Below are 225,667 nucleotides of genomic sequence, written 5' to 3' on the forward strand. Positions count from 1 at the left end.
AGACCCTTACTGCTCCAGAGTTGTTCTGATATATTTGTGTTAACCTGTGAACCAGTCCATAGATCAGCCTTTTTCAAACCTTTAACCATGGAAGAGCCCCTGGAATATATTTTCAGGGTTTGAGATCCCCTGGAAGTGATGTCAGCTGGCCACATCTCCCTGCCACGCCCCCTGGAAGTGGCATATCCATCTGTACTCTTCACCCTCATTTTAGTCCCTTTCCCCACCTTTACTACTACTACAGGGGCTTTGCCTCATGTAGCTCAGAAAGAAGGGCAGGAAATGAGAAGACAGTCCGGACCTCCGATAACATACCTGATTTTTCCTTTGATTTTTATACCCACGGCCTACCACGAAGCCCTCCTGGTGGAAGCAGCCAGTTCCCGAGCTTGTGGCCAAGTCCATTTAGGCAGGAGGGGAAAGGCTGAAGACCCCTCCTGGAGCTCCTGTGGACCCTCAGTGGTCCACAGACTCTTGTTTGGGAATCCCTGCCATAGATATATAATGTCAGAATCAGTTGTATCACCGAGCCATTGGTTTTCTTATGAGTGAGCACTATTCAACCCCATTTCCTTTTGACCTATGTAAAATTAATGCCATGAAAATGAATAGCTTTATTACAAGAGGTGGGGGTAAAGATTATTTTGGGGTTTCTATTTTTTTGTTTCGCGTTGAACTTAATGGTGGGAAAGCTACATTAGAGGAAGCATTTGTATAGGATGCTGTATGGGAGTAAACAAGGAAATATTTTGCATTAAACCAGGAGTCATATAAGTAATTAAGAGCGTCCTTCTTTTTCTAAATTTGTGGCTATATAAGTAGTGCAATATGAGGCAACGGAGTCAAATGTAATTAAGATTTGCTGCAAAAACAAGAAGAACAAGCGATTATAGCTTTCAGTTGTATCAGAGCTTAGCAGTAACCATATTATTTCTGCAAACTATTTTCACTTAGCACAGTTCAGATGGAATTATTGCTATGACCTTTTAAAAATGTGAAAGAGTGAATCAATACCCTTTCAGAGGCAAGATTGCAGGAACAGAAATGGTGTGTATTTCTGCATCAGAAGGCAGTTGAAACCTAATTATCGTCAATCACGTACCAGGTAGCCTCAATGAACACAGATCTGCTTGAGTGTTTTTGTGTGACAGAAAGAAAGATAGAGGGAGTGCAAGCTCACATAGGTACACACATGTGCATAGGACTATTTTGGTGCCAACGGACAAGGATTTTATGGAGCATTATAAAGGTTGTCACTCATTTCCAATAACTAACACTGGTGTGTCAGAAAGAGCAACCTCTGACTGATGTATGAGTGCTTGGCAGCCTGCCATCTTCCAACAGGCCTGCCAGCTAAGAATCATGGTTCATTGTCGAGGTTGTCCAAATGCTGACTTGGATCTGCACTATATATTGTTAAATAATGACAGCAAATCAGACAATCAAAAACTTCTCTTAGAATCTGAGGGCAATGTTGTTATTTTTTAAAGAAAAGAACCTTCCTCCTAGGGATTCAGAGACCTGACAAACAATAAATATCGGATCGTTTTGATTTATACTGCTTAGCTGAATGGTGTTGCCTGCATAATTGGGGTAAATTGTTGCTGGTTCATGCTACATGAACAGTTCTTACATCAAAAGCATGACCTAAGCAAAAGCCAATATGGCTACAAGTAGGGTGGCTGGGAACCAGGGGGAAGATTTATATACCACTTTTCTCTACCCAAAGGTAGGTGAGGCTGAGAGAGCCCTGATATTACTGATGAAGAGTTGGTCTTATATGCCGCTTTTCTCTACCAGAAGGAGTCTCAACGTGGCTTACGTTTGCCTTCCCTTTCCCCTCCCCACAACAGACACCCTGTGAGGGAGGTGAGGCTGAGAGAGCCCTGATATTCCTGCTTGGTCAGAACAGCTTTATCAGTGCTGTGGTAAGCCCAAGGTCACCCAGCTGGTTGCATGTGGGGGAACGGGGAATCAAACCCAGCTCACCAGATTAGAAGTCCACACTCCTAACCACTATACCAAGCTGGATTGGAGGGGCAGAGACAAATGGCATGCAATGTTGCAACCTCCCCCCCCCTACAGTGCAGAGCCAAAGGCCGGGGTATACTTTAAACAATTGAATAGATTTAATTGAGGTAAGGTATATACAAGATTTAGGAGCATTCCATTATATTATGAGATAGAACATTTAATGATTTTAGGATTAAATCCTTTTCAGGTATTGAAGTATTTGCTTACAATTGAGAGGTAGAGTATAGTTTTATATATGTATAATTTCTTTCAATGTTAAAAGGACAGCCACTGAGGAAAATTACCCTTTGAAAACGGGAGATATCTAGAAACTGTTCTGGTTGGATCCTACAATAAAGCAACATAGAAAGAAGAGACTTTTTACTTTTCTTTATTCTGTATAAATTTCTAAAATATTTTTAGTAGCCTTGGGAATAGGGTTTTTCCCCCTCTTTTTCCCCTCTCTTCTTGATCATCTGAATTGAATTGGCCAGGTATATGGAAAATATGGCCAGGTATATGGAAAATATAATTTCATGCAACAATGAGTTCCTCATGGAACACCAGTCATATGTGATACAAACATGTTTATCTTAGGATGCTTCCAGATGGTTGTTTCATGCAGCAACCCCAGTGCCGTTGTGAGTAAGTGGCATGCAGAATCAGCTCACCTGACACTGTCAAACCAGACAGGGACTGTGCCATTCCTTACAATGATTATTCCTAATCCTTATGGAGGAGCAGGATTGGCATAAATAATTTGGCAACAGAGTGCTTAACCAACCAATATTACCTCCATTTTTGGTACCAGATAGCACAGGAAGTGTGCTTCCTGGAGAAGGTAGAAGAAGGACTTCTTGTTTGTGCCGCCCAGCACTGGAAGAGCTGCCTTTTATAAGTACCTTTGCAACATCACAGGCTCAGGTACTAAATAGAATGGCAGGAGAATCAATCTTCTTTATTTGGCTTTTCAAGCTAGTCTCATCATTGGAGCCATTAAGAGAACTTTGAAATAATTACCTGTAGTGTAATAAATGTTTGTGTACTTTCAATCTTTCCATTCATCAACAAGATACTAAACCAAGTGCTTAATTTTATACAATAGCCTAAAGGTGAGATCTTGACATTATGCTAATATCCTTTAGCGCAAGAAACAGAAGGTTCTCCAACTGTGTTGATAGAGAGAAAGTGTCTAGCAACATGTTGCAATTGCTTGCTGGGTTGTTCCATTTTTTAAACTTTCCCCCCTTTCCCCCATGAATGCCATATTAGCTACATTGCATCAAAGTGACAAGCAAGAAGCTTATCAGTGTTCTTAAAGTGACTTCTAATATTTCACAAAATCAGATGACCCAGTAAACAGTAATTCTAAAATGAACAATAGGCTGAATTAGAAACTGGGCAGATTCTCAACATTTAGATTGGACTTTCTCAACCAGGTTTTTGTGAAACCCTGGGGTTTCTTGAGATCCCTGGAATGGGTGGGAGTTAATTATTTTATATATTTTTTTAAAATGTATTAAACATTTATTGGGTGATATGACCATATATTGGCATGTTGACCCGCCTCCATCCCAAAATGGCCAACGATGGGCCTGGAGGAGTCCCCAGATGGGTGTGTCCATGGCTATGCTTCCCAAACACATTCTGCAAGATTGTGCCACTTCTGGGGTTTCTTGAAGCCTGGAGAATGTTTCAGGGGTTTCTCAATAGTAAGAAAGTTGAGACAGGCATCAAATTTGAAATTTTAAAAGCGTTAATATTTTGTAAACTACATTTCTAGGTAAAAATTCAGCCTCCAGTACAAGTTATTTATCACAGCCACATTTTGTTATCAGGACGCATCAACATTTGTAAACAAAAATGCTGACTGTCACACATGGTAATTTAATTTGCATACTGAAAATTAACTTGCATACCATGCAATTGTTCCCAGTTTGGGTATAAGATCTATCCTTGTTTTACCTGAACAGGGAAGATTGTTTTTAGAGGACCAAGAGTCTAGTTCCATGTCATGATTCCAGTATATGGATCTACATTAGATGAATCTAATAGAAGTTTCAGATAATTGACGTGTATTCCACCTTTCCTCCAAGGAGCTCAGGATAGCAAGCATTGTTCTTCCTGTGCAAATAATGCAGAGAAAGCAATTCCGTTGCATTTTGGTTGAATTTTTTTTTCAGTATGGCATTCTTAGGATCTATAGGTCAGCTCCCCAAAACCGTGATTTCCAATTTATTTAAGAAACAGATCTTTCTGTCTTCTGCAGCCTCTCAGGCCACCTGAAGAGCAAGGAAAGGGAGTTACGGACTGAGCAGCAGGTCCCCTTTTGTACAAGTGGAAGTACTGCTTTGAATTGATATAGTGATATGTGAAACTTTCAGTATTTGCCAAAAATTAGTATCAAGAATAAACACTGAGAGGTAATTCAACACAGGTAGCTATTTCCTGAGGTTGAATTTACTATTTATTTCTGAAATGTACCCACAGTGCATTGTTTTTTCAGTTGTATGTAGCACATATATTATCTTCAGACAGGGATAATGCCACAGTTCTATCCTGTGGCCAAGCAGCTACCCTTGCCTTGACCAATAAATCACATCTCTTACATTCTTAATTGCACAGGTTGCCTATATTGGTTTCCTCATTGCTCTGAATTAACCCCGATAAACAGGTGATAAGCAACTGTTTTAATGTATTCCCTCTTCACTAGGCAGTCAGTAGTAAAATATTAGTATAGTATCTTGATTGCCAATTGGTTTGTCATATGGAAGTATTCTGCACCCATAACAGAGAGTTCTCTTTTTAAGTCTCTGCAACTTTTGATGAAAGGGGTGTTAACAAAGTACACAAAATTGAGCTATTTTTTACCACTGGGAAAACTTCATTTAGGCCGATTCTGCATGGGCAGAAAAGGCCAAGAGGGTGGTCATATGGAAGCAGAGCAAATCCCTGCTTCCACATGACACAGGCACTGGGCAGGCCCCCCCCTGCCACAGATCAGGCCATCAGTTGGGCCTCGCTAAGGGAACATGGGAGAATCCATGTTCCTTTAGCCACTGCAGGGGCCAAGAGGGCATGTCCCACAGCAGGCCCATGTGGACAGGCCCTGCCCTGTGGTGGCCCAGAGGGGGCAAAGAATGCCCCAGTTGGCTTTGTAGCACTTTGCCACACTGTGGAGCAGACGGGGGCATTCATTTTTATTTTGCAGGAAGGTGGGATTGCATAGGACACAATCCCACCTTCCTGCAAAATAAAGAACCTCCCCCAACTGAACTGTGTCTCCCTCCCCCCCCCCCCCATGTGGACACAGACTGCAGCTCCACAGTAACACACCGCTGGTGACCTGGCACGGCTGCCACCGTGCGGTATCGGCCTTAGAGAGTCAAGGACAATTATGGCTTTCAGTGTCTCCTGTTCAGAGCAGGGTTTTCAAAATTAAAACTCACAGGTGTCATGAGCGTGATGTCACTTCCAGGGAAATCCCAGAAGCAATGGCAGTAGCACTAAGAATCACCAGAAACCAAAGAGCTTGCAGGTATTCCTAGAGCTACTGCCCTCTCTTCTGGAGTTTCCCCAGTGATGACATCAACATGCTTGTGATGTTACCCCCTCTAACCCTCTTGGCAGCTGCCTGGCAACCCTAGGCATGTTTAGTGCCTTCAGCTTCTGCTTCCTAGTGTTATAAACATGTGCTGAATTTATGTGGTAACAATCTCTGCTCTGTAACATCTGCTCCAAATAGCTTCTATGACAGCTTCGCAGCATACCGTACTCTTGTCCTTTTGCAAGCACAAGTAAACTGTTGACGATTGTCTTAAGTCATCTGAAAACTACTAGGGTGGTGAGAAGCTTAAAAAAAAAACACTTTTATTCTGCTGCAAGTAATATATTACTTGAAGACTAATAAATGATGAAAAAATAAATTTCCCCTTTGGCAACTTTATTTGCAGATAATGGTGGTTTGTTTCTTTGATAGGAGTTTTACATTAAATGGGGAATCTATGTGCTTGTTTAACTTCATTAAGGGAATATTATATTGACTACAAAGGCTTAGTGAAGTAACCAGGTTCCGTGGTGGTTATATCAATCTATTTTGGTAGCACTGTACACTAGTTTTTCCCCCAGAGTACTCCCTGTAATGCTGAGAAAGTGTCAGAAATAATGACTGTCTACCTATATCTGCAATAAAATGTAGAGCATAGATATTATAGTTGTAACTATCAAAGATTTATTTCTTGACTGCAGGTAATGATGAATCTTTTAGCACAACTAATGTCTGGAGGAAACCTCTCTTCTTCTTCGAGCTGTCATGAGGAGACTATTTATAGGGCCCTTAGTGCAGTGGGGGTTTAGCATAAAGAGGCAATGTGTCTAAGGTGCCACTGGATTGGAAATGTTAGCAAGGGCTTCCTCTCATTGAAGATCTCTTAGTAGATGGCATTAGATTCCCTCTTTGTGTGTTTACGTCCCCCCAAAGACAGGGGACAGATGTTTAACATCAGACTATTAATCCCTGAGCCCAGGTTCCTGTGACAGCACAAACCCAACAGAATAAGCCCTTTGCCTTTGTTCAGTGTAAATGTCGCAGTTTACTGCTGATTTACAGAACAGGGTCAGGCCATTAGAAACTTGGCAATCTTCTGTACAGCTGGAAAACAATATGCATGATAAGCTAAAATTCAATACCTTCTTTCACTAATTAAATGGGTTCCCACCAGGACTGAGAGAGAGAGAGAGAGAGTCAACAACACAAATTACAAACACACAGGCCTTTTCTGCATCACTATGCATTTTTCCTGCCTATACTGTCCAGGTTACATTTGGGTTCTTTTCACTAGAATATACCTGGTGATTTAATCCTAAAATATTCACAATAGAAAAAAAAATGCATTTGAATCAGAGTTGCCACTGATGATTTTGCTCCAGTGTCGATTTGCAGGCTGGTTCATTATGCCTTTGTCTTGTCGAAGAGGACAGGTAGATTATAAATCCACCATCCTATATTTTGACTGCCTTCCTTGACGACATTAGCTGATGAAGTCATTAGCTTTTGTTATAGTTGATGGGTCTCAAAAGAAAATCTTACACATGCCTTAGAACAGGGGTAGTCAAACTGCGGCCCTCCAGATGTCCATGGACTACAATTCCCAGGAGCCCCCTGCCAGCATTCGCTGGCAGGGGGCTCCTGGGAATTGTAGTCCATGGACATCTGGAGGGCCGTAGTTTGACTACCCCTGCCTTAGAAGGTCCCTACCCTCTCCAAAATGCCAAGCCTTCATTTCTGATGTGAACATCCCTCTTCCGTTCTATTTAGCTAGACCAGGGGTAGTCAAACTGTGGCCCTCCAGATGTCTATGGACTACAATTCCCATGAGCCCCTGCCAGCATTCACTCATGGGAATTGTAGTCCATGGACACCTGGAGGGCTGCAGTTTGACTACCCCTGAGCTAGACATTCTGGATGTCCCTCAAGCCATTTTGATATGGATGGAAGCCACTAGAAAACTCTGTTGTTTCTAGGCCAGAAAAAATAACATTTTATTACAGATGTGTGCTGCCATGAAAATAAAGGGAAATATTTAAATACACTTGTTTGAATGCTTGATGCTGCAGCCAGCCAGGTAAAAGCTGTGTAAAAACCTCATGTGAAACAAGGAGAGGACTTGCTGTCAGGAATGCCTCTGAAATAATTGGGTTGGAAATTTGAACTATAGAAGTCACAGTAGGAGGAGAGAAGAACTGACCTATTTTTGCATTTTGAGCACAGAATTAAACTTCCCAAGAGATTGAATAGTTTGTCTGACTCTTGACGACGGACCCCTGAGCCTTTCTGACAACATTTTGCTGAATAGTGAATAATATTTAGCTGAAACATGGTTCACTTCCAAACTTATTTTGCCGAGAAGCGGCAGCAGCCAAAGGCTGAACAGCTGGAGGTTTAAGTAAAATCTGAAAGAGCTACAGGCTTTCAGGCCGATCCAAACCATATGAATAATAACCAAAATAATTGTAAAAATCTGGTAAGTATAAATCTCATCAGGCAATGAAAGTGAACATTTGAAATCTATCTGTATTTCCAAAGACATTATCTCCCGGCCACCCCACTGCTTTGTGACTTGTCATCTCAGCTGTAATATTTGCCTTCCAGCGTCATCTAAGTGGTTTTCTTCCCTTGTGAGAAGCCTCTTCCGCAACATTCGCAGGATACAGCCCACTGCTCCCCTGCAGGAAAATGAGATGATCATTAACAACCAAAGACACTTCAGGCACAAGCCAAGGCTCTGGTGTCTCCAAACCTTCCCGTCTCCCCATCAAAATTCATCTCCTGTCACTGTCCTAGGAGCAGAAAGGCTTCTCATTACAGCATCATTCCCCTCTTGCAAGAAACTCTTGATTGCTGCACTGGTGCCTTTGGAAGGCAAAGATGTAATTTAGCAAAATAATGTACCATGCTGATTAATTTAATGTAGCCCATGACTAATTATGGTAATTCATTACATCTACAATTAGGCTAAGTAATTTATTGCACTGCAGTCTCATAAAGCAGAGGATTTATATCGAGTTTTGAATGTCACCCAAAGGACATTTCTGTACCTTGTCTTTACTGAAGCGGAATGAGGCTGCCAGCCGAGAGGAGCCAAAAAAATTTAAACTCCCCATCCACCCTGCCTCTGCCATATTTGATGTTTGTATTGTAGGCAGGGAGCAGGTATGATGAGACATTTTCTGGCAATATCCTCACTTCGAAATTGTACCTCTGTGATTACTTGACATCAAACCCCCGTCCCCCCTTATATTAAAGCCCCACAACATTTTTACTTTGTAAGAACTGGAGACGGATCACATGGAATATGAAGCTTGCTAGACCACCTGCACGTCATGCTTGCAACGTTTGTAGAAATGATTTTAGGAAAGTGGCAAATTTCACTCTGGACTCTCCCCCCCTCCCCCAGCTTATTCTGCAGTCTCTTCCAACAAAGGCCTTTTTTTCGCTGTGCCTTTGGCTGGAAGAGGGGAGGGAAGGAGAGGAGAACATCTCTCCTTGCTCTGGAAAAAGACACACACATAGCATTACTGTGAAATACAGCCTCCCTGGTCCCCCCTGTAGCAGGCCTCGCTCCAGCACGGGCGTACTTCAGAGACCAATTTGTTTAGCTGATCACTGTCTCTTTGACGTGGCTGCAAATGTTACCTTTCTTTTTCAATCAAAAACACAGCAGGGTGTGCCATCTGTTTGGCACAGCCTTCCGCTCCCTTCCCCAATGCCTTTTTGTGCTGATCATTTTACACGGGGATTTGTTCTTAAGCCCCCTTCTTACCTTGGCTTTGGTAAATTTCACTTTTAAAATATTTTTAAAGCATGCACCATCCTGCTTTTGTGTTCAGTAAACTCAGATGCTTGATCGATAGGGATCAGCAAGAATCAGAGGCAAGATCTTGGTTAAAAAAGAAGAAAGCCAGCTGACTGCTTGTCAGCATGTGGATGATTTAAAATAGTCATGTTTACCAGGGCTATTTTTTTTTACTGCTGTGTTCCACACCATTCTCCTTTTTTATATTTTAACCTAAGTGGCCTTGCTAATTAAAAGATTAATAGTAAAGATTCCTAACCCTCCCCCTCTTTTGCTGCTATAGCAATTTAATATAAAGGCTACAGCATTCGCTCATCAGAAGGTAGAACAGAAAAGGGCTTAAATATCTTCTCTCACTCTGAGGCAGCTCAGGACACAAATTGCTCCCTCTAAACAGGACTGGATAATAAGCACCAAAGCTGAAGCCATGGGGAGAGCTTGGGAGGCTTTGAAGATACAAATGAATTATCCTTCATTCTTCTCCTATGTGCGCATACATAGGTTAGCCTTCATTAGAATTCAATATGATTCTGCATTTTGAATGTTAATGCTCAAAGGCATGTATGAAATGTGGGACGGGTTGGGGAGGGGGGCAGGGAGAGTGATCCCAGCACAGTTATGGTCCACATTATATCATCATCCTGAAAATATTTTTACCTAAAGGAAATCGCTGCATTTTCAGCCTTCTGTCTTGTACTCCTAATGCAATGCACATTGCCTTCGTTCCGGTAATAATGGATTAAAAGGGGTTTCTGTCTAGCTGAGACTTGGTGTCACCACAATAACCGCGTTTATTTCTTGCTTAAAAGTACTGCTATTAAAGATCAGATGATGTGAAACCTCTGAGCTCATTTTATACTGAGGGGGGAAACAATAATGCATTATGCAAATAAAGAACAGCAATGTTTTTAAAAAAAGAAATAACTCAGACTATTAGGTGTCTTTTGTTTGGACCACGATAAGAAGTCTAATATAAAGAAAGCCACCAGAACAATAAGTGTGGAAAATATAACTACTGATGCCTTTTTATCAAAACAAGGAAAGTTGACTAATGCTTGAACTGAGAGTTGTAATGTATATTTACTGGCAGTTTTATTATCACTACTAGGTCTTTAGTCAGCCATGACATGGCTCAAGAGTCCTCGTGTGGAGAGACTTCTGTTTGTTAGGGCAGGCGGTGGGCTGCGTGTTCATTTGCATGGAGGCTGATTTTAAGAAAATTCTTTGATTTACTTGAATAAGGAAAACAAGCTGTTCTCCCGGGCCAACAAGTAACTAGGAATGAAAACTGTTCAAAACATTGCTTCTGTCATTTTTAACCTTTGAGTGTTTATTTCATCTATGCAATCAGTTTGTTTGGGTCATGTTTCCTGCATTATCATTTCCAGTCTAGGAGACGTTGTGTTTCAGGCATGATTAGCTCTTCAGCCTCCTTCTCTGCTTTATTATTGGTTATAAGCCTTTTTGTAAACGTATCTTTTTAATGTCTGAGTATAAATTAATAGGTCATTGTAAAAAAATCACAATTTAAACTACACCAGGACAATTCTAAATTGATTTAGTGGCATTTTGTGAACATACGTTTGAAGCCTGTACTGGATGATTTAACAATTATTTTTCAAATGTCACTGCCAAATATTTCTTTTTTGGTGTAAAGGGGAAAATTCAACAGACACAGCTTTCATAGTTTCCCATTAAGGCATCCCCAACCCCCTGATAAAAGAACAGGTTAGGTATGAGGCTACAGAAAGTACACCTGGCAAAGGAAAAATCTCTCCAGTATCTGAGCAGAATGACCTTTCAGTAAAAGTTACCAGGAGAAATCCCCCAGTGTATTGTGAGGTGAAAACTATGGCACAATACCACGTACAGTTCAATATCAATTTTTAAAATAAAAAAACTCTTTAAAAATTAAGATCATAAGTAGGTTAGAATGCTGTCTACATAAACTTCCAGGGCAATTAAGTAATCAATATGGACTATGTTGTTGCTATAAACCCAAGCATGAAGATCTTTATGTCGGACGTGTGTGCTTAAACCTTACCATTCGGCCATGCATTGGTCTTATAGGAAGTTCTTTATTTTCCTCCTCAGAAAGAATGCATTCATTTACAGGTATTTCTTTCTTAGCACATAACCCAATCTATCTTCACCCAGCCTTTAGAATTGCAGTGCAAGACGTTATTTTAAAAGACTCTAGTTAGCAATTTGGTTTAGGACTCCAGGATGCTGGACATGAATTTGAAATAGTGCAGACAGCAGTTCACAAGTCAATCAGATCTATATGTTTCTTGGCCTTGTAATTACTGTCAAATTTTGACAGGGGTCACAGTAATTTTTTCTGCCCAACATGCACATTTTTAATGCAAGAAAGTAGCTAGTCTAAGAAGTGTTTTCCAGTATATGTAAAAAGGAGTTTCTTAAATACAGAGAGTATTTCCTTAAATACAGAGAGTTCCTTAAATACAGAGAGAGAAAATACAGAGACATCTTATAGAGTTAATAGCAGAGAGAGCATGGGAGAAAAAATCCAGAAAGGTAGCCACTAGGAACTTGAAATCTTTTGCTTCTGGGATTTTTACTCCCCACTAAAGGGGAATCAGGAAGATCCAGACTTAATGTACATTTTGTGCAGCTATCAGATACCAAGATGATCGTTGCAAATACATTAGAGAAAAATGGTTGCCATTTCCCACCTGTCACTCTTCCATGAAAAATGATTTTGTGAAGTACTTGTCATCCAGTGTTAAGTGAGTTCAAAGATGCTCTGGCATCTAAACAAACACTTTTTGTAAGACCCAAAGAGAAGCCTGTTTAGACCATAGATAATTGTTTTTTCTATTAAAGCCGGGATACAGCTTGATGTAGTGGTTAGGAGCATCGTCTTCTAATCTGGCAAGCCAGGTTTGATTCCCTGCTCCCCCACATGCAGCCAGCCGGGTGACCTTGGGCTCGCCACAGCACTGATAAAGCTGTTCGGACCAAGTAGTAATATCAGGGCTCTCTCAGCCTCACTTACCTCACAGGGTGCCTTTGTGGAAAGAGGAAAGGGAAGGAGATTGTAAGCTGCTTTGAGAATCCTTCTAGTAAAGTAAGAACCAACTCTTCATCCTCTTCTTCTAAAGATCATAGTGTTTAAATTAAGTAGGCTAGAATGCTTTCTACATAAACTTCCATTGTTCTCAGGCACAAACTTCTCTTGTGCTTGTCCATTCGTATCTCCTTTCTTGTCATTAGCATCTGCTTGGCTAGGATGTCCCGTGTACTCAAGGAAGAAGACGCACCCACTGTGCTTTCATCTCCTACCAGAAGGCACTCTGAGCCATGTTCAGACTATCTGAAGGCCCACCTATATGACAGTTGCCTGCACCTAATCAGAAGCCCAAGAGGTACCCCTTGAAAAAAATGTTATCGGTGCAATCTTGAATGTGGAAAGAGCGCTATATTGATGACTCTGCTTGCATCGGTCCCTACTAGATTTCGGCAACAGGGAGGGATTCTAGTGGTCACCCCAGCAAGTATGGACAGTGGCTGTAGCATATATGAAAACAGAAGAAAATGTAAATTTGGGTGTAATGCCTGAATTCATTGGGCTTCTGAACGGATGTTTTAATATAATGATGGGATACATGATTGTAGGCAGATTGCAAGTGAGCAGGCAGAAGGGACTGAGTCTGAGCTTGGCTCTTGTGCCCCTTCCTTGCATGTCCAGGGAAATGCTGATTGCCACTTTGGGTCAGAAGGCAAATTTCCTCCAGACCAGACTGACCGGGATTCTGTTTTGTTTGGTGGGAGGGCATCATCTGTAAATGGAATTGGGGTCACTGTGGGCGGGCAGGTACTTGTGAATGTCCTGCGTTCTGCAGGGGGTTGGACGATGATTCTGGAGGTCCCTTCCAACTCTATGATTCTATGATACTTAAATCCATGTAAGCCCAGTAAACTCAAGAACGGTGCTAATATCTCTTATGGAAGAGTCATATTCTTAACCTTGGATGTCATACTGCAGGGTGGGAGAGATCCCCTCTTCTGAGTCCATCTCTGCTCCTGAATTCTTAAGTGTCATCCTTGGCTAGATAAGCCAGTTTACAACTGCAAATTATGCATTGGGCAAGTAACTATCACATTTTTCTTTAGTATTCATTCTTTTCAGGGATGGCAGAGGTAAATATGATAAAAGATAAGAGGAACACATGGACACAAGCCACCTCAGTTTATGGTAGCCACACTATATCTACTTGGTTATGGCAGAATTCTTTTGTATTGCCTCTAGTTCATATTTGGACCAAGTTCATGCTGTTCAGTTTGTCTGATCTGTTGTTAAGGCTCTCTGTCTGTGACATAAGCACTGCTAAGAGTCTGAGAATGGTTATATTTCTCTGTGGATTCACTCAAGTATAATTAGGGAGTTAAATAGTCCACAGCAATTCCTACAACCGAACTTGGCAAGGAAACTGCATTTTGTGCACATCTGAGAAAAAAAATTGATTCAGAGACTAAAATCCCACACATAGATTTCATATTAGTGAGGAGACCCACAAGCAGCTATGTTGTATGCACAATCACACAAAGACAGGGACACCCCAAATTTCCAAAAGGCAGAGCAGTTAAACATTCCTTGTGAAGAAAACAGAACGGTTTTGAATGGGATAAAATGTTCAGATTTTGATTTTAATCAGAGGAAACAACCTGTGTTGACAATGAAGTGTACAATTATGATGATATAACTCCTCTTCATTCTAGCATTGACTTCCATTATTGTCACGTGTGCATGGATTATCAAAAATTTACTGTCTTCCTCTTTGAATGTATGTTCTTATGCTTCATTCAGTCTGAAAAAGCTAACAAGGGATAATATCCTGCATAGTTCAATATAAACCTTCCATGTCATGCTGTTGCATAGATCTGGAAAATTTACACTTCTGTTTTTGTTAATACTTCCTTTCTCTTTCTGCCTGGGCTTTATACATTCAAGATGTTTTTTAGTTTCCTTTTGGATGTCCTAGATGATTCTGGCTCTACCCTTCAACTTTTGGTCCCGGAGACTGGGACGGGTCCATGGGTCAGTTGGTACCGGGCTGCGGATCCTCCTCATCCTCCTCCCTTGCTGCTGTCTCGGGGGCTGCCCTGCCACTCTGCCGCCAGCTCACCTTTAGTGCTCTCCGGCGGCCGCCATAACTGCGGCTCCCCCTCAGCATGGTACTACGCAGCTGCTGCTGGCAGCGCCCACCAGTGGACGGCGGGAAGTCGGGGGTGCCGGTGGGACAGCAAGCAGAACAGGGGATCAGGCGGCAATGACGTCCCTTGGCAAAAGACTACCCCCCCCCAGCCTCAGTCAAATTGTCTAGCGTTGACTGGTCCCCAGTGATAAAAAGGTTGGGGACCACTGTTCTAGAGGACCCCTTCTTTTTGTTTGTGTGTACAATCTCATGCAAGTTGGAGATTTCCTACTGGATCTTGCAGATAAGAGAACACATAATGCAACTTGTAAATAAATCTCCTTCCTCTATTAGAATGAACAGCAAAGAAGAGATCTCTGGAGTAAGTCTTCACTCTGATGGTGCCCATCAACCACTCAAACCATTCACCTCTTTAAACATATTGTCTTAGATGACAGAAGTAACTTGACCAGTAGACAATTGGCATCTATACTTTTAAGCAGGTGTTATAAATATGAAAGAAGATGGTTGCAATTTTATTGCAATTATCAGCAAGCAAATCTAGAATATTTTATATTAAGCATTCAACAAAAGGAAAGAGATTAGAATTCAGCCCAAACTCTCCAAATCCTGAATGTTAGAATCGGGAATTTAAATGTGCAGTATATCCAAAGTTTCCATCTGGACAGGAGACATTATCTAATAGCAGAGATTTTCTCCAGGCAGCTGGAGTTTAGGACAAGCAAAGTCACTCATTTCTTATCATTCAGAGAATCCTTGACACTATTTAAATACCAGAACTGGGCAAGTTCTCAGATTGAACCAGGGCCAGTTAGACAAGTTAGTATACCTGCACACTTTTTAGACTTTTTCATTGCTCCAGCTGTTTGAAACATGGTTTTGATTGAAGGCCATTCTGTGAACTCATCAGTCATTTCAAACATAAAGTCTGCTTAGAGACTATACAATCCCAGCCACTGAATAAGCAGAGTAATATTCACTTACATTCACACCGAGCTCTTCTATGTCTGCAGGAGGGCCCCATGATCCTTTTAGTGACAAAACTGGAGTGGTGGGGATGTGGTTTGCTTCTCAGATTTTAAGTGCTGGAACATTTATGTAGATTGCATTTGAATTTTTATTGTAAGCCACTTTGAACAGATAGTTGTAAAAACAGGATATAAATTACTAAATGAATACTGTAGCACGAGAACTACCTAACCTGTTACAGATCAGGAATTTTTATTTTATGTAAGCAGACTACATGATTTTCCAGAATGAACATAATGATATCCTAATGTTCTAAGCTTAGGGAATGGATGCTGTTGAAATATTTTAGCTATATTTTATTCTGCATACCTACCCATTTCCTCCACCTGCCCAGACTTGCTTAAGAAAGCATGAATATAAATCATAATGCCAACCATTTTATCCTTTGCAAACATGCCAGAATTGTGCTTCTAGCAAGGCAGTGAATAGCCTTTAATTTCCCCCAAGTTCTATAAACCTTCATACTTTCAAATGAGCATCTCTTCATGTTTGGTATTTTCAGTCAACACCGAAATAATGACAATATTTAAATAATGACGCAGAATATAAACGGAGGGAAATACCATTAATGAAATCTAAGTCCTGGTTGGCATACCTACCCAATATTAACATTCCACTGAACATTGATGGAAAAGGAGCCTCTATATGGATTAGATCAGTTTTCTCCCTAAAATCTAACCGCTTATCCACTATGTTTCTTTCAGATAGAATTCCCAGGCTGTAAGTATGATTTAAGATAATTTTCAAGCAAATATACACTACAAAGAGGTTCTCTCTAAAACAGGTTGGTTATTCAACCAGATCCCTGAACAGGTTAGCTTTATTACCCTTCGAAATGATATCTACCTTTTATTTCTCATACACTTTTTTATAGTGTTCATACATTGTCTTTTTAATTTATTTACAATACTTGTTTTTTTCCACGTTTGATTTGTTCTTATTGAGTGGATAAAGACCTAACTTCTTAATACGAAGTAGGGTTGTTTGTTTTAATGGCCACTTATATTGCTATCATTTCATTGAATTCAATGAAACTGCAATTGTTTGCTCTAATTGAGTCACCACCACTTACCCTCCCAGCCCAAGAAGACATTCTGGAAAGCACTTGTATTATTTTGAAGTTAATGGAATTGAAGGAGCTGATTAAAGCTCAGCAGAAGACGTGGTTGGGATTAGCTTGCTTTACATACCAGGGAAAATGAATACCTTCAGGACGTGCTCAAACTGTTCCATGTATCACCATATCTTCCAATGCATATCAGTACAAGATTAATCTTTTTATTAGTTTCCTCCATTTTAATGTTTTATCAGCTGTCCATTTATTCCTGAACACTTTTGTTGATTTGACTGTGAAAAAGATATTTCTGTAAAAATGGGAGGGAAATTCAAGTCTTGTATCAGATGGGGAAAGGTTATTCCTTTAGGACGGGGGTCATCAACCCCCGGTCTGCGGCCCGGTCCCAGTCCGCAAAGGCCACGGTACCGGGCCGCCGGCAGCTGCGCCTGCCTTTCCCCCCACAGCAAGAAGCTCGCCAGGCCCGGCTAGCTTCTTGCTGCGAGAGCGAGGGGAAGAGGCAGGCGCGGCCGCCGGCACACCGGTGACGCAACCGTGCATGCACAGTTGGGTTTATTTTGGATCTTTGCATTATCTAACATTTTCCCCCCAACTGTCCATATTTTAATACATTTGTATATATTTTGTTTCCAGCTGCTTTCAGGGAAGTGGGCTCTAATTTTCTCAATAGATCTGTTTTTAAAAGTGATCTCGACTGTGTCCACCTCTGCAAAAGATTGAGGCCAGTACATTAAATTTTAGCAACTGCTGTTTTGGCCACAGGTGAATATAGAATTGTGGGGTTTTTTTTATAACTCTGCAGCCATCCAAAACAGTCTGCATCAGCATGTCTGCAGTAGAAACCTGCTGGGCTTGCAAAGGATTCTTGGCCATGTTCTCAAATGCATATTCAGCTTATGTGGGACACTTGAGAAGCCGCTTAGGTCTCAAACACCTCAGATGATTGACAGCATACCCTCGGACATCCCTCTGCAAATGCAGATTATAGTGAAATAACTTGTCTAAGGAGGAAACTTGCCCTGTTACTGTTCTTATCACTCATCCACAATTTCCTGAGATTAGAGTTTTTTTAAAATCTAGAATTTCAAAGTTGGGGGAAACTTCTCCTCAGGCGTTTTTCTTCCCATAAAATTGTTTAATGAAAATTTGCGGGGATAACTGTATATGCAATACACTATTGTTATACATAAACTTGCTACACTACCTTAATAACATAAAATGTATTGATGTAAACCTGAGGAATCAAGGATGAAAAACAGTGGGACTCTCCCCTTGCACCTCACCACATGCAACTCCTAACTCCTTTGGGAAAACTGGAAAATGTGACACAAACTGCTGCAGCCAACCATAATTATGAAAAGGGCTCTTTAAAAGTAAGACTTAGTATGTAAGTATACGAAGTCCTACAAAATGTAAAAATAAACAAAATGTTTATTTATGCAATATTCCAGTGGTCCCCAATCCCCAATCTGGGGACTAGTGCCAGTCCTTGGATCAGTCGATACTGGGCCGCGACCCCTCCTTGTCCTCCTTGGCTGCTGCCTCGGGGGCTGCCCTGCCACTCTGCCGCTGGCTCACCTTTGGTGCTTTCTAGAAGCTCCCATGGCTGGGGCTTCCCCTTGGTGTAGCACTGCGCAGCTGCTGCTGGCAGCGCCCCCCAGCGGGTGATGGAAAATCAGGGGCGCCGGCGGGAAAGCAAGTGGAGCAGGGGCTCAGGCGGCGGTGACATCCCTTGGCAAAAGACTACCCCCCCCCCGGGCCTCAATAAAATTGTCAAGCATTGACCGGTCCCTGGTGATAAAAAGGTTGGGAACCACTGCAATATAGAACTGAGCCAGCTTGGTCTAGTGGCTAAGAGTGCCAACTTCTAATCTAGCAAGCTGGGTTTGATCCCACGCTCTCTCACATACAGCCAGCTGGATGACCTTAGGCAAATCACTGCACTGATAAAGCTGTTCTGATCAAGCAGTAATATCAGGGCTCTCTCAGCCTCATCTACTTCACAGGGTGTCTGTTGTGGGGATAGGAAGGGGAAAGTGAATGTAAGCCGCTTTGAGACTCCTTTAGGTAGAGAAAAGCAACATATAAGAACCAACTCTTCTTCTTCTGCATATTGTTTTTGAGATGGAGTTGCCTGCTGCTACATCTTAATGTACGTAAGCATATGGAGAAGAGGTCCATCATTAGGTGTTAGCCATATGGTATAGATATCCTAAGTCTGGGGATGTGGTACTCTGCATTTTTGGTGTTTGGGGGCAACAGTGGGAGGGCTTCTGGAGTTGTGTTACAGTTGGTGGATATCCTGGTGGCAACTGAGTTTCAGCCTTGGACCAACACTCTGTGTGACACAGAGTGTTGGACTGGATAGGCCATTGGCCATATCCAACATGGATTCTCTTATGTTCTGATGTTTTTTGCCAGCTTGGAAAATAAGGAAATCAGTTCAACAGAGAAGCCATTGAAACTGTAGGAAACAGGAGCATTTTATTGCCTTGTCACAATATGAAAACCCACTTATACAGAATACAGCTCAACTCTTGATGCACTTCACATACATTATCCCAATGATCTTTATAATAAACCCGTTGTATTACAGTCACTGAGGCTGAGAGGGTTGAAGTAGAGGCATGCTTAAGGCAACCAAGTTCATGACCAGAACTGAACCAGAGGGTTCTATGCTCAGATCTCGCCCACATGAAATTTCAAAGCTCTGAAGGCAGCTTCCATCCCAATCCTGCCTTGATAAATGAGAATGAAAAACAAAGAGCTTAAACGAAGAGCTTGTGTGCATGTGGGTGTGAACCAAAGAGTCCTATGGACCTTAAGGCTGTTCTGTATTTTACAAGTCTATTGCAGTGAACTAAAACCACTATATGTCTTGTTCAATTTCTGTACAAGTCTGTCTCAGTAACAACCTGATCCTATTCATGTCTACTGAGGAAACCCACCGTGTTCAATGGGGTATATACCTCTCAAGTAGGGCTGAGCACTCTGACGCGCTTTGGCCAGCACTGACGTCAGAGGCGGCCAGCACTGGCTGCCTCTGGTGTTGGTGCTCGCCAAAGTGGCCGAAGCACACCGGAGTGCTCAACCCTACTCAAGTACTCCTCCATAGCAACGTATGTGCATTGTTCTGAGTGCAAATTCTCCTCGCTCGCCCTGATGTTCCAAGAGACCTTTTGAGCCAGCCTTTCCTTTCACCCAAGCACCACAAATACTCCTCCTTCATAGTGATCATCTTTTATTGGGGGAGTGGCTAGAGGAGGCTGCAGGAGGGGCTGAGTCCAGGCAACAGGGCATTTGCCTTTTCACTATTCCTTGAAGTAACAACTAAAAAAAAATCATTCGCACATACATTTTGTCGTGCTTTATAATACAGTGGTGAGATCATCATTCCTGGTATGGGAGATGTGGATGCCATTAGACACAAAGGAAGCCTTGGATGACAGCCGTTTTGGAGCATGAAGCCGCATACATAAGCCAGTGAATTACTTATATGCAGATGTACATGAAATAAATGGTCCAAGGTGGTAGGGATACATCTTGGTGCCACTGTCATGGAAGGCATTTGTATTGCCCTTACTTCTCCGAATAAATTCAGATGACAGCTCCATTTCATTGCTTCATTCAGTTTGGAGGCCAGATGGCATTAGAATCATTTACTTCACCTTGTTGTGTTTAATTACTACAATCAACACACTATTTTCCAAATTAATCATAACAAAGTAATTTCATTAGTAACACAGCAGGCTGTTGAATTATTAGCATCATAACAGTTTGCAAACAATTAAACTTTATTTGAACCTTAAAAATTTGCAGCGTGGAACATTATTGTAAGATCTAATGGCGGTCTAGTACAAATCCAGTGCTGAACAAATAATCAAGCAAAATGTTGCATAAAATATGACTTACAAAATAGCTCTCTTAGTATTCAGAGGAACACAAAGGAAATATAAGTAAACAACAAGAACAAAGCAATTAGCATATTTTGTAACGTTCTGTTCTGGTAGAGTCACATTAATGGGAAATTCTCTTCTCCCCGCCCCCCCCCCCCAGAAAAAGTTATGGTATTTATCATAAAGATATCAATGCAAACATTTCATCTCCTTTATTTTGCTGGTTTAGTCCAAGGCATGTCTGGTGAAAAGGTGGGAATATATTGCCTTCGTAATATCTTCATTTTTAGAGTGTGTGTGTTTGCTAACATATCAGTTTGCAGTACGTGAGAAAAAGGTTATGAATATAATAAAACTGCTGCTGTCTATATCAGCCTTCCAATGGGAAAAATGGTTTAAAGGCTCTGTCATTCATCAGTTGGCTAAGGACTCCCTCTCCTGGATTTACATGAAAAGGGGAAGGGGGTGCTTCAAATATTTTAAGTTGCAAAAGATTCATTTTGAGCATGACAAACATTGGTGGGGGTTGGGTTTCTCGAGTCCAACATGCTGTGAAAGTCTACTGCCATCTACTGGCAATCCTGTGTAACACAAAATGCTTATTTCCCTCTTCCTATATAAACTGACCCAGGCGCTAGCCAGCAGTGATGCAAGTTCTGTGTTTGATAGAAAACAAAAATTGCGTCTCAGAAATTCAACTCAAACTTGCAAAGGGTTGTTATCCTTTGCAGAAGTTCCCTCTTGGAATAAAAGTCTATCAAGGACTCCGGGTCTATTTCCTTTCTTTTTTAAAAACTCAACACAGCCACAACTATTGGAAGTAGCAACTGAAATAGGTCAAACTGTATTGCAAATCCAATCCGGCAAAATGCACATTGCTCTAAAATTGCAACCATCACAAACTGCACATTTATCCCATGATGGCAAAAGAAACCTCGTGTATAGCATACTCTCTTCTGTAACAAATTTTTCTCGGGGGGATATTCATATGCAGATATAGAGTCCTTTTCTCAATGAAAGTCATGTATGTCTGTTTGTGCAGGTGTATGCACAAAAGTTTACAATGAAGTATGGATCAACAAATCTGTACATTGGTATCAAAGAAGGGGGGCTTTAAAAAGCAGAACAGAGAAGCAATGAGTATTCCTGTACATATGTCAGTCCAAAAAAAAAAGCTGACTGATATTTAGCAAGATTATGGTCGGCATTATGGCCTAGCAACACAACCAAGTGAATAAAAACATTCTCTCTTTCTCTCTCTAGTGCTGATGCTTCTCTGCAGTTCTTACACAGGTGGGAGAGGCAGCAGGAAGCTGTGTTGTGGTGACAGAGTGAAGAGAGAAGGATGGAAGGAGGCAGACGGTTCCCCGTCCTGGGAGAAGGGGCAACAAGAGGAAACAGGGACCAGCAAGGGGTGTGTGGGGTGGAATGGGAACCTACAAATGCTCTCCACTTTGTGTGTGTGTGTGTGTGTGTGATAAAGATTCTTGTGTGTGTATGTGTGTTCTTCTGTCATGCTACTATCTGAAGTAGTCAGAATTATTTTACTAACTGGCAACCCACATGCCAAACTGAGTCTCGGTATACACTTGCTGGGTGGCAACTGTAGAAAGCAAAGCACAACTATCTTTTAAAAGCTGTTTCAAAATCTTTGTTTTAGCATATGACTATTTCACATGACTGTATTAATTGAGAATAGTCCTGGTTAACCGCAATCTAATTGGCAACAGTTTCCAAAACTGCAGAATTGGAGGCAGTCCATACTCCTATGATGTCTGCAACATTGAATAACTTTGATACTACTGGTCTTTTGCTGCTCTTGCCGGAAATATAGAATCCTAGAATTGGAAGGGACCATACAAGCCATCTAGTCCAACCCCCCTACTCAATGCAGGATCAGTCTTAAGCATCCTAAAGGTAAAGGTATCCCCTGTGCAAGCACTGGGTCATATCTGACCCTTGGGGTGACGCCCTCCAGCGTTTTCATGGCAGACTCAATAATGGGTTGTTTGCCAGTGCCTTCCCCAGTCATTACCATTTACCCCCCAGCAAGCTGGGTACTCATTTTACCAACCTCGGAAGGATGGAAGGCTGAGTCAACCTTGAGCCGGCTGCTGGGATTGAACTCCCAGCCTCATGGGCAGAGCTTTCAGACTACATGTCTGCTGCCTTACCACTCTGCGCCACAAGAGGCTTTTAAGCATCCTAATATGTAAGAAATAGCTTTAAAAGTGCTTCAGGATCATTTCAGTTGGCCATTTGTTACAAAAGTCAAAATTAACAGTTAAACGAGACAAACCTGCTGGGTTCCTGAGCCATCCCGGGCTTGCACAACAATGAGGAATCAGACATGTCCAGAAACATAAGAGCTTCCAAAGAATTAATTTGAAGGAGAATACAGGTTATGATAAACTGATACAGGGATGCCCCCCCCCCCCACAAGTCAGCAACTTCTATGTCTCAATACAGGCCTTGGGGGTTCTTCACAAAAAGCACCGTCCTCACTCTCAGTTGGCTTCAGTGACTACACAGTATTGATTCAAATGAGTAGCCATGTTGATCTGAAGTAGCACAATAAAATCAGAGTCCAGTAGCACCTTTAAGACCAACAAAGATTTATTCAAGGTGTGAGCTTTCGAGTGCAAGCACTCTTCGCCAGACTGTGCTCACTCGGAAACTCACGCCTTGAATAAATCTTTGTTGGTCTTAAAGGTGCTACTGGACTCTGATATTATTGTACACAGTATTGTGGCATTATCCTTTCACTAAAGGATCCCCAGTTGCCTGAGGATCGGCCATATGATTAGGCCTAGAAAGACTGTGTCAAAGTGGCAAAGAAGCAGCCCTTGTCAGAAACAGGAAAAGTGAATACTGGAGAGTCATTTTGTCCCCTGTTCCTGACAGCATTTGTTTTGGACTGGAAAAAATAAAATAGGAGAACTTTCAGTTCAGCTTTGTGTGGTATACAGTTTCTTAAAAAATAGATATTCATGAAATCAACATTTTATGGCTTATCACCTCCCAAAATCAGGTTTTCACCTTACCAGTCATCTCAAAATTGTTACATATATTTATGAATTTGTTGTCTTGCCACTGATCAAATATTGATAATGCTTCTTTTTTCAGAGGGAAAGCTTTTTTTAAAGGTACATTTAAGCTGGTATTTGTAACATTTCCAATTTTTTATAAAACGGAATATTCTTTACCAGCTGTATGACCAGCAGAAAAGAATATAATTAAATGTATTTTTGTGAATCTCTGTTCCAAAAATTATCTACACTTTGTACTTAGGAAGCTGATCATACTTTCTGTAAAGTTGTCTCTCCCATCCTTTGACAAACGCATTTTTTAAAGCACTACAGTTCACGATTTTACCTGTTATTACCTACCAATTCAACTATACGAAAAGTTTATTTACCTTGTTTAGTGGACCACTTAAGATTTAGGAATACATTCCTTTTCTTATTAAACACATTTGAAACAGCAATCAATGTATAAATAATATCATTATTAGCCAGCTGATCTGATCTTACCACCTGAGGACAGATGTAGTACAATATTGTTTTTCTAGGACATATATATATTATGGAAGATCGGATTCTGTAAAATGGACATAACATAAACACCAATATCTCTGTTATAAAAATTGTAAATGGCAAACAGTTCTTCTCCAATTACATTACAAACAACTGTCTTATTAAAAATGACCTTCTACAACCATTTCACTTATTTCTTTAAAAATCATTTTCCAGAATCCACTTAGAATACAAAGAGTGCCATCACACAGGTACAGTGAAAAAATTAACAAAGAAATATTTGTTGCTGCGTATCATATGTAGAAAGTAGAAGTGCAATCCACTGGGTTTCTCAAAGTACAAACACCATCCACTGGGAGCATCGAATAACAAAGGTTGCCAAATGGACAGGGGGAAATGTCCTGCCCCTTTAATAGATATTTTATGAGTGGCAATAAGCATTTGAAGCCATTCATGGCATGAAATTAAATAACACCTCCCTATTAATTGCTTGTAGATCGAACTGATATTAAAACAGGACAGCAAAAGGGACCAGTTTAAAAATTGGCAGCCTTACCAATGACTCATGTTGAAATGAATGCAAAATGCTCCAGAATTCTTGTACCTTCCATTCTTTTTCTTCCATTCATTACTGCTTGACTCATACAGGCTACGTTCCCAGTGCACTACGCCTGGTTCATAAAAGTATAAATAAATGTCCAATTGTGTGGCTCCTTCATCAAAGTGACTGAACTTGCATAGTACGCAGAGAAAGCTTGAGGTCTAGCATACTGGGGGTTGTACTCTTCCTAAAACCTATGTACCTGCTAGCTAGCACTGGAGATACTTTGCACTGGCATCAGTTTGGAAGCTCTGTGTAATCTTCGGCTAATTCACAGAATGTGTCTGAAGGGGGGAAAACGGGGATATAAGAAAACAAGTCATACCACCTTACATCAAAGCAGCACGAAACCCACGGAATCTATATACACCGATTAAGTGCTACCCACTGGGTTTCTCAAAGTACAAACACAATCCACTGGGAACATTGGATAACAAAGGATTTCATTTTTTAAATCATAAAAAGATTTAGTGAAGAAATGTTGTCCTTTTTCTTTGACCATTTGCACATTACATAAAAGAAACCTCAGTCTTCTGAGTGATGGCATCTAATAACTACCTACGAGGATCCTATCACAAAATGGTGATAATTGTTTGATAATGGTTTTTTACACTGCTTCATCTGATTCGTTTTATTTACAAGATCATGAGGTGAAACTCATGATTAAATTGAATGATCAAGAGCTACTTCCTGATCTGATCTACCCAGGGGTAACGTGCAAGTAGAAGCATTCAGGCTGAATTTTTCACTCCTAATTACCTAAACAGGTCCTTGTAAGTAGCATAAGCACTTCCTCATTGATCTGAATGGTCTGGAAGTCAGGAAGTCAAGCATGCAATGCTACTTTTGTAGCACCTATAGATTTCCATAGGAAGATTAAGCACTGATTAAATCTCTATCATCAAAGTGCTAAACTTTTACTGGATCGTGCCCAGACTGCACAAAACAATAGATTCAGAGTGCATTCAAACGTAACATTTTTGATTGGTAGGGCTGCTGTGGAAACACACAGTCATAGCATTTGTTCAAGTGACTGATCATGTCTCCAGAGCTCCCAAAAACAGTTTGGTGACTTTGAAATAGAAACCTGCAAGGCACGAGGCTTCATTAGCTGTCACCAGGACATTGCAAACCCACTTTCGTTTCCCTGCCTCATCCCTGGAGAAATTTGCAAGCCCCGCCCCATTCCAAGATGAACGTGTAAATGAATAAAATACTATCGGCTACATTTTAAACTCAACGTACTGTTGTGTTTTTGCTGTGATTGTTTGTTAGCTGCTTTCAATGCACAGTTCCCCGTACTTGGTGGCTTACATTATAATGATCACAGGGACTCGGGGAAAGAAATCTGTACCTAAAAATTAAATGTTACATCTATATGCACCCGAAGAATTTTGAGATTGACACATAGTGGTTTGCAAGTATAAAAGCATCACTAATTAATTTATTTTATATAAGACTAAAGATTTGTCTGTTCTTAATTTTTTTTGGCTGCAGTCTTTGTTAACGAGACTTCTGCTAAGGTTCCAGGAAAAGAAATCTGTATGAAACTGAACAAGAGAACATATAAGCCATTACAGAAGATTGAATTAAAATGTACTTACCCGGGCCTCTCAAATATCATACATCTCCATTATGTAGGCTTTAGGCACCAAGCCAATGGTTCCTTTCATTTCTCCTACCCACCAGCCAAATCTATTGTACTCCTAATTGAAAACAATATGCAATATTAACCTTTAGTCTGATGTAAATGCAACAGAGTTTTGCATACAACTCAAGTTTCCTTCTTACATACAGTTACATGAATGGAAAATTAAAACATTAAGGAATTGAGTGTTTATGTGTTTCTTAAGCACCTGAAATGTAGTTAGTTGAAGAAGCAAATTACATTTTGAAAAGATTAGCTATCTGTTACTCTGCCGGGGGGGGGGGGATTACTAACTACCAATAGTTTCCTACAACAGGCTGCAGTTTGCCCAATGAGCAAAAAGAACGGAAAAGAAATATTAACATGTAGCTGTGCAATGTAAGGTCAAACAAGCAAACAAAACAAAAATGAACATAGCAACAGTATAAAGAGTGTTAGCAAGAAACAAGTCTGGGGTCTCCACAATGAATCATAGGAAAAATTTGGAAATCTCCCTCCTACAGGATTCTGCCCCCAAGGATGTACACAGTCCTTGTTTTGAGCCCCTCCCCCCCTTAGAGATAAATTTACAGCCTTTGCATACCTGGGAATTCACACTAGTGTGGTCAAGACCCCTGGCTGATCAGTGAGTGGCCGAGTTTTGCAACTTTTTATTTTATTTATTTATTTTTATTTATATATTGCCACTCACGATTGGTCGTCTAGTGGCGTTTTACCACAACATTTAAAATTATAATATAAAATCCCCATAAAACCCCATATAACAATATATATAACAACAACAACAGATGGCAGCTTAATTAAAATCTAAACCCAATTACACCTAGCCCCACTGTTCCAGCCAATGGACCCAGCTGAAGACCCTGAGCAAGATGACCTGGGGTTCTTGATCGATTAAAAGTTAGAAATGGGGTGGGGGGGGGTCTGCAGATTTTGTTATCCACATAGGTGTCAGACATTTCAATAAAACTTCTGTTTCTATATTTGTGTTTAGGAATCTATGTAGTATACATGGATTAATGCTCCATTTTAAAGCTTCTTTTGCAACTTAGCACATTTCTTGCTACTTACTGGGTGAATTACTAAGCCAATAGTTTTTGAATCATTTACTTTTCTTCTTCATAGTATTTCATATTCTCTACAACACATTTCCGCTCTTCTCCCATAATATTCTTTCAGACAAAACCATATGAACAGCTGCTATTTGAAAACTAATACTTTATAATGAGGTATGGAGATCAGCAGGGATCCATTCAGCAATATAGCTATAAACCGTAAAGCACCTGGATTAGTGAATGAAACATTTAAGTTCTGATACTAAAATAATGCTTTCTACCCAATCTTCTCAAAATATTCCTGCTCAAAATTCACTGCTGCATTATGCCAAAAATTATATCACAGTTTTCATCTGCTTGGAAGTTGAAGAAGAAGAGTTGGTTCTTATATGCTGCTTTTTTCTACCCGAAGGAGTCCCAAAGCGGCTTACAGTTGCCTTCCCTTTCCTCTCCCCACAACAGACACCCTGTGAGGTGGGTGAGGCTGAGCGAGCCCTGATATTACTGCTCAGTCAGAACAGCTTTATCAGTGCTGTGACAAGCCTAAGGTCACTCACCTGGCTGCACATGGAGGAAGAGTGGGGAATCAAACCTGGCTTGTCAGATTAGAAGTATGCGCTCCTAACCACTATACCAATGTATTTTGGTCTGAAATCTGTTTAGGCTTAGCAAGAAATCTGAAGCAAAATAAATAACATAGTTTAAGAAAATAGTATTTTCCAGAAGCAATACTGTGCAATTTCTTCCTTTATTCTAATGCAATATTTCTTTTCCCCACATACAGCTTACTGAGTTTTTGGGTGTGCAAAAAAAATTAAAAAGTTGTATTTTTCAGGTTCAGATAAATATTGTTATTTCCTGATATTCCCAAACTGATATGCCATTTGGATTCAATAAGTATTTTCTGTTTATTTTTTCACTCAAATATACTAAATGCCTACCCCTACTCAGCTCTAGCCTTTGGCCCACACATCTACGCTGGCTGCAATGCTCCATTAACCCAGACAACGCTGTTCACACAACCCAGAAGATGTCTACTGCCTTATAGCACGTTGCATCATTCCTTTGTGAAGGACTTCACCTGATGTCCAGTGTGGCCTTGAAATGTTAGAGGTTTGAGATGGCCAATTTCTGAGCTTCTAACTGAACTATCACTTCTCCCTACAGAATTTCTTGTGATACATAGAACTCTTACAGAAAGAGACAACCACGAAGATGACCGAATTCTTCTGTGGTGCTTACAATATTAAAAGCGTAAGACAGGCAAAAAAATAAAATAAAATAAATCACATGATGTATTGAATATCCTCATTAGCTAAGAATCCACAACACGAAGCATGCCCAGGCTCTGCTTTCCAGATTGTAAGCCTTCAGGGGAATGAAAGGCGCTCCAACAAAGAAGTACTATTCCCCCTTTCCCCATTGCAGTGAAGGATGCCGGTTCATCTGAGCACGCTGCAATTGGGTTGCTCTGCCAGGATGAGAATTACTCCGGCTGCAGCATTGGGAGTGCTTGTTCTGGGGCCAAAACCCAGGCAAGAGGAGCTTGTTGTCTCCCTAGGGGTTCAGATGTTCCAGCTGTGCGTGTTTGTTTAATAAACACATGTTTTATTCCACATTCGCCAACTTAAATACACAAATCCATGTCTTGGAAGACTTAAAGACCAAGTCATCACTCATGATGCCAGCCCTCACCTGTGCTTGAGGAATCTAGCCAAGAAAGCTTTCCTGGGCAAGGCGAGGGAAACCCACCATTTGGGGTATGTTGTTGAGAGAAAATTTCCATAGATGGGACAGAAGGAAACAACATGAGGTTGGTGGGAGGGCTTTTGTTAAGAGATTGTTTAGGCTTTTTATGACAAACGGCAGAGAATGAAAGTTCGGTGCTCAGTTACAATGTAGTTGGTTTTCAGGAACTTGGGAAACAACGTGCATTTTGTAAAGCCAATTTCGGAAGCCTTTGATAAATTAAAACTAAAACATGTTGCTTTTTGAAAACTTTCCACTGCTTGCTGGGTAGGAATATACTATTCAGTGCTCTAGTGCGAAGCTAAATGTTAAAGATGAAGCTGCCGGTGATGTAACAGTCTAGTAAGTTAATTTATGGACATGCTGCAGACATCAGACTAGAAAAGATGGAGAAACCCGCAACACAGATGCTTTTACTTTATCATTACAATTCATGGAATGAGCCTCAAGAGCAACATGAATCCTGATTAGGGCATCTGAAGTACAAATGGAAACACAGTCCTGCCTTAGTGGAAATGCAATGCTTTAACCTTAAGGCTGCAATCGTCGTTGCAAAAAAAATATATCTTTTTAACTGGTTAATGTATTTACAGCACTTTCTTAAAATGCTTGTCACTTAGTATGCACACCCCAAATCCAATTTGATGCTGCTGTTCTGTTGCCTCGTTACGATGACAATAACAGGCAAATGGATTCAGGCTACCTTGAGAGTCATATGCCAGTAACTGCACTAAAAAGCACGTGCAGAAGAGGAAAAAATTCTAAACATTCACCTTTATGGGAAACATATTCATCAGAGCGCTTGATAGATTCTAGTTCCTTGGGATCTATTCATTATCACACTAAATATTTATTGAAATACATATGTTGCTATACTTGTGGTTTGGGAAAACCATCTGAAATGTATCAGGTCACTCAAAAGAATGCTAAAATACCTGTATCAGAATTTTCACTGGGGATCTGGAATTTAAAGATAATTTTTGGGCTTTTCTCTTTTGAAACAAATGAATGGACAGCACCAATCAAATGGTGTTTGGGCCAAAATCTGAAAGGGTAAGCAGAAAACTAACACTGTGGAAGCCTCATATGTAAGCAGATCATTTATACCTTATTTGGGGCATGACTAAACCTACAATCTGGTTGTGTATTCAGGCCCGCTGTGTATTCTTCCCATCAGCTTTGGCTCCGGCAATTGACTCCACTTCAGAGAGACTGATAAAATAATGAAGAGTCCTTTAATCTGCAGGAAACCATTCCAGTCAATTTATAAGAAATATTGCATTCCTTTGTAGGATGTGTAATTATTTTCTATTAATCATGCGCTATAAAGCTACATTATGTGGTTATTCTGTTATCACTAAGAAGAGGCCTGCAGTCAGCTCCCGACAATGTTAGGTAATTACCAACACAAAGCTTCTTTCTCCTTCTGTAGAAGTGCTATCAAGATCCAGGAGGACAGTAATGCTTTATTGTATGAAAATAACACTCCAAAGAAATTAAAGCAGCGCATAATGAATTGCTTAAAGGTAAACGTGTTTGTGTTAGGGAGAAAGTGGAGGGAAAGAAGAAAAATACTTTCCAATTTTAGGGGGAGGGCAAGTAAAACCAGGGAACAGCCAAGAGTGGCATTTGTAAAGGCATCTGTGACAGGCACCTAAATTAGCTAGACATATTTGTTTCTTCTTCCTAAAATACCTCACTAACCTGGCAGGATATTTCTTTGTGCAGATTCCTGACTGTATAAGAGTCCACTCCACTGGCCTTACTGTGGCACAGGATTGGTCCCACAATATGAACCTCAAACCATTTAAAGCTCCTTAACTATTTGCAGGATTGCAACCTTTGCCAACAGTTTCAGTCCAATTCAAACAGCATTTCAAACGGTTACAAATGTTAAGGAGGTATCACCTAAAGGGCGAGAGCTAAAGGGCTCTTGGCTTGTGGTTCAAGCCAGGGGATGCTGGAAGTGGTCCAGAGTTAGCAGGAGGGGTGTGGCTCTTCCTGCAATGGATCGAAGTGGCGTAGCTGACGATGGACCTGAGGCTGTGACATGAACTGTCTGTGGCATGTTTGTATTTTTGCCTCAGGGTAACTTTAAATACACACCCACCAAGTGCAAGTTAGTAGCACTGCTGGAGAAGGTACAGAAGCTAGAAGAACACCTCTTCACACTTTATTCTATAAAGGAGGGTGAACAGTTCTTGGAAAGAACTCATGGAACACTTTTTGGAGGGCAACTGGAAGAGGTGGGAATGGATAATTGGCTTTCCTGAAAAATCCTTTTCTTTTCTCGGTAAAATGCGGTATGGATCCTATAACTGTTAGGTGGATCGAGAACTGGTTGACAGATTGCACCCAAAGGATTCTTGTAAATAATTTGTCATCTTCTTGCAGAGGAATGACAAGTGGAGTGCCTCAGGGATCTGTGTTGTTCAACATATTTATAAATTATTTGGTTTTGGATGAAGGGAGGTGGTGATTCTCCTTCTCTGGAAGTTTTTAAGCAGAGGCTAGATAGTCATCTGACCGAAATGCTGATTTTATGAGCTTAGGCAGATTGTGAGTGAGGAAGGGATGTGCCTGTGTTTGTCTCTTGTGGCCCTTCCTTGAATACCCAGGGAATTACTAATCACCACTAGGATGGTAGGTGAATTTCCTGCAGGCCAGGCTGGATTCTGGAGATTTTTGGTGGAGGGATTACTTGGGCATGAAATTGGGGTCACTGTGGGTAGGCAGATAGTTGCTGAGTTCCTGCATTGTGCAGGGGGTTGGACTAGATGACCCTGGAGGTCCCTTACATCTTTATGATTCTAACCAGGAAAAGTTACGTCATGCCTCCACTTGCTCAAGGTAGGGCTATGCACATTAGTATGCCTTTACTGGACTGTAATGGGCTGACCCTCTCCAGGCATACAATTAACCAGAAAGCTCCACAATAAACATAGGTAAAGGTAAAGGTAAAGGTATCCCCTGTGCAAGCACCGAGTCATGTCTGACCCTTGGGGTGACGCCCTCTAGCGTTTTCATGGCAGACTCAATACGGGGTGGTTTGCCAGTGCCTTCCCCAGTCATTACCGTTTACTCCCAAGCAAGCTGGGTACTCATTTTACCGACCTCGGAAGGATGGAAGGCTGAGTCAACCTTGAGCCGGCTGCTGGGATCGAACTCCCAACCTCATGGGCAGACAGCTCCAGACAGCATATCGCTGCCTTACCACTCTGCGCCACAAGAGGCTCATAGACAATAAACATAGTCAGGTGTAAATCTTGTTTAAGATAAGTTCACAACAAGAGTAGAACTTTTGTTCCTTCATACAACTCTGCAATGTAACATTCAAATATACAAACTATAACAGTGGTGGGAAGACTTCACCCCACTGAAGAGAAGGATTCTTCAAGTAAGCCAATTGTCTGTTCTCTTTCAGTGGAGGACGTCCTCCAGGAATGGTTATGTATAACAGCTTAACCTCAGGTGGGTTTTATATACTGATGATTTTTATTCAGTGTTACAGCTGCCTGTTTATACCTGATTCAAGACACTCCTGCCAAACAGCATCCTTTCTGATGCCTGGGCATCAATTTTGTAATGCTTAACAAATGTTAAGTGAGAAGACCATGTGGTCATTCTGCGTATCTCTTCAAGAGATACTCTTGTCTGAAGGGCTGCAGATGAAGCTGCTGACCTGATAGAAAGTGCAGTAATACCTGACACTGCTGAGCAGTGACATCTCCCTGGCACTGATGAGCACCCTTGCTCAACCTTGGTCTTGGGGGAGGGCATACAGAAGGCCCTGAGGTCACACTTGAGTCAATGTATCCATCGCCTCCACGTCCTTGTATCTGGACATAAACCTGTCCACCTGACAATCCTCTGCTGTGTCCAACAAGCCCATCACTGTGATTCCAAAGCACTTTGATATGTGCTGGAAAATCTGCTGGTTGAATTTCCACTGTCCCTTCGACTTAGCCAGTCCACTGTCATGTTTGATGTTCTTTATACATGCCGGGCCTTTAATCCCAGGATTTGACGCACTGGCCATTGAAGTATTAGAACCGCTTCCTTGTGCAGAGAAAGAGCCTGGCGATTCGGATGCACTTTTGCCGTCGTGTTGTCTGTCCTTATCAGAAACACTTCCTGTTAAGTCTTCGAATGCTAACAATGCCAGTCTGGTTGCCCGTAACTCAAGCAGATGGATGCTGGCTTTCCTTACCGAATCTCACCATTGTCCCTGAGTCACTTGGTTGAGACAATGAGCTCCCCATCCTCTCTGACTTGCATCTGTAGTTATCATTTCCTGGGGGGGCTGGATAAACAGCAGACCTTTTCTGAGATTGCTCTTATTAAACACCTGTACATCTGTAGAGTTATTACTAAAAGTTGATGGGGTAAGGGTAGGCATGTGCTCTTTCTGTGTGAGTGCTGTCTTTAATGTCTTCATTACCTTCATACCTATCCATGGCGATGATGACCGACCAAGGTGTAATGTCTTGTGCTAATAACGTCTGCCCTTGTAGGCAAACTCAGGTGTTGTCTTGAAACCATATGAATCAGGAAGAGTTCTCTTAGGGCTGTTCTTCCAGAGAGTTTTGTTAGAGCTCTCTCAGCCCCACCTACCTCACAGGGTATCAGTTGTGGGAAGAGGAAGGGGAAAGTGTTTGCAAGCTGCTTTAGGACTCCTCTGGGTAGTGAAAAGCAGGGTATAAAAAGCCAGTTCTCTCTAAAATTAGGTTGCATTTACTTAAAGTAGTAACAACATGCCAGATTTTTTACTGATGCATTTCCCATTCCCACCACCATCACCACTGTAAAACCATTTTATCATTTACAGTGGTATATATAGCCCTCCTATGCCATTCTTGGCATATTAAATACATCAGCAAATAACCACTGAGGGGATTTAGGTGTTTTTTTAAGGCAACTGAACAGCCAAATGTGAGATGCAACATTACCGAAACATCACAATCATGCAACAAGAAGTAAAATCAGTGCAAAGTCCTAGTTGACACAAGCTGATCTGCATGAGAGTGGCAGAATTGCATCCTCATTCAGTTAAGGAGTTAAGACAACATTCCCTTTGCAATAACTCAAAGTTTTTATGCTTCTCAAAGCAGGTCAAATGCCCTCTGGTTTGTTATAACTCCCAGAATTGTAACCCATGAGAATGCATGCTGGAGACTGCCAACTCAAAGCCTCAGTGCATATATAAAGAGTACATACTAGGACAAGGGCTTCCAGTCTGGTCTTCTCTCCCTTATAGGCTTCACAAATGCAGGGCAAATTAGGACACTCTCCAATAACGAATTTCCATCTCAAAGAAACCAGTCCTAGAAAGTCAGTTTGCTCATTTCAACCTGTTCCTCACAATCTAGCCTCATTTTTCAATTAGTACAAGCCAAAATTTAGATTCGGCACATTACAAATGTTGTTAGTTGCAAAGTCATGCCTCACTCATCGCAACCCTATGGACAATGATCCTCCAGGCCTTCCTGTCCTACATTACAAATACTCTTCTCTTTTATCTCAGAACGAACTCACTAACTGTAACAGAAGTTACAGATATGCCTGCAGATAGCCCTGATTCTTTGTGGATATGGTTTGGGGTGGGTTTAGTGCCTCACTTTGAAGCTGGCAAACTTCCAAACTTCAAGAACTATGTTCAGACCAGGGATAGCCAACCTCCAGGTGGGACCTGGAGATCTCCTGGAATTACTGCTCATCTCCAGACTATAAAGATCAGCTCCCCAGGCCAAAAGGGCTCCTGTGGAAGTTGGACAGGGTTGTTGTGGAGAAGAAACATATCCTTCCTCACCCCATTACAGGCTCCCTGTGAGGGAGGTGTGGTTGAGAGAGATCTGAGAGAACTGGGACTGTCCCAAGATCACCCAGACAGCTGCCTGTGAAGAATCAAACCCGGGTATCCAGGTTAGAGGTTACTGTTCTTTAAATGTTATCACATAATGGCTCTCAAAGACCAACACTAGAGTTGGTCTTCTCCCCCCCCCCCAGCTGTTTTGTCCTGCTAAAACAGGTCCAACTTTAAAATCTTTGGCAAGGAATCTTCTAGTCACCCCCAAACGGAGGGATTTCCCCTCAGAATTCCCACAGCACACGGAGGCCAGGCCTTAGAGGGCTCTCCCTCTTATTGGCTGAGCAAAAATGTATGCATATCTCTCATTTACAAACATTTGCTTTACTTTGCACTGGCAAATACTGGAAACTGGAAATTGGCAGTCTTCAACCATCCTCTCTGAGGTATGCCACATAACCCTCCAACCATTGTAATTTATTGGTCTCAAAATACTGGCCTCAAAGTCTGGCTGGAAGAATGTCTGTTCACAAGGGAAGTGCCTGAATCCAGATTTCTCTTGTAAGATAATAGGCAGCAAGAAGAATGAAGAAGTCTGCTAATATACTCAACATGATGCCGTAATCATTTCCATCTGGCACATGAAATTAAGCAATTTGACAATCTAAAATCATCTTATGACAAACTACTTCATGAAATCATATAAATATGTTTAAAATACATGCACTGCTCAACCTCCATATTCCAGGTCACTGGAGTTAGTGAAGCAAAACTGGATTTCAAATGGCTTGTTTGTTGTGTTTTGTTTCTAAAACTATACTAGCGCACTAACAATTTCCAGTGTATTAAATTATGCTGGAAGAATACGTTGGTTGAATTATGGTTTATATACCCATTTTAAATACATCACTTTTTGTCAGAAGTAGTGAAAATTTCCTATAAAAATGAAAAAAAAATTGTTTTGCACTGTCAGCCAAGAGTGTTAACATTGATACCCATTATCTATTCAGCAGCTTGGTGCAATGGTTAAGAGTGGTGGACACTAATCTGGAGAAGCCAGGTTTGATTCCCCACTTCTCCACACGCAGCCAGCTAGATGTCCTTGGGCTAGTCACAGATCTGTTACAGCTGTTCTTAAAGTGCAGTTCTTTCAGGGCTCTCTCAACTACGTCACAGGTTGTTGTGGGGAGAAGAAGGTAAGATGATTATAAACCAGTTTAGGACTCCTTCAGGCAGTGAAAAGTGGGGTATAAAAACCAACTCTTCTTCTATTCCTCACCTAATATTTCAGATGTGGGGAACCACTTAAAGTGCCCCCCTTCACATAAATTTGGATAGAGCAAACAAGAGAACACTTGACCAACTAAGAAAATATTCAAGATGACCGTTTTGTAGTATTACGCCTAGGATTAGAAGAAGAAGAAGAGTTGGTTCTTATATGCCGCTTTTCCCTACCTGAAGGAGGCTCAAAGCGGTTTACAATCTCCTTCCCTTTCCTCTCCCCACAACAGACACCCTGTGAGGTGGGTGAGGATGAGAGCGCCCTGATATCATTGCTTGGTCAGAACAGCTTTATCAGTGCTGTGGCGAGCCCAAGGTCACCCAGCTGGTTGCATGTGGGGGAGCGCAGAAACAAACCCGGCATGCCGGATTAGAAGTCCGCACTCCTAACCACTACACCAAACTGGCTCATATTCCTCTAATCCAGAAACGTATCTGTGGTTAACACAATTTTTAAATGTATTGTCAATCCCGCTGTTTTTTAGTCAGTTTGCAACTATTTCCGGTACCAGGCAGCATGATATAGTGGTTAAGAGTGGTGGGCTCTTCTATGGAGAACTGGGTTTGATCCCCCCCCCCCTCCAGATGTAGTCAGCTGGGTGACCTTGGGCTAGTCTCTTAGGACTGTTCTCACAGAGCAGTTCTGTTAGAATTCTCAGCTCCATCTACCTCACAGGGTATCTGTTGTGGGGAAAGAAAGGAAAGGTGCTTATAAGCTACTATGGAAATTCTTCGGGTACTGAAAAGTAGAGTATAAAAACCAGCTCCTCCTCTTCTCTTCTAATATTGAGAAGAAAGGGCATGAAGACATGATGGGAAAAAAGACAATGGCATTTTTTAGCAAAACTCCCACAAAGAAGTTATTGTCAAGAGCCCTAAGGAAATATTTTGACTTTCATTATTAACTTGCTCTGTTGTTGTTTAAATGCTCTCTGTTGAAATAGTGTTTTGTGCATGCTCAAGCACTTTATCTTTTGACTCACACTGCTTTTGTCCTACAACATATAACACTTACATTTAATTCTTTATCAGCAGAATGTGATTTCCTCAGGATTAATATCAACAGGCAGCTGATATATGGTCAGAAATAATAAGCAATAGCTAAGATCAAGCTGGTGAATTTATGACACCATTTTGGATCTGTGCACATTACTGTGTCACCACACCTGCATCACTCATTTTCAGCCACTAGATGGTGTAAAACATGTTTCTGAAACAGCATCCAAGAATCATCCAGTTACCATAGAGCTGAAACATTTATGGAGAGGGTTAAGAAATATTTGTTTGGATCCTTAAATTTAGTGGGCCCATGATTACATTTTACCTTGATTGTATTCTTAACAAACTCTTTGTCTGGCTGATAATGCTCAGTCAGACCTTGAACAGTTTAGTGGAAACCAGAAGGATTATTCTTTGGAAATTTATAGTCCAATGTCCCTAAATTCAGTGCTCACAGGAAATCCCATTTTGCTGGGGAAAACAGTGCATCAGGCTAAGTAAAAGCAGGTTGAATTCTGCTTTGGGGAAAAAAAATACTCCACAGAAGAAAACTCTGACCTTCTACAGTAGACTGAATCTATATTAATCAGAGTACAATAAAATGAGGGGAAAGGCCATGATTACATTATTGTAAGTTCACTCCCACCCTTGCTTCCTTTTTAAGATGGAATGTTTTCAATAATGTACACATGGGAAACTGCAATACAATTGGTAGCATACAGGAGTGGCTAAGGAATATTTGTTTCCAGTTTGCTGACAAAAGAAAATTAGCTCATGGCACTAAAAAACAAACAAAGCATGTTTGAAGATTCATTGAATCTGAAAGCTTACACACATCAGCTCTGATGGTTTTTGAGGTGTGATGTGGAAGACACTGAGAAAGTTCCAAATCACACTACTGACGAAGAGGAAATGTAAAAACAAACAAACAAGCAACCACATGTACACCCATCACAACCCAGCTGACAAGGGAAACTTTTGCAGGCAATAAGGGCATTGTCTTGGAGGGAAGTTTCTTGGTGTCTGGAGGCCAAGATTCCCAGTAGATATATACATGGCTTTAAAAGCATTTCCTGTTGCATAATTGCCCTTCAAAATGTGATTACATTCATTGACAAAATAATTAATGTGCAAGGAACTTCCATCTGAATGCGAAGGAAGTGCCAGTTTCCCACAACCTTGATGGGTACAAGACTGCGTGTTTTTTTCCAGCTATCTCCTTCCACCTATCTATTCCCAGTAGCACACTGTACCTTGCTGAGAATGTAGATAACGTCACCACGTTTGAATGTCAGCTCATCTGGAACGTCCCCGGTGCAGTCCCACATACTTTGGTAGAAATTAGCATAGTCTGTGCTTTTATCACCTGGGAAAGGAGAAGGGGCATACATGAGGCTTTGTCAGTCTATGTAGATGAGGCTTGGATTGTCAAGGTTATAAATACACTGCCACTCAAACACATGCTACGAAAAAAAATTCATTTCTGTGAGAGAGTCAGCCCTGCTCTGTCAGTCCCAGAAGAAGTGTTGCAGAAAAGGTGAAAAACAAGTTCCACTTCTCGTAGTCTTTGAAAACATGTTGCTCCCAAAAGCATGCAGGTACAAGTTCTCACAAGGAAACACAGGACTGAACACCAGAGCTCATTTCAAGCAAGAAGCATATCTTTTCATATTAGGGATACGCGTGCCAACATGGTTAAGAAAACGTGCAAAAAAGAAGGCAAAGCAAGCATTTTGTATGCTTCAGTCTTGTGGCAGGGAAAAAAGGACTCCTTTGCTGAATTTCTGGGAAGGGGGAGGTAGTATTTGAACTGTGGCAATATCTGTAAAGCTGAAGTTGCATTTTATAAATATTTGTGTCAGTACCAGCTCAGGACATTAAGTTCTGGCTAAATATGCAACACACACTGTAGCCATAAGCTCATTCTCCTAAGAACATAAGCACAATGAATGTGCTACGCTCAAACTGCCGTACAGACAATTAACTGATTGATTATCTTAGCACTGTCTGCTCTGTAATGCCACCATAACAAAGTAATAAATGCTTCGTCATATGGTTACCATATACAGACTGATTATGCATGGCAGCAGCCATGCTGGGCTGCTGCCGGGTCCTTGCGTCGGGGCCGCATGCCCCGCAGCTTCCCGCATATGCACGGGGGACAGAATCCCCTGGCGTATGCAGACTGCACCGGTGTAGCACGCGAGCGCGGGCACAACACTGGGGCTAGAAAGCCCGGTGTGCTGCCCGGTGACAGCAACAGCGGGGGGCAGCAGGGGGCATGGGGCCCCCACTGCATGATGGCAGGGAAGCAGCATGCCACTCTCCCACCAAGGTGGAGGGTGGGGGGAACGCCCTGGTCAGCTCTGCAGAGCTGATAGGGGTATGTGGTGTCCCTGCAGCATGGTGTCTTCTGATTATGCACAGCGCTGGCCTGACCTAGCCCCCGACGTTGCCCACTGCATCTCAGGGAATACAGAAGAATCTGTGTTCCCTTATCATGGGCCATCCGAGGGCCTGAGTCAGGCCAGGGCTGGGTGGCGGCCGGGATGGCAGCGATGTCAGACATAATCAGGGATTAGCCCCGCAGCCCTGTCACTGCCATCCCGGGCATTCTGCCCCGTGCATAATCGGTCATAGAGAGGCATTTGCTGAAACACTGAACTCAACACAGGGAGGAAGCATGGAAGCCCTCTGTGCACACGGCAAGCCATTTCCTGTTTTCAGTTCCTTCAGAGCTGGCTGAACTAGCTCGGGAAAGGATGCAAGTGACGCTAGTGAGAAAAGAAGCCACATTATGGCTTTTAGAGGATTGCTGTGTGCTCTATATCAGAACAGCGAGATCCAGTAGCACCTTGCAGACCGACAAGATTCTCAGGGTGTGAGTTTTTGAGCATCAAAGCTCCCTTTATTAGAGGGGTATTTTACATAGGGAACTCTGACTCTCGCAAACTGTTCATACCCTGGTAATCTTGTTGGCATTATGTGAAACAGAGCGGCTTATCTGTAACTGTGGTTCACCAAGGTCTTGTGGGCAGACACACACTGGGACTGCACCTGGGCAGGCTTGCCACAGAAAACTCTTCTATAGCAAAGATCTGCTAGAGGGCACTCACCCCCCCCCCCGACTGTGCATACGCAAATTTTCACACTGGTCAAGCACATGACCTAGGGGAGGAGTGCCCACCCTTCTCAGTTTCCTATTGCTGCTGTGAGCCCTTAAAGGTAAAGATATCCCCTGTGCAAGCACTGGGTCATGTCTGACCCTTGGGGTGACACCCTCTAGCGTTTTCATGGCAGACTCAATACAGGGTGGTTAGCCAGTGCCTTCCCCAGTCATTACCGTTTACCCCCTAGCAAGCTGGGTGCTCATTTTACCAACCTCGGAAGTATGGAAGGCTGAGTCAACCTTGGATCAATCCTTAGTGCACAGGCGCAGTCCCAATTTGAGGCTGCACATCAAGATGGAAGATGAAGCACTAATCTGGTTGAAGTAAAATATAATCATTTTAAACCTTCTAATTTGAAGAAACGTATTCCAGAACTGACTGGTTTGAGAGATCACATGTGCAATCACACTGTGAGTTACTCCAGTCTAAATTCACAAAGCTCAGGAGGCTTAAAATGAAATAACTCTCCTTTGGATGGCACTGTACATTTCCATTTTGCTACAAAATTTTTTGTCACTTTTGTATCTTCAGAGCATACTAACAATATTTGTATGTCATTAAAATGTCATTATTATTTACATAAACATGGCATAGTTAACACTGATCTGTAAAATCCTTGGTGATAAAGCAATTTCGGAAAGTAATTCTTTTCCATTGTGGGTTAATTTAACTACTTCCTGAAGCAGTGAATTTTAAAAAGACATAAGCCTTTCAATGCAACAGTCACTCTGGTTTATGGGAAGCCATAGGCAGATGACTTGCATTCAACCTGCAGGACAGTATTTCAGGGCATGCCTTGAATATTTCACTTTCCAATAAGGAATGCTCAATGTCTCTTGTATAACACTAGAGGGCACTCAGGATAGCAATATGCATAATATGTAGGATTGTATATTGTATGTTTGGGTCATTTAATTTGCTCACACTATGATTCAAAACTGCAGAACAACCAGGAATCTATTTTTCACTAGGGTACATTAAAAATGTACAAAATGTAGGGAAAATGTGGTCCATGACCCTCTCTTCCCCTGCTTCCCTCCCAGCTAAACCTAAGTCAAAACACAGTCTTAGAAATAACTCATGAGAAGGTTTTGCAGTCTCCACAATAAACCGATACAGTCCACTCTCCTAATGCTTAAAGAACAATGTTAAGGGGAGAGAGAAGTGGTTATAACTGTGTAGCCAAAACTGGGAAGGTAAATTGAGGAAAGCCACTATGTTGGCTTAAACCACTCCAACACACAATGGCATCTGGACTCTTTATCACTATCATTCCCATTTTACAAATGGGACCCTGAGTTTGAGAGAGACTGATTTTTAAAAGCCCAAGCAGAGCATCCATAGCAGTAGGGGATGGGCTAGAACACAGGCCTCCCGGGTCCAAATTCCAGCCCCTAAAAGTGATTGGACAATGATTGCTCTTACACAGAGCAGTAGAAAACACTGCCCCTGAGCTAGGTGATGGCGCCCCCTCCCACCAGAGAAACAAGACAGGCAGATAGCTAGAGAATTTGTAGGGGTGAGAAATCAAGGGGACCACGTATCTGAGGCAGGAAACTGCAAGGGTAATGGGACCAGAAGACAAATTAATTGAGAATACAGTGCAGATGTTTAAAGGGGTAAGTGCAGTGCATGAACATATGTTTCATCACTGCAAAGACAAAAATTTAACATAGCCAGGATATTTCTGATGAATAAAACCATGATACTGACAGGTACGGGAAAGGTCTCTGAATCCTTCTTCTCCCCAAACCAGACCCAGTCCCCCCCTAGACACAGAATAACCAGAGAGGGTACCTAAAGCAAAGAGGAGGCTTTCCCAAACACTGACAAGAGTCTGAAAATGAAACAAAAGCTATCTTGCATTTCTGTTACTGAATATGCTACAGAATTATAGTAGCACTTTCAACAACAAGTTGAAAAATACATTTTTACCCACATTGCATGTATCACCTTTGTGATCTCCTCTCTCCTCCCTATATGAATCTTTTTCAAAGTGCCTTCCTTGGTTGAAGCAAGACTGGCAGCTATTAACTGCAAGGCCTTTTCAGTGGTAGCACATTGCTTGATGCTCACTCGAGACATGACCTGTTTGCTTCTTTCTAGCTTATGCAAAGACATGTCCTTGAATTTACCAGGCCTTGAAGGATTAGGTGTTGCACTGTGTGTGTTGGCTTTAAATCTATTTCCTTCCCTTATTTGAATTTGATTTTATACAAAGCTTACTGCTTAGCCACCAAGCAGACTCAGAATTGGATGGGCAGGCAAGAAAAAATGTGTTAAATACATAAATAAATGTGTCTGGAATAACTCCCATCAATGCTAATAGACATGATACAGTCTACATCAGCAGGAGAAGCAATCCCGTAGCAAATGAGATGCATCGCTCCCTAGCTGTACTTCATAAACATTTTATTAAGCCTCCAAGTCCAACTGCACTAGAGATAATGAATGAGTGGAGAAGATGCCTTTTAAGAATACACACATTGCTTTCCTGAGTAATGTTGCCCTGAATGATGTTGCACTCTTGTGATATATGAAATCTATACAGCATCCTCATTTATCCCAGTGGTTCTCAATCTGGGGGTCGGACCCCTTTGGGGGTCGAATGACCCTTTCACAGGGCTCGTGGCAGGGCAAGCAGCTTGGCTGGGGGAGCACGCAACAGCCTTGCAGGGTAGATAGAGTGTTCGCCTGTCTGGAGCAGCGGAAAAGAGCGAGATTGGCATGGTGGGATAAGAGGCAGAACTAAACTGGGAAACCTGGGAAATTTTTTAAAATATATAATCATGAACAATGGATTTTCACACCATTGGTCAGTTTTGGTTTAATTTCTGTGAAAGAATACTTGCATAATTTTATGAGCAAGAAGAGTTACAGCAGCAAGGTGATCAACACCATGATGTCCTCATGCAGACAATCAGCAAATAGAATCTACAACACGACGTGGAAATCGTTCATTAGGTGGTGTAGATGGAATAAACTTAAGAATATTCTATCATTATCCAGGACAGATTAACACAGAAATTGAAAGTCACCACCTTGTGGAAACAAGTGCAGCACTGGTGTCGGTGTTACCGAACTTTGAGGGGAGACCCCTATCAAAACATCTGCACATTATGAAGCTTCTAATATGGGCAACTCAAAAAAGAAGGCCCGACACAACATCGTTTCCCAACTTGGAATCTAAATAAGGTATTGATAGGCTTGACACAGTCACCTTTTGAGCCAATAATCTTCCTTAAAACACTTAAGAATGAAGACAGTATTCCTAATTTATACTTTATACTAACGCCCGAAGCATGGGCAATAAAAAGGAAGAGCTGGAACTTCTCATGCTGATGGAAAGGTATGATCTAGTAGGCATCACAGAAACTTGGTGGAATGATTCTCATGACTGGAATGTAATGGTGGATGGATATGAACTGTTCAGAAAAAACAGAATAGATCGAAGAGGTGGAGGAGTGGCACTGTATGTGAAGAAAGGGCTTACCTGTCAGGAAATTCTAGTGAAGGAGAGCATATCTACAGTGGAAAGCAACTGGGTGAAAATAAGCGAGGGGAAAACAAACAGTGTGGTGGTTGGTGTCTGCTACCGACCGCCTGACCAACGAGAGGATGTGGATGCTGCACTTTGTGAGCAGCTTGAGAAAATATCCAAACGGCAGGACCTTGTCATCATGGGTGACTTCAATTTCCCAGATGTGTGCTGGGAAACAAACTCTGCGAAGCGTCCTCAGTCATGCAAGTTTCTGACCTGCCTGGCTGACAATTTCATTTATCAAATGGTAGATGAACCCACAAGAGGTTCAGCCATACTGGACTTAATACTGACCAACAGGCAAGAGTTGGTGGATGAGGTGAAGGAGGTGGGGACCCTAGGGGGAAGTGACCATGTCCTCATAGAATTCCTTTTGAGATGGGGAGCCAAGGAAGCTTGTAGCCAGACGCGGATGTTGGATTTTCGTAGGGCAAACTTTAATAAACTCAGAGACATGATGAGTGTCATACCATGGACGAGAATGCTGGAAGGGAAGGGAGCATGTGAAGGGTGGGCGCTACTCAAACAAGAGCTATTGCATGCTCAATCAATGACTATTCCAGAAATACGAAAACACTGCAGGAGCTCTAAGAAGCCTATTTGGATGAACAGAGAACTTCAAGAGGAACTAAGAAAGAAAAGGAAAATGTTCAGGAAATGGAGGGAAGGACAGAGCTCTAAAGAAGAGTACCTACAGGTTACTAGGCACTGTAGATCAATCATCAGAAAGGCCAAAGCTGAGAGTGAGCTAAGATTGGCCAGGGAAGCCCACTGTAACAAGAAAAGATTTTTCAGTTACGTGAGGAGCAAACGTAAAGTAAAGGAGGCAATAGGCCCGCTGTTGGGTGCGGATGGACAAACTCTAACGAAAGATGCAGAGAAAGCAGAAAGGCTTAGTGCCTATTTTACATCTGTTTTTTCCCACAGGTCAAAGTGTTTAGGCACATCTAGAGATGGCTGTAGCCAAAGGATAGTGTCTGGGTGGCAGGTTAACATGGATAGAGAGGTTGTCGAGAGGCATTTAGCTGCACTGGATGAGTTCAAATCCCCTGGTCCAGATGAAATGCACCCAAGAGTACTCAAAGAACTTTCCAGAGAACTTGCACAGCCCTTGTCCATCATCTTCGGAACCTCTTTAAGGACTGGAGATGTCCCGGAGGACTGGAAAAGAGCAAACGTTATTCCGATCTTCAAAAAAGGGAGGAAGGATGACCCAGGAAACTACAGACCAGTGAGTCTGACCTCTGTTGTGGGGAAGATAATGGAGCAGATATTAAAGGGAGCGATCTGCAAACATCTGGAGGACAATTTGGTGATCCAAGGAAGTCAGCATGGATTTGTCTCCAACAGGTCCTGCCAGACCAACCTAGTTTCCTTTTTTGACCAAGTAACAGGTTTGCTGGATCGGGGAAATTTGGTTGATGTCATTTACTTGGATTTTAGTAAAGCTTTTGACAAGGTTCCCCATGATGTTCTGATGGATAAGTTGAAGGACTGCAATCTGGATTTTCAGATCGTCAGGTGGATAGGGAATTGGTTAGAGAACCGCACTCAAAGAGTTGTTGTCAATGGTGTTTCATCAGACTGGAGAGAGGTGAGTAGTGGGGTACCTCAGGGTTCGGTGCTCGGCCCGGTACTTTTTAACATATTTATTAATGATCTAGATGAGGGGGTGGAGGGACTACTCATCAAGTTTGCAGATGACACCAAATTGGGAGGACTGGCAAATACTCCGGAAGATAGAGACAGAGTTCAACGAGATCTGAACACAATGGAAAAATGGGCAAATGAGAGCAAGATGCAATTTAATAAAGATAAGTGTAAAGTTCTGCATCTGGGTCAGAAAAATGAAAAGCATGCCTACTGGATGGGGGATATGCTTCTAGGTAGCACTGTGTGTGAACGAGACCTTGGGGTACTTGTGGATTGTAAACTAAACATGAGCAGGCAGTGTGATGCAGTGGTAAAAAAGGCAAATGCCATTTTGGGCTGTATCAACAGAGGCATCACATCAAAATCACAAGATGTCATAGTCCCATTGTATACGGCACTGGTCAGACCACACCTGGAGTACTGTGTGCAGTTCTGGAGGCCTCACTTCAAGAAGGACATCGATAAAATTGAAAGGGTACAGAGGAGAGCGACGAAGATGATCTGGGGCCAAGGGACCAAGCCCTATGAAGATAGGTTGAGGGACTTGGGAATGTTCAGCCTGGAGAAAAGGAGGTTGAGAGGGGACATGATAGCCCTCTTTAAGTATTTGAAAGGTTGTCACTTGGAGGAGGGAAGGATGCTGTTTCTGCTGGCTGCAGAGGAAAGGACACGCAGTAATGGGTTTAAACTTCAAGTACAACGATATAGGCTAGATATCAGGAAAAAGTTTTTCACAGTCAGAGTAGTTCAGCAGTGGAATAGGCTGCCTAAGGAGGTGGTGAGCGCCCCCTCACTGGAAGTCTTCAAGCAAAGGTTGGATACACACTTTTCTTGGATGCTTTAGGATGCTTAGGGCTAATCCTGCGTTGAGCAGGGCGTTGGACTAGATGGCCTGTATGGCCCCTTCCAACTCTATGATTCTATGATTCTAATTGCAGTGACGTCTGCTGGACGCATTTCAGAGCTTGCTGCTCTTTCAATTAGGAAGGAGCTCTGCATTTTCCACAAGGACAAGATGGTACTGAGAATGGATCCGGCATTCTGTCCAAAGATGCTGCCTAATTTTCACCAGAACCAAGACATCATTCTGCCATCTTTTTGTTCAAAGCTAATACACCCAAAGGAGGTAATCTGCCACATTGTAAATGTTTGAAGAACCTTAAAGGCCTTCCTTGATAAGAACAGAGAAGTTCAGGAAATTGGAGTCACTTTTTATCTCAATATCCGATCCAAATAAAGGGGCTAAGATGTCCAGTGTGACTATAGGAAGATGTCTGAGAATGGCGACTGGGGAAGCATACAGTTCCCAGAAACTGATCCCTCCAGTGGGAATCACTGAGAAGCACAGCTACATCAGCAGCCTTATTTGGCAGAAACTCCACAAGGAAAATTTGCAGAGCAGCCACATGGTTGAACCCATCTACATTCATTCAGCACTACAAAATTGATGCCTTCAGCTTTACAGAGGCAGCCTTTGGCTGATTAGTCTTACAACAGGTGATTCAGACACCGGACTATGGCACACTCTAAGTGGGACACAGGTTTGAGAGGTCCCAACAAGATGTCCTCACCCCAGGGGATGAACGACCATTGGATACCTGCCGAGAAGGGTCCTTCTCCCTTGGGGTATAAGAGGACAACTTCATCCCTCCCTGCCATCATCACTACATAATTAGATTTTAAGAAAGGAAGTATTCAGAAATTCAAATGTTTTTTGGATGATTGTTCTGTTGTTCTCTGTTTTTTCTCTATGCAAGTTCTTCTTCCATCATTGTTCAATATTCTGGTTCACCCTACAGTTGTTCCAGTTAAAGGTTTTTGAGCCTGAGACAGTAATTGCTGTGGCAGTGGCCAAAATGACAAGGTCAGGTGAGCTCCACCTGATTGCTGGAAGAACTTTGATTATAAATATATAGTGGAACAGATATATGTTTTTATCAAATATATAGTTATAAAAATTAAAATAAGTGTTATTCAATTTTTAAATGTATGGCTTGATATTCAGACTGGCATTTATGTAAAATCTAATTGCTGTAAACAGCTTAATGTCATTTTTAAATGATGTGCTGAAAGCTTAAAGTGAACTAAAAACCCTGCATTCATCTCTCTCCAGTTTATTCCATGACCATCTTCACAGCTCTAAAGGGTATAAGCATTCTACCCATTATGGTTTGAAAGCTGCTCTTGACAGTCTTAATTTTAAGTAGTGGATTTTCCAAAAGGGATTTGGTAAATGTGACAGCCTCACTGAGATGTGTGATGCGTGGTTCTCTGCTAAGCTCTAAGGCCCAGATGCTTAGATAGTCAAATACAACATGCAAGGGAGGCAGCCATTTAAAGAAGGTGGACCTTATTTCTGAGTAAACATTCCTTGGATTGTGTTATACAGCATATTAGAAGTAAAACGACTCTTTCCACGATCCATAACCAAGCCTGAGATGAAAAAGTGTATTAAGGAATGACCTGTGTTAAAATGTGTCAGCTACAATGCATTCTTGCATAGAGTTACTCCAGTCTAAATCACAGATTTCAGTGAGTTTAGATTGAAGTAATTCTGCATGGGACTGCTGTACTGTTAATGCACAGAATGCATGGGGATATAGACAGAAAATCCTGTGCATATTTTTTGCTGGGAGTGGGGGTCTTCTAATGTGAAAAACGTCTTACATTCTTAAGTAAGTTTAGAAGTTTATGCCATGTGATCTCTGTTTGTCTACTCGCTATTCTATGTAATTAACCCCAAACTTCTAGCATTGGATGTTTAGCTGTCCAGGGAAGGTCAAAGGTCACTGCCATACTGAGGTGTTAAAACCATCACTTGAACTGAATTTAATATTGGAGAGACCACTATTATGGTACCTTATTTCAAGGATATTGTATGAAGCCTGTGTAAATGTATAGGTGAGCCCATAAAAATTTAAGACCAAGAAAAACTTCAATATTTTTACAGCAGGTCAGATCACTTTTTCAGGTGCAGTATGTTGGATTAGAAACAAGAGCTTGGCTGTCATTATTTCCATGCAGCAACCACACTTTGAATAGGATTTGCATGAAAGCCAGACCACAGCTGGAGAACAACATTGTCACTATGGAACATTTCTGCAATTGCTGATATGACAGTTAAAATTTGTAAAGATGTTTGAATCCTCTCACTGCAGAGGGACTCAACTTTACATTTTTTTAAGGCTCAGCAATAAAAACCTGTCTGCTCCCAAGGGAATGAACAGAGAAGGCAATACAGTCACATGTTACAATGAATAAACATTCACCCATCCAAAAGGTAGATTCCTCCTAGGTGCTGTTCTCCCTAGTCTTCCTGGAGCCAGCATGATATAGTGGTTAAGAGTGGCGGCTTCTAATCTGGCGAGCCAGGTTTGATTCTGCACTCCCCCACATGCAGCCAGCTGGGTGACCTTGGGCTTGCCACAGCACTGATAAAGTTGTTCTGACCAAGCAGTAATATCAGGGCTCTCTGAGCCTCACCTACCTTACAGGGGGTCTGTTGTGGGGAGAGAAAGGGAAAGAAATTGTAAAATACTTTAAGACTCCTTCAGGCAGTGAAAAGCAGGGTATTAAAACAACCATTCATTCATTCATTCATTTATTAATTATATTTATATACCGCCCTCCCCGAGGGCTCAGGCTATCATCATCATCATCATCATCATCATCAATATCAAGGCTCGCAGTGACACCCACCAAACTCATATGCAGATTTATTTCCTTCATTTATATCTCACATTTCTCCCCCATGGAAACTCAAAGCACTTTCCATCATCCTCATCTCCTCCATTTTATCTTCACGTTAACCTGTGAGGTAAGTTAGACTGACAATATGTGAGTGCCTCACTGTCAGTCAAAAAACTTGGGTGGCAGAATAGGGATTTGAACCTGGATCTCCAGATCCTAATCTGACACTCTCAACCACCAGCAGAAAAAAGTTATGAGCCACCTATGAGAATTTATACTCTAGTGTGATTCTCCAGGTCATACCGGCACCATATCTCAAATGGTATACCTCTGTGAACTCTAGAAATACACTTTAAATGTTAGATATCTGAGATGTATTGGTATTCATTTTAAATAATATGTTCAGGCTTCATAAAGAGCTTAGGGGCTGCAGGCTGCATGTGAGTTATTGCTTAGCAGAGCATTTATATGAAATGATGTTTGGTAACAGTATTATATTCCTATTAATAGTAAAGTTTGTTGCCCTGTTTCCAAACCTCCCAAGCATCACACGAGGGTCCTACCAACTAAGAAAGGGGAAATTTCTGCAGGTCTTCAGAGCACTCAGCTGGGCAGAAAGCTTTAAGACTCATGAAAGACTCGTTGAAAGACTTGAGAAAATTCCAATGCTTATTTAAGGTGGACAGTTTTTAATATCCTGACTGGTTTAAGACTGAATTTTAACAAATTGTATTTTTAAAATTGTATTTTGTAAGAGAAATAAATACATTTGTGAGGAATTTGAGGTCGTGAACTGGTTTGTGCCCATCTCTAGTGGGGGCTAGTCACTTATCAGAAGGAATCATAAAGAAGATAGTAGGAATAGCCCAGGTACTGGGGTGGCCCGAGGAGACAGGAATCACCAAGAGTGTGAAAGACAAGGGGCCCAGCAAGGCACCAGGGTAACTGACCAGGTGATGTGAGCTACACATAAGAAGCCCAGGGCTGAATGGCTGCCGGCTTCCCCTAAACAAAATAGTTTGAACAACAAGATACAACTTCACAACGTAGTACCCAGCACAAGCCAAAGAATCAAACATGGCAAATTCCACAGGGTTTTGACAGGATCCTAACCCCCCATCCTGTGCAGTATAGCAGTTTTCCTGGTCATCTTCACACCTGAGGTTTGGGCCCTGGAAAACATTTTGTTGTGGAAACCCCCCTCCCTTATGATGACAGCCAGTGCTAAAATTTATGCAACTTACTTAGAAGTGAGCCACACTGAATTCTGCAGTAATTACTTCTGCATGTAGTTAGACTACTAACATTTTTTGTTACATTTTTGTTTAAAATGTGGAGGGTGGTCACTTTATAAAGTCCTTGAAATGGGGCTGACCTGTATTGTATAGAAATGTGGGCCTCAGTGACTCAGTTACCACGGCTAAACAGAGACATGTAACTTAATGCTTGTTTTGTAGTGTTCCATTCTGCTGGCAATATCTGATGACTCAAACCTTTGTTTCCTTTGCATCGAACACAAATCAAAACTATCTACCAGCAACTTGTTCAGATAGTTTCCTGTGAGAGTCCGGAAATCAAGCCTGCTTCCTTTCCACAAGCTAGGAAAGGAAGGGCATGCAAAGACATTTCCTGAACACACTCCTTGTCCACCCTGTCTCTGACAGCAGTGGAAGAATGATGTGGAAGAAATATGATGGGATAGATAACCCAAGGTTCATTTCTTCAGAGGGCCTCCTTGCTGCAGGGCGCATCTTGCATAGGCGGCGTCTGAGTTGCAAAGAGGAGTCCTGATAAGGGGAAAGTGTTGGTTGCCAAGCCAAATGGATATACAGAACAAAACTTGTAAAGTACATAGAATCATAGAGTTGAAAGGGATCTCCAGGGACAACTAGTCCAACCCCCTGCACAATGTCAGTGTTTTCTACTCATTGTATTTTAACCCAAAAACTTAGGTGATCTCATGCTCAAACACACATGTTTCGTCACAAGTATATATATTCTTAACCTATAGTTCTAGTCCTCCCTGCTTCTTTGTCTGTACCCCTCAATCCTATCTTAGTTTCAATTTTTGATGAGAAAAATCATCCCTACCATGGGGCTTCATAAGCGGTATTTGTGTTCTCCCCCCCACCCCATAAATTCACTGTTAGTTACACAGGCAGGTTGCCAAGGGAAGGCAGGAGGAGGCACTTCTTGGGCATAGTTGTCCCACTCTGATTTTTATGCTGCTGTCACTTTTCCATTCTGCTATCACAGGATGCTGGCATTTCTCAACAGCTTTCCATGGTATAATCATATGCAATGAAGATATGCATGGCCAACATTTAAACAGGCTGCAGATCAATTAGTGGTCTTAAGTTTATCTGATTTTTATCAAAGAAGACAGAGCTGTGGGTCGATTGTCAGAGCCTGTGTCAAGATGACCTTTTCAGAGACGTCTACATTGCTGGTCCCCTGGGTAACTTGTTGTCCCCTGTTAGGCTCTGAATGACAGAAGTCTGTTCTGCTCAAGCACAAAGTATACACAGATGTCTATATTACATTCTTATGGGTTTGACAGCAACTGCATGTTGTATCTATAAACTGTCCTTTAGCAGTGACACTTTCTCAATGATGATAAGCTAATTTATGCAGCTAAATCTCCTTTGTGAAGAAATGAAAGCTAATTGAGTCATTACAAAGTAATTCAGGAAGGAATACCTTTGTATAAATTGGCTTACTTTATAAATCCTTCTCAAGTGGTTTTCATGCATCCTAAATGGTGCTAAACAGACCCCCGCCCCTTGTTTTTTGCTAACGTTAGAAATTAGTTGAAATATTTATTATACACATGAAAACTTTCTGGAAATTGAAACCTTTTTTGTGTGCTAGGGAGGTTGAAAACATGGATAAAGCCATGGAGTCAAAATAAAAGACAGAGAATGCCACATACCTGAAACATTGGCAATATTCTCCAGATTTGATTTCTTCCATTCTTCACCCTTCACTGGCACTTTGGCTTCTTCTTCTTCTGCAAGCAATACATTGTGGAAAGCTTGTTAGTCAAAAAGACTTACAACCTAGAACACTTTAGAAAATACAGAGAGCAATTTACAGCATAAATTGTGTGTCAAAGAGATCAAGTATTTCAAGCGCACACATCTATAGAGAGGGTTGAAAATGTCCTCCTCTAATATTTTTCTTGGGTTTGATCTTCTAATGAGCCTACCTCAGTTCTTCAAAGGGATTCTTGGGTCATTGTCTTGCAATTGACTGCATTCATTCTTGCGCTAGTTTCTTAATATACTAAGATCCTCACAACATTAATTTTCTGAAGTGTTTTCACGTTTGTTTTTTAATGCATATGCTGTTCCCTCAGCCAGAAAGTGATTCCCAAAGTAGTTAACAAATCATTCGAAGACCCTAATTAAAATACCATACTACTCACACTTAAAATCCCACTCTTATCTACAAAACAAATAGAATCAATGATAAACAACAAAAATTAAAATAGATGTATCCAGCAAAATAGGAAATCAGAGCTTAAAAAAATGAGCAGATAAACAAAACGAGGTTTCAAAGTCGTGGTGATGGAGAAACAATAACAACACAAGCCTGAAAGGGAAGATAAGTCTTTACCAAATGCTGGGGGACCACGAATCTAGTACCAGATGCGCATGGAGGGGTCAGCTACTCCAGAATTGGGCGGCCATAACTGAAAAGGCCATATTCCTATTTAATGACTGCCTCACCTTACATGAGTACCAAAGAGTAGGCAAAAACATAAGAATATTGTCATATCAGCACCACTTAATTTAAATTCGCTCTTACATGGCTAGAGTTGGTGGCACATTGTGAAAGCCACCCACCATATACATTGCTTGGGCCCAATCCATGCAATTTTTTTTACTAAGACTGCACGCCACTCCATTCCAAGTGCAGTTGACATGGTGAACTCACATGGGAGATTCAGAAGTCATGGAAAACTCCTAGATCATTGATGTACCTCCCTGCCATTCAACACCCCTGGTATAACAGCTTCCATCAACTGTTAATCTCAGTCACAGCTACAGTTGAAGGACAGTCTATGTAGTGAGCTTTGCAATATCAATCCTTGAAGTTATTACGGAATAGCCAGTAATTACAAGGTTACCTACTTTCCAGTTATAGTCTATGAAAGAGGCATAACTGGATACAGAGATATGAAAACCATGTGTTCAGGTATCTTGGCATGAGAACAACTCTTCACTCAGCAATATTTTGTCTTAGGAGTCCCCAATACTTTGGCACATAGGGGCTGCATTAGCATGCCCAGTGCCAAAAAAGAAGGCGACATTTAAATCAAAATGTAACAAAATTATTAACCCACTTATTTAGAACAAAAGTAAACATTCAAAGGTAAATGAAGAAATGTTAACTAAATGCAACCCATATACACAGGCTACGAACAAATTTTTAAAAATGGAATTGTGAATCTAGCCTAGCAGATGGTAGATTTGAAATCCTAAGTACATTGAATATTATGAAACTTTGAACTTTAAATATACACCTGCTCAAACATTTTAATTTTAATATGTAAAAAATTGTGGGCCCTCAAAAAAAAGGCAAGTCGACAGAAAAGAGTGTATGCAAGCAGCCTTCCACCTGGAACACAGGATGTACCATTAAGTTGGTTTCACATTATATGCAGGGTGTACATACACATCACTGCTTGCCAGCCAAGCCTGAGTCATGACAAGTAAAATGGCAGCCGGAGGGAGGGGAACTTGGCGAATAAGGGAATCCCATAAACTTCTCTGCTAAGAGAGTACTTTGGGGCCTCTCATCAGCTCCTGCAATCACAGATGTATAAGAAGACTCCTAGCTGGAGTGAGGAAGGGAGGAGAGGCAGAAGCAAGCAAGGCCAGAAGTCAGCGCAACTAGCTCTTGTTGTGGAAGGAACCTCATGAGTAACTTTGGAAGCCACTTGCTTTGATGGGTGGAACCTCTAGAAATGTTCAGTATGCAAAACACTTTGTAACCTTTTTTGCAAAAATATTAGCCCTTTGACTGTCCTTTTCCTGCCTTTTTTGTTGTTGTTTTTTTTGCAAGAACAGACCTGGCATCTCTTGAATCCATTCACACAGCGACCTTACCTTCCTTATTTATATGCATAGCTTCAACATGATAATTCATGGAGATGGGGATTTAATAAGCTTAGTGGTAAGGGTGCCTGGATGAGCCTCTTGTGGTGCAGAGTGGTAAGGCAGCAACATGCTGTCTGAAACTGTCTGCCCATGAGGTTGGGAGTTCGATCCCAGCAGCTGGCTCAAGGCTGACTCAGCCTTCCATCCTTCCGAGGTCGGTAAAATGAGTACCCAGCTTGCTGGGGGGTAAACGGTAATGACTGGGGAAGGCACTGGCAAACCACCCCGTATTGAGTCTGCCATGAAAACGCTAGAGGGTGTCACCCCAAGTGTCAGACATGACCTGGTGCTTGCACAGGGGATACCTTTACCTTTACCTTTAAGGGTGCCTGAGCTTTGCTGGCTAGCAAAGCACCTATAATGGCCAAAATGCTATTATGGAGGACAAGAACAAGAGGGGGCTGACAGAAAGACCATGGAGACCAAAACAAATTATGGTGCTATTGTCTTTTTTGCAAGAACAGCAGTAGAGGATGCCTCTTGAGGCAGGAAGAACAGGATGGGTCTGAAGGAAAATGCCCTGAGGGTGATAGCAGCACACAAACAGGTTGGAGGGCTGCACAGAAAGAGTTTGGGGGCCACATGTGGCTCATGGGCCTCAGGGTGGGGACCCCTAATCTACTTCAAATCTGTAGGAGACTTTAAAGCAGTGGCTAGGAAGCCTCCAGCATACATACAAAACAGTACACCATACTTTTTTTCACCACACAAGGCTGGTTTTCCATCCAAAGCAAACCTGACACACACACTTTTTTTTTTTTTTTGCCTGAACATCAAACATCTTCAGAATCAGACATTGTGCCTTTTGGGCAATGAGGCTAAAAAAGGGTTGTGCACCCCAATTTAATCACCATAATCATTTTAGCTCTTATTCAGTTCCTTCCATTCCCCCCCCCACCCCCCAATTCAATCACAGCTACTAGGCACTGATTCAAGGTAGAGGCGATTGTCCCTGAATTGACAGGGGATGGAAAATGGGAGTCAGCCACCAAATGCTGTTACTTCAGTTAGGGACTAGCTGGAGTTTAGCTGACCCAGCGTCCCACTGGCAATGTGAAGAAGGATGGTAGGGATAAAATCAGTCGAGGCAACAGTAGTTAGACCCACGATGCATGACTGCCTATTGCTTTTGAAACAATACAATGGTTGAAGTTCACAGCAGATCTGGAGAGGCCTCCCATCAGGCAGCTTGTTCTAAAAGACAGAGGTTATAAACCAGGGGTAGTCAAAACTGCGGCCCTCCAGATGTCCATGGACTACAATTCCCAGGAGCCCCTGCCAGCGAAAGCGAAAGCTGGCAGGGGCTCCTGGGAATTGTAGTCCATGGACATCTGGAGGGCCGCAGTTTGACTACCCCTGTTCTAAACACGTAAAATGGGATCATTCTTGCATGAGAAAAAAGTGTAAGAGTTTGTGTGTGTGTGTGTCTATTGGGGCATCAGAAACAGACTCACTCTGTGGCTCACCATTATATTTCTAATTACATTATAGTGAGAAATTATTTCTAAACACACAACAAAAGACAAACTTTTCCCTCTGAATATTTTAAAACTATTGTACCACTGCCGGTTCTGATCCGCTTCCAGAAGAGCTCAGCTCTTCTGCCAGGTCTTTGGTTGAGGCCTGGGGGCAGAAGAACTGAAGGACCCTCCAAATTAGACATCTAATTAGACATCTGAAGGGCTCCTCCAAATTAGACATTAGACAACAACAAGCAATGGTGCCCCTGGATTCTCCCAGAGGGACTGGGAAGGGGGGGCTGAAAAATGGGGTGAAGCTGTGGGGGTGTCATTTTTCGCCATTGGAACTTGTTTATTAAGAGTGGTAGTTAATGTTTTTTTTTAATTTTTATGTGGTGTTTTATCTTTTATGTAACCTACCATGAGACGGCTCGCCGATAGCGGCTGGGAAAAAATCCATATATATTAAAATTCATTCATTCATTCCGTCCTTCCCCAAAATAGATCCCACAAACCCACTGTTTCCTTCTGCTGCCTTTCATGCAAAGAAAATAAAAGCTGTCCCTGTTCCTCTAATTTCTGACTGACAGCTGGATCCCTCTAAGTTTTTCACCCATAGCAACCTTATCCTTCGCAAATAGAGTCCAACCACGATATGCACAAACTAACTGCAATTAATTTCTTCCCGACAAACCAGGATTCTAAATCACAGCGAAGTCCCGGTTTAAAATCCCACTTTTCAGGAAAGCCATTTACATGGGGAGCCAGAGCTGGCGTTTGACTGAAGGGTTCCCAGACTGTGTCATTCCATAACACACACACACACACACACACACACACATCCATAGAGCCACAGTGACTTGACCAAAGCCGTCCAAGTGAGCTTCACAGTCGAGTGGGAATTTCAAACCAAATTTGCCACATCCCACTTGTTAGCCATGTACTGTCTTCTAAAATCAATGTTCCATCATGATTATTTTAAAAAGCATATTTCTTATTGCTTTGGTTGTCCTGAAGGGATACTGGCTAGATTAATATAAAACTGTGCAGAAGACAGGCTTTCCATAAAATGCTTCTGCCACAACATGGGTAATCTCAAAGATAACGTATGTAAAACCAGCAATTCCACGTCACCCCATCTTCCAACATTTTAGCATTCATCACTAAGATGTCTCCATTAGCCCTTATTAATAGCACCGTTAGTATCTAGCACTCCATTGTACTGGATTAGTTAAGAGACACGTTGTCATCATGCAGTATTAATTAATATCTTGGATAACAACAGTTTGTGGGTTAATATATTTTACTCAATACTTTAATAACAGTAAACAAAAACAGCTGAGCTATGCAGTAAAATTCATCAAACCCCACAGATGGTTATAAGGTTTTCATTATGTGGTTTCCATAGCAATCATATTGCAAATCTGGAAGCTGCTTGCAAATAAGCAGCTTGTGTTTACATGCCTTTCAAGTGGCACCATGGAACTCTTCGACAAGTGATGTTGTTATTCCAATCACATCATGTTCAACGGAGCCACTGCGACACATTTTGATCAGTCAAGAGTGCTACAGTTGTTTAAAAAACCCCTATTTTTGGCCAGAAATGCCTATTTGCTTTTGGTAGGCTGAAATTCCAAGTAAAGTCACTATTGTTTTAAACCTAACCAGAGTTTAGAATGTGGGAAGAATTTTGAAGATATACATCACATACCTAACAGGAAGAGGAAATGGAAAAAGAATTGCTACCAGAAAACTGAAACCATGAAAGATTTTCTGCTACAAGAGGATGCCAAAATCAATTCCTTATGGAATTGGGGAAGGGGGATTGATCTTTTAGCTCCATTCTCATTCCTTCACTCTTTGAACAAAAGCTAAAATGCACCCTCCTTATCAAGTCCCCATCGCTCTTTTTAAGTGTATATGTTGGACTCAAACCTTTGCAAGATCATTCACCTTACAAGAATTCAGCTTTCATAGCCTTAGCAGTCTCACTAAATAGTGAAGAAGCTGAAAAGCCAAAGACACTGACAGAGAGGCTACACTTGAATTCTCTAAACAAAGAGTCCTAATTATGTAGCATACTGATTTTATACATTTTTATAAATATCGCCAAAAAAACATAATTAAGCATCTTCATACATACCTTCAAAGTCAAGTAATATTGCAAAATAAAATAAGTACTGACATCTAGGCTCTCACAGGTATGTGGAACACATACCTGCTCTTTGATCCACCCCCTCTTCCTCCCTTCCCTCCCTCTCTCCTACAAGAGCACATACACCCCCTCTCCTCTCTCTCCTCCCCTTCCTAGACACACACACACACACACAAAGTCCCCTTCCTCCCTTCCTTGCTTCTTTTTCCAGGAGGGGTCTGGCCTCCCCCGGGCTGGAAAGCAGTGTGGTGGCCACAGTGACCTCTGTCTAGCTACCGGAGGCCTGGGAAGCAGCAGCCTGTGCCATGCCCCTGGAGACCTTGGAAGCAGCAGCCTGCACCCCGGGAGTTGCACAGCCTATGGCCAGCCCCTGAAGGCCTGGAAAGCAGAGGGGGTTGGCCCCTAGAAGCCATGCAGCTTCTGCCCCAACTCCCATAGATTGCAAGGGTGGCATCTTGGCCTGCGGCAGCCTCGACACTAACATCCCGATTTTCTCTTCCACCAGCCAACTCCCTTCTTTTTCTGGCTCGCTCCCTGGGGTGAGACTATGGACATCATGTCTGTATCCATTTCCATCCCAAGAGGTGAGCCAGAAGATGTGAACAGAGTATCGCCTGTAGCATTTCTTTATAGTCTGCCATAACTAAACACAAAAATTTAATAATCCTTATTTTTCTATATATTGTTCTAAGAATCCTTATTGTTCAACAGTAGAATCTCTGAGGAATCTTTGTGTTCTAATTCGACAAGACTGTATGTATGTATGTATGTATGTATGTATGTATGTATGTATGTATGTATGTATGTATGTATGTATGTATGTATGTATGTATTCTTATGAATTCTTTTGTTTATATTATTAGTTTTTGCCACTGAAGAAAAGGGAACTTGAAAAAGCATTAATAACATGTTCATGTTCTGGCAACTATTCATTTATTTCTGACTCATTTGCTGCAGGAAACTTCCTGAATTAAAAGACTCTTTGTTTAGAAAATTCAACTGTAGCCTGTCTTGTCAGTGTCTTTGGCTTATCAGTTTCTCCGCATTCCTGATAGGTCATTTCTGTTTGTCACTAAATAGTGACGCATCTGCCTCATATTCTGCTATGTCATCTTGGCAAACGTCAGTTCTCTTGCCTTAGTGATGGTAGTCAGTTGTGTTGCCAGATGTTAGGTGAAGCTCTCTATTAATGGCTGTGCCATTAAGGCAAAATGAGAAGTGGATGTCTTAGTATCTGATGAAACTGTTAATGCAACCAAATAGTATTGAAAGTGCAACAAAATTTGATTCCAATTGCTCCTTTAAGGCCGACAAAGATGTATTCAAAGTGTGAGCTTTTGAGTGCATGCACTCTTTCTCAGACAGTGGAACAAGGATCATAAGTGGTTAGGCATAGTTTGCCACCCAGTGTTGAAAGAGAAGATGAGCAGGATGGCTCTTCCAAAGTGTAAGGCATGAAAGCTGAGAGGAGTGTGTTGGACCTAGGGATACAGAAATATATACATTTTGTATGCTTATGGTCATCACTCTGACTTCTGAAGAATCATGGGGAGTGATGGAAGAAGTACGCAGAATAAAGGCGGCTCAGGAAATTCTGAACTTCAGAGTGAATGCCACTGTTCTATGTGGGTGGTCAGTGATCTGCAACATTTCCAGGGATGTCTTAGGCCATCGGCAGGCATGGTTAGTCTCAACTCTTGCTGGCTCCGCAGGATAGCACATCTCTTGAAAGAGCAAACAGCAGGGCTTAGAATAAAACATTTCCTGGCTCTTCACAAAGAATTTCCACAGGTATCATTAAGACAATAATTTGGTCCAACAGGCAAAGCTAAGTTAATTGAACAAAGCCAAGAATAAGGTGACTGCTGAGATAGGTCAGAGGAGGTGGAAGTAATTATTTTTTTAAGAAGGGGGGACATGCCATGTATTAATTATTTACCCATAAAACAACTTTACATAATGCCTTTGTTCATTCTACTGCTGTGCATGTTTAAAGCAAGCCCTATAAAACTAAGAGGACACCACCTGTTCCTTAAAGCCACAGTAGGCTTGTTTTTAAAGACTAAAGCCAGAAGCGATGTACATAACAAATTCTAGAGAGATACAGCTATGCTAAATTTCACATTTAAGTGCTTCCAGAAGGTTGCTTAGTGTTTATAGTTGTATAAGCCAAGGTTACTGAATGCCACAGTAGTAAACACTATATATGTTACAAACATATATGTAGGTTTTAAAACAATAACAATATGAGAATCCACATAGCGGATTCATTAGGGCGAATATACGTATGAAAAAATTATGTGAAAAAATTATCAAAAATCTTATCAGTCTGGCCAAAGTTGAGCACTTTTAAGTTCCATTAATTTCAATGTGAGATATTTCTACACATGTTCAAACAAACAAAATTACTGTGCCATCTGTACTTTGGTATTCATTTCCAAACCGTCTTCAAAGGCAGAACTATATTGAAAATAACAACCTAACCAGTATAGAAGCAGAGTACTGATAACTGTGGCTAGATCTAACTTTTCAAGGAAAGGTTGCAGTTGCATCCAAAGCTGCAGTTCAGGCTGGTGTGTCCCAAGCCACCCATCTCCCTAGGTGTGCTCCAAGCAATAGCCAAAGATCACCTACTGCTAAAAGGTGCTATCTGCCACAGTAACCTTTTTTTAAAAAACATGATGTCAAATGTACAGCTTTGGGAGGAAGCTGCTGTGGTGAAGTTATATGTTCATCTGGCTACTTCCCGACAGTATTCGTCTAAACAGTAAGAGCACAAAAAGGAATAAAATGCTTCAGAAGGAATACCTCTATCATTGAAGAACAATATACGTTAAACAGTGAACTCAGCAGAAAGAAGAAAAATATACCTATAAGAAGAGGAGCTTTTCTGGACCATAGGAAAGGTCTCCTTAGCCCAAAATCTTGTTCTCTGTAGTAGTCCATCAGATACTCCAGGAAAACTGGCAATAGTCTTCATTTGTCGTTTCATTCCCACCGCCAACTGATATTTAGTAGCAAACTAGCTGTGGGCATAGAAACTTCCTTTAGCTACCTAACAGCTGCTAACAGACCTTGCTCTTCATGAATTTATGTAAGCACCTTTTCAAGCCATCTAACCTAGCGGCCATTATCACATCTTCTGGCAGCAAAATCCATAATTTTATTGTGTGAAACAGTACTTTCTTTTCTGCGTATTGAATCTACAGCTAATCAATTTCTTTCGATGACCCTGAGCTCTTGTATTATGAGGACCGGATAAAAGGTTCTCTGTTGCGCTTTCTACACACTGAGTATAAATCTCTATCAAGTCCTCCTTTTGTCATCTTATGTTTGAATCTTTCCAGCCTAAATGGTTTTTAGCCGTCCTCAGAAGGAAGGTGTTCCAACTCTTTCATCATTTTGATTGCCCTTTTCTGTACTTTTCCCAGCTCTGCAGTATATTTTATAAGCAGGGGTGTGCAAACATATTGACAACTAAGAAGATTTTGGTCAACTGTTCATCCAATACATTTTATCTTATTGTTGTTTTGTGTTGGAGACAGATGATCAGAACTCTAAAAAATTGCATCAGTCTGAGCTCTAAAAAAGGATATGAATAAAAACAGATACCACAACAGAAAAAAAGTTATAGACATGTATTCGTAGTTATCCTGAAAAGGAAGTCTCAGCTAATGCAGAAATCAGTAGGAGCCATAGCATGGACTTCGATGGACCCTGGATTTGCCTGTCCAGGGCACACTAACAGATTTTGCAGTGGACTTTTGCCCTTGAAGAATTTGCTTGGAAACTGGTGCAAAATGCATTTGAAAAAGTCCTTGCTAGCACATACAGTGAATCTAATTATGCTGGTTTACGGTTTATTTCCAGATTCTGTTTAAGATGCCATTTTTAACTTTTAAAATCCTATGTGGTTCAAGTTGAGAATATCTGAAGGGCTACTACCACCCATATCACCCTGCCCAAAGTCCATGCATGGCAATTGCCTGCAGGAACCAATGGGAAACTTTTACCACCATCTCTTCTCCACCCCAATGAAAATCCAGAAATCCCTGAAACTGGCACTCTCTTCAGGCATTCAAGAATGAACTAACAACTACCTCTGATGGAAGATCTTCGATGGCTTGAAACTGGGATAGTACAGTTTCAGTACTATCAGTACAGTAAACAATTCACCTGGGCATTTGTAGAAGGATTTCATGAATTTTATATTGATTGTACAATGAAATAGTTTAACTTGTAAACTGCTTGAGATCTTTGGGTGGAGAGAAATACACAAATAAACTTTTGACAAATGAATAATATTTTATTAAAGTGCTAAGGATTCACTCTTTAAAAAAGTAACTCGTAGATTAGTATTCGTTGGGTTTTATCTTGATCTTTATAGTTCATTCATTTGTTATGTTTATTCAGTTAATTGACCTATATAAATGATACAAATGATCTTTACAGTAAGGAGAGGGATTTCCTAGCATCAGTTTTATGAGTGAAGCTTAAAGTTATAAGCATGAGCATGGACATATGCAAATAATTATTTGTGAAACTTGATGAATACAATTATAATGTTGAATATTATATAACAGCTTGTAAAACCACTTTATAATAAATGATCCAGCCTACTATGTAATATGTTACAAAATTTATACACTTGTAATCAGTTTTTCATCAATGTATATGTATTAGCACCAACCTTGTTTGAGATCCTGAACAGGTCACTGGATCTCAATACAAGTCAGCAATTAAGTTGCAATCACCCTCCTTGCTACCATAGCTATAATTTAACCAGCGTATATCCCACACCCTTAGTTCTCTGTACCAGTGAGCAGCATGTACAGGAGCACTGCAGCATTGCCCAACTGATAATCACAGTATGGGCTTTAGAAAGGAGAAGTGCCAAGAGCATGGAACTGAAAATCCCATGTGTATTATGGGGAAGGATTGCTGATACAGGATCTTAGACAAGCAAGTAGTTACAAATAGAACTTGTAGAGAACTCTTGAAGCAGTTTTAGGAGAGGAGGGTAAGGTATATTACCAAATAGAGGAGCACCCAAAATAGGAGGAAAACATGTGGTGGAAAGTTACAAATAGGTGTAGAAAAATAAGGAGATGTTCTGCTCCTCAGTAATCTCAGTAATAGATTCTCAGTAATAGATTCCAGGATCTGCCTATGGTTATTGTTACAGGACCACAGAAGACAAGACTATTCCCCCAGTCCACCCACAGTTCAAAAGATTTGTCACGATCCCCTATGGTTGAGAAGACTAGGTCTTGTGTTCCTCAATGAAGGAAGAGACAAACCTAGTTTGATGAACTATGTTGGGAATTCTGCAAATTAACAGGGAATGGCACCTATGCAGGGAACCATTTACTTACAGGTAAACTGAAAAACTAAAACCCTGAAACACACAGTGAGGGATTATGATGTCTCGACACTAATGCACGGAGTATAGGAAACAGGCAGGAGGAACTAGAAGTCCTAATAGAGGAAGGGAACTGTGACCTAGTACGCATTACAGAAACGTGTTGGGATAACACTCACAATTGGAATATTAGGATTGAGAGGTACAACTTATTTAAAAGGGTCAGACAAATAAAAAAGGAGGAAGGAGCAGCAGTATATATTAAGAATGTGTATACTTGTGACGAAGTACAAGTATCTGAACACAGAAGTTCAGTTGAAAGTCTTAGGGTAAAGCCAGGTGCAGCTGGGCTGGCAATTACACGTTTCTTCTACACCAGAGGTAATCAATATGTGCCAGCAGCCCTCAAGGTATTCAATGCGAAACTAAGTGCCCAACTGTTCTATGGCATCCCTATCTGGATCAATGCTTTTAACCAAGCTGTCGAAAGTCTCCAATCTGTCTTCCTGAGCAAAATACTTGGGACCCTGAACTGTGTCTCTTATGCAGTCCTTCATCTAGAAACCTGCCAAAGTCTATTGGAAACTGGAGCATGGTTGTTAACAATCAAGTTCTGGCTTCGCATGCATTTCAGATCTAAAACTAATAGTCTAATTTCCCTGATAGCTGAACATGAATCATCTACATGGCTAAGACACATTGAGGGAAAGGTTGAGAGAGCTTGGTCTGTTTAGCTGGAGAGAAGATAACTAAGAGGTGATATGATAACATATCTTCAAATACTTAAAGGGCTATCATACAAAAGATGGATCAGAGGGTTTTTTTTCTTTTCTGTTGCCCCAGTGGATCAGATCAGGACCAATGAAATGGAATAAATTCAAAAAGATTTTCAGCTTAACATCCAGAAGTTCCTGACAGTTAGAGCTGTTCCCCTGTGGAACAGGTTTCCTCAGGAGGTGGGTTCTCCTTCTTTGTAAGTTTTTAAGCAGAGGCTCTTTGAGGCTCCCTCGCTCTGTATTAGAAAGAAAAAGCCATGTGGAATCACTAGTGGTGGTGATGGGGAATAAAGTATTCAGAAAATAATATGCGCCCCCTTCCCCCTCCAAAGTTCTATAAGCTTTGATGTCCTTGACCAGGTTCACCACCACCTCCATTTTGAATGACTTTTAGCTGTTTTCAACATTTCATGCTCCTGCAGCATTCCTCATCGTGTCATTGTGGGGGAAAGCACCTCCCTTTCTTTTGGGGTTATATTTTCCTGCATGCCTGATTGTGTAGAGACTGCTGCATTGCCTGGGGGAGGACTTAAAAAAAATCGAAGACTGGGTTGTAGGAGGGACATCCCTTTACTATCAGTGAAGATACCTTGGATGCTGCTTGTCCATTTAGACAGAACATATTTGAAAAGGAAAGACGTAGTGTTCCCCATGGTTTAACTCCAATTAATATGCTCTTCTTTACACATAAGAATCTACAGGTCTGTAGAGATTTAGATATCTTTGCTTAACAGTTGGTTAAAATTTACATTATATTCAGTAAATCTTATGCTATGCATTGTATTATAATAAATGGCAAAACAAATAGTTTTTCTTATATAAATGCTCTAACTCATATAGGAATAATTAAAAATGACAATAAAAGTTATCCTACCTTTGGATCCATTTGTCAAATGCAATATTCTGACTTAATACAAAGCAGAAATATCTTCCCGTCATGTGATACTCCCCAAGCATATTTATGAGCAGGGGGAGGGGGGAGTTGATTTAAAAGCAATTCCTTTAAACTAAACACCTCTAATTGTGACAAATGTGACATGGCACAATGTTTATATAGATAATACCGCACTGAAAACAAATTTCATCTACTTTGTGGAGAATTCATGGGCTTAGAAAATTCAAATTTGTTTCCTCTTTGTCTGGGTAGATGACTGTCTGAATTCAAGGATGGGGGAAAAGCTTAAGTTGTTGAGCATTGTTCAGTATAGTAGAAGGAAACAGAATGACACTTTTGGCATGCTTCCACAGGAAATGTCTGGCTCACAGATGCTTCTCATAGTTGCTTTAACCATTTTAAGCATGATGTTTTTGCATCTTTATACTGACAACACACTGACTAGAGATACAGCCAGTGTGACATATTTTCATTTAGTGTCAATATAATTAGGCATCCATGCTTGAAATCCATGCTTGTCTGAAGCTGGCATTATGATACCCTACAAATTTGTCTACATCCAGTTCTATAAGAATATTTAAACTGTTTGTGTAGTCAATTTATACTACAAACAAAAATTAAGTAGGCTGAACAGAACACCAGGAAATTTGAGGCCTAGATATTTCCTTGAATAGCACAGTATTTCAGTTTGCATTCTTTTCCAGTTCAATCTTGTGAACCCCAACATCCCACAAAAACTTACTGTTGTCAGCTCACATTATGCCATCTGAAGTTATGCACATCACATATATCCAGAGAAAATGTGCCTTTTCTGCACTTTCAGTTTGACAGCGTTATTCTTTTGCTCAGTTAGCAAAGCCTGGACTTGACCTCATGAACGTGCTGGAACTGTCAATTTGGCAGCCACTGCCACTGAACACCACGGACAACACTTTCTAATCATGGGGAAAAAAACTACACTGCGGTGCTCTGACATAGCAGCTAAGCCTTTTGCATTATTTTTTAGCAGTTGAAGAATTACTAGCTTAATCTTGTTTTTTTGCATTTGCTTAGTGAAACCTTGATGTCATATTCAAAATGATAAACCACTTCTGTGAAAAAGCCTTTTAGACTAATGGATAGATGTTAATTTGTTGTTGTTTTTTCCAACAAACTATCTCAGGGATGTTCAAAGCCCAATAAGTAGCAGCAAGATGTCAACCATCTATGATCTGATCTTGAGAGGAGGAACTGACCTGGCTTGCTTGACCAAATCAAACTATGACATGCAGGTAATTAAATATGATCTTCCAAGAATCCCTCTCCTGCAGGTTCTCAGTGTGAAGAGAAGCTGGCATTGACAGTATATAACTTGTGGTGGGCCCCATAAAAAGGGTAGGGATACTGCTGGTTTAACATCCACATAGCTTAACAGTAGGTGGTTGAGCTGGTAGAGATAGTCTTAAGGATTCAGGCCCGGTTTCGGAATAAATGGTCCTGATGGCTCTGGTGGACTGCATATGTAAATTGATAGACGGCAATGCTGCAATGCTAGTTTTCTTAGATCTAATAGTGTCATTTGATATTGTATTTCATGCATCCTTCTGTGTCATATGAAGCACCAGGTGGACTGTGGAAGAGTAACCCTGAAATCTTTCCTCTGTAGTACAAAGCAGAAAGGGCTGAGAAGAGATGTGGAATCTGCCCTCTAGGATGACACATGGGGTGCCCTAGGGCTCTGTCAGTCCTTTCCTCAATGTCATTTAATATTAATGTAAAGCTAGTTATCTGGAGTTTGGGATTGGGTATCATTGGTGTGCAGACGCCACCCAAATGCCTTCTTCTTTGACTAAAGTTAAGAAAACAAACTACAGCTGAATCTAGTCCACATGGAGGTGATGCTGGCTGACAATACCTATGTTCTGATTGGATGGTTTAGCTATGGCTTCTGTAGATTTTAAAATTTTATTTATAAAAACATTTCTATCCTGATTTTCCTTGTGATTCAAGCTGGCTTACAATAATAGTTAAAACCATTTTCTGTTAAAACCAAAATAAATTCTCTAACTCTCCCCTGCTAAAAAAAATGTCTGCTATTCAGCCCCGCACAAAAGCCTGGCAAACAAGCAAATCCCTGAATGCCTCTTGAAGATATCCAAGGAGGGCCCCCCTCAAAGGCAGTCCGTCCATTCCACAGAACCACCATGTCATCACCTATGCACATGGATCCCACTCATATGAGATTCAAAATATTCACACTAAGGCCTATTATGCACGGCTGCTGAAACGGTGGTATGGAGAACGAGGAGGAGGAAGAAGCGAAGCAAACCGATTATGCACGGGATGGAACACAACGGCAGCAAAACCCAGAGTATCCGATTATGCCACGCAGATACTCCGGAGCCGCTTCTGGTTGCGCCCTGGTCCCAGGAAGCTCCACTTTCTTCCACATCTCGCTAATGTGGCTTTTTCGGCGGCATACGTTGACTCTGCACCCAGCTGCCGCCTGCAGCGTGCATAATTGGTGATTTTAGCCACCACCATTCCACCCCGAATGCAGACTTTCCACTCCGTGCATAATGGGCCTAAATGAAACAGGACCCAATGCAGATATCTAGTTTTTCTAGTTTATAAGGCAAAGTCTGTTTATAAGGCAAAGTATGTTCCCTCATGTAATGTTCCTTAATGATATTAATATAGGAACTGGATTGCATGACTCTCTGAAGGGAGACACAGCAGGAGACTATTGTAGGATTCAACTCCATATCTACAAACTGAAAGGAGTAACTTAATATTCTACAAGTTCAGCAAAGCTTTTTATATCAGAGCAATGGTTGTACTGTAATTTGGACAATTACACTTTTAAAAATACCAGCACTTCCCCATTTGACATATGAAGTAAATAATTTGCTTATTGTTTTATGATTAATAAAATGCCTTGCATTCTGGAATGCTATTATTTAATGCTTCATTTGGGAACATTCCAGTATGTTTTGTTTTCAACACAGAGCATGATGCCATGCAGGAAGATAACTTTGTTTTCATATGAAGAGTTGTCCTTTTGGGGTACATAATGAGCAGAAGATATCCATGAATAAATGAAGTGTTAATGTGTAACATGAAGGAAGCTGTCAGAAATGTAGTCAATAGTAAAGTGGGGGATGGGGGGAAGCTCAGATACAAGTGAAATTATTTTTGTCCCTCTGGAATGACGGGCTTCTCCAATGTGGGATTCTATCTCATAAACACCACCAACATCTACCACATAGTGTTTGCATCATATTGGTTTAACAAATCAATATTGTCAAAAATGCATTTGTGTTGGTTCATTGAATGGCGCTTGATGAATGATTGATCAGTTACTAAAATATTAAAAGATCCAAATTTGTGGATCTTCTGTTACTGAGCAGTTCCCTTAACAAGAGAAATGCGTGAGTCAAATAAGTCGTTTTTATGTGCAAGAATCAGTTTCAAATGTTACACAAAAAGAGACACTTGAAATCTTAAAGTATTTCTTCAAAATTACAGTACTGCTTCAAGTAGCTGCTGTTAATGATCCCATCACACAGTACCAGTCTTGCCTTCCCTCAAGAAAACTGCCATAGTTAACAATCTGGGAACGTGGGCGAAGGCTTGAATGAAGCTACTCTTCATGTCAGAGTTTCCAGGAGGAACAATACTAGCATGAAAGGAGCTTCAACGTGGGGTCCTACTCTGTGATCTGGGATTCTGCACCTAAGTCAAGCACCGGGAATAAACTTTAGGAGTTCCCAAGCTTCCCATGCCTTTACTCCCAGCTTTCTAGTGCTGAGGTCATTAGAGAAGGGAAGAGACACTATCAGGGTATTATATTGTATTGTATTGTATTGTATTGTATTTGATTGATTGATTGATTTATTACGTTTTTAGCTTGCCACTCTCTGGAGATTCATTGCCGGGTACAATATATAAAATCCCCATAAAACATCATAAACCCCCTACCCCAAAGACAGAGACTAGATAGCCATCTGATGGAGAAGCCGATTCTGTGAAGGTTCAAGGGGCTGGCAGGTTACAGTGGATGAGTGATAGGGTTGTGAGTATCCTGTATAGTGCAGGGTTTGGACTAGATGACCCAGGTGGTCTCTTCCAACTCTATTATTCTATAATTCTATGATTCTAGACCGGAATGAAAACAGTAACAATAAAAGTAAAAATACCAGTCGTCATTTAAAATATAAAATATAGAGTTTAAACTTAGAGGGGGTTAGTGAATGAATGAATGAATGAATGAATGAATGAATGAATGAATGAATGAATGAATGAATGAATGAATGAACAGGAAAGTTTGAGAGTCATCTCACTCTAAATTCTGCCCAAATAAGTACAGTCAAGATTGGAAATGGGTTTTAAAGAGGTGAATGAAACAGGTATGCAATGTAGGCAAGACAAAGTTAGCAACAACAGACAATGGATTCTAGGCTCAAATCATTACCAAGAGAGAGATGCAGAATATCACCCACTGAAAATCAGTGGCAAGTATAGCTTTGGAATCCAGGGATTAATACTAGGTGTGAATAGGTCAGCCTTTCTCAACTTTTTACTGTTGAGAAACATTCTTCAGGCTTTGAGAAACCCCAGAAGTGGCGAGATCATGCAGAATATGGTTGAGAAACATAGCTGTGTACATGCCCATCTGGGGCCCCTCCCATTCCCACTGCCTCTAGGCCCATCATTAGCCATGGGGGGAGGGTCCACATGACCATGCGGCAGAATGCGGCTGCTCGGGCCCTCACAGGAACACCTTGGAGGGCTCCTAACCTGTGCTGAGGCAGCTGCATTGGTTGCCTGGATCCAGTTCAATGTTTTGTTTTTAACATTTAAGGCCCTTCACGGTCTGGGACCCATAAATCTGAGGGACCGCCTATTGTCCTATGCCCCCCTATGCCCACCGCAGAGCCTTGCACTCTGTAGGTATCAACTTGTGGGTCGTCTTCAGTCTCTTTCCTGGCCTTGACTAGGGCTAGGGCCTTTTCGGTCCTGGCCCCTACCTAGTTGAATGAGCTCCTGGAAGAGTTGTGGGCCCTGTGGGAGCTTCCGGCTTTCCGCAAGGCCTGTAAGATGGAGCTCTTCAATCAGGGCTATGGTTGAGGCCGGTGCAGGAAGAAGATCTAGTCGCCCCACCCCCTGGAAGATATGCCATCTGCCTTGGACCATCTTTGGCAACATATGACTAACATGGCCCTTTGCCACGCTGGCAGCAGGCATACCTCTAAGGGGAAGGATTGGGGGCTTTTCTACCATATTGTATTATGTAATGTATTTTTATGGGGTTTTATTGATCTGGGTTTTTATATTGTAACCCACCACGAGGCATCATGCTGTGAGTGGCGGGAAACAAACAACAACAACAATAAATTGTCATATCACCCAATAAATTTTAACACATTAAAAATATATAGAGAAAATTAATTAATTCCCACTCATTTAGAAAACCCTTCAAGAGCCATCAAGAAACCCTGGAATAGATTACTGTTTCCAAATGAGAGGTACGAGAGTGCAAGATAGAAACTTTCTAAGCAGGACTGATGCGGATGCGGAAATCCTTAGTTGTGATCTCAAAGGAATATGGACAGGTTCTGATCATTTCATACAAGGGACACTACTTTTTTTCTTATATATCTTCACGGGGTTGATTATACAGCACATGACTTCAGAAGTTCATGAAAACACAAGATGATCTTATAAAATTGATAACAGTTTAGTCAGCATCAAGAGTTTCCTAAATTATAAAATATGATGAAATTTTTCAGCATCCCTTTTCAAGCGCAGAGCAGTTTTATATATAGGTATTTAGTAGAGCCTTTCTATAAAACACTACATTGTGTTTTTGCAGGAATTTTAAAAATTCACATGTTTGGAAACAGCTGAGAACACAGAGCATACAGAGAATCTCTGATTAATTCAAATGACACTGTGAATGATGAACAAAAGATGAGTGAGTTGGTGGGACAAAGCTGTAAAGCACGTCAATTTTTTAATTAAAAAATTATGTAGCAGAGAGGATACTAATGAGCCAATAATCCCAAGAGACCATTTTCATAATTTCTGTCTGACTGCAGTGCCCTTATTCGTCAAAACTAAATTATTCTTACTTAGACCTGGGTAAAAAGGAGTCTTCTTTCAAAAAAAAGTGTCAGCATACATTGAATGTGATATGGAAATAAGGCTGATATTCTAGGACTCATTCAGAACTATTTGGCTGAACTGGACTTTGAATCTGGATCTTCCCTATCCATGACATGATAAACATCCAAAATCAACTTTTCTTACTCTCTCAGACATATATGCACTGTACACATTTATGTAACATCTCAAAGGTACCTGGGAGTACTTCGTAAATGTCATCATCTATTGGCTGTGAGCTCACTTGTGGTGAACTTATGTCACTATTCCCAACGTCGTCATATTCTTCGTCGTCCTCTTGAATAACATCAGATTCCATATCTGTTAGCAAAAACACAACAGACACCTTCCTAACAACACAAATTTAATGTATTATGACAAGAACTCTAGAAAAATTACATTCAGCTCTTTAGTCTGAAAGCCAAGGAAATGCAATACCCAAGTCACAACTTCATTATTAGAAATTCTACTACTGGAATAGAGGTATGACTGTTGCCTTGTATTCGGTTGGCACTCAGTGTAGGATGCACTTAGTTTTACAGCGTAATCCTATCCTTGCTTACTTCCAGGCAATCCTGGTAAGTCCAATAGGTTTACTTTTTAACTAAGTGTGAACAGGATTGCAACTTCGTATATAGAGTAAAATGTCAGAAAACCCTCTGCAGAACAGAAAATACAATGTAAAAAGCAAAACAGTTCCTATTCAAAAAGCTAACAGAAATTCTGCTGGGAGGTTTCTATAGGTTGGCTACATTATCAACAACAAATATTTACTTCAATTAACTTACCTTGCAATACAAACTTGAGTCTCTGCACCCATTCCTCAGCTTCTTTGGGAGTGGCAGCTGTAAACTGTCCAGAAACTTGATTTTAACAAGTAGCATATAATGGACATAGCAAATACAGCTTGCAACATATTAGCCATGAAAAGAAAGTAGCATTTTTGTCAGTTCTTCAAGCCACCATTAGTAATTCTTTTCATGTCTTCTGGTACCTTTCTTGCAAGGATGCTTCTTATAATGTACAGTTAATTTTGACAAATTTACGTAATTGAAGCAGAGGATGATGGATTTGGAACTCTGATCAGCAGCTGGCAGCTGTGCAAGAAAAAAAGCTGCTTCTCTTCATCAATGTCAGACGCAGGACTGATGAACAAAATTCGCCCTTGACAATTAGAAGACACCCATGAATTTCTTTAGACTGCTGGGTAGCTTTCTTAAAAATGTTCTTGTCAGATTCCAACACAGTACCTGACAATTTAATTAACTGGCTTTCAACTGCAATCTCAGATATTTAAAACTTATTAAACTTACATTCCACATTGATGCCTAGCTGATAGGACATGAATTGCACAGCTGATATGTTCTTTTACTTAGATTTCCCTCCTGGACCTCTAAGCAATACAATACATATTTAACACTTGGGTCTTTTAATATATTTAATTCAATTATCTTACAATATAATTCATCCAACAAAAAAAAAATCATGCAAACCTATTAGATAATAGATATTAAAATATAAGCGGTGAAATGGACCAATAAATAAAAGTGACATATTGGTTGTTCTTATCCCCCCAAAAAGATAGTATTGGAATGTAATCTGGATTTTAACAGTATTATATGATTGTACGGTGTAAGCAAATCAAGCAGGATCCCCCCATCAACATGTCAGGAGTTGTTTTATTGAAATGTTAATGTCTCCATAACTGGAACAGTAACAGTTTTATCAATTTAATTTGAAGACGACATAAAAAGTCCAACCTGATAAATGCGTTTATCAGGTGCAGCGATTTCAAAACAGCAATCTTTCTTCCCATCCTTCCGAAGGGTATTATTCATTCTGGCGGTGTAGCCATCTATAGCAAATTCACCTTTCTGTTGTTTGTCTGTCGGAGATAAAAAGCAAAGATAGAACTTCATTTGCAACGCTGAATGTGAATGTCCCGGCAGGTTATCATTTATTCAGATTTTTGTTTTCCATTTCATGAATATGCGAGAGAATTGGATTGCACATTATTAGCTGAATGGTTCAAGTGATGCTTCGGGAGATAAAACTCTCCTTTAAAAAAAACCCAGAAAGTACATTGTTATGAAGGCTGCCTACTGAATCCCATAGGGTGATGTTTACAGATGGTCTTATTTAGTGACAAGAGCAAGGAATGACACCTGTACCTGGGGAGAGCCAAGAACTGGAACCTGGAACTTGTGAGACAAGCGTACCATAAATCAGTGTCTCTTCCTGGTTCAATAACCTTTAGGAAAACCTGTCTAGTGAAGAAGAACCGACTGATCTCCTTGCCCACCCTCACTCCGCATCTCAACTACTAAACTTCCCACTTGCTCGAACAGTAGTCACAAAAGTTTCCCATCATCCATTAACCAACACTGCAAAAAAAAAAAAAAAAAAGAAGAAGAGGTCTACCAAAGACCAACTGCAAATATATTAAAACATTTGATTTAAACAAACCTAAAACCAAATTTCAGTATATAGGCAGTTTTTGAATTAGGTCTCATTACAAAAATCCAAACAATTCATTTGTTTGGAGGTACAGTCTTAACCTGTTCCATAGAAAAAAAGAGTTGAGTGTTAAGAAGTCTCAAAACTGTTATCCAAAGCAAGCCATGAAAAGACAATGCACACTGGAAAAAGCCAGAGCAAAAAACAAGGCAAAATTGCCATTTTGAGTTCCAGAAATACTGTATGCAGCCAAGCAGGGCTGTAATCTTAGGAACACTTTCTTGGGATCAAGTCCCATTAAAGTGGAACTTTTTTCTCAGCAGACCTGCTTAGGACAGCTCCATAAGGCACTAAAATAAAGTATTAGTGGACATCAGGAAAGGAACACAATAATCTCTGTTTCCATCCATGGTGCACTCAAGCCATGAGCATTGTAAGCTCTTCTAGTTGACATCTCTACAGCTAGTATAGTAACTAAGGGCTGGTATTTCCCTATGTTTTATATTTATTAGCATCCACTTCAGCATGTTGGTATATAAATTTTAAAATATAAGCCATGGTAATGTATCTTAGAAGATCTTCCAATAACCAAAACTAGTTCAAGTGAAGTATTTGAAGGGGGGGATCATTAAAGTAGAGAAATTGTGATTTTATTTGTGATTGGATTATTGGTAAATATTTTAAAACATAACAAATCCAGAGTGTGCCTTTCTTGGCTTACCTGTGAGAGGTCCTTCTCCCTAGCGTCATAATCCTGTAGATTCTGCCATGATTTTAGATTGTTTATTTAGATTGCCAGCTATGTAGGGTCTGTAGTTGATCTGACCTGTTAGCCATTATTGTCCTGATGTTCATTTATTACCCAGTTGTTCCTTCCTGCATTCCTCACCCCCACCCACCAACCCCACTGCATCTCTCACCTCTTTCTTATCCATCTCCATTCCCCTCCGGAATGCAACCTTGGGATCTCCCTATCTAGTTGCTGAGACTTTTTGAAGTCTTCCCGCTTTCCCTGGGTTCCCAAGGGGGCAGCTTGAGGGGTTCAGAGTTATATGTTGTATCCCATACTCAGTTTCAACAATGCCTGGCTGAGTATACTAGCTTAAAAAAGAAGTCTTTTGTTTCAAGTCAAGTGTTTGTGGTATGGATCCTAATTCTGTCAGGTGGATCAATAACTGGTTGACAGATCGCACTTGTTAATGGTTCAGCATTCTCTTGGAGAAGAGTGGCAAATGGAATGCCCCAGGGATCTGTCCTGAGGCCTGAGTTGTTCAACATATTTATAAATGATTTGGATGAGGGATTAGAGGAGGTACTCATTCAATTTGCAGACGATACTAAACTGGGAGGGGTAGCAAACACAGCAGAAGACAGCAACAGAATACAGGATGATCTTGATAGGCTCGAGAAATGGGCTAAGCTGAATAAAATGAAATTCAATAGGGACCCATGTAAACTTCTGCATTTAGGTAGGAAAAACTATATGCACCAATACAGGATTGGTGAAAAGAAATCCCGTCTAAACATCTGAAAGAAATTCCTGACAGTTAGAATGGTTTCTCAGTGGAACAGGCTTCCTTGGCAGGTGGTCTGTTCTCAATCTTTGGAAATATTTAAACTGAGGCTGTATAGCCATCTTATGGGAGCTGATTCTGTGAAGGTTCAAGGAGGTGGCAGGTGTGCATGCACACTTCCTCAGATCCAATGTCATGGAATACAATGTCTGAGGAAGTGTGTGTGCATTGTTGGTGTTGTTAGGTGCGAAGTCGTGTCCGACCCATCGCGACCCCATGGACAATGATCCTCCAGGCCTTCCTGTCCTCTACCATTCCCCAGAGTCCATTTGAGTTTGCATACGACCGCTCAAACCTTGAATAAAAACTTGTTGGTCTTAAAGGTGCCACTGGACTCTAAATTTGTTCTGCTACTTCAGACCAACACAGCTACCCACTTGAATCTAGAATACGACACAGCAGAGATGGAATTCCTAAATTGACTGGAAGCAGAGAGTGCAGTATATATCAGGTGAGAAAAGAAAGCAGTACCAGGAACATCACTTGTAAATCCAAAATGTATCAAGACAACAGAATTACCCTTGAGTTGGCAAAAAGTCATCTGTTAAATGATTTACTAGGGTAAACCACAAATATTACAATACCTTTGTCACTTCCATAGTAGTAGAAGACTGTCCGACTCAGAGCACACCACCGCTTTTGCCACTCAAAGCCCAGAAAGCTGTGGTCTGCAATTAAAACAATTCAAGTTACATTATTCTTCCTAAATTGGATCAAGCTTAATCATTAAAGTTTTACAATTATGGATCTAAATAATATGGTCAATTAAAATGTGAAGGTGTAATGTAAATAACCTTTATAATAACCCACTACAATTTACCTGCCTTGAAACAAAGAATATTTAAGGGTCTAAAGAGCTTCATAGAGATGCTTTCCAGAAAGGGAAATGATAGAGGTGAACAGAAGCCATTAATCCAAGTACAAATTATGCACAGATTTATGTCAGTGTGCTTAAAGAATGGTGCCAAATGATCCTGTGTATATTTATTGCTTAATGCGATGTTTGCTGGGTGCCACTTGATAACAAAAGACTCTCAAACACCAGTGTTTGGGCTGCAGAAACGGAATTATTAAAATACAGGTCATTTACTAGTAATGTTATATTGTGTATTTTCATTTAGGCAAATAGGTTCTCTTATACTGGTGCTTTGTTGATCTCTTGCTGGGAATTTTGACAGGTATAATTATAAAAGCCTCTAACAATAGGAAAGGGTGCTGGCCCCTGACAAACACATACAATGTTAACTATTTCCTAAGTCACTGGTTCTCAACCTTCCTAATGCCATGACCCTTTAACACAGTTCCTCATGTTGCGGTGACTCCCAACCATAAAATTATGCAAGTGTTCTTTCACAGAAATTAAACCGAAACTGACCAATGGCATGAAGATCCATTGTTCATGATTGTATATAAATTGGTTATAAATTGTATATACATTGGTGGGCGCCTTCAGGAGGAGTGGCAACAGTAGTGCCCCTCCCCCCCCGGGCAAGCTGCTCTCCCTGCCGCTACCCCTGTGAAAGGGTCATTCGACCCCCAAAGGGGTCCCAACCCCTCAGGTTGAGAAGCACTGTCCTAAGTGGATGATGACATAAAATCTTATTAAATCTCTTTTTCTTCATTGAAATGTCATCCCACAAACACCAGTTTCTTCAGGACAAACTGAAGTCTGGTTTTTCTATGGAGGGTCTAAAACTGTGGATGACCCCATTTCAGTGATTGATTGTTAATGCAGACTTTCATAACTCCCATTGAATTTGGAAGGTTAGAGCTGATACAACTGTAGAAGTAACCTGTGACACATAAGCATGTTTCCTCACATGAATAAGCATAATTTTGTTTTATTTATTTATTGTGAGTTCACCTGCTACTTCAGAAGAGGACTTGGATGGCACTATATATAAACACCAACCATGATTGCCTATTTAAGAACTGCTTGAAATGAAGCTGGGAACCATATTACTTTGAGACAAAAGGGCATGGTGAAAAGCCAGATTTCTGCATTCAAAGAAGAAGAAGTTCTTATATGCCACTTTTCTCTACCTGAAGGAGTCTCAAAGCAGCTTATATTCACCTTCCCTTTCCTCTCCCCACAACAGATACCCTGTGAGGTAGGCAAAGCTGAGAGAGCCCTGATATTACTGCTTTATCAGTGCTGTGGCGAGCCTAAGGTCACCCAGCTGGTTGCATGTGTGGGAGCGTGGAATCAAACTCAGTTTACCAGATTAGAAGTCCACACTCCTAACCAGTACACCAAGCTGGCTCTACACCAAGTAGGATGCTCCAGTAACAAGTGAGCGGCACATAGTGTCCTGACAAAGAAACTCTGAGGTAATCACTGTAAAATAGCAGGCTGCACAGCCCATTACCAGCCCATGCCAGTCATGGCATAGGGAGTGAAGAAAGAAGAAAGAGAACAGACCCAAATGACCCTACATGGTGAGACTGCAGGGATCAGATAGCTGGAAAAGCACATCTAACCACTATGGGGAGCACTAGAAATCATTATACTGGTAATCAAATTCCATCTATTTATAGATACATTTAAATGGTTTTTCCATATTCAGTTTTTAGGGAAAGATTTTCTTCTCAGTATTAACCAAAAAGGTGCTCCTATTAGCTTCTGCATTTATTGCACACCTGTTAACCACGCTATCTACTTCCTCTCATTCATGCAATAAATGTCCAAAATTGTGACAAAAAAAAATAAGGCAGCAAACATTTACTAGTTAAAGTTGACTGAATGTAATCTGATGGTCCAACTCAGTTTACCTTTTCTGCGTTTTTCCAGGTATCCGGATTTTAAGACAAACTGAAGATCTTGGGCTGCCACAGGAAGAAACTGAGTCCCTGAAAGATAAGTAAAAACCCATTTGTTTTTCTAAAGCATTTGGTAAATTAGCATAACAAAAAGTATACCAATTGTTAACAGGTATACATTCACAATATCTGAACATACAAATGAATGAATTTTAGGGAAACAAGGGTGTGTGTTGGCACCTTTGCTGTACGTCAACAATTTAGCAACCAAGCTGGAGGGACCTGAATTTTCATCCCCATCTGTTGGTCAAACAAAGGTATAGATTCTGATTTATGCAAATAATATGGTGCTAATCACTCTGACCAGAATTTGTTTGAAGAGACATATCAATAAACTGGGATTATGCTGTAAAGAGGAGCGGTTAAATATAAACTATGAGAAAACCAAGGTGATGGTGTTTAGAAGGTGACAAAAAAAACCTCCTGGAGTATCCTGGGTACCCCAATTGAATAATGTAGCACCCATAAATATTTAGGTCTAACATTCAGAGAGACACTTTCTTGGAAAGCTCGTGTAACAACTCTACAGGCAACAATCCTGAGAACTTTGGGGGCTATAGTTAATTTGTTTTCCTCAAAAGGGGGGTTGTCTGGTGGATCCAGCCATCAAATTATTTGGTGGCAAAGTGATTCTCTGCCTGTTGTATGGTGTCGAAATCTGGGCTTGGGTGGACCAAATTCTGACTAACTTAGAAAGAGTTCAAAATCTCTTCATGAAAAGAATCTTTACTCGCTCAATGGGGCCTCTAGCAGGCCATGTCTTCTTGAAGAGCTCAGGCAAATGCAACTATCCTGAAATATTGGATGAGGCAGGCATGTAGAGACAGATTCCCTTAGCAGGCAGAGTCTGCTGTTATTGCTGGAATGAGAAAAAGCTCACTCTGAGTACCTCAACATAATTCGATCATGATACTCTGTTCCTGATGATCTAATAAGAACTGGTGGATCAGGAAACTTAAGGGATTGGATCTATCATATGAACGTAGCAATCGATAGTGGGACAATTGCTCAATCTAAAGCTGCGCCCTTTTTCAATATTTTTAGAAGAGACCTCCTCAGATCTGCATAATTATTTATTTTATATATATACCACTCTCCCCAAAGGCTCAGGGCAGTTTACATGAACGATACAGGTAACTCGGTTTTTTTATAATAACATGATAACAATATAGTGATAATAATAAACAACATTGTGGAATGGTAGAATATTGGGGAGAACATTAATCAACTCATACTGAAGACCCAGTGGATTGGGCGGATCTGTAGTGATTGTCACCAGAGGGAGGCTTGGGGACCAATGGGAATCAGTGGTTCAGTTCAACCTCAACCAAATGCCTGGCAGAGGAGCTCCCTTTTGCAAGCCATGCAGAAGCGTTTAGGTTCTGTCAGGGCCCTGATCTCCTCTGGGATAAGGTGACCAGATTGTCCCACATTTGGAGGGACATCTGGGGTACCTGGCAAATTGTACTTATGTTTAAATTATATATATATAATTTGCATTCTATTAAACTTTTTGTTGCTCCATATAGACCAAATTGCTCCATATAGACCCCTCCCACCGGTCAATGGTGTCCCGCTTTACCAATGTTAGAATCTGGTCACTTTACTCTGGGAGCTTGCTCCACCAGGTGGGGGTGAGGATGCAGTTGGGGGTGAGGTCAAGTGGTCAGGAACCACCAGAAGGTTGAAGGTGGTGGAAAGCAAGGCTCTTTGAGGGGTGTAGGCAGAGAGCCGATCCCTCAGGCATACCGGGTCCAGATCGCATGTGGCCTTAAAGGTGATAACCAAAACCATAAATCTAATCCAGAATTTGACCGGAAGCCAGCACAGCTAATGGAGGATGGGCTGGATGGGGACCTCTGTGGTGTTGCTGTGAGGACCCTGGCAGCTGCATTCTGGACCAGTTGTAGTTTTCAGATTAAGGATAAGGGCAGGCCAGCGTAGAGCAAGATGCAGAAGTCTAGTCTAGAGGTGACTGTTGTGTGGATCACTGTAGCTAGGTGTTCCAGGGCCAAGCAGGGCACTAGCAGTGTGGCTTGACAAAGATGGTAAAATGACAGCCATGCTACAAATGTGATCTGAGCCTCCATTGAAAGACAGGCATCAAGAATCACCCCCAGGATCCTGGTGGATTGGGCCACTGATAACTGCACTCCATCCTCGCTTGGACCTTCCTGCCCAGCCACAAGACCTTCGCCTTTGAAGGGCTGAGCTTCATATGACCCTGATTAAACCACCTTATCACTGCTTCCAGGCAGCTGGCTAATATTTCTGGTGGAGAGTCAGGGCAGCCATCCATCAGGAGGAAGAGCTGGGTGTCATCAGCATATTGGTGGCAACCCAGGCCAAACCTCCACACCAGTTGAAAAAGAGGGCACATAAAAATGTTGAATAAAATTGGAGAAAGAACTACCCCCAGGGGGACTCCGCAAGCCAGTGGTGGCTTGATGAGCTCTGCCATAATACTGAAGTTTCATCCGAGTATGCTATTTCAAGCATTTCCCCCAGAAACACTAAGTGTAAGACTGTGCGGAAGTTGGACAGCTGTCATGCGTCCAGAAGGAAAAGTTATCCTGGATTAGGATAGCCACCCCTCCTTCGCACCCCACAGTCTGAGAGTGATGGACAGAAAACCCAGTAGGGGCTAGTTCAGCAGTTTTCAACCTTACCAGGGCCGCAACCCCAACTTTGGCGATGGCGGCAGGTGTGCACAGGCGCAAAACAATCGAGGTGGCGTGGAGGCAGCCAGTGCTATGGCTCCACTGTCTCCACCTGCCTCTGCCACCACCCGCCTCCACTACCGCCTGCCGCCGCCCACCTCCGCCGTGAGTTGCTACTGCTGTGGCAGCGGCCAACAACCTGGCAATCCCAGGGAAGGGGCCAAGTGACCCCAAATGGGGTCGTAATCCCAAGGTTGTGAAATACTAGGCTAGTTCTTTAAGGGCAACTGTTTCACCCCCTAACCCAGGTGTCCATCATGCATGCGAACTCCACGCTGTTATAGTTGCAAACTGTGGGTCTTGTTCTTGATCGACCTGGCTTTGCATAACATCAGTGAAAGAGCTGGGTTAAACACCTCTGCCCCCACCCTAGTGACCCAAGGGATGGGTCAGAGGTTGGAAGGATCCCGAGGGTGTCTGTGTCTCAGGTCCCTTGTCTTTTCCCACCTCCTCCAATTCCTGTCTCTGACTCTTCCCCTCAGTATTGGTATCCCTGACTCCCTTGGTCCTCCCTGTTGTTATCACTCCTGTCATTAAAACTGATGTGTATGGTGGGTGAGAGGAGTCCATATTTAATGGTTGCTACATTGTTTTCGGATTGTTGGTCTATAAATCCACATGGGTCTCAGTAGGTGCCTAATTTTGTTTGGTGGTTAATTTTCCCTCAGACCCTGTTCTGTCTTTGGGCAGGATGGTTTCTGTTGTGCTTGGTGGAAGTGTTTGTCTTTGGAGGCATAGTTCCGATCGATATCTAGTCAGTATACCAACTCTAACCTTAGGGATGGCATTTACCTACTTGAGGTTCCAAGCAATGCCAACTGCAGTCAACAGGGGTAGATTTCTTCACTCCTGTTGGGAGTGGCTTTGTATCTGTGGCAATGTGGCAACTGAGGACATCATACACTATGTCCTAGTCTGGCCTCTCTACAATGAGAAACAAATTTATTAGGAAGCTATTGCCCTGGGACACTACAAAAACTGAGAATTTGACCTTTGTGCTGTCAGATAAAGTTCCTTATATCTCCAGGGGCACTTTTTTCACTGGCTGCCAGAAGAAATATGTCCAACATATACAAACAGCATCTTTCATGCTCAATTGTCTTCTCTCAAAATGCCAATTTTGTCTCTGTATTTTATTTACACTATTTTTAGATCTGATTATTTTATGCATATATCATTTATTAGGTTAAATTCAAATTTGTATGACGTTGTTTTGATAGGATTCTGATGACCAATAGCTAATACAATAAAAATTTCTTAACTAACTGAACCTGGTGAACAAGATCTCTTTATCAGAAGCCTCAGATGAATGCACTGCTGTCTTTCTCCTTTCTGCTTTAGAACACATCTTTTATGAGGTAGGAGCAACTAGGTCTTAAGGGGAGACGATCTGGGTGATGAGAGTACAGGATGACCACTCAGTCTAGTTGCTCTCTCTCTGCCTCTCTCTTCCTTTACCACAATATAGTCTATAGCCATCTGATTGGGATTGATAACAGGCCAGGCAGGAAATGGAAATTGAAGATCCACATGTTTGGCTCCACAAGCTGAGATGGGAAGGCCCATGGTGTTCTGTAAGCCTGCATCATCCATTCGGTGTAAGAGCAGAAGCATGCAGGGAGGGAATGTTGTGAATGCCATATTGGATTCCATCTGGTTCCTCACTGGTTGACTTTGAAGTGCCAGGGCAGTGCAAATATTCCCCAATTCTGATGCACAAAGGTTTATTTATCGCCCATGTTGCCTATCCAATCAGGTGGAAGGAAAATCTCATCCTCTGATGCTCCCTGTGAATGTCCCACAGACACTGACGCTTGTAAGTCATGAGTAAGGAATTCAACCAATCTGCTAAATTTTAATGCCACATTAGGGAGGCTTTCTTGTAGCTGCTCTCTGTTGTGCAAAGCTTTGGAAAGGAGGGGCCTCTCCCTTAAAGGTCTTTTTTGAGGTGGCAGGGGACATGAAGGGGTTGCCTTATTGGCTTCTGGAAGAGTTTTCTTCATCCATGAGTTTTCTTCATCCATGCTCCACAGGCAAGTAACTAGAAGAGCTTTTGTCTGGTTATGGATAGAAGGAAGTGGAGCTCGGATCAAATGTTATAGAATCATAGAACAAGAGGTGGAATGGACTAGCAGAGTCATCTAGTCCAACCCCCTGCATAATGCAGGAACTCACAACTACCTGACTACCCACAGTGACCCCAATTTTATACCCAAGTGATCCCCCCCACACACAACAAAAATCTCCAGAATCCAGCCAAGCCTGGAGGAAATTCACCAAACCAACCCACAGTAGTGATCAACAATGCCTGTCCATACTTTTTTTGGCTGTATGTAAAATAAATAATCCTGACCTTTAAGGTTTTACTTGTTTTCATTTCCTAAAATTCCTGTCATTGTACCTTGCAGATTAGAAAAAAACAATGGCAAAGGAGCAAGTATTGTATTTATTGCTGTTTTTATCTTGTGTAAACCGCTGCGAGTCCACTAGAAGAGTGGTGGTATAAAAATCAAAAATAAATAAATACAATCAACATTCCTGTCAAGTCTTTGCTTAATAACTTCCAAAGAAGAATCCACCATCTCCCGAAGAAACCAGTTCCATTGAGGAACTGCTCTGTTAGGAACTTCTTCCGGATGTTTAGCAAAATATTATTTTGTATTAATTTCAACTCGCTGGTTCTGGTCTGACCCTTTGGGGCAACAGAAAACAACTCTGCTTCATCTTCTATATGACAGCTCTTCAAGTATTTGAAGGTGGTTATCACATCACCTCTTAGTCGTCTTCTCTCCAGGCTCTCCTCACCCTTTCCTCATACAACTTGGTCTACAAACCCCTCACCATCTTTGTAGCCCTCCTCTGGACACACTCCTGTTTCTCCACATCTTTCTTCAGTTGTGTCCCCCAAAACTGTGATCTGGACACTATAGTTCTTTTAATACAGCCCAAAATTCCAATTGCCTTTTTAGCTACCAAGTCATGCTGCTGACTCATGTTCAGTGTCTCATCTACTAAGACCCCCAGATCCTTTTCACACGTACTACTGCCAAGAAAAGTCTTGCCCATCCTATAGTGATGCATATGATGTTTCCTACCTAAATGAAGAACTTTACATTTATCACTATTGAAATTTATTTTATTCATTTTAGCCCAGTTTTCTAGTCTGTCAATGCCAATAGTGTCCTACTGGACTATCCAAACTGGAAGTTCAGCCAAAATCCAATCCAGCAGAGCCAGGCAAAAATTTGCACAGCCCTGCTTGCAGCTAGAGGAGGTGTGACCCAACCAATCTTAGAAGTCTAAGTAATAGGCCACTACATTTTTTTACATCTTAGGCCTTATTTTTTTGTGCTTGCACTGAGAACTAATGGACATCTGTCACTCATCTATTTTATATCATATATATGTATATAGGCTCTTCAAGAGTCTGCAGAAATCAGACAGACCTATTATATCACACAACCCTTTAAAAAAAGTTTTAACATTGAACATTAGTTGCATGTTTGCTACACTTCAACAAATAATACTGCCAATAATTAAACAGTAATTAATTCCTCCTGTTAGTTCCCATATGCTCCTTCTCCTGCCTCACTGTAGTTAACAAAGGCTTTGCACCAATTTCAAAGGATCAGATGGAGTGCAACTGCAAAGCAGGCAATTACCCAACTGTCAGCCAATTACAATGATCACTGAGAGCTCTTGGCATCAAGGTTCAGGTCAGCATCAGGCAACATGAATCATCATTTCCCAGCATGACACCATGGGCAATCATGTCATTCACAGCAGCATCTGCAGGCCTTTGGATTATTGGAGAGAAAATGGATCATTAAGATAAGAGGCCACAAAGTCGGCACAAACCAAGAGAACTGTGGGTAAAGAATAAGTACATCTCTCTGTAAATTCCTCTTAAACAGTCCTTGATGGCTGCTAGAGTGGCCGGCCTGCACATATTTAGACTGGTGCTGCCAGAATATGGTATCATTCATCTCCCTTCATTTCCCCCTCATCGCCATAATAAAAAGGGTTTATGGGTGTAATTACTAGCACTCTGCAAACCCATTCTCATGATGATCAACTATTAATATCCTCTTATTCTGCTAATTTCTGCTAAACGTGATGCCTTAATGTTGTTTCTGTATCCTTTCATTTACATATTGAAAAACCTCCCTTGCACAAAATCTGCTACATACTTTCGCTATGCAACCATGGTCCCAAATGCAGCTAGTCGCATCTACAATTTCCTTTGAGAATCTTTTTACTTACATCTAGGCAGATAAGGGCCATGTAAAATCCTCCCTTTCGAAAGCAAGCTGGATAATCAGTAGGGTAGTCAAGATATGGGTTTCTGTACACCTGGGGAGCTCTTAAGTATGCAGAGAAAAAAATGAGTGCCAAATTAACAAAAATGTCTGGATGAGAACTGAGCATGCTCAGTTGGGGATGGCTCAGTGCCAGAGCAACTGTTTGGCATGCAGGAGGGCCCAGATTCAATCCCAGCATCTCCAGTTAAAAGGATCAGGTGGCAGGTGATATGAAAGACCTTGGCCTGAGACCCTGAAGAGTCACTGCCAGGCTGAATAGGCAAATATTAGACCAAAAGGCAAAGAATACTGAGGATGAGGAGAACGTACACTCTGAAGGGTGAAGAGGAAAAGAACAAATACACCTGCTTAAGTTCTTTGCACATCTTAGAACCTAGGAGACTGGATTGGGCACAGATAATCGGCCCTACCTTGCCCTGAGAACCCCCCAGTACAGGATGCTATAAACTTCTAAGGGCTCTAACTGCTTTGGAACTAAGAGAGTCTAGTTAGGAGGATTAATTTGTTGCAGGGAAAAGTGCTTCCATGACCCTAATTAATCACCACTGAAAGCTTCTTTAAGCTACAAAGTGCCAGAGTAGCTTTTAAAATCACAGTATTGGGAGGAGGTAAAATCAGGTACCAGCAATATTATGAAATACACAGTTCTCAATTCTAACTCCTTTCTCCCCCCATCTCTCTCCATAAAGCACAAGGAAGAATGAAAAATATGTCCTCCTGTTACACTCTGGGATGAGGGGCATGATTTCCCAACTGTTTCTCTCCCCCACTTTTTTTTTTTACTTTTTTGGCTTACATTTTGCAAGCCTAAACAAAGAAATCATTTTGTTCATACCATATTTCCCATGTAATAAAGAAAAAAAATGTCTTAAATCTTTTTAACAGTAAGTTAAGCCTAATAGTCACAAGGGGGAAAGGATCTGTAAAAATAATCTTCAACCAGAGAGATGTGAAAAATCAGTTGATACTGTCAGAGTGCCAAAAGAAGCAGGAAGCAGAACAGCTTTTGAGGTCTGCAGAATGTTCAAAGTACACACACAAAAGCTGTGCAGTGCACATACGCCTCCCAGGCATGAGTAAACTAAAGAAGAAGAATTGCACGTGCTAGTTTTCTTCTCCCACTTAAATAGCTCTCTTCAGATTTCACAAAATTCAAGTCTAGGACCAAATCAGAGGCCAACAACATTATCCAGGGTGTTAAGTTTTCATGAGTCAAAGTTTGCTTCACTGAATACAAGCAGAAGGAAGATCCATCAGCACTTACATGCAGATCAGAATATTTCACTGTATACCAGGAGACCACAATAAATGTTTGCCTGGAAACCCAAACTAAAGATTCAAAAGAGCCTTTGCCAATGCATTGAGAAGTGACGCTGATCACTACGATTATCAGATTGCTACTGAAATAGCAGTTCAATAGCACCTTTAAGACCAACAAAGATTTATTCAAGCGTGAGCTTTCGAGTGCAGGCACTCTTCCTCAGACTAAATGAAAATCATCATAACTGTAGAGATGCAAGGCAACAGCAAATTGTGACAAACTAATATGATATCCAAATTAAGTCATATGATGCCATATGATAATTCTTTGCTAAAACAGCTAATCAGTCCTTTTGAGTTCAGTTGCAGTTCACAAAAACATTGGAGAGAAAAAAAACTGTTACTACTGGATAATTGTTTGTATATGCCCCCTGCATGACAACTGGCCTCAATCCAAACCAGAAGTTCTCTAAACTATTTATTCATGGAAAGAACAGCAGTTCAATTTCTTATTCACTGCGCAGCTAGTCTACTGTCCTATGTCCATTATTTCCAATACTGGGAATTTATGGTCAAAACAGAGAGCCGATTTTTTCTCACCACTGGAAAAAATGGAGATAGGCTGGGGGCACCCTCTTTGGGAGCCCCCTAGAATTGGACGCCCTGGTCCAATCTTCTTGGGGGGTCATCAGAGATGACGTTCCTGAAGCTACTCTGAAAGTTTGGAGCCTCTAACAGAAACCTCCACCTCGCAAGCCACTGAGAAGACCTGAAAATTGCCAAATCAGAGAGGGGACACTCTTTCACTCACATAGGTCAGATACCATCCTCCAGGCAGGAGATGATGGGAAAAAACAGGAATCACAGCTCATCTTCATACAGAGAGCAGTAACCATGGCCTCCCCTGGAGAAAGGGGATGAATGCCAGAGCTCCAGTAGAGAGCTGTGGCTGTCTACCCCAGCAATGGTTGAATGCCAGCCGCCAGGTGAGAACTGGAGACCCACTGAAAGCTCACTACAGTCCATGCAGAGCTCATCTGCGTTCCCCTGGAGAGGATTCCTGTCAAGGTGGGGCGGGGGAATCTCACAGCACCACTAGGAGTCTCAAATGATGCCAGCCTCCAGGGGGAACCTGGAGACCCACCAAGCACCACAGCAGAGAAGCAGAAGAGTGGATGCTTACTACTGGGAAAGGCAGTGGTGGGGCAGTAGCAGGCAGAACAAATCCATCATTTGCATTGGCATGCAAAAAGATAATCAATTTGCCCTGGGCAAGACTCAGAAATCCTCAGCAGGATCAGCGCATGCACCAACCCTTATGGCCCCAGTAGAAGAGCTCTGGGTGGCCTAAGCACTCAATCCATGCTTCCATCATCACAGGCCTCCCCCACAGACACACCTTAAAAGGACAGTCAAGAGGAAGACTAGCTGGTCTTTATAACCCCACTTTTCACCACCTAAAGGAAGCTCAAAGTGGCATACAATTTCCTTCTCTTCCTCTCCCTGTGCCAGTCTCCCTGTGTGGTTAGTAGAGCTGGAGGGCTCTGACAGAACTTCTCTGTGAAAAAAAACTCTAACAAGAATGAGACAAGGTCGCTCAGCTGTTCACACACTGAACACTGGGGAATCCAACCTGGCTCTCCAGATCACAGGCTTTTAACCAAGTGCTCAGCAAAGTCATTAACCCAGTACTGTCACCCCTGGCTCCGATAATATCAGGTCAGCGGGCAGGGAAACAGCAGTGGAGTCAGGTAAGAACCCCTAGCTTTATACCTCTTGGCCATGCACAGAAGATTTTCAAAAAGGAAAAACTTTCTGTGATTGGCCAAGAGCTGTTCTTTCCTATAGGCTAACCTCCCCTCCAGCCTCACAAGGTAATGTGTTACATTGCAGCCAGCAAGCTTAGCATGCTGCAAGTCCTCATGCAAAATGCATTGCAATGACTGGCTTGGCTCCTCTAAGGTCTGCCTCCCTCCTCCCTCTCCTTTGCCCTGGGAGCCCAGGCAAAGGCAGGAAACACATAGGGCACGAAAACTGCAAGGCAGTATGTATCCGAATTGCCAAAGTGCACCAAAGCATGCTTCAGCGATTTGGACAGCCGTACTTCAGCAATGCTACCCTATGGGCTTTGCCACTTTGGACTGTATTTGACCTATCGGTGTCTGAAGCAGACCTACTTCGGACATTTTTTGGCCAAAGTGGTCCAAAGCACCCATGCCTACTGACAAAGTAGGCACCCATGCCTACTGCTCTCTGACAAAGACCCAGAGATAACCATTTTAGTTGCCAGAGTTTTAACTAAGATGCTTTTATAATATGCTGCCTACCTTGTATTTTATCTCTTATAGTTTATTTAATCATTTTAAGATCTGTTTGGTCATGTAACCCCATTTTATTATTTTGTTGAAATTTTAAACCGTATTTTTATATGTCTTATACTTTTTACGCCAATAAAAGGTTACTGACTGACTGACTGACTACTGTACAGAGAGAGGAGGGGATTTAACCTTTCAACCTTTACTAAATTCTACTCATCAAAATCAGCCTCAGTTTATCAATAATTTAGATAGAGGGAAAGTTTGTCCTCTTAAAAACTTCTGGCTCTCCCCCCCTTTACAGCCAAAATAAACAGAACAGTGGATAAAGGATAAATTTGTTCTCCCTACCCTGAGTGGCCTTAATCCGAATCACAGCTACCAGCACAGTTTACCTTTTGCAAACAAGTGGAGATCCGTGATCTTTGCTATGTCTGTTTACGCAAATGACCATTAAGAAATAGTTTGGAAATTGACAAGCTCCAGAAATTGCTTCAGAAGCAATGTGTGTCTGTTCTGTCATGCTCCAAAACAAGGGTTTCCTTCTCTGCCTACCACTCACTCCCTTTCTTCCATAACAGCCCTTGCAAATGGTCATTTTAAAATGTTTACATTGGAACAAAATAACTCTTGGACTTATCAAATGACAAAGTTTCATTCATATTAAAAAGGCATTTCACCTTCCATTTTAAAAGGAGAACATTCATGAATCATGATGCCCAGTTGGGCTTTTGCCAAATTTGCCAATTAAACCATATATGTTTGAGTGGATTATACCAGCGGCAAACCCTGTTTAAAAACTCTAAATGCAGGTATAGGATGTAGAGCGTAGTGTTTGAGTGGGGTGAGTTGTCTGCTCTTTAGGGGAACAGATGGAACTCTTCAGATGAGCACAGATCTACTCTCAAGATGCTGTTGATCCGGAATCAGAGTTTTTGCTTGGGAAGCTACTAAAGGGAAACATATGTATGAATTATGTGGACTTTAACAGCTTACTACTGAAAATGCATGCTAACATTACCATTGCGCTGGAATAGTTTGGTGCTTCCAGAAATAAACCACGTACCAAACAAACACCTACAGAATCACAACAAGAATGCCAGAGGTCCTTGGAACTGTCTCCCCAATTGCAGATATGCAAGACATTCATATGTGTGGTAATGTCTGGTTTTAAATATTCAGACTCTTGTAGAAAGTCTTACGTCTGATTTTGTTAACTTAAGTAGGAGCCAATTTTGAGTATTTCTATGACTACACTAAGAATTTAGCATAAATTATTGGGAAATTGGGAAGGCAGAATGGAAATATAAATACAATATGTGACATGAAGGCTAATTACACCTTGAGTGGGTGGGAGAAATGTTCTGCCCCAGATATCTTTTCACCTGCTTATAACTCTCACCCATGTTCCTAAAGGGCAGCGGGCTGAATGAAAAGCAAAAAAGGCCTCACCCTTTGAACTGAACTGAGTGCAGAGAGCTCCGATCTGGATCAGGATCATGTCACAACAGAAGGCAGAAGTCTTTCTCCCAACATCATTTTCCTGACCTGAAATGGCCTCAGGGACCCAAAGCTTCTGTTCCCATGACTGCTTCAGGCCAGATCAGGAAAACAGCCCACATGGAAGTCCTAAATTGTCCCCTCAACCTCCCAATCCAAAGCAGGCCCCTCAGCACCAAATAATTTGAGTTCCAAACTTCCCGTGGGAGCTCCAAATACAGAATTCCCAGACCGCATCTGGTTTGACTCTCATTCTCTAAAAAGTTGCATGTAAACTCTGAGGCTGCCAGCAGAGTACTATGAAAACTCATGATGACTGCTGAATATAATTCTCTGACAAATCCTGGGAGAGACTTTTAAAAAAAAATCAAAACACCTCCTCCTTAGTATGGCACCCTCTGTAAAGCAAATATACTATTTACTTAGAAATGATCAGTACATTTTTAGAAAGCACATGGCAGTGTTTTGTCTGGACTGCGTATCTGCGTGCGAACTTCATCTGGAAATATTACAACTACTATAAAAACAAAAAAGGGAATTTTAATAAAGTAGCTGACAATCTTAACCACAGAACAACTAGTGGATGATACAATAATAAATCTGTCATTTCCCATATTGCTTACAACAAATCCATTAATATGAACAAATGTTTGCTTCACACAGCACGCTACATGCAGCAAAAGTCATGCCAGCTTCATCTTGAGAAGCAAATCAGTAATCAATATTTGTAGAAGCAAGCTAATCCTTTGTAAAATCACTGCTCTAGTGATTGAAGAGTTTGCTCCATCTACACAGTTAATCCCTCTTCATCTGTGTGAGCCCTTCTTTTATTCCAGCCACTTACAATGGTAGCTATGTCAGATGAATACATCTCCTCATGCTAAACACGTCTTGACAACTGACAAAGAATACTAGTGTCAGGATAATCTCTACAAACATAGGGATTTTTCTTTGTAAATCCGAAGGCTACATCCAGAAACCAAATGTTTACAAACAGATCCCATGTGACTTGACAGGGCCGCTCCCAACCTGGTCCCTCCTCAACCCACCCATCCAGGAATACCTTGGGACTGAATCTCCCATCTTGCAAACACAGGCCACCAAATGCCTTCAGATCCTGAAGACATCAGATAATCCTTTTTGCCACAGAAAATTACCTCTTGCAGATTTTTAGAGGTCATAAACAAAGGAGTCAAACTGAAAGACACCGTCTCCAATCCTGACCTTTTGCCACCAATAGAACAAATTTAAGCAAGTGATATATACACTCTCAGCTATTTGAACTCATGGTTTTTTTTTAAGTGTGTTTGGCTTCTCCTTCCCACTGTGAACCAAATCATCTTTCCACCTCAAATCAGCCTGGGCAATATTTATAGCAGTATAAAGCCCCTCATACTAGTTTAAATATTCTATCCTGAAGTAGGAACTTTGCATAAAATTGGCAGGGGTAGAAATGTGCAGATTGGGTGTGGGGGAAGGGGGGGCAAGGAAAGTATCACAAGTAACAAAACTTTTCAACTCAGCTTTGTCAAAATAGTCAACGAAGCATTAGTAAACATCCAATTGTGCAATGGGGATTTTCATGTCCCTTTTGCTGCAGCTCTTTAAACCAGCTAAAAGATAACTACTGAGGACTGAGGACTTTTCAGAATGGAATTTAGGGGAGGGGGCTGCAGATCAGTGGAACAATCAGAGATCCCTCCGCCTGGTGCAAGAATGGAATTTTTTATATAGTACCAACTCTGTGTTTAGTTGTGTTTAAATATTTTTATTCTCCCAGCTTTTGATGCTTGCTTTGGTTTTATTACTGGAGGCTGCATTAATTAGTGCTCATATATAATTTACGATATCTATAGTGGGCTTTTTTGTTGTATTTTTTATTTTGGGGAGGAGTAAGGCAGTATATAATTTTTCAAAAACAAAGTTGAAGATTTCTATTTACAGCCTCTTTGGACACAATTACTGATTGCAAATTAATGGAACTTGGCATGGATCAATCATTATGCAATTTGGTAGTGCTTTAACATTGTGCTCCTTGGGCTGCTAAAATCCTACTCAGAAAAAACTGAGGTTAAAAAAATGTCAGATTAAAAATTACAGGAATAATTTGTTCTTGTAAATAATTTTCAACACACAAAAGCAAGAATTAGGAAAGACATCTGTTACCTATTATGGAACATAGTGCATTATCAGGGATGCAAAAATTCACCATTCAATCACTTTGCAGTGTAAAGTTATTTTTAAAAACTATCATGGCAGCATGAGGAGTAAAAGAAGCAATTCAGAAAGAGAAGTTGATAAATTGAGGCATTCAAGTTTTTGTCCTGCTACTATTACAGCAGAAGGAAATAACAAGCCTGCATAAAAAACTAAAAGACTAAAATTCTGAGGCAAAAAAAAATATTACTCTCAACAGGTCTGTTTAAGTTACCTGTCATTCTAAAATTCCACCTGGCTCCCTCCTTCCACAGAATACATCCCACACCCACATACTTTCAATGAACTCACCATGACTATTAAGAATGCTGAAGCAACCAAGAACTAATCTGTAGCTTGCAACACTATGGCTATTTCTTTCTTAGTACAAGCAGATGAAAAAGTTTCTAAAAGGAAGAAGAACGTTTTCTAAACCCAAAGAGAATCTCAAAAGCAATCTAATGGTCAGCCAGGTCCATTTTGGGACTCATACATTTTCTGGACACCCAATGCATGTGTGTTTTTTCCATCTCCATTTAAAAGTTATTCATACAAGCAAATATTTGGCTGGCTGATGACTTATGGGCTTGTAAGCAGCCATACCAGACAGATGTTTATGCTTAAGGCCAGGCTGCAAGAGGAAAAGAGAGGAAACAGCTGGAAATCAGCAGCAAGAACCAGCAAGTAATGTGACAAAGTAGAATGCTGAAATCCTGAGGCAAACTGCAAGTGATAGGCACCCACTCCCAAAGTCTTCAGATACACTGAAATAGACTTTACCAACCATTACATATAGGTAGAGAGGGGAGGGTTAGTTGCCACACCCTCTCTTTACCTATATGTAATGGTTGGCAAAGTCTATTTCAATCTATCTGAAGAAGTGTGCATGCCCACAAAAGCTTATACACAGAATTAAACTTTGGTAGTCTTAAAAGGTGCCACTGGACTTAAATTTTGTTCTGTGGCATTGGACCAACATAACTACCCACCTGAAATAACTAATTATTTATTTTGCCAATTTCTGCTTCATCCATCTTCTATGGAAGTTTTTTTCATTCTAATAGAATGAGACAAAGGTACTAAATAGTAGCGATGCTTCAAAAACAGTCAAGTATTAATTGAATTCCCCCCTCGTTCTAAGTGCTGAGTATATTACTCAATGTTAGTGAATATACACAGCAGCATCTTGATAGCCTCCCTTTCAGATACACTTTACACCTCACCTCATCTCTTAAACGTAGATTTTATTATTCAGCAAAGACAACAAAAAGTGTTTACATGCAACTGAGTCAGACTGTTCATAGCATTTATCTTCCCATAGCTGGAGAGGGTGGGAGTGGTCCTCCTTCTGCACCTCCAAGCTCTGAACCACAAACAAGTTGAAAATAGTGGCTTGGAGCTTTGTCCTAGAATGCCAAAGCAAGAGATAAAGCAGTAATAGGTGCATCATACATGGTTCAGTAGGGTTGGACTAACTTTGCATGGATAAGCATCTGAGGTGGAAAAAAGCTGGGTACGAGCAAAGTGTTTCCTGAAAGGCCCCAGATGTTCACCCTTTTTGATGCCTGATTGCTTGCTGTTCATTGTTCTTCCTAGACAGCTGCTGCTTCTTCACAACATGGCCCCAACCAATAAGGGAGCAGCATGTTAAAATGACAAACAGGGTAACTTCTCCATCACTGTAACAACGTAACTGAAGATACATGCAGAAAATTCAAAGTACTTTCAATCTCTTTTAGTTTGGGTAGGTGAAGGGAACACATACTAGGAAGGTAGGAGTCCCAATTGCTCATGTGGTAACTACCTTTTAGGTACGATGGGTGGAAATTTGCAGGTCATCACTGAACATGGGGGGGGGGGTGTCTTTCATTATCTGAGAACAGGGCTGAGAAGTCTGGGAAGGCTGCTTTAGCTTAGCACTAAGCCAGAACTGTTCTGCTTATAGTAGGATGAGAACTAACCTGAGTTTGTTTCACAATGTTTGAAGTTTGAAAGGGTGTCTTGGACAAAACAAAACATTTGCAGGGGGAGGGGGCTGCCTTGGATCATTAATATTTCAACCGAACACATTCTGTATTGACACCAGTATAAAAGTCCTTCACTGTTATTATGGTTATGTGTTTTATAAAGCAGATTCCTCTTTAAAAATCTGCAGAAGAACATGTATGCTCCAGCACAGCATTTGTGTGATTGCAATGCACTGAATATGATTATAGCCAATCTCAACCATTTCATGATACATATTTTGGTGTTATGCAAAGTACAGCCAGATTGTGCTTGTACTGGAATCTTCCATGCAAGTACATTTTACTTGATTGATTACTGTAAGACACACAGATGCATCTTTGAAAGAGGGAAGCACAAACCATTGTTATGGTGGTACTTCTACAAAGGACAAGCTTCATGTTTCATGATTCAGAATCCAGTATATATATCTTGCCATTTCTCCCAGGAGTGTATAGTACATGATTTTCCCCTCCTTTGGTTTCCCTCATGACAACCCTGAGAGGTCGTCAGGCCCAAAGCGTATGTCACTAGCCCCAAATCATTAAGACCGATTATGCACGGTCTGGAATGCCTGTGATGGCGGCAACAGGGTTTTGGGGGAAATCCCTGTTTATGCATAACGTCGCCGCAATCCAAGGCCTGGTCCAACCCAGGCCCTTGGAAGACCTATGTTAAGAAAACGGGGATTCTTCCGCGGGCCGGGATCCACCGCAGGCACAGGCAAGGCCTAAGTCAGGCTAGCCCTGTGCATAATTGGAGGAGCCGGGCTTTTGGCCCAGCACCTTCCCCAACCTACGGCATCCCTGCAGGGACATCTCTCGCCCCTGCCAGCTCTGCGGCTCTGCAGAGCTGACCAAGGTGTCCATCCACCCCCACCATGGTGAGAGAGCAGCATGCTGCTCCCCACCATCATGCAGTGGCGGCCGCATGCCCCCAATCCCTACCACCACCACTGCCATGACAGCAGAGTGCTCCTGACGCTTCTGGCCCTGTGTTGGGTGCGCAGGGCTGTTGTGTCGGCACACCCAGCATGCGCCAGGGGAGCCCCTCCCCCATGTATACATGGGGAACACAATGGAACGGCAGCAGCCTGGTGTAGCTGCCGCCATGCATAATGGGTCTAAGTGAACATTCCTTGGCAATCGCTCGCCTACTGTCCTACATATGTACAACCATTACCACAGACCAAATATTCTAAAACAGTGGTCCCCAACCTTTTTTTGGCTGGGGACCGGCAGGGCGACGGCCACGCCAGCGCAGCACGCATGCGTGGCCGCGCCTGCGCATCGCGCCTGGGCTGTGCATGCACACATGCGTGCTGCGCGGCCGAAATCACGCATGCGTGGCACTTTTGCGCATGCGCGAAAGTGCCACGCATGCGCGATTTCAGCCGTGCAGCACGCATGTGCGCATGCGCGGCCTGGCAGCGCATGCACAATGCGCGGCGCGACCCTGATTCCTTCTCCCCGCCCTCCCGCAGTAAGAAGCTTCCCGGGCCGCAAGCTTGCGGCCTGGGAAGTTTTTTTATTGCGGGGGGGGCGGGGAGAGGGAACCGCGGCCCGGCGCCCTGGCCCAGCCGTGGACCGCAGGTTGGGGACCACTGTTCTAAAAACCCTACATCTCTATTCTTTTCAAAGGAGGCTGTTCACTCATTCAAGCTGAAACTGCACATTATATCAAGTGCAGAAAGTTTTCCACCATCACTCAGCAGTATCATGATTCAGGGGTATCAAGAGGAGTATTTCCCAAAGCCTGTTCCACTTGCCGGGCAAAATAATTCACTAAGTAAGAATCTTTATTAACCTTGTGGATTAAGTTAAAAAGTATGAACCACAGTAGTGACAATCTCCATAACAGAAACCATGTAGTTTGGGTTCAAGTTACTATATGCACTTGAAAATCAACCTCATGCCCCCTACTTGGACAAAAAACAGATTGTCCTATGTGACTCACATTGTGCACAAAATATATTGAATTACCGAAGGCTTGGGTTACAGAAATATTTATTTATTTATTTTTGAATTTATACCCCGCCTCGCTCTACAAAGTTGCCTCGAGGCAGATTACAAAATAAAACCATAGAACAGCATAACCCATAAAAACCCATTAAAACATAATACATTCATCATAAAATCAGCAGTCAAAAAGATGGCGGTGCAAAAGTTTCTCCCAATCTAACTCAGCTGGTCCCAACCAAGGACCAAGTCAAGATCTTAATAGAATGGATACTGTCCTGATTTTACACATTCTGTATTGGATGCACATAATAGGGCAGGACCTCCAGATCATTAGAATGAGATGGTTGAACCAACTGTACTACTTCAAGTTGCAGATGGCTAGATGTCATGTTGAATACTTCCCCACATGAAAAACGCACAGAAATTAAGGTGTCAGCACGGTCAGGAAAAAAAGTACTAGATCAGCTTTCCCTGTTATGCTATTTTTCTATCAGCAAAGAAATTAATCTACACAAGAATATCTGTCAATGTGACCCCCACACTTGTAGGCTTAATGGGTACCGCCCAGTCTACCTCCTGAGAATCCTACCAGCCTAATTCTGCTTGCATTTGCAGCCCAGGCCAATCAATGCAAGAGATCACTGGAACTTAACTTGTTTCTGGAACCAAATCTTTCATGCTGGACTCTGAGTCTGAGCCAATGTAAATAATATGTTGAAGAAAAGTTGGTTTTTATAAACCACATTTTACTACCCAAAGGAGTTTCAAAGTGGCTTACAATAGCCTTCGCTTCCTCTCCCCATAACAGCCACTCTTATGAGGTAGATAGGAATGAGAGAGCTCTGATAGAACAGCCCTAACAAGACTGTGACTAATCCAGCTAGCTGAATGTGGAGGAGTGGTGAATCAAACCCAGCTCTCCAGATTGGAGGCCAATACTCTTAACCCATGTTTATTTGATTCTGGAGATGTCTAGTTCTTTCACTGAGTAAACTTGCAGAATTCCAAGGAAGAGAACCAGGGAACTGCTTCTTTTGTTTTGTCTAGTCCAAGAATACAACTGCCCTACCAGTTACAACTTAGTAAGTGATAGAGAGCTTGCCTACAGGAGGCTGCATTACCTACGGTCAACTAATTCATTTTTATTTAATTTCTATACCACCCTTCCCCAAGGCTCGGGATGGTTTACAACATTCAAAATACATTCAACTACAACACAATAATATAATTCCGTTGAGGATTGAAATTATTAAAATCAACATATTAAAAGTACTGTTATTTAAAAGCCTAAGAGCCTTCTGTCCTTTCTCAGAACATGGAGGGGAATAAAGTAATAAGACAAGGTATTCTTGTGGTAATTGGATGTTATTATAGCGTCCCTATATATGCATAGGGAGGCCATTTTCCATTGCTGCTTTATGGCAGTGGTCCCCAACCACTGGTCCGCAGCCTGGTGCCGGGCCATGAGAGCCTTGGCAGTGGGCAGCGGCTCCCTCTCCCCACCCCCTCCCCGCAGCGAGAAGCTCACCAGGCCTCGAGCAAATTGGCCGCCAAAGGGTAGGCCTGCCTAAAACAATTTGCAGCAGTCTAATCTGGAGCTGACTGTTGAGTGAATTACAGTGGCCAGGTCACAACAGAGTGCTATGTGCCATGCCTGGCAGGCAGTGTTCGTGATCTGGGTCTCCATAGATAATGAGGAGTCCAGGATCACACTCAGGCTCCTGACAGTGGCTAAAGTTGTTAACTGAGCCCTGTCTAGGGCTGGGAGTTGAAGCAGTTCCCTCTGGGGCACACTGACCCAGCTAGAATATCTCTGTTTTAGTTGGATTCAACTTCAGCTGACTGTGCTTCAGCCAATCCATCACCACCTCCAATCAGCTGGTCAATACACTTGGGGATGTAGATGGATCGTCATCCATTACCAGATAAATCTGGGTATGATCTGCATATTGGTGACATTCTATCCCAAAACTCAAGATTAGCTGGGTGAGGGGATGTGTATAGGTGTTAAATAACATTGGGAGGAGAACTGCTCCTTGCAGAACCCTACAAGTTAGGGCATACTGCTGGGAAGTACTCTATCCAACTGCCTCCTCTGTCCCCAAGCTTGGAGAAAAGGACTGTAGTCTTTTAGTTATTTCCTTAAGAAATTAATGAGAAGAAGAGGTGGTTTTTGTACCCCACTTTTTTGCCTAGTAGCAAAATAAAAAATAAAAAAAAACTTTTAAACCCCCAAATTCTGTGCTGCCACCATTAAATTCCGCACAAATTTCAGTAGAAAATACATTCTTTTATATTTTTATAATTGTCATACGTTTATCAATTTTATACAGATAACTATCTAGATTGTTGTTTTATGATTCTTAACATTTTACCTTGTGTAACGTTTTACTTGTTTTGATATCCCAGCATTTATTGTACTGGTCGAAATGACTATAAATAAAGCATTGTTTATACCCCACTATACACTAGCTGAAAGAGTCTCAAAACAGCTTACAATTGCCTTACCTTCTTCTCCACACAACATACACCCTGGGAGGTTGGTGAGGTTGAGAGAGCTCTGGGAACTGTGACTAGGCCAAGGTTACCCAGCTGGCTGCATGTGGAAGAGTAGAGAATCAAACCTGGTTCTCCTAAATCATGCTGGCTCGAGTAGTTTCATGGTGTCTTGTCAGCTAGCTCATCTTGTACCAACAGTGGAGTGAATGCAGATACAAAAAATGCAGTACTAGGGTCTGGGCTACACTTCACTTTTTTATACTGGCTATACAAGCATACTTTTGGATTTCTGTGCTGAACTGTGTGCTTAAATCCCATTGATTTCAAGTACTGTTAATTATTACTGTTACATCTTGCCCTTTGTTTAAGGAAGCATACAGAGAATCATTCCACTATTCTAACAACTACCCTGTGAGGTGGAATAGGGAGAAAGAAGGAATTATTGGGCCAGCCTCAGCCAGCATCATCACAGAAGACCAAATATTCAAGCTCAGGTATTTTCCACAGACATATATATAGGAGTGAGATTTTTTTTTTCAAATTTAACCAACTCTCTATGAACAAACCAGTGACTGAAATTGGGTTTTTCCTTTCTCTTTTCTTCCCTTTTCACATAATATTGATGAGAATGCCAGCCATTGTTTTAAAGCACCACATAAAACTGTAGTAAGCATAAAATGGGGAAGTCTATGCTTTTCAGAATCCCCAGAACAGCCCCAATAAGCAAATTTCCCCCAATGTCAGTGGTTCTCAACTTGGGGGTCAGGGCCCCTTTGGGGGTTGAACGACCCTTTCACAGGGTTGCGGCAGGGCGAGCAGCTTGGCCGGGGGGGCGCTGCCACTGTTGCCGTTAGGGTTGTACGCGGTGTCATCCAAAGTAGCCGTGCCAGGCTGACGCAGCCAGTGCTGCAGCATGGGGGAGAGGCGAAGGTGCATCATTCGGCCACCAGCCAGTCCAGCAGCAGTGCCTCCAGTCTCCTGCCAGGCACTCCAGGTGGCAGCACAGCTCGGCAGGAAAAGAGGTAGACATGAACTGAGAAACCCAGGAAAAAACCCAATTTATATACACTCATGAACAATGGATCATCACGCCATTGGTCAGTTTCAGTTTAATTTCTGTGAAAGAACACTTGCATATATTATATAAATATAGAATTAATAAATAAATAATAAAATAATTTTATGGTTGGGGGTCACCACAACATGACAAACTGCATTAAAGGGTCATGGCATTAGGAAGGTTCAGAACTACTGCCCCATGTCAATCAGGTTGGATGATGACTGCCAGAGATCTTCCCCTACTCTTACCACTTTTGTAGTAAGGCAGGATTCTGGACTGAGAAAGACAATTCTAATTTATATGCAGAAACAACGGTTACACTTTTATATTAAAATGTAAGAACTCCAGAAAACTATTAAGCTGCATAATTCATTCAACTGAACAGTTACTATTTCTTTTTCTTTCAATCAACATGCAAAGGCCAAATAGATATTTCTGGAAATTACAAAATACCCATCCTCAAAGGGAAATTTCCCCAATGCAAATTCAACTAAAGCAGTTTTTAGAGAGTACACAAAAACAAAGAGGAAACTCTGATGTGATCCAGAAGCAAGTAGCACCAAAATAAGCAAACAGAAGAAGGGATGAAATGACCACTTAGAAGCAAGCAACTTCATTGTCTCAAATGGGATGAGATGACTGTAAGTGAACAGCAAGTTGCCCCCAAAGTACCATTCACACTATCATTTGCTACTCCATACCATCACACGTTTATTAAACTCTTAAACTGCTTTATGCCCCCCCCCCAAGATCAAACTACATTTGCATTATTTATCTATTCCCCACCCCTAATGCCCCTGCCAAGCATCCACTTCCAGTGTTTCTTCATTTCCTCAGCAAAATAATAAGTCTTGGACCTTGCAGGCAGCCAAATATCAGGCTTTAACCATCTGTCAACTGGCTTGGATTCAGCCAGCATGCTCCTGTAGTTTTGGTTCTAATTGTGTTTAATGCTGCACTAATTATTTCAATGGGGAATAATCTTGTACAGTCAAAGTTGACTCATTTTATAAACTGGAAGCTCCTCAGCTATAAATTGGCAGATCTCATCCTTCATTTCTCCTAAGCGTTGTGCCAAAGGGGAATAAGTATATGGTTGCTCTGTGACCAAATGTCATGTGCTGGGCAGAAACATTGATCCTGGCTATTAATCACTCTGCAAGCCCTCCCAGTAATCAAAGGGCACAGCTGCAATGATATATGACCAATGTCAAAGCAGAAAGCCCTTTACAAGACTGCATGCCTACCAGCTGATGGCCAGTATGTAGTACAGCATGCACACTAGCCAACCCAAAATGCCCAGGCTAATTAATCATCACCTATAACTGTTCATACTATCATTAAACACCTTTATTGGCTGAATTATCTGAGGATTCTTACTCCCTAATTGCTTGGGTATGGAAGCTAAGAACCTTCTCACCTGGATACACAACGATGACTATTACCTGCTCTCGACCACCCGTGCCCTTTCATTCCCTCCTCTGTAAGAATTTGCTGACCCAGCAGTGAACCAGTGACGAAGAGAAAATTGGATACCTTTCCAGCTGATTGTGGCTCGGTTAAATTTATTGAGAACACAAAAATATCAAAACTGTCAAAATCATTAGATCAGCTTTAAAAGCTATTTGTTTGGATTCATATCCTCAGAAGGGTGTTGCTGCCAAAGATAGAATTACGTTTTTTAAAAAAAACATTTTCAGTCTTTGTGACTAGCAAAGAGTAATTGTAATCTTATCAAGTAAATCACCAAGTCAAGACACAAATCCCAGTTGACGGAACCAGGTAAGGGCTTAGGGTACTTTGGACTAGATCAGGTGCAAGAGACCCCCAGCCCAACATCACTGCAGATGCCCAACCTCAAGAGTTGGCATCAAAGCAAGATAGATATTCATCTCTTTAAGGTTCTGTTATGTTCACATGAAACAAAAGTGGACACTCTCAGCTGGCATTTATAGTTTGGTTCACTCAGCCTAGACCCTCCACTCCCATCTGATTTTCTTGAAGGAACATATCTATTCCCAGTAGTGCATTAAGATACCAAATAGGTCTCAGCATATACAGTACTGGTTGCTCACTTGGTTAGACTGAAAATTCAAATCCCAGGGTAGATTATAGATACATAGCTGCCCTCTACCGAGTCAGTTCACCTAGCTCAGTACTGTGTATTCTGGCCGGCAGCTCTTCAGTGTTCCTCCAACACCTGCTAACCAATTTTTTAAAAGTGAAGAATTGCCAAGAATTTAACCTGGGACCACCCTGCCACTGAGCTAATAACTGCTTGTACTCCTGCCCATTTCAACCCCAGATGTCACAGCATAGCAATGTCCAAGGACACATATAAATCTTGGTCCTCCCCTCCTCCACACCTGCTTTCAACAGAAGACTATTCTATCACAAACAACATCTATAACTCTCACCTGTAAAGGCAAACCCAATACAATATGGTATAAGGGGCCACTGCCGGGATACAGGGGACCGCCCTCAAATCTTTCTCCAGAGTCACAGAAAGAGGGTAGCTATAGGAGAGAGAATATCTAGCCATCAGCTCACATGGGGGGTCCCATAGGGAGCAGTATTCTCTTCTATCCTATTTTACATCTTCATGCACCCTCTTGCTCAGGTGGTGCCGAAGTCTGGCCTGGGATGTCAGCAATACACAGATGACACCCAGCTCTCCTTCCTGATGGATGACCGTCTTAATTCTCCCCCTGAATCCTTACCCAGATGCCTGAAAGCAGTGATGAGGTGGGCTCAAGCAGAGTCGTCTGAAGCTCAGCCCTGCAAAGACAGAAGTCCTGTGGCTGGGCAGGAAGGATCCAAGCGAGGAAGTGCGCCACAATTCTGAAGGGCCTGTAAAGGGGAGCTCCTCCATCAGGCATTCGACTGAGGCTGACAGACCTAATACCAGTCAGCTGGCCCTCCCGGACATCACAGACATCCTCCACATCCTGAACTCAACTGAACCCATCCTGAACCCTACAGGTTCTGTTTGAAAAGTTCTATTGTATTGCTATTTGTTATGTTATGTTATTGTTGGTCAATACTGATTCTTACCATTGTTATTATTCTTATTATGCTTATAATACACTCCCTTATGTTTTATATCTTATGTACACCACACTGAGCTGTATGGGAGGGCGTTATGTTGTTGTTGTTAGTTGCAAAGTCGTGACTGACCCATCGCATTTCCTATGGATAATGATCCTCCAGGCCTTCCTGTCCGCTACCATTCCCCGGAGTCCATTTAAGCTCACACCGGCTGCTTCAGTGACTCCATCCAGCCACCTCATTCTCTGTTGTCCCCTTCTTCTTTTGCCCTCAATCGCTCCCAGCATTAGGCTCTTCTTCAGGGAGTCCTTCCTTCTCATGAGGTGGCCAAAGTATTTTGAGTTTCATCTTCAGGATCTGGCCTTCTAAGGAGCAGTCAGGGCTGATCTCCTCTAGGACTGACCGGTTTGTTCACCTAGCAGTCCAAGGCAGTGGTCCCCAATCCCCGGTCCGGGGACCGGGACCGGTCCGTGGATCAGTCGGTACCGGTCCGCAGCTCCTCCTTGGAGGCTGCCCTGCCACTCTGCCACCAGCTCACCTTTGGTCCTCTCCAGTGGCCACCATAGCTGGGGCTCCCCTCTTGGTGTGGCACTGCGCAGCTGCTGCTGGCAGCGGCCCCCAGCGGGTGGCGGGAAGTCAGGGGCACCAGCGGGAAAGCAAGTGGAGCAGGGGCTCAGGCTGCGGCGATGTCCCTCGGCAAAAGAGGCCCCCCCCCGGGCCTTAGTAAATTTTTCAAGTGTTGACCAGTCCCCGGTGATAAAAAGGTTGGGGACCACTGGTCCAAGGAACTCGCAAGAGTCTTCTCCAGCACCAGAGTTCAAAAGCCTCAATTCTTTGATGCTTGGCCTTCTTTATGGTCCAACTTTCACAGCCATACGTTGCAACTGGGAAGACCATAGCCTTGACTAGACACACTTTTGTTACAGAAATATAATTAATAAATATACAAATAAAAGCCCAGCTGGCTTAAGACCAATAGTCCATCTAGTCCATCTAGCCCAGTGGCCAAGCAATTCCGCTAGAGCAGAGGTAGTCAAACTGTGGCCCTTCAGATGTCCATGGACTTATGCTGGAAGGAGCTCATGGGAATTGTAGTCCATGGACATCTGGAAGGCCGCAGTTTGACTACCCCTGCTTAGAGGATCAACAGCAGGGCATAGAGGCTGAGACCCTCACCTGATGTTGATTCCAGGCTCTGGGATTCAGAGGTTTAGTGCCTCTGAAAGTGCAAGTTCCCTTCAATCACCATGAGTAGCAGCCACTGACAGACCTATCCCCCATCATCATTCTATCTAATCCCCTTTTAAAGATCTTTATTTCTGTGGTCCTTACTACATCGTGGCCCTCACTATAACACTCTGCCATAGAAATAATGGCATCTGAAGTAGTATACCAGGGGGAAAAACAGAGCACTATTGAAATGTGTTTTTCTTTTTTTTGGGGGGGGGGTGGCGAGAAGTACAGTGCAATCCTGAGAAAATTCCAAATTTGTGTTTGTGGCAGTATAACAATGTCGTTACAATTGCATTTTATGATTATGCCAGTTCCTTCTACTCCATGAAGATGCTTAACTATAAGAGTAGTATACAAATTAAACCACAAACATGAAGTACTTAAAACTGTGGCAGCTTTGCCTTCATAGATTGGTGACAATTTGGATTCATATACATACACAGGAATTCAAACATAGTTTATATTTAAAATAATCCAAATTAAATAAATTCTACTAAATTAATCAGATTTTTACAAAACCTGAACAAGGGCAAAAAAAAAAAAGCTGCCAAATAAGTAACTTATCAGTAGCTTGTCATCAGCTAAGAAAACTTGAAGATGCTTATGAATACAAGTTGCAAGATTATTTATTCTCTAGTAAATTTTGCTGGCAGCAAATCAGGGAGCAATAACCATTTTTATCACATTAATCTACTGTATAATTTACACCCAAAAGCTTCAGGGTCTACCTAGTCAAGTACACATTCCCAGTTGCCTTTATTTCTTGGATTGGCAGTGTTGGTAAGGGGAAGAGTCACAGAGTCCAAAATGTTTCAACAGGCTGGGGGAAAACGCAAAGGCAAGGAATCTTGGCTCCAGCATCCACCACCTTGACAGTGGGTCACCTGGTTCAGCTTGTTCCTGGATACCTGTTGGGGGGCTCATGTCTCTGTCCACTGGCCTGTACTCTCTTTGGCACCAGTTCAGGTGGTCTCAGATGAAGAAGGGAGGGGAATAATTAACACCATCCTGTCTTGTCACTCGCCCTGCCTTCTGCAGCAGCCGTTTTGTGCCTGTGCCCACCATGCTGTAACAAAATTCCAAAGGGGCCCTCAGGAACAAAACGTCTGGGGACCCCATTGCCATAGGTAAACATAGAAAGGTAAACACTCCTATATTAGATTCTTGAGGGGCTAGTGGGTTATTGACCACCATGGCTTTTTAATTGTTTCAGGAGTCTGTTTTTTAGGAGTCTGTATTAATGAATGTCCATATGTGTCTTAATGGGGTTTCTAACAGACTGTTGTAACACGCCATGAGCCAATTATGAGAGTGGCGGGCAATAAGTATAAATAAATAAATAAATAAATAATACATAAGAATATATGCAACCCAGGAGGAAAAAGTGGGCCACAAGTCACATGTGGCAAGAGATAAAACATGTGGACATGCCTTCTAATCAGAAATCCTACTACCGAATTTTAAGGGCAGTGACATCTCCAGCACAAATGCTTCCCACAAATCTTGAAGTTCACAGCATCTCTCTACTGCAAGCATAGAAGGAGAATGTGGAAACTTTGTTAACCTTTCGCACAGGCAGACACAAACTGTTTCCCATAAGCCTTATAGTTAAGGAGAGAATCTCTTATAATCCTTAACTCAATAAAAGTTGAAATGACTTTTCAGCAATTTGACAGAAAATTGAAAGAAGAAAATTTTAGATAATTTATCAGCTAAACAGGAAGAAGTACTTTGAGATCTGCATACAAAAAGTAGGAGTGCTTTAAGACAATTAAATTATTTCCCTGCAGGCATTGTCTTTTCAATCTGAGCTAATGACATCATTTAAGGATGGTCCATTTAACTAAGAGTCTTTTGCAAGAGAGACAGACAGAAGGCAATCTGGAAGTGTTTGCTAGGATTTCCCATATTTCAGAATTTAATAGTGAAATACTTCCATCAAATTCTTACATTCAGACATTAATCAACAGAATGAGAGGATAATCTTGTAAGAAAAATGTGTTGCAGCTTTTTACGAAGTTTCCCTGCTTCTCCCTCCCCCCATCCCCCCTTTCATAAAAGGAATCCGTTTCAGACTAATCGCAATTGTGCCACTTTGGAATAATAACAGGATCAAGTTGGCTCAGTCTTTACTCCTGCCTCTAGAGTGTGCCCAGATCACTTCTATTATTGATGGCTTCAACAGTACATTTCTTGTCCCTACCCTATCAGTATGTAAATTAACTCTGAATTCCTAGAAAAGGAAACAGTCTAGCCTCTGCCAGCCATTTACCATATGACAGTGGCAATTTTATGCTCCTTCAACACGCATCTGTTTCGTTCACTCTTACATTGTCCACAAACTCTTATAGATGGGTCATCTTAGTAGAGAACGGAGAGGGGTGTTAACCAGACACAAACAGAGCCTGGAGACTTGTCAGGTCTTCCTTGCTCCAACCAGCTAGTCACCCAAATGTTTCTCCTGGGTTTCAAAAGAAAGCCACTGGGCTTCAGCCACTTTCCTATGTGCAAAACTTCCAAGATGCACACAGAATTCAGCTGTTCTTATAGATTTCAGTTCCTTTCTCCAGACCTGACCCATCCAGGAAGTAATTGGAAAACTCACCACTAGGAGCTCCATATGCACATCAGAGATTGCATATAACTGAATGAGCGGCTGGGATCCAAAAGCCAACATGCAGAGCAGATTCATCTCCTGGCTAGAGAAGATTCTGTTTCAAGGGAGGATGAAGTGCTGACATTATCAGGGAGAGTAGAACCCAGCTAATGTGTGGTATCACCATATGATAGCTCTGTTTCCCTATATGGGCTATTCTGAAATCACACTTTCAACTCATTATGACATTATCCTGCCTCTGTTTGCCTGGATGACTGTTTATGGGTTGGTTGGCTTTTGTCTGGTGACAAGGAAAGAAAATTAAAAATAAATTTGTTGACAAGGTCAACATAATTGATTCAGACACTAAATATAATGTAGCATGTGGTAGTTATATCATGGTGAAAATCAGAGATCATTTCGTTGTAACCATGACATGGTTGATTTTTAAACATTCTGCGAGATGGTTGTGGTTAGCATGGATCCAAAGAAATGTGAGTGGAAAGAAAATATCATTTACTAACACTGACATAGGTCCTAAAATCTGAAGCTTCTCAGGCAGTTTCCATGTTGCTACAGGAACAAGAAGCTGCAAAAACTCTTGTGCAAACTAAAGTCATCTTGGATTTATATGCAAAGCCTAGAAAAATCTTAAAGAAAGGTAGACCTACTAGGGAAAACCCCCACAAATACATGCATAATTTGCTTGATCTGGATCACTTATACAGAACAGTTCTGCGCCATCAAAAATGGAAATTTTCCCACTTTCCCAATTACCTAAATATAGTAAGTATACTTTACCTTTGTGTGGAGCACAAACTGTCTAGAAGCAGACCACTACATTTTACCAACCTACTGCATACTCCAAAGATAAAGTTCTTCTTGCCTGTCCTTAAACAGAAAATGTTGCAAGAAGGAAGTGGACAATCCCAATAACACAAACAAGAGGGAAAAATAATCTTTCCAATGGCTTAATCAAATAATATTGGAAATATATGTAAGAGTCTCTGTTATCTCTTTATTATAATTTCCACACGGACTCAGCCAAAATGGTGTCTAAGTAGTTTTTCTTATATTTCTAATATTATTTGATTAAGCCATTAGACAGATTCTTTTTTCCCCTCTTGTTTGTCCTTAAACAGAGGCATGATGTACCAGTCCAGGGCTGAATCTGCATGAAGCTTTTAATCCAATCCCCAGGCGATTTAATCCCTGCCATCTACAATGAATGCAATTTCCATTTTGATTCTGGCCGATTTAAATTTTCCCTCTGCAACAAGCATGACTGATCCAGAGTGACCCTTTCCCCCACGATATCCTGGAGTGGATACAACCCTCAATATTTGAAAAACTGACATGAGGAAGTGTGCAGCTGTCTGCTTGTCCTGAACTAACTTGCTGCCGAGCTTCCAATGCTGTAGAAAAGCCCATACCCAAATTGCAAGCTTCCTATAAAGGGGAAGCCCTAACTTCTCTCAGCAAAGATTTATTCCCCCTCCTCTGCTGTCTCCAATCTTCTCCCCCCTTCAAGAAAAAAAATAAAGAGGCTCCTGCTGCACTTGGCTCCCCCCCCCTTCTGCACATCCCTAATCACATGCAGAACACTTTTCTGTTTCAATGGGGGGAGGGGAGAAAGATCTGAGTTCCAATTGATCTGAACTCAGCAGGACCCACAATGGAATAAACAAAGTAAGTGCAGAATCAGCCCAGGATTTAGGCAGCAGAGTTTGAAAGCGCAGTAGCCTTCCCTCACAACTCCCTCCTTACATTCTGTCTATATCAATGCTTGAATACATTACACTGCTCCACTACACCCATGGTAATTTCATTCCTCCCATGTGAATGTAAAAAAAAATCTCCAACGATGCCATGACAGAACAACAGAGGGTATGTCAAAAAGTTTCTACTACATATAAGGTTGTAAACTGGCATTCAGTGGGTTTCCATAGCTGTAGTGTCTCAGATAGCAGCCTGTACCAAGTGTAGCTAGTACTGCATAAAAAGAACACTTTCCTTTGATTGCATAATCCTATGTACAAGTTCATTTATTTGATAGTACCCCCCACATTGCTTTAATTTATATATCACTTGAAGGGTGCACTACTTACAAAAACTAGTTCCCCATCTAGGTTAATGACCTTGTCGAGAGCATTCGAGGCAGGTGTAACTTCAATGATATTCACATAATTACCTTAATGGAACAAGCCAGGTCCCATCTAGTCCAGCACACTAACAAGGGCAAGTCAGAGGCCTCTGGGACCTCACAAGTAGGGTATGAAACGACGTCCATCTTCTTCATGCCCTACTTGTAGACTGTCTGCATCACCTGGTATTAATGGCTCATAGGAAGTTCCACTGAGCCATACTAGCTAATAGCTAGCTGCAAGGCCTCTCCTCTATGGATATATTCAATCCATTTTAAGTTCTACTAAGTTAGTAATTACCACCATTATTTATAATAAATGAATGCCATCAGTAAATTACATTGCGCAGGAACATGGATTTCCTCAGGTCAATCCTAAACCTTCTACCAACAAACTTGAATAACCCTAGATTCTACATTTAATAGAGAGGCCTCTTTAAATTCATTCACTCCATGTTACTCATTATTTTACAGACATCTATTATGCTTGCCCTTAGCAATATTTTTCTAAGTAGAACAACATTTTAGCATTTCTTTTGAGAAAGCAGGAATCAAAACCCAAATGAATTTAATAGAAATAAGCACAAGTCGGAAGAGCCATTATGGTCAAGCTAGAAGAAGAAGAGTTGGTTCTTATATGCCGCTTTTCTCTACCGGAAGGAGTCTCAAAGCAGCTTACTTTCCCCTTCACTTTCCCTCTCCCAACAACAGACACCCTGTGAGATGGGTGAGGCTGAGAGAGCCCTGATATTACTGCTCGGTCAGAACAGCTTTATCAATGCTGTGGTGAGCCCAAGGTCACCCAGCTGGCTGCATGTGGGGGAGCACAGAATCGAACCCGGCTCACCAGATTAGAAGTCCGCACTCCTAACCACTACGCCAAGCTGGCAGAATGAACCATAAAGGCACTGCAAAGAGAAACAATGGACAAGCCTAGCAGTCTGCCTGCCTTACAGATTTGGAAGTGGGTCTCCCAAGCATTCTTGCACGAACAGTTGTAACCTGTCCCAGGCCATTTTCAAACTGCCTTTGTATTCCACTCTAGTAACTGCTTCCTAAATGATTTTTTCTGTCGGCACTAGTAAAACTATTCAGGAGCAGATTCAGATGAATAGCCATGTTGGTCTGAAGCAGCGGCACCAAGGTTGAGTCAGGTGGCACCTTTAAGACAAAAAGCTTTCATATGCATACAACGTAATTGGATATAAAGGTGCTACTGGACTCAAACTTTATTCAGCAGCAGGACATGGGAGACATAATCCATCACACAGAAATGTTGGGAAAGCCCAAGGACAGATATCCCTTCCTGCTCATTCTCGTGGGAACAAATGATACTTTCCGGTGCACTGTGGAGCATTGTGGAGCACTGTGGAGCATATGAATTTCTCCCCTATTTGGCCTTGGGGAGAAAAGTGAAGGACTTGGGAGCGCAGGTAGTATTTTCATTGGTTCTTCCTGTTAATGGCTGCGGCTAAGGAAGGGAAAGAAAAATAATAAAATAAATGACTGGCTACATCATCCCTGCGATCAGGAAAGGTTTGGGTTTTTGGACCATGGATAATGCTACTGTGATGAGGCTCTTCTATCGGGAGATGAATTGCACCTCATAAGGATGGAGGGAAATGTCTTTGTGAAGAGTCTTGTGGACCTGGTGAGGAGGGCTTTAAACTAAGTCCAATGGGAAAGTGAGATGTACATTCAAAGCCTAGTTCAACGACGATAACCGCAGATAGGAACACTACAGACTTAAAAGGAATGGGACATATGCAGGGAACTATTAACTTACAGGAAAGTTAAAAAACTAAAACCCTGTAGTACTTGTATGAAGGATAACTATGTCTCTAAACTAATGCACAGAGTATGGGGGGAAAGCAGGATGAGCTAGAAGTCCTAATAAAGGAAGGGGACCACGATCCAACTGGCATTACAAAATCCTGGTGGGATAACACAACTGGAATAACAGGATTGAGAGGTACAACTTATTTAAAAGGGAGAGAAGAAGAGGGGAGGAGTAGCACTATATGTTATGTTAAGAATGTATATACTAGTGAGGAAATACATATGTCTGAGTATGAGAGTTCAGCTGAGAGTCTTTGGGTAAAAATGAAAGGAGTAGGAAATAATAGTGGTACTATGTTGGGAGTCAGCTAAAGACCGCCAAGACAGGCAGAGAACTAGTATGAGATGCTCCTAGACCAGATTACAAAGTTTTCAGAGAGACAGGACCTAATGGTCAAGGGAGATTTCAATTACCCAGATATCTGTTGGAAGATCAACTCTGCTGTAAATGAAGAGTCCAATAAATTCTTCACTTGTCTTGCTGACAATGTCATTTCCCAGAAAGTGGAAGGTGCAACCAGGGGGTCTGCTGTTTTAGACTTGATTCTCACCAATAGGGAAGAACTGGTTGACAAGGTAAAAGTTCTGGACACCCTTGGTAGTAGTGACCATGTGATTTTGGACTTCATTAACTTGGGGAAGAGAAAAGGATAAAACAGAGGAGCAGAGAAGGACAATGATGAAGTGAGCTGCTTTGGGTTCAATTTGGGAGAAAAGCAGAGTATAAATATCAAATTTATTTATTTATGTATTTATGACAAAGGCATATGGAGAAACATATTCCTCCTTCATTGACTTGCTTATAGCCAATCATGTTCAAGCCGCAGCTTTGCTTCTTTACTTGTAGCTGGGTTTGCTCTACCTTCCCTCAGTCCTATTCTTATCAAGCAGGAACAGTCTGTTAGCACAAACACATCCAGAGGCACGGTTGATGCTCATATTCCAATCTGGCTTTTCAGATTTAATGTAGATTCGTTTACATTTTCCTGCTCCTTCTGCATTAATTGACAACCCATTCTAGCATAGAAAGGCACCACATCAAATCTCCCTATGGCCCAGTAGCTTCCCCAAGTGACATCATAGTTCTGGTGGCAGCTTGGAACCCAGGAAGAAGATACACCAATTTTTCATGATATAAAATTAAAACTGTAAAGCACTAATCCAGATATTATCTTATGCATCACTGGTCATTGTGCCTGCTCCTCTTTGCTAACCTAACCACAAAGTCAGCACAATTAACTATCAGTTGTACTGGCCACTGTTGGAGGCAGATCCATAGCCTCAGGTGATCAAAGCTGACCATCTGTTTGGTTTTGTGCAAATGTTCCCAATCCACTGCCAGAAAGTATGCCTGCAGTACTCAGTGCTGAATTCAAAGATCCAACCCCCAGGAATTTCCTACACAAAGCTTCTTGCACTATGATACAGAAGCTTCTGCAAATGCTTGGTCCTAGTACATTCAGGGCAACAGTTCATTGAAGAAAGTCACAGAAGTAACACAAATATCCTTCCTTCCTACTTCTAAAATAATTTTATATATAAAGTCAATATGGGGTGTTTACACAACCATTAGATGATGTAAGAGGTTCTTCAAAGGATGGAAGTGTGCATGTAAACAGGATTTAGGGTGCCTTTAAGAAAATTTAGTGATAATTTAAGGGGGGGAAAGCTTGATTAGCAAGACTGGGGATTTAACACTAATGCCATAAATAGTTTGCTACGCTGGATAAATATGTCGATCTATCAAAAGAAAATCCTTTTTCTCTTGAGATATGTTCCTTAAAATGTTCTTCAATGCAAATGGGACAGAATTCTGTGTTCTACTCAAGATGCAGCTGGTGCTAATGCAATGAGAGCCACCCCAGGTAGGAGAATACAAAATATCAGTATTTAAAAATGCTTCAGTTGCATGAAAAGGCTCTCAACTAAGAAATTACTTACTAATAGATTTAGGATTGAAAATGTACTACCATTCCATGAAAGTGAAAGTTAATTGGTGCCCAGGGGCATGTGTGTGAATAACTCAATGGTTAGTTTTTACTAATTAGCAATAGAAAGAACTTCTTACCACACAAAGAAAACTTTCTCTGAATTATGCTATATTCCTTTGTAAAGAGAGCACTCCAAAAAAGGAATTTCCAACAAACTTTAAAAAATATTCTAGAATATAATTATATATATATAGTCTTGTTTAATAGTATAATAATATAAACAATAAATATTTCCAAATTGGCATACTAAAAAAATTAATATTCTGCAACATTTTTAAATGTGAGTTTTAGTGTGCATGACATGTATAGTCCAAATCTAACATAACGCTTCCCTTATTTTTTCCAGTAATAATTTTGGGGGGGAATTGGTACAGCTGAACTATTTTGTCCCTATACTAAAAGATGTTTTAAATGCACTCATAAATAAAATAGTGCATCACTTCAGCACCAGATACTACTGAATATACACCTACCACCATTTCTACTTTTTTGTTTCTGAAATAAATAAGTAGCACTTTATGCATATATAACATGGCCATGAAAATATTCTTACTATAGAATGGCAAAAGTCTTCTTGGACAGCTCTGTAGAAGGTTACTGTAATAATTATTATTTTAAAATCTCCCAAACCAGAGTAGAATTTTGTCTGCCAAGGGGGAAAATATACATAGATTTGAGATCCTGGTATTGAAGATTTAATTTAAAACAAGAGCTTCTAGATCAATATATCCAAAAGCTTAACAATTCTATTTTAAATATCAGACTATATGACTACAAACCATTCCCATATTACAAGCTATTTAATTTTAAAATAGTACATTGTTCAAACAAAAGTTCTTTGCTAAAATGTGACTGTGAATACGCCCATCACAGCCCCGGAGCAAAGAAAGCCATAAAACCATAAAAACCAGCGTGAGATTTCCCTGATGTGGCTCTCTTGAAGTCATAAAACTCAAAGCATCTTTTCCAAGCCACCTTCATTCACTTGTACCTTAACTATTTGGGTTATAAATACTTTTGTTTCTTGACATGTTTTCTCTCACAGGCTCCATTTCCACAGGAAATGAAGAGTATTGTAAATTCCTTGCATATTACCATACTAGCCAAAGCATTAATGCAATATTATTGAGGCTGGAGAGGAGTGAATTGTTGCTTTAAAAATCATCACATGGAACTATAAAAAATCTTTTCCTGAATTGAGAAGGTTAATCTCAGAATAGAGAATTCAAATAGTGCAAAGAGGAGACAGATTTTTATTGATAAATTCAAAATACTAACTTGTGTTATGTGGCAAGTGTACTGAATCAAATAGTCAGACTGGAAACATCCTTCTCTCGTGCATTTTTACAGCAACAATACAACCACTAGAAGTCTACAATGGACAAATACGAAATTGGGCTGCAGACCCTTACGGAACAGCTAAGGCGTCTTTTGCATGTCAGTCGACAATAAAGCATTCTTCCACCCGCACAAAGGGGGGAAGGACCCTTTGCAGGCAGCACAAGCCCTATCGGCTGTGAAAATGTGCAGTTGCTAAGAGGCAAATATGCCTCCTCTTGTAATCAAATAGCCCAAGCTCAGCACTGCTGCTGGCTTGGGGCGAAAAGCAAATTCCACCAGCCACAAACTTAGAAACAGTCTTGAATTATTTGTCGCTGACCGCTGGCTGAACCCTGTCCTGATGAGCACCATCACCATTAGCTACTTCTCGGCGTATTCCATCACCCAATGGCAACAGCCGCATGCTGCAGCTCAAGCTACGAGGAATTGATCAAACTGGGTAATGAGACTATTTCTTTGCCGAGGTTATTTTAAATGAATATAAATATTTTCTTTCTACATAATTTGCCACAAAAGGTCACAGAGCTCCCTATGATTCTGAAGAAAAATGCTTTAGAATCCTGATCTCCATATCAGAATAAAACAAACAGTTCTGCAGAATTTGGGGGGGGGAGGGGTCCAATGGCATACATTTCTTTGTCTTGGCAGTATCCCATACAACTGATTAGAGGAAAACATTTAAGGCTGCACGTTTTAGTTAGAGCTGAAAAGATACAATGCAATTTTAGAAAGATATATAACTAATCATGACTTATACTTATTATAAACTTTCCACTGAGGCACATTCTTGCCAAACAGCCTGAACTCTAAAACACACAAATTGACCTTGTGGGCAAAGATATATAAGGCTGAATGTAACATTCTGGGTAAGCACAAAATATTTTCTCTCCCTGCCCTTCCGATGAACAACCACTTCTGAAGATTAGCCAACTGACCAGAGTGGTATTTTTATCTACTTCATTTATATTTCACTTCTCTCCCCGGTGGGGACCCAAAAGTGGATTATAACATCCTTCCCTTCTCCATTTTATCCTGTGAAGTAGGTTAGGCTGAGAGTGAATAACTAGCACAATGTCATCCAGTGAGCTTCCACAGCAGGGTCTCTAACCACTACACCAAAGTCCCCCAAACACACATGTGCTTAGGTTCACTCAAGCACTTATGGGCCTCTTCAGAACTTAGCAATATCATTGCTTTAGACTGAACACTTCTACAATTAGCAGGATAAATATAGATAGGGATGTATGATAGGTTTTCTACAGATTCCTTCTTCATAATGAATTGTGCACCCTGTACTACTTAATGTGTCACATATTCACTTACAGTTGAGGACCATTTAACTTGGGCAAGCAGCAAAGAGAAGACAAATTTCTTCTTTCATATCATATCATCTTATAATTTTCAAATAGGATTTTCAGCAGCAGCTAAATGCAATTAAAATCCAGTGTAGAGCTGCAGGTGTATTGAGTCCTTTGTAATCTATATAAGGCAAGGATCACATGCAATAGTATAACCCACCTTCTACACGTTCTTCTTTTCATCTGAGTTGCCTATATGAAAGTTTTTCATTAGGTACTTTAACCAATCAATCCTCCAATGGGAATTCCCCCCTGCTAACATCACACTCTGTATTTATACAGTTAAACATCTGAAGAGAGTATAATATTTTATAAGCCTTCTAAGTTCATTAACGAAAAACATATATACTAAACCATGGATAGCCAAGGCTTGAATTCTTGGGGCCACACAATTCTTCAAGAGTAGAAAGTCTCCATCAAAACCAACTCCTTCATGGGTGAACAGGCCCCACACTGTAACTGACACTGCATCTAGAAAGATATTCACATTTATAGCTAATACAGTCAAAGAAAAAAAACATATACAACTTTAATGCGGAGGTTCCCAGGTGCCAGGTTGCCGTGGCACCTAGAAATTTTATCATGCACTTAGCATTTCCAGCAGCAATTTTTGTAATGTCTTCCAGTGATCTCAAGGAGCTGTACAAACTTATCATTTTGCATCATAATATGTTTAATGTATGACATAAAAACATGTGCATGATGTTCTTGCCATTAGTTGCTTATATATTAATTTATACTATTCAGAGCTGACAGATGAATTCATTTCTTAATCATTTGCTTTCGAGGCTGGCTCAATTAAACAAAGTTTTTTTTAAAGCAATAATGAAGCTATGAGAAACTGGAGAGAAGTTATTAGCTTTTCATTGTGGTGACAAACATAGTTACCATTATATATAATGCAATACTGTAATCGCTTTAATAAAATTATGAAAAACTGTAAAAAGTTTAGGCTTAGGTTTTGTTGTAGCAATAATCAGAAAATGTCATCAATAAAATACAAAGCCCTGAACAATGGAAAATAAGTCTTGCTTCTACAGCCAAATTAAAACTTGTCTGCATGAATGTGTGAAATTCCTAGTCTTCTAACTTGGGGGGGGGGGGTTCTCCAGAAAAAAAGAGATGGTTAAAATGTTTACCATATCTCAGGGGGGGAAACCAAGGATACATGTAACTTCAGATATCCAAATTTGGACCTAACCAGCATCAATGTACCTAAGCAATGATTAAGAATTGGTCACAAACTGTGAGGTAAAAACAGGGTCTGATGTGGGTTTGTAAACTATGTCTGTATTAATTATTGTTACATTTCACATCTGATCTCACAAATCACAGTTAATGTAGTTTCTCCATTTCTCAGCTATCCTGCTTGGAAAGATAACAAAATAGGTTTTGCTGATGTCTTCCTGTACATGACTTCCAAGGGCCTTGATTCTGCTCATCAAAGCCATGGTCTGTGAAGGCTCTTTACGACCGTTTATGCACTAGAGGTTTCATTCCAGGCTGGAGTTTCACGCTAGTCGTGGCAGGTTGCCCGACCCCTTCCTGCATCCACATGGGGGAGCATTTGGCCTGGTGCACCTCACCTGCCCCCAATTTGTGCTCCTGCACGGGAGCTGGGGGAGCGAAGTTCCAAGTGCGTAAAGGGTCTACCAGAGTTAAGCCATGATTTGCAATGACCACACTATTGTACAACACCAGACCATTATTTCTCCACAGATATTTGTATAGGCTAGATTATTGCTATCTAGTATTGTACTATGAAAGTACATACAAAATATTACAGAAAGTGATCAAGTTTTCCCATCAACTGTACAAATGTATTCCTAATTATAGGTTTATCCAATATTTACAAAAAAGGGCAAAAATGGTTGCAGAAACATTGTACAACTATGGCACTGAACCCAGTTTAAAGAGGAAAACTACTGGCAAACAGTATTCCATCCTTCCCAAAATGCGTCCAACATTGAATTCTCAACATGTACGCAAATGAGTCAAAAGTGCATAAAATTACCAATTAAAATCAATAGTAAGGGGAAATTAGCAGCTAGTAGCAGAAGAGCTCCAATCAACAGTCTAGCCATTTGACAAAGTCAGTGGCAACAGCAACGGAGTCATCACAAGTTCTACTGCCAATGAACCAGATGGCGTTACTGGAAAAAATTATGCCCACAGACTGGCAGCTTGATCCTGTGATTACTGCCCAAGGGATGAAGTAATGAAAACAAGGAACAGTTAGATGTGATGGGGTAAATCAATTATCACCAACTAACTGCAGCCCTTCCTAGATTACTTTCGAAACTTAACTACAAGCACCTGGTAGGCAAAAAGGTTCCCATCAGTGGAGACGTGATCTTTCTTCTTTGACCGAGCTAATATAATGAAACAATTTTTATTCATGGATGGCAAAGCAATTTCTCTTTCTAATTTTGCGCAAAAGATAAATGCATTTAAGACACTTGTTTTGAAAACTCAAGCACCATGTGAAGTTGCATTTTTATTTTTTCCCAAAGCATTATTCAAAAATGCAAAAGAATAGTCTTAAGACAAGGACTTCTGAAATTACCCAGAGGGCAGAGGTGAATTTCACATCATAGTGTAAAATTAAACATTCCACATGGATTTAACTTTGGCCGAAACATACTTGAAACGGAAAGAACTCGGAGACACTGGAAAAGTAAACACACACACCCATTCCCCATTCCAACTTTCCATTTTTCTATCCTTTATTGAGAAACTAGAAATTAAACTGGTGTTGAGCAACTGACTTTTTTTGCAGTCTCTTTTTCCATCTTCTTGCCAAGCAATGAGCTGAACAACTGGAATCATCATTGCTTTCTTGAAATGCCATCAGCATTAAGCGACTTTTAAAAAAGGCAAACCAAGTCTCACACATTCTGCAGTGGGCTATAATACAAGGCAAGTAAAGAAGACTAGGTAGTAAGAGACAGGGCACAAACAACAATGACCTGTAGGTCTCAGACAACAAAAATAAGTAAATAATTTGGCAGTACAGAAAACTTGTGTCCAAAGACCACTGCCAGGATTCTTTTGGATTCTTCAATTAAAAAACTACTGACCTTATAAAAGCACTGTGATAGGCTAAACTTATTTAGCTGCATTTATGCTACAGTAGCCAAGAAATAGAGTGACAATAAACAGGATGAGTTTTCTAGATGCATAAATTATCAAATCAATCACAGTTTGGATTCCTCAAAACAACTGTTTTTTATCCAGAGTCACATATTTAACTACAGCAAACTGTGAATAGCCCAAGGTAGCCAGAAGAAGCTACAGCTGAAACTCATTGGGATCTCCTGTTTGTATAGACAGCTGCTATGCCAAGATAACACAATGATAACTATCACAGAAACTATGTTGTGTAAATAAGTGCTCTGGGATATATAGGAGTGCGCCCCACTCCAACCAAAATATATGCTGAATCATGTATCTACCCCACCAGTCCATCCATAGCTTCTTAAAAATCATATATGAATTAATGAATATAACAACAAAAAAGAAACAATTTCATTTCTTACATATTGCCTAAAAATCTTTAATCAAGATCACATAAGAAATGTGTCACAGCTGATTTTCTGGTCCATTGATTTCATTTTGCAGTACATGAATACTCTATGTACCATGATTCTCAGAAACAAGCAGATATTGAGAAAGGTACATCTTCAGCATTTATTTCCACTGCTTAATATTTGAGGCAAAGAGCTTTCTATCCCTCTTCATAGTAAATGCAAATGTTTCAAAACATTTATATGATATATTCAAATATTTCAATGGCACTAGAAAAATCTTATCAAAAATATACACTAGACCAAAAGAAAAAAAACAGAACAATTCTAAAGCAAATTCAAGAACAGGTAGACAAATTTTGTTTCACAGGTTAAAGGACTGAAAATGAATCATAAATTAATTTTGAGTCATTTCTTTAAACTGGCACATCAGAAGTTTGATCAGATTCCATAAAACATGCAACAAAGAGCAAACTGAAGAAAATAAACCATAAAATTGAAGAACAAACTGGAAAGATACTGCATGTCAAAATGTTCTTTCAAACATTAAGATCATGACTTTGCAAAGTAAAACAAATGATGAGTGCCCCCCCTCAACACAAAGCTTTTTTAAAAAGAAAGAAGCATGGAATTTGGACAAACAAATTTAAGTTACAGTGAATTCCTTTGTTAAAATCTAAAAGCAAACAGAATTTTAAAATTTAAAAAACATGTCCACTGCGGTCTTTAGTTTAACATTAACAGTGCATTCCTAAGGAGAGCTGTGTCACTGGAAGGGTATAATTCTGTTTCAGACTGGTCTGTTCAAGTTGGTTCTCACAAGCCTTTTCATAACACATGAACAGTTCTAAGCACCCTTGAACAAGTATTCACAAAGACGTTGTCTATATATGAGAATCAGCAGGATATGGCCACAACCTGGAATGATGCTCCTGAACACAGAAGCTAGATACAGTGCAGGTGCCCACTACACCAGGGGTAGTTACAACCTGTGGTCCTCCAGATGTCCATGGACTACAATTCCCATGAGCCCCTGCCGACAGGGAATTGTAGTCCATGGACATCTGGAGGACCACAGGTTGACTACCCCTGCACTACAACATGTACTGTCCAGTGCCCACTTGCATTTCTCTATGCAATTGTGGAAACAGCGGCAGCTGGCAGTGGCCAATATTGTCTGTATGCAGGACAACATTCTCTGGCATAAGCCTCCCACTAGTTACCTCACAATCAAGCTCAAAGAGCAAGCCATTCAAAAAATACTGCACACTACAAATGTGTCATTTCCCCATTTTGGGCTATTTCCCCTTCCAATTAAAAAAATTGCCTCTTTACAGGAAGTGTAGCAACACTAACCATATATAATTTGCATATAACTGTTCCTCTGCCCCATCTTGTTTTGCCGATTTCCAAGTGAATGAAGTGGCTATTAACAAGAGGTCAAGGTCTACTCTTTACCACAAGCATAATAAAAACAAAAAGATGAGGGACACTATTCTACAATATACAAACCTGTCATTTATGTTACAACAAACTTAGCCATCAATAAAGGGGGGGGGAGAGAATCCCATTCAAAATTCAATTATGTGGAGTCTTTTGTATGGAGAAGTACCACACCTTTCAAGTAACTGGTATTAATGAGCAGGCATAACTATAGAATCCCCATCAGTTTTTCTGACAAAGCTGCGACCACTCCAGTCTCTCATTGAAATTCCATTAATCTGGTGCAGCCAAGTCCAGTTCGGAAAATGAAAACTCCATCTAACCCTTTATCAGTTCACAATAACCTACAAGTGAACTCTGCCTGTTAGCATATAGCGGGTTATGATTTTGCTATCAATCAGGCTGCAAGCCAATACAATAAAAGCCAACAAGGAATAGTTTGCCAGGCAAGAATTGTCTGTCTTGTTTTCTTTTGAGATGTCCTTTTGGAGATTTTTTAGAAATTCTTTCTACCCATGTTTTCTGTGCTTCTTCCAGTAAGGTGTCTGGACCTCAGGAGTTTCCACACTGTGCTCCCTTTCTCCTATTTAACTGATGCCAGCAATAAAGCCAAAGCATCACTGAAGTGCGCTTGAATTTCATTAGAAGATATAACTTATGCTACTTTCCTACAGTACCTAATAAACCATCAAGAAACCTAAACACATACGGCTGGAGGGAATAACTAGAAAATTAGGTGGCCATTTGGGAACTGAGTGAACTTTTGAACCAAGGGAAACAGAGGGGGAAAATAACTTTCAAAAAACAAAGGGAAAGACAGACTTTATAATGTATACTTAAGCTGGTCGGGCTGATGTTTTCAGAATCTCCAGAAATTAAAAGTATCATGAATCATACATATGTAAAATTTATGACCTAAACTATATTTCATGATTCTAAAGAAAGCAGCCAAAAAAGTAAAAACAACCCAAAGCTACTAAATTGGGAAAAGGACTTTTGGTGATCTGTGCTAATTTAGTTAGAATATTTGTTGCTTAAACACAACAATTATTTCCTAAATTATATCAAGTCATAACTATTAGACAATAGTGAGAGAAAAGGCAATTTAAAAAATCATATTATGCATACAACATTCCATGGTCACTAGAACATTACTGCAATAATTCCTTGCTGTCTTTTTTAACAAATTGCCAAACAGACAATCAGAAGCCAAACAACGCCCAATAAAATTGTATTCTTAGAGGCAATGTTTTATACTGTAGATGTGATTATAACTGTAGATAAGTGACCCATCTCTTAAGGAAGACTACTGAGATTCTAATTCTCCTTGTAGGCTACAATGGGCAACATGTTTCATTGGATTAATATTCCTATTATTTCATATTTTCAGTGCTTCGGACTACAAACTGAATACCTGGACCTAAACAACAATATTTCGGATGTAAACACTTTCACTTGTGAGACAATCACATTCAGCAGCGAAACAGAGTATAACGGGAAGTTTAAATTCTGAATGCTGAAAAAGAGGTTAAATCAGAAGGGAGATGTTATCTTTGATTCATTGCCCCATACACAGATGCATTAGTGATCTGCTCGATACACAAAGATTAAAATGGTTACCTATAGAGCAGCTATCAAAATTTATGAAGTATATCCACAAACATAATTCATACTAATTGAAGAATGGGAGACTGATACTTAACCACATAGACAAGAAGAAACTGCTCATTTCATATTATAATCTTCTGTGTACTTTTATAATATTTCTGGTGAGAAATATTTACTTAAATTAGTAATAGAATTGGAAACTTGTTAAACAAATTATTCACATATTGATATTGATGGGATACTTAACAACTGGGCACCTCCACTGTTGAGAAATACATTGTTCATTTTCACAAATAAATGCAGATGCCTCCACCCCCCCTTAAACAAAGCACATCTCATGTGTTCTTTGTAATGGTGTTCAATATGCCATAGATCCAAAACATAGCAAATGGTATGTTAGCAACATATTTGTTAGGATATAAAGCACCTTTTGTCTTTATTCCGTGCATCATTTTTTTTAGGGGGGGGGGAGGAATCAAACTACATTTTATAGGAGTTCTTTTGGCAATAAAAAAGAAAAAGGCAGCAAAAGAGGTTGCTTTAATGCTGATTTTAAAAGCAGGACCTCACCCTGTTTCATTATATAAAGTCAACTCCACAAAAATTAACTCTTAACAGTTACTGTTATACAATTTACAGAGTTCGAAGAATGTACCAATACGATATTCTGAACCAGTTGTTAGCAGGTTTATCACTTATTCACATACTTGACTTATCCCTGTTCTGCAGTAGACATAATTTTATACCTCATAAAAGCAATATATGTTTCCAAAGGGAATAATCTGGATAACATAAAATGCGGAAAAGCATGTTGTAGGAAGCATATTTTCCTCCCACGATGGTACCTCAAGGCAGAGATGGAACTGCACAGTTTGATCATCATTGGATAGCAAAAAACATCATTTACTTTTAAGTCTAACATTTGGGAATTAACTGGATGTTCAGACTACACACATAGACAAACATCGTAAATAAACTTTTGTAAAATTCTATGCCAAGCTATGATGCAACCATTTCCATAGACTTGTGAGTTCATTTTAATTTCCAAGAAGAATTCATAAATGATCTGATAGTGCAAAAGCCTGTGCATAGTTACTCCAGTCTAGGATTACTAATATCAATGGGCTTACGCTTGAGTAACGCTGCAAAATAACCTAAACAAAATTGCACTGTATGGCTGATATTTTCATGCACTCACAATGGTGGGGGCCCTGTTTCAACACTGTTGCTCCCCAAATGGCTTGAATTAGAAATCAAACGAAAAAGACAGTACAAGAAGGACACACATGAATAATTTATGAATTCATTCTGTTTGTCGTAGGATGCCCCCCCCCAATCCATCAGCTACATCATTTCATTCTTTACAAAACAAAAGGAGCAGATCATTAAGTAGCAGAATAAAATTAAAGCAAGAATCTGGTACTGATGGATTAACCAAAACTCTGTTTCAAAGAAAATTCTGAGTATATTCTGGTGTCCAGCCCATTGGGGTTGAGCAGAATGAAGAAAGGGAACAGATTGATTGTAGAAGCACAAATGAACATGGTGTGCATTTTGAAGATATTCACTGTGCTTTATTAACCACTAGAGAGCACTCTTCTGTTCCTTAAAAGGTCTTGGGAAGGCAAGAAAACAAGGGCCCTATGTCTCAGGATGCCTAGCTCTTGCCCAAAACTTTACCACTCAGTTACAAAATAGTCCAGTCAAAGTAACAAACTGACAAAATGACTGCTTACTGAGGTAAAGGAAATGACTTACCATCAGATGGGCCTTCATCATCTTTATCATACCGGTCAGATAGGTTGTCAGGAGCCAAAGGCCATGGACCTTCATGTTCTTCCTCATTTTCTAATTCTCCTGTACAAAAGATTTACCATGGATTATAACAGATTCTTTTCCATTTGACAATACATAGACTAAAAGCATCATTATAAACTTAGTTTCAAATGCAAGACTCTACACAAGTAGGCTCTCTCCTGTATGTACAGCAGAAGTAGATGTCCAAAGCTACACCACTATTGGACAAATAAACCACACAACATTGTGTGTTCCTTTTTAGTGAAGATGTGCCCAATCTTCTTGATTCAGATAGGCAAAAGAAGCAATGCAACGATACAACAAGCTATGACAGAGGCACTGCTTAAAAGAGAGGGTTGCAGACATATCAGAAGCTTTTGACCTCTCTTTCTAGCTTTCTTGTATATATCGCCCTCCCTACATAAAATGTATCTTCCTCTATGAACTCTAAATAAATAGAAGAGCTGCCATATTTTATTAGCTAAAGTACATTCCCCTGGAACATCCATACAACACTGATACTAGAGGTAGGATACAAGTACAATGTACAGACAGATTGCCCTACACTGAGTACTCATTTCAAATGGAAGCAGGACAAAGAGCATACGGTATGGCTCGCTGGCTACAGACTGCTTCATCACTTAGTATAAATTATTATTATTATAATTATTATTACCACCCATCCAGAAAGCAATACATCTGACACCTGCCATTCCAATTCGCAACCTGGTTTTCAACAGCACTGCAGTAAGTCAGATGCTGCACGCAAAGCCCAGCGTGGATCCACACAATCCTGCCTTTCAAAAGCTCATAATGTCTGAATATACTGTGCAGTACAATGGTGATTTGCTCCTACTATGCTTCATTACTCCTGAAGAACAAGAGTACCTGAAGAAGCTTCAAATGTATTTAATAATGTCTAACATCCCTGCTCAAACCATTTCTCTCTCCAAGTTCTATGCAGGAAGAGATGCAATTAAGATAACACATTTCCATAGTCTGTGAGAAGTTTTGCATCCTACTATCACCTACTATTTGTATAAATTTTCAATTCAAATTATTATTAGCCCATGGTTTCAAAAAACCTGGAACTTTCATAGTTCTCTGTACTTCCAAAAAAAACTACAACCAAGATGTGACCTACTGGATTCTGTGCAGAATCAAGCTAATGACTCCTATTGAGGAGCAAAGGCATGAAAGCCCTCTCCTCTGCTTTATAACCCCCTCCCCTTCCTGTAAGAAAAACAAGGATGATTGCAAACACTATAAGCGTACAGAGAATATATATCCATAGATATTACCAAGTACCATCTTAAGAGCTCATACGTAAGGTGACCAGATTGTCCCACTTTTGGAGGGACATCTGGGGGCACCTGGCAAATTGTACTTATGTTGAAATTAAAAAATATATATTACAGTACTATTTTTGCGTTCGATGCATTCTATGAAACTTTTTGTTGCTCCATATTGACCAAATTTTTAAACAAGAACACCCCCCCCCCGGTCAATGGTGCCCCGCTTTACCAATGTTAAAATCTTGTCACTTTACTCATATGGTCTCCTGAACAGTTAGAAGGTCATGTAACAAACAATAAGTGGTATGTGAATTGCCTAATTGTGGTAACATTTTATATACTTTAATAGTTAGCACCACACTAGAGATTCCAGTAAGAGAGGTGTGCAACAATTTCTAGTGACAATAAGGACAGTACCAAATGGCACTTTCCTTCTAATTGAGGACAACACAGGTAAATTTTCTTACTTGTTCACTATTGGTAATCATCCTCCTTCCTTCTAGCTAGTGTCCATAACCAGCACACAAAAGATTCTCTTCCCACAAGCTTTCCACAGAAATTGGGAGAGGAAGAGATGCTGGTGCTGGACACCAGAATCTAGACCTCCCCCCTTCTCAGTCCACTAGCACAGGCACAGAACACTCAGTGAGGCAGCACAATTAGGTTTCTTAACTACTGGAGGGTGTGTGTGTTTTGCACCTTCTCCTCTGCCCCTCATCATAAACAGCTTCAACCCCAACTTCAGTGATACTCCTGCACTCTCTCTGTAACCAGAAAAAGCAGGATGAAAATCCAGCATGCAAAAACTCAATATATATCCTTAACAGAAGTCAGTATTAAATGGGCAGCTTCTCCCTCTGAAGGACTTTTATCAAGTACATGACACCCTAAAATAAATCAAGCATCAGCTGTGGACAATTTCATATGATGAAGGGGGGGTTCCTTCTGATTGCTGCAATAGTAAAGCAAATGCAATGTTTGTTATAACACTGCCAAATTTACCAATTTCTTTGAAAATTGTTTTGAGATTTCTCCCAAGGTCTTACATGTCAGCCTATACTCTCTACTGGCTGAGGCAATCAGGTGAGAATTTCTCAGTGTTACTCTTTCATTCAGAAGGATGAGTCACTGTTTAGTATCCTAAGTCATAAATTTGGTCCCCTCAACAGGTGCTGTATGTCTACTAGTATACCTGGAAATGGGAGAGAGCTAAAAATATATATAAATAAAGAGTTCAGTTGTTATCTATGTAATAGAAAGCCGAACTACAAAGAAATAAGAGGCATCAGGTAAATGTATCCAGTACAATTTGCTGGCATAATTGAAAGTATTACAGCCTAATCAGACATCTAAAGCAAGGCATGTTCAAATGAAATGTCTATAGACTCATTAGCAGGCAGCTATTCCATTATTATAATCTTGCATAATGTCAGTGGTGCCTTGAGCCCGTGCCAATGACAACAGCATAAATTTTGCATCTCATTTCTGCAGCCATAAAATTAATGATCAGTTTAAAAATACTTCTTTATAAAAAGTTATTACACAAAGAAAAAGCCTTGGATATGTCCCTGTGATGTAGCCATGAGGATAATTAAGAGACTAATGCTCATTAATATGACTTCCCCAGAACAACCTTTGATTTATACTAGAACTTTTTTTAAAAAGTTTAATTAATTAAGCATAGTTTAATGGTTACATGGGGAAAATGCTATTTTTTCTGTAATTCAATCACATATATTTTGATAGTAGAATATTTAAGCTATTTGCATATGACATAGTATATGATCCTTATTTATTACACTTTTTTCATTGGTACTTGCTTGCTTATTGATCCTAGCGAATATTGCAACTATGCTAATATGGGAAATTAGATATTTAACTCTTACCATTGTTAATGGAGGATACCTATTAATTCCCAATGATAAATTCAGATTGACTTTAGATTAGCTGCTATCAAGGAATTGGTATTTACACATGTGCTAAAATATATACCCTGTTCTGTTCCTTTCCTACCCTATCTGGCTCTCTCTATGCTCTCTTCAACAATTGGTTTATAATCATGGGTTTTATCATCATTAATATTTGACTTCTGCCACAGCCTCTGTTGTAAAATGCATATCAACATATTTCAGTCAATACTGTTCGAAACAAATTGTTGTTACTGAGAGCCCCCTAAATCCCTAGCCACATGTACAGTGTTCCAGTACAATATCAAGGCAAAAACATCCTGGACAAGATATTTGTCAAAATTCACATTAAAAAAACATACGACTGCCTTTACTAATGCCATCTTTGGATGCATACATTCTGTATAACACATGTGACTTGTTCATGATATTTCAATCCAATTTTGGAAGTTCTATGTGAATTCACTGTGGACATGGTTTACCTTGATTATAGTAAGGCTTTTGATCAGTCTCCACACGATATTCTTATTGACAAGCTGGTAAAATGTGGTATGGATCCTATTGCTACGGATCGAGAAATGGTTGACAGATCGCACCCAAAGAGTACTTGTAAATGGTTCATCATCTTCTTGGAGAGGAGTGCCTCAGGGATCTGTCCTCAGCCCTATGTTGTTCAACATATTTATAAATGATACGGATGAAGGAATAGATGGGGTACTTATTAAATTGGCAGATGACACTAAACTGGGTGGGTAGCAAGCACAGAATCAGAATATAGGATGATCTTGATAGGCTGGAAAATTGGCCTAAAATGAATTTCAATAGTGATGAATGTAAAGTTCTTCATTTAGATAGGAAAAATCATATGCATCACTATAGGATAGGTGAGACTTGTCTTGACAGTAGTACGTGAGAAAAGGATCTGGGGATCTTGGTAGATTGAGTCAGCCCAGATTTTGGGCTGTATTAAAAGAAGTATAGTGCCCAGATCACATGAGGTGATATTACTGTTTTATTCTGCTTTGGTAAGACCTCACCTGCAGCACTGTGTTCAGTTTTGGGCACCACGACTAGTGGAAGATGTAGACAAAGTACAATGTGTCCATAGGAGGGCTACAAAAATGGTAAGGGCTTTGGGAGACCAAATCATATGAAGAAAGTTTGAGGGGAATTGCTCTGTTGAGCCTAGAGAGAAGATGACTACGAGGTGATAGGATAACCATCTTCAAATACTTGAAGGGGTGACATATAGAAGATAGAGCAGAGTTATTTTCTGTTACCCCAGAGAGTTGGACCAGAACCAATGGGTTGCAATTAATTCAAAATAATTTTCGGCTAAACATCTGGAAGAAGTTCCTGACAGTTACAGCAGTTCCTCAGTGGAGGCACGTCAGTGGAGGCTTCCTCAAGAGGTGATGGGTTCTCCTTATTTGGAAGTTTTTAAGCAGAGGCTAGATAGTCATCTGACAGAAATGCTGATTTTATAACTTAGGTGGATTCTGAGTGGGTGGGCAGGAAGGGATGTGTCAGTGTTTGCCTCACTTGGCACTTCCTTGCATAACTAGGGAATTGCTGATCTCCACAGTTGTGGAGCATCTCCAAAGAACAAATTAGAGAGTACCTTCTTAAAGTCTCTTACATGCCTACAGAATAGAGATGATATGGCAAAGAGGATATTCTCCATTACCTCAGAAGGTTAAGGACTGGCTGTGCTAGGAAAACACTATGATTATCATGGGTGACTTACTTCTCAAGCTATTAAGTCACACTGACTCAATTTGAGTGTCTGGTCTACTAAAACACAGAGATCCTTTTGACACATACTGCTGCCAAGACAAATCTCACCCATCCTATAGTGATGCATTTGATTTTTCCGACCTAAATGAAGAACTTTACATTTTTCGGTATTAAAATTTATTTCATTCCTTTTAGCCCCGTTTTCCAGCCTGTCAAGATCATCCTGTATCTGGATTCTGTCTTCTGGGTGTTTGCTAACCTCCCGCCCCCCCCCCCAGGTTAGTATCATCTGAAAATGTAATAAGCATCCCTCTATTCCTTCATCCAAATAATTTATGAATATGTTGAATAACACCAGGCCCAGGACAGATCCCTGCGGCACTCCACTTGTCACTCCTCTCCAGAAGATGACAAACCATTTACAAGCACCCCTTGGGTACAATCTGTCAACCAGTTCTCGATCCACCTAATAGTAATACTACACTTTACCAACATGTCAGTAAGAATATCATGCTGAACCTTATCAAAAGCCTTACTGAAATCAAGTTAAATAATGTCCACAGCATTCCCATGATTTAGCAAGGCAGTAACTTTCTCAAAAGAAGAGATAAGCTTAGTCTGACATGACTTGTTCTTGAGAAAGCTGTGCTGACTCTTAGGAATTACAGCCATCCACTCTAGCTGCTCAAGGACCAATACTTTGATTATTTGTTCTAAAATTTTGCCAGCAATAGACATCAAGCTGATGGGTTGGTAGTTACCCGGGTTCCTCCTTTTTCCCCTTCTTGAAGATGGGCACAACATTTGCCCGCCTCCAATATTCTGGCACTTCACCTGTACATCTGCAATTTTTTTTAGTATGCAATTTATCTGGCCCAGAAGATTTGGTTTCATCTAACCAATCATTATAGCCTAGGATTTAAAAAAAAACCCTTCAGCTGCCATGCCTTTATTTCTACATAACCTTTTGATCTTTTAGTTTCAAAGATACTTGAGAGTGATTTGGTAGAATTATAAACTGATCTAACTACATAGCTATACACAAAGGTCAGTTTCTTAAATATTCTCTAGAAAGTACTCAAATATACTAGCGAGTGAGGAAAAAAAGGAAATTATCTTCAATAGTAAATTGTAAGTACTAAAATAGAACTACAAATTAACACCCACAGATACTTGCTTAATTATTGATAAATGAGGAGGATAATCTTAAGGCCAACTTAAAAAATATTCAGGATATATATCAATAAATGTTCTCTTATCTTGAAATGCTATGAATGCATCCGATAGGTAAAGAAGAGTAGAAGCATACCCTGTCCCCTTCTGCATCTTTTCCTGTATCTTTTCTCACCAAAAGTAGAAAGCAGCTGGTTTAAAAGGACTCATATTACATCAGTGTTTGGAAACACTGCAAGTCTCCCCTGTGTGTACAAAACTCCCATTCACATTTTCCAGAAAAGAAACAATTTAAACAGTAATATAAGCAATTATTCATTAATATTTGTTTTCCAGTACAGTATTTTTTAAATTTAATACAGCATTTATCCAGAACACAATCAATGTAAGTGGATTAGCAACAGAATTTTGAAAATGTAAAAATATAAAAACAATGTAAATACACTGGATTTAGTTTAAATCTCTATACTGACCTAATCATCAAATGTATTACATATTTTGTCAAACAAAAAGTATTTAAAAAAAATCTTATTGGCTTCTAATTACAATTCTCACTGCTGTACTAAAGACACCCACCCAAAGGGCTGGCAGTAACTTTGAAATAATACACATACTACAGCTCCATTGCAGAGAAGAAAAGAAAAACCTTTAATGCTTTAAATTGTGTTTGTTCACAGTAGCCCAAGCAAGGAGCGAAACAGGGTTCTAAAAAGGCCCCAAACACAGTGGCACCAACAACTGCAGAACTTTACTTTTTCCTGCCCAGGATTTCTAACTTTTTGCAGGGTGGGGGAGAAATCTACTGTAGCTCCTTGTGCACTTTTTTGACCTCTTACGGTGACCCTCATGCCAGCATTCACAAGCTGCAGGTCATGACCTCAAGAATTAGCATAATGAAAATAAGGGCCATTTCAGGTTCAGAGTCAGAACAGAGCACTGCATCTGCCAGTTCTTAATGAGACTATAAAAATCTGTTGCAGTATATCTAGTGGAAGGTAATCTGTAGGTCACAATTCAGTTTCCAGTTATAGCATTTAGATCTTGTTCCCATTCCCATATATTCAATAGGGGTGAGGGGGGATGAAACACAACTACGGCAACATTTTTAAAAGTTATTCTGCTTCAGGAAAAGATTAGTATTTGATTTACTTTGCCAACCGCATGCAATATAATATGCCTTGATCCATTTGCCAAAATGCTACTCTATTTAATAATGCCTATTTGCATACACATTCCAAGGATGCTAAAAATGTCAGTTTAAGCTATGTTGCATAGTTTGGAGCTCCTATCAGAAAGTTATTATAAATGCATTTTTACAGTAAATAATACAATTACAATATCAGCAGAGAGTTTTTTTGCTTGTTTTTAATTGTTGGTTTCATATTTTGTTTTTAAAACACACAAAAAAATCATCCCCCAACAACGAATGCTTTCCACTTTTTCTTCCAGGAGGGGGAGCTAGCACTCTCAGCCATGATAGTAAGCCTGGCCTGAACACACAAAGTTTGTTTTTTAAACATACATATAACTGAATAAATCTTACCAAGCCAAACACCAAACAAAGTATGTATGTCACATAAAAAGCCAGATACATACCGCTTTCTGGAACTTCCTGAGGGTAGCTGAAGAAAGAAAGGGGGTGGGAGGGAAAAGAAAATATAAGTTTATTAACTTTATTTTATAGCCCAGCTTTGTTGCTGAAATTCAAAGTGGACAAGTGGTCAGACACTCAAAGAGTTGAATATGCCACGTATTGCAGCAAAAAGTGGATGGAAATCAATCAAATTACTCTCTGGATAAGATTGTATTTATTCAAAGCATGTTTAGTTCTCCCCTTCCAACAGAAATTAAAAACAGAACATTAACAGTTCAAATAAAATACAAAAGGTAAAATATTCTACACCATGAATACAATGGCTATAAAGTGATCATTCATACAAAGTGGATCACAACTTTCAGAAACATAACCATCCAACCGACCTCTGAAAAAAATATACACGTATTGCATTTCAGGACATTTTTCAATCCCAAATCAAACGGCAAAACATTCCTCCAAGTAAAAATGTTCCACAACTTTTTGTTTATGGTATCAGAGGTCATTGAGTTTCACATTCTAAACATCCAGAATTTGCAAATAAATGAAACAGAAGGCAGAATGTTTCTTTTGTAAATACACATTTGGGTGGGTAGCCGCGGTGGTCCGAAATAGCAGAACAAAATTTGAGTCTAGTGACACACCTTTAAGACTAACAAAGTTTTATTCAAGGTATAAACTTTCATCTGTATAAACACTTCTGAAGAAGTGTGCATGCATGTGAAAGCTTACACCTTGAATAAAACTTTGTTGGCCTGGACTCAATCTTTGTTCTTTTGTAAAAATTCATACCCACCTCTTTAAAGGTAAAGGTATCCCCTGTGCAAGCACCGAGTCATGTCTGACCCTTGGGGTGACGCCCTCTAGCGTTTTCATGGCAGAATCAATACAGGGTGGTTTGCCAGGTTCTTCCCCAGTTATTACCGTTTACCCCCCCCAGCAAGCTGGGAACTCATTTTACCGACCTCGGAAGGATGGAAGGCTGAGTCAAGCTTGAGCTGGGTGCTGGGATTGAACTCCCAGCCTCATGGGCAGAGCTTTCAGACTGCATGCCTGCTGCCTTACCACTCTGCACCACAAGAGGCTCTACCCACCTCTTTACATACCGCATAACTCACACCATTATAGTTTTATTACAAAACTATAATTTGCCATTGCCTTCCACTACTCCTTGATCTCCCACCCTGCTTAGCTTGGGATATCTGAGCAAGGTTGGGCTATACCATACCATTCCACATCCCAAGCCTGCTTAGCTTCTGAGATCTGACCAAGGTTGGGCTACAGCAGGGGTAGTCAACCTGTGGTCCCCCAGATGTTCATGGACTACAATTCCCATGAGCCACTGCCAGCAAACACTGGCTACAGCATACCATTCCACATCTCAACCCGGCTTAGCTTCCAAGAACTGACAAGACTGGGCTATACCATGCCACTTTTGCTCCCATGTGCAGCCCTAGCCCTAGATAAAACAATCCACCAAGATTAACTTTTTCTGCACAGATCAAAATTTTCTTCCAATGTCAATTACAGTTTTGTTTATATAAAAATCCCAGAAATTTTATTCCATTCTCCTACAACGCTCCATTGTGCAGGCAAATGTCTTCACAGATTAGGCAGAATGCCTTGACTGCTCTCTGAAGATAAACAATCCATCTAGCTCAGATCAACGGAGAACTCTGACATTCCTAATTTCAGGGATCTGTGCAATTCAGAAATTCCAGTCAGCCCATCCCAGATATCTAGACTATCTACAGGAAAGGAATATCCCTTCCAAGTACTCACTGCAACTCTTTTGCCTCTCTTGTCCAGTGTAATTTCTGCCTAGCAGCATCTCTTACCCACTGGACTCCCCCAATCCTTCCTGATTAAATAAGACAGGGCCATTAGCGACACATTACACCTAGCCAAGGTATTGTTCCACTGATGAGATTACTCCATACCTCCCACTCTAGTGACCTCATAATTCAAACCCACCTATCAGGTACTCATAATATCAGAGACCAATAATCAATCATGGATCTCCTAGTGGGCAGTCACTGGGGCTGGCCTGGGAATTTCAAACATTGTATCAAACTTTGCTCAGGCCAGGACTTGCAGTGTTAAATCATTCATTGCGACAGGGAGAGTTTTGGGGTGGCCTCAGCTTCAATTCTTTGTCTGTGAAACATGAACGGTAATATTTGACATATGTCACAAGCTCACTACAAGGCTAACTCAATTTTAGTAAATGCATTGTACACAGATTAAAAATAGAGAGTTCAAATTCCTTACCTGGACTTGATGTCTTTTATCTTCTTAATCAGAACGTCCCTCTTTTCCTTTGCTCTTTTGGATAAATTTTCTCCTTTTAGGATATCTGATATAAAATTGTCAACACCTAAGTCATGAAAGAAAAAGGAAAAAAGGAAATATGTCAAGAGGAGAAATGGTAATTTTCAGAAGATAAATATTCCGTGTGTGTGTATGCAGATATGGCAGTAATATCTAAACTATCTAATAAAGTTACTTTATCAGTTCCAGGCATAGTATAATTGAAAGATATTTCAAACTCTAAATTGGATAGATTTGTTCACTGCTGGGCTTATGCTTAGTACAGCAAATGCTGTTTGACATTTGCCATCATTAAATGAACAAAAATCCAACAAGTTTTAATAAACTGTCAAACGATGTAAAACATACAAATATATACGCTATTACTTGAGGAACAAAAGCTAGAAGACAATAAACTGCTTCATGCACATACCATTACTATAAAATTGAACATAGTTCGGCACTTCCATTAACAAAAGCATATTTTCAGAAGTGACAAGTCTTCCTATGATCTATGAATACCCAAAAGTCTAAAAGCATGCAAGTCCCATCTCCACAGTAAGCTGGGTAGTCAACAACACCACATTGTTAACATGCGACCAGTACACTTAACATTTACAAGAACCCAAATGATAAATTATAATCATTGGATCTAATAGTAAACTGGCTGTCCCCATATAGATGATGAAAACAGCAAAAACGGGGGGGGGGGGAGGAAAGAGCGACAATACAGTTGTCTCTATGTATGTGGAACACGCTCCAGCTATGTAGAAAAACTATGGCTTTGTAAATTAGCCAAAAAAGAAAGAAAAATCCCTTGAACATTCTGTTAAGGACCAACATGTTGGGAACAGCTGAGAATCAGATGTCATACCCATTTATGCAGCTAATAACAAATCACGCACTGAAGCTGGTTAAAATAGATTCAAATATGAGGAAACAGACCATTCCCAGAACACACAGAATTTACTACCGTAGGATAGGGGGGAAGACTGCCAGTTGAAAACTGGAGCAGACTTCCAGCCTGCGATAAGACAATCATTTGTTGCCCGCCGCGAGCCTCAGGGGAACGGCGGGTTAGAAATCCGATGGAGGAGGAGAGGAGGAGGAGGAGCTGTTGTAGTGTGTGTACACACAAAAGCTTATACCCTAAATAGAACTTTGTTGGTCTTTAAGGCACCACTGGGTCAAATTTTGTTTTGCTCCTTCAGACAAACAAAACTAAAGTATACAGTCTCTCACACTGGTAGGCTCTATACCTTTTCAAAAAAATAAAAACACAGCAGCACAATGGCAGTCAGCAAGAACAAGTGCCTCACAAAAGGAAGCAAAAAAGGCGTTAAGAAAAAATGACTGATCCCTTTTCAAAGAGGGATGGTTGGTACAATGTCAAGGAACCAGCAATGTTCAATATTTGAAACATTAGGAAAACACTGGTCACCAGGACCCAGGAAACAAAAATTGCTTCTGATGGGCTTAATGTCCATGTATTTGAAGTAAGTCTCGCTGACCTACAGACGATGAAGAAGCTGATCACAGAGAATGTGCAAGGATAAAACTGCCAAATAAATTGCCATGCAAACAAAGAAGTACCAATCTCGCGTTGGTGATTCAACAATGACGTTTATTCTCAAAATATATAAGTACCTAAGTATCAGAATGAGTTCCTAAGTAGAACCTCGTTTTCATTTTTCTTCTTCAATGATATTATAATATTAAACACATAATCATGTTTCATCTCCATACATAACATCTAATCGTGTGTGTGTGTGTGTATGTGTGTGTGTGTGTATGTGTGTGTGTGTGTGTGTGTATATATATATATATATATAATAAAATATTTTTAATTTAAAAATTAATATACCTGTTTCAATGTTGTTATTTCGTTCTAATTATTTCTCACCAACAGATTCTCTAATAATAATAATACCCTCAAAAAAGTAACCTTAAAAATAAAATAACCAATAAAATAACCACACATGTGACAAAATGTTTTCAATGCTCAAAAAGTGGCAGACAATGATTGAATCCCATATTGATGTCAAAACTACTGATGGGTATCTTTCACACCTTTTCTGCGTTGGCTTCACCAAGAAGAGAAACAATTCACCAAGAAGATAAACAATTAAATTCACAAGACTTCTTATGTCCAGCATCAGCAGGTCTGCCAAATTCAGAAGAAAATGGCGGAAATCATGACACGAGAAGTACAAACAAATGACCTGAAAGAAGTTGTCAGTAAGCTGATCCAAGTAGCATCGGTCAAGACGACAGTGAATCTATCTAGTTTATGATGTATATGTTCAGAAAGTCAAGATGCTTAAGAAGACAAAGTTTGAATTGGGCAAGCATATGCAGCTGCATGAAGAAGGTGGTGGTGTTGGCAAGCAAGCAATCAGGTGATGAAACTGGTGCAAAGGTAGAATGAGCTGATGAGCCCCCTGTGCAAGAGTCTGTCTAAAACTGGATACAAAAACAAGAGATGTAATATAAAAGAAGAAAAGGGGAGGAAAGAAAAACATGGAACATAAGCTTTGATTTTATCTTCTATCTTACCTCACATTGTTTCCTGACAGATAACTGGAACAGAAATCAAAAGACAAGAGATAACTAAATTGTTAATTTAAAAAAGCTAATTGAGTAGCAAGTATATAAAAATGGCCTGTGCCAGTTTTATTACTGACATGGCACTTATTTTCTAATGTATAGCAAAGACGATTGAACTATGTTTCAAATATTGCAAGATATTTCAAGAATGTCAGCCACTTCTCTTTTCATTTATTTTTTAAACTTCAATGTATCTGGTCTCATTTCAGTACTGTTTTAATAGATGGTAATTGCAAAGGTAATCGGTTTAAATGATATTCACATAATGATTATGTCTCATGTAGTTATCCAGAATTCCATGGTGATCACCATTCATTTTAGTAATGTTCATTCTGGAAATGAAGCACTAGAACAGTTAGATTTTTATGTGAGAGAATTAAATAGTAGAAAATCTTAGATCTCAGCTAGACTCTATTAAATGTAAATGTGGTAAAGAGAAGTTGCCTGACTGAAGAGGGCACTTTTTCTAGGGCAGTAGGGTAGGTTTAGAACGTTGATTTATGGATTTATCTCACTAAGCTTCCCTTTCTGAATTTATTTCCGGAAAAGAATATTGCCCATCCCTATATGAGAGTGGAAAAACTGGAAAAACAGAAGCTGGATATCGGTGACAGTCTAAGAGCATAGGAATATATTTAGACTGTACTTACTGGCCAGAATCAAACAGAGTTCAGTAATATTCATGGACATTTAACTCTACATTAGATTGTTACTGTTGTCTATGGACATGATCCAACTAATCTTTAACATTATCTTCAGTATTCCCTTGGATGTCTTTAGATCATCATGACTGGAAACCTCAATGGCTAGTTTGAATGGACAGCCAGGGGAACATGCCCTAGAGCCATGCCAATACCTTCTGAAACCAGTTATTCATCCTGGAACCAACATGCCATTTTGCCCATTCCTACTGAGTACCCAGCTTGCTGGGGGGGGGGGGGGGTAAAACGGTAATGACTGGGGAAGGCACTGGCAAGGCCACCCTGTATTGAGTCTGCCATTAAAATGCTGGAGGGCGTCACCCCAAGGGTCAGACATGACTTGGTGCTTGCACAGGGGATACCTTTACCTTACTCTTGTAGCTGTTGTTGGACTACAGTTCTTGACTAGAACAGCCTTCTCCTTCACATCTATTCTTAGTCCTTTCTTCATCTTTTTTTCTGCAAAGCCTTCATTGAGCTACTGTCATCTCATACTTTCTGCTATATTTCTTTTGCCGCATCTTTACTAGTCTCGATATCTCCCTTTCACTTTTATCATACTTGTTTTTGCTTAAGATCCTTCTAGGAGCAAACTAGTGCTACTAAATAAATACTGTTGCAGCTGTCAAGTCTGAAGGAATTTAGTTCAGCCAGTTAATTGCCTTTCTACCATTCGAAAAGTTTTTGACTACTACCAGAGATCCTCAAATGGTTTGTTTGTAGTCAATTTCCTCTTCACTTGTTTCTGATTCACTAAAAAAAGACATTCAAGTTTATAGCAAGTGATTCACTGATTTGTTATTGTATATTAGGATAACTGATCACGCAAACAAGATCGGTCAGTAGCCAAAAACCTGCCCATCATCTTGAGGCTGCTCCAGCAATGACATAACTCTTCCCCTCTTCACCAGCACCAAGCTACCGCAGCACACAACAAACAGAAATCCTAAGGAAATAATGTATAATATTTAATTTGACTCAAAAGCTAAGCAGCACATGATACATAAAAACCATTGGATTCTTGTGATGGCATCCCCAGACCAGTTTGCTCATCAAAACTGCAAAAGTATATATGGACGGGTTTCTTTAATGGCTGTCCTACAGTTATGAAAGCTGGCAAGTAGGAGTTCATTTTACTCAAGTAGACTTCCCATAGTTATTATTATTTATCATAAGGCAGGATTACACACTGGAAGCGTGCACGCATGTCTGTGTGTCCAACCAAAATGATACAATGGATTTATCAAGCATTCAGTAGGCTTTCAGAGTTTATTTTTCAAAACCACAGCCTCAGAGTTTATTTTTAAACAGTTGAGAGTAAAAGAGGTACTATCATTTATCTTTTATTTGTCCTTTAAGTATCTAATCATTTCACTGATTACTTCAAGAACATGGTGAAATAATTCTTGGTTATACACCCTCCTCCTCAGAACTACAGGACTATTTAGCATATTATTTTTCAGGAAAAACTGTTGGGATATTTTTAAACAAGTTGAATCCTTCAATTTAGAGTATGTAAAACTACTAAACTCAGACTACTATGTAAAACTCAGACTACTAAACTTTTCACATCACTTTTATTTTGCTGTGGAAGTACATTTCATGCTAAGTGAAATCAGCTTGTAATTTACTCCTCTGAAATGAATAAAACCAGTAGATATCCTACCAAACTTATTCAGCTTGGAATAATGATCTAGGGGGCTGTAGGACAACTTTACTAGCCCCCAACAGGTCACTGAGTAAACCCTATCTGCTCTGGTCCCAGAATATTGCCCCTCAAGATACAGTTTCCCTACAATTGAAAGGAGACTAATAGGTTAGCTGGAAGAGTTTGGCTTCCTTTTGTGTAAGTGGGCATTACTATTGCATTTAGACAGGCCTCAGGAAGAGTGCCTGAGTTGTTCACTGTGATGAAGAGTGAAACAAGAAGAATGGCCCACCAATTAACTCAGCAGTTAGGATTTCAGGGATCACTGCATTTGCTCCTGCTACCTTTACAGAAAGTAGATAACAAAGTACAAACACCTAGTTATTTACAGGTTGCCATTCTCCCTCATATCCATTCACAAAATATAAAACCCCCAATGCATTCAAACAGCATTAGATGCCAATCAATAATGCAATAGGACCAGGCTTACAAAATTAGAAAATAGTGCAGACAAAAAGGTATCCATGGCATGATAAAACAGTTAACAGAATGTGGGTTAAAAACTTATGTAACAATAAACACTGTAGTCAACTACAATTCTAGTTCTGGTTCCTTATAAAAACACTGTCCTGACTGTTCCTTTATACTACAGATATTATACCTAAACCCTTTATAAATATACTCCCCAGAACATTTCTGGTTGGCAAATTTTGTAAAATGATAGAAGTATGGGATCCTTCCTTAACACTTCAAAAGGCCATTGCACAAGGTGGGAGCCACCACAGAGAATGCACATGGATAAGTTGTTGCCAGCCGCATCCACAAACCTAACTTTGTTCACTGGCATGAAAGAGTGGGGATTTTTAATATTAACCAGGATTGTTGAATTACTATAACCAGGATTGTTAATATTTCATTTAAAAGCTTCTGCAAAGACAAGGAAATAAAAGGAAGTTGTCAGTAAGGTACAAAAGGAACAGAGTTTGCAAAAGTAATTCATGCAAATAGTCTTTCATCAAAAATAGGAAGTATAAAGGACTGTGCTTTTTAAAAGTTTAAGAGTGCTATACAAACAGTTGAAGGACTGTGAAGGGTTAATTCTTCACAGAGTATTGAGTGACAGGCTGCTCCAAGTAATCTGATTGGTTAGCTTCAGCTGCACAGAGAAAGTCTTGAGAGAGCTGTATCCTGAGGAGTGATTCAGTCAGATTTCTGCCTTGAGTTGATTCTGATTTTAGCTGTACCTGAGAAGAGTCGAGTACTGGAAGTTTCATAATTCTGCACTGACAGAGAACAGTTTGGCACAGACTGGGGAACTGCAGAAAGTTGGTGGTAGTTTGGGAAGTAGGCAAAGACTCCCAAGTCAGGCCAAGGAATTTTCTTCTAGAGAGAGGAAAATTCCCCACCCCATCAAACAGAAAGTTTGCTCTGAAGACCACAGATTCCTGGTCTAGTTATTAACTGCCTATGGAAACTAGGTATGTATGTTTTTTCAGTTGAGGTCTGTTGGACCCCACCCCATATATCAGTGTTTCCAAAAAAATCCTGGGCCCGAACATCACTATAGTATTAGGATTAGGGCTGGGTACTTCGGCCATCAAAGCAGCCATTCACGCCCAAAGCAGCCAGCACCGCGGCACAGGGGGGGGGAGGGAGGACAGCACAGGTGTGCAAGTTGGCACACACATGCAGGTGCAGAGCCTGCATGCGTGCGACAACTAGCACGCCAGCACCCATGCTGCCCCTCCACCCCCTCCCACACCACTGGCTGCTTTGGACGCGAACGGCCACTTTGGCGGCCAAAGTGCCCAACCCTAATTAGGATCTGGGATTTTTCAGAAATCCTGAAGGGGGAGGGAGCAATAGACCCAAGAAGAAAACAATTAAAAAATCAGCCCAATTCAGCATCTGTGTGCAGTGGGGAGCTCTCTGAGAGCCAGCTTGGTGTAGTGGTTAGGAATGCAGACTTCTAATCTGGCAAACCAGGGTTGTTTCTGCACTCTCCCACATGCAACCAACTGAGTGACCTTGGCCTCGCCACAGCACTGATAAAGTTGTTTGAACCAAGCTCTCTCAGCCTTGTCTACCTCACAGGGTGTCTGTTGTGGGGAGAGGGAAGGGAAGCTGCTTTGAGACTCCTTTGGGTAGAGGAAAGCGGCTTATAAGAACAAACTCTTCTTCACATGCACACCTGACTAAAAGAAGCACACAGACCACAGAGGTTCCCTGAATAACCTCCCTCCCCCCAAAAAAATAAGAAACCCTGCGTTTATTTAGGATCAGCTATAACAGTAGCCAATCAAATCAGAAAATCTGTAATCATCTTTAAAAAATACCCCCAAAATGCCATTAACGTATTTCTCAGATAGCCGAGTACTATGTTTGAGGAAAACATGGACTAAAACCCTCACAACATACTGAAACTCTTAAGAAACCTAAAACATTAGAACTAAACTCTGGGCATATACTGATTTTACCTCAGAAATTTTCAACCCCAGCTTTCACCTGACCTTCTAGGTTGAATAAAATATTTTTGTTATTTTTGAATTTCAAAAAGCCTTGGAATGCTACTTTAGTTCTTCAGATTAAAGTGGGCTCCTGATCCTTCAGGCAAAATATCCTATTATGCAAGCGTGGGACAGCCAGAGTTCTTCAGCAAAGAAGAAACACATTACTAGCACAGGTCAGTCATTAAAAGGAACAGAAAACTAAAGGGAAACTCTGGCCTCTGAGGGAAGGAAGTGGATGGACTGTCATAGATATATTGCATGAATCAGGAAATGCAACATTAAAGTGCCTTTTCATTTTTCAGTAATATGAAAACGTAAGCCAGTTTAGAATCGTGCGGCCCTAAAGTATACTCCACCGCAGAAGCAGACCTAAACATATTTAAGACAACTTTAACCTGCCTTTTTCCAGTGGAGGATTGAGGGCTTAATCTAGGAATAAAAAACTAAAGGGTGCAAAGCTGGAATCTTAGAGCGTACAAATAATTTGTAGCTCAAGTCTTCCCTTAGAAGTAAAAGAAGAAAGATTGCTTTCTAAAAGGTGGACGGAGATCCTTTTCTGACTGCAGACTTTGCCTTTCAGCCTTTGACGGCGGAGCTTTACATCTTCGACTTGCGACGCCTCGGAAACTCACCTACCAAGTTTATATTCCCCGCCCGAGCTTCCGGGGAATCCAGAGCGCCGTTCTTCCCCGCCCATCAGAGACCCACCCCTGCCTTCTGCGAGACCCCCAGGGGTTTCCTCACACGCCCCCACTTCCCCCAAGGAGCGGCGCGAGCCCCAAGCCCCGCACGCGCGGGGAACCCCTACCTGCCAAGAGGCTGGCGACCTCCTCGGGGATGACGGGGGAGCTGTGCATGTCGAGGCAGGTGGTCGCGCGAGGGCAGCTCTCCGGGCAGAGGGAGGAAACAGCAAAGCCCCGCCCCTTTCTGCCCGGCTCCGGGACGTCAGTGAAGAAACCTTCCCCGAGAGGCGGAGCTACGGGGCGCCGCTCCCTTTACATTGCTCCGCCCATTAAACCGAGCTACGAAAGCGCGTTCAGCGTGCAACGCTATACCAGACTTTATGGGCCGGCTAACTGGGTCTCCCTTGCCTACGCCGGGCGGTAGCGGTCTTCCCTGGCACGTGACTCCCCCTTCGCTGACGCCATTTTTAACGAGGGCATAACATCGCTTAGCCGTGAACTGATCTCAGGCTTAGGTTCCAATATAAAACATGGTGCCTCAAGCAACGCGGCTGTTCCGGGCGAAGGATTCCCTCACTGGATAGAGTCGGATTCGAATCGTAGAGTCTTCCACAACCTTGGTTACCACCAATCACAGCCTTCTTCTCTTCGGCAGCTTCGCCTGCCCGCTTTAAAAGACGGCCAATCAGCCGACGCTTCCTGTAGGCAGAGAACGAAGCAGGAAAAAAGAAAGGCGAGGGAGGGCGGCAGCGGAAGGCACTCCCCTTCCTTTGTTTTGTGTTCCCGAAGTACTTTTCCTTTCCTGTAATTCTGTTCTCAAGCCAGGGAAAGGTCTTATTCACATCTTGTGACTTCAAGCTATTCATCGGGTTAGATTGTTTTCAGGCCCCCTTTCTTTCTTCCACCCCGAATTAGCATTCATACGTGTAGATGCAGCGGGAGTCCCGTGACACCTCGCAGTCTTTAAAAAGCTTATTCCAGTTCACGCTTTCCTGAGTTCGTGAAGAGTTTATCCTTAGGGCAGCTGCATCAAAAATGCAAAGGGAGACAGGCCAATTTTTTAAAATTTCCAATCAGTAATCAGTCAGGAGTGGGTAAGGAAGTCTACTTCTAACTGCCTGTAGACAGGCAAAGTAGGATTAACATCAAATAGGCTGCGTGTATTTTATTTCTGATGACTGTTCCTTTAATCCAAGCCACTTGCCTTGAAAACTTTACAGTGTGGTCATAAGGCAGCTGCAACTTGTTAACATTTTTCATTATCAATGTAATGTAAAAGGGGGGGAGAAGGTTGTTACTGCAGCTCCACATATGGGACTTGACATATTAAACTGTTTCTATTTAAAACTGTACCGCCTTATTCTGATGCTTAATTACAAGATGCCCTGACCTGGACAGCCCATGCTAGTAAACACTTGGCTAGTGTGCTGATGGAAGACCACCAAGGAATATCAGGGTTGTAACACAGAGGTAGACAATGGTAAACCATCGCTGATCATCTTTCTCCTTTAAAACCCTACAAGCGTTTCTGTAACTCATCTATGATTGGACAGTTAAAAATGACATACAGATCCAATAAGAAAAGTGTACATCTTTGAGTAGGTAGGATATGCTAAACTAATAGGACTTGTAGCGATATCAGCACATTAAAAGAAACACAAGGCAGAAGAGAGAAATGCCAGCTGCTTCTTAAGACCTAGTGGAGGAAGGGTGCTAATAAAGCAATTTTGCACTGCATTCTTGCTTTGAAGTACTTCTAGGTAGGAAGGGCCCATGCAAGGATGTGCACCTATCCACCCTGGATGGTGTGCAGCTCTCAACGGCTCGCTCTGCCAGGATCCTGGGCGTGATCCTGGATGTTGGATGTTTCCCTCACAATGGAATCCCAGGTCACAGAAGTAGCATAGCTGGCATTTTACCATCTGCACCAAGCCAACTACTAGCGCCCTACTTGACCCTGGAACCCCTAGCCAATGAACTTCTGAAACTTGCTATACTTAGGCCTGCCCTTGATCCAGAACCGTCAGCTGGTCCAAAATGCAGCAGCCAGAGTCCTCACAATAATACCGTGGCGATCCCACATTCAGCCCATCCTCCATCAACTGCAATGGCTACCAGTCAAATTCCGGATCAGGCTAAAGTTTCTGGTAATATTACCTTAGAGACCATATGTGGTCAGGGTCCAGTATACCTGAGGGACCGCCTCTCCGCTTATGCCCCCCTGCTCTGTCCCTGGCCCAAAAGAAGCCCGCTTAGCCTCAACCAGGGCTGTCCTGGCCCCTACCTGGTAAAATTAGTTCCCGGAGGAGATCAGGGCCCTCACGGAAACAGTTCTGCAAGGCCTGCAAAAAAGGGAGTTCTTCCACCAGGCATTTAGTTGAGGCCAACCAGAATCAATAACATCTGCAGGGCTCCCATACACTTGAACCAAGGACCTGTTGCACTGTTATGAATCAGATTGCTACTTTCAGTTATAGTTGTTATTACTGTTATACTATAGTATAGTATAGTATAGTATAGTATAGTATAGTATAGTATAGTATAGTATAGTATAGTATAGTATAGTATAGTATAGTACAAGCCTCTTGTGGTGCAGAGTGGTAAGGCAGCCATCTGAAAGCTTTGCCCATAAGGCTGGGAGTTCAATCCCAGCAGCCGGCTCAAGGTTGACTCAGCCTTCCATCCTTCTGAGGTCGGTAAAATGAGTACCCAGCTTGCTGGGGGGTAAACGGTCATGACTGGGGAAGGCACTGGCAAACCACCCCGTATTGAGTCTGCCATGAAAACGCTAGAGGGCGTCACCCCAAGGGTCAGACATGACTTGGTGCTTGCACAGGGGATACCTTTACCTTTTAGTATAGTATAATATAGTATAGTATACAGTGCCTGTAAAACGGAGTTCTTCCGCGATGTCTTTGGTTGAGGCTGGGTTGCAGGGACAACTGCTATTCCACTCTGTGATCCCTGTACCTGTGGTGATTTGACTGTAAATTGGGGAAGGATTGGGGATTATGCCGCAGTTTTATGGGTTTAATGGTATCGGGGATTATGATTTATTTTAATGGAGTTTTAATTCTGTCTTCGTATAAGCCGCCTCAAGTCCTCAGAGAGTGATGGGATAAAAATCCAAATAATAAATAGATAATAAATATATGTTATGAAGACACAAAGTTCTATGTATTGTTTACGTTCTATGTGAACCACCCTGAGCATCAGGGGATGGCAGTATAGAAATATAAATAATAATATTGGTATAGGGGAATAGAAACATATGATTCATGAGCTGATAAAGCTTATCTGTGAAAATGAGGACTTGGATCAATAGATTCACTGGTAAGGCTTAACAGTTGTGCAACAGGCAATGAAAAGAACAAATTAAACATGACCTAGTCTACTAATAAGAGCCTCTTGTGGCACAGGGTGGTAAGGCAGCCGATATTCTGTCTGAAGCTCTGACCATGAGGCTGGGAGTTCGATCCCAGCAGCCAGCTCAAGGTTGACTCAGCCTTACATTCTTCCAAGGTCGGTGCTTGCACAGGGGATACCTTTACCTTTAGTCTACTAATAATGACTAGAAAACTTTCACTTATCCAGTAGTAAATGAGATTGCATTCAGTATCTAAACAGTGCCCCCACTCTGAATAAGGCCACTTGCTTGAACTTGATTTCTTAATTAGTTACTAGGAAAATGATTTATATAAACATGTAACTCCAGAAATGGGTTGAAGGTATGCCAGTAGTGTGAACTTCTGCATCACTTAATACTGTTTACTTATGGCATTGGTTTCGTCTCACAGGGCAAAAGATACATTACTTCTCATCTCTCATTGTCCATGTCTTACAGGTCCTGTCTTATATAATTTAAACTACTGCATGCTGAGGATCTCTTAAGAGCTGCCATAACAATAGTTTGCCTTCCTCCATATTACAGCCACAATAATGATGCTGGGAAGTAGATGAGCAGGTGATTGGCTGAAGGCCATTCAGTGAGCTTCCATAGCAGAGCAGGGATCTGAAACTGAGTCTCTCAGATCCTAGTCTAGGGTTGCCAGCTCCAGGTTGGAAAATTTCTGGAGATTTGGGGGTAGAGTCTGCAGTGAGTGGAGCTTGCAGAGGCTCAACAGACCTCAACAGGGTATAGAATCCACTTTCCAAACAGCCATTTCCTGATCTGTGTAAATTGAGGATCAGCTGTAATTCTGAGAGATCTCCAGATCCCACCTGGAGGTTGGCATCCATGTCTTTATAAGACACTAATTACTACACTACACAGGCTCTACGTTTCGTGAGCTATGCCTTGGTATTCACTTTTTATCTTTAATTAGGCAGAAAAGCTCACTTTAGACAGCAGCACTATTTTATTATCCATTTTATTGCTGGCTTAGCCAACATTCAAGCAGTTAAGTAACTGGCCCGTATAATGTCATACCATAATGGTAGCTGTGGGTTATAGTGATTTTATATTTGTCTTAATTGTTAATAAATGCCTCTTTTGTCTCTATCTGGGGAGATTTATATTGTGTTTATGTCTCTCTCCAATTGTTATAATGGCTATTAATACTTACTTTGGGTTATACAGTTTAGTCAAAATACTGTGGAAGCATTCTGTCTATACATAATAGGTTAACCATAAAATGGCATCCAGTACACTGATTTTGACCTTTGGGGCTAATCTTAATCCCACTTTATTCTTTTTAGTTTAATTTACTGTTCAGTCTTCTACTCAAAAGCCCATTTAGGACATCACTTGAACTAACAAATGCTATTTACACTGAAATTACTCTCCCTGTTGACATAATTATAACTTCTAGTGGCATGAAAGAAGGTGATCTGAAGTCAGTGGAAAACACACTAGTAAAACAGCAACTGTGCACTCTGAAATGGTTTCTGGATCAGAGCTACGACAACAATATAGTTAAGTGAAAATGCTGTGACTTAAATCGATGTAGTCCCATTGTAGTTCCTGAAACCGGATTGTCTGAAGTCCATTAAATCTTTCCTAACTTGCTTGTAGATTAGTTTGACAGCTGAAGGGGGCCTCCAAAGAGCTCCTGCTGCCCTAGTATCTCAACCATCAGAAGCTAATAAGCGTCTCGTTCCCATCTGGCACCCTGAGTTCTGTGATGGATTGGTGTTCGCTCTGTGGGTTCTTCATTCAGAGCATATTCTCCTCACAAGCCTTTCTCTGTCACTGTCCTTTTGCAGCCTGCAGATATTTTGACTGGGAGGGAAAACTATAATGATTTTCATATTCTAAATCGATTCTTATTCATTACTGGCCATAGAATCATAGACCTCCAGGTCCAACTAGTCCAACCCCCTGTACAATGCAGGAACTCAACACTACCTGGCTAACCAAAGTGACCCCAATTTCATGCGCAAATTATCCTCCCCCCACACACACACCAAAAATCTCCAGAATTCAGCCTGGCCTGGAGGAAATTCATCTACCATCCCACAGCCGCAATTAGCTATTCATTACTGGCCATAGAATCATAGAATTGGAAGGGACCTCCAGGGTCAACTAGTCCAACCCCTTGTACAATGCAGGAACTCAAAACTACCTGGCTAACCAAAGTGACCCCAATTTCATGCGCAAATTATCCTCCCCCCACACACACACCAAAAATCTCCAGAATACAGCCTGGCCTGGAGGAAATTCATATACCATCCCACAGCCGCAATTAGCAATTCCCTGGGTATGCAAGAAAGGGCCACAAGACACAAACAGTGGCACATCCTTTCCTGCCCACCCACTCGCAATCTCCCTAAGTTCATAATATCAGCATTTCTGTCTGCTTAAAAACTTGCAAAGAAAGAGAACTCACCACCTCCCAAGGAAGCCTGTTCCATTGAGGAACCGCTCTAACTGTAAGGAACTTCTTCCGGATGTTTAGCTGAAAATTCTTTTGAATTTATTTCAACCCATTTCTTCTGGTCCAACCCAGTGCGGCAACAGAAAACAATGCTGCTCCATCTTTTATATGACAGCCCTTCAAGTATTTGAAAATGCTTATCATATCACCTCTTAGTTGTCTTCACTCCAGGCTAAACAGACCAAGTTCCCTCAATTTTTCCTCATTCGTATTGGTCTCCAAACCCCTTACCATCTTTATAGCTCTCCTCTGGATGTGATCTGTCAACCAGTTCTCAATCCACCTAACAGTAATAGGATCCATACCACACTTTACCAAATTGCCAGTAAGAATATCATGCTGAACCTTATCAAAAGCCTTACTGAAATAAAGGTAAACAATGTCCACAGCATTCCCCTGATCTAGCAAGGTAGTAACTTTCTAAAAAAAATAAGAGAGAGAGAGAAGGTTAGTCTGACATGACTTGTTCTTGAGAAAGCCTTAGTAATTATAGCCAATTACAGACTCTTAGAAATTATAGCCATCCACTCTAGCTGCTCAAGGAGCAATTTTGAGTAAAGCGATACAGAGAGGGGTTTCATATACTGAATTTCCTTCCATCAATGAGCCGTATTTGAAATTCTATGGTCATTTCAAACAGTGCTGCTTTACTTCCCAACCTTTTCACTGTACATGTTTTGTTAATGTTGTTGTGTGTGGGGGGGGGGCATTCTAAATTGAGTGCTACAGCGCTAAGCCAATATAGCACACAATCGAGTGTGCCACTATATCATTGAAGTGCTATATAGATTTAGCACTATAATGCTCAACTTAGAGCACTGAAAAATACCACGAAAGATTGCATGGTGAAAGGGTGGGTGGGGAGTGGCACTGGACATTTTAAACAGCAGACCATAGCATTCAGAAATACAGCAAAGGAGTAGAAAATGGAATAAAAGAAGCGCAACCATGTTTTGCTAACTTGACTCACGAACAGGCAAATAAATTCTGCTAGTAGCTTGATCTGTCTGAAATGACAGAAAATCCATTAGCAACCAGTTGCTAAAACAGAATACAAAAGCAATTTGAAACTGACCATTGACAGTATACCATCATGTCAGAATGTTGTCTTGATAGGTGAATAGTATAGTGTTATCACTTTTGTACATATTCATGCTCAGTAGCACTTCTTTAGTTCATGAGAGATTGTAACTGGGATTTTTGCTAATAATAATACTGTACTGTCAGTGCGCATAGCACTTCATTGTAAAAAAAGACAAGTCTATGACTCAAAGACTTGATGAAGTAAAATTCAACTCAGGAAAAGAAGGTGAAAAGAAGGTCCATCTAGCCCAGCATCTTCTTCCCCCACAATAGACAACCAGATGCTCCAGAAGTCCCACAGGTGCATTATATTTCTGCCATTCAATAAACCATTAAAAACAGACTTGTTCATAGGGCATTGTTGTAAAAGGAATAAATCTATATTGCACTCAACATACATACAGCTGAACATGCAGTACAAATCCAACATTTATTCAGGTAGTATCCCTGGTTTCATCTGTAAAGTAAATACAAACATATAGGCAAGGTGTACACGTCTTCACTGTAACATGAGTAGGTCTTAACTAAGGCTGCCCAGCCTCAAAGTGCCAGCAGGGAAAATTAAATTAATTTTGGAGAAAACCTGAAAGTGCTGTAGTGGTAGGAATTATCAGTTATACCAAAGAGTTTCTGGTGGGAAATTTAAAAATTGAAAATCCCAGCAGCATTGCTGGCACACTAATAGCACTTCTAGGGAAGTGGCTTGCAAACGTATTTATTTATTTGTTTGTTTGTTTGTTTGTTTATTTATTTATTTATTAGATTTATATACCGCCCTCCCCGAAGGCCCAGTGCTTCCCATGGCCATCCACCAGCTTCTGTAGTTTCAGCCATGACTTACCAGCTCTCTTTTGCAGAGAAATACTTTTGTTAACAAAGAAATGAAATGCTCCAAGTAAAATCTTCAAAACTCAAAATGACAAAATTTGAGTCCAATGGCATCTTTAAGACCAACAAAGTTTTATTCCAGGTGCCTTTGTGTGCATGGACACTTCCTCAGACAGACGTGTGCAGACACAAGTGTACATGCACACGAAAGCTCACACCTTGAATAAATCTTTGTTGGTCTTAAAGGTGCCTTTGGACTTAAATTTTGTTGTGCTACTTCAGACCAACACAACAACCAACTTGAACCCCTCCTGACCAGTTTCCTAATAAGTCTGCTATGTATTGCATGTTTCATTGATATGATTTGTCATTATTCTTCTGTATCAGACACCAACGTTGCCCTAAATTGACTAATACCAACAATGTATGCTGTATTTTGAAGGAAGCTGTAATGTCTCCAACCGCTACCCTGTCGCCTCATCTTTTCATTACTCTGCTTCAATAGGAGTAGCCAAATCACCATTTGAGGAAACATTAAATTCTAGTTTTTCAACTCAAAATGAACCCACATGGTTGCATAAATACAGAAAGCTGTTTTAAAGCAAGAATGTGGTATTCTTTTTTTTTATGCTTACTAAAACTCTCCATTTGAGACCCATCCACTAAACTGTTAACAAAATTTGAATTGCAGAATTTGGTGACTGTCAAAAGGCATTCTGTCATTCTCAAAAGAAATCCCACAAGTATGTTCTAGTCAATATGAGTAGCAACGCTGTTAGACTCTCTAACCCCGGCCACCTCCATCACAGAGGCTCCTCTCCCAACTAATCAATGTTTATGATTTTATTATTTTGAATACTGAAAAGGCTTCCTTTATCTGGGTTTAGTGGCATTTTTTCATGACCTCATTTCTCTCTTTTATTTCCTGCTCTAAAATGCTTACTGTAAGCAGTCACAGATCATAAAGCTGTCACGAAAATTCAAATGAAGCAGGCATTCAAACTGTTTAGGTTCTGTTGCTGTTACTGGGAACAAGTAAATGGAAGCCCATTTCAGACCTCTCAGAAATAGAATCTTGCTCAAAGTGAGAGGAATGTTTATGTTTGTCCCGTAATAATTCTCCTTATAAGGGATATACTACCATCGACCTGCTTCTGAATGATGCACAGCTATTAGAAAATATTACGAGAAATAAAGGGTATTCTTTTTCCTTCCTAGTGTCATTTAATCCATTTTTGTTTTCTCCAAATGCTGCATGATTGGGTCTCGCCACAAAGAGATCCCCCTAAATTACAAATTATTGCTTTTTGAAGCCAAGGAAGCTTGGCAAACCTGTCTATGCAAATTTAGTTGCATTTATAAGTCTTCTGGGTTGTCACGTGGTTTACAGTGAGACTGTTCCATTAATAGAAGAGCTTTTCTCAGCAGGAATTTCTGGTGCAGTATCCATAAGCTATAGGTTACAAGGCTAAAGGTTTTCAAACACATTTAACATGAAAATACTAAAGGAAAACAAAGATGTGCCAAAACTAACATTTTGCCCCTTTTTTTATAGTGCCTCAGATTTATTTTGAAAGTTGTGAATATGATATATGATAATGTTCTCAATCTCTGATTACTACTTGATCTGCTTTGAAATGGGAAATACAAATGTGGGAATTGGCATGTTTTTAGTTTCACTGACCCATTATGCATGGCAGCAGCCGCACCGGGCTGCCACCATTCTGTTGTGCTGGGGAAAAAGCCATGCCGCCCCCCTATTATACACAGGGGTGGAGCTTCCCTAGTGCATGGTGGCTGCCCCAGCGCAACAGCCCCACGCATGCAATGCGGGGCCAGGAGCGCTTGGAAGTGGCGGCGGTGGGGGGAGATCGGGGGCATGGTCCCACCACTGCATGATGGTGAGGGAGCAGCATGCTGCTCTCCCACCATAGTGGGGGTGGGGGGATCACCCTGTCAGCTCCGCAGAGCCACAGAACTGGTAGGAGCGAGAGGCATCCCTGCAGGGACACCATAGGTCAGGGGAGGCACCGGCATGAAAGCCCAGTTCCTCCAATTATGCACAGGGCCGGCCCGACCCATCCCTCACCTGTGCCCGCAGCGCCCCCAGGCCTACAGAAGAATCCGCATTTCTTTAACGCAGGTCTTCCGACAACCTGGGTCGGGCCTTGGATGGTCAGGCATAATTGGGGATTTTCCTCAAAGCCCTGTCGCCAACATTTCGGGTGTTCTGGCCGGTACATCATCGGTCATTATCCTGTATGAATTTTAATTTGATTAAGCTATTGCCAAATGCTCTGTAAATAAAATGCAATAAATAAATACTCCCACAAGAGAAGACCAGGATAGGATTTAGTTTCCCTTGGATGAGAAGCCATTGGAAACTTACAGTATCTTTGTGGTGTTTGTTTTATTTACACAAGTAGCATATATTGGAAGGAATAAACTTTTACAGCAGGCAGCAAAACAGCTAATCCTATAACAGATTCCCCCCAAAGCAATTGCTGGGGCTCCAGAACAAACCACACCAGGCATTTTTTTAACAAGTTGGCTCTAGATCCCCAGACCCAATTTCCATTTTCCAATCCACACAGCAGCTGCTGGGAATGTCCGTTTAAAACTCTGTGGGGCCTGATTCAGCTCAAGACAGGAGTGTCAAGGGAAGAAGAGCTCCTGATTCCACCTCCATTTCCCAAGAATTAAATGGTCTTGTTGGAGGGATGTTATCCGTTTTGCAGATGCTTGTTCCTAAAGTACTACATGAGCATCTTCAAAGAGGGGCGAATAACTCCCCCACATCATGGTCCTGAGCCAAATCAGGCAGCTGCAGAGTTTCAAATGAACTTTCCCTACAGCTTCTGCGTGACTGCCAAAAATATAAATTGGGTCCAAATTCCCTGGAACCATGTTTTTTAAAAAAACATATTGTGTAGTCTGGCCCAAACAGTTCTTTCTGTTTGGCTTTCTCTTAAATTTCAGATGGTCTATTCTTTCACTAGGTTGGTCTGATCTGTGTCATATTCTAAAGGCAAAGGAAAGAAAAACACCAATGGATGGGGGAGGGGGAATTTCAGCAATTAAGAAACATCAACATTATGGAGGCATTCCTTACGTGGCTTTGTGCAGTGAAGTCATAATGATAGGCACATTCAGAAGAATTAAAATTAAAATATATGCTTTATGTAAACCGCCCAGAGCCGTAGGGAAGGGCGGTATAAAAATATAAATAAATAAATAAATAAATAAATAACCTATTTACCTTTATAACCTACTTTTAAAAGGTAATTCTACACGAATGGACCAACATGACTGTCACCTGTGTAAAGTCACCTGTCACCTGGAAGGTAAAGTCGCTGTGTGAATGGATTCAGGAGATGTCAGGTCTGCTTTTGCAAAAAAAAAAAAAAAAAAAGACAGGAAAAGGCCTGATATTTTTGCAAAAAAAGAGAATACAAAGTGTTTTCATACTGAACAATTCAAGAGGCTCCACCCATCAAAGCAAGTGGCTTCCCAAGTTACTAATGCAATTGTAGTTGCAAGCAAAAGCATTCTTCCTTCCACAACAAGAACTGATTGCTCTGACTTCTGGTCTTGCTTGCTTCTGCCTCTCCTCCTTTCTTCACTCCAACTAGCAGTCTTCTTATACATCTGTGACTGCAGGAGCCAGTGAGTGGCTCTCTTAGCAGGGAATATTATAGCATTTCCTTTCTCACATCTTCCTTCAGCCAAGTTCCTCTCCCTCTGGTTGCCATTTTACTTCTCATGATTGAGGCTTGGCTGGCAAGCAGTGATGTGTATGTGCCCTCTGCATATAATTTGAAGCCAACTTAATGGCATATCCTCTAATCCAGATGGAAGGTTACCCTCATTCACTCTTTCTGTTTACTTAACCTTTTTTGGAGAGCCCCCCATTTTTAATGTATTAAAATTAAAAAATATTAGCAGGTATCTATTTAAACTTCAAGGGACTGTGTTTATTAAGAAATACATTTCATAGTATTCAGTGTTCTAAGGATTGTAACTCTATTGTCTTGTAGGCCAGATTCACAATTCATTTTTTTTTAATTGCTCCTAGTCTGTGCATATAGCCCAGTACTTCTGAGAACTGTAGTGGATAAGGGGGGCAGGGGTCTCTTTTTTGCCATAGTGGAGTTGAGAATCCCCAGCTAATAGCAGCTAGAGTGGAGTGAATTTAACAGGAAAGGGAAGAGTTAGGCCTCTAAAATTAAGACTACTCATATTTTTATTTATTCCAGGATAACATTGAAACACTGCAGCTGCTGCTCTGCTAATAAACCTGTATGATGTCGGCAAAAGGAAGTTCAGTTTCAAATAAATGAAAAATTTCAGATGAGCACCGTGTCTTTAATGACTAATGGACTACGGAGTACTTCTTTGTTTTAAACAAGCATAAAGCAATTTGCCTCATATGTCTTGCAAGGCGTACAATATTAAAAGGCATTTTGCATCCCATCACAAGAGCTACTCAGTATATCAAGGAGAAGTGCGAGTGAACAAGATAAACTCTTTTAAAAAATCAATGTTTTTGCAGCGATATAGCTTTAGAAAGCATGTTGAAGAGAATCTGTCTACTATGAGGGCCAGCTATCATTTTGCTAAATATATTGCTGAGAGTGGTAGACCATTCTCTAATGGTGAATTTGTTTAAAAGTGCATGGTTAAAGGAATGGAGGAAATGTGCCCAGAGAAGGTATCTTTTGTTAGTTGTGTCAGTTTATCCACACCTAAAATCACCAGGCATATTGAAGAACTAGGGAAAGAGCTGCATATGTCACTGGTTGTCAAGACAAAAAGTTTTGATTTTTTTTTCTTTGGCATTAGATGACAGCAATGATATTTTAGACACTGCTCAACTGATTTTTATCAGGGGGATAGTTTCCAACTTCAGAATTACAGAAGAGTTGTGTGCACTGCAGAGCTTGAAAGGCATCACAACTACAGAAAACATATTCTTGAAGGTATGTAAATCAGTAGAAAATCTTGGTCTGAGTTGGGATACATTGAAAAGCATCACAACTCATAGTGCAAGAAATGGTGGGAAGTAAAACTGGTGTAGTTGCAAAAATCAATGAAGTGATATTGAAATTAAATGGTACACTTCCCATGCAATTTAACTGCATCATCTATCAGCAAGCCTTGTGTAGTAAAATTCTTCAGTGTGAAAGCGTGATAAGTATTGTTGTATCCAGCATTAATTACATCAGGCATCATGGCCTTGCTCACCATCAATTTCAACATTTTCTCTCAGAAATAGATGCAGAATATGCAGATGTATTGTACCATGCAGAAGTGTGGTGGCTTAGCAGAGGCAAACTCCTCAAATGCTTTTTCAGCCTTCATCATAAAAATTTATGACTTTCATAACAAGAAAGGAAAAGGTCAAGAAGCACTTTCTGACCCTGAATGAATTTTTGATTTGGCGCTCTTAATGGATATCATCTGAACACATTGAACCCAAGGTTGCAGTGGAAAGAAAAGCTTGGGTGTAACATGTATACTGTATCGATAGCTTTTGAAGCAAAAGTAAACATTTTTGTGAAGCAAGTTAGTGAAGATAACTTTTCAAACTTGAAACTCATGCTGCAATGGACTAAAATTTGAGAAGGATTGGAATTTACAATTAATTGTTGAAAGACACATCAAAGCATTGAACCTATTGTAGGTAGAATTTCAGAAAAGATTAGCTGATTGCCATAAGCTTGGAAAGGAAATAAGAATGTTTCAGAATCCATTTGAAGTAGCACCAGAAAATGCAAGTAACTTTTTTCAGATGGATCTCATTGATTTGTTAAACAGTGATAATCTCAGAGACATTTACAAAGAAAATAATATGTTAGATTTCTATTCTGGCCTACCTGATATATTTATCAGCCTAAAGAAATTTGCTGCAGGCATGTTCACAGTCCGTGGCACCACATAGATCTGTGGACAATCCTTTTCCAAGATGAAAATTGTGAGATCAGAGTGTAGGTCAAGGCTTACAGATAAACATTTACATGACATTTTATTTTATTTTATTTATTTAGATTTCTATACCGCCCATTTATTTGCTGCTCTGGATGGTTTACACTGAACATTATATAACTTACATGGAAGAGTGACATTAAGAGTGACTTGGACATCAGTGCCTTGGATAAAAGAAAACAGCCACAAAAATCACACTGACTAGGTCAGCATGTGTAGCTAAATAAAACGATTCCACAGTAAAATATTGTTACAAAATGGATTACATTAAAGTTAACATTTCTTCATTTGCATCTGAATGTTTACTTTTGATCTAAATAAGTAGGTTAATAATTTTGTTACATTTTGGTTTAAGATGTGATCCTCTTTAGGCACTGGGAATGCTAATGCAGCCCCCATGTGCCAAAAGGTTGGGGATCCCTGCTCAAGGGTAAAAAAGTTGAGAAAGGCTGCCCTAGGCTCTGTGCTGCTATCTGGAGAACTGCTTCTAAGAATGGAGAATGTGAAGACCTGGTCTAAAAGTAGGCAAATAAAACTTCAAATACTTAATGACACTGATATATCCTCTACAACCCTATGCAGCACAGAATTAATCACTGAAATTATTTATACTGAAAGCATTTTAATGTAAGTCTTTCCAGTCATTCATTCATTGAACTGATGCGTATGCAGCTTTGATTTCATGAAGCCAAATATCTTTTCAATGGAAGAGAACGGCCAATTTTATAGTGATCTCAGTGGAAACACCCCTGTTTTTGTATATATTGCCCTTTAATAAGATATTGTACATAGAAAATGGTTCTTATATGCCACTTTTCTGTACCCAAAGGAGTCTCAAAGCGGCTTACAATCTCCTTCCCCTCCTCTCCCCACAACAGATTCTCTGTGAGGTACATGAGGCTGAGAGAGCCCTGATATTACTGCTCAGTCAGAACAGTTTTATCAGTACTGTGGCGAGCCCATGGTCACCCAGCTAGCTGCATTACATAGATAAGTGACTATATAGAAGGACAAGAAGAGTAGGTTTTTATACCCTGCTTTGCTTTACCTTAAGGAATTTCAACGGGACTTTCAACTGCCTTTTGCTTCCCCTCCCCACAACAGACACCTTGGGAGGCAGGTGGGGCTGAGAGAGTTCAGAGAGAACTGTGACTTGCTCAGGGTCACCTAGCAGTCTTCACATGAGGAGTAGGGATTCCAACCTGGTTCTCCAGATTAAAGTCTGCTGCTCTTAGACCGTTTACGCACTGGGAACTTCACTGCCCAACTCCCATGCAGGAGCACAGATTGGGGGCAGATGTAGTGCACCAGGCCAAATACTGCCCCATGTTGGTACAGGAAGAGGTGGGGCAAACTATTGGTGCAGGAAGAGGTGGAGCAGGAAGAGGTGGGCCAAACTGCCATGACTAAAACTCCAGCCTGCAGACCAGCATTAAACCTCCAGTGCGTAAACAGTCTTAATCACTACAACTCACTGGTGGTATCTTAAGAGTCATAATTAGTGATTTTTAACAGCATGGATATACTTCTGCTTATTAATTCTGAATTTCTGTTAACCAGAAGGTAATCTCATCATGTCCTACACATTATATAGTTTTGACAGCTGATTAATGTATAATGTTTTAATTTAAATTCCTAGGTTTTGCTTATTGAGCACTTTGTGACTCAATACACCATGGGTGTGCAAATACTATGAATGCCTCCTACAGAGTAGATTTATTGATAGAAGCCTTTAAACTCATGTACTATTTCCTCTGTCACTGAATCTTAAGCATATTATATTACTATTCTAATTTACTTGTCTGTTGCAGGCCTTATAGCACAGGAGGATACTTGGCAAACCTTCCAGATAAAAGCCCATGTCCTTCTTGTTACAGTACTTCATGTAGTGGTCTAGAAAAAATATTGTACATCATCTGTCATAGCTTTGTATATGATCATAGACCAGCCTTTCTCAAAAAAAATTGCCATTGGCCCATTATGCACGGCCGCCGAAACGGCGATTTCGGGTCACATGGAAAACGCGGAGGGGGAAGACGCGACGCATACCGGTTATGTACGGGGCGGGGCGCGACGGCGGCAAAACCCAGAGTAACCAATTATGCATGCGGCGATCCGGGCGCCGCTTCAGGTTGCGCCCCGGTCACCCGGAAGCTGCGCTTTCTTCCACGTTTCACTGACGCGGCTTTTTCGGCGGCATGCACCGAAGCTGCAGCCGGTTGCAACCGGCTCCATGCGTTATCGGTGATTTTAGTCGCCGCCATTCCACCCCGAATGTGCGCTAAAACCCCCGTGCATAATGGGTCATTGAGAAACCCCTAAAACATTCTTCAGGCTTTGAGAAACCCCAGAAGTCTTGCAATCATGCATAATATGGTTGGGATGCCCACCAGGGCCTCTCCCCTTCCTACCCCTCCAGGCACATAATTGGCTATTTTGGGAGGGGGGGTCAGGTTGACATGACCATATATGATGATGTCACCCAATAAATGTTTAACAAATTTTAAAATATATATGAAAAATTAATTAACCTACACATTCAGGAAACTGTTCCAGGGCTGTCTAAAAATCCTAGGGTTTCATGAAACCCTGGTTGAGAAAGCCTGCCTTAGACACTAAAATCATATGCTTGGTGCGTAATAGTAGTAGCACATGGTTTCAAAGCAAATATATATTCCTTATGGTAGTAATACTTATGGGTATCTTCTAAGTGACTCTTTAAAAAATCTCGCTCAGGCCTGGTTTTGGAATTAAACTTGCCTTGGTCTCTTTCACATATTTATGTTCTGGCCTTCTATCTGCACTCTTGAGATGGCTAACAGTGTTCCAGTTCACAAAATAAAAATGCACAAATCTGACAAAATACTGTACATATACCATTAGATGCTCTCTGGGATAAAAATGTACATGCCTCCTTGCATGAAGTGAATGAAGATGTCCTCCGTGCCCGCATGGTAGGCCATTCTAGACACAACAGCAAAAGATACCAACCTTGCTGTCGCTGTATAGACAGTCCAAGGAATGGACACAATAAGGTGAAAGCTGTGTGAAAAATGTAACTAGATACTGGAAGATGCAGTTCGACAAGTATGTATTTCATTGATTGATTGATATTTCAATGTATATCCTGTCACTCACACACAGTGGCTCGTGGCAGATAACAATAATCCCCCAACATTAAAATCCCTATAAAACAATAATAAAACACCCAATATACAACCAAACCCTTGATAACGAAAAACTGCCACCTCCCCCCAGCTTGACAGATGTGCTGCCCTAGCTGGCCGCACCCAATTGAAGTCTTGATTAATTCACTTTTGGGTGATAAGCCAAGCCCCAATCATCAACCAAATTGCAAAGTCAAAGTCCAGTCAGGGTCTTAGCACTAACCAGGCATGTCTGAGTTCAAGGATGAGCCAAGGGGATGGTCATTCTACAAGCTGAGGTCAGGAACCAGAGAGGCAGAGTCCAAAACTCAATTCACATGCTAATCTTTGTTTATATTTAGAACTAGAATTAAAGCCCTTTTATATTTAGAAATAGAATTAAAGACACCCTGTGAGAAAGGTTGGGCTGAGAGCTCTGAGAGAACTGGGAATAGTCCACAGTCACCCAGCAAGCCTCAGGTGTCTCTAAGCTGTTTAAAATCACATTTTCTTCCTCCACTCTGTGAGGGAGGTTGGGCTAAGAGCTGTGAGAGAACTGGGAATAGTCCACAGTCACCCAGCAGGCCTTAGGTGGCTCTAAGCAGTTTAAAATCACCTTTCCTTCCTCTCCCCATAATAGGCGTCCTGTGAGGGAGGCTGCTAGGGAGGGTGGCGAGCCTAGGGGCCAGCCTAATCAGGCTGTGGCCAGTTGTTCTGGCTGCACTTTGATTGGCCCATATTCCAGGCTGGACACCCCAGATGTGCTCCTCCCACAGGAGCATTTCACAAATATATAGAGGAACCATGGATAAGGATGTGCAGTCTATCTACATTATATTGCTGTGGATGAAATATGTAATACTTGTCATACATATAAAACATGTCATAATCTATTATGTATATTTGTATGTATGTTTGTATGTATGTAAATGCTACAGTTTTAAGGATGCCAGATTGTTATTTACATCTACGTTTACAAGACCTAGGAAGATGTATGTGGGGGACATTTAGTCCGTCCTCATAGGCTTATTTACTTCCACTGCTTTTTCCTCTTTGCTGACTAAAGGAAAGCACAGACCATTATGGTGCTATCATTATAGATTTATGAGAGAAGTAAATAATTCCCTTTGACTGATTTAACATTCAATGTACTTAGACTAAATTATCTCTCTTAACCACTTGTTATTTTTCTCAGACCCAAGTGACATTGGTGTGTCATCCATTCCCCGATTCAGCAATACTTCATTTACAAGAAGTTATGCAATGTAACAGCATTTTGTTTGGATAGCTGAATATTTATTGAGTTATAGAGAACTGGGGGGGGGGGGGAGAGACACTGTTCTTGCAAGGATACACATGCCAGCAAGAGTGGTCTATCTACATTACATTGCTTTGAATGAAATTTGTACTACTCGTCATATTCATATATGTTTGTCTGTCTGTATGTATGCATGTATCTACATTAATAGATAATATGTTCAAACATACATTCAGTGCTTATCTGATTGAGGGTTATATATATGTGTGATGAAATTAGATAGGGCAATAATAAGTGTTGAGGCAAAACGTGTTTAGGCTCACTAAAGAGATTTTTGGGTCCTTGATTAATGATCTGAAAGCTGTTTCTGGGTGAAGTCCTTCCCTCCCAGGTAGACTGTCTATTCATGCAATATGGGCCTTCTTAGTCCTTTCAGTTTTTGGCTTTTGTTCTGTGATGACCACAGACGTTGACTTTAAATGCAAAACATGGAGGAAAGCAGATCTCAGCGTCAAGACGGAAATGACAGGGGGAAAATGGAGCATCATCTATGCATCTCACAATGGTTTTTCCTAGCCAGTACTCCAAATTGTGCATTGGGAAATATTCAAAAGAACAAATGTCACATCATCATTATATCTGATGGTTACTGAACCAATTCCAAACTGGATTTGAAGACCATGTACAGATTTTAGAGATGCATGTTTGTTTCCAAATTGATAAATAAAATCCCAAATCCCATTTGCTATATTTTTTTGGAAAATGGGGTATTTAAAAATTAATTAACTCCTACCCATTTGGACAACCCTTCCAGGGCAATCAAGAAACCTCAGGGTTTCATGAAACCCTGGTTGAGAAAGCCTGCACTAGACCATTTCCCAGTATGGGGAAGAAAGAGGGCAAAGTACAGAGGTTGTTTTAGACCCCACCCTGAAAGGGTCCCTATTATCAGCAAAGACCTCTACTTCTTGTAGATAATAAATTTATCTATACTGAAATCTTTGCTTTTTGGGCTATATTGGTCGAGTAGTCCACTACTCGGCCATATATAGTCATTGATCCTATATTATTGCACTTATTCATGAATGAAAGTGTGAGATAGTTTTCCCCATTGCTTTATCAAAGTCTTACTAATTATACAAGTGAAATAACATCTCTAGAGAATGTTAATTTTTATGACTCCCAATTTGAAGTTCTAGTAATGGTAGCAACAAAATATAGTGGGTCTAAGGAGATGACACACTGCTGTTTATGCCAGTCTTTTACTCTACTTCTTTTTCAGATGTGAAAATATTGTCTAACATCATGACGAGTTCTAAAGGAGATATTTATAGGTCTCTTCAATGGAATTAGGTCCTGATGAATTGTAGCATTATTTAAGAAACAAAGCTGATATATATATGGCACACAGCCTTACAGTTAGGGTGCACTGTACGAGGGAAACCACTTCAAAACATAAAAATTTTACTGGCATATTCTCATATTGTTGACGTTCACAACCCACAAATGCCCAAGTAGTAAATTTGCAAGTCGCATTAATGTAGCAGTAAAATTTAGTAGTCTGAAAGCTGCACTTGTAAAATATTTATGAATGAGCATGATTGTCATGGGGAAAAACTGCTCCATCAGCTCCGTTTCCCAACACATTCTCTTCTTGCCTCGGCCCTCCCTCTGCAGGTTATAGCCCATCAAGTCCACAGCATGAAGGCACATTATTATACTAGAAAATTCAAAGAGCGAACTCTTATTTTACAGAACATGCAGCTGCTTCCACCATGTCTAGGGTTCATTAGCTGAGACTGTGTTTGTTTAAACTCAGCCAAGAAAGCTAATTTGGTTTCCTTAATTTTTGTTGAGCATGCTTCCGTTTAATGTTTATATATCTGTTTTTTCTCCATTTCTTTCACCTTCTCAAAATTCACCAGTTCTGTGAAGCTTTTGACATTACTTCCATCTGAAATGCAGCTAGTCTTCAGTGAAACAGCCTCAGGCAAGTACAGAACCGTAGCACATTTACTTGAGAGTAAATCCCACTGAACTCCATTGATCTCTGTACAGAGGATCCTACTGCCTCTGCATATAATTGCATTACTTCATTCCACCACCCCCCCTCCTGCTAACTCTTAGTTGCTTATGACAGGGATGTTTTGCGTTATCATTTACCTTCATTCAAAAGGTATTACACATACTGATGACCCTTTGTATAATAGTAACGGAAATAAATGGCACGAGTGGGGTTATATTGCTGCAACGTTTGAAAAGGTCAGCTGTGTGGTTCTCTGAACTGCATCAAGTGCGTACAAAGAAATAATATAAGTTGGACTCCTCTTCCCATGTGGAGCCAACCATTCCCCTTCCGTAAGCCTTCAATGGGAAAAGAGTTTCTTCTTCAGTGGAGGAAGACTTTTTTCTGTCAAAGGAAGGCTTAGTGACAGGGAGATATTGGATCCAGCTTTGCTGAAAGGAGTGATTCTCCCAATTCTATGCTAAATTTAAGCATGATATTTTTTGGATAATGGGATTCACATTAGAAAATTTGGAAAATAAAAAATAACTGTTTACCCAGCATGCTGTAAAGGTCAGAATGTCAGGCTAGGATTTGAGAGATCCAGGTTCCCGTAACCATTCTGTTGTGGAAGCTTGTTGAGTGACCTTAGGCCTTAACACATTTTTAATATAACCTTCCTCAGAGTGTTGTTGTGAGAATAAAAGGAGAATACTGTAAGTAGCTTTGGATCCTTATTGTGGTGAGACGCCAGGTATATATATAAAGTAAATCAATCCAGAAAATTATTGGAGACCAAGACATATGAGGAAAGGTTGAGGGAGCTTCGTCTGTTTAGCCTGGAGAGAAGACAACTAAGAGGTGATATGATAGTCATCTTCAAGTACTTGAAGGGCTCTCACAAAGCATGGAGCAAAGTTGTTTTCTGTTGCCCCACAGGACTGACTCAGAACCAATTGGATTAAATTAATTCAAAAGAATTTTTGGCTAAACATCCGGAAGAAGTTCCTGAAAGAGTGGTTCCTCACTGGAACAGGCTTCCTTGAGAGATGGTAGATTCTCTTTCTTTGGAAGTTTTTAAGCAGAGGCTAGGTAGCCATCTGACAGAAATGCTAATTCTGTGAATTTAGGCAGATTGTAAATGGGTGGACAGAAGGGATTGTGTAGGAGCTTGGTTCTTGTAGCCATTTCCTGAATTCTGCAGGGGGTTCAACTAGATGACTGTTGAGATCCCTTTCAATTCTGTGATTCCCTGAGCCACCAAGATAAAATTGGGCCACAGCTTCCACTGAGGGGTGGAGTTGGATTTCTTCCAGATTTACAGCTGATCTCTAGGCTACAGAAATCAATTTTCCTGGAGAAAATGGCAACTCAGCTCTCTCCAGTCTCTGCCTTAAATTCTCCAGCTATTTCCCAATCCAGTTGTTGTCAGAATGCCATGCTTCTGCCATGAGTTGTGATTCTGTTGGCACGCTCTACGGTGTTGGCAACCGTAGAACATGCATTATTTTACTGTTTTTATTTTATTTATTTTTCCTGAGGTTTGTTAATAATTGTAAACCACTATAGAGGGTTCCCCCAGTATAAAGGGAATAGAAAAGTTTTTTAATACATAAATAGCACTTACAAAAATCCATGGATTATTCGCATCATTACTTCTGGACTTGCCTCACACTACACTACTCATAATCCCAATAAATTCGGCACCCATTGTGCGAATGCTCAGTAATCTAGTGGTCAAAGGGCATACAGAAATTAAGTAATATATATCAACACTTCACCAAAAGGCATGTTTATGATTCTGAAGTGTCAGGAAAATGTACTGCAAACACAAAAAGAAATTCTAAGTCTTGTTCCTAGGTTGTAAAAATCTTTACAAAATCTTTTAAGTATGTGTCCAAGTGTTTCAGAATAAACACAGGGAAAAGAAGACAGATGGAAGTAATGAACTAAAGTTCTGTGGAAGACTAAACCTGGAACCTCTATTTATGTATTTATATTGTTGTCTTTTTAAAAACTTTAATGGACACTTCAGAATGTAGGTTTGTAACCTAGTGGCTTGCTTAAAAATAAAAGGAAATAAAAATGCTATTGCTGATATTATGGCCCTGAATTGTCCATAAAGTATATTTATAATATTATAGCTTATGAATTGCATCTGCGGAAAGACATTACTGTGTTACTATGGTAATGAGTATTAATCTAGCACTTCTGTGATCTCAGTCAAAGTAATATGCAGGATCAGATAAATGGTTATGACCCTAATAAAGGCCTATAATGTAGAAAATATGAGCAAGTTAAAAGTTAGGATAGAAGTCCCAAGCCCTTTCATTGCTAAACCTTTGCACACTGTATAAGGGCAGACTTAAAAAAAAATCCTTCACAGAATGATCCTACCCTTGAGTAGGGCCAGTTCAGCCCAGGTGGCACAAGATCACAATTTTCTCATAAAAAGGTCTGCATTTTCTATTGAACTTCTGACCTCTTTATCATCCTTAAATGCAAAGAGACAATGTTGTTAAGCTGTCAAGGACTGCATAAAAGACAACACCCACCTATAAATCATTCATTCATTTATTTGCTGGCTTACTTACTGACTTACTTCTGTTTATATATCGCCCTCCCCTTGTGGCTCAGGGTGGTTTACAGAGAACCGTTCTCCTTGGCTGGATTCATAAGGCCAAGTTATAATATAAGCTTTGCTACCAAAAGAGAGAAAGGGAAAAGCATTCAAATAATCCTTAATATGGGTAAAACGAACCTCCGCAATTGATAATAAGCTTCTAACATGTGTTCACATTTTGTAGCCTGCATCCTGCTATACCTGTCACAATTTGTGCTTCACTTTCAGGTTTTTGAACAGAAAAGGTAATACCTCAGTAATCATGGATAAACCTAACTACAATGTACCTTATTACCAGTGGTAATAGTTACTTCGATACATGCTTCACAACTTTATATTTCAGAATCCATATCTTTCAGAGCTTAAAAACATGTAGTAAGTCACATGATTATTATAACATTTATATTTTCTGCTGCAATTGTAAGTGTCAGGCCGGGAGAGTGCCCCCTGTGGGATGACGGGGTGTGGTGCAAACGAGTGGTCTCCTGGAGGCCAAAGGGTGTCTCTGGACTTTCAAGGATGCACACTGACAATGGACTTTGAGTGTGGAAGCTCAGGGGGGGGGGTTCTTCCTCTTTTATTGCCAGTGATGGGGTGTTACAGAAGGCAAAGGTTGCATGGTTCTTGGGGTTTCAACCACTGTCCCTTGAACTGCTGGAGGAGTCTTCATTGCTGTTGTCTTCTGCCCCTTTCCAGGGTTTTGCCACTCCTCCTTGCCTTCATCTTTGTGCTCTCCCATCCTGTTTGCCTTTCACCTTACCCACACACCAGTCCTCCGTGTGTTCCTCCCTTTCATCCTTTCTCCAATTCCTGTCTCCTCCCCTTCCTTCCTCAGGTGAGGTTTCTTTAACCCCACCCTCTGCCTCCGTCCCTTCCATTACTCCCAGCTCCCCCAGGCCTCCATCCATGTTGTCTGCTCCTGATGCCAAACCCAGGATTGCCCCACTCCGGCTCTCTTCTCTCCCTCTCTTTGCTGGCCATGGAGGTTGGAGTCTTCCAGGTATGTCCTGCCCCTCAGAGCCCCCTCTGGCCACCACCACAAGCCTCAGGTCCCCTCCATACCAGCCACACGCTGGCCCTGGCCTCCTCCCCATTGGCCGCTTGTGCCCTGCTGGGGCTGGTGAGCACAACTGTGGCAGGGCCACCAGGTTGTGCCACCATGGGCATGTCATGGCCCTGGCTCTGGCTCTCCCAGCCATAGTTCCTGCTGTGCCCCTGGCCACCCTGCCCATAGTGCAACGGCCTGCGGGCATGACATGCAGCCACCCATCTCTGTCCCCAAGCTCCTGAGACCTGGGTTGGGGGTTTCTGGCCACCTGTCGAAACATTTGGACCCCCATCCTGGATGACTGGGAGGGCTGCCAGAGGCAAGTGGTTCAGACAGTAGGTGATGTTCTCTGGCAGCTCCATGGGGAGGGTGGGCAGGCTCCATAATTTCCTAAATAAAGTGGTTGTTTCCAACACATCCAGAACATATGAAATCTCCAATGAGCCCATGGCCCAGCTGTGTTTCTGTGTCCTGGCATTCTACACAGACTCCATGTGTATGAACTCTATTATTCCGGTAGCTATGGAGACTTTCTGCTAAAATGCAGGAAATGGATAGGACATGCTGGTTTATGGAAACACTGATTTGTAGATTAGGGTATTAGTTAAGCCTCAGCCAAAGTTACGGATGGACAGCTTTCCAAAGGTCATACATGTAGATTATTCCAGCAGCACAAGATTGTCAACCATCAAGATGAACCTTCTCTCAGTCACATACATGCTCTTGCACTGTTGAGTGCAGCCTTGACTCTGGACAGGTGCCGAAGTTCATAGCTATGGGTTAGTTCTTGTACCCAGTACAACAGGGTCTTGGCTGCTTACTCATGGACAAACAAATATATAATGGATTGGATCCAATCAAACCTTTCTGCTTTGTGAGAAATTTTCTGGTGGAAGGTGCTTTGCTTCTGCAGAGGCGATACTTGCTTCACAAAATATTTCCTCCAAAGAAGGTGAGACAAAAAGATGTCACTTTCATAGTCATTTCCATTTCAGGGAGCACACCAGTAGATGTGTTTCCACATCCATAATGGAACTGGGCTTAGATGGGACGAACTTAATCTCCAGTTGTTTCATTGAGAATTACAGCCAAAAAGATATTTTGGTTTTCTGATTCTTGTTGCTCATTGATAGCACTCAGAAAGTTTAGATGATGTGGCAGTGGTGCCCCTTTTTCAGACTCCATGTAAAGTGCCATCTGGGGTGAATTAAGTTGCTGTTCATACTCTGGGTGCTTGTACAGATGGTGAAGTGTAAATGTGTTTTACAGAATCTGTTGGTTATGCCTTTGTGATGTATACTGCTTTTATTAGATTCTCAAGCACCAGAGTCCCAGAAATATGGGAATGACAGAAAAGAAAATGCATTAGGAGCTTAAATTACAGCCACATCTAATGAACCAAGAGGTGCTTTCATTTGACTTGAGCATTGCTTTTCAACTCCTGCAGCTTAAATGGGCCTCATGACCGTAACAGTAAATATAAGCTTCAAAGGTGTCCCGGGAGGTATCATTAGTCCCATATTACATCCTTTTCTAATTTGTACACTTGCTATGTGGCGAAATTTCAGCGGACTGCTGAAACCTCCAGAATTTCATGTTTCCCTCAGCAATCTACAATAACCCCTTACTCTGAATGACATGTATTATTTCCTCCTTGAACATGTGATGTAAAAGGGTTACTAAAAGATTTATAAGAAGCTGAGAAGTTTTATTTCCAATCTAATTGAATACATCATTGCTTTATGTTTTTGAAATAATGTGTTGATGTATTATGCCCTCCCTGTTTTTCTACCTTGGCCATCTATGGCAAGAAAGCTCACTAGACAATAATACCAAAATGCAGATTTTGACATAGGTTTTTAAAAGTGTACAGTAAAATCAGTGTTGGAAGATATCTGTCATGGCAAGGAATGACTCTACTGTAATTGAAGAATTTCCTTTAAAATGGTGGTGGCATTTTTACAGTTGAAAATGAGAAGCCTGTCAGAACTGCAATAGAAAAAGGCAAGGCAAAACATGAGACATGTTGGTGGAAGACTCATGTCTTCCTGCTCTGCATCATTCAGCAAAATGAGAAGGTTATAAAATGAGAGGATAGCATGCTGCCAAGGTAAGCAAATGGATTGTACCACTACAGAAGGCAGGCTAGGTATTACATCTTCCAGGACTTCCCAACATTAAGGATTCTAAGTGGAAAACTAGCATAGCAGTGGTGAAAAACTAGGTTACAAACCTTTCCCCTAAAGCACTGTTTTTAAAAAAAATGGTATTTTAGATTAGAGAGCATTGAAAAAATGACTCTTCACCCACAGTTTCAAATGGTACAGCCTACTCTGACACCTAAGAATTTTACTGCCTCATTCTGCTGCTTACCTTACTGCAGTTCAAGTTGAAGTTCAAACTACTTTTGCACCCCAGTCAGCCTCTGTTACTAGAGCTAAGCCTACCTGAAAGGCAATTGTCTTGAAAAAGGAGACTCGGCTCCCTTCATTGGTTGCACCTCTTGTGTTCATGAAAGCAGATCGTCACTTCTTACTTTACACATAACCCCAGCAGACCTAATTGTAAACAGTCATTTCTAAAAAAAAGAAAACAGTTCCTTTTCTGAAAGTCAGTCCACAGTATAACTTACTTCACAGGAGCCCTGTTGAAATCCTCAGTTCTATTTTACTGCCACAGCAAAGTCTTCTTTTTGCTGTAATTTTCTATTCACCAACATGGGTGCCCGTTAAAGCTTTTTGTTGTTGTTGTTGTTGTTGTTTGGTATCTTTCTGTACTTTACTTGCTGCCAAAGTAGGAGCACTTCAGATTTTCAAGAGAAACAATGACTTTCTAGACTAGAGATTCCCACCCCGTTTTCAAATATCCAGTATGATGAAGAGTTCTTCACACTGTTTAGCAAAGTTTTGATTGGACCTGATAAAAGGTATTGCGTGGCTTTTGTTTTAAGGCAGTAGAAAATGCTTGTTAATTAGTTAATCACAGCTTGAACCAAACATTCCCTATTTCATGCTGACATGATAGCTTTCTTGTATTGGAAAGCTGATGAAATTCCCAAGCTAAATTAATACTGCCTAATCCGTCTTTATAGTGCATGCTCACTAGGAACTTGGTGCTGGTACTTGGCACTGTGTCCCCCTGACACCCGGCTGGCAGTCGTGTCGCTATGGGGTAAGGGTTGTTTTTTACCACCATATTTTGTATATTTTGGTATACTGTTTTAATGGGGGTTTTATTGGGTTTTATTGCAGTTGGGGATTGATGTTGTACCCCGCTAAGAGCCGCCTGTTGGGAGTGGTGGAAAATAAATCAAGAAATAAATACATACTCTGTAAATACTGAAAAAGCTCAAGGAACATACCAATATTTGTATGGTTGTATTGCTTTCAGTAGCTAGTAAAAAGTAATTTGCAGATGCTGATCCTTTTTACTGAAAACTTATTTTGAAATAGATATTTGAATTAAAGTTCCACTGAAACAATAGAGAGCAGCAAGAAGATAGACTCCAGGAGGGAAGGGGAAGGGAACTGACATTATTTTTCTGAATTAAAAATTATTAGTTGCACATTGCTTGGCACTGAATTATTTTAATATACATGCATTTCCTTTTTGGAACAAAACTGCCTTTTAAATTCTTCTCAGTCAAGTTGGTGTGACAAACTTGTCTGATGGGCATCGGGGACTGAAGCAAGCTTCCAGGGGAAAAGTAACCATCACTCATGCTTCATTGGATTTCTATGACAGAATGATCAAATTCTGTAGAACCTGGCACAAGCACATCATTATCAAGCCCCTGCTTGAACATTTCTTAACCAATCACGGATGCTAAGGTCCTTGGTGGCTCCTGTTTTCTGGCACTGTTTGTAGTTATTTGACCTTTTCTCGCTGGATAATCCACACAAAAAGCCCTAATTACTTCCCCAGCTTTGAGAGGCCCAGCAGTGTGAATAATCAATGACACTGATTTAGGAATTGCACAATCAGATGCTTCTGGTGTTTTAAGCACATTTTTCCATTGACCTGCCACAGATGTAGGACAATAAGCAGCTGTAAAGCTGCTGTTGTAATCATAAGCTGACCAAGTGACCTTGGGAGCCAGAAACTGATTATTGGGCCCATGTTTCAGGCCCTGTCATTATACCAAACATATTTTTGATTTAAGGTGACTCATCGGGTGTCAATGCAGCAAATTTTGCTATTAAAAAAAAAAGACATGGGTGTGCTAATGCACCATCTGGGCAATTATAGCAGAATAGTACGTTAACAGCATTCAGTGGAAGATAAAATTCCTAAGCTTCATCCTATTTTTATGGAGAATGTAAACTAGAGTATTTAAACAGTAACACTATCTACAGCTTACTTCAGTGAGCCAAATGCTTTGTCATAATAGCCATCTCAGATAGGTATGACTGAGAGATTTGTCCAAAGCTATCTGGGAAGTATCAGTGCCAATTGTTTTAAAATAAACCTGGAGTTTTGATAAAACAACACAATTTTAGATGCCAGTCTACCTATCTTAACTGTTACCCTCAAAGCGTAGACCCATAATGGAAGAGTGCCTCACTCAGAGCCACTCTCATGCACCAACCTCAGCACAGGTTGGTGAGTACAGAAACCGGCCTGGCAGAAACTGACTATGGAGTCAGTAGGGCCCACTCGTAAACTAGGAAAGCTATGTCAGACCTCCATTTTGTTTGGCCAGAAGTTGCCCAACTGACTTAGCTACCATGTGCATGTTGTGGGAAAGTACCCCTCCTTGCAGTAGTATTTGGAATGGCAACAGGAAAGGAATATCTCATCAGAATCCCCAGTCCTGCCTCCTGACTTCATGGCTTAGAGTGGAGAAGGCATTTAAATGCAGTAGCTTGGGGTATGCACCTGCCTAAGGGGTGTAAGGTATTTGGGGGGGGGGTATTTTTTTCAGCTTGGATTAGCTGAATGAACATCCCTAGTTCCCACCTCTTGGCAGCTCTGACTTCAGGGTATAAGGTATTTTTAAGTATTTTTGTGACTTAGATTAGCCAAATGCTTGAGGTGGTTCACATAATGAAATCATAAAGACATAAAAAGCCAATATTATAAGCATAAAAATATATAAAAAGCAGAGCATAAAACAGTTATCTGGAATTTGCTTCAACAATAGAATGCATCTAGTAGCCATAAAATATTTCCATTTTTCCTCTTGCCACTTCCTATTTCGAAGAACTATTCTATGAATGTTTCATGGAAGTCTCAATCATTACATTTAATGCAACCAAGGAGGACTTTGCTGCTCTCTCAGGGGTACAAACGTAGCTTTTCTTTTGCCTTGATAAGAATGACTTTTCTGCTAGCAATTTGCAAGACATATCTAGGGGATGAGCAAAGAATTTACTAAAGGTAGACGCTGTGAAGAATGAGGGGAAAAAAGAATCAAGGGGCACAACTGAAGCACAAAAAATCCCTTCAGGAATAAACATTTCAAGAAGCAAGATGTGCAAGACAGAAAGGTCTCTAACCAGCTATAGTTTTACATCATTCTCAGAAGGTAAAAAAAACAATCCGTTCTCACATGTTTTGACAGCAATACATGAGCAATATCTCTGAGATAAGCTCTTTGTACCAAAACTTTCTTTTTTCTTGTTTTCTTTTTTGTTTACACTGTTGTCTTTCTAACTATTTTGGGATAAAGTTCTCTTCATTATCAAGAACACAAGGAGATAAATATTTTGTGCTAAATCTGAGAGCTTCTAGCAGATTTGAGGCAACGGAGGCTCTTTTCCATATTTTATCTTGCAGGATTCCCCAAAGGCATCTGTGCGGTATGGAAAATGACAATCATTTCTGTGCAAGTATAATTGAGACTGGAATTATCATCAGCCATCTTATTCAGAGAAATGTGAAAGGCATTTTCTGATTTGTCTGTAGAGAGCCCCTTCTTTGCCTTCTCCCTGATCCATCGCTGAAGCTAACAGAATATGTATCATACATTCCACTGAAAGAGAAGCCAGCTAGAGACACTTGCATCTGTTATTGTGGCAGTACAAGTGGTATTTATTTCAGTGATTCCTGTAAGCAGCCAGATTTCAGGGCAGTATAGCATTATTTGGACACTGTATTGACACACTTCCCTCTAGCACACCATATTATTTCTACTCCAGAGATAAGATACAGTTGAAGAGTGTTTGCACTGTAGTGTACATTGTGATAAGCCTGTTGTTTCTGGTATCAAACATTCATGTAAAGTGATATACCACATGAACAGTATGTGCCAGATCAAATAAGCAGCTAACTGTTTCTAATGTCAATAAGTGATAGAGCATATTATCTCAATACAAATGGCCCTTGAGCTAAGTCTGTAGAAGTCTTTTGAGATGGATTGGGCCTGCTGAGAAATCTTCTGGGATCAGATTGTATTGAAATATGGTGCATTTTGCTTCAAGAAATATTCTGGGCTAACTCGCCAAAGGTAAACATTTGCTGGAAAATATAATATTTTTCTTCAAAGAGAATAGACATATTTTTATTTGTTTCTGGATCTTGATCATCATTACTTTGATTTTACTTCAGTCTCAGTGGCAAGTGAAATATGATATAGGCCTATGGAAAAACTGGTACTTCTATGATTACTGTAATGGCTTAAAAATGCCTTCCGTCTGAACCCTCACTGCATCTATCAAGAACCCCCACAGGATCCTTTCAACCAATATATTTGGGGGGAAATGAAGGTGTGTACCCTGTAAGTACACTAACATGATTTTAGAAGACTGAAATTTGATAGCTTTGTCAAAGCTGCCTGGAGTGTATGGCAAGGCTTGGGGAGATATATAGAACAAGCAGGGGATCTTCAAGGACTCATTTCCAGCCCCCAGACACAAACATGATTTCCTCTTTCCCTTTCCTGTAAGTTCCAATAGCTTGCCCACTTTCCCTTTGTCATTTTCTCTTTCCACTCATCAATCAAATTGCCTACTTTTTATCTGCCATTCATCATCAGCTATATTTATTATTTTATTTATACTCCACTAGGGTTGCCTGGCCACTGGCAGCAGGTGAGCTGTAATTCTGGGGGATACCTATATTCTGCTAATCTCCACAATGAGGACCTAAAGCAGCTTCTATCATTCTCTCCTCCACTTTATCCTACACCAATCCTATGAGATTAATTAGGTTGAGAGTGTGTAACTGGTCCAACACCGTCCAGTGAGCTTCCATGGCAGTGGTAGTTCAGACCTAGGTCTCCCAGATCCTACTCAAAGTCTCAAATCACTATATCATACTGGCCTTCGTGGTACGGTTGCTGCTGAACAGTGGTAAGCAGCTGGGCCTGGGTTAGTCATACAAGTTGAGTGAGGCCAAAACAGCTCTGGAAAGGTCCTTCTACCTTCATTTTACTATAGAAAAGGCTTGAAGTCTGGCCATATAGTGTGGGTGCCTAAAAACAACCATTGAGGGCATTAATTTCTTTAAAACTACAGATACTTTCCTGTTATTGGAAGATTTATTTTATTTTTAGATTTCATGATTTTCTGCAAACTTGGGGCTTTTCTCTGGCTTGGAGAAAGATCTGTACTGTCTCTTCATGGCTCCAGTCTCTGGATTTAAGAATCTGCAGATCTGCCCATGTTGAGAATTAGATCTCCTGATGATATAGAGAGATAGCAATAGTGGTATTATGAAATGCTGGTTTCCTTATCTGTGGTTATCTTGTTTCAGTGCTATTTGCCATGGTAAAGATTACATCAAAAATGAGCAGAGATTTTCCAAATCACTTTTGTGCAATTCATGAATTATTTCTTATTATTAATAAAGTAGGGGTTTTTCCAATGGCAAAAAAATATAGAGAAAAAACAAAATATTGATAGCAATTACTTTGATCCTATCCCTATCCTACCATTCACCTCCTATCTATGTATCCAAAGAGCAAAGCTATCTTACATCCTGGCAACTATCTTACACCAACTTTCATTTTTAGGGGGGGGGATGAATACAACCCTGCCATTTATGAAATGTACATGAGTTCCAAGTCAATTAGTGGAATTTCTGTGTACGTATCTCATCCATTCCCTTAACTTTGGGATTCAGGCATTGGTACATCTGAATCACAATCCCCTTAGTGCTACAGGCTTACAAGAGAATCCTTTAAAGCTGTGTATATGTAGAAACATTGCTGTTGCTTGGACATATCCCAGTTCAGGTACTTTGTCATTCTATTCCAGCATTCAATGGAAAGAAGCACTAAATGGTGTGTGGGCAGTTTTCAAAAATGCAGTCTATAACCCATTTACCTCTGTAAAATTTGCCCTATGAGCTCTAGCCTGGCAATATAAACATGTATGAGTTGTGCATAATCCAGGGGTCTCCAGTGTGGCATCTGTGGGCACAACCTGGAGCCTGCCAAGTATTTTTAGAAAGGATGCAGGGTCGGATGGGTTTTTTCCCCAGGAGGGCTTTTGATTGGCCACTGTAGATATGATTGTCTGCATAGATTTTTAAATAGTTTATTCAGCAGCTGCTGCTGCCACAGTGTCTCTCAATTGCGTGACTCTTTTCTTATTTTATTATTCGTCTTACATTCCTAGCTCCCAAAATTGCAATTCTGATGGCCTGTCTTGGAAGCCAGGCACTGACTAAGGAACCTTTACCACTATTCTCTGTCCTGAACACTTTGCAGGTACACACCAGGAAGCATCGTTGCAGGAGCATAGGTGAAGTTACCGACAATATTTAAAGGTAGTCCAGGATCATACCCCCTCCCTGCTGATCATCAAGATTTATCCACCATGGCTGGATCTGCATACCCCCAGGTACCTATACTCTTCAGACTTCTATGTCTGTGCCATGAATCCAAGTCAGCTGGACATTTTGGCCTGTATAAGACAAGGCATATCCTTACCTGAGAGTCTGGGTGGCCTAAAACACGAAATAATGTGTTTCAATATGTGACATCCTGTGAAGACTGCTACCAAGCCAAGGACCAGCCAGGGAAACAAGCAGAACTGCAATCACCTCTGCCCACACCACTGGATTCTTATAGAGCTGTGTCCATGGACTTCACAGATGAGCACCCCACTTCCATGGGCTGCAATGCCATCCTTGTCAATCTGTTCAAATGACTCATCTTCTCACATGTGCAGGAGTTCCAAAAGCAAAAGAGCATGACTGTTTCACCAATAGATCCTCTGGCTCCACAGATTTTCAGACTGTATCAGGGGAGATTGCTATTTAAAATGGAAAAATCCTTTCCATGTGTAAAGTGGAAGTGGCAGACTGACTGCAGAGAAATATTGTGTGCTACAGGTTGTTTTCCAAATGTGAACATAAAAACTGATCATAATAGGCATGCATACCTTTAAACCTTTAAAACCTTTAAAACCTTTTAAAAACGTATGATCCAGAGCTGTCTGCAGAAAGTGTATATAAGGGTTCCCATAGTAGGTGGCATACCCCCCCCAAATATGTCCCCAAATTCCTTGAGTGTGGTTGTCCTACAGTCTAAAAGCCAATCTAAAACTGCATGAGCATAGATGAATGTGGGGAGGCATATCTTCTATTATAACAAAAATAATTCAGCAGTGTTATTGAACACTAAATGTTGGTTGCACTAACTAGACTGGGAATCGAATGTGGTGACAACCACAGTTTGCAGCTAAATCCAACAGGAAGAAAGCAGACCTATCCCTCCCCAAATCTAACGGTAACAAGTAGAAGGTGATGGAGGAGGGCTAATTATCTGAAGGAAAACTAAACCACAGGGCATTTTGCCAGGCACAAGTCTGAACAGTGGAGAACCTTGTTAGGGGAATGTTCTGAATTGTTTACTTGGGGAGTCATTAAAAGCTGAAATTCTAAAAAGACCAATAACAAAAAGTCAATAAAGCTATTCTAATAATAGTAATATGAATACCTATCTGGCTTCTTTTTAGTAACTAGCGAATAGTAGCTTTGCTATTTTTATGACAAGCACAGAATGTCAGATTTTCAGATGGGTCCTGGTTTATTGGATATTTCATTGACTGTACCTTCAGCTTTAGTCAAGAGATGGGGCAGAGGGTGCAAAGGAGAGCAGATCCATTCAGTTTACTGGCATTTCCAATCTAATGAGAATGTTTGCTTTTTTAAACTCAAAATTAAAAAATCAAATTGTTTTCTTCTGCAGATAATAATTTGTATTTCTATATCATGAAACTACTGTTGCTAAGAAAATAGCTCTCTGAAAATAGCTCCTAAGTATCATGGCAGAAATATATCACATCAAATTGCACTATAGTTTGTGACATTACCCATTATGCACTTCATGGGACCACAGAACATGCCTCTCAAAGAACAATGGAAGAGCTTTGTGCATATCCGCATGATGATGGATAACCTGTGCACTGCCATTAGCTTGTTTTTACTATAAAAAAAAAAAAAACCTTCCTGATATTCATCACCGAAGCCACAGATAATAAATACATTGTCCCAAGAAACTGGGAATATCCATCTAGCCCTGAAACTTTGAAGTAGAACCATTCTGGTATTTGTACAGCAAAGGTTTGGAGGCAGCTAATAAAAGGTGGCCTTGGACTCAGCTAGATATTCAGTAAAGGTAAAGGTATCCCCTGTGCAAGCACCGGGTCATGTCTGACCCTTGGGGTGATGCCCTCTATGGAAGTTTTCTTGGCAGACTCAATACAGGGTGGTTTGCTAGTGCCTTCCCCAGTCATTACCGTTTAGCCCCCAGCAAGCTGGGTACTCATTTTACTGACCTCGGAAGGATGGAAGGCTGAGTCAACCTTGAGCCGGCTGCTGGGATCGAACTCCCAGCCTCATGGGCAGAGCTTTCAGACTGGATGTCTGCTGCTTTAGCACTCTGCACCACAAGAGGCTCTTAGATATTCAGTACATTTCCAAATATTTTGGATTCTCTTCAGTGAAGAGTTCTATAGCTTTACTCAAAGTAGCAGATTTTCTCCCCCCCCCCCCAAATGTTCCTCCGGGTATAATAGTTTCTTACAAACCCAGAAAAGATATTCCCACAGGGGTATGGAGATACGGGGGGGGGGGGGGGGATGACCAAATTTCCAACTTTTGTAAAATGTTATTGAATTCACAGAATATGCTAGGATCCTGCTTTTCTCAGAATCTCCCAAGATTCTCCTTCCCAATCTAGCGCTCAGCACAGGCCAAACATATTTCTGTACATGCTAATTGTAGCTTGCTGATAGTTTCTGCTTATGTATTGCTCACTGCAGGTTCTATCAGAGGGTCCCTTGAAAGGTTTCAAGAATAACACTTTGAACTGGGGAAGCTGCAGTAGAAGATTGTTTTGTTTGTATTTTTTTTAAGTGGCAAGGAAGCTACTGATACTGTCGTGTATAACCCGGCCTATATCTTTCGACTGGGACTGTTATCTGTGGTCCCTGAATTTATCTCCCTGAGGAGTCTATTGTATCCTATAAAGTTGACCAGACAAATGGGTTTCAAGTGTTCCTCTCCTTTGTGAAAAGAAAAGGCCATTTGATTAACTTGATTTGCTCTTTTTGATCAATGGTCTGTGTGGTCCTGAATCAGTTCAAGGTTATAAAGAGAAACGCTATTTTTACACTGTTCTTGACAAAACCATCCTAAATTGTAACAAAGGAAAGTATGGTAGAAAACAACTGGTGATAAAGACAGAGAGTATATAAAATAGATATCTTTTGTAGAGGGGGGAGGGAGTATTTATTTCCGAAAGTGCTGTTTGATGTGTATGAAAAGCCAAAAAGACTACACTGGCAGTGAAGATAATGTTCTAATAAGATACAGCTTTGGTTGCAATCCTGTACTTTCTTGCTCTCACAAGAAGTCAGCATAGCTTACCCATACTAACTGGTGACAGGATTGTATTCCTTGGCCCTCTTCCATCAAATTCCTTCACATTCTCATGGGAGCTCATACACATGGTTGTGAGATATTACAGCAGTTTCTTGCTGTGTTTGTTTCTGAAACTGGGGAGAAAATCGAGAACTTTATAAAAGGCTTCGCTGAAATCGAGGCGTATTATGTCTGTGGCATTCCCACCGCCCCAATAGGTTAGTAATCAGATTTCAAAGGTCAATAAAATTTAGTCTGACAGCATTTATTGTTGACAAATCTATGCCGCTGTCTACTGATCACTGCATTGAAGTGGGTAGCTGTGTAAAGCAGCAGGACAAAGTTTGAGTCCAGTGGCACCTTTAAGGCCAACAAAGATCTGAAGAAGCATGTGCTCATGAAAGCTTATGCCTTGAATAAAACTTGGTTGGTCTTAAAGGTGCCACTGGACTCAAACTTTAATCACTGCATTGTTTTCAATATGCTTATAAACAGATCACTTTATAATCTGTTATCTTCCCTAGTATGGAAGTTAGACTGACTGGCCTGTAGTTCCCTGAATCCTCTTTTCCCCTCAGTTTGAATATTGCCCATCTCCTCTCTTCTGGCATCTCACTGGTCTTCCACATTTTCTCTTATATGATTGGCAGAGGTTTTAGGAGAAGTTCCTTCAGTAAGAACAAAAGGTACAATTTATGTAAGATTAAATGTTCTGTACACTATGGATAATTTTATTAACCTCTAACATGTCCCTGCATAGGGTTCTTTTTCTGAACTGAAAATCCCCAAATGTTTCAGTTTGTCCTCAAAGGGAGGATGCTTTAATACCTTTCCTGTCTCTTTTTGTTCTATCTTGATGTCCTTCTTGGGATGGAGAAAGGCTAGACTGTACATGGTGCTCCAAAAGGGGGCTGCACCATAAACTGATATAAAACATTACCATACTGCCATTTAATTTTCATGGTAGGACATCTGTTACCCATGGTAGGGTAATATTAAATTCTGTGAATGAGACAAGAACCTTTAGATTTTTTCCTTTTGGATCTCGATTAGTAACAACTAATTAACAACAAGCCAAAACAACATTCATCTAAATTAGAAATGTATATAGTTTTTTTTTTAGAAATTCCAATAGTGGGAATTAAAGCTTCGTTGGGTGGAGACTTGCAGAGACTTCTGCTTCAGCTCCTACCAGCTAGAGAGTTCCTGGGTTGCTGGGTAAAGGAAGTGACATCCCATGATAAGCACAGGTGACTTTAAAAGGAACTGGACTGATTCATGGAGGACAGTGTCTACTAGCCATGGTGACTAAAGAGAACCTCCACATTCAGAGCACTGCTGCACTGAATACTAATGCTAAGAGGTGACATGAAGGAATGGCATCAGTCTCCATGTTTTAGTTGTTGGCTCTGCAGGCACCAGGTTAGCTACTTTGTGAAACAGGTGTTGGTCTACATGGACCACTGGACTGATATAGGGGGATTCTTTATGTGCAGCACCATCTATAAACAGAGCTATACTTTTCTAAACCTATCAACATCTGTTCAGTGAGCTTAGGATGCCACTATTATTTATACCAGGCTTTCTCTACCTTTTGACCATGGAGCAAACCCTGAAATATTCTTCAGGCTTTTAACCCAGAAGTGATGCCAACTGGCCACATCTCCCTGCCACGCCCCCAGAAGTCATATGTTTACAGTGTGCATGGCATCATCACTCTTAAAATAAAAGGCTTGTTAAATAAATTAGTTTCAATTTTTGCATCTGTGGTACCTTGCCTGAGCAAAACAAGGAAGCACAGGATAGGAACCTAAAAGGATGTGCAGCAGCAGAACATGTATAAATATAGAAAATTAAAACACAGGAAAGGATGTGCCAGTGTTTATGTCTTGTAGACCTTCCTTGCATACCCAGGGAAATACTAATCACCACTATGGGATGGTAGGTGAATTTCCTCCAGACCAGGCTGGATTCTGGAGATTTTAGGTGGAGGCATCACTTGGTCACAAAATTGAGATCACTGTGGGTGGGCATGTAGTTGTGAGATTCTGCATTGTGCAAGATGACATTAGAGGTCCTTTCCAACTCTGTAATTCCTTGCAAAACATAGAATTGCTGATTGCCACTATGGGATGGTAGGTGAATTTCCTCCAGGCCAGGCTGAATTCTGGAGATTTTTGATGTGTGTGGGGGAAGGGATCACTTGGACATGAAATTGGGGTCACTGTGGGTGGGTGGGCAGGTAGTTGTGAATTCCTGCATTCTGCAGGGGGTTGGACTAGATAACCCTGGAAGTCCCTTCCAACTCTGTGATTCTGTGATTCGATGATTTTATATATAGCCCATTGTAGCTGTAAATATAACGGGCGCTGGCATGGGGGGAGGGGGGAGTTTCCAGGAAAGGAGAGTGACAGATATTGAAAGAAAGTGAGGGGAGAAAGACAGGACAGAATGAGAGAGTTGTGATATGAAAAAAGCGAGAGAAAAGCGAGTGATAGGAAGAACTTTGGAGAGGTGGGAAGAAAGAAAGCAAGAGAGATCAGGGTGCAGTCTGCACAGGGCTTTTTACCCACTCCCAGTTCAAATGAATCCCTGCAGTCTACACTGAATTCAATTTCCACTTTGATTTTGGGTGCTTTAAATTTTCTCTCTGCAACAAGCATGATTGATTCATGGTGACTCTACTTTTCCCCTGCAATATCCTGGAACGGATATAAGCCTTGATATTTGAAAGACCGCCATGAGTAAATGTGTAGACGGCTCCTTTTTGTGAATTAATTTACTGCTCTGTGGCTGGAAGCAAAGGAGTCTTCCCTGATTGGCCAGGGCATCAATTCAAGGACTTCCTGGTTCCCAGTTGCAAGGCTTCCCTTAAAGTGACTGTGCTCCAGAAGCCCTAACTTCTCTCAGCAGAGATTTGCTTCTTGGATTTATTCCCCCTCCTCTGCTGTCTCCAATCCTCCCCTCCTGCTGTGCTTGCCTTCCCTCCCCATTCTGAGCTTCCCCAATCACATACAGAACACTTTCTGTTTCAGTGGGGGGGGGGGGATAGAGGAAGACCTGAGTTCAAATCTATCTGAATTCAGCAGGATCCACACCAGAAAAATATAAAGTAAGTGCAGAATCAGCCCAGGAATGGAGAGAGACAGATATTGAGAGAAAGAGAGAGGGAGCAAGACAGACAGAATGAGAGAGCTGTGCTGTGAAATAAGAGTGAGAAAAAAAGAGGGCTGCCCCCTCCTTCCCTAGAAGGCTGGCCAACATGTGGAAGGGCTCCCGTTGGGTACAAGAGGGGCCAGCACGGCCATCCTTGGCATTGCCAAGGCTTCCCAGGGCAAAGGGAGGGCCAGCTTGGGACCCACTGGGCAGTCCCCTCTCCCTCCCCGCCATCCCCAGGAACCCGCCCTCCCCCAGCAAAGGCAGAGGACTGACACAGCCTCCCAAAGCTTTGGGAGGCCATGCCAGGCACCCCCCACCCACCCACCCTCCCCCTGTAAAGGCAGAGGCCTGGCTGCCTTGATTTTATGTATATCACTCTTTTTCAATCTCTTCTCTTCTGGAAAGTGAAACATCTTTTTTATCAGCTACTCATCCTTTCCAGAGGAGATCCTATAACTATTTATTTTAAAAACAGCACATTCTGATTTGGAAGTAAGATTTGCTTTTGGAAGACAGTGGTTAAAATGAGTTGCTATCTCTTCTAATAAAGGGGATGGGTGAGATTGGAGATAAACCTGTCTCTTTGATGATAGCAAGCAACTAAAAGGTCTATGTAATTCAGAGGATTTAGGCCCCTGACTTGCATCAGAGTCAGATAAAGAAAATGTTTCAAGGCTTCTTGATGTTCATCTGGTTCATCTCTTGTCCTTCTGCATTGTTGAAAGCATGGTTTGAGATAAAACCTGGTGTGTAGACCTTTGTAACCCAATTCTCTGCATGTTTACATGAACATATGTGTCACTGAATGCTACAGAGCTTACTCTTGAATAACAATGCATAGGATTGCCATTTTCAATATCTGATCACTTCTGAGAACCTCCAAATCTAAATGCTTTATTGGTATATAAAAATAGTGTTACAGTTGGAAGTGGAGTAAATAGACATAAAAGCAAAATTAAGTAAAATACAAGGTAAATATATAAAGCCCACATGGGAATTGATAAATATATAGCAAATTGTCCTTAACAACGCTCCTGGTGCACTTTAATAGCACCTAGCAAAACTTTTGCCACAGTTGCTATTATTTCTGTGGTGGTGTTATCCAGAAGAAGGGAAACTTTAAGATGATCGGCAAGTCTATTTATCAAAATGGGGGTCAAAAATTTTCTATGAAGACTTGTGTAAAATGGATATTAGAAGAGAGCATGTGGGACAGTTTTGATATTGCTTATTTGACAAGGACATTATCTATCTGAAAATGGCACTTTCTGGAATCTTCCTAGAAGGATTGCTGAGGGCTGTTTTTGTTGTTGTCAACTATTCAGTCATGTCCAGCTCTTGGAGATCCCATGGCACAGCTGTCTCCATGATCCCCAATTCCGCACTGCCTCCTTCAGCCATGAAATGTTCTGACTGGTGTCCATTTGATTGTGTCCAACCACTGTGCCCTTTGTTGGCCTGGTTTCCTTTTTCCACTGACCAATCCTAGCACAATTGCTTTCTCCATTGAGTTGGAACTCATGATATGGCCAAAGTAAGTGAGCTAGAGTTTTGTGATTTCCCAGTGATTTATCAGACTTTATGTGCTGTAATATTTCCTTTGTGACTTTTGCTGTCCATGGAACCCACAGAAGCTTTGTCCAGCACCAGAGTTCAAATGAATCAATTCTTCTCTTGTCCGTTTTTTTCATTGTCCAACTTTCATAGCCATAAGTGGCTATTGGAAATATGATAAATCTAACTAATCTACATTTGGTAGTCAGGCTTATTTCCTTGCTTTTCCATGTTCGGTTCAAGCTCATCATCTCTGAGTGACCCAGAGCAATTCGATGCATTGAGCGTAGGGCATTGCATCTGGCCAGAGAGAAAACTATCTGATGGTTTGGGGTATAAGTAATGGGCTATCTGGACTACTTTAGGTGGAATCCCCAAATTCAGGGGGGAGCAGGTTTTATTAGCTGCACTACTACGGTTTTGAGCCTCTTCTGAGAAGCTCTAGTCTAGAACATTGACCAAATCAAACAGAATTAAATGTATAGAGGTAGTTTCGTTTAGCTATCGACTTCATTTATTGTAAGTTTTCTACATTAACAGCACATTCTGTTTAGGAGTGAGCTGTAAATGCATTCTACAACTATCAGCAGGGCCATTTGGAGGGTGTTTCTGCTATATTATTTATATGTTTAACATATTGTAGGGATGGTTATTTTCTCTCTGTATTTCTGCACACAGCTATTCCCAGTGGAGTGATAAGACAATTGGCAATGCTGTAAAAGAAACACTCCTCACTTCTTTCCTTTTGAAGTACTTAATTACAGTAGTTGGTTGGTGTTTCCCTTTCAGCTGTAGCCTGTAACTCAGCCAGCATATTTAATAGCTTTGGAATGTTAAAACTATATATGGAATCCTGGGTCTTCCCCCCACCCCCTCCTTACTACCAGATGGAGACTGAGAAATGTGCCCATACATGCTGTCATTACTGAAATGGAAGAAAAGTCTGGAATCAGAAAATAAAATGTAAAAAATGCTTTGCTGAGTGAAATGTCAAGCACATTCATGCCTTGCAAAAGATTCTTCCTTGTCCATCATCATCCAATCAATGACACTTGAACCTGGATTGACCAGGTCATCACTCCACCCCTCTTCAGCAGCTGAGAGAAATTCATAGGTCACCTCTTAGAATGACAAGTAGTACATGGAAGCTATGGTAATCTCACAAGTCTTTCAAAGGGTTTTTGTCTTTCCATGCAAAACTCTTCCTGTACTGAAGACAGAATGCCTGCTCTCTCTGTTCTTTACATGGGCACCAACAAAAGACCATTAGGAAACCATCTCCCCGGTGGCTCTTATTTAAGTAGAAAATCCTTGGGGGAGTACCAGAATGAATTCCATGGTTTGTTCTAATGCATCAAGGTTAGAAGGATGTGCTACAATCAAGACAGAGGGAGATTAAAGAAAAGGCAAAGCAGAGGGCTTTTGCATATGAATGAATGTATCTTCTTGTCAATTATCATTTATCATTTTCCCCCTTAAAGTAACAGATCTGGCAAAACAACATTCACCTCACATATTGTTACAAGGAAAAAATGCCTATGACTTCCAGTTTTTGGTTTCACACGACAGTTAATGATTAATTTGTTATCCCTGTATGTAATTTTGCTATTGCATGTAATCCTTCAGTTTGCTCAAGAGATTTCATCAAGTCCCTCACTAGATCAAAAGCTTTGGTGGTTTTGTTTGCATTTGCATGTCAGCCTCCCTCCTCTTCTCCCTGCACGAATGGCCTCAAGAGCATTCCTGAAGGCATGTAAAAGGCCAGCTGACAGAGCCTGCAGAGATGGAGAGTCTTTGAGGTGTGCATGATCAAACAGAAGTAAATTCAAACCTTTTGTTCAGCCATTTGAGGGGAGAAATACAACATCCTGCCATAGCTTCTCATCTCCATTCCCTGCTATTTTCAAGGGTTATTTTCTACAATGAGAAAGATTATGGGCTATATTTCCTCCATTATAAGCGATTTGTAATGATATTTCAAGGAGTATAGCACCGGTGCATGTGCGGGCACACACACTACAAAAGCAAAGGAAAGTGCCATTGTGAGGTACTTTATTCTAAAATCTCCATGTGTTCTCACTTCCCCTCAAATTATAGCTGTTGCTGTACTTTGATCACCGTACCATTGCTGACAACGCTATGGCTCAAATTAATGAAAAAGGCAACGTGACAATTCCCATAGGGTTCAACAGGAGTTTTACTTAAGCAAAGAATGTCTGGCAGCCTCATATAAAACTACACTGTGGATAGCATTTATGTTTTCATGTATAATTTGTGCAGAACTGTTTGAATCCACTGACTTAACTGAAAACTGCATATGGCTGTATGTATTACATTTTGCTGAAGTTAAAGGAAATGATGAAAAGCAAGGGTCACAATGCTAATTTTTTCAAAAGTACCCAGTACTCACTAATTGGGACAAATTTTCTCAGAATGTTTCCAATAAATGCAGCAATCCACAACCCAATTACTGTAATTTCTTCTACTACTACTTCTAGTGATTTCCCAGGCAATGGCATTTCTCCCTTCCAGCTGGATCCTTGCAAGGGGCCAGAAGCACTCCCAGCCAATCAATATTGGAGACAAACCCCAGAGAATGGGTTTTTAAGGCTCCTCACAGCTGCTGCTATAAGCTGTATGATATTTTCAGAGGAATGAGAGAATCCATCGACCAGGAACTCCTTAAACAGTAGTATCAAATCATTAAGTCACTCCTCTAGTGAAGGCCCAGTGTGTAGACATGTGTCTTTTAGCAAATGGATGATTGAGTCATCACATACAATCACACACACACACACAGTGTGCATGTGGGTGTGTGTATACACACACATATATTTAAATCAAATATTTTCAAAGATTGCAATGATGGAAACCTTCCTTACTATGAAAGGAGACAATGGACCTCAACAGGGAATGATGCCAGGTGCAGATTATTCAACATTAAGTAGGAAAATTATCAGTTGGTCATTATATGAATATATAAAGAAACTCATTGCAGCCAGGCTTTTTTATTTAAGCAAGCAACCAGCAGTATTCTACTGAGCCATCCCCCCCCCCCAGAAGAAACCATAGAGATTACACTGAGTGGCACCTATTTCAGTGATCTGTAAGATCAACCCCCTTTACGCATTCTGCTTGTCACATACGGAATCTTTAGGTTAGAGGGAAGACTACATTCTTTGCTAATTTAGTGCCATGACATGTAAAAACAGATGTACCAGACCTTTCAATTTGTTCTCCCTGTGAAAGCAATGATCCCTAAATTAATGTGAGAAAAACCATGGATGTCACTCACAAATTAATACAAGGGTTCTTGTAAACGGTTCTTCATCTTCTTGGAGAGGAGTGACGACTGGAGTCCCTCAGGGATATGTCCATGACCCTCTGTTGTTCAACATGTTTATAAATTAGGAATAGAGGGGGTCCTTATTAAATCTGCAGATGACACTAAATTGGGAGGGGTAGCAAAAGACAGAATCAGGATACAGGATGATCTTGACAGGCTGGAAAACTGGGCTAAAATGAATTTCAATAGTGATAAATGTAAAACTCTTCATTTAGGTAGGAAAATCATGCATCATTATAGGATAGGCAAGAGTTATCTCAACAGTAGTACATGTGAAAAAGATCTGGGGGTCTTAGTAGATCAGACACTGAACATGAGTCAGCAGTGTGACTTGGTGGCTAAAAAGGCAAACAGGATTTTGGTCTGTATTAAAAGACGTTCAGTGTTCATATCATGTGAGGTAATGTTACCATTTTACTCTGTTCTGGTAAGACCAAACTTGGCATACTGTGTTCACATTTGGGCACCGCAACTGAAGAAAGATGTAGAGAAACTGGAGTGTTTCCAGAGGAGGACTATGAAGATGGTGAGGGGTTTAGAGACCAAGTTGTATGAGGTAAGGTTGAGGGAGCTTGGTCTGTTTAGCCTGGAGAGAAGACGACAAAGAGGTGATATGATAACCATCTTCAAATACTTGAAGGGCTATCCTATAGAACAGTGGTCCCCAACAATGGACACAAACTTTGTTCTGCTGCTTTAGACCAGTGGTTCCCAACCCCCGGTCCGGGGACCAGGACTGGCTCGTGGATCAGTCAGTACCGGGCTGTGGCTCCTCCTTGTCCTCCTCCCCGGCTGCTGCCTCAGGGGCTGCCCTGCCACTCTGCCGCTGGCTCACCTTTGGTGCTCTCCAGTGGCCACCATGGCTAGGGCTCCCCCTTGGCATGGCACTGCACATCTGCTGCTGGCAGTGCCCCCCAGTGGGTGGCAGGAAGTCAGGAGTGCCGGTGGGAAAGCAAGTGGAGCAATGGCTCAGGTGGCGGTGACATTCCTCGGCAAAAGATTATCCCCCCCCCCCCCCGGGCCTCAGTAAAATTGTCAAGCGTTGACCGGTCCCCGATGATAAAAAGGTTGGGGACCAAGATGGAACATAGGGTTTGTACCAGAAGAAATGGGTTGAAATTAATTCAAAAGAATTTTCAGCTAAACATCTGGAAGAAGTTCCTGACAGTTGGAGCGTTTCCTCAGTGTAACAGGCTTCCTCTAGAGGTGGTGGGTTCTCCTTCTTTGGAAATTTTTAAGCAGAGGCTAGATAGCCATCTGACAGAAATGCTGATTTTATGAACCTAGGCAGATTGTTAGTGGGTGGGAAGAAAGGGATGTACCAGTTTTTTTCTCTTGTTGCCCTTCCTTGAATACCCAAGGCATTGCTGATTGCCACTATGGGATGATAGGACAATTTCTTCCAAGCCAGGCTGAATTCTGGAGATTTTTGTTGGAGGGATCATTTTGGCATGAAATTGGGGACACTATGGGATGGCAGGTAATTGTGAGTTCCTGCATTGTACAGGTGGTTGGAAGCCCCTTCCAACTTAGGAACAGGACTGTAATTTTAATGTCTCAAAAATTATGCCATTGTATTGCATTTTAATGCATGTAAGGGACTATTTTATTGCATTTGTTCAATTAATATTGTAATTTGCCTTAACTCTCAATGAGAAAGACCAATATGAAATTAAGTAAATATATACATTTTAAGCTCATCAATTTCAATGGATTTATAAGAGTAGAACTTTGTTTGGGAATGTACTTACTGTTCAGAGTTTTCTTGACTTTTGCAGTATAGGTTGTACCACAAAACAGAGAAAGCTTATAGAAATTCCCTAGTCCAAAATCAATCCTTCTCTTCAGCTTCAGTGTTAAACCTTGATAGCATTTCTCCCACAAGCTGACATGCTCACTTTTCATTTCAAAGCAGTCATGTACAGTTCTGATGATTTTAATGGAAGTTCAAGTCCACTGAAGAATTTCACTTAACTATCATTTATCCAGTTTTCTTTTTATTACTGACCTCCTTTTTTGAGGTTACAATTGGCTTGGTCTGGTCACCTGCTGATCAGACCATGTGGAGTGCCTTATCTGTGTTGTCGTCTAATACCAGTGACACAAATGTATTCTCAAGCCTGGCTAAGTTAGTGAAACTTGAAATTTATAGAATTGAAATTAAGTTAAGAAAACAGCATTCAAGGAATTAAAAAATGCTGCATCTGTTCAAGTAGCATCCTTAAAAATATATGATTTTAACCTTTATTTGCTATGCAAATAAATTGTTTAATTCATATCTAGTTAGATGTGAACACATTCATACTATTTTCTGGGTTTTTTTTAAAAAAAGATTAATAAAGTCCAGACTCAGTTTAATACAATGATGCATAATTTTTGTAAAAAAATATCTTGACTGAATATAAGCCAACCCCCCCCCCAAACAGCACTGAAGTTTATGTAAAATTTCATTACAGTGTTATTTTTAACTGTGATTACTTTGTATCTGATTTTAATTAGCAAGTGTTTAGTCATTTCACTATGTTCCTTGCTTAAATTAATAGCAAGGTCTCTTTTTATTGATTAAACTCGTTGCAGATTCAGGTTGTACAGTAATGTCCTAAAGAAAAGCTTGAGAGTCTCAGGATTATATTATGCAAATTGTTTAAAAATATTTTGAAACAGGCACCACTTCAGCATGTAGATATTGGCTAAAGCAAACTTAATATGCAAGGCAGGTTGTGGGATGCTTAGCTGATCCAAATGCCAGTCTATAGATCTGAAAGACTAAAGATCACATCACAGGGATGTTGACAGAAGTGACACTTTGCAAAGTGCCAATGATTTATGCCAATGTCCTGCTTGATGATCCTGTTATAGACAGCACTGTCATTACAAAGTCCCTAACCACTTCAGTCTACATTTATGGTGCACAAATTATAGGTGAGTCCAAAGATCAAAACCTTCATGACTTTTAAATTTCTGTGACCATAGAATTCTCACTAGGTTTGGTTTTGGTGAACAAATAGCATCTACTTTTATCATGAACCTGTCTCAGGATCACCAAAGAGGACAATAAGCTGCATTAGCCACAATCAGAACATTTGCCATTGAAACATTGCATAGAAGAGAACTCGTAGCAGTAAATGTGCAAGTGTGTCTCTATATAGTCTTTCATATTGAATCAGTTCTGTGGAGTCTGGTTTGCCTCTGATGAGTTTCTGTTCGAATCAATGCTTGCTACCATTTTTAATCAAGTGCATGATTTCTAAAAAGCATCTTTTGATGCCTTGGAATAAGTTGTCAGTGTAGTTATAGATTGGCCTTCTACAAGGTGCATAGCATTCAAATGTTGTACAACACAGTTTATAGTTTCGGAAACAGCCACAAGGCATAAAATGAATGGTCATAGCTCTCCCCAGTAATGGCACAATTTCCTAATGACATATTGCTGTAAAAATGAGTCAAAGAGTCCAAGCCAGCTAAAGCAAGTGTGCTTTTGGAATTTTGGAGGGGGGGGCATTAAACATTAAACACACAGAATTCATACATTCCCCTAGAATCTCTTTTTAAAAATAAACAAGCTATTGAACGATTTAGAGCTATTAGAAGAAATCCCATTTTAAAGGTTGAATGTTGATGTTTGGCCTCTTGGGAATGGCCTGAATGATCTGTTGAGCTTCAGAATTGTGCAAAGATTTGTTGGCGACTTTCAGGCATTTTTTCTGTAGGAGCACAGCCTTTGTAAAATGTGAGGATGACAAGATAAGGCTAAAATGTTCCAAGCCTCACATTCCTAGCTAGATTAAGTCAGTTCTTGAAGAATTGATTAAAAAATGAATATGGAGCTCCTGATTTAATCTTTTTGTTGTTTACTTTGATACTAGTAGACCAAATTTAAGAGCAAACTTTAAACTGCTTTAACCAAGGGGACTACTCTGTGTAAGAGACTAGAGAATCACAGCCTATGGAAACCCGATGAATCAGAAGTATAAAATCTCCAGTACTTAATTAAGGTCTATTCTATGTCCATATTTTTCACTAAAGAAAAATGATCTCAATTTAAGCAATGCTGAACTCTTGAACTTTCCAAAAGCTAAAAGTATTACATATCTGTCATAGCTGGCACTTACTGCTGATGTATCCTATAATTCTTTCCATTACAATCAATAGCATAGAGAATAAAACAGAAAATTTTATGAACTCTGTGCTGTCTCATAGGAAACATTCCTTTTCATTCTGCCACCTTGAAGCAGAGGAATACTATTGCACAAACATAAAACGGGGATTGGGGATTGGGACATTTGCAGCAGCAACAGTGGTTCTGGACCCTAAGCACATCTGCACATAATGCATTAGGGAAATTATTATGCCAAATAAGGTTTAGATAGTTTTATAACCAGGGATGTGAAAAATATGTTTCATATACTGACATGCCAAAAGCCCTGATGATTTTGGTTTCCTTAGAATAACGGAGGTGAGGATTTGATTTGCATTCTCATCCATCTCAGCTAGAAGACTTCATGTGTACGCTCTTGCTGGGCATATCCGGTTTCTGACGGGAGGAAGCCCATAACTGTCCGTTTAAAAATCCATCCTGCTAATTTTCTTTACCCCAAATATTAATTATTGGCAGACCACAGAAAAGTCTTTGTGCCCTGGCTGACTGAGAATTCTTGCAGTTTAGGAATGGTTTTTCATTGGAGCCTATACAACAACCTCAGCCAAGCACAAAGTGATGCATATTTGAAATTGGTTTCAATGCAACATTACTGTACGTAACTGTGTGATGGTTTGTGGTTAATGCCTGAAAGGAGGAAAGAATCCAAACGAGATATTTTCATAAGTGGTAGGATGCCATGACCAGCTGAAAAGACCTGCATTGAGCTATATGACCGTATTCCTTCCAGAGTCCAAAACAGGATTAGAAAGACACAATCAGATTCTTAAAACTTATATGATGATGATGTTATCTGTTCAGTCGTGTCCGACCCTCAGCGATTCTATAGGAAAGTCTTTGCCATGCATCTCTGTCTTTTAGTTGGTTCATGGTCATCTCTGTGTCGGCTTTGATCGTGTCGAGCCAGCGGATCCTTTGGCAACCACGTTTCCTTTTGCTGCTGACCATGCCGAGCAGTAATGATTTTTCTAATGAGCTTGGTCACATGATGTGTCCAAAATAAGTGAGCCTTAGCCATAATATCTTGCCTTCTAATGACATAGTTGGTTTGCTCTTATCTTGTTGGTAACTTTGACTGTCCATGGTATTTGCAGCATTCATCTCCAACACTTACAGCATTTGCTGGCGTATAAGACTACTTTTCCCCCTGAAAAGCATGCCTCCAAGTGGGGGGGGGGGTCGTCCTATATGCTGGGTGCACTTCAGTTGGGATAGACATAGCTGCCCATAGTACTGTAATGTAATGTAACAAACTCTATATTTTGAGCGGAAATGTTGGGGGGCCATCTTATACGCCCATTCGTCTTGTTGTTATGTGCGAAGTCGTGTCCGACCCATCGCGACCCCATGGACAATGATCCTCCAGGCCTTCCTGTCCTCTACCATTCCCCGGAGTCCATTTAAGTTTGCACCTACTGCTTCAGTGACTCCATCCAGCCACCTCATTCTCTGTCGTCCCCTTCTTCTTTTGCCCTCGATCGCTCCCAGCATTAGGCTCTTCTCCAGGGAGTCCTTCCTTCTCATGAGGTGGCCAAAATATTTGAGTTTCATCTTCAGGATCTGGCCTTCTAAAGAGCAGTCAGGGCTGATCTCCTCTAGGACTGACCGGTTTGTTCGCCTTGCAGTCCAAGGGACTCGCAAGAGTCTTCTCCAGCACCAGAGTTCAAAAGCCTCAATTCTTTGACGCTCGGCCTTCCTTATGGTCCAACTTTCGCAGCCATACATTGCAACTGGGAAGACCATAGCCTTGACTAAACGCACTTTTGTTGGCAGGGTGATGTCTCTGCTTTTTAGGATGCTGTCTAGATTTGCCATAGCTTTCCTCCCCAGGAGCAAGCGTCTTTTAATTTCTTTGCTGCAGTCCCCATCTGCAGTGATCTTGGAGCCCAGGAAAATAAAATCTGTCACTATCTCCATTTCTTCCCCTTCTATTTGCCAGGAATTGAGAGGGCCGGATGCCATGATCTTTGTTTTCTTGATGTTGAGTTTCAAGCCAACTTTGGCACTCTCCTCCTTCACCCGCATCAACAGGCTCTTTAGTTCCTCTTCACTTTCTGCCATTAGAGTGGTATCATCTGCATATCTGAGGTTGTTGATATTTCTCCCTGCAATCTTGATCCCAATTTGTGACTCCTCTAATCCCGCATTTCTCATGATGTGCTCTGCATACAAGTTAAATAGGCAAGGCGACAGTATACAGCCTTGCCGAACTCCTTTCTCAATTTTGAACCAGTCAGTGATTCCATGTTCAGTTCTCACTGTTGCTTCTTGACCTGCATATAAATTTCTCAAGAGACAAATAAGATGCTCTGGTATTCCCATCTCTTTAAGAACTTGCCACAATTTGTTGTGCTCCACACAATCAAAGGCTTTAGCATAGTCAATGAAGCAGAAGTAGACGTTCTTCTGGTACTCCCTAGCTTTCTCCATGATCCAGCGTATGTTGGCAATTTGATCTCTAGTTCCTCTGCCTCTTCGAAATCCTGCCTGTACTTCTGGAAGTTCTCGGTCCACATATTGCTGGAGCCTAGCTTGTAGGATTTTGAGCATAACTTTGCTAGCATGAGAAATTAGTGCAATGGTGCGGTAGTTTGAACATTCTTTGGCATTGCCCTTCTTTGGGATTGGAATGTAAACTGACCTTTTCCAATCCTGTGGCCATTGTTGAGTTTTCCAAATTTGCTGGCATTCGTCTTATACGCCGGCAAATACGGTATATGGTCACTACAAAAAAGCATTAAAAACATTGTGAGACTACATATATGAATTTCATGTGATACATACAATGACACCAAGCTTCATCTTTGAAAGGGCAAATACCTGATGTCACCATGAAAATACAATAAATATTTACTATGTAAAACTGGTACAGTCCAACTATTTCATTACTAGGGGCAAAGCCTGTTGTATTGAGGAATATAACGGGTGCTAGAGATTGGGGGTAGGAAAAGAAAGGGGAATCATAGAATTGGAAGTCACCTTCAGGGATTTCTCCTCATAATTCCCACAGCTCATGGAGGCCAAGCTTAGAGCAGGGGTAGTCAACCTGTGGTCCTCCAGATGTTTGTGGACTACAATTCCCATGAGCCCCTGACAGCAAACGCTGGCAGTGGCTCATGGGAATTGTAGTCCATGAACATCTGGAGGACCACAGGTTGACTACCCCTGCTTTAGAGGGCTCTCCCTCCGATCTGCTGACTCTCCTTTCCCCACATTCTCATTGTCTCTGGTCGCCATCTGTAGCAGGGGGCCTCACTGAGGCCAGCTTTCAGAGTTTAAAAAGCCCCTTCAAGCTTCTTAGGAGTACTTTGGGGATAGACCAGTTTTATTCTGTAGAGCCCACTTCTTTGTGTGGCTCCTTGCTGGGCAGACCTTCTGTGTAGGAGACATGAAAAAATTAGACCCCAGCAAGTTCAAGGGGGTGTGAAGGGCCAGAAGTACAGAGGGTCGGGATTATGAAAAGTCCATATTTTAGCAAGAAAAGTGCAGGGAATATTTCTTAGAACAGCTTTGGATCCCTAATGGCCCCTCAGACCTGGTTGCAGAACTGAGGTTGGAGAGCCTTGAGAGAGGAGAATAAATTAGATCAGCCCAAGACAGAGGGCCCCCACACAACCCTGGCAGCTCATTCACCAGGCACCCACCAGCTCAGTCAGCAGTCTGAAGCAAAATGAGTGAAGTTGTTGGACGCGACGATTAGGGGCAGTAGATGCAACTTGATTGGGCGGCAGGCCATTGGGCGGGTGGCCATTCAAATGGCAGGACAACACAGGAGCATTCGTTGGCCCTTAAATTATGAGGCCCAAAAGGTCATTAGGCCTTTTATTATAGTTACAGATGCAGATGACCTTATTGTGGGCAAAGAAATCATGGTCACAGGATAAAACTACACTGACTGTGCTTACCCATTTCATGCTGATGCAATGTTATCATATGTCTAAATCTGATCAGCAATTTCGGGTAGCCAGTAGAGGCAAGGGAAAAGATGCTCATTACCTTGGCAGATTTAAGAGATGACTGGCTTCCTTCATAGCTATACGCCCATTATGGTAAATGGCTATCTGTATCACAAAAAAACTAATGTAAAAATTGACCCTCCATGTTATAAGTCTTCTAGAATGTTCAATAATCCAGAGTTGGAAAAGCTGTTGAAACTGAAGCTCTAAAAATATTAAGGCTCTACATTTACCACAGTTTAGTAACCCTGGTAGTTTCAAATGTCTCCATGAAGTATTGCTACTTAGGGAACCATTCTGGTAGGAAGTAGAATATTCCTGCTTGCTTTTATAATTCTCTTCATTGTCTCCAATTTGAAATATTAAATGGTCACTGGAGAGCAATAAAGAGATTTTTACCCTTGAGGTGAAGTCCTGAAGATCATTTTTTTTAAAGTTAATTCTTTTTCTTTAGCATTCTTTCTCTTCATCATCACCAGTTATCCATTTGAGTGTCTGGAACATGAACAGGTATCCAGATGTTACCTTCTACAAGCCATTCAATCTAAACAACTTTCTGATAGCTCATTTGCTTCACTCCTGTGGTTTACAACGTCACCAAGATTGTTAAAGAAAAATAAACCTTGAAGTGTACTTTGGGGTATACTTTATTTCAGATATATGATCCTTCTGCACTTCCCTTTTGAGCTATTGACAATTCCCCACTGAAGCCACAGCTATTAACACAACACACAAAACCACCCAAGCAAACACACTAATTCTGTTAGAAAGATGAATGCCTGGAAGAACATCATCTTTCCTTTGTGTGTTGTAATACATCAGATGGCCCTGTGTCCTACAAGTCCTTCCTTTTAAAGCACTTGTTCAGGACAAAACAGTAGGTATCAATTGTCCTGGAATTATACAAATCTACTGGACATCCCATCTTCAGTTGGGAATATCTAATTTGAAAGAAAGAGAGCGCAGATAATGATAATGAACCAGGAGATTCTTCTTTGTCTGAAATCATGCTGCTCTAATTATCCTTAACTAGACTAAGGAATTAATAAAAGGAGATTCTTAAACACATTCAATGCAATTACTTTGGTTCCTTTCTAATAGTCCACCAGACCATTAACATTATGATCAGGCAACATGGTAATAGTGGTTAACAGCAGCAGCCTCTAATCTGGAGAGCTGGGTTTGATTCCCCAGGCCTCCATGTCCTTGGGCTAGTTATAGACCCGTTAGTTCTGTTCTTGCAGAGCAGTCTTGTCAGAGCTTTCTCAGCCCACCCTGCCCACCTCACAGGGTGTCTGTTGTGGGGAGAGGAAGGGGAGGAAATTGTAAGCCATCAGATAGTGAAAAATGGGGATATAAAAAGCCAATACCTTTTTTATTTTCCCTTGAGGCGTAAGAACTAGTTAACTAAAGCAAATACCATATTTACCTTAAAGGAAGATTAGGTTTTCCCCCACAAGTGTGCTATCAAGAAAAATAGAGAAGGAATTTGTATATTAGCTAAAAGTATATACAATAATCAACTTTTTAAAGTGGAGACATCTTACATTGGCTGCAAAGGAAAAGACACGCAGTAATGGGTTTAAACTACAAGTATAAGAATATAGGCTAGATATCAGGGAAAAAATTTCACAGTCAGAGTAGTTCAGCAGTGGAATAGGCTGCTTAAGGAGGTGGTGAGCTCCCCCTCACTGGCAGTCTTCAAGCAAAGGTTGGATACACACTTTTCTTGGATGCTTTAGGATGCTTTGGGCTGATCGTGCGTTGAGCAGAGGGTTGGACTAGATGGCCTATATGGCCCCTTCCAACTCTATGATTCTATGATTCAGTGTCATCTTGTTCTTTCTCTTGCCTGCTGTCTTGTGGCTGTCTCAGATAGGAATGCCAGTCAGATAGGAATATCAACATTACTTAGCTAGGATTATCAGAAGTATATGACAATAACTTTAGATTCTAATTTTACAGACCTGTAATTATTTTATGAGGGTCTTTATTAGCATTGTTCTATTATAACAGTAACTAGATCCAGTTTGATTATTGTTCTAAAAACAATATGGAAATTTTATTATTGTTCTAAAAACAATATGGAAGAGATACTACAGATGGTTTTCATAAACTGGGAGTATGTAATATTCATGTGAAATGCAAGAGAGAGATGCTATTGTTATAGCTCTGCAACTTCATAAAAGGAAGTTTCAGGCAGTTAAGTTAATCTTTGCAAGACTACAGGCTTAAAAGAAAGCTGAAAAGACCATTGAAGGTCAGAATTTACATATTGATCAAACTGTTAAGTTTATTCTCTAGCAAACCTGTAATTAATTTTGTGACTATTGAATTTTGGCTCACAACCAATTTTATTAGTCATAGTTTCACCAATAATTCCACTAGATTGAAGCATCAGTGACAGACACTTCAAACTAAACAAAGGACATGCCTTTCCTATGCCAAATAGAGCAAACGTGCATACTCCAGCCTTTTCTCATGCTTACATTTACCACAATAAACCAGGGGTCCTAGCTACTTTTTTAAAAGTTCAGAATGACCCATTTTCACTTGCAGTAATTAATTTCTACATTATAAAAAAGCTACTGAACTCATGAAAAAACATTCTATTTAAGCCCTATTGTTTGAAATGTTTCTTTCTTAGCATTTCCCATGTCGAATATGGGTATGGTTATCTGCATCAAACTTGGACTCAAGTGAAAGTTGTGGAAATGATGAAGAATAAATGTACTAGAAAGTTAAGGGCTCATCTAGCTGTTTAGGAAAAGTAGCTTAAACTCTGATATCTATTTTCTGACCCAGGAACGAACTTTTCAGAACTAGGTTTTCTTCTGCCCAAGGGTTGTGTTTCTAGAAAGGACAATAAAATATCAAGACAGCTACAAAGGTATCCAGGATGGTTATCATCACCTCAGCTGGCTGTCATGTCATCAGTACACATTGCCCTCAGCCATCATCTCCAGATCAATATGGCCATCAGTGACTTAGGCTCCCTGTTCAACTAGGTCATTCTTAGGTCACTTAGTACAACCATAACCCAACTTAGACAGTACTATTATAACAATTAAAGGGTAGGGGAGTCACATTTCTATACCCATCTCAATTTAAATCTATTTGGAAAAAGCTTAAGATACGATCTTTCTGTTTATTGCTATCATGTTTACACACCCACAGTGTGTTTCATTGGGAGGTACATCCGTATTGAGAACAAGACATTAAGAAAAATACTTTCTGTTAGAACCATTGGCTGATATGGGTAGAAACAAAATGGGTATGAGGGATTCATCTGCCTGGATACTTTTTAGAGGTGTTCTAAGAAATAACATTTCATCACATTGAATTCTAATGTAAACAGAAGTATTCTTCAGCTGTCTGCAGTACAAACCGTAGCTTACCATGGAAGCATTCTGAATAGGTTCAAACTGGAACCTTTTCTAACACTATCCTGCTTTCCAAAGCTGTACAGAAAAAGGAGCTAGTTATGCTTGATTAGGTATTCTTAAGTTGCTTAAACAATAACAATGTCAGTAGGAACTCAATATAGCAAGAAAAAAGTTCTAGGGAGTTAATTTTCTACATTCTAGAGATGGTCAATCAATCACAGCTCGATTTGGTTCTCAAGATTTCCTTTGAGAGTTCAGATATTCCAGTCACTGTAAGGTCCTAAAAATGGCTAGGCTCATCCCCAGAGGCATTTACCAGGTTCTTCAGTGAAGTTACTCACAAAGTTTATGTAACCTTCCTTTTTGATAACCCCATTTAGTGAAAATCTATGGTTTCACTTGTGGATGCAGGTTCTGTCCACCATTGATATATGGTTAGTTAAGTTTCTCCAGCAGGATTTGTCTGTCTGTTCATCATTTATCTTGTTTTCTTCATGAATTGATAAACAATCTCTTGCCTATAGATATCTTCCCAATAATAAAGAATTTTCACAGTGCAATAGGGATTACTCCAAATTTACTGGAGCATTTTGATCTAATCATAGCACATACCTTTTAAAAAATGCTTCTTCAGCTGTAATACTGGAGGGCTAGATAAGGTTATATCTGAATCTTGATACCCCCCTTCATAATGGGTTAGCTAAATAAAATGCCTTCTTTTCAAAAACTCACACTCAAGAGTGAAATCTGGTTAATGTCTGAGGATCATGCTATTTTCAAAAGGTTTTGCAGCCTCTGAAATTTTAGTAATGTAACTCAATGGCCAAAACACTAAATTGTGGACCATTCCGCATGAATTAAATGTAGCTGAAGTCTTACCTTTGGTAAACACTACTAATTCAAGATTCCGCATGACGTCGCACACAATCTGCAACACTCCTGTAACACTCCTGCAAAAAGCGCTTCATTGTAGTGCTTTACGGGAAATCCAGAAAAATGGATTCCCCCTGAGAAAACCGCTACACTTCTGTGCACAAGCTGCAACACATCAGCGAAAGGCATGTGTATTCTCAATGTACCGGTAGAAAGAAAGTCCCTCCCCCACTCTCGCCGCCAAACTTTTTTTCCCTTAGACGGGGAAAGCAACAAACGAGCAACAAACGAGCAAGGCTTCTCAGAGGCTTCTCTGGCTAAAGTCCCTCCACAGAAGTGATTAAAAGTTAAACAAGCTCCCTACTGCAAGTGTCTTTAAAGTTCTCAAGCACAATACAGGCCATAATTTCGGCCACAAATCTCGCCCATGGGGGGGGATTTTTTTTTAATTTAAGGAGCCTGTAAACGATTAAGCGCCAGCTCCTACGCCTGCAGAAAAGGTCTTTCTGATACATTGAAGGAACGAATATGCGTTGCTATGGGTGTTTTCGGGTTTTTAAAAAAGAGTTCTTAAAGGGAAACACAAACACAACAGTTAATTGGCTGTTAAGGGGCGGGAGGAAGCGTGGAAAAACATTGCCTCCCCTATTGCGATTTTGGCAAGACCAGAAATTTGTGTGTTACGAGAACAGTGCTAGTGGGAGAGCCTTTTTTCGCTAGGAACGGCTGTGTGCGTTACCGCGATCTGCCGCTTTTGCCTGCAGCACTTTTCAATAGCGCACAGATTTAGCCACATTGCCCTTTGTGCGGAATGGCCCTGTGATTTAATCAGCAATTAAACTTAGATTCCACTGATCAAAACCCTGGGGTAAAATAATATAATCTATATACATAATGTGCATGTATTTATGCCAGATAAACTAGCTACAAATCTCCCTCTGAATGCTCCTTTTGTTCCTTTTTAATTTCCTCTTTGAATTACAAACCGTTCATCAACCATACCATGATTTCAGTACTCCTAAGGGGTTGCAGTCTCTTTTCTTTCTTTCTTTCTTTCTTTCTTTCTTTCTTTCTTTCTTTCTTTCTTTCTTTCTTTCTTTCTTTCTTTCTTTCTTTCTTTCTTTCTTTTGTTATAAATTTTTATTACATTTGTATACCACCCTCCCCTAAGGCTCAGGGCAGTTCACATAGAATGTAACAGAACAATACATCAAACTCACTGATTATAATAAAAAAGGTAACAGTAATAACATTCAATCTAACAGGCCCATGGTTAGTCCTATCTGTTGAATGGGTTCAAGGGAGGGAGGTTTGGGGCCCAGTAGATGTTATTTAGTTTTAGGCAACCTCAACCAAATGCCTGGTGAAGGAGCTCCCTTTGCAGACCCTGCAGAACTGTTTTAGCTCTGTTAGGGCCCTGATCTCCTCTGGGAGCTCGTTCCACCAGGTGAGGGCCAGGACAGAGAAGGCTCTGGCCCTGTTTTAGGTCAAGCAGCCTTCCTTGAGGCCAGGGATCACTAGCCAACTGGAGGTGGCAGAGCACAGAGCACAGGGGCATAGGCAGAGAGGCAGTCTTTCATGGGCCCAGACCACATATGGCCTTGAAGATAATTACCAAGACCTTAAGCCTGATTTGAAATTCTACTGGTAACCAGTGCAGTTGTTGGAGGACAGGCCGGATGTGGGACCTCCATGGTCTTGCTGCGAGGCCTGTGACCACCACATTCTGGACCAGTTACAGTTTCTGGATCAAAGTTAAGGGTAGGCCTACATAGAGTGAGTTGCAGAAGTCTATCCTGGAGGTGACCATCATGTGGAGCACTGTGGCTAGGTGTTCTGGGGCCAAGTAGGGCGCTAGTTGTTTGGCTTGGTGAAGCTGGTAGAAGGCCAGCCATGCTACAGGTTCCTGGCAGAGTGAGCCACTGATAGCTTCATACTGTCCAGGTTGGGCAGACACACTTGGACCCTTCCTGCCCAGCCACAGGACCTCCATATCTGAAGGATTATGCTTCAGACAGTTCTGCATGAGCCACCTCGCCACTGCTTCCAGGCAGCTGGCTAATGGTTTTGGGGGAGAATCAGGGCAATCATCCATCAGGAGGAAGACCTGGGTGTCATCTGCATATTGGTGACAACCCAGCCTGAACTTCCATATCAGTTGGGCAAGAGGGCACATGAAGATGTTAAATAGGATTGGAGAGATGACTGCTTCTTACAGAACTCAGCATATGAGTTGGTGGCAGCTTGAAGATCTCTTTCCTAGTGCTACCCTTTGTCAGCAACCCCAGAGAAAGGAGATCAACCACTGAAGGGCTGTCCCCTGAATCCCGGCATCAGTGAGGTGGTGAGGTAGAAGCTTATGGTCAACTGTGTCGAACACTGCTGACAGATCTAATAATACCAGCAGCCCTGACCCGCCTCGGTCCTGAAGCTTCTTCCAAGAATGCTAATATTTGGTCTGCGACAACCCTTTCAACCATTTTTCCCAGGAACGCTAGTTGTGAAACGGTTGATAGTTGTCTGGCTCTCGTGAGTCCAGAGATGTTTTTTTCAGCAGGGGGCAAACCACTGCCTCTTTTAGCCCTTCTGGGAAGGGGCCATCCCTTTCAAGGGAGAGGTTGATTATTGCTACTGGCTGCTTATTAGTTTAGAGGTACATTGGTCTTCAAAAGGATTATTATTGTTGTTAGCATCCTGATTCATAATTAGGGTTCAGATAACAAGACGTCTGAAAGAAGAACTGAAACTTTCACCCATGTGCAGCATTTCTATTATAGAGCTGCAGTGGCAGAAAAAAATGTTGTGAGTAAACTTTTTCCTTTTCAGGCTGTTGGTTCACAATATATACATGAAATAATGATGTGCGTGGTTGCTTGCAGTTGTACAGTGACTAACGTGCTGGGAGGAAAATGGATCTGGACAGAATCATCAGTAATTAGAAAGGATCTATTTTGTAGTTACAGCCTTTATGATCTAACAAAGTGATTCTGTCTGTTCTTCTGCATGTGGAGATTTGCAATTATTCAATTACAGGGCAAAAAAGTGTGCTTGGGGAATTGCCATGAAAAAAATTATGAGCTACCCAATGGCCAATTTCATCATTTTACTATAAGATCACTTACTGCCCCTTGGTTAGTTTTTAGCAAATTCATCCAAGCCAAAGGTCTCAGGGAAAACAAAGTGTCCTTTAATCATTAAACTATTATTTGAAGGAACATGAATGGGAACAAAAGTGTTGAGAGTCTCCACTTCCATATCAATGTTCTTTGCATTCCTACAGAGTAGAGTTCACGAACTCTTCTTAACCATGTTAACAATCCACTGGGTTTCTAAAGGAGCAGCAGGGGTTAGGATTACAAGTCTCTCCCATCAGCATCAATAACACAAGCCCTGACACACTGATGGGCTTTGCAGCTTGTTCCTTGCTGAGGGTTCATCAGCTTCGGTAAGCAGTTCTCAGCAGTTGGGTCGTGCTATGCCTTGCAGGGAGAAAAGATCTAGATCAGAAGCCCCTGCCGTAAATATGAGACATATAAGGTTGCAAATATAGTTTTGATGAGACAGCTGTTGATTTAGGCCAGGAAATCAGAACTCGGTCAAGTCATTAGTGCAACGAATTCTGTTGATCTAAGGTTGTGTACCTTTTAAAGCTAGATGAAAAAGTCATATTGATGCACAACTTAGCTCATATATAATTGAGAATTCAATATTCTTCTACTGTAGTGAATGAAGAGTCCAGTGTTACCTCAGAATCTGCATTTTGATAAATATATAGAAGCAGAACCATAAAAGACAGCTGTTGTATGTAGTATTAGCCAAATGAGGGTCTCCTGTTGTAAATCTGTGATTTCACGTGAAAATGCTACACATTATTGTAAGGCTGTTGGGGCTGAAAGGCATTTTTGCTGTAATCAGTAGGAATAGAAGAAACATTTAATATCAAAGGTGCTTTGATGTTAATAATGACAAATATTCCAGAGGGAAGAAGTCAGAAATTTGTCTTAATTTTTCCTTTGTTACACGAAATTGTGAGGCTACTTCTATCCCTGGACCACCACTTGTCCCTCTTTTGTAGCTGCTTCTACTGATATAGAGTCTACTGGGCCTCGGTGAGAAGAGGGGAAGGGACTGAACACCCGGTGCCTCTTCCTCTTTACTGACCTCTGCCTCCCAGTGCTCTGAGCGTGATAGGGTAGCCAGGTCCAAGCTGAGAAAAGCCTGGAGATTTTGGGGACAGAGTCTGAGGAGGGCAGGGTTTTGGGCAGGGGATGACTTCAATGGTGTTGCAGAGCTTCAATGGTGTGTGAGAGTTTTGCCACATATGGTGCTTCCCTTTCCATTGAAATTAATCGAAAAGCAGACAACTGAATCCCTCTATTTAGAAAGAACTGCAGTCTTTTTCAGAAAGGCGCTATCAGACCTGAATCTGGCTTTGTCAGCATGACTGCTGCAAATAAAGTAGAGGGGTTAAAAATGGTTACTGAATTATACACAAAAGGTTAAATCATGGAATGGCAAAGGCAATAAGAATAATAAACATTTATAAAACTATGCAGTTGGCTGGAAGCATCTTGTCCTCTTATCAGAACGAGACAGAAAAGCTATTCTCATAGCATGCTTTTGCTGACAAGTGAGGTATGATAAGGTGCTCCTATAGGAAGGGAGATGATGTTCAAGATAGAATATAAATGAATTTTTGTCAATTTCTATGAGATGTTCTTTTAAATCCATCTATACATCTAGTTTTAATTTGTTTAACCTCTAATGAGACACATGTCCAGAAGCTGCAATCCTCAGGCCCTAAATGACATGGAACTCAATGAGACATATTTCTGTGTAGGTATGTATAGGATTGGACTGCAATTCCCAAGCTCCACTGCCAAATCTCCAGGAATTTCCTAACCCATTGTTGGCAACCCTAGCAATACTGATCCTAGGAGTACTGTAGATGAGCAGTGGGCATCCAAGGTGAATGAACTCTGTCGACTTTCCATGAATCAGCACTGTTATCAGTCGAGTGGCTAGATCATCATAAACAGAGCCAATAGAGATGCCTGTGTGGGATAAAATAGTCAAAGGATAGCTATGTTATTTACGGCTGGAGAAAATGGTACATGATGTCTACTTAGGTAACTCTGTGCCACAGTTCAGGATTCTGTTCAGAGAAAGAAACTGAAATTCTATTTGGAAACTGAAATTCTATTTGGACTTGTAAAAACTTCTGCCTAATTCATATCTGTCAGAGGAGCTACGCTTCATTGCACAGACTTGCCAAACTTCTTTCCTCCTCTCTTTAATGGACCAGGTGAATTTTAGGTGGTTGTCTTGAGCAGGTAGAGTACAACATTCCACTGTTAGGTCGATGAAACTTCAGAATCCCAGCTGCATAACAGCAGAGGAGCCAGAGGGTAAATCAACAAGAAAGCCTTGAAGAAGCACATATGTAAACCCTGCTGTTTAAACATAGTTAATTATAGGGGTAAAAATAGGCGTTCCTGATAGCTATATATAGTTGATTGACAAAGTAATCTAACCATCTCCTAAGGGCCCTGGCTGTTCCAAATCCACATGTTGGGCAAAGTACATGTAACATCATTTCGGCCAATCAACCACACACAAAATAACCCCTGATAGAGACACAAGACAGGGCCAGGAATGTAATATGACTATGCTGTTTTGAACTCGGGAGGGAAATGAAAAATGAAGAGATTTCTGTGCACTTGCCTCCAGGCACAAGTTATGCTGTAATAACATCTGTGGTTCTCTTTTTATGAGAATCAATGTCTTTCTTTGTAAAACTATAATGTTATCTAAAGCCAGAATTAGATTTTAATTTCCAAGCTCTGTAACTTCCAGTGTGAACCAACCTTTGAAGTTTTATATGATGAAGAGAAAATAATGATGTATTCATTGCATTTCCATCAAAAAACCGGCATTGAAAGCAACTTATGAAGATCCGACATCAGCAAAAGGAAAGAATAAAAGCAAAACAAGTTTTTGAAAAGAAAGAACACGGAAATAATTTCACGCAAGATTCAGATAAGAACAGCAGGGAACTATCTATGGAAGGGGCTGGGAATAGATTTTCATCAGCTGAATGGCCAAGTAAGGAGGCAAAAATATTTTCTGATAAATCACAGTGACCAGGACATTCCATGCATTTATCTGTGTCATTTATACCCCAATTTGCTACTCATATCAGCAATCAAGTGACTCACAAAACCATGCAACGCTCTAAAACTATAGAATTGTAGGCTGCAAACTGAGGCTGCAGGTAGTCTGTGTTTTTTTCTGACAAAGGGTTTTGAGGGAAGGGAGAGGAACCAAGGTTTCCAAAGATACCCCAGAACTCAGGTGGTCTTCACGATGCCCGTTAGCTGTCTATGAGCCTATTAGCTATAGCTTCTTCCCCAAAGAAAGCTCTACAGCAGATGTCAACATCACCAGGGAAGGGTCAGCTTCTTCTAGACCAGATTTCTGCCCCAGCTGACATTTTTTTTAAGGCTGGCAAGGCCTTACTCTTCATTAGCTAGATGCAGTTTCTGGAAGATTACATATCTTCTTCAAAAAGGCATTAAGCTGAATACGTCTTATATGTATTATATTTGTTAGTCATGTTCTCTGCCTGTGGACACAGAAAATAACTCCAATCTGCCTCAAACCCCAATGAGAAAAGAGGACTGCAAATGAAGTAAATAAAGAAATATGGCAATACAGAAAGCTGCAGAGGTGGCCAAACTCCAGGTCTCCAGATGTCGATGGGCTACAAATCCCATGAGCCCCTGCTGGCAGAGCGTGCGCTGGCAGGGGCTCATGGGAGTTGTAGTCCATGGACATCTGGAGACCTGCAGTTTGGCCACCCCTGGAGAGCATTAGATAGCAATATGTTAAAATTAGATTTATTATCCCTGCAAAAAAATAATATCACACTCCTATTTACAAAGTTCTCTGTCACCACAATTTGGGGGCAGTGTGTGAGGTACAGGCCTACTTTTTTATAGACCAGAGTCAATTGTGCTCAGGAGTATATAAACACTGTTCACCAGGTGCTTTTAAGATTTCTGCAGTCCAGATTCTCTAGACCTTGATGAAAAATTCCAAACTTCCGTCCTCACTATCTGCCTAGCAATCAATTTGATTGCTTAAGGAGTTTGCTCACAATAGCAGTTATGTCATATTTTTATGAGACTTTAATCCTTTATCCAAGTTTTTTTATTTGGCATTTGCTCAGACTACGAAGACAGATCTTTCATTTTTCTCTTTGATAAAGTGACAGAGCTTAACACAAAGATTTAGAAAGCATAGCATCTCAGCTGAATGCCTCTTTCTTTTTTTAAACCTTATTTCAGAAAACATATGGGAGTGAGCGGCAGTATGTTGAAAAGTCTTTACCTTGGGATAATACCCGCCTGCTTATCTCACATCTATCTGTCATACTGTCTAACTTCTGTATTAACAGACTCTACCTTTGGGCAGCTCACACAGTACAGTAGCTGTCAATCTGTCCTCACTTCTGAGTATTTACTGTAAACCAAGCTAAGGAATATTAGTGTAGCAAGCAAGACTGAGACATTTTCCATCTCTTTCCAGATACATCAGAAGTAGCCTGAAGAGTGACCCTCCAGCACTCCAGATGTTAGAGAAGACTGAGCATAACACCACAGAAGAAATGTGAGGGAGTTGTTAGAAATCTTGACAGCAGAGGCACCCCCCATCTACAGTTTACTCAAAACCTGTTGGAAATGAACTTTCATGACAAAAATGAAGCTTCTGCAAGCAAACATGGAGTTTTTCAAAGTTTACCACATAAAAGTCACTGAACTTGCATGGTTTAGCAGCCAAAACACTTTCTCGTGGCCAGCATATATTTATATAAGGCAGATTTCCCTCAACATAAAAACAATGAAATTGATAATGGTTTTATAATAATTTGGGAGGGGGAGTTATGGATGCCACTGCGTTCAAAATTAAACCCGTGTTCTAGACCTTGGTCTACCAAGGGGGCCAATACCTCACAAGCCTTGTGGACCATGGGCAAAGGGGAGGGGGGAGGGAGGCAGTCATTGCAACGCATAGGTCTTGCAGCATGCTAAGTTCGCTTGCTGCCATGTAAGGCATTGCAAGTGAGGGGGGAGGAGGCTGGGGGGAAGGTTAGCCTTTAGGGAGGCAGATTTTGGGGGAAGAACAGTTCTTGGCCAATCAGAGAAGGTTTTTTTCCTTTTTGTAAAATCTACTGTGCATGGTGGGAAACACTGAACAGGAAAGCTAAGAGAGTTCCGCTCTGTGTGTGTCCCTTTAAGCTTTAAATGGTCATCTAAAGGAGTCCCCTCCCTCACGAGTCCAGGAAAGGTAGTTCAGCTTCATGACCACCATTCTCCTTCCCGCTCTGAGCTTACCCAATCAAGTGCAGAAGGTTTTCTGTTTCAATTTGGGGGGTGAAGAAGGAGAAAGACCTGGATTCAAATTAATCAACAGTGGGGGCGAAAAGTAAGTGCAGAATCAGCCTGAAATAAACCAAATCAAATGTGAAAGATCAGCATGAAGAAATGAATCTAAGATTCCTTTGTTGCCTGTGTTTTTAAAGCACCCACCACTTTCCTGAAGGAAACCTCTTACAGACAAGCAAAAGCTGCTAATGACCCCAGTAGGGGTAACGACAGGCAACCTCATATTCACATATGAAGAAACTAAGGTGGAGGACTGGTGGCTCTTTTTAAACAAAATGAAGCACATGGCTGAGGGAAGCTGAACCACACATTTTACTGAGTCTGGCCTTTATGGGCTCCATTTTCATCAGGTTTATTCTTCCAACTAAATTCTGGTATTGTATCCAGATTAGAAGAAAAGTGCTACATGCACTGGCACAGGGTGGGAGAAGACATTGGAGGGACAAGGTTTGACTGCCACGGCAAATGCATTTTTCTTTTTTGAAGGAAAAATATCCACCGTCTACTTTAGATGTGGCCAAACTATGTGGTAGAATCTTGTGGCTATAATTTTAACCTCATCCCACCCCCCAGTGGCTATTTCAGCACTGGAGAAGGTGTGGGAGGAAACAAGAGTGCATGCTGCAAGCCCAATCAGGATCAGGCCTTCATGGCATTGTTAAACCCCTGTAAAAATGGCAGCAGTGTTGTCTTGGCAGCCCTAAGGAATCTATCACATCTAATTTATCCCTGAATGGACATACATGAGGATCATCCTATTACTAAAAGTTATTAGTGCATAATATGGACTCTCTTTTTTTGGCCTATGGAATGGGGGAGGCTATATTCAGGCTGCCTAAAATTTGACACAGAACTCCTTTGATTAGGCATTAAGTCCCTAAAAACGTCATCCCACCAGCATTGGTCTTGAACCAGAAATGTGTTTCCCATGAAATCCAATTGAAACAAACCCTATATAATATAACAAAGTAAACGGGCATGTGTAGTAACCATAATAAAGAAATTCTGAAATGAAAATGAACCCATCTCAAAATGAAGAACAAAAGTTGTATCTATCCCTAAAATCTGCCCCTGAGGTGCCTGCCTCATAGTGACCCTGCCTCTACACCCCTGTTTCCTTGTCTGTGATAAGGGACCCAGGCCACTGACGGAATCCATCAGGGACAGATCTGTTCTTCAAGCTCTCATTTAACAGCAATTGCAGTGAGCATCCAGGGCAAACCCTTGGAGAATTCAGGCTTGTGCAATCTCTGTTTGTTCTTGAATTGACAGACACTAATGATAAAAGGCAGGCTGAATACATGGCAGCAGAAAGAGAGTGTGAGAAAAGGTGAGAGAGCAGAAACTGGAGACAATTGGCTAGAGGCAGGGAGGTTTACTAAGAAAGAAAAAAGGCAGCCCTGAAACTCAGATGGCCCCCCACCCTCCAGCCAAGAATATGCTTGGCCCAATGGGAAACAAACTGATATCACAATCAGATTGGGAAAGGCTTCATTAAACCTCCTTATATTAATAGTCTTACAAGTATAGGTACAATTTGCAAAATGGCAAATGGATTGTAAATACACATTTGATATTGTAAAGCTGACCCCACAGGGCTCCCAGAGGTTTGGCCCCAGGGAAGCAAAAATATTCTCTACAATGGTGTTATTTTTATGAATATTAAATAATATCTGAAGACTTTTGCCCTTTTCTTAGCTATACACCTAGTAACATCATATAGCCCTGAGGGTAGACTATCAGTGTTGACCATCTGCCACTCACTTCTCAAGAAACTTCCTAAGACAAAGTTTGAATATAAGCATTTAGATACCTAGATACCTCCACAATGAAGAGCTACAACCCACTTATAAGAACTGGACCATCAACGATTTGGGCCTAACTTATTTTATTATTTTGTGGTGGAAATGTACTTATGTGATGTTGATAACACATGTATGTAGCCACACTTTTAGACTTCACACTTCTGATACTTCTGGATTATGTCTTGGGTTGGGGGCAAACCCTGGTCCCACTGAACCATCTGTGGAACCCCAGAATCTCCAAAACAGTGGTCACGTTGGAAGACCAACTCTGCTAAAAAGGCAAACTGAAAGAGAGCTGTGATTTCTAAAACTCAGCCTGGGTTTTGCAAGAACAAGTCATGTCAGACCAGCCTTATCTTTTTTCGAGAAAGTGCTGGATCCTACTTTGCTGGATCAGGAGAATGCTGTGAACATAGTTTATCTGTATTTCAGTAAAACTTTTGATAAGGTTCCACATGATATTCTTGTTGACAAGTTGGTAAAATGCGGTATGGATCCTAATTCTGTCAGGTGGATCGATAACTAGTTGACAGATTGTACCCAAAGGGTACTTGTTAATGGTTCAGCATCCTCTTGGAGAAGAGTGACAAGTGGAGTGCCCCAGGGATCTGTTCTGAGGCCTGTGTTGTTCAACATATTTATAAATTATTTGAATGAGGGACTAGAGGGGGCACTTATTAAATTTGTAGATGATACTAAACTGGGAGGGGTAGCAAACACAACAGAAGACAGAATCAGAATACAGGATGAACTTGATAGGCTTGAGAAGTGGGCTAAACTGAATAAAATGAAATTCAATAGTGACAAATGTAAACTTCTGCATTTAGGTAGGATAAACCAAACGCACCAATATAGGATGGGGGAGACTTGTCTTGGCAGTAGTATGTGCAAAAAGGATCTAGGTGTCTTAATACAGTGGTCCGCAACCGGTGGGGGGAGGGCGATCCAGTGGCCGTGCATGCATGGCAGGTCTGCACATGTGCATTTGAGCCATGTGCGGCCGCAAATGTGCATGTGCAGCAATTTTGTGCATGCGCAGCAGGCCCATGCATGCGCATTTGCACCATGCACTGCCGCAAATGTGCATGCACGGTACTCCTGTGCATGCACGCATGCACAAAAATGCCACACATGCACGTTTGTGGCTGCTCATGCTGCAAATGCGCATGTGCAGACCTGCTGCGCATGCGTGTTTGCGCCGCAGGCACTGCTTCCCTCCTCCCCCTCCCGCAAAAAGAAGCTTGTCGGGCCGCAAGCTAATCGGCCACTTTGGAGGGAGCCGCAGTCCGGTGGTTGGGGACCACTGCCTTAATAGACCATACATTGAACATGAGACAGCAGTGTGACTCGGTGGCTAAAAAGGCAAATGGTATTTTGGGCTTTTTCAAATGGAGTATTGTGTCCAGAACACGAGAGGTGATGGTACCACTTTGTTCTGGTTCAGCCTCACTTGGAGTACTATCTTCAGTTTTGGCACCACAACTAAAGAAAGATGTAGGGAAACTGAAGCATATCCAGAGGAGGGCTACAAAGATAGTGAGGGGTTTGGAGACCAAGATGTATGATGAAAGGTTGAAGGAGATTGGTCTGTTTATCCTGGAGAGAAGACAACTAAGAGGCGATATGATAACCATCTTAAAATACTTGAAGGGCTTTCCTATAGAATATGGAGCAGAGTTGTTTTCTGTTGCGCCAGAAGGCCGGACCAGAATCAATCGGTTGAAATTAATTCAAAAGATATTTTGGTTAATTTTTTGAGACAGAAACTAATTCAAAATGAAATCAAATATTTCTGGAAAGTACCCTTTGCATTAGAAGTGCTTCTACCAGAAGGTAGGAAAACAATAAAGATGATTTCAGAGGCACAGGAACTATTTGATAACCTATCTGCAAAAAACCCAAGAAACCCCCCAGACCAACATCATGAATAAATTAAAGATCCTATCACTGAACATAAATGACCTTAATGCCCTTATAAAGAGAACAACATTTTATAACCAACTAAAAGAAGAAGAAGCAGATATCATGTGCATCCAAGAGATTCATGTAAAGAAAAAATGAAAGAGTCCTGGAAACCAAGAAACTTGGCCAAGCTTTTATTGCTTCAGCCAAAGAAAACAAAAGAGGTGTTGTAATATACATCCTTAACCCCAACATTTTGGCAACAAAAGACCCCAAAGGACGATTCATCATCTTAAAATTAAAAAGATGATGAGGGGTCTGGAGACCAAGACATATGAGGAAAGGTTGGGGGAGCTTGGTCTGTTTAGCCTGGAAAGGAGGCGACTGAGTTGGGATCTGATAACCATCTTCTAGTATTTAAAAGGCTGCCATATAGAGGATGGAGCAGAGTTGTTCTCTCTTGCCCCAGAGGGATGGACCAAAACCAATGGGATGAAATTAATTCAAAAGAAATTCCGTCTAAACATCTGAAAGAAGTTCTTGACAGTTAGAGTGGTTTCTGAGTGGAACAGGCTTCCTCGGGAGGTGGTGGGCCCTCCATCTTTGGAAATTTTTAAACAAAGGCTGGATAGCCATCTGACAGGGAGGCTGATTCTGCGAAGGCTCAAGGGGGTGGCAAGTTACAGTGGATGAGCGATAGGGTTGTGTCCTGCATAATGCAGGGAGTTGGACTAGATGACCCAGGAGGTCCCTTCCAACTCTATTATTCTATGATTCTAAGACTCACCTATCTGCAGCAAGAGTCAAGGAGGGATTGGAGATCCTATATGGGACAGAGTTGGAGATGCTGATCAAAAGGCCAGTGCTGTAACAGCCATCCTGGGGGATCTGGACAGAGACAGCCTCCTGAGCCATGCCTATGCAGCTGTCTGAAAGTCCTTCTGACCCTTGCCTACCCAAAGAGATTCCTACAGAGAAAGTCATCAGCATCTCTCAGCCGGCAAAGATGTTAGATGGAAGGCAATGGGCATGGGCACTGTGGCTGGTTATCGGAGGGCCAGTGTGCAAACAATCCCACAAAAGGACACAGGATGAACCCAGTGTCCATTGGCATTTAGGGTGAGTGGCTGCAGGGAGTAGGTGAGGGAACTGGGCTGGACATGAACAAGGGATTAAAAGGAAGTTCCCAGAAACCAGTCAGTGAGGAAAACAGTCGCTGACAACTCTAGACTGTAGGGGAGTTGAGTCAAGTAAGGAGGAGAAGGACCAGAGGATGCAACCTCCTTCCCTCCCATTCTGAGGCCTGGGGAACTTCCCTCCAAAGGGGGTGTAAGAGTTATGATTCATCATGGATCATGCTGCACATGTGCAAATCCTTAACAGCATGCAATCATTGAAAAAAAATAACACAGATATGCCTTTTTAATTAAAAAAGTAGAATGATCGTTGAGAATTCACGTGGCAATACTTATAAAACTATTTGTGGCTATGAATTGCTTGACAGCTCTTGACAGGTCTCCAATCCTGCCCCCCTGCTCCTCCCCATGGGAACAGAGTCTCTTTAAGGCATTGCAAAAGGTTCCATTAACATTCCACGGCAGGGGAGGAGAGAGAAAGAGAGTTTACTTGGTCTTGAGAGAGCTGACCACAGCACTGAGGATATCATAAATTATCTGGCCTTAAGCAAAAGAAGCAGCTGAAATGCACAGAATACCTGAGCATGCTTGTAAGGTTCATTTGCTCCTTGAAGTACATACAGTCCCAGCAATTGTCTGCCACTCACTTATCTCAAGAAACTTCAGCTTGTAGCAAAAACAATGAGACATGACAAGACATGCTACTGAGTAATGGCAATCCGGTGCCATCTCATCACACAAAATGTCTTATTGCATCATTCAGGGGTTTGTCACAAATAATGTTTACAGAAATTTAAAACCTACTCTTCTATTGAAGAGTATACCTGGAATTCTAAGATGTAGCTGGAGAGTGTAGCTGGTGAGTCTCTTGCTCTTTTCACTGTAGGAGTATCTCAGGGCTGTCAGCTCACTACTGAGAGAAAGGAAGCTCTAATGAGTGTTGCTATGAAAGCTAACAGTACTTGTTTGGAATTAAAGGCATATAATGCAACTTAATGGGGGTCTGACAACATGGCTAGGCCACAGCAAGTGCCAGGGGCCAGGATCTGCTTAGCCTTATAAGGTCTCCTTGCCTGTCAGGACTAGTGGGCAATAAGGTTGCCAGCTTCCTGGTAAAGCCTGGAGATTTCAAGGAATTACAACTAATCTCCAAGCTACAGAGATCAGTTCTCCTGGAGAACAAGGCCGCTTTGGAGGGCGAACTCTATGGCATTGTATTCTGCTGAGATTCCCTCCCTCCCAAAATCCTCCCCTATGCTCCCCGTCCAAAAAGTCTCCGGAAATTTTCCATGCAGGAGCCAGCAGCCCTATGGGCAAAGGCTCCTGTAAGAGAATAAGAAGAAAACAGCATAGGTCTGTCTAATTATATATTTATTTACTTATTTATTTTTATTTGTTAGATTTTTATCCTGCCACTCCCCGAAGGGTCGTGGTGGGTTACAGAAAAAATACATTAAACCCCCAATAAAACTACCCCTAAAAATATTTAATTTACATCACATAGATTAAACCCCAAGATGGTTGCGATGAAACCAATTAAAAGAGCACCCCCTACCTCTGGGGCAGATATAGGGGGATGACATAAGCCGCCAGAGATGGTTTCAACAGGAGGTCAGATCTTCCTGGGAGCGCTGGCCTCAACCAAAGACCTGGCAGAAGAGCTCCATCGTGCAGGCCCTGCGGAACGCTGTCAGCTCCCGCAGGGCCCTTGCGGTCTTTCACTTTTTTACAGAAATAAGACTGGGTGGAGTGGTTGCAAAGTGGGGAGCAAGCCTCTCTTTTTCACTTTCAGATTTCAGAATTCAAGGGAATTAACATCTCCTGATGGGGAATAAATCCCAGCCCTTAAGTCAGACTGGTTTAAGAGGTTTTTACGGAAACACTGCAATATCACTATCTCCTCGGTGCCTCAAGCAAAAAGGATAATGCTCTCGGTTAATATTACATTGTGAAGGAGGTTTCTTACAAGCCACTCCTGCACCTTTATTAATGTTCTATGCATTTGATTTTTAAAAATATACCTCCCCTCTTACCATGACTACTGCTTTGAGCCGCTGATCAGCATCTCGTGGCTCACAGAGCCAGTTACATCCACCCATTACATTACAAAAATGGGAACAGCTCTTGGTAAATGTAACATGAACAGCAAGAATAGATAATCTCACGGCTGCATTAAGCATTAGTGTCAGAGGCTGGGGAAGAAGGTATTTTTGATTCCCTTCAATTAAAGGTGGAAATTCCTTTCATACAACAACATATGAGAGTACACACACAAATAAGAAATTGCAATTCTTCGAATGTGTGTACATAATTTCAAAACTATGTTTGCTCGATTAATGTCAGGGGAGGGCTGCTCATGTGTAATGACAGCCTCATTCCATGGCCACATTCACGTGCCCTTATACTAAGCAGAAGAAAGGGGAGAAGTCAGCTCTCGTTCAGGAATTAACATGAACCTGACTTAGGGTGATGGTATTGCAGATAACATTTTTGAATAGCTGCATGACAGCATTTTTGCTCCAAAAGACTGGCGGGCTCCAAAGTCACCTGCTCAGAAGCGGCAGGAAGAGATGTGTGGAAGGACAGTTTTCATTCTCTCCGCATACGCCTCTCTTTCCCATTTCACAGCATGTGTTCTGTGTTCATATTATGGTTCATCATTTTGAGAAATTATGACATGGTGACAATGTGGCTCATTACCGGAGAACAGCTTGTCTATTTCGTCTATTGTGCCATGGTGAAAACTATTTAAATAAAAACCTGATTAAGATGTGAAGCTGCAGGCCTGATATGCAGCTAAGCCCAAATGTCTATTTAATATACTAGCAAGCTCTAGCTGAGCCCATTAGCTCTTCCTGGGCTTAGACTGGAGTAACTGTTCATAGGATCAAACTGTTAAATAGTTTAAATTTATAGCTCAGTTACTAAAGATATAGTTTCATTGTTTAATGACTCTTTTATGGGGACCAGGAAAATGCAAAATATGGGGAAAGGCTTTTCCACCTAACAATGTCCTTGTTTCCTAAATTTTAAACAACTTACATCTTTGTTGGTACCTCAAAAGCTACATATGAAAAATAATTTGCATTAATGTTTTGATTCGCTAATAGGCTGATGATTGATACATTACAATTTAACCCATTGTTATACTATACATACATTTTTTTCAAATAACTTAAACACTGTCTAAGTGAAATTAAGTTCTAGCTTATCTGTCAAAAGGAATTTTTAAAAACCCTCTAGATCTATAATAATCATAAATGTAAAGTCCTGCATTTGGCTGGGAAAATTACAGGATGGGGGAGACTTGTCTTGGCAGTAGTACATGTGAAAAGGAACTGGGGGTCTTGGTGGACCAGACACTGAACATGAGTCAGCAGTGTGACTCAGTAGCTAAAAAGACAAACCGGATTTGGGGCTGTATTAAAAGAAGTATAGTGTCCAGATCACGTGAGGTGATGCTACTACTTTACTCTTCTCTCGTTAGATCTCACTTGGAGTACTGTGTTCAGTTTTGGGCACCACAACTGAAGAAAAATTTAGAGATATACTTCTAACTTAGCAGAAGAAATTTATTTGATCCATGCCAAAGATGCTACTTGTTAACAGCATGCTTTTAAAAAATGTTTTTAGATTATATAAAGGAGTCCAATTTGTACTTTGGAAGCTGGTATCACCATGAAGCAGAAAAATGTCTGCCTAATTTTTTCACTGCTATAATATTTACCTAAAAATATACTGACACATTGTTAAAGATGAATACCAAGCAACCAGTTTAGATACGACTAAGGAAAAATGCTAGCAAAACACATACAAGCATTTCTGCTTCTTTAATTTCATCCAACACAGACAAGCAACTACAAATTACATTTTTGCCAAGCCTATATCCTCATGTTGAGGGTGTTTTTCATATTGTGAACTAAGGGTTGGTGACACATGTTGATTGAGTCTATATTTCTGTGAATATCTATCTTACCAAAAACCTTCAATACACTTAGTTGCGTATGTACTGGAGTGCTCTAGAGCTAATTTCTGACTGTATAATTAATTCATGCCACTACCTTGGGGAGTGGGCAAGATGTGAGAGATACCTCATTAGCTGAACGTAGCACTAGCTAGGTAGGCTCCTAGCCAGAAGAACAAAGCATTAGATAGGAATATATTGGGAGCAGCCCTCCCCCGACACTCATCAGTGGCCATTCTTTGCCTTCTCTGTTTACTTCCATTTCTGTTCCTTTGTTTTCTTTTCTTCCTTGATCGTGGTCTAGGATTTTGGTTTCAACTGGACCAGTGTTTGTTAGCTGAAGATCTATGCAGTTAAACATCCCTTCAGAACTTTTCTTGCTGTTGTAAGATAAATATTTTTCCTGAGACATAATTAAGATTAATTAATCAAACTCTAACAAATATTATGGTTGTGAGTAAAAAGATATTTGACTGAAGCGTAATGATACTCTGGGTTTCCAAGAACTTCATGTGACTGGCAGATCTAATATCATCTTATTAGGAAGTTAATACAATCTAAAACAAAGACGGGAGCTCTTCATGTAAGCTTATTATATAGATTACTATTAACAGGGCCGTAGATGCCTAGCTTACTTTCCTGGATCACTGTTTATGTGTGGCGTCTCTAAAAACAAGTTTAACTGCATTTTTAGCAATGCCTTGGCATGTTCATTAATATAAGTGATAAATTCCTACATGGGTTCTGCGTTTTATGAGTACATGGCAGTAATGTTGTAATAAAGATTAATTACGGTAAGTTATGGTGCCTAAAATGTGTACCTTCAAGCTGTTAAATGTGTGAATGGAGATCCATTATGACAACAATGGGCATATTACTCTCAATAGGGATTATCATTATTTGCCAGTTAGAAATGTGTGCCTATATTATTAAGATAAAGGCACTAAAAGAAAATCCATTTTAAGCACCTTCTGAAATTAAATCTTTACTTAAAAAAGCATTATACCCTGATGTTTTAGTAAGCCCTTTTGTGGAGGTTTATTGTGTCATCTCACATAATAAGGTAAAGGTAAAGGTATCCCCTGTGCAAGCACCGAGTCATGTCTGACCCTTGGGGTGACGCCCTCTAGCGTTTTCATGGCAGACTCAATACGGGGTGGTTTGCCAGTGCCTTCCCCAGTCATTACCGTTTACCCCCCAGCAAGCTGGGTACTCATTTTACCGACCTCGGAAGGATGGAAGGCTGAGTCAACCTTGAGCCGGCTGCTGGGATTGAACTCCCAACCTCATGGGCAGACAGCTTCAGACAGCATATCGCTGCCTTACCACTCTGCGCCACAAGAGGCTCTTATCTCACATAATATCCTGGTGCAAATCAGATTTGAGTTATTTATGTTTACAGCAGCTTTCTGTAAGAAGTGGTTTACCTCTGCAGATACTAAATTAATATTCCAAAAAAAGCAGAATGATCTCCATATAACACAACTTCAGTGTATCGGTTGCAGTATTTAAGCCAGGGGTAGTCAAACTGCGGCCCTCCAGATGTCCATGGACTACAATTCCCAGGAGCCCCCTGCCAGCGAATGTCCATGGACATCTGGAGGGCCGCAGTTTGACTACCCCTGATTTAAGCATCAATAAAAACAAATCATTTTAAGGACTGTGCAGTTTTGATTCATGGTCACACAGCATAGCAAGGCCCAAATTTAGTTTTGAAAAGCTGGATGGATCCTTGAAATACACACAATATAATTGAAATTGTCTAATATTCCTAAGAGTAGTGCTTAGGTTAGATTTGCAAGATCAAACAGGAAAATGTGAATGGTGTGGATCTAGGTTGTACCAGTCTCTAGTGAAATGATGATGGAATATGTTAGCATACGTCCAGCTCACAAATCATGTTTGAAACATCACTTGAAAGCCACTGACAGAAGCAGTTTCTACTACAGGATGGGTCAAGAATGGTAGATCACACAAATGGTTCTCCATGTACACATCTCTGCTTACAAACTGTCTACCCATATCCTTTGGCAGCATGATCTGGCTTTTCCTCTAAATAGTTCTGTAGACCTGAATAGAACCTCATACCATTTCTCAAGATTGTGTTCTTTGCACAGTATGATAATCATCTTGTAGTTGCTAAGCTGCAGGGCTGGTGATGGCACTCTAATACCAGCTCTTTAAAACTCTGCATTGCATACCTCTCTCTCTGCCTCTCTGTCTCTCTCCTCATTTGCCTTGGAGTCCTGCAATACTTATCTCATCCACCAGTACACTGTGTGATGTGCTTTCAGGTGTCAGGCACAATCAAATACAGAGGAAATGCTGCAGAGCAGGAAGTCTTGACTCCAGCTGATTGCTCTACAAATGTTTTAATATCCCGGAAGTTCTCACTATGTGGACCACACACAATGGACAGCAATTTTACATGCCACTTCCAGGCTTCATGAGATGTGGGAGATCCATGTGGTTAGCAGCCCTTGGATGTTTTACTTGCAATGTGGATCAGATGCCATGCAGAAGCCCTTTGAGCACTTTCCCACATGGCTGCCTTAATGTTAAAATCACTTCTGGAAGACAAACACAAATGCAAACATAAGACTGCATAACCTTGGCAATGCTTACTCACTGCCTTTCAATATTTCCTCTTTCCCACCACCCCAGGAATCCTTTCCTTTAACAGTATAGCTGCATCAATGAGGCTGCATCAATGTACAGAAGAGCCAAGCATCATTTTGGAAGCCCTGCAAGCAGCCTCCTCCACGGCAGCAAGACAGGCTCATAGCCAGAAACTCTGTGAGGAAAGGGGATCTAAGGGCACAAGGGCACAGGAAGGTTGTGATCTTTGTGGAATCAATGCAGAAAAGCCAGAAAAAAACAACAAGAAGTATAATCTGCTTGAAATAATCATAAAACAATATCAGACTGTGCGACATTTAAAGTGCATGGCTAATATTTGACAGTCCACAGATGCCTTTTTATTCCATAGTCAGAACAGTAGAAGTGGGAAGCAGGTTAGCTTCTTACTGCACTATTAGTCAGAAGGCTACAGTCACACTTTCCCTTGCAGTTTAATTTTCAAAAACAAAATGGAAGCTAAAAATTCAGGCAATATACCTGGAATATTCCTGACACACACACACCAAATCCCTGGTGACTACGTCCCTGCACTGCAACCTCAAATAGGGGGGATGTAATGTGCCAGAAAGAACGAAATGGAGTCTGCTACAGTTTGCAAAATAAAGAAGTTACCCAGTAGAACATTGGAGACTCAATGACTGACTGGTCAGGATACTATAGCCCAGGAATGAATATATATATTAGAATGTCTGCAAAATCAGTTTGACAAGTGGGATGCAATGCAGATGTTGAGTAGGATGAAATAATTGAATAAGTAAACCTTTAAAAAACATTTTAATATATTCCAAATGTCTATTTAATACACCATCAATGTATTCAATTACGTACTGTCTCCAAATTAGGATATAAAACCACACCGTTCTTTTACAATTTCTCAGAGGCCAGGAAGATCAAGAGAAGGCAAGTCTATGAAAAACTGGATGGCAAAATATAATCCTCTTGCCACTGAAATGATGCTGTTGCTGCTATCAGACTGTATTTTAGATCAATTTATAAAGTATTTGTTTAAATCATAAAACTCTCTTGAGCACTATTTTTCTGATGCAATCCACTGACCTGCAAATATATATTGCTTGGGTAGAAGATGAAGTCCTCCTGTACCAAGATGCTGTTTCTGGCACAAGTCAATATTGATAAGACAGAGGGCAGTTGCAATATGCAAGTAAGTGCAGTGGATAAATCTTTGCAGCAGGTTATGAGATTACCCACAGGTTATATGATAGAAGCGTGGCCACCTCAAAGCCATCCTAATGGCTCTCATTCATTTAACAGCTTGAGACCACTTAAGGAGGTCATACTGATTCACATCTTGCCATTTTCCCTTCAGGGGTAATCTGACCAAGCCAAAATCCAACGTATATAGAAAATCCCAGCATACAGTACTTCTGTTACAAGTATCTAACAATAAAAGTCCAGATTGGGTTAATTAATGTGTATTTTTGTGCACTCGTCATGGGAGGATTGTGATATTTTAAAATATTTAAATGTATAGCCCCAATTTAAAATGTTATGGTGCATAACAGTAAGTCAGAGATAGATTTCAGGTAGGGATAATAAATGAAAGAGTTCACGTATTTAACCCCTGCAGCAAGACCACCTCCAAAAACAATTAACACTGGAGTTGAAGGACAGGCTCAAAAGAGATAGTAACAGAGCACCACTGGTAGCTCTGAATTCAAAATAGTTTAATGCATCATCAGTGACTTACAGCCTCTATTGGAAAATGACAGTTCTCTTTCCCAAGTTCCAGGTGAGCAGAGACAACCCCCCCAATCTCAAACCACTCCTCACCCACAACAATGCAACATCTAATATAAGTTGGACACTGATGCCAGAGCTTGCAACAAACCCAGATGCCAACTTTGCTGCCACATACACTCCAATGACACAATTACTGGACCTAACAACATCACCTAACAACACCATCAAAGGCTTATTCATTTGCTCATCTTCTAACACTGTAGATGCCATTAAATGCCAACAATGCCCTTCTGTTCTCTATATAAGATAAACAGGTCAAACCCTCCGCCAAAGAACCTGTCAGGCAACACTCCAAACTTCCATGACATTCAGTCCGGGACCTCTAAGTAGTTGTTTTATTGCAAAGAAACCTCAAGAACAGACTAGAAAAAGAGACACCAGAAATATAGTTATTACAGCACTCAAAATAATGGAATCCCCAGGACTCAACAAGGACATTGGTTTCTTATCTCACTACATATGCTAACCTCATTCAACTCTTATATCCAAATTTCTTACAATCCCCTCTTCTTTTTATTTCATTTGGGGTAATGACACTGTAATGGAATGTAAGTATTAAATGTAATTTAGAATCTAATGCTCTGGTCTCAGGACAGGATAACAAACTCAGCAAAGCTTGTCATTTGTGGGGATGCTCCATGCTTGGGTGGAGACAGATGGGGCAAACAACTTCTTTTCACAACTGCAAAAGTGTCTGGCATTAATCACTAACCTTAATAGTTTAATACCCACAATGTTTTTGTGAATGACATTTGAGCACAAAAGACTGATTTGCTTTTCTAGCAAGGAATTACCAGACTGCATGTTTAGAATGTTGTGATGTTGTTTACTAATTTGCTACTCATATGCTTTCTCCTTATATCTGTACTCTTAAGATCCCTGTTCCATTGTCTGAGGAAGTGTGCATGCACACAAAAGCTCACGCCTTGAATAAATTTTTATTGGACTTATAAGTAACATTGGACTTGAATTTTGTTGTCTTTCCAAGAGAGAAAGGCTTTAAGATTTTTTTGTTTTGCTTGAAACATTTATCACCAGCCATCCAAATTGAGCTAAACTAGAAAAAGTATACAAAATATGAAAGATGTCAAACTGTGGTAGGTCTCAAAGGGAAGATAGTTCTAACAACTTTGAGCAACCTTCAAGAATGCCTTATATGCCCCTATGGTCTGAACATGAAAAATAGATAATACTGGGATACCTATTGTTAGTCTAGGAAATTGTGATGGGATTTCAACAATGAGGGAAGATGTGTGTTAGACAAGATCCACAGAAAATGTATGAGTGGCCTGATGCACAGCTTAACCCTATTAAAGCAGAGTAAGGGAATTGATTATGGGATGATAATTAGTATCCCTGTGTCATCCTTGCTCAAAGGCCATGATAATCTTCGCTGTATCGTTCCAATAATTAGACTCCTGTGTTTCCTGAATGAAACCTATCTTCATGTATTTGCCAATAGATTGTGCCAGGATATGATGTCTGCAAGCAAGTTTTTACACTGCCATTATAGAATGAAATGGTTTATATGAGAGACCACAATCTTCAGAGATGGTTAGCTGATGTGGAATTGCAAAACAACTGACATCATCCCTAACGTTCTTTGAAATAATTTGAAAGGTAGGGTAATGACCTCTAAAGCTCTAACAATTTGCATCCAAAAAAATCAGAGTCCAGTAGCAACTTTAAGACCAACAAAGATTTATTCAAGGAATGAGCTTTCGAGTGCAAGCACTCTTCCTCAGACTAAGAACTGACCATCATAACAGTAGGAATATATAAGCAATGTGGATACACGAGTTACATGATTAGCATGTTAGCATGCTAGTGAGGTTAGCATAATTAGTGAGATAAAAACCCTTTGTCCTTGTTGAGTCCAGGGTATGTCAAAGTATTGAGTGTTGTAATAACTTGCATTTCTGCAGTCTCCCTTTGTAGCCTGTTCTTGAAGTTTCTTTGTAATAAAACAACTAATTTGAGGTCCCAAATAGAATGTCCTGGAAGGCTGAAGTGTTCCCCTACATGTTTTTCAGTCTTGTGGCTTTTGATGTCAGACTTGTGTCCATGAATTCTTTGGCGGAGTCTCAGAGCATGTCTTCTCCTATAGGCATACTCCCATTCATGGGGATCAACCAAGGAAAACTCTGCTGTCAGAGACAACAATGTATGGTTAAGCTGCCTAGTTCATGGAGTAGAGCCCTTTTTACATAGTGTTTGTCCATCATCTGAAATAGGGTTCCTATAAATACTTGGCATATCCCATCTTGATATTGTGGTCTAGCACTGCCTATATATATGTGTCTGCAGTGTTTTGTACCTCCTTTTACTGGTTTTGTTTGCTTTGTATTAAACAAGGTGGCTACACACCTATGCACATGTGCCTATGAATCCACTGCATACGGTTTTGTTTATTTCCAAGTAAACATGCATATGACCTGTCTGTAATGTGTGTGTGTGTGTGTGTAAGGTTTATTTTAATAGTGACATCTTTCCCAGATCAAATGTGACCCGGCAAGAGTGTTTTTGCTAAAATCAGTGTTTTTGAGGTACTGCTTTTATGCTACCTTCCAAAGCTATTATGCAAAGCAAATATAATATATATTGTTTGGGATAAAACTACAAGGAACGTCAGCATTAATAGGTGCAGATAACTAGTCAAAGGCCACAAGGGAAGGAAAGATGTATGTCCATTTTAATTTATCACTATGCATTAACTTGCTTATATATGTCCTGGGGTCCATATAATTTGTTTTAGCCTCGGGATAAAAACAAGAAGTTAACAAATGTGGTTTTCTTTACATTTGGGGCGAACAATCTTTGTTTTAAAAAATGTTTTAAAATTTGTGTACAGTTAGCTTGTCAAATGAGACTGTGTTCTGTCGTGTAGTGTTGCTCAGCTGTGATCTTATAATGTGTTTTCTGCTCCTGTCAGACATATGATACTTTGTCCCATAATAGACCAAACTGTCTCACAACCAGCTGAGCTCAGGGTCATTCCCAGGTCAGGCTGGTTAAAGATGGCTGTCAGCTCATTGCAGGAGTCACAAATGCACTCTAAATCATCTTTATCTCACTTAAAACCTTGATGCTTTCCAGCAATGACTATAGCCATAACCATAACATCGAGATGCAATTTAAGGGAAACATTTTGTGAAACCACTGAAAACCTATCCTAGTGTATGTTTATGCAAAGTCCAGTCTAGCTAGTGATAGGGTAAAGCCATGATAATATAAGCCCTTATATCATTAACAAAACAGCTACAGTATATGCAATATGCCAAAGGAACCATTAAGGCTACCAGCTATGTTACAAATGGTAAAGATGGTTTTAAGAGAGAACAATGAGTGGGATCCATCTTTTAAAGTGGAAAGCTAATTATTATTCAGACAAACGTATGTAGAGGGAAGAGTAATGGCAACAGAAAGTATTATCATCGCAGGACAGTGTCACCTGGTGTTTTTATTGTGATAAATGCTCTCTCTTTAGAAGTGTGTGCGTATCCAACTTCTCCATGTTTTTCACAAGTCTCACTGGTGTAGCAGAAGGGCAGGCCTTAATGGTAAATTTTCAGACTTTATTGTTACAAAAGGTATTTCTCTGGCCTGTCATTCCAGTTTGCTGTATTTAATCTGACACGTGGCTATCACATAAATACAGCATGTGGTTTTAGACTAGTCACATTACAATATACTCGAAGTCTGCTGCATGTGAGGCTTCCCCCCCCCCAGACACTAACAAGACTCATGATTGTAAAATCAAACTTCTTTATTAGGTAGCATTGGAGCAGCAATGTACACACTCCTTGCTTGAACTGGGGATGGGCTCCCAGTTCATGTCCTATATTGCTTTTTGGATTGCCGGCCCCCACAAGATAATGCATTGCCTTGAGCTGCAAATGGCCAGCATGGTAATGGTGGGGGCTGGTAGAGTAGATTGTAAGGGGAGGTGATAGGAATAGCTCAGGTGCCAGGCTGGCCCAAGGGGACATGAATCACAAAGGGTGTGAGAGGCAAGGGGTTCCAGCAAGAGGGTGAGGCAACTGACTGAGGGAGGTGAGTTATGTGTAGGAATCCTAGAACTGACTGGCTACCAGCTTACTCTAAACAAAAGGGGTCTGAACAATACAACAAACATTGTGAAATGGTACCCATTGTAGAGGCAAGTAATCAAATCAAACAGAATCACATTAACCATGGCAAATCCCACGGGATTTTGACACTGCAGAAGAAATGGATGGTTATTTCGAATCAATATGTAAAATTCACCCTCCCCCTGTATTTGGCATATATTGGCCAGTTAGGTTTACCACATCATGATGCTGTAGTAAGAATAAGAGACCCACAGCTGGGCAAATCCCCTGTCTGCTGAGCAGTCTTATGCCTCCTTCAGCTCTCTGGTTTATGAACCTTATGCAGAGCTACCTTTGGCCCTGATCTGGAAATTATAGCTGGTGCAGAATGCAGCTGCATAGGTCCTTACTGGCACTCCATGGAGGGCCAATATTCAGCCTGCTCTCCCATTGGCTACTGGTGGAGCTCTGGATCAGGTTTAAGATCCTGGAACTGACTTTTAAGGCTCCATGTGGTCTGGGCCTGCGTGTCTGAGGGCAGCCTCTCCCACTATGCTCCCCAGAGAGCATTGTGTTCTGCCAACAAACTGGTGGAAAGAGCTGCCAGCTGGAATCCAGACCCTGCTAGAGCTGCCAGAGTTCCACAGGGCCCTGCAAAACAGTGCTCTTCCTCCAGGCGTGTGACTGAGATCATGACTGAAATTAATTGATATAGGCCTCCCTCCTCTTCTTTTCTCTTATCCCACCTTATCTTATATTGCCTCCAGTCAGAATAATAAAATCAGAGTCCAGTAGCACCTTTAAGGCCAAGTGCTTGCACTGAATAAATCTTTGTTGGTCTTAAAGGTGCTACTGGACTCTGATTTTATTGTGCTACTTCAGACCAACACGGCTACCCATTTTGTATCTATCCGGTCAGAATAGTTGGCAAAGGGTGAGGAGGATTAATTGTGTTTTTAAAATGTTTTTATTATTGTATTTTACTATTGTAAACTACTATTGTAAACTACCCTGAGCCCGCTTGTCAGGAAAAGCAGTACAGAAAATTAATTAATTAATTGACATTCCAAGCCTTCCACTTCCTTCCTTCCTATACTAATAACCCCATACCTATTTTACTTTAATTCTACTTTAATTCTACTTCTCCTAGCTTTAATTCCTCCTTTTTTTCAACTCCATATGTCCACCCAATATTTCCTGACTACTTTATGTAGTGATTATAAAACCGCCCTATGAGATGATTAATAATTTAGTTTTTTTCAAGTATTCCAAAGTATTCACAGAGGAAAACTATTATGGCTTCCACCTTATATAATGACCTGCCCAAGGACAGAAAAGCTCCCGTTCCCTTGGCTTTCTGCAAACTATGCAAAACTGAATTATTCGAGAAAGCTTTTCTGCACAGGTAATAGGGTTGCACTGTATTTGGATAAACTACTGTGCACTACTGTGCATTGCTTCCTGTTAACAGGATCCTATCATATAGTTTTTTGCATTGCTTAATTTGTCACATTAATACTTGTGCTATATTTAAGTTCTTTCTAGTTGGTTCCAGATGTCCACGGTCCTAATGCATTGGTTATTAATTGTCTCGTGTTGTCCATTATACAGACTTGCCATGCTGTGAGAAAGATGGACAAATATGTAAACAAATGAATAAAACACCCCAATTTCATAATATTAAAGCACCCTGATGAACTGCTCCCTCCCCCTCCCTACCATTTCACCCTTACCCAAAATGCAGGTTCATGAAGGCAGAGATGGGACTGTCAGAATGCTATGCTTCTGCCATTTGATTCGATTCTGTTTATTATGTTGATCTAGCTTCCTTC

General features: G+C 40.9%; 1 protein-coding gene, 1 non-coding gene and 1 pseudogene across 2 annotated transcripts; 1 reads left to right on the top strand and 2 right to left on the bottom strand.

Moving 5' to 3' along the window:
* Nucleotides 1–20,428: 20,428 nt before the first annotated feature.
* SKAP2 (src kinase associated phosphoprotein 2) lies at nucleotides 20,429–142,621 on the bottom strand. Its single transcript, XM_077304575.1, has 13 exons — nucleotides 142,137–142,621; nucleotides 133,824–133,929; nucleotides 131,555–131,580; nucleotides 123,808–123,906; nucleotides 78,038–78,115; nucleotides 75,850–75,933; nucleotides 72,995–73,119; nucleotides 72,023–72,086; nucleotides 71,433–71,555; nucleotides 52,210–52,287; nucleotides 38,477–38,589; nucleotides 26,290–26,391; nucleotides 20,429–24,969 (listed from the first exon to the last, which is right to left on the bottom strand). The coding sequence occupies exons 1-12, from the start codon at nucleotides 142,183–142,185 to the stop codon at nucleotides 26,299–26,301; spliced, it is 1,038 nt and encodes a 345-aa protein (XP_077160690.1). The 5' UTR covers nucleotides 142,186–142,621; the 3' UTR covers nucleotides 20,429–24,969; nucleotides 26,290–26,298.
* LOC143821032 (small ribosomal subunit protein eS1-like) lies at nucleotides 135,153–136,323 on the top strand (annotated as a pseudogene).
* A 78,473-nt stretch (nucleotides 142,622–221,094) lies between the features above and the next one.
* On the bottom strand, nucleotides 221,095–221,203 carry LOC143821186 (U6 spliceosomal RNA). Its single transcript, XR_013225726.1, has one exon. It is a non-coding gene; the product is annotated as a U6 spliceosomal RNA (small nuclear RNA).
* Between the last annotated feature and the right edge of the window lie 4,464 nt (nucleotides 221,204–225,667).

The sequence above is a fragment of the Paroedura picta genome, chromosome 11 (genome assembly GCF_049243985.1).
Source record: "Paroedura picta isolate Pp20150507F chromosome 11, Ppicta_v3.0, whole genome shotgun sequence".
Lineage (NCBI taxonomy): Eukaryota > Metazoa > Chordata > Lepidosauria > Squamata > Gekkonidae > Paroedura > Paroedura picta.

Excerpts from the sequence above, each read along its gene's own strand:
- SKAP2 (XM_077304575.1), bottom strand. The coding sequence starts at position 142,185 with ATGCACAGCTCCCCCGTCATCCCCGAGGAGGTCGCCAGCCTCTTGGCA. Across the intron at positions 73,120-75,849 it reads CTACTATGGAAGTGACAAAG|ACAAACAACAGAAAGGTGAA; the intron begins GTATTGTAATAT and ends TATCTCCGACAG. Across the intron at positions 26,392-38,476 it reads TTATCTACATTCTCAGCAAG|GAGTACAATAGATTTGGCTG; the intron begins GTACAGTGTGCT and ends GTTTTCAATTAG.